The sequence below is a fragment of the Poecile atricapillus genome, chromosome 16, assembly GCF_030490865.1.
Source record: "Poecile atricapillus isolate bPoeAtr1 chromosome 16, bPoeAtr1.hap1, whole genome shotgun sequence".
Taxonomy (NCBI): domain Eukaryota; kingdom Metazoa; phylum Chordata; class Aves; order Passeriformes; family Paridae; genus Poecile; species Poecile atricapillus.
Genome location: NC_081264.1, coordinates 240,001 through 500,000, shown reverse-complemented (window position 1 = coordinate 500,000; position 260,000 = coordinate 240,001). Strand labels below are relative to the sequence as shown.

The following is a 260,000-nucleotide window of genomic DNA, read 5'->3' as shown; positions in this document are numbered from 1 at the left end:
GATCTCCCAGAGATGGGATGCAGGATCTCAGTGATGGGATGCAGGATCTCTCAGAGATGGGATGCAGGATCTCTCAGAGATGGGATGCAGGATCTCTCAGAGATGGGATGCAGGATCTCAGAGATGGGATGCAGGATCTCTCAGTGATGGGATGCAGGATCTCAGAGATGGGATGCAGGATCTCAGTGATGGGATGCAGGATCTCAGAGATGGGATGCAGGATCTCTCAGAGATGGGATGCAGGATCTCAGAGATGGGATGCAGGATCTCTCAGTGATGGGATGCAGGATCTCTCAGAGATGGGATGCAGGATCTCTCAGAGATGGGATGCAGGATCTCCCAGAGATGGGATGCAGGATCTCTCAGAGATGGGATGCAGGATCTCAGAGATGGGATGCAGGATCTCCTGGAGATGGGATGCAGGATCTCCTGGAGATGGGATGCAGGATCTCCCAGAGATGGGATGCAGGATCTCTCAGAGATGGGATGCAGGATCTCAGAGATGGGATGCAGGATCTCTCAGAGATGGGATGCAGGATCTCAGAGATGGGATGCAGGATCTCCTGGAGATGGGATGCAGGATCTCCTGGAGATGGGATGCAGGATCTCTCAGAGATGGGATGCAGGATCTCTCAGAGATGGGATGCGGGATCTCCTGGAGATGGGATGCAGGTTCTCCCAGAGATGGGATGCAGGATCTCTCAGAGATGGGATGCAGGATCTCTCAGAGATGGGATGCAGGATCTCTCAGAGATGGGATGCAGGATCTCTCAGTGATGGGATGCAGGATCTCAGAGATGGGATGCAGGATCTCTCAGTGGGAAGGTTCCAGTGGGGTTCCTTTGAGCCCCAATCCAAGTCCAGCCTCGCTGGGGCAGGATCTGGCAGTGCTCAGCCCCTGGAGATGTTCCCTCACCGATTTCTGACCATCCTCAGCTGCAGCGACACAAAAGATGCATCCCCAGGGAGCTTCCACTCTTTAGGAATTGCTAACGATGCGCTTAAGTAGAATTGTTTATTTTAGCAGTTCACAGATGCCTGAAATTTTTATTAGCTACTGAAATGTTAACGATGCTCTGAATTCCTCACACACAAATGAGCTCTTTTAAAAAACCCTTACATTTGAAACTATCATGGCTCCCAAAATGAAAATAAACTGCAAGCCAGGCTTCAGCTGCAGTGAGAGAAATGCTGACAGGAGCATCAGTGGAGTAATGAATGTATGGGAATATTCCAGTGGTGCCTTGCAGGAATAAAGCCAGATCAGCCTTTGACAGGTGCAGCTTCATTTCACCCCTCATTTCTTTTGCTGCACAGCCCCTGCTCCAGCCGGGGTGAGCAGGGGATTTTCCTGTCACAAACAATGCCCAGAAGAGGGCCCAGCTCTGTGTTCACACTCGGCACAGAAATGAGACGTTTTCCCAAACAACACACACAGAGAAAATGCTACGGCAACACCCTGAATTATTGAACGGCTAGCTATGCACAACAAACATAATTAAAGGGTCTCATTATCTTCTAAATAATCATTGTAAATAATGCTTTGGATAATTACTTCATTAGTTCTCAAAACACTGGCTTTTATTCTCCTCTGAGATTCTACCCACTAAACTCTACTCTGAATAAATTGCCAAAAGGGAAAACCAAAAGCAGAGCATGTGAGCTGGAAATGCAGCGTGTGCTTGCATGAATTGATTCAAACCCAGCACGTTTGCAAAGGGGTTTTTGCAGATTCTCAGATGGTTAAAAGCAGTTTGTTTGGATTTTGTGATGTATGTATTTCTCTCCCCAGCTCTCTGCTGCAGCCAGGCTCCCTTGCTTGCAGCTATATTTATATTTATATTTATATTTATATTTATATTTATATTTATATTTATATTTATATTTATATTTATATTTATATTTTATTATATTTATGTATATATTTATGTATATATTCATATTTATGTTTATGCATATTTATATTTATATTTATATTTATATTTATATTTATATTTATATTTATATTTATATTTATATTGTTTTGGTATATATTTATGTGTATATTTATGTATATGTATTTATACTTATATTTATGCATATATTTATGTATATATTTATGTATTTATTTATGTATATATTTATGTATAAATTCATGTGTATATATATACTTATATTTATATTTATGTATATAGTTATGTATATAGTTATGTATATAGTTATGTATTTATTTATGTATATATTTATGTATATATTTATGTATATATATTTATACTTATATTTATATTTATGTATATATTTATGTATATATTTATGTATATATTTATGTATATATTTATATTTATATTTATATTTATATTTATATTTATATTTATATTTATATTTATATTTATATTTATGTATATAGTTATGTATATAGTTATGTATTTATTTATGTATATATTTATATTTATATTTATGTATTTATTTACCCACTGGAGCTGGTTGGCAGCAGCGTGGTGAGAGCCAAGCCCAGCCCCTGTGGATGTCCCTCCTCAGTAACCCACACTGCCATTCCCTTCATACAAACACCATCGAGCAATTCAATATTCACAGAAATGACGCCTCTAAAAGCCACAGCCTAAAGAAAAGGAGAGCCAGGGCAAGGTAAGAAATGGGCAGAAAATCCAAGGCCACAATCAGGTGGCTCAATAGCTGAGAACGTTTGCATTTGGAAAAGTGTCTTTGTTTAACAGCAACCTCTCAGTTCTGCCAGGGATTAAAGGCACAAAAAAGCACAAATATTTCCCTGGTCAGGTCCCGAGTCAGTCTGGAGCACTGCAGAAGGATGAGAGTTCAATTTACCAGTTCATTAAAGAAATGAAGGAGCCAGGGGACAAGAGTCACTCTGCAGAGCAAGCCAGCAATCACCCAAGCCTGAGAGGAAAAGGGCACAGCAGCAAAAAGCAGCGGCCTCTGCAACCCTCAGGAGGGAATTAACCTGCACAGAGGTGATTGCTGAAATTCTGAAAAGCGAGGTCAGCAGCAGCCACAAAGCCTAGAGAGAACTGAGACATATTTTGTGAAAATTTATCTTTTTCTTGTGTGTTTTTTGGTTTGTGTTAGGCTTTTGTGGTTATTTTTTATAAAAGGATTTGAGTAGTAAGGTGATGATTCGGGTTTTAGCACATGCTTTCCACTTTCTCAATATAAACCCCCCCCAAAATGTAAAAAGACATTCCAGCCGTGCTTTTGAGGGCCAGCATCCTCCTGCCCAGCAGCCTGCTTTGGATCAGGGACCAAGAGCCAAGCTGCCGTGTTCTGCCAGTGCAAACATCTGCACTGCAGCCAAATCCCTGGAGAAATCCTGGGGAAATGTGGAAAACCCTCTGAGACCTCTGCAGGGGAATGCTGCCTGGGACATTGGAACCAGTAAAACTTCAGCAGCCTCCCCTGATGGCAGAAACCTCACTGAGATTGTACAAGACTCAAAAAGCTAAACCCCTTCAAGTGCAGAAGAGTTTTGTGCAATCCCAACCCAATCACCCTGCAATGCACATTGAAGCTGCCCCTGCACACCCCACCTGGGAGGACTTGGGAAGGGACATTCCCAGAGGTACCAGGGACATTCCCAAAGGTGCCAGGGACATTCCCAAGGGTGCCAGGGACATTCCCAAGGGTGCCAGGGATATTCCCAAAGGTGCCAGGGCTATTCCCAAGGGTGCCAGGGATATTCCCAGGGGTGCCAGGGATATTCCCAAGGGTGCCAGGGATATTCCCAAGGGTGCCAGGGATATTCCCAGGGGTGCCAGGGATATTCCCAAAGGTGCCAGGGCTATTCCCAAGGGTGCCAGGGATATTCCCAGGGGTGCCAGGGATATTCCCAAGGGTGCCAGGGACATTCCCAAGGGTGCCAGGGATATTCCCAAGGGTGCCAGGGATATTCCCAAGGGTGCCTGGGATATTCCCAAAGGTGTCAGGGATATTCCCAAAGGTGCCAGGGACATTCCCAAGAGTGCCAGGGATATTCCCTTCCAAAAAGGGGTGCCAGGGCTATTCCAGGGGTGCCAGGGATATTCCCAAGGGTACCAGGGCTATTCCCAAGGGTACCAGGGATATTCCCAGAGGTACCAGGGCTATTCCCAGGGGTGCCAGGGCTATTCCAGGGGTGCCAGGGATATTCCCAAGGGTACCAGGGCTATTCCCAAGGGTACCAGGGATATTCCCAGAGGTACCAGGGATATTCCCAGAGGTACCAGGGCTATTCCCAAGGGTACCAGGGATATTCCCAGAGGTGCCAGGGATATTCCCAGGGGTGCCAGGGATATTCCCAAGGGTGCCAGGGCTATTCCCAAGGGTGTCAGGGCTATTCCAGGGGTGCCAGGGATATTCCCAGAGGTACCAGGGATATTCCCAGGGGTGCCTTCCCAGCCCCATGAACACATCACATCAAATTTAACACGGTGCAACCCAAGTCTTTAAATTCCCACCCCCACCACAACCCAAAACAAAACCCACATCCAAACTGTGCTCTCAAAGCAACACTCAGCACAACTTTTATTTTAAATGATGGGATTTTTTTAAAAGAAAAGCATCCTTCCTCACAGGCAGCAGCTCCCTCCTTTCCCTTTGTCTTCCCCACTTTATCAGGCTTCCACTCATCAGAACTCAGGTGGTGCTGACAAACAAAGCCTGCTCTGCCTGAACTCTGTGCTGTGCTTCACAGCACACAGCAGAGGCAGAATGAGGACAGAACAGCCTGAGCTGATTCCACTGAGCTCCTTCCTGTGCAGGTCTGGCAGCAGACACCTGCCCATTTAAACAATCTGGGTTTGCCCATTTAAACAGTCAGCTATCTAACATATTCCCTGTGTTTTTACTGACATGTAGTCATTAACTGGGCATTTTCTAAGTGCTTTGGTGTTCAATCTCAAACCCTCGCTGCTGTCAGACTGTTCCAGGAGCTGTCACAAATTATTTGTGTATGAAGAGAGCACTCAATGAAACCTTGGGGTATTCTCTACTAAAACTCCCCCATGGGCACAGCTTAAATGAATATATCCCATTGTTTTCTTCCTATCTCTACACTTTTCTGGTAAAAAGCTGCAGGAAAGCCACCACACCTTGCCCTGTGTTTGGTGTCACTCAGACCCCTCGTGGGACACTCAGCAGCAGCAGCAGGACACACAGCAGACACAGCAGACTCGCTTAGATCAGTTTATTAGTGCACAGGTTAGAGATTTCCTCCCCTCCAATATGAACCAAACAAAGAGGTTCATGTGAAAAGGTCTGTTTTGCTTTAAAACAAACTCACTGAGGCAGCTGTTCAACAAGAACTAAGAACTGTGGAGTAGCCTATTGGAATTTCTGGTCTTGATGGGCAGATTAGTGCATCACAGAGAGCAGAATTCAACATGACAGCATTTGGAGGGGCAGTTTACATCAGCAGCTGGTAAACAGCAGGAGGGATTTTTTTCCCCCATCTAATCTGCATATCTGTATAAATAATATTTACTGATAAAAATCTAGAAAACTACAGAATAAAAAATATTTACCTAGAATGAGCATTAAGGCAACCAATCCTTCCTTACTTTGCATGTAAACTTCCTCCCAAACATCAGTGAGCATTCTGGACTCAGAGGTAAAAGGAATTTGTTCATTGTTGAAGCCGAATTTTTCAAGCGACTTCTTTATGGCTGACTGGTAGAGAGACCAATAATAATAATAATAACAACAACAACAACAATGTGTGTTTTCTCTTTTCACCATGTTTGACATCTGAACAGCTCCAGCATTTTCACAGTACACCTGGACAGCAAAGCAGGAATACTCATGCATTCGACAGGAAGTGTAAACTTTGCTGAGTTTTTTGAAGTCTGAATTCTCTCTTACTGAGTAACTTTGATCTCAGATACTTTCAACAAAACCTAAGTTTAAGGATTCTAAACTTGCAGGACTGAGTTACTGCAGTCAACATGAGAGCTGAATATCTGAAAACATTGATGAGTGTGGTTTTAGACTACGTTTAAAAAGGCACAAATGATGCTCTCCTCTATTTCTCTTAGAGTGTAAATATATCTACATATCTACATGGATATGCTTGAACAACGAGGAGTCACAAACCCAAGTTACAAATATTTTACACACAAAAATACAAAAATAACCTGTAACGTTAAATGCAGTTATTTGGGTACATTTGAGTTCTTTGAAGCTTTCAAGTGGTGCAAGCTGGCATTACATCAGGCATGTGTACACCAAAACACTTCATACATGTTATAGCCACACAGATCTCATAACAAATCAGTGTCTGGATTAAACTTCAGACTCTTCTGGGGGAGTTCATCCCCATCTGCTGTATTCATACATCAACATTTGCAAACTCCACAACAAGGAAACTTGATTTGGCTTTATAAAGTCATTTTTGTCATACTCATATAAGCAACAAGGCTAAACTGATCCACCAGTTTCCTCTGCACAAGAATTACCTGTAAAAATCACCTGCTCAAGTGCAAATTCAGCATTGCAGAGCTGTATGCTTTTGCCAGAAATGTTGCAATTAACTTTATGTTAACCATGAAGGAAGAATTTAAAGCAATAACCTTGAAAGAAAAAATAAACAGGCAAGTGTAAAAAAGCTTTTTTTCTTCTCAGGTGTAATGCACTAGGCAGTTAAATGAGTGTCTTTTCAGGATAAAATATTTTAGCACTTGTTGGAGAAAAAGCATAAAGTTTCAATAGGTTAAGGTGACTAAATAATTAATGCACTTAAACACAAGGCTACATCTCATAAAAATATTCACACGAGTGCTAACAAAGGCAGCACTGGCAAGGTACTTAAAGTCATGATTAGAGTCAGGTTAGCAATAGGAAAAAAAAAGCCAAAAAAAAGTCAAAATTCAATAGTCTCTCAACTCCCTATTCCAACTGTAACACTGAGATGTGAAAAAACTCTAAGTTACTTTAGTTCAAAAGAAAGTTTCAGTCTTACAAGTGTCTAGTTTATGATGTACAATCCATACACACCCTAATACATTCTGATTTTCATTTACAAGTAAACATTAAGAGTGATTTTGCTTTCATTTTTAAGCCCTGCTGACAGGTCATCACCGTGGACAGTGTAAGGCATCATCTGTGGAGAAATTTTGGTTTCACTGGAGATGTTTTGGAGTTCCTGCAGGCTGGTAACTCTTGGGATGTGCTTGCTAGGACAGAGTTGTTACTAGGATAATTCCAAGTATCAGAAGGAATACAGTTCCACAGATTATTATGAACATCAGTTTCTGCAGGGAAAAGAGAGAAAAGTTAAGATTGAAATACTCTGTCAGAGACAGAATTGTTTAGATGAATTCAGAGGCACAGTGCCACCCAGGCTGAGTGCTGGGATTCTCTTCCTAAGGAGCAATTGCTGCCAGGATTTCCTGTTGTTTCCTGTTCCTAACATACATGTAACCATGGCCACAAGCCTGAGCCATCTGTGCAACATTTCCCTGTTTTCCTTCACAGAATAATGGGCATTACTCGTGCCCAACTTCTGTAAACATCATTAGGAACAGATGTAGGTCACGTCTAAGCAACTGCTCACTGCCACCCTCCTTGGATAAATATTTGCAGCCTGCTCAAACCTTCACATCTGCAGCCTTAGTGGAATTCAGCAGGTCAGTGAAAACACTGCAGGTGCAGCTCAGAGGAGCTGTGAGGGTTAAACAAGGAGAGATGGTTCTGTGTAAATGCTCCAAGGTGTGACTCTAAGGAATTCCTGACTGCAGGTAATGGCACAGTGAATGCTGCTCCCTGCCCACAAACCCCAGCTGACAGGAATCCCCAGCACGGAAACAAAACCTGAGATGTTAAGAGTGTTAGTAGAGAAATGTGGATTTCTGATGAGTGTCTGAGCTGGTGCCTGCTCAGGGGCTCTGTGCAGAGCCTCAGGACACGGCAGGTTAAAAGCTGCACTGGGAGAAGTTATCTGCTGCTGCCTGCTGGCCTGGCTAAGCTTCATCTGGGCAAGAACTGGTACTAAACTACAGCAAAAACACCAGCACTGGAAGAAATCTCATGTCCTGAACACATTGTTATCTCCCATTTAGTCTAGCACTAATAAACAGTTTCAAAGTAGGAAATTTGAAGATGTGCTCCAAGCCATCAGAGCCGACTTCATGGCTGCAGACATCCACATTTTAACAACTCTGCTTGAAGCACAGAAACCCCACTGGGTAAAGATCCAGGACTGAGCATTCTGTCCTGTTTGCTGATGGGAGCTCTCGGGGTAAGAACCAGCAGTGCCAGAGCTGGGAGCCAGCCCCGGGCACTCTGCAGCTCTGCTGGGCCTGGGGCAGCTCCTGCGGGCTCCCCGCGATGTTCTCCAGCACTGGGGTCCCCAGGACACAGCAGTGGGGTCTCAGGGTACAGCACTGGGGTCCCAGGTACAGCAGTGGGGTCCCCAGGCCAGCAGTGGGGTCTCAGGGTACAGCACTGGGGTCCCAGGACAGCACTGGGGTCCCAGGACAGCACTGGGGTCTCAGGGCACAGCACTGGGGTCCCCAGGACACAGCACTGGGGTCCCCAGGACACAGCACTGGGGTCTCAGGGCACAGCACTGGGGTCCCCAGGGTGCCCAGCCCTCCCCAGGTACAGCACTGGGGTCCCCAGGGTGCCCAGCCCTCCCCAGGGCACAGCACTGGGGTCCCAGGCCAGCAGTGGGGTCCCAGGGCACAGCAGTGGGGTCCCCAGCACACACAGCTCTCCCCAGGGTACAGCACTGGGGTCCCCAGGACACAGCACTGGGGTCCCCAGGACACAGCACTGGGGTCCCAGGACACAGCACTGGGGTCCCCAGGACAGCACTGGGGTCCCAGGGCACAGCACTGGGGTCCCCAGGCCAGCAGTGGGGTCCCCAGGACACACAGCTCTCCCCAGGTACAGCACTGGGGTCCCCAGGGTACAGCACTGGGGTCCCCAGGGTACAGCACTGGGGTCCCCAGGACACAGCAGTGGGGTCCCCAGGGTGCCCAGCCCTCCCCAGGGTACAGCACTGGGGTCCCCAGGCCAGCACTGGGGTCCCCAGGGTGCCCAGCCCTCCCCAGGTACAGCCGTGGGGTCCCCAGGGTACAGCACTGGGGTCCCCAGGCCAGCACTGGGGTCCCCAGGGTACAGCACTGGGGTCCCCAGGCCAGCAGTGGGGTCCCCAGGGTGCCCAGCTCTCCCCAGGCCAGCACTGGGGTCCCAGGACAGCACTGGGGTCCCCAGGGTGCCCAGCCCTCCCCAGGGCACACAGCCCTCCCCACACTGCAGGGAGGGGAAGGCTCAGCAGCACCAGACCGAGACAAGGAGAGCCAAATTAGTTGATTAGTTACTTACTGCCACAGTGGCAGGCAGCCATGCATGCTGAGGTTATCCAAGCATCACCGAATACCCACAGACAAACCAATAATTAGAGCTACTATGGCAATCAACACCACTGACACAATGATAATTATCCACATTTTCTGTCAAGAAACAAGGTATTATTAATATTATGCACATTAGCACTTGCATTTATTTTCAACTTTTCAAGTAGTTTTTAGACCCACGAGCATTTCCATTAAAGCCTCCTGTATTCTTAAATTGAGATAAATTTATCTGCTCAATCTTGCAAATGTAAGAATTAACATTTTTAAGCAGGTAAACTCTGTGATTAATGCCTGTTCAGTTATCAGAGATGACACAAGCACCATTTACATACATATTAAGTGGGCTCTTTTAAGGCTTGTGAAAAGATCTTTTGTAAAGGACCAGGAGTGTTATCTCTATGTAGATCTCTATCTATAGAAAATGAATTATTCCCTCAAATCCAGCTCAGCACAACGAGCCTCAGCGAACTGCACAGCACAGCAAAAGGGGAAATTGGAATGTAAAAATAAACTACTTAGCAGTCTGATATCAGAATATATTATTTGGTGTGTGATGGGAGGAAAGATACCAAAACAAAGCAAGTGCCATGGAAAGTGCCAGAAGGCTTCCTTTGAACTCAAGTCCTGAACAAATTCAGTGTCACACCCTTTCCAGAGGGAAAATCCCCCTAATTTATCTATAAAACTAAAAATTACAAGCAGAATTTAAAAAAAATAAGCCTATTTCAGCAAAAGTACTTTTCTTTTTCCTGCTAGCAAATAGATTTTATAGCTTTAAATCCAGGTAAGTTTACTTGTGATAAACAGCCAAAAACATTTAAGGTTATTTAAAATCTGAATCATTTAAGGTACTGTGAAAGCTGGTAAGAAAAACACATGAATTTATCCACTGGAATAATTCATAAATTCTTCTTTTGGGGTTTTTATACTCTGTACTGGCAGCTCTGAGCAGGAAATTGTGAGCACACCCTTAGCTGTGCATGAACTGATCCCTTCTCCCAGTCCCAGAAGTGCCTGTGCTCTACTGGTACCACAAATTTTCAATATTAACCACAGCAAAACAATTCCCACTGGAAGTGCTCCTGTGCTGAATTCAAACACTGCCTAGCACAATTACAGAAAGACAACATACCCTGCGTGCTTTGCTTTGATATTTCACTGCCTTTTTTGTCTCTTCTTTTGCATGTTCCACATAATCTGTCGCATTCATCACGTTCTTTTCTATATTGTTGATCATTTCACCCTTAAAACGAAATTTTGAAGAGAAAGCAGTATTGGAATGTGTGGATCTTTGTTTAATGAACCTAAAAGAAAGGCTCTAGAACATCAAGAATTGCTTTCACACATCAGTGACACACACACACTGGGGATGACACTTTTTCTGCTTTGGCGTGGAAAGGAAGAAGGGAATGAGAAGCAAGGCTCCCAGTTCTGACCATCAGGGCATGGTCACGAGCAGGGCAGGAGAATTCCCCTGCTGCAGGAACAGGAGCTGAGCACCTGCAACATCCCTGTGTGGGAGGGATGTGAGCAGCCAGAGCTGAGAGCGACACACTCCAGATCACAAAGCCCTGGTGTGTCTGCACTGGAAAGAACATTGGCTGTTTCCACACAACAGCTGTCCAGGAAACACACACATGTGAGCTCCTCAGAGCTCAGGGACTGGCATGTCAATGCATAACAAATTCAAATTCATTATGAGCAGTGACATTTGGCAATGAAATGGAGGACTGGTGAAAAGTGACAGGAAGTGTTACCTGTGTCTCTGTCCATCAGAAGAAATAATCAGCAGCAGTAAACAGCAAAGCATTACAGAATGATGCACAAGTAACTTCAGTTCACATGTAATTCAAAAGAAACCTGCTACCAATTTCTCTTGGCTGTGTATTTAATATCAAAGCAACAAAGGACTTCTAGAACAAAACCCAGTTACAAAAAGCAGGCAAGTTTCTCTAACTTGCTTTTCAGGCGAGTTTCTCTTCCAACACTATTCTCTTCACTTCCCTGCAGAAGTCAAACCATTTCAAGATCAAACTTAAAAATACCTTTGTTGGATAATTGGTATTTAAAGACTAAAAATAGGACAGATTTCTGGACATGTCAAGACAAAGCCTGTGAATACAAGAGATGACTTGAAAGCCTTGTCAAGCCCTTTACACTCCTGCTGGTGAACACAGCACTGCACTTCTGCATCGAGTGCAAGGTGCACACAGCCTTGCTGACTCTGTTACTCCACTGGCTGAGAATCCAAAATGCCCAGGGAATTAACAGTGTTCCACAAGACAGCTTTTCTTACTTAAACATGCACAAAGATGTTCCAGCATATTGCAGTTAATCAAACTGAAGGAAATATTAAATATACTGACTGGAAGGCAAGTCTGTGGTCAGTTATTGAAAGCATAAGGACATTGAGGTGGTCAATTTGTCCACAACAAAAACAGGAGCCTCCAGTGATTAACCTCCATATATTCTCATCACAGTGCACAATCACTCTCAACCTGCACTATCTGAATAAAACCAACTGCTTCTGCACATTGCAGAGGGGAAGAGGGAGCAAACAGCCCCATCCCACAGATGTGCTGGAAGGGGATCCTTTACCTGAGTCTCAACAAACATTGCCATGTCCATGAACATCTCGTGGAGCTCCCGAATGCTGGACTCCAGCTTCATGATATCCTTGTGGCGAGACTCGATCTCGTTCAGGGCTTGCCTGGTTATCTGTGAGTCTGATATGATCTTGGGGAGAGTGCAAAGAGACAAGGACACAGGTCAGTGCCAGCACACTCCTAAAGAGCAGCAGCAGAACAGAGGAGATGTAACTGGCCCAGAAATACATACATCAGAAGTGAAAATGGAAGGATTACCACTCTCCAGCATTTCTTCCAGCTCCTCATCGGTGGTGGTCTTTCCAGCTAGGATAGAAACAACAGGGCTTCACATAACATCACCTACTGAACACAACATTTCACCATCCAGAAGGATGACGAGTCAAAGACAATTCTTGCATTGAGATTTTGCAGGATAAAACCCGGTACCAAGGGCCATTTTGCACAGAACAAAATCCAGAAAGTATCGAGTAATAACCAGAAAACAGATGTAGATTCAAAGCTACCATGGGGAATCCTGGTCAGGGCTGGCTCTGCCTGGCTGGTTGGGGTCTCTGTCAGATTCCAGAGTTTGATCAGAAACATTTACAATCTACATATGAACCCTGCTAAGTGGAGTGTTCTTCAGACCAGCATTTATTTGTGTAACATTCAACATTTACATGTTCCATTCCATTCCATCATGGCACACACCCCACCACACCGTGGGCAATAAAATCTTTATGTAAATTTGATTTTACTGACCCAGGATTCCATTCACAGTCCTCAGAGAGGATGAGAACCCCCAGTGCACCTCCTCTCCTGCTCTGATGCAGTTTAGCACTGCATGTCTGAGCAAACTGAATCCTATTGATCACACTTGTACAGCAAATGCAACACATTCAAATGACTTGCACTGTACACTTTGAACAATTACACATCAAATCCCTGTTCTTCCAATGAAAAATCAGCTGAATATCTGCACCAGCTTATGGAATGCTGCTCCATCAGACAAAAGCTACAGTTTGAATATTATTTTCTGATGTTAATATCCAAGAATGCTGCAAAACCTGCTTTAAAATCTGTAGTGCTTAAGAAAAGCTGAAGGCTCCAATTGGGTCATAACAACTTCAACTTAACCATGTCCTGAGGTATCAGGGTCCCTCCCCTCAAACACAAGCAAAGAACAACTTAACCTGCCTAACAAACATTACTGAAATGCTGAATTGAGCCATTACCATGAGAGGCTAATGACAAATTTGAAAAGCACACAAAAAGCAAAATTTTCTTATAATTTGCCAGTTTCCCTGTTTGCATTCCCTGATTCAGCAATGTATATATTGACTTCTATAAAGCACATTAAAAAAACTACTGATTTTAGGTACTTAGACACCTTCCGAGGTAGATACTGTACTTCAAAGTAAAGTCAGGAACCTTTCTAAATACTCCTAATAATGAACTGGAAGTAAGTCATATGTGAGTCAGTCAACAAATGATTAAAGTGCATTTAACAGCAGCACTGATTTTATGCCAGATGAATTTACCAAGTGTCCTTGTAGACAAAAATGGGACCACATAAAAAGAGCTGTTATCCTGTTAGGCATGTTAATTTTGGAATGGCTTTTAATAACACTTGCTGTTTCAGAATGCAGCTTTTCTTGATGCTTCATTTAAAACTGCAATACTGGAAGTAAATGAAGCAAAGGAAAAAGATCATTTCTTTAAGAATTTTCAATCTAAAGGAAATTATTGAGTTTTCTCTCTTTACAGCCGTTCTAAAAAGAGAAATAGCAAGGAGTTTGTGCCAGGCAGTAAAACTGTTTCTTTTCTCTCATACCCTCTGAGATGCTGTCCACCCTCTGCTGCTTTGTACCACATTTAATGGATGAGGAAGGAGTGGGGCAGTAAGAAGCAGTGACTGTTTGGGGCTCTGTACCACATTTAATGATTGAGGAAGGAGTGGGGCAGTAAGAAGCAGTGACTGGGGCTCTGTACCACATTTAATGGATGAGGAAGGAGGGGGCAGTAAGAAGCAGTGACTGTTTGGGGCTCTGTACCACATTCAATGGATGAGGAACGAGGGGGGCAGTAAGAAGCAGTGACTGATGCTGTTTGGGGCTCTGTACCACATTTAATGGATGAGGAAGGAGGGGGGCAGTAAGAAGCAGTGACTGTTTGGGGCTCTGTACCACATTTAATGATTGAGGAAGGAGTGGGGCAGTAAGAAGCAGTGCCTGATGCTGTTTGGGGCTCTGTACCATATTTAATGATTGAGGAAGGAGTGGGGCAGTAAGAAGCAGTGACTGATGCTGTTTGGGGCTCTGTACCACATTTAATGATTGAGGAAGGAGGGGGGCAGTAAGAAGCAGTGGCTGATGCTGTCTGGAGCACACCAGGGTCACTCACTGATCTCCAGCTGTCGCTGTATGCGGCCCTTGCTGCGCTCCCGGAACAGCGTCTGTGTCTCGTTGTACTCCGTCATCACCTCCACAAACTTGTGAGCCAACACCGAGTGCTGCAGGGGGACAGACAGCAGGACAAGGGACATCAGGGACACAGGGACAGACAGCAGGACAAGGGACATCAGGGACAGGGACAGACAGCAGGACAAGGGACATCAGGGACAGGGACACAGGGACAGACAGCAGGACAAGGGACATCAGGGACACAGGGACAGACAGCAGGACAAGGGACATCAGGGACAGGGACACAGGGACAGACAGCAGGACAAGGGACATCAGGGACAGGGACACAGGGACAGACAGCAGGACAAGGGGCATCAGGGACACAGGGACAGACAGCAGGACAAGGGGCATCAGGGACACAGGGACAGACAGCAGGACAAGGGGCATCAGGGACAGGGACACAGGGGGACAGACAGCAGGACAGACAGCAGGACAGACAGCAGGACAAGGGGCATCAGAGACAGGGACACAGGAGGACAGCAGAGAGGGACAGCAGAAGGACAGACAGGGACAGCAGAAGGACAGACAGGGACAGCAGAGAGGGACAGCAGAAAGGGACATTTCTGTCATACAGCAACAGCTCTGCACAACTCACAGTGGCACTTCCAGCCCAACAAAGCACCACACAAGCTCTGAAGTGAGTCCAGAACAGTTAAACTCATTCTCCACTCTACCAGAATCCACTGATTTTCTTTGAGCTGAAGGAATCCTACCTGTGTTTTTCTGATCCTGAGGTCCACTGATGTCCGATTTGCATTTTCACCCTGATCAAAACTCTGCTCAATAGCTGAGAACAGGACAGGAGAACTGAGTCAATGTCAGTTATTTAACAGCCCAATTGCTTTGTAAATATTATTATTACTTTTTAAAGGTACAAGTTCCCCAGAGACATGTGTAACATTCCAGGGGAGAGAGGTGGCAGTGATATATAAGGAAAATTTTAAAATAATTTTGATATTTGGTAGAGGTCTTTAAACACAGTAACTGCTTCACTCATACTCTTAACAGAGTCACACTAATGTCTTTTACACTGGAAAATTTTAAAAAGGTGTCATTTTGCAGTTAAAGTTAATCTTCTTCCAAAATATCACCCCCAGAAAAGCACTTCAATTGCAGAAGACATTTCTATATGGAGGAACTACTTTGCACTGTCATTTTCTGGGTGATTTCTGAAAGCAAGGGGCTTTATTTGTCCTCACAACTTACCCTTTAGCCTGGCCCGGATTTTATTAGCAATCTTCTTTATTTCCTCATTTAGTTCTTCAAGTTCTTCCTTTGTTCCTTTAAAAAATGTATTTTTGAACTGTTAATGATTGATAATAGTAAGTCACAAGAGTCTGTGAATCTACCTTGCAATCTCAGAATTTTATTCAGTACAACTATGCAGAGTTGAAATTCATTGCTACCAAATCTTCAACTAAAGCAGGTGCTAAACAGTTTCTAACACTTTCAGGGTAATGTTAATTTTCCAGTCAAAAGTTAACTGTGCAGAGTTGGAGGTGAGCACACAGATTGATCTCCCCTTTCTCCGTGTGCTGTGCACCACCTGAACAGTGCCACGTGTGTGCCAGGCACTGCCTGCAGCCTGGGAGGGATCTCACCCAGGGCACCCAGGAGAGCTCTGCCACCTCCCTGCCACCTCTGCTACTTCCCTGTCACCTCTGCTACTTCCCTGTCACCTCCCTGTCATCTCCCTGAACCTCTCTGCCACCTCCCTGTCACCTCTGCTACCTCTCTGCCATCTCCCTGTCACCTCTGCTACCTCCCTGTCACCTCTGCCACCTCTCTGCCACCTCTGCCACCTCTCTGCCATCTCCCTGAACCTCTCTGCCATCTCCCTGTCACCTCTCTGCCACCTCTCTGCCATCTCCCTGTCACCTCTCTGCCACCTCCCTGCCACGGGGCTCTCTCGGGACACATCCCCAAGAACACTCACTGCTCACGGTGCTCATTTCAACATTCAGACGAGCCCTGACTAAAGCTGAGGGTCCCTGAAGGAGCAGCCTGCAAAACCAGCTGGAGGAACACAAACACACACGAGGAGAACAGGGGGACAGGATAAAGTAACACCCCAAGTCCAGTTCCCATCAGCAGGACGAAATAACAAGATAAATGTCAAGCCAGCATTGCAACATTCAAACAAAAAATATCTCAGCATCTTTTCTTCCCTTTTCTTTGAGCCCTGCCCGCAAGCACAGCCACGCCTGGAGCCAGCAAGGGCTGGGAGCAGGGAAGGTTCCAGGGCTCTGCTCCCTCAACTGCCGAGTTCTCTGCTCAGAAAGCACAACTCCAGCCCCAGCTTTGGGGACAAAGCTCCAGAAAAGGAACTGTGAGCAGCTGCTGCTGGCTCTGGGGTCACACAGCACCCTGACCCCACCAGGAATGGACAGAACTGACAGTGCAAGCTTCAGCTGACAGCATCAACCTTTTCACAAATGGGAGGAAACACAAGTAACCTCTCTGTTTGTGAAGAAAAACACCCATATTAAACTGAGTCTGGGTCTAGGAAAGGTTTGGATAATACAAGAAATATTCTGAATGCACATTTTTCAAATGAGACTTAAAAAAGGTCAAAATAAACAAATGAAAGTATTAATTCATTACTAAAAATTAAAATACTTGCTTAGTTTTACATTTTGCATTCTGAACACCTGAAGCTGTATTCCTATGGAGAGCTAAAACAAACAGTATTTCAGAGTATCTAACCACACTTATGGGACATCTTAAATATTATTACTCACTTCCTTCAGGATTTGGTGCTGACAGGATAATGCTGTGCTGCTTCTTCACTTCTTCCACATTTTGTGCTATTTTTGCTATATTATTTCTAATTTCCTCAACCTAGAGGAAGAGAAATATGGCAAAGAAGACATTAGAATAATTTAGGGCCAATATTAAAAAAAACCAAACAAACTCCTAAAAACCCCCAAACTATTTCATCTGTAAGCAGCAGAGAAAGAAATCCCAGCAGAAATGTCAACACTTGAACAGTCTGTAATTATTGTTTTAAACTAAAGCCCAGTATTGTTAATAGCAAATATATTCTCAATGGCCAAAAGCTTAAGTGATAACATTCCTAAAAACAACTATTTAAAAATTCTATTAGCAAATTTCTTGTTGACAGGGAATTAAAACCATTTCTCTGCAATAAATGCAGAAAATACCCTGAAATAAACTAATAAAGCACTACCAACATTTGTTTTGGCATACAGTTACAAACCATACTGGAGGATGAATTGTTAAACCTCATTGCTGGAATTAAAATGCAGAGAGAAACCAGCCAGTCTTTAATCCATGGTGAAAACTGTTGAGTTTACCTGCTGGAAGAAGTCATCCATAAAATGGTCTTTTTCAATGATAACTGTCTCCCCATCTTCATTTCCTTTATGCTGTGAAGGACAACAAACACAAATCTGTGAGACTGACTGCAGGACACCGCTCTGAAGAAACTTCTGCCATTGCTCCAGCACACACATTTTCATCAACAGGCTGCAAAGCCGAGGAAGGTTTCCTTTTCTGAGGACTGTAATCCAAACCCAAATAAGCAGAGAGGCCGCAGGAAGTCAAGTGACTGCAAGAGAGCAGTGCAAGAAATGCAGAGTGCAGAGAGCCTGTGCTGAAGGATTTATGGACAGCCTACCTCAGTCACCAGCACTTGAGACACCTGAGAAGCTTGTCAACCTCTGTTCTTTATACTCTTAAATCATCTCTTACCTAAAATACAGCTCATCTGCTGACTCTCCTCAAGCTTTGTGCTTCTGTGCCTCTCCTGACAAGCACACGACTGACCAGGAACTCACTTCAAGCAGGGTTTAGCAGAAACACACTGCTCTCCCCGGACTTCACCTCCCCAGTACAAGCAGTATCACAAAGAGCTGATAAAAAGTTTCACGTCAATGCCAAGATCAACCTAATAAAGTCTGTTTGCAGCTCCTACCTTGACCTTGGGACTCAGTCTGGGACAGGGAGCTCCATAAACACCCAGGGAGCTGTGGATCCATCCAGCCCCCTCAGGAGGAGCGCTGCTCTGGCTGGGATGGGTAACTCTGCTCACAGCAGCTGCCAGGGCTGTGTTTGGGGTCTGTGCCCCACCAGGGCTGGCAACAGGGATGTTCCACTTACAGCACCCACAGAGTCAGGGCCTTTTCTGCTCCCCTCCAAGGGGGCTGGGGCACAGATGGGACCCAAGGGACACTGCAGATCACACTGATTATGCTCAGTGCATGAAGCTGAAGCCAGAAGCAAGGGGGGCACCTTCAGTGTTAGGACATTTTGTCTTCCCCAGTCACTGCTACGTGTGACAGAGCTCTGCCTTTCTGGGAATGGCTTGACCCCTGCCTGCCCACTGGAAGTAGGAAGGAATTCCTTTTTTCACTTTGTTTGAGGGCAGCTTTTGCTTTACCAATTGAACTGCCTTTGTTCTCAATCCATGAGTTTTCTCACTTCTGGAATTCTGCCCCATCCCACCGGGGAGAGTGAGGGAGCAGCCGTGTGCTGCTCTCGCTGCCAGCAGGGTTAAAACACAGATATTCTCACAACAGCATTTCTCAGCTCCAAGCAGAAGCTGTCCTGATGGTTTGTGGAACTTCTGTCACTTCCACTACCTTACAGAACTGCAGAAATAAGTCAGGCTGGAGATATCTTAGCAATTACTGACCTTTGAGACTGGAAACAGCTTTTGGCTGAAAAACGTGACTATGACTTGCCCTTGCAGTTGCATGCAAGGTTAGCTGTTTCCAGTGCAGATCACGTGTGGCACTCTGGCAGGCTGCAAGGACCAGAAGTGCCCATTCTCCCAGGGAAGGGAAGGGAAGCAGCCCCAGGAGCAGGTTACAGACTGTCACAGCTTCTCCTCACATCACCCGTGTGTGCAGAAACCCTCCTGCATCCCAGCCAGGCTCACACAGGGCCAGGGAGAGCTGAGGCAGGCGGGCAGGTCAGTGACTGCCAGCAATCAGCAGCAGGGCTGGAGGAGCTGAGCAGCATCAGCTGCCAGAGCAGCCCAGGGCTGGCAGGGCACAGAGCTCATCCTCACCCAGCCCCGCGTCACAGGCTGACCCAGGGGAAAACAACAGCCCTGTTCTCTCCTGCTGCAAAGCCTCACTCTGTGTTTGCTTCCACCCAACTCCAGCAATTCCAACCCCTCTGACCGTGCTTCTTCACCTGCTCCTAAACAGCTCTAGGGGCACTCCATGTGCAAAAAACAGAAAAAAATCAGTGCAGTTTTCTTCGAGTTACAGGTCCTTGCTTAAAAAAACCTGCAGTCAAATATGAACTTACAGATTGCTGTGGAATACTCATTTTTCAAAGACTCTGTGTAACAGATCTTCATTAACACTCACAAGGAAAGAAATACAAAAATCAAATATTTTAAATTATTCACCAATCAAACATGAAAAATGGATTCCAGGTATAGAATGGATAATAGCAATATAATAATAATAATAATAATAATAATAATAATAATAATAATAATAATAATATAAACCACTGAAGGCTGGGAGCACATTTTGTAATCATAGCTATGTACGACTCCTCTCCTCCTTCTCCAAACACCCACTACAAACCACTGCTGAAAACAGGGTATTGGTTCAGAGAACCTTTTAATCTGACACTTATTTGTGCTCAAAATAACTAAAACCAGTCTAGGATTTGCTCAGTTGTCCCATTAATTGTATTAAAGGACAATTCAACCAGCTTAAAGAAGTTCATTTGGGCCTGCTTGCAGTAATTTAGAAATGACATTAAAACAACCCCCTAAAATTGATCAAATACAATTATGGTTGCCATCTTCTGCAAAAGCACATACTTTACAAAACTTCCTTGAGCTAAGAAAACAAGAGGAAGCAGCATTATCTGAAGGCTATATAATCTGCATGTCATCAACCATTTCTTTCTCCAGCAATTGTTTGACAGCCTAAACACACTGTATTAACAAAAATATCTGACAGTTACGTTAATGAACCACAAACATTAATAGGCAGCATTTCTCTCTCTTCCTTATAATGACCTAGGAAAAACTAATGTCAAAATACTTTGCTTGCTGCCCAGTAAAATTCAGGAACAGGAAAATGAGGACACGGGGAATGAGCATTTCTGCCAGGGCAATAGTGTGCCCAGTTAAAACAGGCCAGTGTAGGCTGGAGCTTTGAAACTCCTCGAGTCCCACAGCAGCTCAGGGGGCACGGGCTGGAGGGAGCTGGCAGGTGAGGAATGACCAGAGGAACACAGCAAAATCCTCGTGTTAAGGAAAAGAGACAAGGTAGAGTTATTTCTGAGGACTCTGCAGGCCTAGGCCTGTTTGAAAACCACAATGTCTACGTTCTACTCTTCATGATTTAGCCAAATGAAATACAATGAAACTACATGAACAAACCTAAACACTTTGGAAAATAGGCAAACAGGTGTTAACACTTTATTTCTTCAGATTCACTATTTGCAGAGCATCTTACCCATGCATTAAGCATCTCTGTTCAAAGCACATGTTCTATGAAAGGAAAACCACCTCACAAAACCACTGCACTTTTGGTATTTCACATAAAGATGGAAGATGGAAGCTGCTACTTCAATGAGTTGCCAGTGGAGATGGGAATATCCATCCATGCAACTTGACAAAACTTCAGGTCAGCTACACACTCACACTTGTAAACATAGACTAGATCTTCAGTAACTCTTACCGTCATTTCATGGTTAAATATTTTCTTCATTACAAAAAAGTATTTAAGTCTCTAAGCTATTTATTAATTCTACAAGCAGTAAAAATGACATTGATGAACATATGAAGGCTGACAGATATTTAAAAAGCAGCCCACTGCAGAAATGTCACCCAAAACTACTAAAAATACTAAAGCTGACTCAAAAATTCCTCTGTACAGCTGCATTAAACACTTTTAGCCCTGTCAATGGGGGGTGTGCCAGGGTGTGGTACTGGTTTCTTCCATTTACAGAAACACAGAACAGGATTAAGTCTACAGGTAGAGAATCATAAATCTAAAGCAAATTTGGATCACTATTGGTTGCTTCTCTGTCTGGAAGCACACACCAGCACTGAAATCTGGCATGTGTTCCCACAACCTGGACATGCTCAGAAACAGGGAAAGGAAATAAGGACACCTGAAAGAAATGACACTGGTTCTTTTGGCATGACTCCAAAACATCATTCCTGGTAGAGAAACTGTAATTCAATAATCCTGAAACTTTTCCAATGCCAATTCATCCTTTCAGAGAGAAAGGCAAAGAGACTCATAATTCCATCACTAGAGATGGAGCTTCCAAAATGTATTTTGTGATCCAGAAGATGAAAGAGCCCCAGACCTGAATGCAGCTCAACACAGCCCAACTTCTCCTCATACGTGGAGTAATGGAACTATCACAGGAACTCCTGTGTGTTCTCCATTTCCATTTCTTTTCAGGAAAAGAACAAAACAAACCCAAAACAAAAAACCTCAAATATCCTTTTATTTTACCCAAGCCATATCCTGTTGCAGACAGACTGATGGTGCCTCTCCCCAAACTCTCCCTTCTTTTTTAGGATACTGTTTCCAAAGCACAAATGAGGGAAAGGAAAGGAGCGTATAAACACAAGCAGCTACCATTTTGTAAACACGCGGAAAATGCAGCTCGCAGAGCGCTTTCCTGCCGCATCACGGCCCAAGAGCTCCCGGGCGGCCAAACCCTCCCCGCTGCACCCCGGGCGGCTCCGGCACGGCATTACCGGGGGAATGGAGCGGAATTGAGCGCCGCCCGAGCCGCTTCGCAGAGGCCAGGGGGAAGCGGAGCCCATGGGATCGCGGAGGGTGGAACCGCGCTGCCAGAGCCGGGGGATCCCGCCCCGCCCGCCCCAGCGCCCCGCACCTCCGCCAGGTCCGCCAGCCGGTCCTTCATCCCCGCCGCGCCCCGCCGGGCCCCGCTGCCCTCCGCTGCTTCCGCGGGGCCCGCCCGCACCGCGCACGCTCGGCCGCACAGCGAGCGGGATCGGCCCGGGGCGGGACCGGCCTGGGGAGGGACCGGGGCGGGATCGGCCCGGGGCGGGACCGGCCTGGGGAGGAACCGGGGCGGGATCGGCCTGGGGAGGGATCGGCCGCGGGGAGGGACCGACAAACAGCGGGGAGGGACCGGCAGCGGGGAGGGACCGACAGACATCCCCTGCGGGCCCCGCCCGGCGCCCTGACGTCTGGGGGCACGGTGGGCGGGGAGCGGCGACAGAGGGGAGAGGGCACAGAACGAATCCGGCACTGAGCGGAGCCGGTGCTGAGGGGAGCGGGCACTGAGGGGAGCGGGCACAGAGCGGAGCGGGCACAGAACGGATCCGGCACTGAGGGGAGCGGGCACTGAGGGGAGCCGGCGCTGAGGGGAGCGGGCACGGCGGAGCCGGCACGGCGGAACCGGCACGGCGGAGCCGGCACTGAGGGGAGCGGACACTGAGGGGAGCGGGCACGGCGGAACCGGCACGGCGGAACCGGCACGGCGGAACCGGCACTGAGGGGAGCGGACGCTGAGGGGAGCGGGCGCTGAGGGGAGCGGACACTGAGGGGAGCGGGCACAGAGCGGAGCGGGCACAGAGCGGAGCGGGCACAGAGCGGAGCGGGCACTGAGGGGAGCGGGCACGGCGGAGCCGGCACGGCGGAACCGGCACGGCGGAACCGGCAGGGCGGGCGGGCGGCCAGGAGTGGCCGGTGCGGCTCCATTCCGGAACGGGCTGGACACATCCAGAGCCCGGCTGGAGCCGGCCCTGTGTCACCCGCCCCGGGTGACCCTGCCTGGCGCGGCGCTCGGAGCGGATGGGCTCCAGAGGTCCCGCTGCCAAGCCCAAGTGTAATTCTTGGGAGAGCTCAGGTGCGCACCAGGGAATTCCCGTCCCACCGGGGATCCCCACGAGGAGCTATAACTCGCTTGTGGGAGATTGTAGTGAGAGAAAGAGCTGTTAAAAGGTGTGATCTGGTTATTTTTCAGTGGTACAAGCTTGTCGTAAAGGCCTGAGGGTTTGTAGGACAGCATGCACGGACTGGGGAAGGCAGTGCTCCTTTATACCACTCCTCATCTGCATCTGCAAACACTTTGTACCTGCTTCTGTTGTTTACAGCTGACCTGAGTTAAGATACAGGGGATGTAAAGGCCTTTACAAAATAATTATTCTGCCGATTGCCTAGGGATCTCACGGACTCTAATCTTTGTGTAGTGCTCTAACAAGTGTTCTGCTGCCTTTGCTGAATGGGGTTATCTGGAGCAGATGTTTTGTGCATCCTCTGAACTGAACACTTGATTATACATGCTGATAAAACAGATGCTAAAAAGTAGTTTCCACATGGTAATTTATCTGTTTAACAATTAAATAAGTGTTTGCCAGAAGCTCAAATGCTATGATAATGGAATTTTTAATTATTTCAAATTAAAGTGCTAGATACTTTGCAAGGAAAAAGTAGTTTACTAATAAATGTGTTACAATATTAAGAAATAACTAAAGCACAGTGAGTATTATATACACAGTTACAGACTGCTTTTCCCCCCATGTTTATATTCTTTAAAACTGCCAAACTGCACTAATGTGGCTTTATGGTCTCCTATTTATAAACACATTTCTGTTTGTAAAAAGGAGAGGTGGAATTCACCAGGGTTTTTCCAGGATAGCATTGTGCTGAGAAAAAGAAAAGATGAGTTGCATATTCTGAAAAAATAATCCTGACACCTAGAGGCACTCAGCAAAAATGCTAAAAACCACACAAACCCAGCTCATCTCAGAAAGGGAAGGCAAATTCAACATGCCAGTGATTTTTCCAAGAAAATCTCACGCAACATTTGGATTGGCATTACGCTCTCAAGTAAGCAAAAATTACAGCACACTCCAGCCACTCTTGTAATTATAAATGCAATTACACTCTTTGTGTATATTGTGTCTCAGAGGAAATTAACAATAAACTTTATTTGTGTACATCACTTGTCATGAAATACTTTCCTTATCAATTCCATTCATTCAGATACATGTAAAAGCATATCATTTATTTATTCTAGATTATGGGGACAGCATCAAAGATAATAAAAGTAATTTAAGTATACTGGATTAAAAAAATACCAGAGACCTTAAAAATCAGAGTGAAGGCATGAACTTGGTATTTACTGACATATACAAAACTCGTACTTTTTTTGAAAGCTGGCTTTCAAACAACTTCTTTTCCACTGATGTTTGGACAGAGTTTTTAGATCTTGGAGAGCTATTCTAAATCCAAGGCTTACAAAACAACTTTTGCTTTCATTACTGCACTCTCTAGTGAAGGTAGATTTGTTTGAAGAATGGAAAATCAGAGTCATGAGGCACGTTTAAGAAAAGCCCCTTTGAGCACAGCCCAGCATACCTGAGAGCTATTTAATTCAACCCTCCTGATGTGAAAAACCTCTTTATTAAACACTGGACGCAGTTGAAGAGTTTTTCTAAGTAACTCCGTGCCTTTTTTTCACTTTGTCTGCGGAGAGAGCATCATCAGCTGGCAGCAGCGTCAGCTGGCAGCATCTCCCGGGATGTCACTGCTGCAGCAGGAGCTGTAGGGCACCGAGCCTGGCCCAGGGGCTGTGTGACCCCCACCAGGACACCCGGGCAGTGCCCACACTGTCCCCGCCACCGAGGAACTGCTCCTTCAGCAGGGCTGGGGCCAGGGCTGTGACAGGGACATCTGCCACGGCGAGAGCTGCGCTCAGGCCTGGGCCCCTCGCTTGAAGGGCCGTGGATGTGCCCAGCAAAGGCCACCGAGGCCACGAAAGGTGTGGGAGAAACGCGTCCTGAGAGGAGCGGCCGAGGGAGCCGAGGCTCAGGGGGCACCCGCTGCTGACAGCCCCTGCCGTGAGGTGCGGCCAGTCCCTTCAAAGGGCCTCAGGGCCAGATTCTCTTTATGTATTTGAGCACGTTTTTCCGCTGCTCGGGCGGTCAGCCATTGGAAGAGCATGTCCAGCGAGGTGATGGAGTCACCACCCCGGAGGTGCTGCCGAGGCTGTGGCGCTGTGATGCGGTCTGGCGGTTTCGGAGCCCGTGCTGGGCGGTCGTTCTGGCCGGCTGGCCTCACGGGGCTTTGCGTGGGGCCGAGTCCGACACGGTGCCCGCTGTCCGGTGCCCGCTGTCCGGTGCCCGCTGTCCGGTGCGGTGCGGTGCCCGCTGTCCGGTGCGGTGCCCGCTGTCCGGTGTTTGGTACCCGCTGTCCGGTGCCCGGTGCCCGCGGTGCGGTGCCCGCTGTCCGGTGCCCACTGTCCGTTTCCCGCTGTCCGGTGCCCGCTGTCCGCTGTCCGGTGCCCACTGTCCGTTTCCCGCTGTCCGGTGCCCGCTGTCCGGTGTTCGGTACCCGCTGTCCGGTGCGGTGCGGTGCCCGCTGTCCGGTGTTCGGTGCCCACTGTCCGTTTCCCGCTGTCCGGTCTCCGGTGCCCGCTGCCCGGTGTTCGGTGCCCGGTGTTCGGTGCCCACTGTCCGCTGCCCGGTGCCCACTGTCCGGTCTCCGTTTCCCGCTGTCCGGTGCCCGCCGCGCTCCCTCACGGCCGCGGCCCGGCCCCGCCTCCCGCCGCCTCCCGCGCGCCGCGCACCACGTGACGCGTGGCCCCGCCCCCTCCCGCGGCCGCGCGGCGTCGCCGTCCGGGTATTTGAACGGCGCTTCCGCCATTTTCCCTGCGCCCGGCACGGAACGAGCGAGCGGGAGACGCCTCGGCTGAGGTAGCGGCCCGGTGCGGGCCCGGGCTCCGCTCCCGGCGCCATCGGGGCACGCGGGGCCGCTCTGGGAAGCGCCCCCGGCGGGGGCGGCGGTCACCGCTAGCTCGCGGCCGGGCTGGGCTGGGCTGGGCTGGGCTCGGTGGCGGGCGGCTGCGCCTGAGGGAGCGTTGCGGCTGCGGGAGCCGAGGCGCGTGGCGGATTTTCGCCGCTGGGAGCGGGGCGGCGGGAGGGCCGGGGCCGTGCGCGGCTCCGTCCGCGGTGGAAGGGCGGGCGGGATGTGAGGGGCCGCGAGCGGGGCTCCCGCGGCCGGGCCGGGGGGAGGCGGCGCTGCTCAGTCATGGTGGCTCATGGCGGGGAGCGCGCCCGGCCCGGTGCGTGGGGAGGCCCGGCCGGGGCGGGCCCCGCTCGGGAGCCCCGCAGGACTCGCCGCGGACTCTCCCGGCCGGGCAGCGGCGCCCATTGAGCGGCGGGGCGCTGGCTCCGGGCGGGCTGGGAGGACTCTCCGCGGATGGAGAGGGGAGCCGGGCCGGCCGCGGCTCTGGCGCCCTGCGGAGGCCGCGCTCGGCCTGGGCGCGGCGGGGCCCGGCGGGCGCGGGGGCCGGGCGGGCGGGCGGGCGGGCGGAGGCGCCGCCGCCATTACCGCGCGCGGTGCCGCCACACGCGGGCGGGAGGCGCCGCCTGCCCCGGGCGGGCCGGAGCGGCCGGGCTGGACACGGCCCCTTCCGGCGGGCGCTCCCGCGCGGCTCCTCACACGCTGCCATTTCCCCCGCAGACACAGCATGGCCGCCCAAGGAGAGCCCCAAGTGCAGTTTAAGGTAAGGCTCCGCTTCCCCGCTTGGCTTTGAGGTGCTTTTTTTCCCTCCGCTGGAAAAGTAACACGAGCGACTCTCGAGTGCCGACGTGGATGGTGGGTTTGGTTTTGAAGTTCTGGTCTTTCTTTAATGGCGTAACGTATTGCAGTGCTGCATACGACTTACACAAAAAGAGTCTGTTAAACTGCGTCAATCTGTTCTATTTGCAGTTTAGACTAATACATTTTAATGAATCTTTGCCTACAGAATGACTTTTAAATGTAAGAACTGAAGTGCACTGTAAAAAGTGCTCAGAGTGAGTTAGAATAGCCTCCTTTCTGTTATGTGCTGATTGTTCAAATGTTTCAAAAGAGGATGTTCTGGTGTTTTGTGTGGTTGGTGGTGTTTTTTGGTATCTTAACAGCCAGAAGTTCTGAAGACTGCTTCCTGAAGGTCGTTACTTGTGATTCCTGCAGTACTTTGCTTGTGTATTCTAGTTCATGGTGCAAACGTTGGTGGGTTTTTGGTTTTGTTGGGTTTTTTAATTATAAGATAACAGTGGGTTTCTCCAGTGGATATTTTGGTTATCTCCTTTCCAAATCTGGTCTCATTCAGGTTGAAAGTCCTAAACGTTCTTCATTCAGTCTCTTGTACAAGTTTAGTAGAACCATATTCACAGTGCAGTGAAGATCTTACCTTCAAGGACTGGATGAGACTGACCAGAGTTACAGCATCATGGATGGGCTCAACAAATTGGCTCCCAGCACAGGGAGCTGCTGCATGGGCAATTCTGTCTTTTGTTTACAGCACCATGTAGAAGCTAAGCTCTTTGTAGTAAGAAGTCATATCTGTGCTAGAATGATTGTAAAATGTCTCAAAATGCATTGCTCTGACTTTCTTCCTTTGTCTGCAGCTTGTTCTGGTTGGTGATGGTGGCACTGGGAAAACAACATTTGTAAAGCGTCACTTGACTGGTGAATTTGAAAAGAAGTATGTAGGTATGTCTGAAGAAACATTTGAGCTCTACTATCTTACAAATGGAAGTACAATCCATGACTTGCTAAATGCACTGCTTTTTGTTATTTCCTCAGCAACATTGGGTGTTGAAGTTCATCCTCTGGTGTTCCATACTAACAGAGGCCCTATTAAATTTAATGTATGGGACACAGCTGGCCAGGAGAAGTTTGGTGGCCTGCGTGATGGCTACTACATCCAAGGTAAGATGTGGGGGGACAGTTCTGTACCTCTTAGAGCTCAGTCCTTCATTCTGCTCGTGCTGGCCACACTGGAAGCTGTCATTGTGGCTGCAGTGATGAGCTGGCATAGAAGTCTTCAAACCCTTCATGTGGAGAGGATAATGCCACACAAGGTGTGCTAAAGTGGGAGCAGGATAACTTGTGTGGGCTTTGGTATTAACAGAAGTGGTGCACCTTTAATGACCAGATACTACCACCAGATACACATTTATTTGGTGGTTAAGGGGGGAAATGTGTGCTGCAGATTTTTGTCTGCCTTGCTGTGCTCAGGCAAAGGCTTGGAACACAGAAACTCTTTAGATTTTCAATGCCATGAGGATGTTGGACACCTCCATGCCAGAGTCTGTCTGTCTTTCTGAAAAGGTGCAGACAGTGTTCCTTCCTTCTGCTTGGCAAAGATCTGTCCTGTGCTACTTCACTCACCTGTATATCCTTATTATGTCCTCTTATTGTAAAGTATTCTTGAGTTCCTTGAGAAACTGCTCTGGATGAGGACATCCTCACATGCAGACCACAGGCTCTCAGCCTACCTTGAAGCCTCATTAGCATGTCTGAGATTAATTAAATAGGTGTTAGCTGATTCTGCCAAATATTTGGGCAAATCCCAGTTGGCTTCTGTAGCCTTGTACGTTCTCACAGGGTGCAGCACGGCGTTCCTCTGGCACAGCTGAGTCAGTAAAAGCAGCTGGTCCTTACGGGGCAGGACAGATGTGAGGTGGCACAGCCCTGGCTCTGTGGGCTCACATTGACCCTGTTAACACAACAGCAGCTGTCAGAACTTGATGCTGAGATGGAAAAGTTGATGCAGATGCCGAGCCCTCATGTGGGGTGTCTCTGGGTTCCTCTTTATCCCATGTTGCAAGCAGGTGGTTGGTTACTCCTGGTGTAACTTGACTTTGGTTCTCTTGCAGCTCAGTGTGCCATCATCATGTTTGATGTAACATCAAGAGTTACCTACAAGAATGTACCTAACTGGCATAGAGATCTGGTACGAGTATGTGAAAATATCCCTATAGTGTTGTGTGGCAACAAAGTGGATATTAAGGACAGAAAAGTCAAGGCAAAATCCATTGTGTTTCATAGGAAGAAGAATCTCCAGGTGAGTCAGGAGGAGTTCAGCTGGTCGGTTCTGCTGAGTGCAGCTGGGTTTTGGATGGTGATTGGGTGCTCTGCCTCTGTCATTATAGGCAGCCTCACATCTGTTGGCTTTTCAAACCAAAATTGAGGGGAGGGGGAAGTGATGATGTTAAGGATGATCATCACTGGCCTGGAGCAGAAGCTGTGCCGAGTTCTTAAAGAATTTCTGAGCATTTGGCTTTAACTGCTCAGAGTCTCATCCCATGACAGGATTTGGACTACAGTAGGTCACATACCAGGAGAAAGATAAATGCACTGTTGCCTTCTGAAAGTTTTATCCTTGATGAGATTGGATAACCTTTCAGTTAATAGTTTGGGCATGAAACTGTTTCTAGATACTTAAATGATAACTGCTTATAAATGTGCAAACAAAAGTCATTCAGTCCAAAAAAAGGTAAAATAATTGATTCTGTCTTAATCTTGAGATGTCCTAAATATTGGAGGATTTTTCAAATAATGTCTAATATGTACTTTTTTCAGTATTATGACATTTCAGCTAAGAGTAACTACAACTTTGAGAAGCCTTTCCTGTGGCTTGCTAGGAAGCTAATTGGAGATCCCAACTTGGAGTTTGTTGCCATGCCTGCGCTCGCACCTCCTGAAGTCGTTATGGACCCAGCACTGGCAGCACAGTATGAGCAAGACTTACAGGTCAGTGGCACAGGACACAGGGACAAAGCAGTTGTGTAAGAGGTGTCACACTCGGGGCACAAACGGCTGGAGAACAGTTCTGATGTGTAACTTGCTTTGTTGCAGATTGCTCAGACCACTGCACTGCCAGATGAAGATGATGACCTGTGAGGGACGAAGCTGGAGCCCAGCGTCAGAAGTCTAGTTTTATAGGCAACTGTCCTGTGATGTCAGTGGTGCAGCGTGTTTGCCACTTTATTATCTAGCTGAACAGAACATGTGCTTAATCTTTGGGATGCTGAAAGAGATGAATGGGCTTCGGAGTGAATGTGGCAGTTTAAAAAAAAAAACATACAAAACAAAATGAAAAAAAAAAACCAAAACAAAAAACCTTCATATTTTGGACCTGCATATTTAGCTGTTTTTTGGACTGCAATTACTTCCCCTTTTGAGTTTCAAATATAAGACTGCTGCAGTCACATCAGAGTGTTAAGTGGAAAATCTTGTTTCTGTCATTCCCATTCTTTTGTTTAGGTAATAAAGTTGTATTTCAAGTATCTCCAAGCAAGTGAACTTTCATGCATTGTTAGGAAAACTGTTCAAAGTGTCTTCTGTTCTTCATTTGAGGGTTATACTTGATTGTCTACTACTGCATTTCTCATTCTGTTTTCCTTCCTGCTTCTCCTATTCTGCTCCTCTTGCTGATTTGGAGCTAACAGTTAACCTTTGCCTTTTTGCTGGTGCACAGAGCTGAAGGTGCGGGGCTGAGGCACCAGGCAGAGCTCACTGAGCTGAGCTGAGCGCTGCTGGGCCGTGCCTGGGGGAGCATTCCCAGCCCTGGGGATGTTGATCAGTTGCAGCTCCTCGCTGTTCTCCTCCCACAGGAACCTCCAGCTCTGTGCTCCTGGCAGCCAGCAGCGAGTGCCACCCCGGCTGGTGACTGGAGCTGTCTTTGCATGAACAGCAGCAGAGCTATCGCTGGCTAAACAATCCTCAGCATCTCCAGATTCACTGAGCAGAAACTGCTGTGGCTTGAGCTAAAGCGCTCCTTAGACCTGATGGCATCTTAACTGAAGCCACAGTCATTCAAACATTAGACTTTACTGTAACTGCACCAAGTTCTTAATTTGAAACTGGCTTATTACAGCACAAATGGTGGAAAATGTCAACTTTTAACACTACCTTGTAGCGATGAATCTTGGTCAATATTAGTACTGCTAGTAAGCAAAACTTAAGTTTAGAATTTTTTTTCAGTAGTGTTTGAGTACATGAAGTCTTGAACTCTTCAGTTTTGTATTTTTGGTTTCTTAATAAAGTGGAGCATTTCATTTATTCCTTTTAGCTTGTATATTTGTGTACATAAATTACTTTAGCTGCCTGGTAGCAAAAATTGGATGATGATTATTGTGCAATATTGCTGAAAATGAGTAATTTTTAAGTTAATTTTTGGAATTCTTGGGGGCTTGGGCCTGTTTTTTGGTTTTTGGTTACTTAGAAGCTGAGCTGAATGTTTTAGACTTGAAGCTCCTGGCTGGAAATGAGGAATGTTGCACCCTTGGTGTTTGAAAGGGGACAAACTCCCACTTAATGTTTCATTGACTCTTCCTGCTGCATAATCCCGCTCTAACTTTGTTGTAGGCTTTACCTGTAGTGTTACTAATTCCCTGTGCAGGTCGTGGTTAATCCTGGCTTGGCTGCTGCTGCTTTACTGAGTGTGGTTTGGTGCCTCTCGTGTCTTCATCTCTCACTGCTGGAAGCAGCTGCAATGTTCTGGCAGTGGAGTAAAGCCCACTTGCAGCGTTTGTTACCTTTAGTCCTTGTTAATACTTGATTTCAAATGATGCAGAGAGCCTTCAATACACATGCAGAGTGCTCAGTTCGAGTTCCTGATGTGTAACTGTTACAGTCAGACTGCTGGGATCAGTGTCTGCCCTCACCTTCCTGCAACAATCATGGTTTGGTTGAAGGCGGCTCTGCCTGCCCTGGCAGTACCGGTCCCTTCCTCACCCGAGTTTTGGCAGCGCTTTTCTGCTCCTCTTAGGCCAGGAGTGGCAGCACCGTTTTACAGATGAGCGAGCTGCTCTGCTCCCTCCTCTGCCTGGGAGTGTTCACTCACAGCCTGGCTCTGGCTGTGTTGGGTTTTGCACTGAGCTGGGGAATTTGGCTGTTCCCATCCCCGGCTGCCGTGGGAGCACCCCTGAAGGGATGGGACTGCTGGAGCTCCTGCTTCCCCCTGGCCAGGCTGGGAATGGGGAATGAGGATCTGGAGGATGTGGATGTGCTGGAGCTCCTGCTTCCCCCTGCCCCTGGCCAGGCTGGGAATGGGGATCTGGAGGATGTGGATGTGCTGGAGCTCCTGCTTCCCCCTGCCCCTGGCCAGGCTGGGCACAGGGAATGGGGATCTGGAGGATGTGGATGTGCTGGAGCTCCTGCTTCCCCCTGCCCCTGGCCAGGCTGGGAATGGGGAATGGGGATCTGGAGGATGTGGATGTGCTGGAGCTCCTGCTTCCCCCTGCCCCTGGCCAGGCTGGGCACAGGGAATGAGGATCTGGAGGATGTGGATGTGCTGGAGCTCCGGCTTCCCCCTGCCCCTGGCCAGGCTGGGAATGGGGATCTGGAGGATGTGGATGTGCTGGAGCTCCTGCTTCCCCCTGCCCCTGGCCAGGGCTGGGGATCTGGAGGATGTGGATGTGCTGGAGCTCTGGCTTCCCCCTGCCCCTGGCCAGGCTGGGCACAGGGAATGAGGATCTGGAGGATGTGGATGTGCTGGAGCTCTGGCTTCCCCCTGGCCCTGGCCAGGCTGGGAATGGGGAATGGGGATCTGGAGGATGTGGATGTGCTGGAGCTCCGGCTTCCCCCTGCCCCTGGCCAGGCTGGGAATGGGGATCTGGAGGATGTGGATGTGCTGGAGCTCCTGCTTCCCCCTGGCCAGGCTGGGAATGGGGAATGGGGATCTGGAGGATGTGGATGCGCTGGAGCTCCTGCTTCCCCCTGCCCCTGGCCAGGGCTGGGGATCTGGAGGATGTGGATGTGCTGTCCAGGAGCTCTTTCAGTAATGGGCTGGAGCTCCTGCTGACAAGCCCAAGCCAGAACTCTGTATTTGTCTGGTTATTGACACCCAAGGGTTGTTATTTACACCAAGGCTCTAGCACAGCCTAAACTTCCTGGGGTTACATATTGGGGTGTACAGGGCAAATACTTTTAATTGTGTGGGTCATTATCTTCCAGCTCCACGAGTGAAGTTAGAGTTCAGTCAGTGAAAGACATTTTCCCCAAATTGCGGTGTTCTGAAATGGGGCACTGTTTGTATTAGGGCACTGGCTCAGTACAGGAATAGGTTCCTTGATTTTTATTTTATTTTGGAGAGTAATAGTTGATGTCTGTCTTGCTGTGATCCTGAAAACAATCAGGTTCCCTTACTTGTTCTGCTTACATGAGGGGAAAGAAGTTGAGAGTATGAATGACAAGTTTCCCCAAAGAGCACTATAAACAAAATTTCATCTTTATATTAACATTGCCAGAAGTTTTAGTGGATCAAACTTATCTCTAAACTCATGGTTTTAATATATTTAATGCAAGCATTCAAAACTGAATGCTATTAATATAGTTCAGGTTTCTAGGAGGCAATTGTGGTTTGCTCAGAGTTGCCTATTTCTGAATTGACTTTATTAGCAAGGACTGAAAACCAACTGTAAAACAGTCATAAACAGGAAGCTCTTCAAGGCTGTGGTGATCTGTAACATCTGAGAAGAAAACTTCACCCAGTGTCCCTCCTCCTGTGACTGATTTTACTCCGAGGCACCGGGACCTTTCGGGACGCAGCCACTCAAGGCTCTGAACGAGGTGTTGAGCCAAAGGCAGCAAATCAGGTCAATAATGAAAGGTTCCTTGTGTTGATCTGTCCCCGGTGCAGAGTCTGCTCCAGTCCATTCCCAGCAGTGCTGATAATTCCTATTGCTCCTGCTGTATAAACCTGGCTCTGCACAAACCCAGAGGGAACCTGCTGACGGCTTTATTCCATCCTGGTGCCCTTCAGAAACACAACTGGAGGGAAGCGCTGAGTGTTCTGGTTAGACTGAGAAGTCAAAGGTTCATTTTCACTTTTTCAATGGATTGCACAGATAAAATAAAAGGAAAGCTGGGTTTAGGAGTGGGTTCTCTGGGCAGGTTTTGGGGGAAGAACTCAAACCAGAGAGCTTCGTTGCATTTATAAATTAAAAGGTGGGTCATAATTAACAAGGAATCTGCAAATTTTGGCATTACTCATTGTGTTTTGATTCTGGATCTGGATGTTTTGTTTTATTCGAATACCTAAGCTGAGGTCTAGCTATAAAACTTATTTCAGACTGCAGCAAATGGGTAATTCTGCCAGGTTTGTGTGTGTGAGAAGTGTCTGGGACACATCAGCTGCAGGTTTAACCCAGCAGCGCTCAGCTCTGAGCTCACCGAGCCAGCGGCTCCCACGGAGCTTTAAAACAGCTCGGTCTGAACATGGGGGGTTCGGCACAATTCTCCTGCCCCCATGCGGGATCCTCGGAGCAAACGGGCGGCTCCGGTCAGGCTCCGGGCTGATCCCGGGCCGGTTCCGGGCACATCCCGGGCACATCCCGGGCCGGTTCCGGTCAGGCTCCGGTCTGATCCCCGGCCGGTTCCGAACCCATGTGTTCCGGGCACATCCCGGGCACATCCCCGGCCGGTTCCGAACCCATCCCCGGCCGGTTCCGAGCCCATCCCCGGACGGTTCCGGGCCGATCCCCGGCAGATCTCGGGCCGATCCCGGGCCGGTTCCGGGCAGATCTCGGGCAGATTCCCGGCCTGTTCCGGGCCGGTTCCGAGCCCGTTCTGGGCCGATCCCCGGCCGGTTCCGAGCCCGTTCCGGGCCGGTTCTGGGCCGATCCCCGGCCGGTTCCGAGCCCGTTCTGGGCCGATCCCCGGCCGGTTCCGAGCCCGTTCCGGGCCGGTTCGGGCCGATCCCCGGCCGGTTCCGAGCCTGTTCCGAGCCCGTTCCGGGCCGGTTCGGGCCGATCCCCGGCCGGTTCCGAGCCGGTTCCGAGCCCGTTCGGGGCCGGTTCGGGCCGATCCCCGCCCCCGGGCCGGACCCGCTGCAGTTCCCGCTTTGGCCACGCGGTGGCGCCCGCCGCCCGCCCAGCGCCTCGCGCTCCCGCTGGAAATTCGGATTTTAGGGAAATCCAGGAATCCATCCCAGGAACGGGAAACGCGGCCAGGCCGAGCGCTCCCGCTGGAAATTCGGATTTTAGGGAAATCCAGGAATCCATCCCCAGGAACGGGAAACGCGGCCAGGCCGAGCGCTCCCGCTGGAAATTCGGATTTTAGGGAAATCCAGGAATCCATCCCAGGAACGGGAAACGCGGCCAGGCCGAGCGCTCCCGCTGGAAATTCGGATTTTGGGGAAATCCAGGAATCCATCCCCAGGAACGGGAAACGCGGCCAGGCCGAGCGCTCCCGCTGGAAATTCGGATTTTGGGGAAATCCAGGAATCCATCCCCAGGAACGGGAAACGCGGCCAGGCCGAGCGCTGCAGGTGCGTTCTTCAGCCTGTGAGCACAGCAAAAAACAAACACCGGCAGCCTGCCCACAATTCATCACATTTATGTGGAAGAACTGTTAAAATCAGGGCTTTGCAGAGAGCCAGCACATTGATAACTGACACTGAAATAAATACAGCTTCACCTGGGGAACAGAGACACCCAGGAACTGCTGGTCAGCCAATGTCACACAACAGAAATGTGCTGAGGGACGTGCAGCAGTCACAGCTCGGTTCTCGTGTCAGTCACGGGCTGACCCTGAAGTTGTGCGAGCAGCAAAATGAACAGAAAGGTGGAGGGTTGGTGTTCTGAGCATCTCAGCTCCTGTCCTGAGCATCACAATTCCTGTCCTGAGCATCACAACTCCTGTTCTGGGCATCACAGCTCCTGTCCTGAGCATCATCCTGTCCTGAGCATCCCAGCTCCTGTCCTGAGCATCCCAGCTCCTGTCCTGACCATCCCAGCTCCTGTTCTGAGCATCATCCTGTCCTGAGCATCACAACTCCTGTCCTGAGCATCCCAGCTCCTGTCCTGAGCATCTCAGCTCCTGTCCTGAGCATCCCAGCTCCTGTCCTGAGCATCATCCTGTCCTGAGCATCCCAGCTCCTGTCCTGAGCATCCCAGCTCCTGTCCTGAGCATCACAATTCCTGTTCTGAGCATCCCAGCTCCTGTCCTGAGCATCCCAGCTCCTGTCCTGAGCATCACAATTCCTGTCCTGAGCATCTCAGCTCCTGTCCTGAGCATCCCAGCTCCTGTTTTGCTATAAGGAGCTGTAAGGAGGGGAGAAAGATGCTCCTCCTCATAGACCCTGAGCTCTGAAGCTGGGGTGGCTGGAGAAGCAGCTCTGGGATGGTTTTCTCCACTATTCTTTAAAACCCTGGGGCCCTTGAGCAGCAGGGGAGAGATAAATATGGTTTAGGTACGTGGGATATTCTGTGTTGTGGTTTGAAAGGCTTTCAGCCCGGGGAAGCATTTTCCTGGTGCCACTTTGGGATCCTTTGAGCTGAGTTTTTCCCTTTGGTGCAGCCCCTCCCTGACACCTGTGCTGGCCTGGCAGCTCCAACAAACACAGCAGATACCAATTATGGAGAAAACAACGCCATCTGCTTTAGTTAATCACGCTTTCCAGGCTTATTTGTGTTTTAATTGCCATCTACGGAGTGGACAGTGGCTCCTAGGGGTTCACTGCTAGCAGAGGATTAATGGTTTTATTCTCTCTGAGCAGAAAATCCTGCTCCTAAATACATGGCATTTATTTATCCCTGGCTCTTGCAAATGTGCCATGGTGGGTTTTGTAATGCCATTTCCACGGGAACTGGCCTGACTGCAGAACTCTCCTGTATTTAACTCTACAGATTCATGTGCTGGGTATTCCCTGATATTCCCATCTCCGGCTCCTCATCCCAGCTGACTCTGCCTTTCCTAAAAGAGTTTTAGACCCCAAAAGGGAAACACTTCATCTCTCCAAAAATCAGTGTTTCCAACTAATTAAAAGGGATATGGATCAGGTTGCATCAATGGTCTTTAGCTGCAATGACATCTGAAAATGACATTTCTTTAAGGAGCCTGTGAAAATCACTGAGAGATTGACAAATCTTCTAGAAAAGGAAGGAGGGATTTCCTTGATCTCCATATCATATCCATTTTCATAGTCAAAATCACATTTTGAATGGTTGATTTTATTCCAGTTTACTTTCCTGCAATGTGCATTAAGAGCAGTGGCAGATACAAATGGGATTTTTTTCTTTCATTTATTGTTTTGAAAAGAAGTTTTTAGGCAGTTCCATGATTGTAGGGTGTGTCTGGTGCTTTTAGGATCTCAGGATGAGGGTTCCAGGCGACAGATGTCAGTGATTATTCAGATTACAGAGCTCTGCAGCAGAGGGAGGCTCAAACCAACAGGAACTGCAGGGGCTGAGAGGTCACAGAGCAGAATCTGTGCTGGGCCAGGACCAGGACTCAGCACCTGAAATTATGGGACTTTTTCTGGAATCCAGTTTTCATGCCTTTAAATTAGTTCTGAGTTGCATTTCAGATTTGCTGAGCCCTCAGGTTTTTCAGAGTAGATTTGGGGGCAGCTCTGATTCCTGCCCCACCTCTCATTGCTTTTGCCACTTAGATCTAAAGCAGGGAGCTCCAAAATCCAGGCCGGTGTCGTTCCCCATAGGATGAAGAGAATTTGGAATAAATGTCTGTAAGAACCCCAGATGTTCTTGCTGAGCACTCGTTTCCATTGTGCTGGGGAATCTTTCACAAAGCAGCCACACAAAACCTTCCTGGAGAGGCTTTTACCCCAAAGAGCAAGAGAAAAAGCTGGAAAAGTGTGAGAGAAACTGGCACAAATCCTAGAGACAACATCTCTCATGGTTTAGGGATTATTCATCATCATCACATAATATTATAAATGTTATTTGAATATTTGTGTAATTAAGAAGATCTGACTACCTGAATGATCCCAGAACAAACCAGTTACAGACAGTGGCTTCTGGCAAAAAGGATTTGGCTTAATCACATAAAAAAAAGGATTTATAAAACATTTTATTTCTACAATTATCCAATTTTATGTAAGCCTGACATTAAGGCTCAGATAATCAAAGATTTGATTAAATTAAATCTTTGGGATTAGCACAAAATCCTAAACTACTCTGCAAAACCCTAATATTTCCTTCAGCACAAGGAGTAAGATATTCAGGGAACTACCAAGAAGCAAAAAAACTCCAAAGAACAGAAAATAGACTGGAAAAGGGCTGATCCAATAAGCATCAGTTAGAAACTGGGACCTCATTTAGGGAAACTTAAAATGTATCATTTATTGTATGGTTTTATCTACCTGCTTAATTGCTCTTTCAATCATCAATGTCTTAAAGTTTTCATTAGGAATATCTCTCTGTATAGAGTAAATCAGCTTAATGTTACATATGTTGCACAATAAAATATTTTCCCTTGATTAGGCCTAAATTTTATTGCCAAAATGCTGAATTTTGTTTTCTGGCACCAACCAGCAACTTCTCATATTCTTAATTAGAAAAATATTTTTCCATGCTAGCGTTGGCCTTGTTGAATGATCTGCAGGATTTTGTGTTTGTTTTCTGTTCCTCTGCTCTGGGCTGTTCACTTTGTCCTCTCAGATTTCATGAGATGCTCTCCTCAGCAGATCTGAGCAAAACATTGGCAATTCTTTATTCAGTCCTGGGGAGTGGAGCTGTGCCCTGGCCACCCTCCATGCCCTCTGGGAGGGTGTTCAGAGGGTGTTGTGGGGTTATTTAGGGTGTTCTGGGGGTGTTTAGGGTGTTCTGGGGGTGTTTAGGGTGTTCAGAGGGTGTTCTGGGGGTGTTTAGGGTGTCCAGAGTGTGTTTAGGGTGTTCTGGGAGTGTTTAGGGTGTTCTGGGGGTGTTGTGGCTGTTCTGGGGTTATTTAGGGTGTTCTGGATGATGTTGTGGCTGTTCTGGGGGTGTTTAGGGTGTTCTGGGGGTGTTGTGGGGGTATTTAGGGTGTTCTGGAGGGTGTTGTGGGTGTTCTGGGGGTGTTTAGGGTGTTCTGGGGGTGTTGTGGGGGTATTTAGGGTGTTGTGGCTGTTCTGGGGTTATTTAGGATGTTCTGGAGGGTGTTGTGGCTGTTGTGGGGGTATTTAGGGTGTTGTGGCTGTTGTGGGGGTATTTAGGGTGCTCTGGAGGGTGTTGTGGCTGTTCTGGGGGTATTTAGGGTGTTCTGGATGATGTTGTGGCTGTTCTGGGGGTATTTAGGGTGTTCTGGAGGGTGTTGTGGCTGTTCTGGGGGTATTTAGGGTGCTCTGGAGGGTGTTGTGGCTGTTGTGGGGGTATTTAGGGTGTTGTGGCTGTTCTGGGGGTATTTAGGGTGTTGTGGCTGTTCTGGGGTTATTTAGGGTGTTCTGGATGATGTTGTGGCTGTTCTGGGGGTATTTAGGGTGTTGTGGCTGTTGTGGGGGTATTTAGGCTGTTCTGGGGGTATTCAGGGTGTTCTGGATGATGTTGTGGCTGTTGTGGGGGTGTTTAGGGTGTTGTGGCTGTTGTGGGGGTATTTAGGCTGTTCTGGGGGTATTTAGGGTGTTCTGGGGGTATTTAGGGTGTTCTGGATGATGTGGCTGTTGTGGGGGTATTTAGGGTGCTCTGGAGGGTGTTGTGGCTGTTCTGGGGTTATTTAGGGTGTTCTGGATGATGTTGTGGCTGTTGTGGGGGTATTTAGGCTGTTCTGGGGGTATTTAGGGTGTTCTGGATGATGTTGTGGGTTTTGTGGGGGTATTTGGCTGCTGTTTCAGAGGGTGCTGTGCAGGTCAGAACTGTTCCTGTGCCTCCAAGGGTTTTCTCAGCTCTTCTCTGCAGTTCTCTGCAGGTTTGGAACACTTTCCCCAGGAAAGCAGAACTTGTGTGCTGGAAACCTGAACCAAAACCTGGACTCGGCCTTTTCTGACTCACCCCCCTCCCTGCCCCACACAGATAAATATGATGATGATGATGATGATGATATTCTAAAGAATGGATCTTTGCCCTGTTTTTCAGGCAGAGCTGCTCTGCTCTAAGAGAGCTTTGTGCTGTTCTGCTTTTCTCCCGTGCTGCTGCTGGATCTCAGTGAACCCCAATTAGCATCGCCCATTAGCGTGATTTGATTGCAATGCAGCGAGGAAGAGGAGAGAGGAGCATTCCTCAGTCTCTTTGAAGGAGATGCAGCTGGCAAATGATTTTTTTATAGTGCAAATCCAGGCAAATTGCACCTGTGTACAGCAGGTCCCTGGAGCAAAGGACAGCTGAGTGAGTTTACACAGCTGGGGGTGATTTGTGCCAGTGAATTCAATAAAATCCCATTGTCCAGTACCACAAAGCTCCCGGTACAATGTGAGTGGAGGTGTGTCAGTGGCTGTACTCACAGCGTTTGTTACTGACAGGGAAACAGTTTGAGCAGAGCCATTTTAACCCAGAACATTTATTGGTGTATTAGCAGAGTGTGATGTGAAAGAAGATTTACAAGATCTGTTTCTTAAAACACTCCTTTCTACGATGTTTGCTGAAATATAGATATAGAAATAGAGATATAGATATAGATAGAAACAGATACAGAGATAGAAATAGAACCAGATACAGATGTAGATAGAAACAGATATAGAAACAGATATAGATATAGATATAGATACAGATATAGATAGAAATAGAAATAGAAATAGAGCTGGAGAGAGTCCGGGGCGGGCCGGAGCTGGAGCAGTCAGTGACATCCCCGGGATCCCCACCCAGAGCCGCTGGAGGTGCGAGCGTGAGCGGGACGGGCGGGACCGGGCGGGACCTGGAGCCTCTTTTCGGCTCTCCCGGGCCCGTTCCGGCTCCCGGGGCTCGGTTCAGCCGGTTCCGGGACTCTGGGCTCGGTTCAGCCGGTTCCGGGACTCTGGGCTCGTTCCGGCTCCCCTGGGCCCGTTCCGGCTCCCGGGGCTCTCTCGGACCGGACCGTAGCGGAGTTTCCCCGGCCGGAGAGGAGCGGACCGGACCGGACCGTACCGGAGTTCCCCAGACCGGACAGGACCGGACCGTAACGGAGTTTCCCGGACCGGACCGGGCGGTACCGGGAGTTTCCCAGACCAGACCGTAGCGGAGTTTCCCGGACCGGACCGTACCGGAGTTTCCCAGCCCGGACCGGACCGAACCGTAGCGGATTTTCCCGGACCGGACCGTAGCGGAGTTTCCCGTACCGGAGTTCCCCAGCCCGGACCGGACCGGACGGTACCGGGAGTTTCCCAGACCGGACCGTAGCGGAGTTTCCCAGCCCGAACCGAACCGTACCGGGAGTTTCCCAGCCCGGACCGAACCGTACCGGGAGTTTCCCAGCCAGGACCGGACCGAACCGAACCGGACCGTACCGGGAGTTTCCCGGCCCGAACCGGACCGTACCGGGAGTTTCCCGGCCCGAACCGGACCGTACCGGGAGTTTCCCGGCCCGAACCGAACCGTACCGGGAGTTCCCCGGACCGGACCGAACCGGACCGTACCGGGAGTTTCCCAGCCCGGACCGGACCGAACCGTACCGGGAGTTTCCCAGACCGGACCGAACCGGGAGTTTCCCAGCCCGGACCAGACCGAACCGAACCGTACCGGGAGTTTCCCGAACCGAACCGTACTGGGAGTTTCCCGAACCGAACCGTACCGGGAGTTCCCGGCCCGAACCGAACCGTACCGGGAGTTCCCGGCCCGAACCGAACCGTACCGGGAGTTTCCCGAACCGAACCGTACCGGGAGTTTCCCGAACCGAACCGAACCGTACCGGAGTTCCCGGCCCGAACCTTCCCCCGCAGCCCCCCGGGAGCGGAGCGGAGCTGCAGGGCAGGGACGAGAGCAGCAGAAAGTTGCGGTCGAGCTCTTTTCTCTCTGGCACAGAGCGGAGTTCGAGTGTTTGAGTTCTTTCCACAGCGGAACCCCGGGCTCTGGTGACGCCTCTGGGAACTTTCCCCGGTCACGGTAACTCACTCGGAGTTAAATGAAGATACCGAGGGGTGAAGGAAGAAAACACCGCCGGGAGGGTCCCGAAGGATATTTTGCCGTCACTGAAGGAACGGACTTTCTGAAGCTGCGTGGAAAATGTCCTTTTTAATACCAAAAGTCGCGAAGGAAAACTTATGATTGAAATCTTACAGGAATTTTATTCCAGCTGTACTTTTAACCTTAAATAGACCATGGAGAGTTTGTTATCTCTACTCTGGTGCCATTATTCTTTGCTGATTTTATTTCAGCAAAAACATCAGGTAATATTCTGACTGTGGCCAGTATTGGGATGTGCTTGGATTCCTCACCGTGTCTCATTATTTAATGTTTTGTGTGCAGGTGTACGGAAACTATTCCCAGCTACCCAAACACCCAGGTAAGGAATGCTCTGGTTACATTTTATGGCGATGTACTTAAACATTTCTATGCTTTTTTTTGCAGTTTGTATTTCTGTTGTTTCCTTGGTGGCCCCAGAGGAGCTGAGCCCATGTTGGAATGCCAGCCCTGTATTAAATTTGGAACAGCCCAAAGAATCAGACTGTCCCAGTTAAACTCAGCATCCTGCCCACTGAATATTGGCAATGGAAACACATTTGGGGAAAATGGTTTGTTTTGATCAGTGGGAAGGTCCTGTATAGAGTTGTTTGCCCTGACTTTCCTTGAGTGCAGCTTTCTGAACCCAGTCTGTGCAGGGGCTGTTTTCTCTTTGCTCTGGATGCTCAGCTCGCTCCATTCAGTGAGTTCCAGCTGTTTGTGGCAGCTCGCACCCTTTGCAGTGACTCTGGCGAGCCCTGGGGTCCTGTCCGCTCCTCGCAGCCTCACACTTGGCTTTCAATCAGTTTGAGAGCGGATGAAGGATTTCTCATCAGTGTAAAACCCTCACAAGGGTTTGTGTAACTGCAGAGTTCTTCTGTCTATAGAAATAGTTTAACCTCAAGCCTCATGGTGGTGTAGAAGCACAATTTTACTGCTTTACCACTCCATGCGCTGCTTTGTGCTTTTCTGTTCTAAGCACATGTAATTAATTATTGTGGAACGGAGCACAGAGCGGTGGGGAGAGGCCACGGCTGTGAAATCAGCCTCAGCCTCATCAGCTGCCTTTGCTCCCCTTTGCTCCCAGCCCTGTTTGCTGAGAGCTGGGCTCTGTGTTCCTGCTCCCTGCAGAGCATCGCTCCCTGGGGACAGCATTTCACACCCAGGACAGCAGCTTTTGCTTCCAGAGCTCTGAGCAGAGTTCAGCTCCCCTGGAACTCTCAGATCCCGTGTTTTGTGTGCTCTCTGTGGGTCACCATCCCCCGGGGCTGGCATTGTCCCCGTCCTGGCCGTGTCCCCTCTGCCTTGGCAGCAGCACCGGAGATGGAGAGCCCAGAACCCCCCGGGCACTGCCCTGAGACATCCCCACCTCATCTGTGCTCTGCTCCCTCCTCCAGGGAAAACCTCTATGACAACGGCAAACATTTATTAGGTGGGCTAAGAATAGATCCTGAATTAATGAATTCAATTGTGAATCATTTGTTAGATATCTCTGGTATAGTTGACTTTGGAAGCAAGGCTGAGCACTTCTTGTATCCTCACAAGACTCAGAACTCTGAGTTCTGCTTCCTCAGATCTGCAAATGCTTGTTGCAAAGTTTAGCAATTTTATCACCTTTGCACTCAAAATAAAAAGAATAAATCTTATTTTATCCCGTGTGTGTCACACCTCAGGAAGGTGAGGATGGAGGATAAAGTGCTCTCCAGGGTGGGCAGTGGGCACTTTAATGAAGGTTTTGCACCTTCACATCCACGATAGAACGATCTGGTGTGTGTGCAGGACATTGAGGTGACAGAGCCAGCATCGGACAAACTGCTCTGATCCCAGAGCTGGAGAAAGGTGTGGAATGCAGGGCACAAGCCAAAGGACACTGCTCCTGACTCGGGTCAATTTGCACATCAGCTTTTGGAGTGTTTGACAGCTGAAGTGGGGCTTGAAACCTTTCCTCAGTCAGCTTCACCCCTCAGACTGCTGGAGGATTTCCTGGGAATGGGAGCTGATTGTGCAGGGAGAGCAGGAGCAGGCTGGGACTGCAGTCCTCGCTCTCTTTGTTACCCTTTGTGTCTTTCCCACCCATCCCACAAAGAAAAGCAATTCACACCGCTAGGGTGGTGTGCCCTGGTGGTGCACATGGAAAAACTTCTGGAATTCTCTATCAGCTTGCCCAAACTTTCTTAGCTGCAGGACATGCTAAATTTATTCCATCACATCTGATTAAATTACTTGTTTTGAAAGTAAAGGGTTTCTTGTGGCTAGCAAGATAGGAAGAAATTACAATTCATGTTTTTCTACACTCTTAATGCTCTGCCCTTAAAATAGATTTGTTATCTCAACAGCAAACTTGGCTGGCTGGGGCAGGCTGGTTCAGTTGAAGTGACTCCATGTCCCAGAATTTGTTCAAACTCTGCTCAGTCGGGCTGAAATGCCAGTGGAGACCTGCAGGTGCCTTTGGCATCTTGTCCAGCTCTTCCTAAGGAGAACCTGCAGGAAAACCCAAAGTTTCCCTCAGCCCCCAAGGGTTGTTCTGCTTTTGGGGTGGTGCAGAAGGTTCTGGTGCTGGGTGGGGAGCTGGGAGCTCTTCCCTCTGCTCCTTGATCTTCTGGAGGCTCTTCCCTGAGGAAAAGCCGAGCCCTGTGGCACCTGCAGTTACCTGTGCAGGAAGCAGGAGCAGAGAGATTCGCTTGGAGAGATGTTTGCTCATTCCCTGCTGCGTTCCCATCCCGCTGCTTTGGGCTGCCCACACAAATTCCCAGTAAAATCTGGAAATGGCCCTTGAATGTCTCCTCAGCTGTTCCTTCATGGAGGCTGCCAGGTACACGAGCAGAGATTCAGCTGGAGATTGTCACACGTTTTAAGTGCAATTAAAATGAAAATCAGCCGGGATTTAAAAGCAGCTTTTCTGCAGTGGTTAATCAGTGACATGGCTTTAATCTATTCTGCTGCTTTGATTTATGATCTCACTTGTGTGCCACGCTTGATTTACATAAAATATTTAGGTTTACTTAACCTTTTGACCTCTTCTACGGTTATTTTCAGTGGAGACTTGTTACATACCTTGTAGTTCTTTTATTAATAATCTTTTAATCTGTGTTTCTTGAAAGGGTTCAAAGTCCTGGCATCAGCTTCCCATTACTGGCCATTGGAAGATGTGGATGGAATTCGCGAGTTTCGGGACACAAATGGAGGTAGAGGAAGCATTTCCTGGCAGTGGCTGGGCCTGGCTGTCACTGCAAGGGGCAGCAGGAGATTACAAAGGGGTTCACTTTTGTGCCTCAGAGGCTGAGGTTTTTTCCCAGTTAATGTTTTTGCAGGGCTCCGCCATCCAAACCATGCTGTATTTGTGAGCTGATTTTTATGGAGTATTCTCCGAGGTTTTATGGGCTGTCTGCACATTTCTGGGTTATAAAGAGAAAGGTTTATGATCCAAGGAGTCGTTGAAATCCCATTGTTATTAGTTGGTTTGGTACATGCACAGCATGCTCTAGTACACGCAGGGCCTGGGCTCCCTGGCTCTGCCAGCAGGGAAATTTCTCCTTCCTTTGGGATTTGGAAGGAGTTAAATGCCCTCCTGCACTTCTGAGCATTGCACGTGGTGACTGCAGAAAGAGAGGTGTGAGCTCTCCTCTGGATCCCTCTCACTCATTTTTATCTGCTTTGGGGAATTTCCTCAGCATTGCAGCATGAGTTCACTTTAATCCAGCTCCTTTTCCAGCTGGGAGAGATGTGCTGAGGGGAGGCTGCCCCAGCTGTGCCAGACAGTGGTGGGATGGAGGAAGGGGAGGATGGATGCTCCAGGAATGTGGGATGGAGGAAGGGGAGGATGGATGCTCCAGGAATGTGGGATGGTGGAAGGGGAGGATGGATGCTCCAGGGCTCTGGGATGCTGGAAGGGGTTGATGCTCCAGGGATGTGGGATGGTGGAAGAGGAGGATGGATGCTCCAGGAATGTGGGATGCTGGAAGGGGAGGATGGATGCTCCAGGGCTGTGGGATGGAGGAAGGGGAGGATGGATGCTCCAGGGCTGTGGGATGCTGGAAGGGGAGGATGCTCCAGGGCTCTGGGATGCTGGAAGGGGAGGATGGATGCTCCAGGAATGTGGGATGGAGGAAGGGGAGGGGAGGATGCTCCAGGAATGTGGGATGCTGGAAGGAGAGGATGGATGCTCTGGGAATGTGGGATGCTGGAAGGGGTTGATGCTCCAGGAATGTGGGATGCTGGAAGGGAAGGGGAGGATGCTCCAGGGCTGTGGGATGGAGGAAGGGGAGGATGGATGCTCTGGGGATGTGGGATGGTGGAACAGGAGGATGATCCAGGGCTCTGGGATGCTGGAAGGAGAGGATGGATGCTCCAGGGCTGTGGGATGCTGGAAGGAGAGGATGGATGCTCCAGGAATGTGGGATGCTGGAAGGGGAGGATGGATGCTCCAGGGATGTGGGATGGTGGAAGGGGAGGGGAGGATGCTCCAGGGCTCTGGGATGCTGGAAGGGGAGGATGGATGCTCTGGGGATGTGGGATGGTGGAAGGGGAGGATGGATGCTCCAGGGCTGTGGGTGCTGCAGCAGAGGAGCTCCAGCAGCCCCTCTGTGCCCTCAGGGCTGCTCCTTGCAGGTGAAAGCTGGGGCTGAGCTGGAGGCTCAGAGGGTCCTGCTGAGTCCCCAGGAGCTGCTCCCTCTTGGGCAGCTCCAGCTGGAACATTCCCAGTGCTCCCAGAGCCTGCTCTGCCCCCAGCACTCCCCAAACCCCCTGGCCACAATTGCCAATATCACTGCTCCTCCTGAGGGGAGAAAAAGATCCAGAAACATCTAAATCCCTTTATTGTTGAGCTGTTCAAGTGTTTTAAGCCTAAACTTTGACCTGACTTTCCACAAAATTTCTGAAAGGAATGAAATTGCCTGACCAGAAATACATCTGGGCAATATTCTGCTTCCATTAGGAGCTGATGGCAGCATTCCTACTGACTTCAATAGAATAATAATTTGGCTCACAAAAGTTGCCACAAAAGTTCTCTCCAAGTGTGTTAAAGTCATTTTCTGACCCTGGACTTGATGGGGTCCCGAGAGGAGTGAAGTGCTGCTCACCTGGAACTGTCCTGGCAATCACATCACAACAAAGCTGTGGGGAGAGTGCTTGGAGATGATATCTATAAAATACAGCTCTTGGAAAAGAGCACTTTGCATTAGATTGTTTTTCAAATTTTGTTAATTTTATTCAGCAAAATTCAGAAATATTTTCAGTATTTTGGAAGAGAGAAAGCAGCACAGATGAAGCTCCTGATCCCACAAAGCTTCACTGGCAGGAGCGGGGCTGGCTCACAGGAGCAGCCTCTGTTGGCTCCTGTGACGAGATGGTGTCAAAGAAATTTATAAATGAGCCAACTGCAGGACTCAGCTGAAAGAATTGGGTGGATTTGGTCTTGGAGTTACTTGCAGGGGATTTCAGTAGCCAGAGGTCTTTGTCTCTGCAGTGCAGCTCTGCCAATGCTGAATTCTCTCTCCAGAGCTGCCCTGGATGGCTCAAATTCCTCTCAGGTGCTTCTCTTGTCATTATCAGACACAGATATTATCTCAGCTGCCTCCAGCAGAGCTTTTATGTGTCTGCTGTTTCACTTGGATATACAAGAAAAGTGTTTATTGTTGTAATCTACTCCAGGTGACAATCTGCCTGGGGTTGGTTCCATTCTGGTTACACAACTCTTCTGTTTATTGCAGAGTCTTTCTTGTTTTTCCACTCATCATATCATGCAATTATTTTCATTCCATGTTTCTCCTCTGAAATCCTCGAAGCACCATAACCTGTCCGTCACGTTAATCTGTTTTATTTGTTGGAGTCATTGTGTGTGGAGCCAGATTTATATCTCTCAAAGCACTCGTGTGGGGAGAGTGTGTCAGCAAATTAATGTTTTGGAAATCTCAGCACTCGAAGCAATCGAAGGGAAACCATCAGCTCAAAATATAGCAAATAAAATGAAGTGGCCCTGCTCAGGTTTTTCATCTGACCCCTTGTTCCCCACGCATTTTTATCTGGAGGGTTTGTGTGTGTTTTGCTTTTCCTAAAAGCATTTGTCTTTTTGTTCTGCGAGCTCAATTGGTCTAAATCCCAAATCAATGTCTCTCCATCTACTTTCATGGGCTTTTCATCAGGCTTTATTTGCCTGCCCAGGGCAAACAATTACAGCGTGCAAGACACTGTTAAATTTCAAAATCAGAAAAAAAAGAGAATAAAACTTTATTGTCAGACATAAAGAAGTTGGAGGTTTTCTTGTATTTGGATGGAGTCTCCCGTGCTTTGATTTGTGCTCATTGCTCTGCTGGGTACAAATGGGCAGAGCCTGGCACGTTTTCCCATCAGAGATTTTCCAAATTGCTCAGACCCTGAGTGTGTCCAGGCTGGGGAGCCAGGGCTGGGCATGAGCTGGGGCTGCAGGAGCTCCTGGCCCTGGGAAGGGCTTGGTGACTCCTGGGCTGAGGCACAGGAATGGATTTTGGATTTCTCAGCCCTCTGCTGCTCTGCTCTGCTCCTTGGCAGAGTTCTGAGCACAAGAGAATCCTTGCAGAGCCTTCCCCTGGCACCCCCAGCTCCTGGGGAAGGGTCTGGGGGCTAAATCCAAACCACGATGGGCAGAGCTGTGGTTTGTGCTGTGCTGAGAGATATGAACTGGCCAATTCATTACTGATTGTGTTTATTCATGGTTTTGCTTATTTGCTTGTTTTCTTTTGTTGTTCCACCCAGCTCTAAGAATCCACAACTTCACTGTGCTTCCTCCCCATAACTCTACCTTTGTAAATACCAATGACTCTGCCTACTCTAACTTCTCTGCAACCGTAGGTGAGATTTCCTCCTTTTTTTGTTCTGCATTGCTCAGGCTGGATGGTTCTTGTTGGATTCAGGGTTCACTGGGAGTTTTGCTCCAGTAAAAGTGTTTATTATTGTTATTGCAATGTCATACATTGAAATCCCCCCTGGGATATTACCTGGATTGCTGGAATTCTGGGGGAGGCATCTCCATGTGAGTCCCAGAGGAGGATGGGCCCCAGGGATCCTCCAAAACAAAAAAAATTCTGTTAGGCTCAAAAGAAACAGAGATGACATTTCAGAGGAACACATGAGAATAAACAGGTTAAATTTTTTTCTTGTTTTTCAAGGCTAAAATGGAAAAGAAGCCTTCTGGTTTTCACTGTTTTATGATGGTTTTTAGAGGACACGTTAAGAAAGACAGATGCAAGCAGATTTGCAAAGCCTGGGAGTGAGATGTTGTCAGTCTTGACAACTTTGGTTAACTTGATGATAAAGAAACAAACATGATGGTTTATTTTGGGTTTCGTTGTTTGCTGGTTCCAATGAGACACAAATCTCTCTCTCTGTGCCCTTTTATTAATTTTTGGATGTCCACACGCCAGGAGGTCAAAGGAGGAACAGAAAATGACAATTCCCAGGCAGGCTGGAGGCAGCTCCAGCAGTTAAAGCCATGGGATTTCTGTATTTGTGCAATTGAAATGTGCCCCTGTGCCTCAGGTGTTAACTCACATCCCACTCCTGGAAAACCTGGCCTGAGGAGAAGGATGGAAATGGTAAAACTGTCACTTGTGCTGCTCAGACAGCAAGAGTTTTATATTGGAATACTAAACCCACTATTTTTTTACTCTCTAATAGTAAAAGTGTGCTGGCAGATGGGAACTCTATTAATGATGAACTTGAAATGACCCTAATTCCTTTCAGTCCTCTCTTATCTGCTTTACAGAGCATTTGCATAGTTCTCACATAATAAAATATGTTCAATATGAACATTATAGAGAGTGACACCAATGGCAAAGGCAGTGCTGGGGGAACAGAAATTCATTACCTTTGGGGAATTTTCCTGGAGAGATGGATTTATAATTTGGGTGCCTTGAGAACTTAGAAATGCTCGATCTACTCCATAGTACACATGTTTTTAAAAGAAACTGAATCCCAGTTCAGAAAAACAAAGAAAAACAAACAGAAAATTGACATAGCCATGTACTGGAACAGGGTAAACAGCTGAGCTACAGCAGTCTGTTAAAATCATATTTCCAGGAAGTTTTCCTGTATGTGAATGTTAAACTGGATTTTGCTTTTGCTTCAGATATTGTAGAAGGGATGGTGAACAAAGGGATTTACGTCACTGAGAAGAAAGGAGTCACCTTCCTCTTCTTTGGAAGCTATAGGAATTCTTGCATTAGTAATCCAGAGGCTTGTGGGCCTGAAGGTGAGGAATTCATTAATTATGATTGACTTTTCTTTTGCTGCCAAATGATGTTATTCAATAATCATTGTTTCTTTCCTCCCTGGAATGAAATCTGAAAATCAGGCTTGACACTTGACTGACTTTTAAAGCAATTGTGTGTTGATTGCTGAAAATTTGGTCTTTTCTACCTGCATTTGTGGAAGATCCCAGAGAATGTTCTCTTATTCCTTGGCTTGAACTCGAAGCTGCTGTGTAGTTAACCAGTGTGGAGTGTGAGTGAGGTTTGATTGAGTGCCAGAGAAGCCTTTTGGGGGAGCCTTTATTAAAGAAAGCCATGGTATGGAAATCACATTTATCCACTCAGATGTGACCTGGAGAGTTGCTCCATTTTACAGGATGATAGTGGCATTTACTGTGAATTATTTGTGGATGAAGTTAATCACTGCACTTGCAGGATTGTGTTGTATTTTCAGGATAATTCTTTTGTTAGTGGGGACCTCAGACAGTTTTTGGTGGCTCTCATGTCCAGTTATCCCTTCTCCTCCCTCTGTGCTGTGGGAGCTGCTGCTGCTGCAGGCTGGCAGCACGGGGATAACGTGCTCAGGGAATTCGGGGCTCAGCTGCAGGCACTGCTGGGGTCTCTGAGTTCAGCCTGGCTCCAGCAGGGGCTGGGGAACAGCAGGAAAGGGGAAGGAGCCTCTTGGAGATGAAGAGCTTTGGTTTTCACTGGGAGGAGCTGCTCAGGACACAGCAGTCACTGCTCTGTGCTGGGTGTGCTCACGGGATGCAAACCTGAGCAGGGATTGTTGCTCTGCTTTGAGGTGTTGGGGCACAGTTGATTCTAAATTGATTCTGGTTTATGGCAGCAGATGCTCTGTCCCCAAAAGCATCCCCACTGTCTGTATTCTGCACTTGGAAATCTTATTGCAGTCATTTTCTTCATTCCAGTCTCCTCTCCCTTGCTTCCCTCAGGAGTAACATTTTCCTTTTTCTGGAAGACTCAAGACCAGCAGGCCAAGCTTCTCCCTGCCTCTGGTGGACGAGTGATTTCCAGTGGTTTCAAAATCTGCTCAAACGAAGGTGAAGGCTCTGTGGAATTTTACACCCGTGGGAATGCAATGATGAAGTGGAAAGCAAGCTTTAGTCCACCAGGTAAAGCTCTGTACTTAAAAAAATCCCAATTTCTTTGTTAGGTTTTGCTTTGTTCCTGCAGACAGAGGTAGTGAGAAGAGCACAGTTTCCAGAAAGAGAAGTGGATATATAAAAATATCTGCAGACCTCTGTGCTAAAGAGTTCTCTTGGTGTGGGGAGGGAGAGATCAAGTGCAAACTGGAGAGATGTTTTATAGAACATTTACCATTCAGTACCAGCCCTGGGATCCAGCTGTGTGGGGAGTGGAGTCCTCACTGACTTCAGTGGCTTCAGCACGTTTGGATGGAGCCACGAGCAAAGAATGCAGATGAATCCCTGGCAGCTGCCAGGGTGTCCCAAAGCTGGATCCCAAAGCTGGTGGGCTGCTCCTGCTGCCTGCTGGATTCAGCCTTTATTTGGGAACTCTCTGACTGCTGCTTGGTGCTTTCACAATTCTGTTTTCTGTTGAGTGTCAGGTTTTCTATGCCGAGCCACAGCATTAATAAATATTTTGGTATATCACATATGTCACTGCTTCTCTCTAAACTGTGCATTGCTGGGGAGCAGGAATATCCACTGACTGGAACCATTTCTGCTCTTCTAGTAATGCTAATGGCATGCAATAAATATTTTCTTGCCCTAATTTGACTGCCTATACCTTGTTAAAATAGAACTCATGGCAGCAGTTTCACAAACCTTAATGAATCAGTCCAGAAGTCTTATTTCAAGAGAAAAGCTGCAAATGGTGAGAATAATTCACAGATTTGTGGATTATCCAATCCAAGTGAAAACTGATGTTGTATTTTCTTCCTCTCAAGCATAATAAGGAAGCTGTGAGAACTTTGGAGTAGTTTGTTTGCTCGTTGTCCAGCTCTTGCAGTGTTCGTGCTGCTCACCATCCCAGAATCCCAGAATCCCACCATCCCAGAATCCCACCATCCCAGAATCCCACCATCCCAGAATCCCACCATCCCAGAATCCCACCATCCCAGAATCCCACCATCCCAGAATCCCACCATCCCACCATCCCATCCCACCATCCCATCCCACCATCCCATCCCACCATCCTGGAATCCCATCCCAGAATCCCGGAATCCCATCCCGGAATCCCATCCCGGAATCCCATCCCGGAATCCCATCCCGGAATCCCATCCCGGAATCCCATCCCAGCATCCCATCCCATCTCATCCCATCCCATGGATCCCACCCCATCCCATGGATCCCATCCCATGGATCCCATCCCATCCCATCCCATGGATCCCATGGATCCCATCCCATGGATCCCATCCCATGGATCCCATCTCATGGATCCCATGGATCCCATCCCATGGATCCCATCTCATGGATCCCATGGATCCCCTGGATCCCATAATCCCACCCCACCGTTCCCCTCAGCTCCTCCTGGTCCCTGGGTTCCCCGCAGGATCATCAGGGCAGGTCCGTGGCAGGCTCAGGGTGGAGCTGGCTCACGGTTTGTGCTGTGGCTGTTGCTGCAGGTCCTCACTGGACTCACATTCTCTTCACCTGGCAGTCCAGAGAAGGGCTCAAGGTTTATGTCAACGGGACCCTGAGCAGCTCTGACCCCCAGGGGAAGGTTTTCTACGACTACGGCGACGCGGAGCTGCTGGCGGGGCCGGGCGGGGAGCCGGCCCCGCGCTCCGTGCACGGCGCCTTCGATGAGTTCATCATCTGGGAGCGCGCCCTGACGCCCCACGAGGTGCTGCAGTACTTCACAGCCGCCGTGGGTGAGTCTGGAACATTCCATGGGCAGCGCCCAGACTGTGCAAGAGTTGGGTCCTGCCTGCATCCCACCTTTAATCCTGATTTTCGGGAGGCAGATCCTTGATTTCTGCCTCGAGCCGTCCGTGCCGTGAGCTGCTGTGAGTTTATTGCAGTTTGCGTGGCAGGAATTGCTGCGTTGATGGGTTTTTTCCTACACCCCTGGTTTGCAGGATTTTCAGTGTCGTGTGGAACTTTCAGAATGCTGTGAAAAATAAATGTATAACCCCTGAATTGAATGTGAATTCACCTGGATGTGGATTTTCTAGGGAATTAGGAATTCACATGTAAAGGGATGCCAGGTATATATTTTTATTTAGTCAGGAGAATTCCAGGCCAACATTGTTTTAATGTGATCAGGTGCTTTGGAGCACTAGAGAAATGTGGCAATTTAATTTTTGGCTTTTCAAACTAATAGACTGATCAGATTTTATAAAATTTCCCACTTAATGTATGAAATTAGAATATTCTCAGAGGAAGCAATGGGTATTACAATAGTAATCAACACAGTAAGGAAAGGTTATTATATCTATAAATAGATCTTGGAGGATTTCTAGCAGGGTTGAAGCAGGGTAATGTGCTTTGACATAAGAAAATAGGAAAGTCTGGTTTTTAATTGAATGAATGTTCATGTTCCTTTTGATCCTGCAAGAGAAATGGGTCCATTATGCAGCTAATGTTGGATTGCACTGAAATTCCATGCTCCTGGCAAATGATAACTCTTGGCAAGATGTAAATGAGAAGAAAATTTTATTTCTCTATCACAAATGACTAATAAATCGCTTTGCACAGAAAGGAATCAATATTTTTCAAATGGAGCAACTGGAAGCCATCCAGAATCAAGTTTATTCTTCCTGTCTTGACAGATAATTTCTGACACACTCATATGGTCATTCCCAGTGCTCCCTTTCTACCCCTGCTCTTTCATTTGAGGGTTCCTCAGATTGCTGCAAGCACTGGCAGGGTTTCCACTGCCTTGGAACGTTTTTCAGATATTCAGCCAGTGCAGATTTTGTGATGTGGAAAAGCCTTTCTGAGCCTGCCTTTGTGGCTGTGATTTTAGGGCAGCTCAGACTCAAGATGAGTCAATTTCAGCATCTGGAGATGGGAGCTGAGACCTGAACCTCATTTTTCCAGTTCCCAACACTCCCAGGCCCAGCTTGGCTCATACACAGAAATAGAACAAGAACTTCCATGAAATTGCCAGAACTGCCAATAGATCATTATTTATTTCTGATAAGACATAGGATCAAAATAACCCCAAAGCCTAAAGAGTTTCTGTAAATGTTGGGGAAGGAGCTGGAGGAGAAAGATGGATGTTGTAACTGTACAGCTGACCTTTTTTTTATTAAGAATAACCCTTGAAATTTCCTGTTTGCAGACAAAGATTTAAGTATGTAGGAGTTAAACTATTGCACTGCTCATCTGTAATAAGATAATGGAATAAAACTAATGAGAGAATCAGAAAATTCAATTTATTATAGAAGGCTGTGTGGCTGCAAATAACTGAAATCCACAGAAGAGCAAATCTGTTGCTTTCAGTTACAACTGATTCAGCCTGAGGTGGGAATATATATATATATATATAAATATAATTATGTATCTGATAAAGAAAATTGAGATTTGTTAACACTGATTTGAGTTTGTATTTCCCCAGGTGTGCAAGTCCTGCTTTCTTCAACACTCCCATGGTCTCTGATGACAAGCACTACAAACCCTGTGGTAGGACAGTGCTCACAGCTCTTTTCTCTGATGGCAGGATGTGCAAAAATCACAAAGTTACCGACCCTCCTCCCTGCTTGCTTTTCATTACTGGCACTTCTTTTCGTGCCTCAATTATAAATGCTTTTAAATATGCATAGGCAGAAGTTTTAGCCACTATGGAAAGATGAGAATGCAAAGAAAATTCATTGTTAAATAAAATATTCACTATATTAAAAAAAAAGGGAAAAAATGTGGCAACTTCTGAAGTATTACTATTTTATTACAAGGTAATTACTATTACCTTGAAAATATAAGAGGCTAAAACCCAGTTTGGTAGCTTTTCCTTTTGTTTCCTTTAAAATTAGAAAAAGAATTCCCACCACAATAAGAAAATAGGTTTCTGTCTGCTTAGTAGAAGTATAATGAAAAAAATGAAAATTGATTTTTCATATGGACAATACAACAATTACCTGTTGTGATATATTCTCATGTTTCCATCCTTCCATCCATTCATCCATCCATCATCCATCCATCCATCCATCATCCATTCAGTGCTGGTTGTGTTGGGACAGTTTGGGATTATTTGGGATCATTTGGGATGATTTGGGATGGGTTGTTCTGGCTGTGTTGGGATCATTTGGGATTATTTGGGATCATTTGGGATCATTTGGGATCATTTGGGATGATTTGGGATGGGTTGTTCTGGCTGTGTTGCGATCATTTGGGATCACTTGGGATCATTTGGGATGGGTTGTTCTGGCTGTGCTGGTTGTGTTGGGGTCATTTGGGATCATTTGGGATGGGTTGTGCTGGTTGTGTTGGGATAATTTGGGATCATTTGGAATGATTTGGGATGATTTGGGATGGGTTGTTCTGGCTGTGTTGGGATCATTTGGGATCATTTGGGATGATTTGGGATGATTTGGGATGGGTTGTTCTGGCTGTGTTGGGATCATTTGGGATGGGTTGTTCTGGCTGTGTTGGGATCATTTGGGATGGGTTGTTCTGGCTGTGTTGGGATCATTTGGGATCATTTGGGATGATTTGGGATGATTTGGGATGGGTTGTTCTGGCTGTGTTGGGATCATTTGGGATGGGTTGTTCTGGCTGTGTTGGGATCATTTGGGATCATTTGGGATCATTTGGGATAATTTGGGATGATTTGGGATGATTTGGGATTTGTTGTTCTGGCTGTTCTCTGCTGCAGCTCCCCACCCACGCGTACCAGCCCATCCTGAGGGCTCTGGGCCAGGACAGAGGCAGGTCCCGGACGCCCAGCTCGGAGCTGAGGCTGCTGCAGAACGTGTCCCTGAGCCTGCCCCACAAATCCGTGTCCCAGCACACTGCCCAGAGCCTGGCACAGGTGAGTGGGGCTGGGGGACACTGCCCTTCCCCAGGACCTGCTGCAGCCTGGAGCTGAGCAGTGCCCAGAGGAAAGGACTGAAATGTCTCACTGGTCCCTGGAGGGTTGAAATGTCTCACTGGTCCCTGGAGGGTTGAAATGTCTCACTGGTCCCTGGAGGATTGAAATGTCTCACTGGTCCCTGGAGGGTTGAAATGTCTCACTGGTCCCTGGAGGACTGAAATGTCTCACCAGTCCCTAGAGGACTGAAATGTCTCACTGGTCCCTGGAGGACTGAAATGTCTCACTGGTCCCTGCAGGATTGAAATGTCTCACTGGTCCCTAGAGGGTTGAAATGTCTCACTGGTCCCTAGAGGGTTGAAATGTCTCACTGGTCCCTAGAGGGTTGAAATGTCTCACCAGTCCCTAGAGCTGTTCCTTTATGCCTTTGGAGCCATGGTTACCACTGAGGGGCTGGATCACTTCTCCTGAGGGGCTGGATCACTTCTCCAAATAACAAGGACAAGGAGAAACAGCCTCAAGTGGTGCCAGGGGAGACTCCAGTTGGATCTTAGGGAAAATTCCTCCTTGAAAGGGCTGTCAAGCACTGAACAGCCTGCCCAGAGAAGTGCTGGAGTCACTGTCTCCACTGAAATGGGTTCAAGGAATTAATTTTGTTGGAGCTAATCCACAGAGGGGACGAAGGGAGCTGGTGTTTCCCCTCTAACACAAAGTCAGCCTGCTGGAAAGTGATGGGCACCTAATTCCCTGATTCCAGCAGGCAGTGAAGCCATTATTGCAGTGATCAGCTCTGGCCTCGCTGCTGATTGTTCCCCTAAGCCTGGGGGCAATTCCAGAGTGACAAGGGAGCTTTACTCAGACAAAAAATACAAATAAACCTTCTGAAAACGACAGGGACAGCAACTGAGAGATTGTGCTAAAAGCTTAGTGTTTGCAAACTCTAAAGCTTGGATTTCACGGATCACAGTTTGATATGTAGAAAAAGCCCTTTTAAAAAGCTTTAATACATCGTTTCCTTTGTTTTCCTGATAAATTTGTGTGGGCTGTACAAAGGGAACGCATCCTGCCACACTCGGTACCTGTTTCCCACAGCAGGCAGTTGATGCTTGGCTGCTCCCTGGCGCTGTCTGGTGCTCTTTGTGTGCCACCACAGGGATTTGAGACAGAAATGTGGGACACGATTAGCTTTAGCGAGCTATTCTGGGAGTAAATACAAGAGAGTCCTGATCATATTCACCGTTCTGTCATCTGCCTGATGGATGGGGAGGCTTTGTATTGTCTGCAGCTAATTCTCTGAAAGACAGGCACTGAGCACGCATGTGATTTTCTGTGCAGTTATCTCTGCCTGATTGTCACACGCCTCACAGCACAAGGAAATTTGATTTAAGTGATATGCAATAAACTTTCTGATTACTGACGCGCGTTTGTAATGAATCGCTTCTGACAAACCTGACTTGGGTTTTGTTATGTGGTGTCTCCCACATTCCACAGTGGAGCTTCACTACATTCATTCTCTGAAGGCTTTTTAATAGATAAATTGAAGCTGGAAACCTGGGCTTTTTCTTTAATTTGCGGTGCAGTTTCTGTGTCCCTCGGTGTGGGGACAGAGCAGGACTCCAGGGCTGGGCTGGGATCTGGGCTGGGATCTGGAATGGGATCTGGGCTGGGATCTGAGCTGGGATCTGGGCTGGGATCTGGGCTGGGATCTGGGCTGGGATCTGGACTGGGATCTGGACTGGGATCTGGGCTGGGATCTGGACTGGGATCTGGGCTGGGATCTGGGCTGGGATCTGGACTGGGATCTGGACTGGGATCTGGACTGGGATCTGGGCTGGGATCTGGACTGGGATCTGGGCTGGGATCTGGACTGGGATCTGGACTGGGATCTGGAATGGGATCTGCTCTGCACTGCACAGGGCAGGTCCCAGGGCTGGGCTGGGATCTGGGCTGGGATCTGGGCTGGGATCTGGGCTGGGATCTGGAATGGGATCTGGAATGGGATCTGGACTGGGATCTGCTCTGCACTGCACACTGCAGGTCCCAGCCCAGGCTGCCCAGGGAATAGGGGATGGAACGAGATGATTTTTAGGGTCCCTTCCAACCCAAACCCCTCAGTGATTCCAGAGATGTGATGTGAGTTTAGATAGAACTGGAGAATAAACTCACTTTAGTCCCAGTCCCAGTGCTCAGCTGTGATGAGCTCAGCTCAGCACCTTGGGAGTTACAGGGTGGGACTCTGAATAAAATAATTGTTCCTTTGAGAAGGCACCACAGAGAAGGTGGTGAGGATGCTGGCAGGTACAGATGGATCTGTCAGTGGAAGTGAGCTTGTCAACATAAACCTGAGAAAAATCCTAGCAGAGCTCTGCCCTGGGTCCTTGCCAGGAGATGTAGCTGGTTAATAAATAATCGAGTTTTATTTGTCTTCCAGGCATTTTTAAAAGCTATTGAAGACTTTATGTTGCTGTCCAACTGGATGGATGAACCAGAGGTAAGACAAGTGGGCTGAGATGTGTGAGTTCCCTTCAGCTGCATAAATTCACATGGATGATAACAAAACTGGTTGTTGCTTTGTTTTGCTTGCTGGGACTTTTTGCACTATGACTTATTTTATCATCTGCCACTGATGAAATACCTGCAGGGTGAATCCAGAAATTTCCTGAGTTTTTTGCTTGACTCTTAAGAAAGCACAGATTTCAGAAGAGAGAGCTTTTAAACTGAGAGAAGGAGAAGTTAAAGCACAGGGAGGTCTCATTGAAGCCTAAAATGCTTTTAAGACAAAAGGATGTCTAATTGATTTAAGTTCTTAGCATCAAATCCTTGATCATCTCTGGTGTAAATGGATTTCAGATAAAATAGATTTCCTTTTCACTGAAACATGCATTAACTCAGATTTTATGAATCAAATTTCAACCTGGAGGGTTATGGTAGCTTTTATGCTGAGAAGCTTTTGAATAAAGATGAAAGAAAGGCCAAACTGTAATGTCTCAGCTTGTGTTCCAAGAGAGATCTGATACCAATCTTCATTGTCAAAAAACTTGTGCACAGTTGTTGGTTCTGCTGAGTCCTGGGCAGGACTGGCTGTGAGCAGCTGCTGTTGGCAGCCCCTGGATCCAGCACAGCAGAGTGGGAAACTCTGCCTGGATCCATCGGTGAGAGGTTTTATTTGCTGTGGGTGGGAGGAACCCGCCTGACCTGGGCAGGATTTCAGGAGTTACCTGGGCAGGATTTCAGGTGTTATTGGGCAGGATTTCAGGTGTTATTGGGCAGGATTTCAGGTGTTATTGGGCAGGATTTCAGGTGTTATTGGGCAGGATTTCAGGTGTTATTATTGGGCAGGATTTCAGGAGTTACCTGGGCAGGATTTCAGGTGTTACCTGGGCAGGATTTCAGGTGTTATTGGGCAGGATTTCAGGTGTTGTTGGGCAGGATTTCAGGAGTTACCTGAGCTGGATTTCAGGTGTTATTGGGCAGGATTTCAGGTGTTATTGGGCAGGATTTCAGGTGTTACCTGGGCAGGATTTCAGGTGTTATTGGGCAGGATTTCAGGTGTTATTGGGCAGGATTTCAGGTGTTATTGGGCAGGATTTCAGGTGTTATTGGGCAGGATTTCAGGTGTTACCTGAGCAGGATTTCAGGTGTTATTGGGCAGGGTTTCAGGAGTTACCTGGGCAGGATTTCAGGAGTTACCTGGGCAGGATTTCAGGTGTTATTGGGCAGGATTTCAGGTGTTATTGGGCAGGATTTCAGGAGTTACCTGGGCAGGATTTCAGGTGTTATTGGGCAGGATTTCAGGTGTTATTGGGCAGGATTTCAGGTGTTATTGGGCAGGATTTCAGGTGTTATTGGGCAGGATTTCAGGTGTTATTATTGGGCAGGATTTCAGGAGTTACCTGGGCAGGATTTCAGGTGTTACCTGGGCAGGATTTCAGGTGTTATTGGGCAGGATTTCAGGTGTTGTTGGGCAGGATTTCAGGAGTTACCTGAGCTGGATTTCAGGTGTTATTGGGCAGGATTTCAGGTGTTATTGGGCAGGATTTCAGGTGTTACCTGGGCAGGATTTCAGGTGTTATTGGGCAGGATTTCAGGTGTTATTGGGCAGGATTTCAGGTGTTATTGGGCAGGATTTCAGGTGTTATTGGGCAGGATTTCAGGTGTTACCTGAGCAGGATTTCAGGTGTTATTGGGCAGGGTTTCAGGAGTTACCTGGGCAGGATTTCAGGAGTTACCTGGGCAGGATTTCAGGTGTTATTGGGCAGGATTTCAGGTGTTATTGGGCAGGATTTCAGGTGTTATTATTGGGCAGGATTTCAGGTGTTACCTGGGCAGGATTTCAGGAGTTACCTGGGCAGGATTTCAGGAGTTACCTGGGCAGGATTTCAGGTGTTACCTGAGCAGGGTTTCAGGTGTTATTGGGCAGGATTTCAGGTGTTACCTGAGCTGGATTTCAGGTGTTATTGGGCAGGATTTCAGGTGTTATTGGGCAGGATTTCAGGTGTTATTGGGCAGGATTTCAGGTGTTACCTGAGCTGGATTTCAGGTGTTACCTGGGCAGGATTTCAGGTGTTATTGGGCAGGATTTCAGGTGTTATTGGGCAGGATTTCAGGTGTTATTGGGCAGGATTTCAGGAGTTACCTGGGCAGGATTTCAGGTGTTACCTGGGCAGGATTTCAGGTGTTATTGGGCAGGATTTCAGGTGTTACCTGGGCTGGATTTCAGGTGTTACCTGAGCTGGATTTCAGGTGTTACCTGGGCAGGATTTCAGGTGTTATTGGGCAGGATTTCAGGTGTTATTGGGCAGGATTTCAGGAGTTACCTGGGCAGGATTTCAGGTGTTACCTGGGCAGGATTTCAGGTGTTATTGGGCAGGATTTCAGGTGTTACCTGGGCTGGATTTCAGGTGTTACCTGAGCTGGATTTCAGGTGTTACCTGGGCAGGATTTCAGGTGTTATTGGGCAGGATTTCAGGTGTTATTGGGCAGGATTTCAGGTGTTACCTGGGCTGGATTTCAGGTGTTATTGGGCAGGATTTCAGGTGTTACCTGGGCAGGGTTTCAGGTGTTATTGGGCAGGATTTCAGGTGTTATTGGGCAGGATTTCAGGTGTTATTGGGCAGGATTTCAGGTGTTATTGGGCAGGATTTCAGGTGTTATTGGGCAGGTTTTCAGGTGTTATTGGGCAGGTTTTCAGGTGTTATTGGGCAGGTTTTCAGGTGTTTCCTGTCCCATGAGCTGTGCAGAGCAGCCCCCAGCTCACTCCCTGTCTCTCCCCAGGGTCCTGTTGTGTTCAGCAGCCTCATCCTCACCATTGACACGGTGATGTCTCACCTGTCCAGGAACCTGCCTGGGGACTCGCTGCCTCTGACCCTGGAGGGCTCCTCGGCCGTGGCAGGTGGGGCTGGGCAGAGCTGCCCCCTCTCCTCATCCTGTGCTTCACCTCTCCTCTGGGGCAGGAGAGCAAAAGCCATCATTTCCCTCTCTGGAATGTAACGCTGAGCTTCACTGGGGGAGGATGTCTGTGCTGGAGGTGATCGGCTCTGGCTGTGCCTGAGCTCCCCAGGGGTGATCTGGGGAGGAATTCAGAATAAATGTCATCTGGGGAGGAATTCAGAATAAATGTCATCTGGGGAGGAATTCAGAATAAATGCCATGTGTGAAGGATTGGGCAGTGCTGTGCTGATAAAGGGCCCAGAGCTCACATGCAGCCCATGGAGGTTTGGGTGCTCCAAAGCCTTAATCTTTGCAAGGGTTTTGCAAGAGACTGGAAACAATAGGAATAGTTCTGACCTTTGTGGAGAGTTTTATTTTACTGCTGGTTAGCACCTTAGCACCCTAATTTCATCTGCATCTTTGGATGCTGCAGGTGTCAAAGGTGTTTGATCTGCTCTGGTGAGAACCTGGGCAGGACCATCCATCACTGCCTGCATCTCTTCCCCCTGGGATTCTCGTGTGCAGGACTCAAGTCAGAGCTGCTGGTGTGTTCTGTGCCCTGGGGAGGTGATCCCTGGTTCAGGAGCAGGGCACAGACCCTGCTCTGCCATGAACCAGTCACACACAAAAGGAGCTCTGGATTTACCCTGAGGTCTGCAAAGAGCTGGGCTGTAAATGCAGGAGTGGCAGGAGCTCTCAGGAAATCTGGATAAACAGCCAGGGAGCTGCAGGGGCTGCTGATTTGTGATGGTTTTGTTTGGGTTATCCACAGATTACGCTGTGGTCAAAATGCACCCTCAGACCCTGAATGTGTCCCACTACCGATTTCCATCTCGAGGGCAGAGTTACATCTCCATCCCCAGTGAAGCTTTCCTTGGAAAAGGTAAGGAAAAGGTTAAAGAGAAATGGACTTGTGGGCCTCCAAAAATGCTTTTGTTTTAGAGCAGGTTTTGGTTCACCTTATTTTTCCAAGTAACTGATTTGATCCCTGTGGGTTGCACGGAGTCTGAGGACAGCAGTGTCCTGTCGTAATAATGAGCAATTAACGTGGTGGAGTTTCCATATTGCTTGAATTAATATTGAATAACAGAGCTGAGCAGCAGAGACTGAAACCATTTAATTCTGACACATTTTTGCATCAGAGAAGCCACAATTTCATAATTTTTTTTTTTTTTAATTATCTAAACTGGTTATTTTTAAGAAACTCTTGGATGTCAGATCAGGTATTACCTGTCCCTTCATGCAAAATTGGTCTTTTGTATAAAATTAAGCTATAAAATAACAGGTTCAAGGAATAGCAGCTGCAGAATGAAGATCAAGGCTACACTCATGGCAAAAAGGCAGAACTCAGAAATCCATACCTATGCTAAAATTCTAAAAATCCCAAAAAGAAACGTGGCTAAAACTTGCACCTTTACTCAAGACTCTGAAACAACAATGTTTGAAGTTAATTATCTGTGCTTTACTCACAGATTGAAGGAACCAATTTACAAAAGCATCTACCTCCATCCTCAAATCTTTGCAATTCTGACCTTTGCTCCCTAAATTCCAACCCCCAGAATTTCCTCAGCCAGAGCCTTTCTGCAGTCACCTCTGCAGAGGGATGGTCGGTCCCTCCTTCAGAAAGTGCAGAGTTAGCTGGAAATGACCTGCAGTGAGAAATTCTCTGATAATTACTGAACTGTCTGCCTGATTTGTGGTGACAGCTTTGTTTCTCTGCACTGGCAGGGGCTCTGGCTGGAGACTGCAAGTCCTTTTTGAATAACTATAATTGCAAACCAACTTCTGATGCCAAAAATAGCATCAGAAAAAAAAAAGTGAGAGTTTTTTCCTTTCCCACTTATCCAGTTCCTCACCATGCAGATTTTCTTTGATTTTCCAGAACATTGTCGTGCTTTGTATCCTGAAATGATCCAGGGCTTTAAATGTTTTACTCTTTTCCAGCTAGAGCTCACTTCTGAGCAATTTCAGCCTTCAGGCTCCTACACTGTCCAGATGAGCTAACCTAAACAATGTGTTATTTCACCTTGGCCAGCTGACACTGTCAATAGTTGGAAGGCAACAAAAGGGGCAGTAAAAGGCATCAGTGTGGCTCCCTGTGAGAAAACACATCTGTCTGTTCACTGGGCTGCTGGAGAGCCCAGCATCACCTGGGACTGGTTGAGCTGGGGAGGCTCTGCTGGGTCCTGGACATCTCTGTGTGCTCTCACAGCTGAGCTGGGAGGTGCAGCTGAGCAGCCCAGGCATCCTCCTCTTCCCCTGTGCTGTCTGTGCTGGGCACACTCTCTCCAAGCAGAGCATCAGAGCCCTGCAGAGGCAAAGACAGGAAGGGCTGTAGGTCAGGGCTCTAAATTCACACCCAGTTCAGCCCCAGGAGAGAAGTTCTCAGGTTTAGGACTGAGGAGTAACCCCTGTTCCCTCTCCACAGCCTGCATCACCATCGTGGGGCTGCTCTACCACAACATGCATTATTTCTTCCATAACATCAACCCTGTGGACACCAGGTAAGTGCCAGGAGGTAACAGCCTGTTCATTACCCTGGTGATGCACCTTTAAACACTCCTGTCTTTATCAGCTGGAAACAAATTACAGGCCATAACCCTGCTTCTGCAGAGCTGAGGGTGTGTAGTCATTAACTAGAGAGAGATTAAGGTTTACATTACGTGTTTTATTTTAGGTTGCAGTAAAATAGATTCCCATAGCGACCTGTTTGTCTTTCTTTGTCTTCTCCTTCCATTCATCAGATTTGGTACTAGAATTTCATAATTTAATCTGTCTCATAAAAGGAAATTGTGCTTTTTCTCCTAGCACATATAAAGATAAAGCTTGCACTTAAATGAAACAAGTAAGAAAACATAACATCCCTCTTTAGACAAAATCTGAATCCTAATCCTAGAAACCCATAAGGTGATTTTATAACAGGAGACCAGGCAATTCTTTAAAGAGCTTTTGCTTTATGTACCACATCAGTGCAATCATTAGCAGATAAGATAAAGTGAATGCAGAGCTGTATCAGCCTCTGCAGCACAGCTCCCAGGGGATTTCTGCAAGGCCACTCATGCCAACCATTGCTCTGTCCTTTTTAGCAAGTGCATGGCTGTGTTTCCATTCGATTTTCTCTGGGCTGTGTGGCTCAGTGTCTCACACTGGGCGTTTTTCTGGGCTGTTCCTGGCAGCAGGAGAGGAGCAGCAGCTCCTGCAGTGCCAGGAGTGCCCCCCTTCCCTGGGTGACCCTCGGGTGGAGCCAGCCCTGCCTGCCCCAGCCTGGCTCCCAGCCCAGATGATCATTAATGTCATCATTAATTACTGATGACATTTCTGGATCAATCTGCCCTGCTCTCCAGGACAGGGACACTCAGCAGGTGGCTGTGAGGGAGCTGTGCCACCACAGTGCATTTTGTACTCACATGAAGGAATTGGGGCAATAGATTATGGGAGCCTTTATGCTTTTCAAAGAGCAGGATCAATGCAATTTATTAAGGTAATAAGATGTAATCTCAGTTTTTGAAAGGGAGAAGGAGAATGAAGATGATCCTGACATAGGTCAAAGTTTAGCAAACACAAGCAGGTTAAAGATGCTGCCTATCAAAGCTGAGAGCGTGAAAAATCCTACCCTGAAACCAAATGGATCCCAGTTACTCCTAAAGGTGTGAAAATGCCAAACTCATCAGTTTCACCTTAAAATAAGGGTTCTCATGTGCTGCAAAATTACTTTGCAGCAGAATAAATGCATTTCCAGGACTAATCAGCTGTTTAGTTAAATCAATGTTTGTATGTTTGTATGACCTGTCTTTCCCTCTAACAAATCTAGCTGGACATCATCAATTTTTCAAGGTAAAGCCATAAATCACTTCTAAATACATTCCTGTGCTTGTGAGCATTTAGTCTGTGTGTCTCACACGCTGATTTATCTGTTTGATCAGCCTGAATCCCCCTGTCAGCTTCCTCCTCCCTTTGCTCTGGCTGTGGTTTAGGTCCCTTCTCAGGATTCTCTCCAAGTCCCCCAAACACTTTGAGCCAGGAGGAGCAGAGTGAAGGAGAACCTTTGATATCAGCCCCCAGGTGTCCAGAGCTGCTCCCCAGGCTTTACAGGCTTCCAGTGCTGTGGGATCCTTTGGGGCCAGACCTCGCTGCCCCAGAGGAATTGGGTGGGAAAAGGAGGTCCTGTGTTCCTTTGTTACGTGTGAACTAAAAATCCAGTCATTATTCTTATTCCTTAATACATTCACTTCTTCCCAAGGATTGCTGAAGCTGCTGCCTACAAGGGTTCCATGATCTCAGCCAGCAGTTATCTCATCTCTCTCAAGGTGGAACCTCTGCCCCAGCTGTCCTACAACCTGTCGGGGTCTCCCATCATCACCATCCAGCTCGCCCACAAACTGGTGAGTGAGAGCCGAGCTGCAGCTCAGAGCCTGCCTCTGTTCCTCTGTTCCTCTGTGCTTCTCTCCTCACTTCTGGGGGTGTTTCCAGTCGCCACCCAGTTGCCATTTGTGGCTACAATGTGATGTTTCCCCACCATTCCGGCTTCTTTTTTATCGCTGCAAATGCTGCGAGCGCTGTGCTGGAGAAGGTGCAGCGAGCCTGGTGCAGACTGGGGTGGAGTGATCAAAAACAAGAATTCACTTGTGGTTTTTGCTTTTTCATCTCACTGAGGGAATTGAGGGGTTTTGATGGTTCCAATCCCCTCTCTAGTTCTGAGCTGCCCTTTCTAGAGAGCAGAGGATTCTGAACCTGTGAAACGAGAGCCAAAAAATACAACAATCTGAGAAAACCCAGAGAAAAGTGTGAATAAAACTGATGAATTTTGGAAGGTGTTTCAATTTCAGCAAACCAAACCATGCCAGCAAGAAGCTGGAGCAATGTTAGGTTTTGTTTGCTGTTGGAGAAAGGTGTGTGTGTGTGGTCAGAGTCCTGAGCTGAGAGGAGGCATTGCAGCATCTCTGACCCAATTACAGCCCTGAGTGGGAATGGCAAGGAACGATTTAAATTCTTCAGCATTTCCTAGAATACATCTCTTAGATCTTCTTCTGAATATTTTATCATATTTTTCTTTTAAAGATGTTTTTTCAGCCAGTTTATCTTCTTTCTGTTGGGCTTTTGATAAAGCTGCAGAGAACACCAAGCACCCCTGAGGCTCAGGAGTGAAGTGTGCTGTTTGCTGTCAGTGTTTCAAACTGAGGGCTCCTCAATGTCCCTCAGAGCTGGGCACTTGTGAAGAGTGAGTTTTGTGCAGATTGTTTGCAAAACTCCCTTTGCTTTATTTACCCAGCCTCGTGCTCATGCTGCAGTTTTGAGCATTTTCTGGGAGGCTCTTGGACAAAGCTGTGTTTTTGTCCCTTCCTGGGCTCCAGGGAGCAATGTCCCACTCCTCAGGCATGGTTCTGTGCCTGAGGCAGCAGGATCCCGAGGATGAGGAGTGGGCAGGATCCCGAGGATGAGGAGGCAGCAGGATCCCGAGGATGAGGAGCGGGCAGGATCCCGAGGATGAGGAGGCAGCAGGATCCCGAGGATGAGGAGGCAGCAGGATCCCGAGGATGAGGAGGCAGCAGGATCCCGAGGATGAGGAGTGGGCAGGATCCCGAGGGTGAGGAGTGGGCAGGATCCCGAGGGTGAGGAGCGGGCAGGATCCCGAGGATGAGGAGTGGGCAGGATCCCGAGGATGAGGAGTGGGCAGGATCCCGAGGATGAGGAGTGGGCAGGATCCCGAGGGTGAGGAGCGGGCAGGATCCTGAGGATGAGGAGCCAGCAGGATCCCGAGGATGAGGAGTGGGCAGGATCCCGAGGATGAGGAGGCAGCAGGATCCCGAGGATGAGGAGTGGGCAGGATCCCGAGGGTGAGGAGGCAGCAGGATCCCGAGGATGAGGAGTGGGCAGGATCCCGAGGATGAGGAGGCAGCAGGATCCCGAGGATGAGGAGCGGGCAGGATCCCGAGGATGAGGAGTGGGCAGGATCCCGAGGATGAGGAGCGGGCAGGATCCCGAGGATGAGGAGCGGGCAGGATCCCGAGGATGAGGAGTGGGCAGGATCCCGAGGATGAGGAGTGGGCAGGATCCCGAGGATGAGGAGGCAGCAGGATCCCGAGGATGAGGAGGCAGCAGGATCCCGAGGATGAGGAGGCAGCAGGATCCCGAGGATGAGGAGTGGGCAGGATCCCGAGGATGAGGAGGCAGCAGGATCCCGAGGATGAGGAGGCAGCAGGATCCCGAGGATGAGGAGGCAGCAGGATCCCGAGGATGAGGAGGCAGCAGGATCCCGAGGATGAGGAGGCAGCAGGATCCCGAGGATGAGGAGGCAGCAGGATCCCGAGGATGAGGAGCAGGCAGGGCTGGCTGCAGCCCCCAGCACTGCACGGGCAGGGTCAGGTGTGATTTTTTGCTGTTGGAAGGCTGCTGGTGTCTCTCACAGAGCTCTTCAGTGACAATGCAGGTTGAATCTGACAGGAAAACTGCTTTCCTCTGCCATCCCCAGCTTTCAGAATGTAATTGTTGATTTGGCTTTAATTAATGGTTAACAAGAAGGAATGATTGTTCCAGCTGTGCCTGAGTGTGGCTGCAGGGGCCAGGGCTGTTCTCCTGTGCTCTGCTGTGCCTCCAAACAATTCCATGCAGTGATCTGGAGCAATAGGAATATACACAACTGTAAATTTACTTAAGGAAATGACTTAAGCAAGTTTACAGAAGTCAATTCAAGTGAATTTACTTGAGCAGTTTGGGAAATGGCTCCGTGTCCCTGGAAGCTTTCAGCTGACAGCAGCACAGATCCTTTCTGATATTCCTTCACTCTGAAGTGCTTTCCTTTGGTTGAGTGGGGCTCCTCGTAGAATAAAAGCAGAATTTAAAATGTAAAAGAAATTCTGGCTGCAAGATCACTGTGTTAATGTAGGTGCTTTAAAGAGTAAGAGTCAAGTTGTTTATCGAGTTTGTGATTGAATAATATGTTTAAACTGAGAGCATAAAAACTGGCTTAGAAACCTGTTCTATCTATTAAAATACTGCAGTAATGGGAGAAACATTTGAAGTGGATATCATTTTATTCTTATAGCTGTTTGTTTGTTCCATGTTCTCAGTTTAACAGGGGAAAGTGTAATAAGAAAAAGTAAAAAAATACGAAGTCCAAACAGTTTTTCTTTTTTAAAGTTTGACTTCTTAATTCCTCTTCTTCTAATGTGTGTAAGAAAAATGCCAATCCCTGAGCAACAGAAAACAGAAGGAAGTTGGAGTAAACCAAGTCTATTTTAGGCAATAGTTACAAAGAGGATGCCTGTGAACTGAATATCACCTCTTGAAACAAAACCTGACAGAGCATTTATGGTTCCACAGCCCAGGGAGTTAAATCCCCTGGGGCAGGGGAAGCTCTGCATTTCTCCCAGGCTCTGGGGAGGGAATTTCTCTCTGGGTTAGAAGCAGGAGCTGTTGGGAGCTGGGAATGATGTCTGAGCAGGCAGGGAAGGGCAGGGAATGTCCCAGGGGATGTGTCAGGGCTGCTGGGGCTGAGCTGGGCTCTGGGCTCACTCAGACACCGAACCCCATTAATTCAGGCTCCGGGGGATGCTGGCTCTGCTCTGTGCCTGTTCTTGCTGTCATTGCAGCACGGCCTCTGTGGACACTCAACAGATTTCATTTCTCTGTTCCAGCAGCAAAATTTGCCTGAATTAAATCCTCTAAGAGACAAAATTCAACACACTAAATTGCAATAGTCAGTCGTTTTTTGGGGACGCCTCAGGGACAGACAGACATTTTTGGGACAGATTTAAGAAGGGTGATGCTCTGCTGTTCACCAGCTCGGGTGGACAACTGTGTCCAGTGCCAGAGATCACAGGAATGAACAAAATCCACTGACACCTCCAGGGCGTGGGGGAGGATGTGGAGACTGCTGGTGCTTGGAGTCAGCTTGCTCTTGACCTGTCCAGATGTTTTCTAGTGAGGCAAGAGTACATTTTGTAAAATGATTATCTGAAAAAAATTCCGTTTCCAGCAAGATGTTTTTCATAGCAGGAGCAACTAGAGAAGAACTAACATTTCACTTGTGTGATCCAAGTAATTACAGCACAGGGTAGAAATTTAGAGATGAATGTCAAGGCTGAAATGCAGCGCAGTGTGCTCTGGACAAAGTCAGAAGAGGCAACAGAGGAAGAAGTTGTGTCAAACCCACACAGCACAGACTATGCAGCATCAGCCCTGATTTTTGCCCATGCTGAAGTTACATTTTGACTCTCCTAGGGACAGAGTCGCTGTCAATTCTTGTGTTTCAGGCAACTTTGGGCTGGTGGAAAGAGCAGCAGGGTGTAAATCCAGCACATCTGGTACAGAGAGGGCCCAGAACGGGGAGAAGGTGCTGGGACAGGAGGGCAGCAGGCACAGCCTGAGCACTGCTCAGAGCCCTGAGGATCCCTCACCCCTGGCTGGCACTCCAGAGAAAATCACCTCACAGCTGGGAGAGAACTGTTTGTACATTAGTTTCCACCACTCGGAGTTTTCTCCAGGATTTATGTTCTCGTTCCTCTGTGCAGAAGGGGAAGATGTGCAGCTGCAGTTTTGGAGAGCTGTGAGCTCCTGGCTGTTGCTCCCTCTGTGAGAGTCCTCACATGAAGATTAAATGCAAATTGGGAATTCTTAATGCAGCTGCTTTTCCCTCAAATATAGTTTGGGGCAGTGCCACCTTAAAGAATTGTTTGATTCTGGGAAAAAAAGCATGTTTTACTAAGATGCTACAAGTCAGGAATAATTTAAAAGCCTTGTTCCATCTCAGTCCTTTGCTGGAGGTGTTGATTTTAACAAACACAGAGCCTGGGGAATTGTGAGGTGCTCGCCTTTCCTGCCCCATTCTGAATGCTCCAACAGCTGCTCCTGTCCTGCTTCCTGAGGAGCTGCCTCTGCTGTCCCAGCCTGGGCAGGGAGAGCTTCCCCGAGAGCCCCGCGAGCCTTCCCTGCATCAGCGGGGCTTCATCAGCTTCTGCATCTTCATCAGCTTCTGCTTCTTCATCAGCTTCTGCATCTTCATCAGCTTCAGCTTCTTCATCAGCCTCTGCTTCCTCATCAGCTTCAGCTTCTTCATCAGCTTCTGCTTCCTCATCAGCTTCTGCATCTTCATCAGCTTCTGCATCTTCATCAGCTTCAGCTTCTTCATCAGCTTCAGCTTCTTCATCAGCTTCTGCATCTTCATCAGCTTCTGCTTCCTCATCAGCTTCTGCATCTTCATCAGCTTCTGCATCTTCATCAGCTTCAGCTTCTTCATCAGCTTCAGCTTCTTCATCAGCTTCTGCATCTTCACCAGCTTCTGCTTCTTCATCAGCTTCTGAATCTTCATCAGCTTCTGCATCTTCATCAGCCTCTCCTATTGATTATCATCCTCTCTTATCGATCATCAGCTTCTCCTATTGATTATCAGCTTCTCCTATTGATTATCAGCTTCTGCTTCCTCACCAGCTTCTGCTTCTTCACCAGCTTCTGCTATTGATTATCAGCTTCTCCTATTGATTATCAGCTTCCTGATCAGCTTCTCCTATCGATCATCAGCTTCTTCCTTGACCAGCCTCTGCTGAGTCCCCTGTGCTGTGTCCTGTGTCCCCTGTGCTGTGTCCCCTGCTGTGTCCCCTGGCTGTCCCTGCAGTGGGATCAGATCAGGAATTCATTCCCTGTCCTGTGTCCCCTGTGTCCCCTGTGTCCCCTGTGTCCCCTGTGTCCCCTGTGTCCCCTGGCTGTCCCTGCAGTGTGATCAGATCAGGAATTCGTTCCCTGTGCTCTGTCCCCTGTGTCCCCTGTCCTGTGTCCCCTGTCCTGTGTCCCCTGCTGTGTCCCCTGGCTGTCCCTGCAGTGGGATCAGATCAGGAGTTCGTTCCCTGTGCTCTGTCCCCTGTGTCCCCTGTCCTGTGTCCCCTGCTGTGTGCCCTGGCTGTCCCTGCAGTGGGATCAGATCAGGAATTTGTTCCCTGTGCTGCTGCAGTTCAGGCAAACACTGATTCCCCTGAGCTCTGCCTCCTTCAGAGCAAACTGCTCCCACTTTGGCTTTTCTCACTCAGCTTTTCATGGAAAACAAACCAATGGGACCTTTGCCTTCCAAACACCCCCAAACCTCATCCTTTTCTCTCTTTTTCCATGCAATACCCCCAGCTTTGTTTAACATCATTACTGATAAGAAAATAAAATAAGGGAAGAACCAATTCCCGTTCATACACAAATATTAGTGCTGCCATGAGAGACACAAATCAATGTGGAGCCAATTAATTTTTATGGCAAGTTAAGTGTTGGCTAATTTATATATTGATTGGGGAAAAACAATGGATCTTGCCCACATCTGCAGAACAAAGGTAAAATTTTTCACTGAATGGACTTTGTCAGAGAGAACTTGACAAAAATACAATTCAAATTGTGAATCTTGCAGAATGTACCACAATTAAGGAAAAAAAAAAAAATAAAAGTTTGTTACACAAGTTAAATCCTTGCTGTAAGAACAGAGGAACTCCACTGAGTTCACAGGAGAAATGAACAGAGTTACAGCTGCTTTTTTTGTTTCTGGGCAACTTTAAAACCCCAGCAGTCATGATGATGGAACACAGCCCTCCTTAACAGAGCAGCAGGAGCTTTCTGTTGTTCATGCTATCAACAGAAACATCCCAGAATTGATTTGCCCATTCTGACAGTCTAGGAAGGTGAACTAACAAAAACACAGATTTTTGTCAATTGAGGATGGCCTGCTGTAAGAACCAGGGTTGCTTTGTGATTTGCTGTAATCCACACAAGGTTTAATTTCCATGTCAGAACAGGCTCAAGCCTTTGGAGATGCAACACTTTGGCTGTGTTATCATTCATTCATCATGAAACAAGTCCTCAGTGTTTCTTTGTGAGGGAAACAGCAGGATATGGGCAGTAACAGGACATTTATTCATTTGTCTGTATTTCTATCTCATAGAATATTAACGTTTTTGAATGTGGAACTCCCCTGTTGGCTTTCAGTTAAGAGGGAGTGGAGCAGGAATATTTGAGAGTTGCCTGTTGGCATGTCAGACACATTAGACATGAATGATGAACATGAGGGAGTTCAGTGTGGTTTTGTGGAACTCAGAAAATTCAGTTCATCATAACTGAGGGTTGAAAAGTTGTCTTCAACTTTGCTGTCCTGGTGCTAAAGTGGGGCAGTTTCCAAATGGGATGAGTTTATAGTTAGGAAAATGAGGATTTGAAAACTCTACAAGTCCACTTCATGTAAATTGATTTCTTCTCCCCCCCACATTAAATATTCACACTTTCTGCAGGAAAATGCTGTTGGTATTGCCTTGGACCACTCAGGGGAAAACCAGAGCATGATCTGCACTGAGAGTGGAATACTCCCAGCCCTGACAGAAAAGGGGGCACTTTGGGGGAGAATCAGCACTTTTACAGTCTGAACAGTCAGGACAGAGGTTCTTGCTCTGCTGGTGGCATCAGTGGCATTGGCACAGAAATAACCACGGGGGTTTTAATGGATTGCACTGGGGTTTTACATGAATTGCAGTGGGGTTTTAATGGATTGCACTGGGGTTTTAATGAATTGCACTGGGGTTTTAATGGATTGCACTGGGTTTTTAATGAATTGCACTGGGGTTTTTAATGAATTGCACTGGGTTTTTAATGAATTGCACTGGGGTTTTTAATGAATTGCACTGGGTTTTTAATGGATTGCACTGGGGTTTTAATGAATTGCACTGGGGTTTTAATGAATTGCACTGGGGTTTTAATGGATTGCACTGGGGTTTTACATGAATTGCACTGGGGTTTTACATGAATTGCACTGGGGTTTTTAATGAATTGCACTGGGGTTTTAATGAATTGCACTGGGGTTTTTAATGAATTGCACTGGGGTTTTTAATGAATTGCAATGGGGTTTTAATGGATTGCACTGGGGTTTTAATGAATTGCACTGGGGTTTTTAATGAATTGCAATGGGGTTTTAATGGATTGCACTGGGGTTTTAATGGATTGCACTGGGTTTTTAATGGATTGCACTGAGTTTTTAATGGATTGCATTGGGGTTTTAATGAATTGCACTGGGGTTTTAATGAATTGCACTGGGGTTTTAATGGATTGCACTGGGGTTTTAATGAATTGCACTGGGGTTTTTAATGAATTGCACTGGGGTTTTTAATGGATTGCACTGGGGTTTTAATGGATTGCACTGGGGGTTTGATTAATTGCACTGGGGTTTTAATGAATTGCACTGGGGTTTTTAATGGATTGCACTGGGTTTTTAATGGATTGCACTGGGGTTTTAATGAATTGCACTGGGGTTTTAATGGATTGCACTGGGGTTTTTAATGAACTGGACCCTTTTTGTTGTGCTCCTGAGCTGGTGCAATGGGCAGGGAGCACTCCAGGGAGCCCTGAGCTTTCCCAGGGTTTGTCCAAGGGTCCCAGGGGTGCCTGGCAGCTCCAGTCCAGCCCAGGCAGGAGCTGGGGGCCAGGCTGGGCTCCAGGGCAGGGCTGGCAGCAGCTCACAGCACAAATGAACCCTTGGATTAGAGGAGTTAATTTTAGCTCAGGAATGGCAGAGGAGTGGTGCTGTAGAGGAGGCAGAAAACAGCAGAGGGTGGCACTTTGGGGTTTTTGCTGCCTCCCCTCTGCCCATTCCCCAGGCACAGCAAGGCTCTGAGGCTTGAGCTGCTGCAGGGAATGGTCTGATGGATGTCCCGTGAGGGAGGAGGGTGAAATGTTCCCTTTCTTGGTGCTGGCTGCAGTGCTGAGCCCTCCTGAGGTGTCACCGAGGAGCTGTGACAGCTCCACAGCTTCTCCTTGGCACAGTGGCCAGGCTCAGTGTAAATCCCTTGGAGGAGCAGAAACATTTGCTTTGAAAAGCTGCCAGGAGTCAGAGAAAGCGTTGCTGGGGTAAAGGAGGGGTGGGTGAAGGAGGGAAAGCGTGCAGGGAATGTTGTGATGCAGCCCAAGCCCTGTTTCTGCTGCAGACAAGCAGAGCTGTGCTCGGGGCTGCCAGAGTGACAAATGATCAGCTCTCAGCATCCTCTGGGCACTCAGCTCCTGCACAAACACCCACTGCTGCCAGCTTTTCCCTTGCAGGACCTGGCAGGGTCTGCTCTGCCCTTCACCCTGCCCAGGGCATCTCCTGCCTCCTCCTCTTGTGTCTCTTCAGGGCTCACAGGAGGGGGAAAGCAGCCTGGGAGGGGAGAAATGGGATGTTGAGTTTACACAGCTCACCACCAAAGCCCTGCAAATCCTCTGAAGGCAGCGTGGAGGGAACCACTCCTTCCAAATCTGTTATTAAAACTGATCACTCATTTAAGAAACAAGTAACCTCACACTTATCTACCACCTTGAAGGACGTGATCTCACTTCAAATCATGCATTTCACAGTGAACTGTACAAACAACAGACCCAAATATATCCTCTGAACATAAAACCTGGGGAACGATAGAATTTCCCATTAAAAATGTATAAAGAATTTGCAGAGATGTAGTGCTTTATTGTGGTAAATTCTGTACCCAAGGGAACAAAAGCACAACTTCAGTAAGTAGGGTATTGCTGTACTGTACATTTTGATTCTTCACAGTATGTTGATTAGCTTCTTACTTCTCTTGATTTGAGTATTTTGTATATCCCAGAACTGGATTTACATATTTGAGCTCATTCTGTGGCTTTCTCTTGAGGAAAGTTAGAACTCAGTAAATATTGTCTAAAAAAAAAGCCACCATAAATATTCTTCTACTTCAGAAAAAAAAAATAATTTGAGTTTGCTTCTTGCAGCTATCAGCTAGCCAGAAGAAAACAAATGTACTGGCAAGAATATTTAGCAGAGCAGCAAATTTTAAGTGGTTACAGCAGACTGTTCCTGGAAGGCAGGCTCCAAAAAGGAAGCTGTGACCTTTTTTCCTAGGTACCTACTGGTTTTTGATGTTTTATACACAATCTCCTGACTGTGTCCTCACTAAGGATCTGTCAAGAGTTGGAGATTTACAGGATTACAGGTGGTGATCAAATGTTTAAGGGCAATTAATCACCACAAGGACTCTGCTCCAGCGCTGCTTCTCCAAGAGGAGGCTTCAGCCTGAGCTGTCCCAGTGCTCTGCTCTGCTCTGGGCAGGACTGTCCCTGCTGTGTCCCCCAGCCCTGGCTTCCTGAGCAGGACATGAACAGCTGTCCCCAGGTGTCCCCAGCTGTCCCCAGGTGTGTCCCAGCTGTGTCCCCCAGCCCTGGCTTCCTGAGCAGGACATGAACAGCTGTCCCCAGGTGTCCTCAGCTGTCCCCAGGTGTGTCCCAGCTGTGTCCCCCAGCCCTGGCTTCCTGAGCGGGACACAAACAGCAGTCCCCAGGTGTCCCCAGGTGTCCCCAGGTGTCCCCAGCTGTGTCCCCCAGCCCCGGCTTCCTGAGCAGGACACGAACAGGTGTCCCCAGGTGTGTCCCCAGGTGTGTCCCCAGGTGTCCCCAGCTGTGTCCCCAGGTGTGTCCCTGCTGTGTCCCCCAGCCCCGGCTTCCTGAGCAGGACACAAACAGCTGTCCCCAGGTGTCCTCAGGTGTGTCCCCAGGTGTGTCCCCCAGCCCCGGCTTCCTGAGCAGGACACGAACAGGTGTCCCCAGGTGTGTCCCCAGGTGTGTCCCAGCTGTGTCCCCAGGTGTGTCCCCAGCTGTCCCCAGGTGTGTCCCCAGCTGTCCCCAGGTGTGTCCCCAGCTGTGTCCCCCAGCCCTGGCTTCCTGAGCAGGACACAAACAGCTGTCCCCAGGTGTGTCCCCGGCAGTGTCCCCAGGTGTCCCCAGCTGTGTCCCCAGGTGTCCCCAGGTGTCCCCAGGTGTGTCCCCAGGTGTGTCCCCAGGTGTGTCCCCCAGCCCTGGCTTCCTGAGCAGGACACGAACAGCTGTCCCCAGGTGTGTCCCCAGGTGTCCCCAGGTGTCCCCAGGTGTCCCCAGGTGTGTCCCCAGCTGTGTCCCCCAGCCCTGGCTTCCTGAGCAGGACACAAACAGCTGTCCCCAGGTGTGTCCCCAGCAGTGTCCCCAGGTGTCCCCAGGTGTGTCCCCAGCAGTCCCCAGGTGTGTCCCCAGGTGTGTCCCCAGCTGTCCCCAGCTGTCCCCAGCTGTTCCCAGGTGTGTCCCCAGCTGTCCCCAGGTGTGTCCCCAGGTGTCCCCAGCAGTCCCCAGCAGTCCCCAGCTGTCCCCAGCTGTTCCCAGGTGTGTCCCCAGCAGTCCCCAGCAGTCCCCAGGTGTCCCCAGCAGTCCCCAGCAGTCCCCAGCTGTCCCCAGCTGTTCCCAGGTGTGTCCCCAGCAGTCCCCAGCTGTCCCCAGCTGTCCCCAGGTGTGTCCCCAGCTGTGTCCCCAGGTGTGTCCCCAGCTGTGTCCCCAGGTGTGTCCCCAGCTGTCCCCAGCTGTTCCCAGGTGTGTCCCCGTGTGTCCCCAGCTGTCCCCAGCTGTCCCCAGGTGTGTCCCCGTGTGTCCCCAGGTGTCCCCAGGTGTCCCCAGCTGTCCCCAGGTGTCCCCAGCTGTCCCCAGCTGTCCCCAGCTCCAGGCTGCAGCAGGCAGAGCTGTGTCTCTGCTGGGCTCAGGCCTTGGGCAGTGCCTGGTTCCAGGGCAGAGGAGGCAGAAGAGGCTGCAGGGCAGCAGGGCCAGTCCTGTCCCCTGTCCCCTGTCCCCTGTCCCCAGGCAGGGCTGTGGGTGGCTGAAGGGCAGGGAAGGATCATCCCTGTGCCAGTGGCAGTCCCTGTGCTGCTGGCTCACCCCGGGAGCCCCAAGGCCAGTACAGAGAGCAATATTTCACATTTGCTGCACAATATCTCCCCTCTCACAACCTCTGCCAACTCCAGGAAAACATCAGCTAAAAATAAAGGTAAATTTCAGAGCGCTTGGGAAAAAAATTGTGCAGCTTAAACATATGGTCTGATGAGAGTGTAAGTAGCTTATATTTTGAGAACTAAATATAGGTGAGTGTATTCTGGTATACTCTGTTTAATTGGAGACTATGGCAAAACTGCAGCTCTGTTCTCTATTGATGGAAATCGGTGTTGCACTGCAAATCTTCCTGGCAGAATGAGAAATGTGATCAGTCCTTGTCTGCTGCTGTGCTGGGCTCAGGGTGTGGGGCTGCAGCTCTGTGCTCTGCCCCTGCAGAGGAAGATGAGGCTGAAGGCTGCGAGGGGAGCCCGCAGAGCTGTGGCAGAGCAGGGAGCTGTTCTGCCTGTCCTGGCTGGCCCCTGGCTGCCAGCACATCAGTAATTCATCCCACTCTGATAACACCCTGTAGTGCCAGTAACTTTTTATAACAGCCACAAGCTCCTGGTTCCTTGGGGAGGATCCTGCAGTGTGGGCAGCCAGGGATGGATTGCAGATGTCAGCGAGGGCTGGGGCCACTGCCAGCTCCACGGGGAGCTGACCAGATCTGCTGGGCTCCAAGTCAGGGAGGAGCAGTTTGGAGAGCTGGAAGGGAGAGGAATGCAGACCCCAGCTGGGATATCATTACAGGCCTTCAGGAACCTCCTTCCTCTTCCTCACATCTGCCTCCCGTTCCTGTGCCATACCCTGAAAGGCAGCTCCTAAACCAGCAGATCAAACTGCCATCACAGCCTGCTGTGTTACTCCATTTAAAGTGCCTTTGGTTTATAACTGAATCCTTGCCCTGCATTCCTTTGTGTGAGATGTGTGAGTATTTTCCAGGGTTCACTCTGCCCTGCTCGTGCCAGCAGTGAGGCTGGGGCAGGGGGCACCTGCTGGAAATCACTGCTGTTCTCACTGCAAACCTGTGTTAAACACAGCCCAGACACCACATCTGCTAAACTCTGCCACTCCTGGATGGGGCAGGGAGTCAAATCCACCCTCAGGAAAACACCTGGGCACAGCTCAGCTTCAGGGCCTGCTTTGCTTCCTCTTGCTTCAAAAACAGAAAGATTCTTTTGAAATCCTTTTTGTTTCCTGGTATGACAGAGTAAAAGAGATTGGGGAAACCTTCAGGCTCCTTGCAGGAAAGCAGCAGAGGAACAGGAGCCTTAAGATGCCTTAAAATTCCACAGTCACTCCTTTAGTTTGCTCTTGTGCTCTCTTTTTGTGATATTTCAAAGGTAATCGTGAGCTTTTTTCCTGACATTCCACTAAGTGATTTCCTGTCTAAACAATTGCATTATTATTGCAATAACAGATGTGCTTATTCCTACAATTAAACATTGCAAAGTAAGTAGTTCTGGCCTGCAAGACCTCCAGGTATTTCATTTCTCCCACATCACTGGTACCTTGAAGGGATCTTGATTCCAAGGTCCAAAACTCGAGTTCTTCTGCTGTGTTTGATCAGAGGTGGGCTGGGCTGTGAGTGACTCTGGAGGATTGAAGATGCTGGGGGTTTGTGAGCTCAGGGGAACAGATCCATGAGAGAGAATTGCTATTTAACTATAAAATACCTACAAGACTGCGGGGTCAGGGGAGGCCTTTTGCAGGGACAAATATTTGAGTGGCTCTGCCCTGAGAAATGCAGGTGGAGTTTCTGTTTTGTCACTGGATGTGTCAATTCCTGCAGATTACACAGCTCCCTGTGATAACTCCTCTCCTTAATGGAATCTGAACCAGCAGAATGTCCCTGGGAAAATACCTTGTATTATACAGTGCTTTGGCTTTAATTAAACTTCAAACCTTTATCTTCTAAAAATCCTGCATAAGTAAGAGATACAAGATGTTTAATTTGAAATAGAAATAACATCACTTTAGACTCATCTCTTTAAAGATACACACACGTGATTTGTCATAGGAGGATGATCTAAGGTGGCAGCTTCTTGGATTTCTTTTCAGATAAAATATCAACATAACAAAGCAACTATCAGACAGCAGTGAGAATGATTACTCAGTTCAGGTTAAGGGCAGAAAGAAATAGAAGAATGTGGCTTTATTTTCATTCACAGATATAGGATTTTCCAGGCATTTTGTTGGAATCTCTTAGCAATGGAAAACTTGACAAAGCAGACAAAAATCTGATTTATTATTAAATATTCATATTCCAGTACTACTGACATTAAATTTCTTTCAGACAACTGTAAGTTAAAAAACAAATAATAATTTTTGTAGAGACAATGCGGAACCAAACTGAGGAACCAGCAGATCCTAAGGCTGTTGAGTTTATCAAACATGTTCATCACGAAAGGCCTTTGTGCACTGGCAGTCAAATGCCAATTAAAACCAGATCTTCAGAAATAAATGAGAAATAGAGTGAGCAGAAACGAGATGCAATTTTAAAAGCAGTGATCTCCCCAAATGGAATAACAGGAATGAAACATGTGGAATTTGCTGGTGGCTGGAGTAGTGTGTTTAACATTTGTGGGTAGGAGAGGTGGAGATTGGGCTGAGAATGCAGGGGTGGGTCAGGGGGATTTTCAGCCCAGCCATGGGACAAACACGTAAAGACCAATTCAGAGAGAACCTCGTCCTGTGTCAGCAGTGAAACTCCTCAGTTTCCAGGGGAATGAGGGCCCTGGAAGCACAGCTGGGATGTCACACAAAGGCAGCTCTGCACCTTTTCATGAAGTTCTCACTGGCCTCGCTCCAAGCTCATTTTTTATTGCGTGCATTCCTTGAATCCCGATGCCAGAGGAGTGGCAGCTCTGTGTAACACACTGATATATCACAGCACTCTGTTCACCTGCAGGCACAGCACATCCATCACATTCCCTCTGATTTCAGGCCAGCCCCACATTCCCCTGGCTGGCAGAGGTTCCCTGAACAGCAGTCCTGGTTGCACCGAGGCAGGAGAGATGTTGAGGCTGGCTGCAGCTGCAGAAATGTTCCAAATGCTGGCCCCAGAGGGGAGCACCCAGCTCTGGGCTGGGCAGGGTGCTGGGGCTGCTCCCAGGGGAGGTTTGGGATGGCTGCAGCAGGAATTCAGCTGTTTCCTATGGCAGGATCTGCAATCTGCTCCCAGGGGAGGTTTGGGATGGCTGCAGCAGGAATTCAGCTGTTCCCCATGGCAGGATCTGCAATCTGCTCCCAGGGCTGCTCCCAGGGCAGGTTTGGGATGGCTGCAGAGGGAATTCAGCTGTTTCCCCATGGCAGGATCTGCAATCTGCTCCCAGGGGAGGTTTGGGATGGCTGCAGAGGGAATTCAGCAGTTTCCCCATGGCAGGATCTGCAATCTGCTCCCAGGGCAGGTTTGGGATGGCTGCAGAGGGAATTCAGCTGTTTCCCATGGCAGGATCTGCTCCCAGGGCAGGTTTGGGATGGCTGCAGAGGGAATTCAGCAGTTTCCCCATGGCAGGATCTGCAATCTGCTCCCAGGGCAGGTTTGGGATGGCTGCAGCAGGAATTCAGATGTTCCCCATGGCAGGATCTGCTCCCAGGGCTGCTCCCAGGGGAGGTTTGGGATGGCTGCAGCAGGAATTCAGCTGTTTGCCCCAGCAGGATCTGCAATCTGCTCCCAGGTGCCTGCCCAGGGCTCCTCTGCTCTCTCTGGGAGCCAGAGCAGGTCCACAGCTCACAGCACGGACTGTGGAGCAGCTCAGCAGAGTTATTGCCACACATTCATTCACGTGGACAGATGTTTTTCTAAGAAATTGGATTGTGCTTTAATGCTTCCTCAACAATCATCCAAAACTGTTAGTGGTCCTGGGCACAGTCCAGCTCTGACTAAAGGGTGAGTTTAGTTAATCACAGAGCACTTCCAGCACGTTCCAGAGCTCAGGAGGAGATGTTCTGTGTTCCCAGAGGAGCTGCAGTGCCATCCTCAGCCCCTGCAGGCTAACTGGTAAAGAGTCTTGTGTAAAAGTTACACTGGAGCTGGTACTTCCTTGGGATAAATTCAGTTTCTTTTAAAGTATTATCCTAAGGTTGGTTTTGTCTGATCCATATTGGAGACAGATTTGTAAACTGCTTTGAAATGTGATTTAAAAGAACAAAGTACAACTATTGAGAATATTCTGAGGCCCAAGAACCTTTTCTGTCCTCATCCCCTGGCCCTGAGGAGCTCTGCTGTTCCTGCAGCAGAATTGCTTTGGCTTTCCTCTGGTTAAAGCCTCAGTCAATAGCCAGCTTTGCTCCAAAGGCACAGTGCAGGGATATTTTAAAGCATCATCTCCTGGTTGGCAGCAATGTTTGCCTCATCAGAAATTTGTCCTGCCAGCTGTTATTTTACAGACAACCCTGCAGAGGCTTTAACCTCAGTTTCCTCTTTGAGGAGTTAATTCCTGTCCAGGAGAACTGAGTGCCTGACCTGGGGGTTGTAACAGAGCACCAGGTGTCACTGCTAGCCCCAGACAATTCTGGTTGTTAACAGTTGTTCATTAATTAATTAATGAACCCATCCCAGCAAGATCAGGACACTGGGGAAGGTAAGGTGGTGTCACTGAAGAGCAGATAAAATGCTGAGTTCACATTGCACAATATTGGTAAATAAGGATCATGAGGGACAATAAATCCCCCACGCCCTGGTCTTAATTTATTTTAAACAGCAAAACAAATGAAACCAAATTAAACTCATAAGTCATTGTGTGAGCAGCGTCCAAAAAAATGTCAGTTCCAATAAATTATGACAAATAAAAGTATTGGCATAAACTCCAAGGATTTCTATCATTGGCACCACAATAAGGCCTTCTTTAGTTGATCTTGAGACATGACTCAAAATGTGAAGAATGAGAATATAAATATAAATAAAGGGATTTTTTGTTTTTTCTAAATGCTGAAAGGGTTATTTTTAACACAGTAAACATTTTCATTTTAAGTTAGCACTAGTCAGTGCAATTGGAAGAACTTTTCAGTGGGTTTAGCACAACCAGCTGAAGTATTCAAAATGATCTGTACAGAACTGTCATGGAGCTGGATTAAATAGATCATTATACTAATCAGATTATAATAACCCACAGCATCATTCACAGTCTTCATAATGAGCTCCTGTTAATGAGTTCTGTATTACTTTTCCTTAGATATAACATTTCTGGGAGGAGAGAGTTTATTGTTCAAAATATAAACTCTGTGCTCATATTTTTTTGTTCATAGCAATGAGTTTTAGTTCTGAGGCACCCAAGATATTTTTCATCCTTTAATTAAATAACATCAGTGTTCAAATAACAGACACTGCCTGTCAAAGAATACAGTGCAGTCATTCAAGTGCTCTCCACCAGAATAATTACCCCACAATCAAGCTCTAATTTGCCTTTTCAAGTATGAATGATCCAGATTGATGGAAAAAAAAGGAGTTGCTTTTTTAATAGAAAATAAGAGATGTTCATTTCACATTCTGCATTTTTTAAAAAGTAATTAATTGTGAGATGTCATTTGGCTAATCTGAAATAGCTTCTGACAAACCCCCAGGACCTGGCTTGTGGCTTCAGTCAAATCCTGCTGGGAGTAGGAGCTGGATCTGTGTAAATTAATCACAGCATCTGTGGCCTTTTCACAGTGAGATTTGTCTTGTCCTTGAACCACACAGAATTACTGGAGCCAGAACCCTGGGACAGGTAAAGTGCTCCCAGTGTCCCCAGCAGGCCCCTGCTCCGTTTTCTGGCACTGAGAAATTCCCTTTCCCAAATCCCTCTGCTGTTCTGCTGGCAGGGAATTGATGGAGCAGGGGGAAGCTCCAGCCAGAGGCTCTGCAGAGTTTTGGGAGGAGAATTGCCCTGCTCAGGTTCCCCAGGACTGAGGCTGCTCTGAACCTGAATTCAGAAGAGTTTGGTTTGGCACAGGGTCCTGCTTCTGTTTCCCTGCACTTTGTGTGGTGTGTGAGCCCTGAGCCCAGTTCTGCTCCTGCCCCATCTGGGGCTGGCCCTGCACATTCAGAGGGGTCTTTGTTGCCTCTACAATAATTGCTCATTTTCAGTCCTCTAAATGTAATTTTTTCTTTCTTTCCTTGTTTTAATCTGGCCTTTAAATTTCTGGTTAATGCTGATTTTTATGAAATCCTGATGCTGTACAAGACTTCTCTTCAATAGGTATCTGTTTAAATCAAAGTATTTAATCTGAGCAAATCATATTGCATGATCAGAACACTGAGAGCAGGAAAAAGCTGACAGACAAATGGCTGTTTTATGGAAAGCTGGGAGAGGTACAGAAAAATGTATGTAGAGAAAACTCAAAAGCAAACAAAAGATTTGGCTGGCAAGTTAAATTATAAGGGTAAAGTTTAAAGCTGTTTCTTCCAGAAACCCCTGAAGGTTTTGTGGAATAAGGAAATTCCTTCAGTCCTGACACTGAAAATGCTTGGAAAATTGGAATCAAAATAATAACAATGAAAACTCTGTAAACCTTTGCTCAAACTGAAGCAAACAGCTCCTGTGTTTCCATGAAATGCAGAAGATACTGTGAACTCCCAGTGCAGTGTGTTTGTGTTTGAGCTGCCCTGAAATGCTGTGGAAAGAGCTTTTCATGTGGCATTTGTGGTTTGTGGCTGAGCAGCCTTTGGGGTGAATCTGTCCCTCCCAGGGCCTGGGGAGATTCACTCTGTGCCAGGAGTCAGACACGCTCCAAGCAAACCGTGCACTTCTGGAGGCGGCTCCCAATTTTCTGAGCTCTCTACAGCTAAAATAAGAAGACAGACTGGAAATTATCTGGTTTTGGTAGAGTTCATCTTTCTGCCAGTACACCACTCTTCATTTTTTTCCCTTTCCTGTGATATGTCTGCTCCAATTTTAACCAGGACCAAGCTGAGCCATCAGAAAATGTGTTTTTGTCCCACGCAGCTCTCAGGGACCTGCCCGTGATACAAACCCTGAAGTTGTGCAGCCCTGGGGACTCTGCAGGTGCTTCATCTCCTCCCAGCCACTCATGGAACTCCTCCCAGGCTCTTTGCTTTTGTTCCAGCCCTGGGGAATGTTCCTCTCTCAGTATTCTCACCTTTTCATTCATTTAACTGCACTTTTTAAGGGGGTTGCTGAATTAGAGTATAAATTGCTTTTGTTCACAATAGCAGTCCTGAATGTGTAAATCTGCTTTCTGTAGGGATGAATATCCAGATGAATCTATTTGCATGAGAAGCTGATTTTCATCTATTTACCCCGTGCTTTCACTGCCTTGTGGTCCCTCAATTAGGGCTTTTGTGGTTCCCTTGATCATGAGCTGCAGCTGTATAGAGTGAATGTTTGTGATCACAAAAGGAAAGTGAAAAGATCATTTTACACTGACCAAACCTTTGATATCTAAACCAAATTTCTGCATCTGCCATAATCTACTTTTGTTACTTGGGGCAAACTGTTTAAATATAGTTGTGTCACTTGGACCAGATACAAAGAAATATGGTGAATTATCTCAAGAAGGGAATAGTCAATAATAATTCAGTTTGCCCATCTGTGTCATGGACACAGTGATCTTTCAGCTTTTTTGTTGTTGTTCTTAACAATTCTGTTCTCTTTAGCTGCTTTTCTCTTCAGAGCTGAGCCTGGGTGTGCCCAGTGCTTGGCAGGCTGGCACTGGACACACAGACTTGGCACAGAGATTTTGGGATATTTTGCTGCTTGGAATTAATTGGTAGATGATTTGTGCTGTTGTTTCTGAGAAGTTTTCCTTTTCCAATACACATATTTTAAAAATCTCAAAGGAGTTCCCATCCCCAGCTTCCCAAGAGGATCTGGGCAAGGCACATTTTCATTTCATGGATAAATCCTGATCTGAGCAAGGCACATTTTCATTTCATGGACAGATCCTGATCTGAGCAAGGCACGTTTTCATTTCATGGACAGATCCTGATCTGAACAAGGCACGTTTTCATTTCATGGATAGATCCTGATCTGAGCAAGGCACGTTTTCATTTCATGGACAGATCCTGATCTGAGCAAGGCACATTTTCATTTCATGGATAAATCCTGATCTGGGCAAGCCATGTTTTCATTTCATGGATAGATCCTGATCTGAGCAAGGCACATTTTCATTTCATGGATAAATCCTGATCTGAACAAGGCACATTTTCATTTCATGGATAAATCCTGATCTGAACAAGGCACGTTCTGGCCCAATAATGGCCAGGCTGCCCCTGGCTGCACACGGTGCAGGAGCTGCCTCTTCATGCACTGACATTTTTTGTGCAGTAAAAGCCACTGAATCCAGCTGCAAACAACTTGGGCAGAGCTCAGAGAGCTGCTGGCTCCCATATGCCACAGATATTTTACTGTTTGGTTTGTGTCCATTTCTCATCATATTTAAAGCAGGCATTCATTACTCAGCTTGCTAGCAGGATCTTTGGGGAAGAGACTGTTATGCAAAATAAATCACTGGTAATAAGTTGTATCTCAAATTGTTTTGATGAGGATTTCCTGATTGCAGCTAGAGCTCTTGTACACCATGTAGTGCCAGGGAAATAGCACACACCAGAGAAGCAGCCTCAGCTTTGCTCAGGTGGCTGTGTGCTGAATTTCTGTCATTCACAAAGGATTCACACATGTTCTACTTTGTGATTATTTATTGGAACTGTGGTGTCTCAGAGAAACTTCAGGGGAAGATTTATTCTCTGTTAAAGTCACTGTCTTGACTGAGACTGAGACTGGAAAAGCCACTGCACTCCTTCTAGTTTCTGCTGGAGAAATTGCTCTTCATTTTCTCTTTTCCCTCCATTCCTTACCCAGATAAAGAGCTCGGGTGTTTTTTTAGCAGTGTCAGGTTCCCCTGATCCCTCTGGAGGGAATCTCCCCCTCTGGAGCCCTGGGCTGGGCTCTGGGGCTGCCCAGAGCTGGAACCCTCTGGGAAACCTTTCCCTTCACCCTGAGAATCCCTGGGCATCTGATCCTGCCCCGAGCCCCATCAGACACTCAGCAGCTCTCAGGAAAGGCTGCAGTGACCAGGTGAGCAGGATAAAATGGTTTCTTTGGTTTAACTCAACTTTTCTCAAAGTCCTGAGAAACAACTGAACTGGGGTGGAACCTTTCTCCATTCCAGAAGTTTACAATATTTGTTATTTTAGTCCTTTTTCCTCAAAGCAGGAGCAGTGCCCAGTTTCTCTGCTGAGTGTGCAGCAGCTCAGCTCAGTGCAGGTGCTGGAAATGTTCTCCAGCAAGCTGCACACTCCTCCCATGGAAAAGCAGAGTGTGCCTTTGGGAAGGGGAGAGATTAAGGAGTGGGAAGGGCCCTTGCATACAACAACTGCTTTTCTTGTAGCATTCCCTTACACGAGCTGCTCTTCTGAATAGAGAAGTTCACATTTGTGAGCATTAATCTGTACCTGACCAAAACCAAAACACTGGAAAATGATGTAACCTGGGCAAAAACCCAAAATGTAGTTTGTAGAGGACCCCACCTTTGTGCTGTAAAGGATTCTGGTGCTGCAAAGCCCTTGCTCTGGCAGTAATGAAATCTAGGGGAGTGTGAAATCTCTGAGGGTGTTAATCAGGAATTTTGTTGGCTCTGTAATTGAGACAATGGTCCAAACCCCTGTAAATCCAAGGAAAGCCTGTCTGGGCTGAGAGGGATGTGCTCACTCTGCAGTGAGTCCCAGGCAGGTGGAGCTGGGTGTGCAGAGCCAGGGCTGGGGCTGCAGCTCATCCCTGCTCTCAGCTCCTGCAGCTCATCCCTGCTCTCAGCTCCTGCAGCTCATCCCTGCTCTCAGCTCCTGCAGCTCATCCCTGCTCTCAGCTCCTGCAGCTCAGTCCCTGCTCAGTCCCTGCTCTCAGCTCCTGCAGCTCATCCCTGCTCATCCCTGCTCTCAGCTCCTGCAGCTCAGTCCCTGCTCAGTCCCTGCTCTCAGCTCCTGCAGCTCATCCCTGCTCATCCCTGCTCTCAGCTCCTGCAGCTCAGTCCCTGCTCAGTCCCTGCTCTCAGCTCCTGCAGCTCATCCCTGCTCTCAGCTCCTGCAGCTCAGTCCCTGCTCTCAGCTCCTGCAGCTCAGTCCCTGCTCAGTCCCTGCTCTCAGCTCCTGCAGCTCATCCCTGCTCTCAGCTCCTGCAGCTCAGTCCCTGCTCTCAGCTCCTGCAGCTCAGTCCCTGCTCAGTCCCTGCTCTCAGCTCCTGCAGCTCATCCCTGCTCTCAGCTCCTGCAGCTCAGTCCCTGCTCTCAGCTCGCTGTGGCTCAGTCCCTGCTCAGTCCCTGCTCTCAGCTCCTGCAGCTCATCCCTGCTCTCAGCTCCTGCAGCTCATCCCTGCTCTCAGCTCCTGCAGCTCATCCCTGCTCTCAGCTCCTGCAGCTCATCCCTGCTCTCAGCTCGCTGTGGCTCCAGGGCAGCACTCACAAACACACTCAGGATCATGGCAGGAGCCACAGCCAGGGGACAAAGGGCCAGAGCTGCTTCTCCAGGCCAGGGACACCAAAGGTCAGCTGTCCCTGGAGCAGCCTGGCTCTCCTGTGGCCTTTGGGCTCTCTTGCTCTCCCTGCTCTGCTCAGGTTGAGCACAGAAGGAACCAGGGGACTTTGCCAAGGCAAACCACGGGAAGAGAAGTAGGAACAAAACTCCAGAAAAAGTTGGGTTGGATCAATATTTTGTGGTGGGAAATAAGCAGAAATGAAGCATGAGTGTGTAAAAAGGAAATAGAGACCTGGCTGTGGTGCTGGAGGTGCTCAGAGGATTCCCTGAGCTGCTGTTTGCCCTGCACTGGGGACACCTTGCCTGAAATACACCCAGTTAATGCACCGGGCCTAATTCCAGAGCTGTTCTCATCTCCTTGGATGTGGTTGATGCACACATCAAATAGTTCTGGCACCCCCACGCTTCCTGTGAATGAAAAATGACACAAAATTGTTGTGTGCATTTCATCCCCATTCATGCAGCAGACTGAGACACAACTCATGTTTGGCAAAAGCGCAGGAATGGGAGAAAAGATTCAAATCAGAGGAAAAAGATGTAAATGTTCTCAGGAGAGGGTTTTTCCCACAATGAAAAGATAAAAACCTCGCAGTAATGGAAACGCAGGAGTTTAATCCTTGAAAGATCTGCTCAGGAGAGTGCAGTCTCTTGATGAGGCGCTGGGGTGTGAGCAATAATCCTGCCAGAGGGTGTGTTCCATCCCTCGTGGGGCAGTGCAGAAGGGTTTTTATCCCCAGCAGAGGGTTCATTCAGAGCCAGCTGGGTGCAGAATCTGGATCATTCCTGCTCCTGGTCCCTTTGCCCTGCCTCCTTTGTTTTATTTATGGGCTGTGTTCAGGGCAGCAGCTGGAACTTGTTACAGCCGCAGGAGCCGGGCGGTTTTCTGGGGGTCACTTTCTGCTTTCCATCATTTTCGCTCTGTGGCTGCTGGAACCCGAACAGGAGCAGCAGGGATGTGAGAGACATGGGGAGTGGGCTCTGGGCAGAGACCCCCGGCTCTGGGCTCAGGGCAGAGACCCCCGGCTCTGGGTTCAGGACAGAGACCCCCAGCTCTGGGAACACTTGGGGGGCTCAGGGCAGAGACCCCTGGCTCTGGGCTCAGGACAGAGACCCCTGGCTCTGGGAGCTCTCGGGGGGCTCAGGGCAGAGACCCCCGGCTCTGGGAACACTGGGGGGGCTCAGGACAGAGACCCCCGGCTCTGGGCTCAGGACAGAGACCCCCGGCTCTGGGAGCTCTCAGGGGGCTCAGGACAGAGACCCCTGGCTCTGGGAACACTGGGGGGGCTCAGGACAGAGACCCCTGGCTCTGGGAACACCCAGGGGGCTCAGGACAGAGACCCCCGGCTCTGGGCTCAGGACAGAGACCCCTGGCTCTGGGAGCTCTCAGGGGGCTCAGGACAGAGACCCCTGGCTCTGGGAGCTCTCGGGGGGCTCAGGGCAGAGACCCCTGGCTCTGGGCTCAGGACAGAGACCCCCGGCTCTGGGCTCAGGACAGAGACCCCTGGCTCTGGGAACACTCGGGGAGCTCAGGACAGAGACCCCCGGCTCTGGGCTCAGGACAGAGACCCCTGGCTCTGGGAGCTCTCGGGGGGCTCAGGACAGAGACCCCCGGCTTTGGGTTTAGGACAGAGACCCCCGGCTCTGGGAACACTGGGGGGGCTCCAGTGGGTCCCGGAGCTGCCCCAGCTCAGGGGGTCTGATCCCTGATCCCTGATCCCTGATCCCTGATCCCCGATCCCCGATCCCTGATCCCCGATCCCTGATCCCCAATCCCCAATCCCTGATCCCTGATCCCTGATCCCTGATCCCCGATCCCCGATCCCTGATCCCCGATCCCTGATCCCCAATCCCTGATCCCTGATCCCCAATCCCTGATCCCTGATCCCCGATCCCTGATCCCTGATCCCTGATCCCTGATCCCCGATCCCTGATCCCCGAGCCCCGATCCCCAATCCCTGATCCCTGATCCCGATCCCTGATCCCTGATCCCTGATCCCTGATCCCTGATTCCTGATCCCCGATCCCTGATCCTGATCCCTGATCCTGATCCCTGATCTCCGATCCCTGATCCCTGATCCCTGATCCTGATCCCTGATCCCTGATCCCTGATCCCTGATCCCGATCCCTGATCCCTGATTCCTGATCCCTGATCCCTGATTCCTGATCCCCGATCCCTGAGCCCCAAACCCCGTTCCCCGAGCCCCGATCCCCGATCCCTGATCCCCGATCCCCAATCCCCGATCCCTGATCCCTGATCCCCGATCCCCGATCCCCGATCCCTGATCCCCGATCCCCAATCCCTGATCCCTGATCCCCGATCCCCGATCCCCGATCCGGGCACAGCGGGGACAGGAGCCGTGCTTTGGTCGGACACATTACAGAGTAAACAGGTGGGATAATGGATGTGGAGACGGGAAAGAATCCCTGAAGAGTCACACGGGAAAAGCGAATTGCGGAATAAAACCAAATGTCCCGAATCCAAGTGACTTTTTGATTACACAAAACAAACATTCCCTTATCTCTCCTTGTGGGCCTGGATATCTCGTCCCTAAGCAAGCAGGAGTTTGTGAGGTATTTTCCCGTCTGGTTACAGCAGTGTTCTGGTGTTGTGGAGCCAGGCTGGCTCTCGCTGGGGCAGCGCTCTGGAATGTTCTTTGTGCCCTGGCATCATTCACAGCCCATGGCTCCCATTGCCCGCCCGGGACATTGGCGAGCCCGGGGAAGGATAAATGAATGACGGGGAAGGATAAATGACAGGGAAGGATAAATGACAGGGAAGGATAAATGAATGACGGGGAAGGATAAATGACAAGGAAGGATAAATGACAGGGAAGGATAAATGACCATTAGCAGCAGTCCAGGGATGTGAGGGCTGAGAGGGTCAATATAAAACAAAGGCAGCCGCACATAATTCACAGAGAATGTGAGGCGCTGCCTTTCAGAGGCTTTAATGAGAATGGAAAATGTTAACATATAAATCCAGTCCTAAAAACAATATATTAACAGCAAACGTACTGACTGGTAAATATTTTTGCCATTAAGCCTGGTACTCTGTTTCTGACGTGAGTTATTAAAACTCCTCCTGGAGCTTTCATTAAATCATGTCTTCAAAAGTCCCATTTAAAAATGCTCCTTTGTTTGGAAAGGAATCACTCTGCAGATGGCTGAGGACAAACCAACAGAATAACTCACAAAAGCTTGTTTTTCTCCGAAGGGTGAGCGCAGCCCTGGCCAAGCTGTGGGGCTGGGGCTCCCCGAGCCAGAGGAGCGGTTCTGCTGCAGGAGAGCAGAGCAGTGCCAGCAGGGTTTGTGTCACACACCCCCTGAGCACCCCCTGAGCATCCCCAGAGTATCCCCTGAGCATCCCTGGAGCATCCCCTGAGCATCCCCTGAGCATCCCCAGAGTATCCCCTGAGCACCCCCTGAGCATCCCCAGAGCATCCCCTGAGCATCCCCTGAGCATCCCCTGAGCATCCCCTGAGCATCTCCGGAGCATCCCCTGAGCATCCCCTGAGCATCCCCTGAGCATCCCCTGAGCATCTCCTGAGCACCCCCTGAGCATCCCCTGAGCATCCCTGGAGCATCCCCTGAGCATCCCCTGAGCATCCCCTGAGCATCCCCAGAGCATCCCCTGAGCATCCCCTGAGTATCCCCTGAGCATCCCCTGAGCATCCCCAGAGCACCCCCCTGAGCACCCCCTGAGCATCCCCTGAGCATCCCCAGAGCATCCCCTGAGCATCCCCAGAGTATCCCCAGAGCATCCCTGGAGCATCCCCTGAGCATCCCCTGAGCATCCCCTGAGCACCTCCTGCGCATCCCCAGAGCATCCCCTGAGCATCCCCAGAGCATCCCCTGAGCATCCCCTGAGCATCCCTGGAGCATCCCCTGAGCATCCCCTGAGCATCCCCGGAGCACCCCCTGAGCACCCCCTGAGCATCCCTGGAGTATCCCCCAAGTATCCCTGGAGCATCCCCCGAGTATCCCTGGAGCATCCCCCGAGTATCCCCACCCTCCCCTCAGGTTTTTTCCTGCTTCCTGCGGGGTTTGGCCACCTCAGCCGCCCCCTTTCCCAAGGTCACCTGTTCCCAGGAGCCAGCTTTGTCCCTGGAGGTGAAGGGCAGGGGATTGCAGCCTTTTTAAAGAAGATAAATGCACTATTCCCAAATATTCCATAAACAGCTCATTATTCCTCTTATTATCATGCAGAGTAAGTGAAATTTTAATGTTTCACTGCTCCAGGCTGTCAAAGTCCTTGTGCTCTTCAAAGAGAAGGGCTCAGATTTTGTTCAGTCTTTGTGAGGGAAAATTAGGGCATCTCTGTGCTTTTTAAAAATATGTTTGGGAAAGGTCGTATGTGCAGTTTCTTCACTTGGAAGTTTGTGCTGGGATAACCACATTGTGCCTGTTGTGTGAAAAATTGCCTGAAAGGTCTCTAAAGCCTTCTGCATTATGAATATGAGTCAATATGGATTGATTCTTCTTAATTAGGACTTTCACTCTTGGAGGAAACAGATGTTTGCTAACTCAGATTTCATTTCTGGCTTGGCAAAGAAGTGTGTACGACTGAAACCAATAAGGGCTGCTGAGATTTGCCTTTGCTGCTGGGTTTTCAGGCTTTGTGCTGCTTTTGAATTCAGCACAATTTTGAACTCAGCACAACTTCTTCTTGTTGAACCTTGTTATTTGCAGGTATCAGACCTCTGTTCTATGGGGTTTCAGTTCCACCTGAGCTGGGTGAAATCTGATTTTCAGGACTCCAGGTGTGTCCAGGCTGGGGTGGGGTCCCTGCCCCCCTGGTTCTGTGGCTCAGGGGCAGAGCCCAGCTCCTGCTCAGCTCCTGCCCAGCTCCTGCTCAGCTCCTGCCCAGCTCCCCAGCTCCTGTCCAGCTCTGGCTGAGCTCCTGCCCAGCTCCTGCTCAGCTCCTGCCCAGCTCCCCAGCTCCTGCCCAGCTCTGGCTGAGCTGTCCCAGCTCCTGCCCAGCTCTGGCTGAGCTGTCCCAGCTCCTTGTTCCTCCCCTAAATCCCCTCTGCCTCCTAACATCAGGAATCACAACTGCAGCTGAAATGCTGAGTGTCTTGAATGGTTCTTCTCTGATGCAAATGTTTCTCTTCTTAAAAAAAAAAAATTTAAAAAGCCATCAGGATGAAAAGTTTGGGCACTGTTTTGGAAACTAAGAATTGTGGAAATACTGCCTAATAGGAAAAGTATTTTTCAAACTGATTCTTCTGCGTGCATCCCTTTAAGGCATTCTGCTTTCTGCCTTCTGGTCCCTGTCCCAGCCCCCTGGTTACCTCCACAGTGTTTGCTGTTACAGAGCTCTCTGCTGGGCCTGCAGGGCTGTGTGGAAAGGGAAACATTTCTGCCTTTGTCAGAATATGCAGGTGAATGGAGGGGAGAAGATTCATCTGCTTCTTTCACTGTGGTTTTGTTGGATTAGAGAACATGTCCTTTTATAAACAGCTTTTTCTACATCAGTCAGAACTGTTGTTTTCCTTTGGGAATGCTTTCACATGAGTTAAGAAAAACAGAGTAGATTAAGAAAGGGTGCATAGAAGGCACATCTGCTTCTTGTTTTAGAAAAGCAACACATTTTTAATATAATAATGCAGAGTAGCAGAAAAAGGCACAGAAAAGAAAACAAAAGACATTAACAAAAGACGCCATTGTCTATTTAATTAAGCAGTTTTGGAGAGTTATCATGGATCTGTATCAGCACAATCACAAAATCTATTGCATTATGCTGCTTGTAAGGCAGGTGGGGAAAAGCTGAAATGATATTTGATTCCATATCCAAAAGCCCAGTGAGCTTCCAGCAGTGTACGTGAGCAGGATTTTGTGAGGCTTTGTGAGTGTGGACATTGCTCACACTGCAAACAGCGATTTCAAGGAGCCTGGGTGTGCAGGGGCAGCACAAAACAGCCCAGCCCTGGGCCAGGGGAGTGAACAGCACCAGCAGCTGCCTCGGTGGGCAGCCTTGGAGAGAAATGTCTCACCAAATTCCCTCCTGCACAAACCATCTGAACCCACTGTGGGACTCTTGGCTTTGCTTCATGCACGCTCCAGGATTGCTTTCAGCCTGGCCCATTTAACTCAGGTGTCCTAAAAGAGATCAGAGCATAAAAGGCAGAAATGAGACCTTGGAGATGGGAGAAGGGCCCGAGGGAGTCTGTGTTACAGCCCCTCAGTGACCTCCAGGTGCATCTGCCATCCAACAAAAGATCTTGTTTTTATTTCTTTAACAGTCTGAAAAGCTCTTTGTGAGCCCTGACAATCACAGTGGGTTTCTCCTTGTGTGCAGTGAGAGGTTCTGGAGCTCTGAGCTGAGCAGACACAGGCAAACGCAGAAGAGCTGCTCTGCAGGGCTGTGTTACATTAAATCAGAGTAAGGCCTTTTAAGCAGTGAGTAACTGCTTCCACATGGGCACCTTGGGTGGAATAACTTGCATTTTTAATTACTTGGTTGAAATGAGCTCTCTTTGGAGGCAGGCTGTGCTCGTTAATTTTGGAGAGGCAGTGTGTGGTTGGAGGTGGTGCCCTGAGCACCAAGGCAATGTGGAGGGTCCCCAGTTTGATGGTTCTGGCTCTGCACAGACAGTTCTGGTAATAACACACAGGAAGGGAGCTGCTGCTCTCCTGCTCTGCCATTTGGACTGACTTGCTGAAACTGAAGAGGCAAGGCTGAATCAGAGCCACAGGCTTGGCTTTGCCCTCAGTCCATCCTTGGGTGGAAGTTTTGATAGCCCTGGACATACAATTTCTCTCTTAAATATGGATATAACTGTTTAAGGACATATCCAAACTCTCTGACTGCTATATTGCTAATTACATAAATGAGACTATTTATTGAGAGACAATATTTCCACCTCTTCATCCTTTGGAACAGAGCTGTGCTTTAAGGAACATGAAAAATGTTTTCACTTGAGCATTAAGGCAGCTTTTCACACAGATCATCAGCTCAGTTCTGTCTCTTGGTGCTTACATAAGGAAAGGCTGCCAGGCTGAGCTCTGCTTCTCACTGACTGGCATTTAAATTTTTTAAACATCAAATATTTACTGATGTAACCCAGTTGCTTCCCAAATTGAATTTCAAAGGTCCTTATCCTGCAGTTTCTATTTGTGCACATCTTCCATTCAAGGCAGCTCCATGCATCTCTAATGAAAATGAACCTGCTTCTTTCTGGAGCTATTTTTTAACCTTTCTGTGCTCTGCTTTATTACCATGATTTACAGCAATATTGTGAGTGTTATTAATGCAGAGTGCAGTCAGTGGGTGTTTGGCATGGCTTTACACTGCAGTGCTGCAGCTGAAGGAGTTCTGCTTTCCAAACTGAGGGGTTTTGGCTCTCAGCTCCTCAGCCCTGCCCAACGCCCAGCACACACACAAACACCCATCAAACAAACACCCACCAAACACCAGACACCCACCAAACACCAAACACCCACCAAACAAACACCCACCAAACACCCACCAAACACCCACCAGACACCCACACACCAGACACCCACCAGACAACCCCCAAACACCAGACACCCACCAAACACCCACCAGACACCCACCAGACACCCACCAAACACCAAACACCCCCCAAACACCCCCCAAACACCCACCAGACACCCACCAAACACCCACCAGACACCCACCAAACAAACACCCACACACCAGACAGCCACCGTGCCCAGGGGCAGGAAAAAGGGCAATTTGCTGTTGGAGATTTGAGACCCTGGGACCAAGGCAGGTGTGGAAGCCCCCAGGGGCTGGGGTTAGAGAGGCTGAGCCCCCACTTTGTGCTCAGGAATCCTCCAGGTCAGGCCTCAGCTCTGGCCCCTGGTGCCAGAGGCATTTCATGAGTGGAGCTTCTCTGGTAGGGTGGGAATTCTGTGGCTGTAAAGTTAAAGAAAAGCCACCTGGAGCTGTGCATGTGTGTTCAGGGAGTTTATCATTTTAACTCAAGGGCTGCAGACAGTTTGTGTTGCCAAAGTTGCAGCTTTCCTTGGACAGTTTGGAAAGAACTGATTTAATGCTGTTAAGCACCCAAAAGCAGAGAGAAGAGCTATTGCTGTGCCATGGCATTGTAGCCAGAGAGCATCCAGCAGCCACAGCTTCTCCAGGTGCCAGGAAACTCACCTGGACCCTGGGCAGGTGACCTGAACTGAGCAGAGAGAGAAGCTGGAGCAAGGCAAGCAGCAAGGGAGAGTTTGTGCAGCTCAGAAATGAGTTTGTGACAGAGGCACAGGGCTGGCAGCCCCCACTGACATCTGCAAACGCTCAGAGCTTGGCTTGGCAGCTGCTGCAGGGAGCCCCTTCTTCAGTGCTGTGAAAAATGATGGGATCCTGGTAAGGGAATGGCATTTTTATTCAAATGGTTGTGGGCTTGGTAGCAGAAAACACAGCAAGATCTTCTGGTGCTCTACATATTTGAAAGCAGTGAATTTTTTTGCTGTGTGCCACAATTAAAAAAGAAAGCACGGGGACAATCTCCTCATCCATTCTCTCCTCCTTTTTTCTCTCTCTTATAGAAATGATATCTGGTGGAGCAGCCAAGATATTTTTCAGCCTGTTGCTCATGGGTCTTTTCATTACTTTGCTGTTCTCACACTGCTTGCCCAGTTCAGCAGCTGTTAAATAGACAACTCTGAGAACTGGGGAAGGATATTGGTGTAACATTTGATTAACACTATTTTTGCAGGAAATTGATACGTCAACTATTTTTAGCCTCAGGCAAAGGAATAATCAAGCCCAATCCATGTGGCAACCTTCTCTGATTTCAGATGGCTTTATAACCTCATTTTTAACTTTACATTGCTGTCAGTCACAGCCTCCCACCCTTTGTGATTTTGTGCAGTTTTTAACTGTATGATTGTTCCATTAGGAAATGCACTCAGCAAACTTTCCTACAGTGCTGTGCTCATTGCTTCACAAAGTGTGTGTTGGCACAGCTCTGTTCACAACAATGAAACAACTGAAAGCCTGGCTTTTATCCATAGCACACTCTAATTCCCTGTTCATAACCTAAATTCCTTTTTGTGCAATTGGCAATTTTTTTTTCATTACATATGCTAGTTCCATCTTAGGGTGAATCAGTCAAATGGGCTCTAAATTAAAATAGTTGGCTGCTCTAAGCCCAGAATCTGTTGCAATGCAGTTTTCTCACAGCTTGGAAGAAAACAGCCAATACAGCCACCATAGAAATGGGTGATTATTCTTTTTGTCTGTCTTTTTCCAGGTAACTCAGTAGATGCATGTACCCTAAAGTTTTAATCTTCTAGGTAATTAGGAGAAATAGATGGGAAGGAAAGTCAATAAACCAAGAGTCCCTGAATAGGTCACACTAACAGCCAGGGTTTCTCTGTGAGGACAGGAAATCCTTAAATTTGATGTGTCGTTTTTGTCTCTAATTTAATCCATAAATCAGAATCAAAAATAGTTTTGAATCATACACCCATAAGAATATGTAAGTGAAGCTCAAAAGACACAAACATACAGACAAAAGCCTTGTCTAGTGCCTTTTCTTGCCATCTTCAAAATAATCCATAGCAGCCGTGGAGGCTGAGAAAGCAAGGCTTAAACATCTCTGAATTAGACAAAATTCTGTACTTTGCAAACAGAGACAAATGGACTCCAAATTGAATTTAATGGGGTAAATTATCAGCTGCTTTGGATGAGAGGAAACCCAACACTTTGGGCTTGGAGCTGCTGAGTTTGGGTCAGAGACAGCCCTGGCCCAAAGGTTCCTCCTTCTTCACTCTGGAGAGAGGGTGCACACCCTCCCTCCACTCCTGGTGGCCACCACTGTGTGCTGAAATATTTGCTTTTTAAATCCAGGGGAGGAGAGGAGAGACAAGCTAATCTCATCAAGCTTCACCCCACCCTCTGCTTGGCTTCTCTTCCTTGGCAAGCCTTCCCAGCAGCAGCTGCCTGCCTGTTTTCCTTCTGCACTTGTGCTCATGACATTTCCTGCAAGGAGCTTTTCCTGAAGGTTTCCAGCAGTCCCTTCAGCCCACACCCCCTTCTCTGGCCTCCTGCTCCACCCAGCCTGGCTTGTGCCTGCTTCCAGGAGTGCTCCCAGCACACATCCATGGCATCCTCTGGAATATCCCAGCACATCCATGGCATCCTCTGGAATATCCCAGCACACATCCCTGCACATCCTCTGGAATATCCCAGCACACATCCACACACATCCTCTGGAATATCCCAGCACATCCATGGCATCCTCTGGAATATCCCCACACATCCATGGCATCCTCTGGGAATATCCCAGCACATCCATGGCATCCTCTGGAATATCCCCACACATCCCTGGCATCCTCTGGAATATCCCCACACATCCATGGCATCCTCTGGAATATCCCCACACATCCCTGCACATCCTCTGGAATATCCCCACACATCCATGGCATCCTCTGGAATATCCCCACACATCCCTGGCATCCTCTGGAATATCCCCACACATCCCTGGCATCCTCTGGAATATCCCCACACATCCCTGCACATCCTCTGGAATATCCCCACACATCCCTGCACATCCTCTGGAATATCCCTACACATCCATGGCATCCTCTGGAATATCCCAGCACACATCCCTGGCATCCTCTGGAATATCCCCACACATCCATGGCATCCTCTGGAATATCCCCACACATCCATGGCGTCCTCTGGAATATCCCCACACATCCATGGCATCCTCTGGAATATCCGCACACATCCATGGCATCCTCTGGAATATCCCCACACATCCATGGCATCCTCTGGGAATATCCCAGCACATCCATGGCATCCTCTGGAATATCCCCACACATCCCTGGCATCCTCTGGAATATCCCCACACATCCCTGCACATCCTCTGGAATATCCCCACACATCCCTGCACATCCTCTGGAATATCCCAGCACATCCATGGCATCCTCTGGAATATCCCAGCACACATCCCTGGCATCCTCTGGAATATCCCAGCACACATCCACACACATCCTCTGGAATATCCCAGCACATCCATGGCATCCTCTGGAATATCCCCACACATCCATGGCATCCTCTGGAATATCCCAGCACACATCCACACACATCCTCTGGAATATCCCAGCACATCCATGGCATCCTCTGGAATATCCCCACACATCCATGGCATCCTCTGGGATATCCCAGCACACATCCACACACATCCTCTGGAATATCCCAGCACACATCCACACACATCCTCTGGAATATCCCCACACATCCCTGCACATCCTCTGGAATATCCCCACACATCCATGGCATCCTCTGGAATATCCCCACACATCCATGGCATCCTCTGGAATATCCCCTGAATTTGGGGCATTGCTTGGCTCTGAGGGCAGGTGGTCGCTGTAAGGGGATGGCTTACATGGACAGCCATGGTGTAAACACAGACAGACAGACAGACAAAGCTTCCATGGACAGCCATGGTGCAAACACAGACAGACAGACAAACACAGAATTATTACAGCTGGAAAAGGCCCTGGAGATGTTGGGTCCAAGCTCTCCTTCCTCCAGGTTCAGGCTCCATCAGACAGGCACTGGCTGCGCTCTGGGTCTGGTGCCAAGGAGTTGCTTTCCCCTTGCAATGAATTATTTTTTTGAGAAGCTGCATTTGGCCCTCTCCATGCAGGAGGAATGATTTGAAGGATGTGGATTAGGGAGAGCACATGCACAGATCCTGGATTACTCAGTGTGCTGCAGCTTTCCCTCTCCTGAAAGCTTCATAAACTGTCCTTTCACAGGCTTTTAATAAACACTCAAGTGACTTAATCTTTTAGTGTAAAAGCCTACTTGTATTTTAAGCTTTCTGTTATCAGTGTCATTAAATCAATATCCTCAGTTCTACAGGATCCAAGTCACAAATAATCTGTCACACACAGTTTAACTTAAGAAGTGCAATATTGAGGTACAGTCAGCTCCTTTCTCACAGATTAGAGAGCACTTTGAAGTGGAGCTGTTGAAGATCAGAGGGAGTTTATTCCTCTGTAGCCAGTTTCTCATGTGTTGAGGGCTTTCTATCCTAATGACAATTCTGCTGCAGAACTTCAGTGAAGTCTCAGAAGATGAGTATTTTATGCAGTTATCATAAATGGCACTGGAAAGCCTTGTGGAGATTATATATCATGGATGATAAAACATGGGACAGATTCTTTCAGAGAAATAAGAAAACAAATTAGGATAGACCCTTCTTTTCCATTCTTTAAGCTATTTATCTATTTTTCATTATTTTTATTTACTTATTCTTTCTCCATCTGAGTCCATGCACAGCTCTGGACAGGTCAGGGCCTGCATGGCCTCACTTGATGAGGGTCACTGGCTAATGAGGGACATCTGTGTTTGGAGTTAAAATGGAGAAAAACAACGACTTGTCCCTTGCCAGAGCAATTTAACTGAGGGTGAAACATACATCTGGGATTTATGTGTGTAAAAGATACAGGACTGCAGTGCCATGTCTTCTTCCAGGCTGACCCTGAGGCGCCCTGAACACTAAATCCATTTAGTGTATTAGAATAGAGATTTATCTGGAGAAATCTTACAAATCAGGAACGGCAGCTCTTGCTCCATCTTTGCTGTTATTACAGCAGATCTTTCTCTCTCTCCTTTTCTGGGGTTTTTAGCCACTGTCTGCCGTAGAAGTGAAATGATTTGCAGCACAAGCTGCCCGTGGATTGTGTCCCTGTCTCACTTGAGGAGAGCTGTGGAGGTGCTGGGCAGGGCTCAGCACAGCTGGCACAGCTGGCACAGCTGGCTCGTGCCCTCGTGCTGCTGGAGCAGGATGGTTAACCCTAACCCTGAGCTCTGCCAGCAAAGCTCCAAATTAAAAAGCAGCACGAGCAGCCTGGGGCTGTGTCAGTGAGGTTTTGCTGGGGATGAGGGACGAGGATCTGTTCCCAGGGGTTCACACTGTGGGGTGTGAGGTGTCAGGGTTTGCTCCTGATGGAAAACAGCTCCAGGTGTCCCCAGAGCAGAGGGAAGGGTCAGCTCCAGTCCTGGCTCTGCACAGAGCTCCTGACCTGCAGCACCAGGCTGGGGGAAAAGGGGAGGCAAGGAACGGCACAGCTGGGCCAGGGAACAGCTGGGGCAGAGGAGAAAATTCCATGAGAGCTCCCAGAGATGGGGTTAAACAGTGAATGCCCTTATCTGCAGCAGAGCTGGGGCAGTCCAGAGCAGCTGAGGCAGCCGTGGGCAGGCAGGAGTGCTGGGTTATCTCAGAAGTTATCTGGGTTATCTCAGGAGTTATCTGGGTTATCTCAGGAGTTATCTGGGTTATCTCAGGAGTGAGTGCTGGGTTATCTCAGGAGTTATCTGGGTTATCTCAGGAGTTATCTGGGTTATCTCAGGAGTGAGTGCTGGGTTATCTCAGGAGTTATCTGGGTTATCTCAGGAGTGAGTGCTGGGTTATCTCAGGGGTTATCTGGGTTATCTCAGGAGTGAGTGCTGGGTTATCTCAGGGGTTATCTGGGTTATCTCAGGAGTTATCTGAGTTATCTCAGGAGTTATCTGGGTTATCTCAGGAGTTATCTGGGTTATCTCAGGAGTTATCTGGGTTATCTCAGGAGTGAGTGCTGGGTTATCTCAGGAGTGAGTGCTGGGTTATCTCAGGAGTTATCTGGGTTATCTCAGGAGTTATCTGGGTTATCTCAGGAGTGAGTGCTGGGTTATCTCAGGAGTTATCTGGGTTATCTCAGGAGTTATCTGGGTTATCTCAGGAGTGAGTGCTGGGTTATCTCAGGGGTTATCTGGGTTATCTCAGGAGTGAGTGCTGGGTTATCTCAGGGGTTATCTGGGTTATCTCAGGAGTTATCTGAGTTATCTCAGGAGTTATCTGGGTTATCTCAGGAGTGAGTGCTGGGTTATCTCAGGAGTGAGTGCTGGGTTATCTCAGGGGTTATCTGGGTTATCTCAGGAGTGAGTGCTGGGTTATCTCAGGGGTTATCTGGGTTATCTCAGGAGTTATCTGGGTTATCTCAGGAGTTACCTGGATTATCTCAGGAGTTATCTGGGTTATCTCAGGAGTTATCTGGGTTATCTCAGGAGTTATCTGGGTTATCTCAGGAGTTATCTGGGTTATCTCAGGAGTTATCTGGGTTATCTCAGGAGTTACCTGGGTTATCTCAGGAGTTATCTGGGTTATCTCAGGAGTTATCTGGGTTATCTCAGGAGTGAGTGCTGGGTTATCTCAGGAGTTATCTGGGTTATCTCAGGAATTATCTGGGTTATCTCAGGAGTTATCTGGGTTATCTCAGGAGTTATCTGGGTTATCTCAGGAGTTACCTGGATTATCTCAGGAGTTATCTGGGTTATCTCAGGAGTGAGTGCTGGGTTATCTCAGGAGTTATCTGGATTATCTCAGGAGTTATCTGGGTTATCTCAGGAGTTATCTGGGTTATCTCAGGAGTTATCTGGGTTATCTCAGGAGTTATCTGGGTTATCTCAGGAGTTACCTGGGTTATCTCAGGAGTTATCTGGGTTATCTCAGGAGTTATCTGGGTTATCTCAGGAGTGAGTGCTGGGTTATCTCAGGAGTTATCTGTGTTATCTCAGGAGTTATCTGGGTTATCTCAGGAGTGAGTGCTGGGTTACCTCAGGAGTTATCTGTGTTATCTCAGGAGTTATCTGGGTTATCTCAGGAGTTATCTGGGTTATCTCAGGAGTTATCTGGGTTATCATCTCAGGAGTTATCTGGGTTATCTCAGCTGGGGGAACTGGGCTGCCCCGTACCTGACACTGCTCCCTGTGCCTGGCACTCAGGAGCAGCCGAATTCCAGCAAAATTCCTCCAGGAACTTCTTGTACTTGGTTCAGTGTCAGCAGGATGAGGTGGTGGGGTTTGGTTTTTTTCATTCTCTGAAACAAGGAGAGCAAAACTTGATTATCCTTCATCTCAACAGCAGGAGTGTGTTGCAATAATCTGAGAGCTGTGAATTCACCAGTGATTTTTTTCATGTTGAAGACTCTTGTAATTAAAAAATTGCCATAAGGCAGAGTCCACACAATGTGGTATATAGGGACTTATGTATTAGAAAGGGTTGAACAAACATGGAAATCCTCTAGTTTGCATATTTTGTCTGTAACAAACTATTACTCCAATATAATTTGAATAATTTTGTCATCAAGCTCATGTAACGAAGTGGAGAATGGGATCTCAAATCTTCCTGGATATAGGAGATTGAGTTAGCTGCTAAAGCTGTTTATGGAAGATAGAAATGATGTCATTATATTGCTGAGGTGTGCTAAAATAAAACCTTGAATTACAGCATTGCTCTTTCAGTTTGAATGTATGTTTAAAATAATTGCTGCTGTGGAAAGAAAATGTCTGGGAGTTGGTCATTGTAACACACATATTTCAGAGTTATTAATCGTAAAATGTGACATTTTTATTACACAGGGAGAACAAACGATGAACAAAATCCAAGGAAGCCAAATACATGCTGAAGAATGATGTCCCAATCCTGCAAAAATTAACTCATGTATTTGTGTTTGTGTGCAGTAATGACCCTGCTTTGCTATTTGCTTAAACAGGACACAGATTTCTCACTCAGAGTGGTACAAGTTCAATCCCAGTGTGTAAAATTAAGAGTGAATACCAGCCTTTGCATGTTTGGAGCTTGTGTTGAAGATATGGGGACTGAACAATTTTGCTGCCAGTTCTGGTGTGTTAATCTATAATAAGTCACTTGAAATTATTGTAGCAATGAGAATGTGAAATAGCTGAATAGTGGAATTTAGTCCTTTTTAAACATTCCTTAGGGTTTATATTTTTTCTTGCAGACACCCAGACAATACAGCCAAGCACTGAATGAAAGTAACAGAGTTCATCTTTACTGTGCATTTCTGGATTACAGGTGCGTTGCATAATTCCAAATCCTTTAACTTGGTTTTATTAAATTACACTCACTTTGTGGTGCTGGGTGTGATCCATATTCCTCCTGCTTCCTTTCATTCATGGAAATAGTTAAAGAAATGGAGCCACTGGCTTATAAAAAACACAACCTGATTGTTTCCTCTCCCCATCACTTGGAGATTTGTTATTTATTCACAGACCCTGCTTAGGGCGGTAATTGGGAACTGGGGACATTTTGGAATCAAAGTTGCAGACTGACCCAAATTGTGCTTTCCTTGTCCCCTGGGTGTGCCCACCTGGGCAGGTGTTTGGATGTTCCAGGGAGGCAAAGCTCCAGCACAGCCTTTGTGTCCCAGCATCACGTGAGATCCGTGTTCCAGAGCTGGGAATTCTGGCCACTGCATGCAATGGATAAACACAACCCTTGACTGAAAATCACAATTAAAGGGAAATAAATATCACCTCAGATCTGACTCAGAAAGTAAAAGTTATGGAAAAGCAGCAGCTTTTTATTTCTTTTTGTTTAGCACTGAATAAATTTAATTTTTTTTAATTTGAAATACGCTGCTCTTAGTGAATTAACTGAGAAAGGATACAAATAGTGACTCTTTAATTTCATGGGGATTAACGGGTTTTGAGCCATAACAGTGTCAGCCCAGTGGATGCAGCGATGCTCTGGGATGCTGTGACCCCTCCTGTGCTCGGGAAGGTCTCGGTTATTGCTTCACCAAAGTTTTCCTTCCCGTGTGTCCGACTGTCCCAGCTGCTGGCAGTCACTCGTTGTGACGAGGGTCACAAATGAGGATAAATTAGAGCAGATTTTAGTGAAGCAAATGAATATTGCTGGGACATTGTTCCTCTTCTCCACTGGGGCCCTGGAGGCTTTGTAAGGATGCAAACTTAGCGTGAAATGTGTCCTTCCAGATGAGCCCCATCGGTGTCAGGATGGTTTTATTCCCTAGTGCACGGTAGTTAATTTGGTTTCTGACCTACAGCAGGCTCTCTGAGAACTCAAAGAGGTCCTGAAGGGCAGAAATATGAGGTAATAACGATGTTTAAAATAAGCACTGAGAGGAGAACAGATCACTCAGTCTGCAGGACTCAGAAAAATCTGAAGAAATGAAGAGTTGCTGTCAGACCGTGGGTGGGTGACCTGCGCTGCCTGAGCCTTCTGTGTCCCCACTGCAGCCCAGGCTGGGAGAGCACCGGAATCCTGGCTTGCCCTGGCTCCCAGAGAAATCAGACTCCTGAGGATCACTGCTGAAAAATGGCACAAAAAGGGCAAAGTGAGAAAGAGAAATCAGACTCCTGAGGATCACTGCTGAAAAATGGCACAAAAAGGGCAAAGTGCATGAGGATCCAGCCCAGAGCCCCATCCTGCCCAGCCATTCCCACCGTGCAGCCAGAGCTGTCCCTTGGGGAGAGGGGCCAGCAGTGCCAGGGATGGTGGCAGGCAGCTGGAGCTGCTCTGGCAGGGTGACAGTGACACTGGAAAGGGCCTGGCAGCACAGGGGACACAGCAGCTGCTGCTGGGGGTTTGCAGTTCTTGACTTCTCTGACACCTCAGCTCCCAGAATGCTGGGAATTCACCAGAATCTGGGTCTGGTGAAATGCCATAAATCAGATGCCAAATGTAAGGAAATGGTTTAGTTATCATCCACTGGCGGTAAAACTGGGCAGAAATCTTTAGAGACCTTCCTGGAGGGCTCTGACCTGTGCCTTGTCCTGGTGAATGTTTTCCTTGCCTATTTCCATGATGGAATTGAGGAGACAGCAGCAGTGTTTGCGGGGTCTGAGATGGCTCCCAGACCCTTCAATCTCCTGTGGGGTACAGTGCCTGTCAAATGAAGCTACAGCAGATGCATTTTGATGTTTGTTTCTGTGTTTGTGCTCTGGTTTTTGTGCTTTACAGCAATGGAACTGGAGTTTGGTCTAGTGAGGGCTGTGTCCGTGACAGTGGGGACCTCAATCACTCCGTGTGCCTCTGCAACCACCTCACCAACTTCGCCATTCTGATGCAAGTGGTGCCTCTGAAGGTGAGAGCAGCAGAGCAGTAGCTCTCTCTGTTAAAAATGAAGCACAAATACATCACTTGAGTCCTCACATCACGTGACTGAAACTGGGTCCATTTATACCCATCTTGGATTTGTTTCTTGCTTCTCTTGTGTTTTCCAGGGAGCTGAGTGAATGCCCCCCCTTTGTGTCAGGCTGAGCACTTGAAGGTGGGGTTGGTTTCCTCAGCTCATCCACTTCTTATCTCACCATTATCATCTTTATTACTTGTACAGCACCCAATGACCCCAGCTGGTTTCCAAGTATAATTTTTCTAGGAACTCTTCAGGCTAATAATAAAACACAGCTTTGCCTCAAGACCTCCTATCCTGTGAGACAGAATTATCTTGGGAGAAATGTGCTGTTATTAACCCTGTTTTAAAGAGCAGCTTTATTACCCAGGATTAAACAGGACAGACACCAATTAAATGCCACTGAAAGATTGGTTGATTCTCCCCTGGGAAAATGTTCTGAAAGGCCCAGCTTTCAACCAAACACATTTAGGATTGTGCTGATTAATGGGATGCTGCAATAAGCTTTTTGCATTATGCAATATTAGTAATTAGAGATCAAAGATATTTCATATAGAGTTCTTTGGAATCAAGTTTTCCTTAAGAGGTCTGAAACACATAGCTAGGAAAGGCTGGATGTGGATGGACCTTCCAGTTCCTCACAGTCCTTTAACAGCTCCATTTTCAATACTTTATCTCTCCTTAAAGTTTTGGGCTGAGGCATTTACATCCACCAGACTTTGTGCAGAATGTTTTTCCATAGCTCTGCTTTCCCCTTCATGAGAAAAGGAGAATCTCATCCCAGATCTTTGTCCAGGACACATCCCTTCAGCTGACCATTTAGGATTATCTTGTGGTACTAATTCTTTTAACTAGTGAAAATGATTGTTATCTTCATTGTGTAATTGGCATGAAGATAAAAGCCAGGCAAAGAGAATTTCTGGCTGTTGAGCTGTGCCAGCAGACTGTGCTCAAGTTAAAAAAACCCAAAACATTTGCTAAATAAATCCTACTGAGCCAACATGACAATTGGAGACTTCTCTCAGGTGTCCTTGGAACCCTCTTCAGTAAATGTTAAAATGCTGTGGATTTTGAGCACGTCCTTGTGTTTGTTCAGCATGTTCAGAAATCCAGGAGCCAGGGTTCAAAGGGCCCATGTAAATCAGCCCTTGGAACACCAGACTGTCAGTGCTCTAAGGAATCCTTGCAGTGATGTTATATCTGATCTTGAACTTTTGTGTATTTTAATGTTCTTTTCACAAATGAAGTGCACAGATAATGTGGAACAAGTAGCAGAGGGTGGGAGGATGCAATTGCCCACGTTTGAACAGCTCTGTTTACACAGCTCTAATGCATCTGTGGCCAAATAAATTAAAATGGATCAAATTTTTTATATGAATACTGCTTTTGACAGAATGTTTATTTTTCTTGAGATTCTAGAAAAAAAAATAGATTCTTACCCAAAGGGCTCTGCTTTTCATAAAAAAAAGGAAATAAGTTATTGGAAATGAACTGCCTGAAAACTGTAGAATTTTTCATCAAAAGCTGTATTTTGGTACCAAAAAAAAAAAGGGAATTAATTTTTCATGGGAATTCTCTGGGTGTTTCATGTTCCCCTTCTCCTGTGGGAAGTGACATTTCCCTTTCTCCCCATGCAGAGAGCAGAGCAGCTCTCAGGGGAGCAGCAGGAGGCACAGCCCCTCTCCAAGGGCACCTGTGCAGCCTTTCCTGCAGCACCCAGGGGCACAGGAACAGCAGGCATGCATGGTTCTGCCAGCCCCTGCAGAAAGGCAGGCCCAGAAAACAATGAAAACATTTAGAGCAGGGTGCTGCTGATGGCAGAACATCCCCAGGGAGAGCCCTTGGAGGAGATGTGTGCGTCCCCAGAGCAGCCCGCTGTGATGTGATGAGCGCTCTCACTCTCCAGCTCCTCTTCACATGGATTTTCTTTCTGCTCACAGGAAAAGGGCCACAGGCTTCCCATTAATGTGGGAACTTAGTGGTCATCAGCTGCTTTAAACAAATAAGTTGCTTGAAGGTAAAGTGGGACTGAAGATGAGCAGAAAGCTGCTGAAGGAAGATGTTCAAGCCTTGATTGCATTTAGGAATGTCCTGGATGTCATTAAGGTCAGCAGGTGATGAGAACTGGGCTGGGAACTCTTTGGCCAGCTCTGCTGAGCTCAGTGAGACTGAGGAGCAAACCCTGGACACTCAGAGCAGACACCAGGAGATTGAGACACCAAGAGTCTCCTTCTGCCAGGGAACCTGGGGTAGGGTGAAGAAATCCCTCACAGGGAACCATCGCTGCAGCAGCACCTTGGGAATTCCTGTCCTGCTCCCTCCTTGAACAGAGCAGAGCTGCAGGATCCTGGGCAGCAATTCCTGTCCTCCCTCCTTGATCCACAGAGCAGAGCTGCAGGATCCTGGGCAGCAATTCCTGTCCTCCCTCCTTGATCCACAGAGCAGAGCTGCAGAATCCTGGGCAGCAATTCCTGTCCTTCTCCCTCCTTGAACAGAGCAGAGCTGCAGGATCCTGGGCAGCAATTCCTGTCCTCCCTCCTTGATCCACAGAGCAGAGCTGCAGAATCCTGGGCAGCAATTCCTGTCCTGATCCCTCCTTGATCCACAGAGCAGAGCTGCAGGATCCTGGGCAGCAATTCCTGTCCTCCATCCTTGAACAGAGCAGAGCTGCAGGATCCTGGGCAGCAATTCCTGTCCTGCTCCCTCCTTGATCCACAGAGCAGAGCTGCAGGATCCCGTGCAGTAATTCCTGCCCTTCTCCATCCTTGATCCACAGAGCAGAGCTGCAGAATCCCGTGCAGCAATTCCTGTTCTTCTCCCTCCTTGATCCACAGAGCAGAGCTGCAGGATCCTGGGCAGCAATTCCTGTCCTTCTCCATCCTTGATCCACAGAGCAGAGCTGCAGGATCCTGGGCAGCAATTCCTGTCCTTCTCCATCCTTGATCCACAGAGCAGAGCTGCAGGATCCCGTGCACAGAGTTGTCCTGTCCTTCTCCCTCCTTGAACAGAGCAGAGCTGCAGGATCCTGGGCAGCAATTCCTGTCCTCCATCCTTGAACAGAGCAGAGCTGCAGAATCCTGGGCAGCAATTCCTGTTCTTCTCCATCCTTGATCCACAGAGCAGAGCTGCAGGATCCCGTGCACAGAGCTGTCCTGCCCTGCCCTGGGGAGCTGAAGGTGCCCAGGCACTGTGCTGGAGAAGGAGAGGAAGAAGCTCTTTATTTTGATGTGTCTGTGCTTGTTCCTGCTGAGGGCCCAGGGGGAGCAGCCCCAGGGCGAGGAGCTGCCTGTGGAGGTCTCTGCTGGATGGACCCTGCTGGGAGCATCCCCTGGATCCCCTGGATCTCCCATCCCCTGGATCCCCTGGACCTCCCATCCCCTGGATCCCCTGGATCCCCTGGATCCCCTGGATCTCCCATCCCCTGGATCTCCCATCCCCTGGATCCCCTGGATTCCCTGGATCCCCTGGATCCCCTGGATCTCCCATCCCCTGGATCCCCTGGATCTCCCATCCCCTGGATCTGGGGATCCCAGCCGTGTCCCCTGTGCTGGACAGGGACAGGAGGGACAGGGACAGGATCTCCTTTCCTGGACATCAGGAACCCAGCCCAGGGAGAGCTGCACCTCAGAGCTGCTCCAGAGCAAATTCAGCCGCTGTTCTTTCATTTTGGGCAGCTTTACCCCCCATCAGCCCTCTGCTCCTGCCAGGAAACTTGCCAGCCCATCTGGCAGATTTTATTTTCATAGTGATCCAACAACTGCAAAGCGTGCCAGGCTATTTGTACCATCTGCCACGTAAATGTCATCTCAGCAAAAGGATGGTGGACACCTGGGGACCCAGGGTTCAAAAATCCCTTTAAAGAGAATCATTTTCTCCCGCAGAAAAATAGAGCTTGAGCTTGGGTCCCCCTCCCCTGGGACACCAGTGCAGAACATGACTGAAATATTTATATCTCCTGGACCATTCTCTTAAATTGTTCTTTTTCCCTGTTTTTCCTCCTGCTGTCTTTTCCAGCTGTGAGAGTATAAAAATGACTCCCATAAAGTTCCCATGTGGATGGACATTTCCAGCTAAGCAATAGTGTTATACAATCTGTGCTAGAAATTGTTTGGGGTTTTGAACACATTTTCTGCATTTCTAAAGCTAGAAATGCCTTTGTTTTTTATCCCATTTGTAGCCTGCTCACAATTCAGAGGAGACCATCAGTCAATACAGTTCAAACAGCTCAGCAATGGGCTTGAAAGCAGACAAGTGTCTATACAGGGAAAATATTTAAAACCGTCTGATCTGGAACTGTAGAAACCACCCAGAGCATTTCTAGGGAGCCCAGGATTTTGAAAAGATTTGGGTATTTATCTGTGAGCTTCTATTTACAAAAAAGAAAGTCATCCCAAATTTCTTTCCTTGGGCAATATATGTGTTTTTATTTTATTTTTCAGTGTTACAGCTGAGTTTTGATAATGTATGGCTGACTGAGAAAAAGGTGCATCAATTTGTGTTTATAAAGGCTGCTTTGAAAAAGTCCTAATATTGCAAAATGCATTAAAAATATGGGAGATAGGTGTGTAATTCATCAGTTTGGAGCATTGCTTCCTAAATCTAATATTGCAGTTATTGAACAAACACTGCACTTTGGGTGCAATAAAACAGCAGTCTGAAATCATCAGCTTTTTTCTTACAATTTTCAGCCAGCTCCATACTCTAATAGGACAATGAAATGGAAATGATGTGGCACTCTCCGATTTCTGCTGCTTTGTAATTTTAATATAATTACTTTTCTCAGCATGCTTTTCATTGCTGGGAGCATTAAAAGAATAATGCCTTAGTCCAGGAATTTTTCTTTTGTGTTGCATATTTAAAAATCGGATAGGCATTGTGATTTTTTTGGTCCTTGTTTATTAGCACTGGCAGTTTGTGTGACTGAAAAGATCTCTACAGACAGTTGAGACAGCCCTCAGCCATCAGATGAGCAAGGATAAATCAGCCTGGGTGTTTATCTCAGCTCTGCTCTGTAAACTTTCTGTGCTCTGTCTCCATCCAGGGCAGTGCTCACTGTCCCTGTGGAGGAGCTGATCTCCCTGACGTGCTCACAGTGATTCTGCATCACATTTCTGTGTCCTCACTGGACCCCTGCTCATCTTCTCTGAAAATGGAGCACAACTCTTGATTTTGAGCTCAGAGCCTCGTTCATTCCTTTGCTGATCCCCCCTGTGCCAGCACAGCTCTGCTGCTCTGGATGGGAGGAAACAGGAGAACTTCTGCTTGTCCCTGATCCCAGGGAATTCAACGGGAAAAGTTGGACTGGTGCTGCAGGATACTAAACCCTGCAAATTCCTTGGAGAATTGTTTGGCAGTCACTGAATTTCACTCAGCAGAGGAGAACAAAAAATGACTTTTTATTTTGGAAAAGCACAAATATTTAAGAGGCTATAATTGTCAAAAGAACTGCTTTGTTTGAGAAGCATGATAGTCTATTTTAATCAGAATACTCACCAAAGGAACATTGACCTCCTTTCCATGGTGGAAATGAAAGCACTGAACCACTTGGCAGCCAGTTCTTGCTGACTAAAGGATTTCCCCATGCAGTATAAAAATGTTATGAGCAGGGCACCTTTATCCATCACTTTTCTCTTTAAATTGAGGCTCTCTGTGCTCTGAATCCTTTAGGAACCAAAGGAAAGCGGAGCTGGACACACTCATTTTTATGGAATTTCACTGGGGTTGGGTATTTATTTATCCTCAACTGCTCTGAAAGATCTGAGAGTCTGGCAATTCTGCATTTCTGTGTCTCTGAGCCTGGTCTGATCCCTCTCGTGGTGCTCTCCAGTTCTGGCTGTTAATGAGGCTGCTCCTGCTGGAACAGAAGGCAGAGAACAGATGCAGCAGCCCTGTGTGGATGGGCAAAGGCAGCTCCTGGAGTCTCACAGGGATAATCTGCTGTGAGTACAGCATTTAACATTTCCTGAGACACTGCAAGCCTTACACTTGAAAGGAAGGCAGAAAAAACCCTGCTCTGTGTTGCACTAACAGATTCAAGAAGAACTTGAAAATATTGTTTTTTCTGGTCCCAAACTTCACGAGAATCTGATTCCCCTTCACAACTTGAGTCCTTCCTCCCTGCCTTGCTTCCCTCCAGCTCCATTTGAAGGAAGAGCTGCTGGGGATTTGTAATGAGCAGAATCCCTGCTGTTCGGTGACACTGTGCCCAGAACTACTTTAAAAAATGATGTGGGCATTTAAAAATACTAATTAATATCTTGGCAGAGATATTTGGAAAATTCTGTCATTTTTGTGTCACACTGAAAAGTTTTAAATAATCACCACCAGGCTGGGCTGGCTGGAGGAAAATGTTCCTTTAAAAGCCCCCTCTGCAGCACTTGGGTGCAGATTGCACAAAGCTGTGGAGTTAATAGAGAAGGGGAATTCAAAAACAATTCTGCTGGAAATGGCTGATAAAGATGATTGCATTGTGAAGCCTGACTCTCAGAGGCCTTTTTTTCTTTAAATTCACAGTATCTGATGCATTGTGGCTTGAGAAAAGAAGTTTGTGCATCAAATTAGGCTTTTCTGTGATTGTACAGTGCCACTAAGCATGGCCCCACCAAAATCAATCCTGTGTTCTCAGGGAGTAGATTGAGCCTCCTGAACTCATCACAGATGTTAATTTAAAAAAAAATGGGATGTTCTGTACCTAACAAAGTGCTTGGCAAGCTGAAGGAAAACAGAGATTTGTATTGTTGTTATTATTATTTAAGATATAAATAAAGGCCTCTCTGGACTGAAATTGAATTTCAGCAGCCTTTCTGGAGGCAATTAAAACCATTAGCTTCATCAGCCAAAGCCAGCGTTTTAATGTCTCTGAGACACTCAGACTGCCAAAGTTAATTATTCATCCTTTTCTTAATTGGATTCAGATTACATTTTAAAGGTACAACTTCAGTAGATTTGACTGAGCCCTGATTGATCCTCCCCCAGGAGGGGTCTCGGGGGAGGATCCAGACTTTGCAGAAGGGTCTCAGGGTGGATTCCAGGGCTGGGCAGCCCCTGGCAGATGAATAAACTGGGAAAAACCTTCACTGCAAGGGTGGGAATGTCCCTGTGAGAGGCAAAGCTGGCCCAAAGGGACAGGAAAATCTCACTCTGATTTTGGGGCAAAATGGCATTTCCAGCAGAGAGCAGGAGCTGCGGTTCCATGGCCTGGAGCAAATGCAAACGTGTCCCGTTCTAGGCTGAAGCAGAGCTTTGTAAATCACAAACCAGAGCTTTGTAAATCACAAACCAGAGCTTTGTAAATCACAAACCAGAGCTTTGTAAAACACAAACCAGAGCTTTGTAAATCACAAACCAGAGCTTGGATCACCAGGGGCTGTTGTGCTCCTGTGTCTGGCCACTCATTAACTTCACATAAATAAGGAGGTTTTCTCTTCTAGACACAAACAATTCTTCTTGTAGAGCCTCTGGATGAGTCTTTCAGCCTGAGTGACCTTTCCCAGCTACTCCAGAGATGAAAAGTACCATCTCATTATAATAATATATTTTTATCTTCCGTGCAGTTATTTATAAACACAGGGGTTAGATGGTTAGTTATCACTCTTTCTTTTTTTTGTTTTTTTTGCTATGAACAACATTATAAATGAGAAATACATCCTTGCAGTCTGAACTGGTGTCTTTCCAGGATTGTATCTCAGGCCACCCGCTTGCTGTGAGTTTCCAAAATAAAATTAATGTTAAATTAATTTTAAAGTAAAATTAAAGTGAAGCAATGCAGTGACTTTTCTCAGGAGGGAGAGCAGGGAAGGACATGGGGCTGTGGTGCCACAGCTGGCTGGGTCTGCTGGAACCCCAGTGCTTGGGCCAGGGCTTGGTCCAGGGAAGGGCTGATACACCCCAGTCTAGAAGGGTGGGAGATTTATATCAGGTAGAAGGTTTTGATTTCACCTTGTCAAAGCTGAAACAGAAACATCTGTCTCTTAGTGCTGCTGACTGTGACACTCACAACCCCATGAGCTCATACCCTGGCTCTTCTGGGTAAAAGAATGACCATATAAACCCAAGGAAGCAAAACATTTGAGAAGAATAATTTAATGTAGACTGGGACAAGTGTGAGAATCAGGCTCATGGGACTACTTCACAGATTGCTCAATGTTTTATTTGCTACTTTCAATGCTTTTTTCTTTAATAATAGCATTATAGCTTGATTAGAGTTTTTGTGCTGATAACAAGGACATGCCAAATTACTGTTTTATATTCCACATCATGCAGGAAGTCTGTAAACTTCCAAGAAGACAAGCTGAGGTAAGGTAAAATCAGCCCTTATCAGAGCATTGCAATTTATTGAAATGGTTTCTTAATTAATGAGGCTCAATACTTTGACAGCCCAGGTATTTCTAACAAACTGCTCCTTGTTGTCCCTTGATATAAGAACCCAGCACATCCAGATGTGCTGACAGCTGGGTTGTGAGAGCTTTGTGGAGCTCTGGTGCCTTTAAATCCGTTCTTTTCCCTCCCTCAGCACAGCCCTGAGGTGAGGCTGCACACCCTGGAAATCATTCCAAGCCTTTTTTGTCCTGTGTTCTTTCCCTGCCGTTCTCCTCCTGCTTTCACCCCCTCCTGCACCCCCAGCCCAGCTGCTCCCCTGGGAACAGCTCCAGTGGCTGCTCCAAACCCAGCCCTGCCCCAGGCTCTGCCCCTGCAGCAGCAGGAGCTGAACTGCCCTGGTGCTGCTGATGTGAGAATTGATTCAGGAGCATCGTTCTTAAAGCCTCATCAGACTTTGGTTGTGTTCACCAGAGCAAGAGCAATTTCCAGCTCACAGATGCAGGGACCTGTGTAGGTTATTTCAGCTTTCAGTGAATCTTCTACATTTTGTTGTAGAAGAGATTTTTTTTTTTCCCTTTTTCATTTCAAAGTAATAGAGGCTCTCTTGTGAGGACTTGATTCACATTTTGTCTTGCCCTGCAGGGGTTTCTGGAGAAAGACTGAACTAAAACCCAGAGAGAGACTTTCTTAGAAACGTGATATCAAAGAAATTAGAGAGGAAAAAATATCTGTGTGATCATCATCTTCTTTTGGATTACTATGGGAAAAAAAGCCAAACAGTTTGATTTTGGGGGATGGAGCACATTTCCCACATGGATATGACTGGGTTTGTTCAGCCTGGAAAAGAGAGGATGTTGCAGCCTGCAACCTCAGGATCTTGTCCAGGGAAGCAGCAGGGTTCTGGGGACCAGCATGAAACACCAACGAGACGGGCTCCCGTTCATGAAACCATTTATTCAGCATGAGAACAAACTCAGGTCCAGAACAGAGAGCCCCGAACAGAGGCACAGCAGGGGTTTTTGAGGGACAGAACCCCCGAGGGTTTACACCTTTGAGGGTGGAGTTCAGGGTCAGGGACCATTAGAAACACAGCAAGGGAGAACCCCCCAGGGACTCAAACCCAATCAGAACTCCTGGGCCGCCCTTCACAAGGGGTTTGGGGTGGAACAATGTTAACTCTTTGCCTCCCTGAGGCCGCTGCAACAAGAGGACTTCAGGCTGACCTAATTGTGACCTTCAGCACCTGAAGGAATCAGAGACAGAGACAAACTGTTTACAAGAGCATGTAGTGCCAGGAAAAGGGGAACAGCTTCAAACTGAGGCAGGGGAGGTTTAGAGTAGATATTGGGAAGAAATCCTTCCCTGTGAGGGGGGTGAGGCCCTGGACAATTCCCAGAGCAGCTGGGGCTGTCCCTGGATCCCTGGCAGTGCCCAAGGCCAGGCTGGACGTTGGGAGCAGCTGGGACAGGGGAAGGTGTCCCTGCCATGGCTGGGCTGGGGCTGCAGGGGCTCTGAGGTCCCCTCCAACACATTCTGGGATTCTGGGATTCTGTGGTGCTGGGATTCTGTGGTTCTGGGAGTCTGGGATTCTGGGATTCTGGGATTCTGGGATTGTGTGGTTCTGGGATTCTGGGATTCTGTGGTTCTGGGATTCTGGGATTCTGTGGTTCTGGGATTCTGTGGTTCTGGGATTCTGGGATTCTGGGATTCTGTGGTTCTGGGATTGTGTGGTTCTGTGATTCTGGGATTCTGTGGTTCTGGGATTCTGGGATTCTGGGATTCTGTGGTTCTGGGATTCTGTGGTTCTGTGATTCTGTGGTTCTGGGATTCTGGGATTCTGGGATTCTGTGGTTCTGGGATTCTGTGGTTCTGTGATTCTGTGGTTCTGTGATTCTGTGGTTCTGGGATTCTGTGGTTCTGGGATTCTGTGGTTCTGGGATTCTGGGATTCTGTGGTTCTGGGATTCTGTGGTTCTGTGATTCTGTGGTTCTGGGATTCTGGGATTCTGGGATTCTGTGATTGATTCTGTGGTTCTGGGATTCTGTGGTTCTGGGATTCTGTAGTTCTGGGATTCTGTGGTTCTGTGATTCTGGGATTGATTCTGTGGTTCTGGGATTCTGTGATTGATTCTGGGATTCTGGGATTCTGTGATTGATTCTGTGGTTCTGGGATTCTGTAGTTCTGGGATTCTGTGGTTCTGTGATTCTGGGATTGATTCTGTGGTTCTGTGATTTTTGCCCATTGCACTGCTTTTCTCCTCAGTATTTTGTGTATTTGTGTGTGATGTGAGGCAGCACCACCCTGCTGAGAGCTCTGCCAGGGCAAACACCACGATAGCCCCCGGTAAACCTGAACCTTCCCTGAGCAGGGAAACTCTCCAGGGAACATTTGCTGGCTGAAGGGCTCTGGGAGTGAAAGCAGTGAAAGAGAGCCTTGAGCTACTGAGAAATACTGATTTCAGAGTGACTTTACATCTGAAAACTTCCTCAGCTCCCCTCCTCCTTCTGTAGAATTGTGAGCCACCTGTAGCCAGGGAAAAGGGTGTCTGCAGGACAAATCAGGAAATAAGGTCCGTGCATTTTGGACATGAATAGACCTGATGAGGAAATCACTTCTCAACTGCTCCATTTACCACACAGATTATTCTATTTCAGGAATAGTCTGTGAATAATGTGAAGTGCACGGCTTCTTTGGGGGATGAGGGACAATAGGATCTCTTTTGTAGGAATTATCTGGAGCTTTTAAGCTGTTCCAGTACACAGAACTCTTTTGTTTCTGTAATTGAGGCTGTCCAGTCAGGGAAAAGAAATGTGTCTTTGGCTGAAAAAGAAAAAATACTCAAGAGCTGCATCATATTTCCTAGGAACAGCAACACCATAGCAACAGTTGTCTCTGGGTGCTGCTGCATCCCTCGGTGGCTCTCACTGCTCCTCTCACTGAACTCAGCACAGCAGAGCTGCCACAGCTGGCAGAGAATTACAGCAAAAATCTCCATACGCCACACACCTTCTCCTCTGGATTTATAACATCACCCAGAACCACATGGCACATCATTGCTCTCCTTTAAAAGGAATTTTAATGGGCAGTTTATTGGTAGAACTGCTTTGGTTTGATAATCTCTAATGAAATACTTCATTTGGGTGGGAAATTTTATTGTGTGTGGAAAATAATAGAAAATCCCAAACATATGTGAAAGGACTAGTTTTTATTAGATAAAGTTACTGTAAAAAAGCTTTGGAAAAGATATCATTTCTTTTCATATATTTTTATAATAAGTACTTTGAGTGCGTTTTCAGCTTGGAATTTAATTAATGGTGAATTGACATTGAAATAGAAACATAGTATTTCAAGCATCAAAATTAAAACTTTTTGATTGACTAATTTTTTTTCCTTCAGTTTATGAGAATGTCAAGTCTATCCAAAACCAAGTCAGGAAAAATGTTTGGAAATTCTTCAAGGATGAGAAAGCTTTTTCCTGCCTAGCTCTGTTCTACTTATTACATATTAATTCTGCCTTGCTCCCTTTGTTGGGTGTGGCTTTTTGTCATTCTTTTATGAGAGCTTGCATGGAAAATTAAAACACACTCTGATTAATTTCAGATGAGTGGCCAAACCTCAGGGTCCCTCTGGCATTGACTCTGTCCAGGTTTTACACAGATCCTGCAGAGCACCGTGGGGTTACAGTTCAAATGTTCAGAAAAATGCAATGACCTGTACAAAAGAAGTCTGTAGATAAAACCAGAGAGGAGAGGAGAGGTTTTCCCTTCTGCTGCTGCTCGGGCTGGGTCCCTGCTGGGCTCTGCTGTGCTGGTGTTTGGGGCAGAACAGGGATGTGGCTGGGTCTGGAGCTGTGTTTGGAGCAGACCAGGGCTGATGCTGGAGCTGGGTTTGGTACAAGCCAAGGCTGATGCTGGGGCTGTGTTTGATACAAGCCAAGGCTGATGCTGGAGCTGGGTTTGGAGCAGAACAGGGATGTGGCTGGAGCTGGGTTTGGTACAAGCCAGGGCTGATGCTGGAGCTGGGGCTGTGTTTGGTACAAACCAGGGCTGAGGCTGGAGCTGGCTCCACGTTTCCCTGGCCCTGGGCTCTGCAGGGCACAGCGAGCAGGGCTGGGCAGCTCTGCAGTGTGAGACAGCCACTAACAGCTCTCGTGTGCCTTTTCCTTTCTGTGCAGCTGCCGAGAGAACACCAGGTGGCCCTGTCCTCCATCACTTACATCGGCTGTGCTCTGTCCATCTTCTGCCTGACGATCACCCTGGTCACATTCGCTGTGCTGTCGTGAGTAATTTTAACTTCACGCCTGCTGAGAGCTGGCACAAAGGCAAGCAGAGCATTTCAGGCCGCTGGGTAGGATCCCTTCAGGTACTCAGGATAAAACAAAGGCTATTAATTCTACAACTTTCCTTAATTAGATTCTGCACGTGTATTTGTAACCCTTGGTTGGTTATTTCTAAATTACTTTCATTTTCTGAAATGGGATGGTTTTTATATAGCAAGCTGTTTCCATCTCATGAGTGATTGTTAGGGGTTTTTTAAGCTGTCCATGCTTTGCCATAGCTCAGGAATCTTGCAGAGGTTTATAGGAGCTCGTGGTGTGGACTGCAGCACAACGTGGGCAGGGACTGCAGGACCCTTCTCCCTCCCCAGATCCTTGTGTTGCTTGGAGCACCCAGACAGCACTCGCTGCTCTCCCTCTCCTGTCTGTAGGGCAGAGGGTTTAGAGAGGAGTGCCCAGTAAGGAAGTCTCAGCCAGCATTGGCTGCCTGGCTTTTGTTTCACACAACTTGTACACAATTACCTCATGTGAGCCACTTTTATGGTCAAGTGTCTGCTGTTCTGCATCAGCCTGCTTTTCTGTGCTGCTGCAGTGGGGTGAAGGGCACTGGAAGCAGAGTGAAATTCACCCCATGGCTCCTGGTTCAAAACCTCTGCATCTCCTGCCCTGTGGAGGGTTCTCTGTGCTGGGAAGGTTTCTGCCCCAGGGTTTCATTCCTGTTTATGTTCCAGCAGTGACAAATGCTTTTCTGGCCCAGCTGGGTTTGGTGCAAACATTTCTGGAAAAAGGCTTTCATAAAGGTTTGTGTCTAAATAACAAACAGAAAACCTGACTAAGGGTGAAGCAACTTGTCCAAGGTTGTGCAGCAAGGAGTGGGGCTCTTGTCTCCTTTCACACACTAAACCATTCCCACTTCAGAGCTCGATTTTTGTTTTCTAAGCCTGAGCATGTATTTTGGACATCCTGTTAAGAGGCCACTTTCTAGGGAAAAGGACTTGTTGAATCTCAGTAAACTGATTGCAATGCTTGTTTTTGTCCAGACCCCACGTTATTTCCAAGTTTTGAGATCTGTGTTGGTCATACTTGGATTAAGAACATAATGTGTGGCAAAATCCACTCTAAATAAGTGCAACATCTGGCATTGTGCTGGTGGCATGTTTAGGCTAAGGGGAATGATCTGCTCCATTTTAGTCTGAGTGCAAAATTGGATGTTGGAGTTTTTAGAAAGGAAAAAGGAGCAAAAGGAGGAGGTGTTGCTGCAGCAGGGCTGGAAACTCCTCAAGGAGCTGGAGGCAAACAGGACTCAGAAGAGAGCTTGGAGCCAGCTGACTGTCACAGGGTTGAGCACACCACCTACACACAGCATCCTTCAAACTGCCAGGTTTAAATCATTTGATTCTCTTGTCACTGGAGAGCAGGGTCTCATTAAGCAGCTGAAGTGGAATTTTGCAGTGTGGTGGTAGATGATGGTGACACAAGTGCAGAAGAATCTGGCAAGTTCTTCTCTACTCCATGTCCTGGCCATGGCAGCCCCTGCCCGGTGAGCCCTGCTCCTCTCCTGGGTGACACTGCCCAGTTTGTGACACATGGAGCTCCTCATTACAAAGCCATGGCCACCAGGCACAGCATCCTTTGAGTTCCTTGTTGGACCTTGGAGCTTCTTGTCATCTCCCTGTTCATTCCCTTCACGTGGAGCAGTGCAGCAGGCAGGGTGCATTGCAACAGGAGCCTGTTATCACCAGGACTGTTTGTTTTTTAAAGAGAACAGAATTAAAGGCAAGGCCTGAGATGTTCAGATCAATGTTTTTGTTTTCTGTTTCTTATTTCTGGATGAGAACAGAAACACGAGGTCAGCAGACTTCCAGGAAAGCCTGTTCTTGTCAGGTTTCCAGCTGGTTTTTGAAAAACCAGAGAAATATGTTCAAATGATGTTGAAACCACAGCCAGGTCCCTGTCGAGACAGGCACTGCCCATCTGTGTATGGAGCTATCATTGCTGCACTCAGAAGTTATATTTGTATAAATCAGAATTGGAACCAATGTCTTTTACATTCCCTTGTTTCCCATACAGGCAAATAGCAACAAAATAAAGGCAGGAACTGTGGCACAGGGTGGGGAGTGGCTGTGCCCTCCTTGGCACCACAGCACCCTGGGGATCAATCCTTTGTTAATGTTCTGTCGCTGCTCCTGGACCCGCTGAGGTGCAGATCCAGCTGCTGCTGCCTCCAGGACAGGCACAGGCAGCGAGGGGAGCAGGCAGCTCCCAGCCCAGGCTGTGCCAGGAGAGCCCCCAGCAGCCCCGGGAGCCCCAGAAGAGGCAGAGGAAGAGGAAGAGGCAGAGGCAGAAGCAGAAGCAGAGGCAGAGGAAGAGGCAGAAGCAGAAGCAGAGGCAGAAGCAGAGGCAGAGGCAGAGGCAGAGGCAGAAGCAGAGGCAGAAGCAGAGGCAGAGGAAGAGGAAGAGGCAGAGGCAGAGGCAGAAGCAGGAGCAGAAGCAGAGGCAGAGGCAGAAGCAGAGGCAGAGGAAGAGGAAGAGGCAGAGGCAGAAGCAGAGGCAGAGGAAGAGGAAGAGGCAGAGGCAGAGGCAGAGGCAGAGGCAGAAGCAGAAGCAGAAGCAGAAGCAGAGGCAGAAGAAGGAGCAGAGGCAGAGGCAGAAGCAGAGGCAGAAGCAGGAGCAGAGGCAGAGGCAGAGGCAGAAGCAGAAGCAGAGGCAGAAGCAGAAGCAGAGGCAGAAGCAGAAGCAGAGGCAGAAGCAGAAGCAGAGGCAGAAGCAGAGGCAGAGGCAGAGGCAGAGGCAGAGGCAGAAGCAGAAGCAGAAGCAGAGGCAGGAGCAGAGGCAGAGGCAGAGGCAGAGGCAGGAGCAGAGGCAGAGGCAGAGGCAGAGGCAGAAGAAGGAGCAGAGGCAGAAGCAGAAGCAGAAGCAGAAGCAGAAGCAGAGGCAGAAGGAGCAGAGGCAGAAGCAGAGGCAGAGGCAGAAGCAGAGGCAGAAGCAGAAGCAGAAGCAGAGGCAGAAGAAGGAGCAGAGGCAGAGGCAGAGGCAGAGGCAGAAGCAGAGGCAGAAGCAGAGGCAGAGGCAGAGGCAGAGGCAGAGGCAGAAGCAGAGGCAGAGGCAGAGGCAGAAGCAGAGGCAGAAGCAGAAGCAGAAGCAGAGGCAGAAGCAGAGGCAGAAGCAGAAGAAGGAGCAGAGGCAGAAGCAGAGGCAGAGGCAGAAGCAGAGGCAGAAGCAGAAGCAGAAGCAGAGGCAGAAGAAGGAGCAGAGGCAGAGGCAGAGGCAGAGGCAGAAGCAGGAGCAGGAGCAGAGGCAGAAGGAGCAGAGGCAGAAGCAGAGGCAGAAGCACAAGCACAAGCACAAGCAGAAGCAGAAGCAGAAGCAGAGGCAGGAGCAGAGGCAGAAGCAGAAGCAGAGGCAGGAGCAGAGGCAGAAGCAGAAGCACAAGCACAAGCACAAGCACAAGCACAAGCAGAAGCAGAGGCAGAAGCAGGAGCAGAAGCAGAGGCAGAGGCAGAAGCAGAAGCAGAGGCAGAAGCAGAAGCAGGAGCAGAAGCAGAGGCAGAGGCAGAAGCAGAGGCAGAAGCACAAGCACAAGCAGAAGCAGAAGCACAAGCACAAGCACAAGCAGAAGCAGAGGCAGGAGAAGGCAGTTCCTGAGCTGGCTGATGAATCAGGGCCAGGTTCAGGCTCTGAGCGTTGCCGTGTCCCGCAGGTCTGTCAGCACCATCCGGAACCAGCGCTATCACATCCACGCCAACCTGTCCTGTGCCGTGCTGCTGGCCCAGCTCCTGCTGCTCACCAGCTTCCAGCTCAGCCCCGCCACGGTACGTCCCAAACCGGGGATGTCCTGGGAACACCCCTGGAACGGCTGCACCTCCACACAGGAACCTTCCCTCCATCTGAGGAATCTGCTTTGAACGAGCCTCAGCCAAAAAAATGCCGTCCTACTGCAGGGGGAATGCCTCAGGAATCCCAGGATCTAAACCTTTCAAACTGGCACCTAGAACTGCTGGCTGAGATTAAAACAAACAGGCTGAGTTAACAGTATCACCAGTAAATATAAACTGTAAATATATTTATATATTAAATATATACAGTAAATATATTTATAAATATATAAATTTATGCCAGTAAAACCCATTTCTTTCCACTGTTGATTTAAAAAATGCAACTTAAAGTAACGTAAGGTCTTTGGTCAAAAGTTCCACCTGAAGAGCAGAAACAAAACCTGATTTTACAATGAACTCTCAGGGTGCTCTGTGTTTGTGCTGGTAAAAACTTGGCTACTTTTGTGACCAGCTGTTGCTCCACATTGTTTTTCAGAAGCAGCCAGTGGTCTCTGTTATTGGGGGGCTGGTGGGGGTGTTCTTTCTCAGTAAAAGTAAATATGAGGTTTGCACATTGTTCATTTTGCCAATACAACAGTTACCTCAATTTATATTCAGCTCCAATGGGGTCCCTTGAATTTCTGTTAAGTTTCTAAATAACTGTAATGCCTGGTTTGCACAGGCAGTCATTACCTGAGGATCTAAAAGCACTTTGGAAAACTAAATTCATATTCTTTTGCTGTTTAACATTCAGGTGGGTCCTGAATGAGTCATGCAATCTGCAAGGGAGAAAATGAGAGGGGATGGTTTAGAAGAAAAATGAAATGAAGACATTGGAGAGTAGCAAAAGAGGACACTGAAGACAGTAGAAAGCAGGCATGGAAATAATCCTCTCTAAGTAGAGAGCTAAAACCCTGTTGAAAGGGCACAGGCTTGAGGGCGATAGGAGGTTCACTCAGCGTGGCAGTGTGTCATATTCTCACAGGATTTTCTTTTTCATCCATCCCAGATTTTCAGAGTTCAGCTGAGTCACTTCAGGTGGTGTGTGAAAGCCTCTTTGCACCTTACCAGGGCCAGCATCACCTTCAGCCCGTGTGAAAGGGCTTTGTGTTTGTGCTTTGGCTTGGATGGAGGCAGGACCTGTGTTCTGCAGGGACCAGTGCCAGCATCAGCCACATCTGCAGCACCTGGGGCACTCTCAGAGCTCCTGCTCGTTTAGTGAGGCTTGAGAAACTCACACAGGCTCAAGCTGCACTTTAATAGCTGCAGATTTTCTCTTAAACCTATTCTGGAGCTACTCTGGTGAAACTGGGACAGGAGCACCAGAAAGCAAGACCTGTTTTATATCACAGGGTTTGCATCCACATGTTTGTGGGGAAAATGGAAATATTATTTAGAAACAGGAAAATGGAAATCGAAGCACAAGGTGTTAGCCTGCACTGTGTTTTTTTCAGTACAACCAGAAAATCCAATGTCTCTACTATCTGCAGCTCTGGATCAGGGTTTTTATCTCTTTCTCACTCATTACTCCTGCTTGGCATTGCTGGAAGCTTCCAAGAGGACAGGTGAATGAGCTGCTTTTGTTTGTGATATATCTATAAAATTACCTCTCTGTTTCAAGACTGTCCTCAATAAAAACAAAAAAAGATAAATATTTTCTGGGAGGCCTTTCTGAAATCCTGCTTTACTTTCTCATCAATGGTGATAGGACAGACCTTGCTGCTGGCTGGGCTGCTTTTTCTATTTCACAACTAGAGAGTTGTCAGCTCCAGGAGTAGCAGGAACAAGATCTGCCTTTTTACAAGTATTCTGCTAAAAGGAGGGTGTTTCACATGGTGCTGCAAGGGAGACACGCCTGGCTTTAGCGTGGAAAGGCTCAGCTTCTCAGTGCTTTTATAGAAGGCAATTTTGCCATATAAGAGGAACTTCTAAGCAATAATTAAGGCAGAAAACCACCAGAACGAGCAACGATTTTGCTTTGGGTTTTATGTACAAATCTGCAACTAGGTATTATACAAAATTATATACAGACCAACCTCCTGCTACTTCACTGTGTGCTATTTTTCTGCTCTTCTGTGATTCATATTGTTTGGCTACTCAGAAGTTGGAAATGATCCATTTGACAGAACTAGCCTGTAAGTCAGCTGTATGTTGCATTTATATTTTTGTGGACTAATCTTCTGGTAGAAATCAAAAGGCATTAAAATGGATTTTATAGCCTTATGATAAAATTAACTGGAAAGGCTTTTACAGCTTTTGTCAATAAGCTAATCTAGTTTAATAATATGTCAGTGAACTTTGTGAAATACTAAACCACATACAGACCTCACTTACACGAATTAACCCCAAATTTATTGCTTTGGAGTACATGTGGTCCCATTGGATTTGCATTAGAATGTCCTTGTGCTAGTCCAAGTGAGTCTGTACAGGAAAGCCTCAATTTTCATTATACTGCCAAGTCCCAGCATTTTAATTTTCATTGGAGTACAAAATCCCAAATCACCAACATAAAGAATAAAATGCCAGCACAGCACAGCACAGCTCAGCAAAGGGAATTCACCATTGACATCTGAGGCAGAGCTGGTTCCTACTGGTGGTGCAGCACGTTGGGCAATGCTAGGGGGTTTTTATTTATTTTTTTTTAAAGGTAAGAGGATTTGTTACTCTGAAGCTGTATGAAAATGCAGGAGAAAAATGAGATTGTCTATTGCTTTCACTTTAAGACAGTTTTACTTCAGAGATTTAGAATTTAGCCTGTAAAAGTCTATGGAAATTAAAAAAAAAAAAAAAAAAAAGAAAACCAATGTGACTGTGTCACAAAGAACTAATGTATTCATTTTTACTCTTTATTTAGCTGCCTTGCAAGATATTGGCCATTCTCCTTCATTTTTTCTTCCTGAGTGCCTTTGCGTGGATGCTGGTGGAAGGATTTCATCTTTACAGCATGGTGATCAAAGTATTTGGGTCAGAAGAAAGCAAGCACTTATATTATTATGGAATTGGATGGGGTAAGCATTTAGTAGCTGCTTATTTTAAGTCTCCTCACTATAGGACAAGATTATATTCAGAGCATATTTGAAATTGTCATCTTATGATCACAGTTTGCCTTACTGAGAGCAGGTCTGTTGGATGAGAAAATGTTTAATTTTTCTGACTGCAATCTGAATTCAAAACACGCAGTCCTTGAGCCCAATTCCACTGCAGGGAATGCCACAACCTCCCCAGGCCAGACCAGACTCTTCATTCCCAAACTGTGGGAGGGAAAGCTCTCTACACTGCTGTGTTCTTTTTCTGGCTCTAACACACACCCGTGGCTTGGTCTGTCTGGATTCTGCAAAGTCATGCATGAAAAATGGGCACAGAAATGTCACAACACTTCACTGGCTGGTGCTTTGTGCCCTGAAATCCTTCGAGCAGCAGAGTGCCCAGAACCCCAGTATTATTACCAGGGATGAAGAATTGGTTCTGTGGCACAGGGGTGTTCAAGCCTTTCTAGGTGCAATAATGAAACATAATCCCTGGGCATATTTGGAGAGCCAGCACTGGGAGCAGGGGAAGGTCTCCTGCTCTCACAGCCCTGGGAGCAGCAGTGGTGCCCAGCAAAGCTCCACACTCGGAAGGAGAGGGAACCTCACACGCTGAGTCAAAGAACAGGTGGCAAAAAGTAGAAAAGGAATATCCATGCAATTACAGACAGTTTCAAAATATGTTAAAATATGCATTATCTTCCCTCCCCTCCAAATTCATTGGGAGATACAGCAAGAACAATTATTTCCATAACACAGAGCTGCTGCAGTCACAGTTGAAATATTTAATACCTATTTGGCACCAGGCAGATCTGGGTGATAGTATTGCTGTGAAGCATACATGTATTTCAAGAGTTACCTACTTGTCCTGTTTTTAGTATGTCTTTTTTATTTTGTGTGTCTTTCCTCATTCATTTCAAAACCTTCTCAGCAGTTGTGCCTGAGGGCCACAGTCCCCTGGGGAAATGGGAAATGCCCAGGCTGAGGGATCTCTGCAGCTGAAGGTTCTGTCCTTGCCCTCACTGTGTGACAGGTGCAGGAATATCACACCCATGTGCCATTTTCTGCAAGGTTTATTGGCTGTAAAATGGCAGGGATTTAGCAGACACAGGAACACAGCAGGCATCTGATTGATTGGGTACAAAAATCCCCAGAACTGTTTCTTTGCCCTGGTGATTCAGCACATCAGGCAGAGGTGGTTGTAGCAAAGATTTTGTGCCACAGTTTGTAGGATGCTGGTGGCAGAGTTTGTGATTCTGGATGTTTTCCCATTTCAGACAGTTTCCCCTCCTTTAGAAACTCTCACAGAGTGAAGACACTGTTCTGAGCTGTCAAAAGACATAAATTCCATTATTTGCTGTTAGTTGATGTAGTCCTTGACTTCTGCCCAGATCTGATATAACACAGCAGAAGAAAATCATAGAAAATGAACTTCCTCAATATAAATGAGAATATACTCATCCCCATCAAGCAAAGTAGATCTTTTCATCATTGGAAGGAAATACACTTTCATTTGTGTCTAATGCTTCATCTTTCTCAATAAATGACATATTTGGCCTTTTAGAATTGATGTCCTAAAATTAATTTAAATTGTCTACCACAAAGTTTCTACAGCCTGTTTTGTTGTTTGGCTTTTTTTATTATTCTTTGGGGTTTTTTCATGTGTAGAAGCCACAGAAACTTTCAAAATACAAAGCTTCTTAACTACTGAGTATATCCCATATTTATAAATATATATTCATATCAATATATAAATATTTATAAATGTGCTTCTAGCTGCAGTTATTAAAGAATGAAAATATTTTTTCCAAAAATGATATTTCTGCCAGTAGTGGAAAACTTTAGGCAATTTGTGAGAATGATAGTAAATTAAGCAGAAATTGCCTGTCAGAGAATTTTGTAAAACCTTCATGCAAAAAACTTAAAGAATTAAAAAGAAAATTGCAACTTTAAGCTATCATGTCTAATACTCTGTCTGGGACCTGTTTATTAAATTCTGTAAGATGATAAAAGCTCAAACTGTCACATTTTATTAAATCATCCAGGAATTAACAGGCAATCATTTAATATTTGAAGGGATGGGTTTTACTGTATTTGGAACTGCTGGCAATAAACCCCAGCTCCTGGAATGAAGAGCCAGGACCTGGCAGTGCTGGGGCCAGAGCAGCTCCTGACACCAGGACAGAGCTGCCTCTGTGTATTCATGGAATTCCTGTGGATCAGGAGCAGAATTGTCTGTGTGGAATTCCTGTGGATCAGGAGCAGAATTCCCTGTGTGGAATTCCTGTGGATCAGGAGCAGAATTCCCTGTGTGGAATTCCTGTGGATCAGGAGCAAAATTCCCTGTGTGGAATTCCTGTGGATCAGGAGCAGAATTCCCTGTGTGGAATTCCTGTGGATCAGGAGCAGAATTGCCTGTGTGGAATTCCTGTGGATCAGGAGCAGAATTCCCTGTGTGGAATTCCTGTGGATCAGGAGCAGAATTGCCTCTGTGTATTCGTGGAATTCCTGTGGATCAGGAGCAGAATTGTCTGTCTGTGTGTAATTCCTGTGGATCAGGAGCAGAATTGCCTGTGTGGAATTCCTGTGGATCGGGAGCAGAACTGCCTGTGTGGAATTCCTGTGGATCAGGAGCAGAATTCCCTGTGTGGAATTCCTGTGGATCAGGAGCAGAATTGCCTGTGTGTAATTCCTGTGGATCAGGAGCAGAATTCCCTGTGTGGAATTCCTGTGGATCAGGGGCAGAATTGTCTGTCTGTGTGTAATTCCTGTGTCACCAGGAGCAGAATTGCCTCTTTGTATTCATGTAATTCCTGTGGATCAGGAGCAGAATTGTCTGTGTGTAATTCCTGTGGATCAGGAGCAGAATTCCCTGTGTGTAATTCCTGTGGATCGGGAGCAGAATTGCCTGTGTGTAATTCCTGTGGATCGGGAGCAGAATTGTCTGTGTGGAATTCCTGTGGATCAGGAGCAGAATTGCCTGTGTGTAATAATCTTGCAGACCTTTGACATATTTATGTTAAAATCAGCCTTGAGTGGGCAGCTGGGACGGTCTGAGTTTGCTTCTGTCTCTTGCTGCTGGGTGTGATGCTCTGGATAACCAAATGTCACCACTCTTGTCCTCTCACCTGCTCTTCATGCACCCTGAGAGAAACTCTGCTCTCCTGTCTAAGATGTTCTGAACTCTTGAGCAAAAATGCACTTCCCTGAGGGAAAGTGGTTAAAATGAGGCTGACATTGCTTCACATTGTCAGTGCTTGGGCAGCAAGAGGCAGAGAGTCCATAAACCAAAGCCAGGCTTAAAGAGGACTGTGATTCACAAGGAATTAGCACTAATTCAGTTTAACAGTTAAACTAGTACTCTATTAAAAAGTCATTTTGTTTGTCTGACATCAGTTGATTAAAACATGTTGGATGTCAAGTTAGACTTAATTTGAAAATGACTCTGAGCTGTTCTGTTTATAGAAAATTTAGCAGAACTTGCAGGGCTTACTGGAAGATGTGCTTTTATTCTTAATACTGCATCTGCCTTCCTGCAGGCTGCCCACTGCTGATCTGTGTCATTTCTGCAGCCTCGTCCCTGGACAGCTATGGAGAAAGTGGCAAGTGAGTACGAAAAACCCTCCCTGCAGGTGCAGGAAGGATGAAAATGCGGTGTGGAGGAAATCTGTAAATGTGTTAACTGGGCTGTGGTGCTGCAAGATCCTCCTGGGGAGCAGGGGGAGAGTCTGCAAAAGGATGACTTTGTGTGGATATATTGTTAAACATAGAGGCCCCAAGCCTGGTTTTCACAGAGATGATGCACAAAGAGCTCCTGAGATGTTTTTCCTGCTTTTCACTGAAGAGCTCCTCAGTGAGCTCCCTGCCCAAGGGGGGAAAATCTGCACTGAGATGAGAGTAATTGTTGATTAAAGATTCAATCTTCTGGAGAAAACTGCAGCTGCACACCTGAAATCTGGAATGGATAATGTCCAAAACTTTGAAAATTAATTTCCTTTCTAATTTATGAAAAGAAGAGCAAATTTATCTGAAAGAACACCATAGGATTTAATCCTAAATAAGTTCACAGTAAACAGGTTCATCTCTTCAGGGCTGGAAGAAGGGCCTGTGAGGCTGTGTTTGCCAGCCCCCTCCCCACCAGGAGAGGCAGGGAGGGCTTTGGTTTGTCTCTGGCTGCAGTGAGACAGATTCACTCCAGTGAGACATTTCACAGTGCTCCAGAGCTGAAATGCCTGCCTGTGGCCGAGGATACCAGGACAACAAACTGCAAACAAAACACCTCCTCCCTCCCCATCTCTGCACTCCTGTGGAGGTGGGCTGGGGCAGAGAGGTGTCACTGTGTGACAAATCCACCAGATCCCACCTGGCATCCCTGGAGTGTGAGGGGAAAAGGAGCTTTTTCCTGATGTGCCGTTCCCTCTCTCGCTTTCAAAATTCATCAGTCTTTTTGCACTCTCTCTTAGCTGTTTTAGAAGTTGGGGTGTTTTTAAATTAGTATCATAACTAATTAAATGACTGTGTGTTTCCTCCAAACCAACTCTGATCTTCCCCTGCAGCTGCTGGCTCTCGCTGGAGAATGGAGCAATCTGGGCTTTTGTGGCACCAGCGATGTTTGTAATTCTGGTAGGTACAACCACAGCAGCTGCTGCTCCTGGTGCCAGCCCCACTGCAGGACTGGCCCAGGGGCTGGGCTCACACCTTGTGCCAGCCCAGTCAAACAGCACTCCTGAATGCTCCAGAAATTCATGATTCCTGCTCTGAATGTTTGTGTTGTGCATGGGTGTGCATTAGTTCATGTATATTAATTCTCACACTGTTAATTTCATTATTCAAAGACAAAGATAGGACATAAAACAGTGGGACAGCCCTGCTATGTGATACCAAGTGCCCCTGGGGGTTTTGGCAGTTCTCAGAAACAGCTCCAAAGAGCATTTTGTGTTTCACACACACCAGTGAAAGATGAAACCCCAATTCCAGCCCGCTGCTGCTTGAAGCTGTGGAGTGTCCCCAGGGGAGAGGGTGAGCAGGGAGCAGAGGCTGTGTTGGAACAGGGTGTGACTGTCACCCTTCAGGGGCTGGGGAGGCACCAGCCTGCCCCACAGCCCTGTCCCTGCAGTGCTCACAAACCTGATTTTGTCCCCTGGGGCTTGGTTTGCAGGGCTCAGGTAGGACAGCGCTGTTCAGGTGAGTTTGCAGGGCTCAGGTAGGACAGCGCTGTTCAGGTGAGTTTGCTGGGCTCAGGTAGGACAGCTCTGTTCAGGTGAGTTTGCAGGGCTCAGGTAGGGCAGGTTGGGCAGGGCAGGGATGTTCAGGTGAGTTTGCAGGGCTCAGGTTGGCTGCTCAGGGATGTTCAGGTGAGTTTGCAGGGCTCAGGTTGGCTGCTCTGGGATGTTCAGGTGAGTTTGCAGGGCTCAGGTTGGGCAGGGCAGGGATGTTCAGGTGAGTTTGCTGGGCTCAGGTTGGGCAGGGCAGAGATGTTCAGGTGAGTTTGCTGGGCTCAGGTTGGGCAGGGCAGAGATGTTCAGGTGAGTTTGCTGGGCTCAGGTTGGGCAGGGCAGGGATGTTCAGGTGAGTTTGCAGGGCTCAGGTTGGCTGCTCAGGGATGTTCAGGTGAGTTTGCAGGGCTCAGGTTGGCTGCTCTGGGATGTTCAGGTGAGTTTGCAGGGCTCAGGTAGGGCAGGTTGGGCAGGGCAGGGATGTTCAGGTGAGTTTGCTGGGCTCAGGTTGGCTGCTCAGGGATGTTCAGGTGAGTTTGCAGGGCTCAGGTTGGCTGCTCTGGGATGTTCAGGTGAGTTTGCAGGGCTCAGGTAGGGCAGGTTGGGCAGGGCAGGGATGTTCAGGTGAGTTTGCAGGGCTCAGGTTGGCTGCTCTGGGATGTTCAGGTGAGTTTGCAGGGCTCAGGTAGGGCAGGTTGGGCAGGGCAGGGATGTTCAGGTGAGTTTGCAGGGCTCAGGTTGGCTGCTCAGGGATGTTCAGGTGAGTTTGCAGGGCTCAGGTTGGCTGCTCTGGGATGTTCAGGTGAGTTTGCAGGGCTCAGGTTGGGCAGGGCAGGGATGTTCAGGTGAGTTTGCTGGGCTCAGGTTGGGCAGGGCAGAGATGTTCAGGTGAGTTTGCTGGGCTCAGGTTGGGCAGGGCAGAGATGTTCAGGTGAGTTTGCTGGGCTCAGGTTGGGCAGGGCAGGGATGTTCAGGTGAGTTTGCAGGGCTCAGGTTGGCTGCTCAGGGATGTTCAGGTGAGTTTGCAGGGCTCAGGTTGGCTGCTCTGGGATGTTCAGGTGAGTTTGCAGGGCTCAGGTTGGGCAGGGCAGGGATGTTCAGGTGAGTTTGCTGGGCTCAGGTAGGGCAGGTTGGGCAGGGCAGGGATGTTCAGGTGAGTTTGCTGGGCTCAGGTTGGCTGCTCAGGGATGTTCAGGTGAGTTTGCAGGGCTCAGGTTGGGCAGGTTGGGCAGGGCAGGGATGTTCAGGTGAGTTTGCTGGGCTCAGGTTGGGCAGGGCAGGGATGTTCAGGTGAGTTTGCTGGGCTCAGGTTGGCTGCTCAGGGATGTTCAGGTGAGTTTGCAGGGCTCAGGTTGGGCAGGGCAGGGATGTTCAGGTGAGTTTGCAGGGCTCAGGTTGGACAGGGCAGGGATGTTCAGGTGAGTTTTCTGGGCTCAGGTTGGCTGCTCAGGGATGTTCAGGTGAGTTTGCTGGGCTCAGGTTGGGCAGGGCAGGGATGTTCAGGTGAGTTTGCTGGGCTCAGGTTGGCTGCTCTGGGATGTTCAGGTGAGTTTGCTGGGCACAGGTTGGGCAGGGCAGGGATGTTCAGGTGAGTTTGCAGGGCTCAGGTTGGCTGCTCAGGGATGTTCAGGTGAGTTTTCTGGGCTCAGGTTGGCTGCTCTGGGATGTTCAGGTGAGTTTGCAGCGCTCAGGTTGGGCAGGTTGGGCAGGGCAGGGATGTTCAGGTGAGTTTTCTGGGCTCAGGTTGGCTGCTCAGGGATGTTCAGGTGAGTTTGCAGCGCTCAGGTTGGCTGCTCTGGGATGTTCAGGTGAGTTTGCTGGGCTCAGGTTGGCTGCTCAGGGATGTTCAGGTGAGTTTGCTGGGCTCAGGTTGGCTGCTCTGGGATGTTCAGGTGAGTTTGCTGGGCTCAGGTTGGCTGCTCAGGGATGTTCAGGTGAGTTTGCAGGGCTCAGGTTGGCTGCTCTGGGATGTTCAGGTGAGTTTGCTGGGCTCAGGGGCTGTCACAGCCCCTGTGCCAGCTCTAATGAGCTGTCCCTTTCCTGGGGAGGGAGCAGGGTCACAGCTCCAGCGCTGGCACACGAACACTCCACAGCAGCTCACGATGCTCACACATTAAATTGCAGTCATTTGTAGCTACACCACAGCGATTACTCCAGGAGTCAGGAGTGTTTGCAGAGACCTCTGTGAGAGCAGCACCTCCTCAGCTCTGCTTCTGATACTTTTATTGACCAGGTTACCTACAGTGTTTCCTGCAGGCCCTGGTGTCAGATTGAAAGCCTGAAGATGCAATAGACTCACTGATCCGTGAAACCAGGTTACATTTAAAGCTTTATGTAGATTTTCAGAGGCATGGACATTAAAGAAATAGCACAGAGAAACTTGCCCAGATTTCATCACACAGAAAACCCCCACAAATCCTGCTCACAAGCCAAAGCAAGGAATATATCCGTATATATATATTATAGTTATATATATAGCTATATATATATATAACTAGTGTTTAACATTGCATACCTCTGTAACTATTTGGCAAGCAGAAGGTACACTCTGAACTTCTGCACGTGAGTTTAAACTCAGAGGTATGTAGATATTAATGATTGGAGAGCAATTAAAATAATCTAATATTCATATGTCCCCTCCTCACGTTAGCACTTGCTTTCTGGCCATTGATCAGCACCAAAGGAGGAAATGAGGTGCAGTCAGTAACACCAAACCTCTCCAGGCTGCTGTCCAAGGGTGCTGGTAACCAGAACACAGCAGGTAGTGAAATGCTCACTCACCTGAGCAAGCACAGCCTCCAACAACTTGCATGTGCAGCTGCTTGGCAGAGAGAGTTGAACTGTCTGGCTCTAACTCATGATAGATAACATTTGTGCAGCTCAGATTATGTTCTTGTAGGGATACAAATACTTTCAGAAAGAGTGAGCTCAACAAGGCTGATGCACGTAGAGCAATTTGTTAAATAGTCTAAGCCCAGCTCTGCCCAGAATAGCAGCGAGTGAGCTGACAAATTACCTCTCTGGGCATTGGATATTGCAGCTGAAAAATGTGTTAGTGCCCATAGGGAAATAACAGGGCTAAACACTGTGCATGTGTGCCTGTGTTCTTTCAGTACAAATTAGCCACCCGTTGCATAAACTAGCATTTAAGTCTGAGAAAATACCTCTCAAAAAGCAGTTTTTGACTAGATCGATCCACAGTGTCTCTGCCAAGAAAAAGGATTATGCTGTGAGGGAAATGGGGATTGTTCCTTTCAACTCCCACTCCCCAGAGACAAGGCAGACCCATCCCCTTTTATCCTGCCCCAGCCCCACAGGCAGCCCAGACCCCACGGAGCCGAAAGCAGAATGAGCTGGAGGGAGTGTGACTGGGGAAACACTCACACATCTTTTCTGGACAGTAATTCACAGAACCTCCCAGCCCTGTATGGAATCCCATAGCAAATATTCTCTTTCCTTGGGGTTTGAGCCACGGGATGTGATGAAGGAAAGAGTTCCTTCTAGGTGTAGGTCTTTTGGCTTCTACCTACATCTCAAGGTTTTAAGATTAAAAATCCCCCACACCCCAATCCACAGCACACAAGCCTCTGTATCATCCTCTTAAAGCAGCTTCACAAAAAATCCTTGCAATTAATTTGCAATCCAAACTAAGCCCAGCCTAAGTTGCCCTGGGACGTGTCTTCAGTGGAAAAAAATCCCGACTTGCCAAAGCACCTGAATTTCTGACACAAGACATTAAAAGTTGTGGCAGAAGGCTTTGTTTGTTAGCAGCCATCTGCTGCCTCGGTGTCTTCCATAGATGGGGCAGAATGAAGGGAGCTCTGTTGAGAGCATCTGTGTGCAGGGCACAGAGGCAGAGCTGCAGGTGGGATGAGGAGGAGATTCACAGCATTGCAGGGGCAAGGCCCCTCTTTTGTTTCCCTGTAAATTGTTATTTTCCTGGTGGTCCAGTTCGAGTGAGAGTTTGCAGGGCTCTGAGTATAGCACAGAAATGGCTTTCTCAAAAATGCTCATTACCACCTCAAAGGATTTATAGAAGTTATTTACAAAATATGATTTGGTAGAAATAGGGAAAGTGATCCCAAGACCATTGAATTTCACCTCTTATCTCTGTAAAGCTGATTGAACAACAAGTACACTTGTTATTGAGGAGCTGGCAGTTCCACGGGGTATCCTTTGAATAAACTCAAGAGCCATGGCAAAAACAAACTATTACAGATATGCTCTGATTCTACAGCAGATGATGATCTGCCCTTAGAAACCTAAAATTCAAAAAGGGATCAGAAGATTTGAAAAAAAAAGCCAAGGAAATTATTATGATAAAATTTAGACATCTTTAATTTACCCTCTTATCCTCAGAGTTAGAATATTTATGTCAAAGCAGAGGATGATTATTGAGTTTTAACTGAGGAACAGTACTTTTTTGAAGTCTTGTCTTTCTTTTTGTTCTGTAGTTCAGGATAGTTTTGTTCTGCCCTTGTTCTTGATGCTTTGTGCAACTTTGGACAGGAAGGGGAAAATATGTCTTTCACCTTCCCATTGTCTACCTTTTATTTTTCTTTAAACCCAAGGTCTCTGCACAGCAAGACAGTCTTTGCCACATTTCCTTTAAGATTTCCCTCTTCCTTCACCTGTGACTCCAGCACAAACTTTCTTTTGTTGAACATTTTCAGTCTTAGTCTTTTCAAGATTTCCTACTTTTCTGTTGGGAATTCTTTTCATTTTATTGATGTTTCTGCTGGACCTGACATCAAAAAGAGTGGAGCCTTTGAAGAGTTCAGATTTAACATATTTTTCTCATTTCTCCTTTAAAGCAGTTGTGTAGCTAAACTGTAAGCAGGCTGTGGTGAGAAGCAGTGCCTGTACACCCTGAGGTGTGGCAGGGAAGGTGCTCTCTGAAGTGTGCGCACGTGGAGCACAAAACCAAAGAGAATTCAGCCACGTGCCCCGCCTGAGGAAGTTCCTGCAGGAACTCTCTGACATTTGTTGGCTGGCAGGGTATTTATTTACAGCCAGGGTATTTATTTGTGTGCTGGGGATCCTGAGCACCTTGGCTGTGAGGCGATGCACAGAGCCAGGCTTCTCCTGAGCAGCCAAGGGTGCTCCTGAAGGAAAGAGAAAAGCAGCAGCTTCCCACTGTGGGGTGGAAATCATTGGCACCAGGCAAACCACACCAGTCCAACCCTGCAAACCCCTTCTGCCAAAGAAAGACAACACAGAAAGCTTCTGTTTCCTGTAGTGATTTACAACACCCTCCAGGGCATCCTGCACCTCAGACTCAGCTTGCTTTCCTGACCGAGTCTTGTTCCTCCTTTTCCTCCTCCAGGTCAATATTGGCATTCTCATTGCTGTCACAAGAGTCATCTCCAGAATCAGTGCAGACAACTACAAGGTCCATGGAGATGCTAATGCCTTCAAGTAAGTTTCTCTCATTGAATGATAACAGCAATCTCACACGAGCAATGTTACACCGTGGCCTTCCCCCAGAGCACTGACACCATTCCTCTTCAGTAAAAAGCAAATACTGTTGAAGGTATTCTCCACTTGAATGCAGCCAGTTCACCACTAAAATAAATCATATTTAAATAAAGCTGAATGCTGCACGGGGTGAAACCTGTGCTTCAGCAGGAGCTGAAGTGCTTCCCTGCCTATTACAGTCTCCAGCACTTGCTGATTCATTATTTTCCCTTTCATTAATGGAGACTTTCCTCTTCCTGCTGTAGTCAAAAGCTGAATTTCACAGGGCTTCATTAATCTGTACTGGCTTATTGCAACTCTTCTGCTCCTTCTAAGGACAGGCCTTGTTTCTAGCCCCAGTTCAGTATAATGTTTAGGCATATGCTTATGTTTTAGACTCTCTTGACACTGCAAGGCACACAGACTTACACTGGATTTAAATGTGTGCCTAAATTCAAGCAGATCTTTGTATTACAGTGCCTTGAGCCTCTTGGGGTGCTGGCCTCTGAGAGTTAATCATTTTAAAATAGCACTGGCAAGTCTGGAGGGGAAAATGTAAGGCAGACACAAAGCTACCTCTGAATATACAAGGACAAATTCTGATTTCTGAAATATATATAGAGATTACATGAGTGTAGCTAAGAAGATAATTTAATATATCGAGGCTAAATTAAGATGTTGAATTTGTGTCTCCTAAAGATGCTTTAGTCCAAATAGAGAAATGACACTGTATATAAATTAAAGAATATGGAACTTAGATAGAATAGAAATGTGCTGATGGCTTGTATTTAATGTTTCTGAGGCACAGGTTATTGTATGATAAGGATTTGGTGCCACTGTTCTGAAATGGTATCATAAAGAATAATTTTTATGCTTGGATTACTTATGTAATTTTGAAAATGCCATTCATTTTAAATATTGGTGACAATTACCTAATTGAAGTTAGTTTAGTTATTGTACACTTATCCAACAGAAAAAGAAAAACAGTAAATAAGTCTACACAAAAATCTATAAGATAATTACACTGTAGTGAAATGAGAAGCCTGGGAATTAAAATGACTTTCAGGTTTGGCTGAGCTCCTGTGACCTTCAGAAATACAAATGAAATATAGAAACTCAGGAAGCAAATAACTGTATATTGTCAATGCCAATTTTTATACACTGTCAGAAGTTCAAAGACAAAGACACAACTCCATAGGTCCAAAGGAGCTCAGAAACTGTTCCATGTACTTGGATATGGAGCACATACACTTAAGAGATACTTTTACTTACTGCAAGGAATTGATTCAATGCACACTGTACCCTGCACATTAACACTTCTTTTATAAAAAAAACCTCTGTGTGTGCACATAAGTAAATAATTTTATGAATGATTGGTCTAGGAATAAGAGGTAGTGCCTTTAATGAGGAGTAAATGTTCTTAGCCCAAATATTATCAGCTGTAGATTTGGAATGGTGTAACTCTGTACTGAAAATGAGACTTTTCCAGGTACCCTGGCTAAGAGGTGCCATGTCATTTTCACTTTACAGTTTCAGGATTTGACCTAACAAAAGTTACAACAGGGAAAAAAGTGATTATTAGAGGGCTGATGCATCTGAGAACTCAAACCATTAAGTTAGTAAGTGGAAATATGCTGTGATAGAACAGCTTTCCTCAGAGAACTAAATTCAGTCAACAAAATACAATAGAAGTTAAACAGAACATAGAGAATAGTTCTTCTGTAGATATCATTACAGAAATGGATCCTCAAAGGAAGTTTGAAATGAGAAGAGCATAAATAAATGTTCATATCAGATCTTGGAAGGTGTTTATACCCTGATTTAGCATAGCAGTGAGGCATGATGAATTAGAGGTTTATGTACAGAGGATGTCATGGAGAAAGTAACCAGTCTACTGGAAAAAAAGATAATTATAAGGCCTTTGTAGCACCCTCTTTAAGGTTTAGTGTGAAAACCTTCCATGTATCTTCCAAAATATAAGAGCACAAAGCGGAGCAGGGTTCTGATCTGCCAGGTGCACGGGAAGTTTTTCGTTCCGGGCTCCTGGGAGCTGATTGCAGGTTCTTCACCCAGGAGGGTGGATAAGCACAAAAGGAATCAGTGACAAACACAGAGAAACCAGAGAAGCAGAAAGGCTCTATAGTTTCTGTGAGGAAGGACTGCAGGGTAGTTTTGGAATCAACAAGTTCAGCTGGCTTGGGGAGGAAGGCTGCAGAGCGCTTTGTGAACTGTGAGCCTCAAATAAAGGGGCTGCCAGGCATCCGTGAGTGCTGCACCTCACTGATATTCACTGTGGGCAAAACTGGGCCGTGTTGGGAAGAATTTCTCCAGCCCTTGTCACAATCCAGAGCTGGATCAAAGCAGCCTGGTGTGGTTTGGTGAGGCAGGAGAGCTTTGGCACCGTGTCAAGGCTGTTTGCAGCAGCCGAGTGGGCAGTGAGCAAAAATGGCTCTGTTGGAGCTGTGCCTGTGGTGTCAGAAAGCCAAAGGCAGAAAACGAGAGCTGCAGGGCTCACAAGGAGCTGTGGAACCCGCTCAGTCCAATAAACTTGGGCAGTAAAAAGGAGGGAAGGCAGAGCTGTCTCCTCAAGCTGGGATGAAATGTGAGCGGCCAGCACGATGAGACAGCGAGCTCTGTGTGCAGCAGCCCAGCCATGGCAGCTCCTGGGCAGCCACAGCGAGCTGAGGGCCTGCAGCCATGGCCAGGGGCTGGGGCAGGAGCACGAGGAGCTGCCAGTGCCACCTCCATCCTTGGTGGCCCAGGCCAGCTCCCACATCAGCCTGGCAGGGTGGCCTCACTGCTGTGGCCATTGCTGGCTTCCAACCCGAGCAGCTGCTGCGGCCTGCAAACCGCGGCCTGCAGGGCTCAGGGGACAGCTCCTCCTCACGCTCCCTCTGGCCAGGCTCTGCTGCCAAAGCACGTTTAAAACACTCCAACAAGTCTTTTAAAACACTCCAACAAGGACTAAATTCCATTGCTGTGGAGCCTGGATGGGACAGGACCTGCCCTGGCTCTCTCCTCTCAGCTCCTGAGCTCAGCAAAGCTGACACCATGTCCACTGCACCCCTGGTCCCTGCAGGAACAGCTCCTGCTGCAGCTGGTGTTTGTTAAATGTTCATCTCCCCAAAAAGCTCTGATTCCTCCCCAAAGGCAGAGGAAATCCCAGGTGTGCTCAGACACCACCATGGCTCAGGCCAGGTGTGAGACTCAGCCCATGACTGAGCAGAGATCAGCTGAGGAAATGCTGAGAACAAAGACGCGTTTTGGGCCGTGATGGTATCAGCTAGAACGGGTGTTTATTGCTAGAGAAGTGCTTAGTGCTGGAGCATCTTTAATTTCTGAAAAATTAAGTTGCTTGGCAATGCAAGTGGATATTACCAGCAAGGCTTGTTTCTCTTGGCAACAAACAGCAGTAAACTGATGTAATTATTTAGAGTAATTGTTCCTGATTTTCCATATGGCAACAGGTCCTCTCGAATGCTGACTCAAACGTGACTGCAGAACATGCACAGCGTGAGCCAGTGCTCTGCTCGGAAGGCAGCATCTGACAAACTTCAGGTTTAAAAGCCAAAACAGAAAAGGAAATTGTGAACAAAATTCCTTTTAGTGTCATAAAATTAATTTATTAATCATCTTCCCCATTCACATTTCCCCCAGAACAAAGTGCAGTTATTGGCTTATCGATCTCTTCAGGTTCAGATGTTGCTTGTCACAGAGAAGAGCATCCTGCTGAACATCGTGTTCTGCTTTCACTGCCACTGGTGTGCTCATCCTTTTTTCCTTAAAGTAAATAAAAATAAAGTAAATAAAAATAGTGCCCCTAAAATGAATTTAACAAGCAACATAAAAGACTAAGCTTTTATGATACATGAATTGCAAAATACCCAGTAATTTAAGGCTAAATGAAGACAATTAAACAGTTTTTGACCAGAGACACTAATTAAAGCATAGTAGACTCCTGTGACAGTCTGAACAGTAAATATTTGGTCACTGTAGTAATTTTCCTATGTGTGTGAAAATAGCTACATTTTTAGTGTCTGAAACTTTAATTCTGCAGGAGCAGTTTACTGGAAAGAGCTGAGCAAAGAATTATTATCATCTCCTATTTATTACTTGAATTTACTTAAGAACATGCTTTTTGTATTGTTTTTGAAGCATATTGAACAAATATACAGAATACGATCTTTTCCTTTAGTTGTGATTGATTATTCTTGAGCCTTTTATCAGAGGATTAGCTATTGACTCTCAGCAAAATAATTTTGAGCAATAATTCAGTTGTGGCTTAATGAGAATGTTTTGCATCCAGGGAACAGATTTTCTGCCAGAAAGCTAATTTAAATGTTTTAGTTTATAGAATGCTGAATCTAATACCTTGAAACATTTAAATGCATACATGCAGGATTTGTTTGAATTCTCCATTCTGTTTTCAGGGACATAACTAATCATATATTTGAGTTTAAGCATATGAGTAGCCTCTCTAAGCTTAATGCAATTAAGGCAGATTAGTTTAATGGAATTGCTCATGTGCTTGAAAAGGCACATGATTACATTTCTGAGTTATGAACCATTTGAACTCTTTTCCTTACTTATTTTTGCTGCATCTAAAGACTTAACTCTACTCAGCACATTCATTGACTATGAGGGTCTAAATAAGTTTTTTTTGCTTCCTGCCTCACCTTTCAAAGTCTCATTGTTTTTTGCATGCCAAGTGACTTCTCTGGTACAGTGAGAAAAGATCCCCAATGTGGCAGTGTTAGAAATGTGAACATTTCTTTCCCCATGGGGACAACTCTTGCCTGATTACCTTTAGCACAGGTAATAATCTGACTGCCTGAGTTCCCTCGACTACAGGGGTTCAGGTATAACACAAAGAATTCTCAAAGATCTGTTTGGCACTGATGGATATTGATTGCAGCAGAGGAAGGAATGCCCAGCTTGTCTCTGTTCTGCAGGAATAGTGGGTTTAGTTTAGAAGCAAAGACACCACGTTTATCCAATCCCCTGTGATTTCCCAGCCACTTCACTTCTGCATTCTCCTGTCCAGAAGAGAGAGTTTCATTTACTTTTCTTGAATAAACTGCCAAGACCAACTCTTATTAAATACATTCTCACTGCTTACTCTGAAATGGTCCAATGAGTTGGAAAAATCTCTGTCTTTTTTATAAACTGTACACTTCAGCACTCAGTGAACCGGGAGTGATAGCTATCATAATCATCCATGGAGAAAGCAATTACAGAAAAATTAGAAATAATTCTTAGCTTTTTGCCCTATCTTTCTTTCATTTTATTATTTTCTTCATCCCTCAAACTCAGTGAAATAGTAAAACAGTTCTTTATTTGAAAAAAAATGTTTTCTGTTTACTTAAATTAATGACTGAAGATTGGGGAAAATGGCAGCAGCTGTAGCCAACGGGAGCAAAACAGGGCTCCAGGAAAACCTCAGCACAGTCAGTCAGTCATGTCAGCTGCTGTGGTAGTTCCAGCTGCATTTTTTAATGCATCACAAAGCCCTGCACGTGAAACTGAAAAGGGAGTTGTGAGCTTTAGTGCAGATCTGTTCCTCCCTTGGGTGGCCGTGCACAGAAAGCCCTTCCCTGGTGCACCAGGGCAGTTCTGCAGCAGCTGGGGCAGAGCCATCGATCAGAGCCTGCTCAGCCAAACTGCTCCTGCATTTAATCACTGCTCTGTTCTGTGGTTCCTGCATTTAATCACTGCTCCATTCCCTGCCACGTTTATAAACACTCCCCAGCCCTTCAGCCCAGCCACCTCCTGCCTGGGACACAAATCCCAGGAGTCAGTGCTGATAACTTCGGTGCTTTAACATCAGCTCTTATTCTGCGAGCTCCTGAATATTGGTTGCATTTTGTTCTTGTGATTCCATTCCTGTTTTGTGTCATTTGGTGTCCAAAGACTCCTGGTTCTAAGGATTATTCCCAGCTGTTCATTCTCACAGAATGTACTTGTCAATCAGAGCATTGCTTGAAGCTCTCACGAGAGCTCTCCTGCCAAAGCTGTACCACCATCTCCTCCCTAACTAAATTCCACCTCTTTGTGATACCATTAGAGAATTTTGCTTTGCTTTTTTTTTTTTTTTTTCTTTAATCTCCTTCCACAATGAAGGTGAGGAGCAAGTTACAGTCTGTAAACTCTTCTGAAAGTCTACAGGGATTCAAAATGCACAGCACTAGAAAATCCTTTCTGTGCCTTTCTGGGTGGCAGATGCTTGCAGCGCAGCCCTCGGAGACAGGAGCACCTGCTTTTGTGTGCTCTAATGAAAAGGGAAAGAGCTTTTTCCATTTGCTAAGGGAGAGCCATCCGTTAGACAGAGCAGTGTGACAGGCCAAATCTGCTTTCAGCAGCTCCTTTTCTTCACAATTCCTCCCTGTGTGTGAGGAAGCGTGTTCACTGAACATGGCTTCAAACAGCATGAGTGATGCACCTCTGAGAAACTGCTGGAAGGAGGAGAGTTGACTGGTAACAAAGGAAATAATGAAAATGAAAGTATTAAGCACTGACAACTAGTGAGCTGAAGTGCTACTGCCAATGATAATGTCTTCAACCTAATTAAATTTTTGGCTCATTGAATATGACAAATACAAATGCAGTTTGGGTGTCTCCTTATTAGACTCAGGGTTTTAGAGGAAAAATAACATGGGTTTGAATGTTGCCAGTGAGGGTATTAATGAGGAAATGCTAATCTTCTGGAGACCATAATGACAGTAATGAGCATGCTTTCCTTGCTGCAGATGCTGAGAGTCACAGCGCTGCAGAAAGGCTCCAGGCCACGCTGGGATTGTTCAGGCCCATTTCAGGCCCATTTTGGGAGGAGTATTAAAAGATTAAAAGTATGTAAAGCATAGCTGTAGAGAGGAGGCTTCTCTGCAAAAGAGAGAAACAGGGACAAATAGTAACAGGCTTAAAGTGATGAAAAAAATCAAATATCTTTAAGCTTAATGCGAGGGGAGTTGCAAGGCAATGGATCTGATTACCTGGAGAGCTGCTGCCTTTGAACAGCTTTCACAAGTGGTTGTACCCCTGCCTGTCAGGGCTAATTCTGCTGCCAGGAGCGACAACCAACCCTGTCTGAGCTGGGTCAGATGGCATTTGAGTCCTTCCACAGCTTATTCTTTTCTTGGTTGTCTCCTTCTGAGCCAGGACTGTCCTTCGTGGGAATATTTTTGTGTCTGTCACTGCTCCTTGAGCAGGATTTGCTGCTCCAGGGCCTGTTGGTACTGGCTCCAAAGGAACAACAGCTCTGACACTTGTGCCTGTTTCTTTCTGTGTTAGGAAGGGCAGCAAGACAAAATATATGGGTACAAAATATACAGGGAAAACTTCATCCTTAAGAGGTGCTGGTTTTTCTGAGTATAAAGATAAAACAATTTTTATTAGATGTGCTTAGTCATGTTTATTTTCACATCTGAATGTCAGGATAGAATAAGGTTTATTAAAACCTGGTTATTAAATCCCTGTGATGAAACCTTGCTGTGAACACACCAGAATCAGTGATGGAGGTGAAGGGTACGAGAGGAGGGGCCACCCTCCAGCTTTTATCATCCTGTCTAGATGGGAATGCCTGCAAGCTTGTGTTGTATTTATTGACCTGTGGCTGGATCAGGTTCCTGACTCTGACCTGACACATTCCAAGGGCAGTGGCTGCAGGTGGAGTCTGTCCTCTGCAGGAGCCTGGGGGATCTGATGGGGTCTCCTTAAGACAAACCAGGGTTTGCACAGCATTTAATGAGAACAAAACTCTCTGCTGGCCCCTTGCCTGAGGCTGGATCACTCCTGATGAGTCCTTTGTGGCACACAGGGTGCCAGGAGGAGAGGAGCCAGGTGGAGGCTGTTGTTGGCACATCTGGGAACACTGAGTGCTGCTGTCACTCCACTGTCCCCTCCCTGCTGCCAAAGTTCTTAGAGGATAGCTTCTCTCCTTCTAGAATTATAACAACAGTAATTTCAAGTTTTGAAAATCTGTAGCTTTGAAGTTCACATTCATTTGTTTTTAAAATGTCCTAGCTGGATTTAGTTTTCCATTTTTTAATATCAGATTTTAAGCCATGAAAGTGCTGGTGGGAGGACGGGGCTGTGAGTCACAGCTTGGTGCCTGGTTCCAGAGTAACAATTAAACGCTGCTCGTTCATCACAAAATGGGACAATTCCCTGTGAACAGCAATAACCTCAAGAGTTTGCTTCAACTGCTTCATTTACACCCTTGGCTCCAATTTATAATCCTGGAACTCTGTGTCAGCTTTATGCAGAATAATAAGAGCAAATATTCTAGTTGTGGCATTGCAGAATATAAATGTTATTTAAGCATGTGCCTTGTGCAGAGCTCTGGGCAACTTGTAAATCACTGCCCAGTCTGACACAGCTCGTAGCTAAGTGTCATTTACATATTTGCCCAATGAAGCACTCTGAAAATAAAATTAAATAAATGGAAAATACAGGTAATTACAATAAAGACACTGTCTTAGTATCAAAAATGCTTTTAAACTTTGAGGTGCTCTCTTCAGGTCTGTAATAAATGCAAGGGGTTGCAGCTGGGCTCCAGCAATCCTTGCAGTCCTGTTTCTTTTTTCCCGGTGTGTACATTTGAGACAGGTGCCCAGGCAAGGGTACAGGTATTTATTTGCCACTGCTGCAGTTAAAGCTCATGTGAACCATTGCACATTGCACAGAAAATGACTTTTCTTCCTCGGTTTGTACGCCTGACCTTGGTCCTTTGCTGCTCGCTGCTGCCGCTGCCTTGGAAACGGGAGAATGATTGTTCTGTTGGTGTCGTTGCATAATTAAAGGTCACTGGAGAGACTGCTTGGGTCAAGAGATCATTTTCAGAATGCAGCTCCTCAGGGGGTGAATGTTATTCCACAAAAATTTTTTTCGTGATTTGACGTGATCGTTACTTTGTCATCCTAAATTAAAATATAGGTCTCGCTGATACCAAATTAAAAGGCAGAAATGCTTGCCAAACCCACAGATTCCCAGAGCTGCTTTTTCTGGGTGTTCCAGGGCCACAGAAGCACCAAGCTGTGCACTTGGTGTCAGCTGGGGAGTGCTAAATGGCTGTGTAATTGCCACTGACAATTTGGAAATGTGTGTAGAAGGAAATCACTTTGACTGGTAAAAGCGGGGGGTTTGAGTCTCTTCAGGGAGTAACAAGCTCAGAAGCTTTTTTTTCTCTTGAAAACTTGATGTTTCTGCAAGGACAGTTTGAGAAAGGAGCAATTGGAGCCTGGGCCATTTCTGACAGGCTGTATTTTCTAGATTACCAATAATTGTTGGTGCTTGCCTCCAGTCTTTCCAAAGAACCACACTTTTCTTGAAAACTCAAACCCAACACGACACACGGAGCACAGAGTAGAGGCTACTTCATATTTTAGCATATGGTGTGCCTGCTTTGACATCCTGGAGTAAGGAAAACAGAATTAATCATGATGGGTTTTCATCACTGACTGCAGCTTTATAAAAGCAGGTCTATAAACTGTGTTTCATTACAGTTATAATTAATTAAATGAAGCTAGCTCTATGCAATCCTGTGCTTTGGACAAGTCTTGGAGATTTTAGGTTAAAAAGGCCCCATCCACGTTACCCTCCTGGTCTGGCAAGGCAGAATAGATGTCACTGCCACACTCTCCTTTGCTTTCTTTTGGCCCAGAGGTTTTTGAAAGGTCTGTCTGCTTGTGGTTTCTCTCTCTTTGTTTTTGATGCACCCTTTCTTCTGCCCTGCGTGTCCTTTCTGAGCAGTGTGTGTTCCCCATCAGTATTCCTGTCGTGTGAGTGCTTCCCTCACAGCTCCTGCTATGGAAGGAGAAGGCAGCGCTGTGGGGTCCTTCCCAGAACTGCTGAAATGTGACATTCCCTCTTTATTAGCGCTGCCTCTGTCATCTCAGCTTGCTGCTGGGAAAACAGACATTTTCACCACATGATATGACAGCTATAAAAAAGATTGAGATGGCTGTGAGTAGCTCAATAAGACTGATTTTCAGAGTATTGTTTCAAGATGACTTGTAGAGATTTAGCCAATTAAAAGTAGTGAGAGTTGGGCTGCTGCAGATTCATGTCTCACACTGACAGTTTGCCTCGGGACAGTGTTCGGAATTCTGTCATGAGGTGGGAGAGCTGCACTGGGAGCTTGGAAAGGGGATGAAACACTGGAGATGGAATCAGAGATAATCAGATACAATCAGATATAATGCAGCATCTGACCCTTTGAGACACTGGCATTTCTTTGTCCTTGGAGACACAAAGGAGATTTTTGGGAATAATCTGTCACAAGCAGTGCCTTCCCCTGGGCTGAGCCCAGCAGAGTTAGTTCTGTGCTAGCAGAGGAGTCTGAAGGATCAGACTGGTTTCAGACATGCAGAGCACCCAGGGCAGCCAAGGCTGGATTATCCTGTTGCTCCTGTATCTGACTTTACAATCATATTTGTCAATTATTTGATATCTTTGACCTAGAGGTGGAACTAAGACCATAACCTGTTCAACCCAGGGCTTGCTCATGGCAAACTGGGTATCTGTGAAACCAAATTCTCCTCCACAGTTCTTGCTGCTCTTTTGTCCTACCTTTGGAGACAAACTGGCCCCTAATAATAGCACAGTATGGTAAAACAACTGCAAAAACAAAAAACCCTTTACCCATTAGAAAATTACAGTTTATTTTCTTTTAAAAAACCCAAATGAATCCCTCCAGATTTTCTGGTCAATTTGCTTTTGTGAGACTATTAAAGAAAACCTGCAATGGAAATGGGTAATATTTCCTTGTCTCCTTTTTCCCCCTCTTAGCTCTAGAAAGCAGCTCCAGAATATTTCAGGGAAGAACCAAACACTGTGGGAAATAAGCAAGTGAACATTTGTATTCAAGAAAGGAATAAATCTTCACTATTGTAAGGATCAGGGCCAATTGTTTTCCTTTTAAACTGCTTTCATTTTCCACATGATTTTCTATGGATTTAATTATTTTGGCTTCTGGCCATGGTCATCATCAAGCACTCCTGGGAAATTTGTTCTGTCATCCATTTCTGGAGTCTCACACACTTTCAGCAGCCACAGCTTTTGGATTTCCAAAAAGCATAACCTGTGACTGATCCAAAACTCCTGCCCATCCCATGTTCCTGGCTGCTGGAGAAATGCAGCAGTGACTGTGAACCCGTCCTGCAGGGTGGTGTCTCACAGCTGGGACTGTTCCCAGCAGATCTGCAGTGTCTGTCTGTCTGTCTGTCTGACTGTCTGTCTGTCTGTCTGTCTGTCTGACTGACTGTCTGACTGACTGACTGTCTGACTGACTGACTGACTGCCTGACTGCCTGACTGACTGCCTGTCTGACTGACTGACTGACTGACTGCCTGACTGACTGTCTGACTGACTGACTGACTGCCTGTCTGTCTGTCTGTCTGCCTGTCTGTCTGTCTGACTGACTGCCTGACTGACTGACTGACTGCCTGACTGCCTGACTGACTGACTGCCTGACTGACTGACTGACTGACTGACTGACTGACTGCCTGACTGACTGACTGCCTGACTGACTGACTGACTGCCTGTCTGTCTGTCTGACTGACTGACTGACTGCCTGACTGACTGACTGTCTGTCTGTCTGACTGACTGACTGACTGTCTGTCTGTCTGACTGACTGACTGACTGCCTGACTGACTGTCTGACTGATGGACTGACTGACTGCCTGTCTGTCTGTCTGACTGATGGACTGACTGACTGACTGACTGACTGACTGACTGCCTGTCTGTCTGACTGACTGGGGATATTTGTCCTGCATGCTCCTTTGGCAGTTGCTATGGAAAACAAAACGTGTTCTGTTCCACGGGGGCTCCTCCTGAGCTTCGAGTGATGCTCCAGGAGAAGCAGAGCATGACAGGGAGCACAGGGACACAGAAGGTTCTGGAGATTAAACACAAATCTGCAGCAAGGCTGTTCAGAGTGATGGTGATTGCTCGGAGATCAGAGAATGCCTGGCTGTGCTGTGGAGGGAGAGCAGGAGAGCAGGACAGCAGGAGAGCAGGAGAGCAGGAGAGCAGGAGAACAGGAGAGCAGGAGAACAGGAGAGCAGGAGAGCAGGAGAGCAGTCAGGAGAGCAGGACAGCAGGAGAGCAGGAGAGCAGGACAGCAGGAGAGCAGGAGAACAGGAGAACAGGAGAACAGGAGAACAGGAGAGCAGGAGAGCAGGAGAGCAGGACAGCAGGCTGTGGAAGGAGAGCAGGACAGCAGGACAGCAGGACAGCAGGACAGCAGGAAGGACAGCAGGCTATGGAAGGACAGCAGGAAGGACAGCAGGTTGTGGAAGGACCCCTGTTCATTAACTCCCCCCATTGCTCATCAAACACTTCTGCTCTGACAATAAACTCTCATTTGCTTTGATAACTTAATGGCAAAGCTCAGTGGGAAATTAGCTCTTACCTTGGGGACTGAGAAGCAGAGAATGCTGTCTCAACAGCAGTGCAGTGAGAGAATTAGTACCAAAAAATGTTGGAGAAAGGAATTATAGAAAAAAAGTGGTAAAATCCAAGTTTGGTTTCCCATGGGAAATCACAAAGTCCTAAAATTCAGCTTGCAAGGACATTATGTTTTAATTCTTTATATTTGTTTTTAATAACTTGCACTAAAGACCAGGTGAAGGATATGTTTGGGTTCAGTACTTAATTTTTGGGAAGTATTTATTTTTTCTTTTGTGTTTTCAGAATCTGGAAGCAGTGGAGGTGACAAGAGATGTAACTATGGAAAGCCTTAGCAAGACGGATTCCTGAATCCCTGGTTAGGTGCTTAAGTCAGAAGTCAGTGCTGCAGGCCCTGGAATTGCCTTCTCCATATTAAAATTCCTAAGGTAGCTCCAATTCTGGCCATGGCCTTAATTTTGTCTGGTTTGATGGGGATTTGAAGTGAGACTTGAGTTTCAGTCCCTGCTCTACTGAATATTTAATATAAATTCAGAAATATTAATAAAGCAAGGATTAGGTAGGACTCTCCTCTCTCAGGGAGTGCCTTGTGACTTATCTGTGGAGTTCACCTTCTCTCTCTGAGCCAGAGAATATTTAATTATTCAATATGAGTGGGTCAGGTTCAACAGCGAGGAATGAGCATCAAGCAGGGAGTCAAAACTCTTTTCTGCAGAAATGGAAAGTGCAACCCTTAGGCAAAAGAGTGATTTGAGCCCAGCCCTTCTGTATTCTGGGCAAATGCTGCATCTCCTAAAGGCAGTTTGAGATTTTTGGGAAGGCCCGTGAGAGGTGAGGCTGCTTTGGCAACATCTGCCTTCTTGTGAGGGTCTGTGGTGACAAGACACACTGTTAAACACTGAGGGAGACAGAAAAGGAACAATTCCACCTCTCTTCCCACTCATGTGATCAAAATTAATCTGAATTTAGTTGCTGTTGCAACCGAGGGGTTTTTTTCTGTAGCTACAATGCTTTCATTTAGCAGCCTCTTCCTGGGTTATAAATGACACCCACAAGAAAGCAATGATCTGAAGTGACTGTAAATGGTTCTTAGTCAGATTCACACAATTATTTTGAAAGCGCAAATAACATTTGGGAAATGGGAAATGGCCTCTGCAGTTATTAGTTTTGTCTTTTTTTTTCCCTTTAATTTGCTATAGTTCTGCCTAGAAATCACCCAAGATTAGGTAAGCAGCTGTGTATGTGCTGATTAAAGTGCATTCCTTGTGCCATCAGCCTGATTGTGCAGCCAGGACAAAGTGCAGGAGGAGGAGGAGGAATTCATTCCTATTTCAGGAACTCAGGAGCTGCTGCTTGGAGTCAGGAGCAGAAGTAAAATCCGTGTGCGTCCCTTTAGGATGAAAATTGTACCCAGTAGATCAAGACCTGTAGCAGAGTCCAGAGCTGAATTTCATTTAGTAAACACACACAAAGCTGCTCTGATCCCCTCCTTGCAGTGTGGGAGTGAATTGTTGGCTGAGTTGGAAGGGCTCTGAGGGATCTGGTCTGAGCTCAAACACCCCTGGCCATTCCTCTGGAAAAAGAGGAGTTTTCTTCTTGAGGAGCACAGGGAGCTCGTTCCTCGGGATCCCAAAGGGGCTCAGTGGCTCTTCAGCAGCCCTCAAGATTGTTTTGTGGTTTTTCTGCCATTTGCCGCCTGGTTCATGAAATACATGAGCTGTCACCATTATTCTCCCATTTGTCCTTTTGATGTTGGTGGCAGCTCAGCACCTGCAGCTCCTGGTTTTGCTCCTTGGAGTAAGGAATGAGCTGTGGGTGGCACAGTGAGCAGCAGGGTGAGGGCTCAGCAGGGATGGCAGTGAGGACACCAGGGGTGTGTGTTGGCCTCCTGTGAAAATCACTTTCATTCACAGCCAGAATTGCTGCTCATGGTTTCCCAGCATCTCTCCAACTTCCAGCTTAGGGGCGAGTAAATGTCACTTGTAACAAATGGGAAACTGAAATTACATTGACATTTTTTCAGCCAGGAGTCTGAAATGTTAGTCACAGGTTTGGGGATTCATTTATTTTTACATAAAACACAAAGGGTACTGCTGGAAGTGACTAGAGAGGAGCCCAAGAAACAAGAGCGAAACTTCAGTTAAAAGACAGTCAAACTGTCTTGTTCTGTGAAGGAATTTTGCTTTTTCTCACAGTATTTCCTCCAATGATTATATAATCTTGGCTTATAGGTCTGAATTTAGTTCTTACTTCAGCAGGCATCATGACAGAAAAGTGGATGTCAGAAGTCTTAAAAGGATTTGTGCTCCATATAGAACCAGTAAAATTGATTTGTGAATTAGGGGTCCCCTTCACAGAAGTAATAAAGTTTTCTTTCTGCAAGCAGTGAAATTTCTTTCTTGCAAGGTGTCAGTGTGGTGGTTCTGGCTGGGGTAAATATCAACAGGGCAAGGGCAGGGCAGAGATTAACCGAGGCAAGGGAGCACTCACAGCTGAGCGCTGCTGCTCCACTCCAACTGCAAATAAAATAAAATAAACCTGGAAGACCCAACTGTGCTCCTGGAAAAGTGTCCCTGGTAGCTCCAGTAACTGTGCAATGGTTTTAGATGATGTTGGTAATGAAAATACCTCTCCGAGGTGCTGGAGCCTGTGCTCCTTGCACCTCTGGAATTATCCATCTCTGAAAACTTCCCTTCCCCTGTTGATGGATTTCAGCTGGGTTAAAATGCTGCCTGACAGCCTCTCCCAGCAAGATACACTGAAGATATCAAAATCCCGTCCTGAAGTGAGTGCTGAAACAAAAGCAACTGAAAAAAAGCCAGCTGAAGAGATTTGGATGTGAGAAGATCTCTAGTGAGCAGGTTTCACTTCTCAGGAAACAGAATTCAACCCTAAGAACAGGAAAAGGGAAGAAAAATGTTTTTTTTCAACTGGAGATTGAAAGGGTGAGTGGATGATAAATGGGCAGCTCAGTAATTAACGGAGGAAGTTAATGCTGCTCTTGCCAGAGGTGCATCTGAAAAATGAATTGAGGATTTTCTGAGGAGCTGGGCTCTGGTTCTGAGCCAGAGGGGCTCAGTGAAGGTGAGGGGGCAGGCAGGAGGTGACAGCTCCATGGGGCAGCCCTGGGGCACAGGACAGTGACACTGCCCTGCTCTGGGTGAGAGCAGCCAGAACCCTGCCCTGGTTCTGCTCTGGTTCTGCAGCCAGAACCCTGCTCTGGTTCTGCCCTGGTTCTGCAGCCAGAACCCTGCTCTGGTTCTGCTCTGGTTCTGCAGCCAGAACCCTGCTCTGGTTCTGCTCTGGTTCTGCAGCCAGAACCCTGCTCTGGTTCTGCTCTGGTTCAGTGCAGCCAGAACCCTGCTCTGGGTGAGAGCAGCCAGAACCCTGCTCTGGTTCTGCTCTGGTTCTGCAGCCAGAACCCTGCTCTGGGTGAGTGCAGCCAGAACCCTGCTCTGGGTGAGTGCAGCCAGAACCCTGCTCTGGTTCTGCAGCCAGAACCCTGCTCTGGTTCTGCAGCCAGAACCCTGCCCTGGTTCTGCTCTGGTTCTGCAGCCAGAACCCTGCCCTGGTTCTGCAGCCAGAACCCTGCCCTGGTTCTGCTCTGGTTCTGCAGCCAGAACCCTGCTCTGGTTCTGCTCTGGGTGAGTGCAGCCAGAACCCTGCTCTGGTTCAGTGCAGCCAGAACCCTGCTCTGGTTCTGCAGCCAGAACCCTGCCCTGGTTCTGCAGCCAGAACCCTGCCCTGGTTCTGCTCTGGTTCTGCAGCCAGAACCCTGCTCTGGTTCTGCTCTGGTTCTGCAGCCAGAACCCTGCTCTGGTTCAGTGCAGCCAGAACCCTGCTCTGGTTCTGCAGCCAGAACCCTGCTCTGGTTCTGCAGCCAGAACCCTGCTCTGGTTCTGCCCTGGTTCTGCAGCCAGAACCCTGCTCTGGTTCTGCAGCCAGAACCCTGCTCTGGTTCTGCCCTGGTTCTGCAGCCAGAACCCTGCTCTGGTTCTGCTCTGGTTCTGCAGCCCAGCTAAGGAGGGTTCTGGTGCTGGGGCACAGCGTGAGCAGCCCTAAACCCTGGGCTGAACTGACAGCCAGGCTGTGCACAGCTAATAACATCCAAAGGCTTTTCCATATTCTCTAGATATAAAAATTTAATCAGACTCAAAGTATTTTTTGTGTTTTCCAGAAGCTAAGTAATGACAGGTATATACTTAAAAAAAAAAAATAACTTGTAATTAAAAATGTAATAATAGAGAAGAGATCCTGTGCTGGATTTGCTTAGTTCCAGGACCTTCAGTGTTTTTAGATGCACAGAGACAAAATCTCACCCAGCTTGGTGCTACTGGGCTGCAGCAAAGTGACAATACCTGAGCTTTGGAAAGTGTGTGTGAGAACCAGGCTGGTAATTGCCAAGGCCAGAGCATGAGAAGGGGCACTCAGGAGAAATTTAGGCAGCTGTTCTGTTTTCTGACACATCTGGGCACAAGAAAAAAGCCTCTGGTAAGGTTTATGAAGTCGTGGTAGGGCTGAGCCACAGTATGTGCAGAGTAAGCCCAGCCCCTACCCCAAATTATTGCTCCATGTCCCCAGGTTTATGGACAATATAAAGCTCCATTGATGCTAATGACGATTTTTTTTAGGTTGCACAGCTTAAGTCACGCATGGGGAAGTGCTCCTTCTCCAAAAACAACGTCTATTTGATTGTGCTCTGTATCTTAGTGTACTAGAACTAATCCACTAAAATATTCATGTAGCAAAGAAAAACGGGAATAAAAAAAACCATAAAGTATGTGCAGTGTGTCAGAATTAATGTACCTAGTGGAACATTAACTTTTGTGTTTCTAGGATTTTTTTAACCTTGCTACCTTAATGGCATTCTGAAGCAGCATTTTACAGTTAGCATTTTTCTTTTTTAAAGTTCAAAGATTAAAATGGAATAAGGGTAGGAAGGGGAGGGGTAAGTGGGAGAAGATAAAAGAGCACCAGGAACCGTAGAGCTGGGTCCTTTGATTGGTAGGCAAAGCTCATAAACATCTTGAATTAATAATTTCCTACATAGGATGAAATCCAAGCATGTAAGCATAGAAAGCTATGCAATAACTAGGTAAAAATTCAAAAAAGTCTTAATGAGATTTAAGAGAATCATAGGCAGAGCAGACCCTCAGATAGTCATAAATGAATTTCACCTTCACATGGCTGCTTTTCTAAATGAGTTTACATGAAACATTAATACATTTGCATGGAAAATCCCACATCTGGATTGTATTTTCATTTTAGCTGCAGAATTCTGCTGTACATGTGCTGAACTCTGGGCTTAATAAAGAGCCATCTTTATTAAAATGTGATTTTAAAACTCTATGAGTAATTTGCAATGTTAAAAGCTTCTGAAAACCCAAACTGTAAGAACGGTTTTGAAAATATTGAAAATATTGAAATTGAATCTATTCTGCACACAGCTACAAATCAGATGAAGCCTTTAATGCTCTGACTCATAGGGAAACAATGAAAACATTTTTTTGGCAACAAAATAGTTGGGGAAAATTATATTCCAAAGTGAAAATTTTGTGAAAGCAGAGAGTGTGAGGACAGAAGAGAATAAGAAAGGAGGGGGTTTGTGCTGAAGGCAGTTTTACAAGTGGAGCTGTGCTGGGGGTGCCAATCCCTGCTCTTGGGGACCCCGAAAGCCTGAGGGAGCCTGGATGGAGCTGATCCATCCCCAGTGGATCCATCCTCCCTCCTGATCCTGAACATTCCCCCAGGACACCCAGGGCTCTGCAGCTCCTCCTGCACAGAGTCCAGGGCAGGAGCTCCCCAGGGCAGCACATTTCATCTTGGAGCTTGGGGAGGAGCTTTCATCCTATCAGGAAAAAAAACCTCAAAGCATCCTCGATTCACAAAAATAAACATGAATAAGTTGTTTTAAAATTGAATCTTTTAAAATGCATTTTAAAATTTAAATAGGACCTCAAGCTGTAAGATATTCCTTCATTTTTTGACTGAAAAAACTCCTTGAAGAATTACATTGAATTGTGCAGGAATATTCATGGCTGAGCATACAAAGATATGAATCAATACAGAAAAAAAACCCAAACCAGAACAGAAAAAAATTCCAGATGCTTCCCCATCCCAGATTTCCCTATAAACTTCAGGATACACTTTTAGTTGAGGATATAATGAAGTTTGTGCTCAGGTCACTGAAATGAAGAAGACATCTTGTCTCTAAGTTTAATTAAAAGATTTCTTCATTGAATTGTGTTGTACAAGATTCTCATTTGTTTTGTGTTTGCTGTAATTACAAGCAGTCTCCTGTCAGGCAGCTCTGTGCTTCTCTCAATGTGTGCTTTAATCTCTACGAGGGGGCACAGGCAGGACATTCATCTCCCTGAAACAGCTTTTCCCCTTGCATAGGCTTCCATCTAAATAGAAATCTGATCATTTCTAAAAACCATTGCTTTACCAAGCAGGGCCTGACTTTTCATTTCTCACTGCCCCTGTTCCTTTACTGCCCCTTGGCTTCTCTGTCTGTAATTGTACCAAGGCTGAATTCACTGATATTTTTAACTTGTTTTGATAAATGTGCAGGAACCCCACAGGCTACATCAGGAGTTCTGTAAGCTGGGATTGGATCTGCCTTCCTGGCACGGTTCAAGTGGGGACTGGTCCCTTGCCTGTGCTTTTTGTGTGGTTCTGTGGATTGTTGGGAGTGGGACAGCAGGAGGGGTCTGTCCTGGGATGGCTGTGCCTGGAAATGCCCGGCTGTGCAAGGGTTCAGCAGCTCCTGGAGGAGGAGGAGGAACTCCAGGAGCTCCCATCAGCAGTGTCTCCATGGCAAGAAAGCTTCTCCTGGGGACTGCTGAGTGTTTTGGTGGCTCCAGAGTGGACAGACCATGAGTGCTTGTGGCTGGCCCAGTGCTGTGACCTGTGTCTCTGCTCTGTGACTCCTGCCCTGGGCTCCCCACTAACAGTGACACATCCCTGGAAGCTGAAGATAGAACTGCAGTATTTTATGGCCAGATCTCTTTCCCTGCTCCCTCAGTCACTGACTCACCATCTGCACTTATCCTGTGTGATACCAATGTTCTCTTATCCCCCTTTTCACAGATGAAAAAATAATTCAAGTCTTGTCCCTTAAAAGAATTTCACGGTAAAGAAGAGTTCCTCCTGCTGCCCTGCTGCCAGAACATAATTGATAAAGTCCTTGGTGTGGAGGCTGACATTTCTTTAATGGTGTCCCCACATTTCCTATTTTCTCTTACAGATTAACAGCTAAAGCCGTGGCTGTTCTCTTGCCAATCTTGGGGAGCTCGTGGATCTTTGGCATTTTGGCTGTCAATGCCCACGCTTTAGTATTTCAGTATATTTTTGCTGTTTTTAATTCACTACAAGTAAGTACCTGGGGGGAAAATTTATGGCTACAGAAGTGCTTCTGAGATCCAATTAAAAGGATCATTAGTAATGTTTTCACATGTTTATGCTTATTGCATTTCATTCTGTGTTCCTTCCTGTCTTTTAAGTTTGTGCTAAGCACAGAGTGCTGGCAATTGCTTGTCTTTGTTTGAACAGAACTTGTATCCCACTCCTTAGTGTTTCCAGCAGCAATAATTAAATAAATGAGACAGCACTGAGCTTCAGAAATGAAATGGAATTCATTCTTCCAGCACTGTGTACCACAGGCAGGATTCTTCAGTAGATACCAGGCCAATTTTTCAGTGCCAATTTGAGGATTCATTACTGAGACTAAATGAAAGTAAACAGAAGTTTATGGGAAAGATCCAAAGTGCAGCTATTCCCTGCGCTGTGCTGAACTCCTGCACGCAGGAATCTCAGCCCTCATCTTCCTGGCACATCAATCCAGGAAAACAGCTCTGTCCAAGGAGGAATTTAAACATGTGCTTAGCTTTAAGCAGAATTTCAGCAGAGGCATAACCCTCCAGGCATGTTACAGCTCTTTCCCTAACAGTGGCTGCAGAGAGGAAGGAAAACCAATCTCATGTAGAGCCTTTCTTGTCTTGGAAACAAAACCAGTGAAACTGGGTTCTTGGTGCTGACTGCTGCCACCAGACAAATAAACCTGTTTTGTGAGGGAAAGGGGTGAGACCTTTTCACTTTGCATTGGACTAAAAGCACAAAGACAAATTCTGCCATGAAAATTCTTTGAGTGCTAACACCTTGCTTTTCTAATCTGAAAAATCCTGACCTGGTCTTTCCCCAAGAGCATTTCCCTCTCCTTGCTCTTTGCAACCACAAACAAAAAGTTCTCTTGTTGTCATGAAACAAGGATTTTTACAGATTTTCAGCCAGATTTTCCCTTTAGTACAGCAAAGTTTAGGAGGTGTTTTTTACAGGGATAGCTCCAGAGCAGCCCCTCAGTAACCTGATGCTGCAGGTTTCTCCAGTTTCACTTGGGACATCCTGGTTTAGTCACTCAGGTGTTTATAGGGCTCCAGCTGCCTGATGCCTGTTCTGTACAATGCTGAGAGAAACAAATCATTGCATTTGATTTTTCACAGCCAGACCTCACCCTTCTCCCTTTTTTCTGTTTTCAGGGATTTTTCATGTTCCTGTTTCACTGCCTTCTGAACTCAGAGGTATGTAACCAAATGGTGTTAACAAATTTGGTGTTATCAAATTCAAAGAATGTAAATGTGAAGCAAGAACAGACTTTCTTCATTATCATTGCCTGCTATGTCACTGATTTCCTTTTTCTTTTAATTAATCCGTGACTGTTCTGGCTTTGTGACTTGCAGGATTTTTACCCATGCTCGCCATTTGTTTTAATTAGAGTAAGAAAGGTTTGAAACAGAAGGAAGATAAGAGGAGCAGTTCAAGAGTCAGGAGAAATCTGTCCTGAGAGCTGCAGGGGCTGAGCAGGCCTGGGCTGCTCTGGAGGATGAGATGCTTAAAGAGGGAGCAGGACTCGCTCTGGCAGCCCCTGCTGGGGGCTCTGCTCCAGCTGCAGTTCCAGGGAGGAAAATAAATATTATTCTCAGCAAAACATACTTCTGGATGTTGCTCATGCAGTCCTTAATGGGAAAGCAAACTGAGCAGAAGATATTCCAGGTATTTTTCTTGGCAGGAAGTTCAGGTTTTCACAGGGGACTGAGGAATCTTTTTGCCTTAAGACTGCATTAGAGCAACTGGGATAAAGCCAAGACAAGGCTGATGTAAATTTGGCTTGGAGCATCCTCTCCTCCTGTGGCAGACAGCAGAAAATGCTCAGCAGCAAGTGTTCCTCAAAGCCATGTTTTTTGTGAGAGCCATCTGCAGAGGCTGCCAGGGCAATGCTCAGTGAGACCCTCCCAGCTTCGCTTCTCCTCTTCTTTTTCCTGGCTCTTGCTGAGCAGCTCTGCCCCAGCCTGCTGCTGCTTCCTGTGCTGCTCCAGCTCTTCCACAGAGAAATTATCATTTATTAGTGGCTGCCAACCTTTTCCATCTCACAGCATTCACTGATGTCATCTCTGCCAAAATCAGCTTGAAGAGTGAGGTCTGACTGTGAAACTCTTGATCTTTACTGAAATCAACTAAAATTAGGCAGGCAGGTTAAAGGTAGGGAGGAAAAATATTTCTTTATTCTATTCTCCCCCAGGCTTAGAAATCTTCAAATTTCAAATGTTTTATATCTAATATAAATATTTGAATTGCTGTCATTTTTTCAGGAACCTCGTGAGAAATTAAATTCAGAAACTTTTCAGAATTTATATCCTTAACAACCAGTTTATGCATAGCTGATGTGAGCTGTCATTTTTGGAGTGCAGGCCTTTCTGGCTCCCTCATAGGCTGTGAATATCTAAAATACTCCTTTAGCTAAAGTGGGGATTCTTCTTGAGAATTTCTTTCTGAGAAATAAAACTCAGATATTGTAAAGAAACATGCATAGCCTGGCTGTAGAAGTGGCTGGGTGAAAAAGGGCTTTATTCCCAGAGCAGAAATGCACAGGTATTGTAAAGAATCACTGGAGAATGGGCCAAGATCATCTGAAAAACTCTCCTTGATCTCCACACCTGACACTGGTCAGCCACTTCCAGCCATTAATCCTTGACAAATCTCACCCCCTTGTCTCAGCATCTGTCCTTTCTGCAGCTGATGCTCACTTGGGTGAGGAGTATTGCTCCATCTCTGGGGAGCTCCATCCAGCCCCATGAAATGAGTCTGTTTTCAGCAGGCTGGCAGCTGCTCTGTGTCTGCTGGCACTGGATGTGCCAGGGCTGTGCTGCCCTCCCTGCTCGGGCACCTCCTGCTCCAGCCTGGGGCTCTGTGCTCAGCTGCAAAATGTGAAAGTGTCCCAGAGAAAAGCCCATGAGGACAAGGAGAAGTGTAGGGGTGGCTTGGTTGTTCTTTAATGGCACATGACATTTGTGTGGAGGAAGGAAAAAGGGAACATGATTGCAGGCTGCTGTGAAAATAAACACAACCATTTCAGCTGGTTTCATGTTTTTGCCAAAGGTTCGAGCTGCCTTTAAGCACAAAACCAAGGTCTGGTCCCTCACCAGTAGCTCAACACGCAACATCAATGTGAAGCCCTTCAATTCAGACATTGTAAGTATTGCTCTTTTCCCCTCCCCTTTTGTAGCTGAGAGTGTTGCACATTAAATTCTGTTGGACAGAACAGAGCAGGCCCGTGGGTATTTTCAGCACCAACCTCCTGCAAGGTGTGGACAGGTGGAAAAAGTTGCAGCTCCAAAATCTGTTCTGAAAGCAAAGGACAAAACTCTTCGTTCTGGGAAACTATCAAATAAAAGCAAACACAGTTTTATGGGCTCTGGATATGGTTCAGTAAAGCTATTCCCACCAATTGCAGTGGAATTCTGCATCCCAGCAGCATTTTGGCAATGTACTGCTCTGACAGGGCATTCTTACTCCTAACACATGAATATCCTTTCCTAGCTCTCCTTACACTGAGACACAAGACATTTGTTTTTATAAGGAACCAGACATCTGAAGTGATAGGTATTATTAAGTGATCGTTGCCAATCAGTTTAGATCCTGGCAATAACTGTTTAAAAATCTTTTCTGGCATATGCTCTCAAAACCCTGTGACAACACTGTAATGTAAATAGATGCTTTCAAGCTTTTATTTCATCCAGGCAAGAGCGGCTTGGCAAAATAAATAAATCAATTTTCTATACTATTTTATTTTCCAGATGACTGGGAACAGGCCAGCCACAACTCCCACCAAGCTGAACACCTGGGATAAAAGCAGCAATTCAGCGAACCGCATTGATTTATCAGCGGTCTGACAGGAGTAGCAGCTCCTCAGAGAAAATCAAGCCATACATTCAGGACCTCTGACACTGTGTCCACCAGCTTGTTCTCACTGCTCGTGCCAGTAGAAAACTGGGGTTTTTAAAACACTGCCTAATGAATTGGGAATTGCCATATTGTTTTGTTGAGTAAATAGCCCTCCTTGCTTGCCTTCAAAACTGTAACACATTCTAGCACTTGGCTCTTAGCAATATCTGTAAAAAACCAGCACAAATATACACTGGATGGTTTTGTCAGCAATGATGAAAACACTTGGTATGCAAGAAGGGCTTATTGCTCTCTGAATCATTCCAGCTCCCAGGACTGAGGGAAAGCAAGATACCTCTGAAAAGATGGACTTTAATGCTCGAAAATGAAACGCTTCCCATTGTGATGTTGTAATGAGACTATTCTAGACTTGCTGTGCTCTCTCTGTTTACATTTATTACCTTACAGAATCCAATTATCAAAGTGAAGTTGATTCAAAATACATAGTATGGTGTTTAATGTAAATGCTACAAGGACTTGAGGGAGAAGCAGCTTGCAGCTACTCCAGTCCCAAGGTGGGTGTGGATTGGCAAAGCTGATAAACACATGAACAGCAGCTGTACCGTGTGAACCTCCTGGACGTGGCCTGCTGGCATTTTAGATCCTCCTGTTGCCACCATCAGAGGCAGAGTTGGTTGTGGCTGTCCCTCAGCACCTCTGACACATCCCCACACAGAGCATTCCCTGCTTTTCCTGCAGCCTCGGGATGCAATCAGCCACTCTCCAGAGAGCACATCCTGCAAACCCAGCCTGGCTTTTCCAGATCCAGAGCTGGTGCTGTGCCTGACCTTCCTCCTGTTTCTGGTCATTTGAGACACTGAACTCCTGCCACAGAGATGTAACACGCTGACACACTGTGAAGACAGCCAGCCTGCAAATAACTCTGCATTGTTTCCTGCAGACAGCTTTTAAACAGCTCTCTGCAGTCTCTTGTGTGGTTTTAAACCCTGCTCAGCATTTAGCAGCTTCTGCTTTAGTACTGCCAGGCTTCCTTTTTTCCTTCTATCTTTAAAGAGGAAAAAACCACTGTGATTTTTCCTCTGCCCAGGGTTTTGTACAGGTTCTCAGAGTGGTGTTTGGAGCACGAGGCAGGGCACCTCAGCCGTGCCAAACATGACCTTCCCAGCCTGGACAAAGCAGAGCTGAACTCCTGGCAGTGGTCAGAGCTCTCAGGACCTTGCTCCAGGATTTCTTCAGCCCCCAGGGTCTCCAGAGTGGCCTCCACAGGCGAGGGCCCCTGGCCAGAGGGGCTCTGCAGCCACAGCTCCTGGTCCCCAGCTCTCCCTTGTTTGATCCTGCCCTGCAGGGATCACCAGGCTGCTCCCTGTCCTAACCCACTGGCATCAAACACTGTTTATCAAACACTGCAGCAGCCACAAAACGTGCACATCCTCAACCTCTGTTTGCTAAGCTGTTCAGTGTTGGGCTTTTTAACATTAATTAAATGTTTGTGTCTTCAGCAGCTCAGACAATTCCTGGTGAATGTGCTAGTGGTTTCCAAGAGAAAAAAGTATTTATACTCTAATGTGCAGAGTGGAAATATTCTATTGGATAGTAAATTTATCAAAAAGAAAAATGAAAGTAAATTGATCTTTAGGGAACAGGAAATACCCATCAATTTTGACTGAATTTAGTGAAGAGTTTCATCCCAAAGACATGGAATTGAAAGCTTAGGAAAACTCAATGCATTTAATTTCTGTTCGACCCAAACCAAGTTTTGTCCATGTTTCCTTCCTGCACTAAAAATAATGATCTGTTTCAGTTTGGCCCAATCTTTCCTGCCTTCTCCCCTTCCTAGCCAAGGCCTGGTGGTGTGATCCCCAAACTGGAAGCTCAGCCCACCCAAGCTTGAGCTTACAGCTCAAAACATTCTACAGAAATGATTTCAGCTGCACCAGGTTTGTGCTGGATTTTTGCAGCTGGAACATCACACAGGCATGAAATCCATAGGCTTTAACCTCATGTTTCCTCATGCTAAAGAACTCCAATCAATGACAACTAACTCCAAACAGAGGGTCAGAAAAAGCTAAATATGTGGATGGCTGTGTCTTTATTTTGGCTTTTGTGTATGGTTTTCTCCTGGCCTTTTCTGCACTGCTCTGCCTTACAGCTGTGCAAAGAGATGGGCTTTTCTTGGCCTAAAATTGTCTTTTTTTCCCCCAAAAAGACCCTGTAGGCAGAGCCCTTGGAATGTACAGAGGAGATGGAAGAGTGCTGTGGTAACAGTGCTCAGAGTTTGGATTGTGTGCAGACAATGTCTTTAATCATATTTTTTATACTGGAGCATATGAGTTCTTTTGGTTTTGGTTTGTTTCTTTGGTTTGCTTTTGGTTTTTTTTACACTGTGACCACAAATATACATTGAAACCTTCCTTGATCATTTATCTTCTAATCATTGTATTACAGCACAAAGTTCTGTGAATGAACCAGACAACATATAAAAGGGTTTGTTTTTTTTTAAATCTTAATTTCTGGTTGTGCTCCCTCTGCACAATTTTCATTACTTGCATTTCCTCCTGTCTGTGTTGGTCATTTTGTGACTGCCCGAGGTCTATTTGGATAAAACCCAAACAAGAGATGTGCCAGTGATGGGATGAGATGCAGTGATGGGATGAGATGCAGTGATGGGATGAGATGCAGTGATGGGATGAGATGCAGTGATGGGATGAGATGCAGTGGTACCCAGGGCTAAGGCAGTTCTTCATCCAAGTGTGCTCTGTTTTCAAACTGTTCACCAAAAATAAGACAAGCATGAGAATGTGTTTGGTTTTACACTTTGGATGAGGTGGAAGTGTTTTGTGTGAGGAGCATTGATTGTCCTGTGTGTCCTGAGATCCTCTGTGGATGCAGGATCCCCCTCATCCCTCGCTGTGCCTGCAGGACGTGGCTGGGCTTGGAGCAGTTTTAGCTCCTTCATGGCCCACGAGGTTGGGAGCACTGGATTTATCTCACTGCATTGGGGATGGGGCTGCTCCTGTTTGTGGTAAACTGCTGAAAATCCCCTCAAAGTGCAAATGTGCTCTGTTGCCATCGATTCCCATTCTGTTTGTTTGATTCTAAGTGTTCTTCTTGGTACTGAATGCAGCAAATGTACTGAATAAGAAATGCTCAAATGAATCTTTAAACAATCTCTTCCTGTTCTCAGTCTCTTGAAGCTTGAAAATCTTGCAGTTTATTTATGGGCATGTATATAGCAGCTATTACAGTATTTTTTTGGACAGCATCATTTTGTCAACAGTATGAAATCTTAATTGAATGAAATGTGAGTTTTAAAAATAGGTGATGTAGCAAGGATGACTTTGCCAGTAAGTAGTAAAATAATTTAGTTTTGTTGTTTTCCCCCCTCAAATAAATAAGAAATCTTAATTTCCTAAAAAGACTTTGTATTTGTTACAATTATTGTTTTGACATGGACTGTAAAGAACAGCATAACAATGCAGGTTCCCTCTCAGTGCTGCTGTTGCAATTACTCATCAGAGCTTTACTCCTGTGAGAGACCTCCTGCCTGTCAGGGTGCTGAGGAAACGTGCAGACAATATTTCTGTATTTAATAATATTAAATGTATTTAATAATATTAAATATTCTGTATTTAATAATATTAAACTTTACAGCCAGAGAGGAGCTGTGCCAAGCCTCAGCAGCAGAAAGAGAAGCCCTGGGTTCAGCAGAGCCAGAGCAGAGCCAGGGTCAGCCCTTGCTGAGCAGCTGGGACTGAAATCCTGGCTCTGGGAATGGTTTCAGCCCACAGCAGGTCAGAAGTGAGGGGTTTTTAACTAATACTTCTTGTATGAAAACTTTATTACTCTCAGACTTTTATCTGAGAATGATAATGTGGATCCAGGAAGGTCACATCTCAATCTCCTCAGCTCCCTCACAGGGATGCAGCCCTGCAGCTCTGGTTTGTGCCTTGCTGTGATGATGAACAGCCTGCCTGCTGCCTCCTGTGCTGCTTAGGTGTGTGGATGTGGGGAGGTGTGGAAAAAGAACTAGAGCAATTATATGCTGAAAAATTAGAGATTGGAATTTAGATGAGAAAGGCTTTTCATCCTCTTTCAATAAACCTTCTTCCCTTCGTATCCTTTAAAACCATGTAGCAAAGCATACATAAAAGAAAGCTGTCTGGCTGTTTTGTGAAACACAGAGGTTATTAGCATTTATCACTCGTGATGGAATAATAAATTAGATCATTTTGGCCCTGGCTTACATCATGTTTGCCTTTAAGAGTATTTTCATTATATCTGTGGTATGCTTGGCTGGCTGTGTAGTGTGTCATGGATAGTTACTGCTATAATTGCCCTTGTTCACACGGTTTTCCTTCTCAATAATCCCATATGTTCTTGGAATTCAGAGGCCATATTTCATCTTGTCAAGGATGATTACAACCCTAAATGTACCACTGACATCAGCATCTTCAGCAGGTGCTGCCACAGGGCAGAAACTGAGTCACGAGGGACGTCTGAGCGCTGTTCCCTGGGTCTGTGCCCAGCACCTCCTCTGACGGATGCTCCAGGTGCTCAGGGTGCTTCCCCAGAGCTTTAGGCTGTCTCATTTACCTTGACCAAAGGCAGCTGAAGTTTTCCCTCACCCCTGTTCTCTTCTGTTGTTCCTGAATAAAACCAGGGTTGATTTGGCACTGTATGTGTTCCTTTAAGCAATCTCCAGGCTAAACATTTGCTGGTATCTACTCACAAACAGAGAATAAAATATGAAAAGGTTCAGGACCGAAAAACCCAGACCAAAACACACACACACAGAAAACCACACCAAAACTGCAGCACAATTAGCAAACCCTTCGTTTTAGTTAATGCTCATAATATACTGGAGGAAGATGCAGAATGAAACAAAACCAAGTTTTTACCCTCTAAAACTATCTCAAATTAGGCTGCTTGGAAAGCTTGGGCCTTATATTGTAGGTTTTAGACAACTTAAAATTTGTATTATGTTGATTGTGGAATATTTCCTTCAATATTTCTGTTGATTGTGGAATCTTGACTCTTCTGTGGTGTGATGCCTCCAATCTCAGCCAGTCATGTATCACTAATTTGCCATATTTTGCCAATTCTAAAAGGAAAGAAGAAAATGAGGGAGGGATAGATGAGCATGTGTTCACAGAGGAACAAAGGCACACCTCAGTCCTGTCCCCAGCCCCTGGGTCACCCTCTGGGCTGGTGAGGCTCTGCTCCTGTGTGTAGGGACCTATTGGTCCTCCTGTGTGGGAGGCTTCAGTTCTGCAGCTCAGCAGCTGGGAATATCTGCAGGGACAGCTTTTGCAGCAGAAGCAGCAAAGAGCATCATTGATAAAAATGTGGTGAGCTGAATATTGTGCATTTAGATTGTATATTATGCATTAAAATCTCTGATGTGTAGTCAGTGGAACACACTGCCAGTTTACCTGCCAAACCAACTTAAAGCATGCAAAAACTATCCCAGAATTAGTCCTTCAAAGACAGATTATTTGGCATTTCACTGCTTATATCCTGTTCAGGAGTTCAGGAGTGAACGTCTCCCAGCTGAATGCAGAGATTTCCTCAGGGGGGTGGGATTTGCACCCCTGGAATGTTGCAGGGCAGAGCAGAGCCGCTGGTTCTCCAGCCCAGCTGCAGAGCCAGGATGTGTCACCTGCCTTTGACCCACTAAGGAAAATGAATAACCACAGAAAAAGTGATGTCAGTGCATTTGTTGCAGACAAAAACCACCCCAGTGCAGCAGTGTGGGGTTTTCTTCTGTTTTTTTTCAGCAGGGGAGCAGGACTCACCCAGAGTGTCACAAATCCGGATTTCTGCATTCAGTTCTACGATGTAGATGGGAAAATGGTGTGAAAGATGTTTTCTGGTTGTCTGAAGGCATTTCTGTCAAATTCAGTTACTGTTTTACACTTGCTGGATAGTCTGCCTCAGACACCCAGTGCAGGATACATTTGTGCTGCAGAAGAAAATAACTCCTGCTGTGCTCTGCTGCCTGAAGAGCAGAGATTATTTGGATCAGGGGAGCCACTTAGGAGCATTTCAGCGGACAGGAAGGGTAATGGTTGTGCCATGACTTCAAAAAAGCCCCTTCTGTGAATAATTTCTCTTTGGATCCACAACAGTTCAAATCAAACAAACTTGAGACCACGTTTATTTTCAGTCCATCAGCCCAGGCCATGAAAGGAGCCTGGAGCCCTGCGCTCGCTGCCGTGCACGATCACAGCTCTGCTTGGGACTGCTGCCACAGCTCATGGGGTCACAGCTCACGGGGTCACACTGTCCCCACAGCAGGACAGCCACAGTTCACAGGGTCACAGCTCACAGGGTCACAGCTCACAGGGTCACAGCTCATTGTCCCCATGGCAGGACAGCCACAGCTCACAGGGTCACAGCTCACAGGGTCACAGCTCACAGGGTCACAGCTCACTGTCCCCATGGCAGGACAGCCACAGCTCACAGGGTCACACTGTCCCCATGGCAGGACAGCCACAGCTCACAGGGTCACAGCTCACAGGGTCACAGCTCACGGGGTCACAGCTCACAGGGTCACAGCTCACTGTCCCCATGGCAGGACAGCCACTGCTCACAGGGTCACAGCTCATTGTCCCCATGGCAGGACAGCCACAGCTCACAGGGTCACAGCTCACAGGGTCACACTGTCCCCATGGCAGGACAGCCACAGCTCACAGGGTCACACTGTCCCCATGGCAGGACAGCCACAGCTCACAGGGTCACACTGTCCCCAAGCAGGACAGTCACAGCTCACAGGGTCACAGCTCTCTGTCCCCATGGCAGGACAGTCACAGCTCACAGGGTCACAGCTCACAGGGTCACTGTTCACAGGGTCACAGCTCATTGTCCCCATGGCAGGACAGTCACAGCTCACAGGGTCACTGTTCACAGGATCACAGCTCACAGGGTCACAGCTCACAGGATCACAGCTCACAGGGTCACTCCTCACAGGGTCACACTGTCCCCATGGCAGGACAGTCACAGCTCACTGTCCCCATGGCAGGACAGTCACAGCTCACAGGGTCACAGCTCACAGGGTCACACTGTCCCCATGGCAGGACAGCCACAGCTCACAGGGTCACAGCTCACAGGGTCACTTTTCACAGGGTCACAGCTCACAGGGTCACAGCTCACAGGGTCACTCCTCACAGGGTCACTGTTCACTGTCCCCAGGCAGGACAGTCACTCCTCACAGGGTCACACTGTCCCCAGGCAGGACAGCCCTGCCCAAGGCAGCTCCAAAAAGCTGGAGGCAGGGTCAATGCCTTCGCTCCTGCCTCCAGGACTGAGAGCAGCAGCTTTGCATTCAGGTTGCAGCAAGGTTCCCCACCTGGAATCCATCTGCAGAGCTCACACGTGGCTGCAAACTCCCTGAAACTCCTTCCTGTCCTTCCCCTGCGGCTCCCACATTACCCACAACTCATAATGACCACAACAAAACACTGGGCACAGCAACTTTTAATAATGTCTTCTCATTAGGAAAATGTTTGGCCCTGTGAACATCTAACTGCAAGAAAAACACAGTCCCTTCTGGCTGTGCATCAGTGCAGTAATTTAACAAGGAAAGAGAGATAATCTTCTTCCTCCATATCAGAGCTTCTCATTTAATAGAGCTATTTTTTTTCAGATAACAGCCTCGGTAATGACACCACAAGAAATGCACACTGGGAAGCACAAAACAGCTAAAGTCTGCTTTCTTTCTGTGTACTGTAATTTGTGAGACATTTCACCTCCCCAGTGAGAAAGAAAGAGCTTAAGAGCTGTGGCCCCTTGTTTTCACTGCATAAATAGACAATATCCTGGTTTTTTAACAATTTGAGTCCAAAATTTCTAACCTGACCATTAGCTACAAACAATTTTAATACTTTTTAATAATTTTCAGTTTGAATTGTATTTTTAGTTCATGACCTTTAAAAATAAGCACATTTCAAACTCCCCAATTGCAGTTATCTATTTTGCAATTAACATTCTTTAAGTGCATCACTACCACTAGGTGCCTCCCACAATCCTTTAAGAACAATTTCATTTTGCGTCACTTGTGTAGTCATTTCCCCAACTTCTCTGTTTCACCTACCTGGCATTATCTATTCAACTGAAACTAGAACAGATGTCACAAAATACAGGCAATTGCCTCCTACATGGTCTGCAGGTACTGCTGCTTTTGCAGGATTCATTTTTGGGACTGGCACAGGGAAGAGGTTGTGTTACCTCCACTTCTCCCTTCTGCTTTCTCTCCCTGCAGATGGTGGGGTTTATAAATTGGAAGTAATTGCAAGTCAGACTGTGTTTGTCTGGGATGTGAAAGGCAGCTGGGCTCTGTTCCTGGCACTCAAATATCTTCACAGGTCTTGCTCCCCTCTTCATTCTGTTAAACTGATTACTCCCCTTCCCGTAAATACCTCTTCTGTTCATTTAACTCCTCAGGCACTTCTTACTTGGTCCTGCCAGAACTTACATCAGACACTGTAAATGTCCCTTTCTGCAATCTGCATTTTCCCTTTCTGCTTTAGCATGGGCTGGGGACTGAGGTTCTGTGGAAAACAGGAATTTGTGGCTATCTATAGATCCCGGGGGGTGAGGATTGTTTGTAAGCACTCGGGCACAGAAACCCCTCCTTGGCCAAGAGATTTTCTGAAAACATCCTCTTCGGACACTCTGTGGAGGAGATCCTGAGGAGCTGAGGATTAGCATCAATTAAATCACGGGGCTGGGGCCACCTGGGGGCTGTTTCTGGCTCCCTTCTGCAGCAGCTCAAAGCAACCCCAGCCCTCCTGGGGGCTCTGCTCCTTCCCTCCCCTCCCCTCTCATGTTCTCATGTTCTGAGAACCTCCTGTTTCTTCTGGCTGGCTGTGTTTGGAATGGCACCTCTTGCTGCTTTATTTACCTTTATGGTGAGGGAATCTCCTGAGACACCGGCCTGTGCAGAAGGGATTTCTCCCACACACCTGGAGCAAGGGCACAAAGGTAGAAGTAGTGGCTTTGAACACCTAACAAGAAATAATAATTGTTACTTGCCCCTCAAATGAGCAGAGTTCTCTGCTCTCAGCCCCGTGCAATGGGCCCAGGCAAGGGAAGGTGGATGGGTTCCCATAATAAAGGTTATTTCACCCTTCACACTCAAAGCCAGCCTGGTGCAGTGGGAACGTGGCCCCGTGTCCACCCCTGACCTGAGGCAGGATTTGCTGGAATGGCTCTTGCCAATCTCTGCTATCTCATAACCTGCAAGGGGGCAGCAAATCAAGGATTTATCTGAAGAAGGAAACAACTGATCCTGGAATTCGTAACATCTGGATAAACCCTGCCCCAGATGTGCACCGCTGTAATTTGCTGGATTTCCATTCAAGTCACGGCCCATTTCCAGACAGGGGTTGCTTCCCAAGCCTGCCTGGCTCCTACAGCAGGTCAGCAGTCTCCATGGAAACCCAAACTGGAAGCAGCACTTAAAATGGATTTTCTGATTAATAATTTCATTGGCATTCTAGAGAAATAAAGAGGCCCTTCCTGAGGGCTGTGTCAGGGTTCCTCTGGCACAAGCTGCCACAGAGCAGCTGACAATCGGCCGCTTGCCCAGGCCAGCACTCGGCTGGCCCAGCTGGCCCCGCTGTCCTGGGCTCCTCTTGGCCCCGTGTCCAGCATGTCCTGGGCTCCTCTTGGCTCTGTGTCCATCATGTCCTGGGCTCCTCTTGGCCCCATGTCCAGCATGTCCTGGGCTCCTCTTACCCCATGTCCAGCATGTCCTGGGCTCCTCTTGGCCCCATGTCCAGCATGTCCTGGGCTCCTCTTGGCCCCGTGTCCAGCATGTCCTGGGCTCCTCTTACCCCGTGTCCAGCGTGTCCTGGGCTCCTCTTACCCCGTGTCCAGCATGTCCTGGGCTCCTCTTGGCCCCGTGTCCAGCATGTCCTGGGCTCCTCTTACCCCGTGTCCAGCATGTCCTGGGCTCCTCTTGGCTCTGTGTCCAGCGTGTCCTGGGCTCCTCTTACCCCGTGTCCAGCATGTCCTGGGCTCCTCTTACCCCATGTCCAGCATGTCCTGGGCTCCTCTTGGCTCTGTGTCCAGCGTGTCCTGGGCTCCTCTTGGCTCTGTGTCCAGCATGTCCTGGGCTCCTCTTACCCCGTGTCCAGCATGTCCTGGGCTCCTCTTACCCCGTGTCCAGCATGTCCTGGGCTCCTCTTACCCCGTGTCCAGCATGTCCTGGGCTCCTCTTACCCCGTGTCCAGCATGTCCTGGGCTCCTCTTACCCTGTGTCCAGCATGTCCTGGGCTCCTCTTACCCCATGTCCAGCATGTCCTGGGCTCCTCTTACTCCGTGTCCAGCGTGTCCTGGGCTCCTCTTACCCCGTGTCCAGCGTGTCCTGGGCTCCTCTTACCCCCATGTCCAGCATGTCCTGGGCTCCTCTTACCCCATGTCCAGCATGTCCTGGGCTCCTCTTACCCCGTGTCCAGCGTGTCCTGGGCTCCTCTTGGCTCTGTGTCCAGCATGTCCTGGGCTCCTCTTACCCCCATGTCCAGCATGTCCTGGGCTCCTCTTACCCCATGTCCAGCATGTCCTGGGCTCCTCTTACCCCGTGTCCAGCGTGTCCTGGGCTCCTCTTGGCTCTGTGTCCAGCGTGTCCTGGGCTCCTCTTACCCCCATGTCCAGCATGTCCTGGGCTCCTCTTACCCCATGTCCAGCATGTCCTGGGCTCCTCTTACCCCGTGTCCAGCATGTCCTGGGCTCCTCTTGGCTCTGTGTCCAGCGTGTCCTGGGCTCCTCTTGGCTCTGTGTCCAGCATGTCCTGGGCTCCTCTTACCCTGTGTCCAGCATGTCCTGGGCTCCTCTTACCCCATGTCCAGCATGTCCTGGGCTCCTCTTACCCCGTGTCCAGCATGTCCTGGGCTCCTCTTGGCTCTGTGTCCAGCGTGTCCTGGGCTCCTCTTACCCCATGTCCAGCATGTCCTGGGCTCCTCTTACCCCGTGTCCAGCATGTCCTGGGCTCCTCTTGGCCCCGTGTCCAGCGTGTCCTGGGCTCCTCTTGGCTCTGTGTCCAGCGTGTCCTGGGCTCCTCTTGGCCCCATGTCCAGCGTGTCCTGGGCTCCTCTTGGCCCCATGTCCAGCGTGTCCTGGGCTCCTCTTGGCTCTGTGTCCAGCATGTCCTGGGCTCCTCTTGGCCCCGTGTCCAGCGTGTCCTGGGCTCCTCTTACCCTGTGTCCAGCGTGTCCTGGGCTCCTCTTGGCCCCGTGTCCAGCATGTCCTGGGCTCCTCTTGGCTCTGTGTCCAGCGTGTCCTGGGCTCCTCTTACCCCGTGTCCAGCATGTCCTGGGCTCCTCTTGGCTCCATGTCCAGCATGTCCTGGGCTCCTCTTACCCTGTGTCCAGCGTGTCCTGGGCTCCTCTTGGCCCCGTGTCCAGCATGTCCTGGGCTCCTCTTGGCTCTGTGTCCAGCGTGTCCTGGGCTCCTCTTGGCTCTCTCTGGGCCCCAGCAGAAGGAATTCAGAGCCAGGGCTGCAGGAGCCAAGCAGCACCAGGACAGCAGAGTCTGGCTGGTTCTGCTGCAGGATGAACACACTAAACCCTGAAACATCTCAGTCAAAAATTCATTCACTTCTCTTCAGCAATTGAAGACATCAGGAGATTTAAAGACAGAACAGTAAACTGTGCCCTAAGCTGGGATAACTATTCTCTTGAGCAGTTTTGTGTGCAGTATTTACAGTGTTTGCACGCTATTCATTATTATTATAGGTACAAATAACACTTGTGATGACAGCAAGTTTTGGTACTAACAGCAGTAAACTTTGGATCTGACCTTGACCCATACAAGTATTCCCAGAAAAAGCCAATTTTCCATAAAGAAGGAAAAGACAACACTTTAAAACAAGTCAACAAAGCAGCCAGAAATGAAGAAGATAAAGGGCTTTTGTTTCTGTCTTTTCTATGGGGTATGAATAGTTACCAGATGTATTTAGAAACATGATAAAATTCAGGGGAAAGAAAACCCTCACAATTTACCAGACATTATATTATTTAGTGTTCCTGAAGAAAGACAGTCCTTGTTTATGATCCAAATTCCAGATAAGAACTGACAGCAAAGCAAATAGAATAAGAAAAGTTGTTTTATATAAGGAAAGTGGCAGAAAGAGCACGTGTTTGTTATCTTGCCCAGAGCAGCCCAGTTCTCTGTCAGAAAAGGCAACATTTATGATCAGCCTCATGAGGAAAAGTAGATAAAAGAGAAGAATAAGAAATGAAAGGTGGCTGGGGAGAAAGGAATCATTTTCCCTCCCTTCTATCTGGAAGGCCAAGCTGAGGGAAGGCCAGCACATTTCATTTTCTGGAAGCACAGGTTGACTCAAGGAGCTGAGGAGCTGTTCCCTTCCCTCCCTCCCAAGGATTGCTGCCTGGAGAAGGATGAATCCTGCGAGTCCCGTGCTGCTGGAACAGATGCAACCCAAATTCAGACTGCAAGCCAAACCCTGCCCCTGCAGAGAGGAGCAAAGGGCAGGGTCAGTACAGGCACGAGCACCGTGTCAGTGCTAGAGCACAACCCTTTGGATAAAATGAAAATTTGCCTCTAACTGTGACTGAAAGTTTGATTGCATCACAAAAACTTGTGCACCTATTGCTCTTGGCCAGGGTACCCTTCGTGTAAGTCACTCTGCTCAGGCCAAAAGTGCCACTCATTTTCAGCTGAGACCAAACTCTTCATGGACTCCAAGCATAGAAAAACACCAAAGAGGCAAAAGCTGCCTTTTGTTTTCCTATAGATCAATAAATTCTATGAGAAAAACGGGCTGTTACAACTTAAATGTTTAGCATTACTACACTGGTTCCTTTTTTCACTATTGTATGTATTCTTGATAAACTTGTAACAATTTTTCCAATCTTCTTATTACTGCCAGATATAACATAGCAGAAATTTCCCTCAGAATTTACACCCTTAGGATATTTGTGGCTGATGGGACCCTTTTCCTTACAGTTAAGAAGAATTAAAGTCTTACCTGCAGCTGAACTGAGTCATAGCCATTGCTGTCAGAGGCTGTGATTGGTGACCACCATTCCTCTGCTTCTCATTCAGGCAGAAATCATTAGAAAAGATTTAATCAAGAAAGAGTAATGAACTTGATAGGAGCTGGCCAGACAAATGAGAAAATCACTTGACTTCTGTTAAAAGATGCTGGATTTTTTGAGTTAGGCCCTACATTTTTTATTGAGTTAATGTAACCTCAGTTGTCTATTTCAGTTGAACTCCTGTTTCCCAGCTATAAGTTAAATTCCAAGTCAGACACAAGCCTGCCACTCTTTAGAGATTTCTGTGTGCATGTAGGAATTTATCAGTCTGTTCACACACCTTAAAATTTATGATGTGAAAATCTGAGCTGTTTTGGCTACCTCACATTTTCATTACTTCTAATTTTCCTGTGTCTCTTACCTTCCAGATAAGCAGAGGATGGCGAAGCAGAAAAACACAAGCTGCTGCCAGGCTGTCATAATTTGGTACTGACTGTTTACAGGCCAGGAAGTCTCAGGATTGGAAGATTTCTCTCACAGGAAGGCTCCAGACATTTTGGATAAATGTGATCCTTGACATTACTCAAAGATAAAAATATTATAATTTATATTATTCTACAAATAATACAAACAACTGAATACCATCCCCTTTTAGTAGATAAACCCTCCAGTTTGAAGCCTAATGGAGGCTCAATTCAATTTGTTGGAAGACTTCCAATCATTTCAATAGGGTTTATGTCAGGTCTTATTCAGGAACTGACTGAGACATTGACATTTATTAACTCCTTCAGAGTAACTACTGCTGTTCAGATTGTCTGCTGAAATTGTGTCATGAATGTTCACACTTTGCCATTCCCGTGTAATTTTTAGTTGTATGAGTCAAGTGACACTGATTAACTGCAAAAATACTGAAGACTTACAAAAATGGAATATTGCAATAGGTTATACATGGTGCCAGCTAGGAAATATTTAACCACTTGTTGGGTCTGTTTCCTCATTTGGTAGAACTCATGATGAACCAGAAATGTGTGCATCAAACTTGGCTTCTGGTAAAAGGAGCAATATGGGAATAAATCACCCCCACACTTTCATGTCTACTTTCTGTAGCTGTTCAGATGTTCTTGGGGAGCAAACACAGACACAGACCCCCCTCAATCAGAGTTTGCTGCTGAGTTCAAGTAAATGATGTGATCCTTTTTGTTCAAATTGTTCATCTCAGGATATATTTGTGGTTCACCAGTTACCAGCAAGGAGCCCTGAGCAAGTCATTACTGGTTAAGGCAGCAGTTTACAGTACGTGCCATTTCACTCCAAAAAAGAAAAAATACAAGGTCTTTCTACAGAAATGTAATTTCAGAATGGAAATGCAAGAGAAAGAAAACTATTTGTGGAAATCAAAAACAGATACTGTGTCTTCAGAGTATTTCTATCCCATATGTGAAAAGAATTCCGTTCTCTATCTCAATATTGTATTTGCACACCTCCTGGTGTGAATCTTATTCCAAATCTGTGCCACACTGATCCATCACCTCTTTAATGAATACATAAGGGACATTTCCCGGTAAAATGGAAACAGTGAGGTGAAAAAACGAATGTTTTGTAACCTGGTAGATGTCTCTGAAGTGCAACCTCTCCCTCATACTGCATTCCATGATGAAGAAAATGATGTTTCAGGGAAAATGCCCTAACTTGAAACAAAACAACACAAGGTACAAAGCAGTCCAGTACTGGAGTAGCAGTGGAGATTTTTCAACCCATTATACAAGTCCCTGATTTTCATCTCTGTTTTAAACTAAAGGAATGGGAAAAGAAGTAAATATTCCACGTTACCCTGCAAACAAAAGTTTACCAAGACACACCCTAGACATAAAAAAGCCAAGTGAAGGTGCCCTGCCAATCCTACAAAACCCTTGAGAGGAAAAGCAGAGCTCTGCAAACAGCCAAATGTTGAAAGAACAACATTTAAACATTTAACATCTAAAGGTATTTTGTCATGGAGGTAAAGAAGAAGCAGCTGGTTTGGCTGAGTGCCCCTCTCCAGGCAGGACCATGATGGGAGCTGTGCCTGGGCTGGCTCTGGGGGCTCAGGACCCAGCCTGGGCTGCTCTGGCTGCTGGGAGCTGCTCAGTGCTGCCCATCAGGGGCTCAAATCGAGACATGGAGAGGTGACAGTGGCAGCTGCTGGCACTCAGGAGCAGGGGAGCTGTCCCACCCCACAGGCAGAGCATTCCCCTCCTGCCCCAGTAATTTTCCTGCAGGTATTTCCTATTTCAGAGCAACATAAGAGCAAAGGATCATTCTTCAGATGCACACGGATAAAGGCATTTGATTGCTTTCTCTGTAGACTAATTGGAGGCTATTCCATAAACAGCCTGAACAATTTTGTGGTTTTTGTTTAACCTGAATTCAAGGCTAACCCATGGAGGCATTTTGGAATGTGCTGCTGAGTATTTAAGCTCCATGTTTAAGTAGCCGGCTTCAATTTTTCTCACGCCATTGCACTAAGTACCACAAGGTCTGAAGGATTTGAACAGCTAAATCCCACTTTCATCAGTGACTGGGCAGCTGCAAGACCAAGCAGCAAAGGCACTGAACAGGTCTTAAAGTCTAAATCGTGGTGGCACAGATATTAAAACATCCTTAACTCATCAAATGCAAATGAGACCTAGAAGAATGTTCAAATATGGCTCTGGTCCAATTACTTTCAACAAATGTTTTTGAAGATACAACTCTGTGGCTTTGGTCCTGTGTCACGCTGATGGGACTTAGATTCCTAAATCAGCCAGAAGCTTTCAAAAATGCTTCCTTTTTTCTTTCTTTAAAACACAATTTATAATAATGTTGGGGGGATGGGGCACTCCTTACAGTAGTTACTCATTTAAACTCTTAATGTGTTATGTCTTTACACAGTTGCAGACAGCTATTTCTTGATAGAAACAGACTTCTCTTTACTAGAGATTTTAGTGCAATATTTCTTTAGTATTTGAATTTTAGTCTCTGAAACAATAATGGTCTAAAATATTTCAGTATTCTCTTTGCATCCCTGCAAAAGAAAAAGAAATCTCACTCAAGTCAAAATGTTTTTTATTGTCCATTGATCTATATAACCAAAACCTACAGCAACTAATTTCCCAGATTAAACTAATAAATTAAGATTGCCTCACTAGAAACCTGACTATGGCAAAATAAAGGCGCTAAGGGAAAGAGATTTATTGGGATGAAAGAAATCTCCATTTTAGCTGCACTTTCATATCTCCTTTGGTCAGGATTAGCTGACAGTTATCAGAGTCCAAGATAAAGATATATAATGTTTAGAAATGGCACCTAAGCTATTATTCCAGAGAACAAGCAGAGTGTGTTATTAATCTTGGGTTCTTAGAGCAACTAAATTGCTGTCAATAAATCAGTAATTATTTATGGAGCTTCTTTACAGTGACTAACTAAAGGATTGCAATTATTTATCACATAGTTGCTCTGCAGAGTAAATTCAATAATCCTTCTTGCTAACGCGGAGTGATGAGGGTGCACTTGCAGGGGAACCTCTGTTGTCACATTGTGCACACTGGTCTGGTGTCTCCTGGTGCTCAGCACAGAATTCTGAGTGTCAGCCCCTGTGATGTGAATTCAGCTGCTCTGTGCACGAGCTCAGCACTAAGGGCACACACAGAACCCTGGGGGTTCCACCCAGAAATGCTCAACAAACCCTGGTCTGCAGCTTTCACTGTAAAAGCCATCAATCATCACCTCCTTCTGTGGCTGCAGCAGGTCCAGGGCTGGAGCCAGCTCCTGGGGACATGGGTGGATTTCCCAGCCCTGCTCATCCCCAGCAGCAGCCAGAACAAATCTGAAGAATCTGTTCATTTGACAAACTTGCCACATACAGGATTAAGCCCACAGCTCTTGAACAGGGTGAAGAATGAACTGTCCATACTACTCACAGGTTCCCAGGCTACTGATCCCCTGCAAGTCAGAGAATTAAAAACAATGTGACTTTCAGCAGGGTTCAGTGTATTTATTTTTAATGTTTTGGCATTTAAAGCAATTTCAACTCTTATCACTTTGAGCAGATATATGTAATAAGGAAAACTCCACACTGGCAAAGGCTGAAGGTGATAAAAAACGGAATTTTGGGGGGCAGATGAATTAAAAAGCCTGCAGCAAGATCCTGTAACTAGAACCTGCAACAATTCAGACAGTCAGAAGACCTTGTTTTGCAATGCCAGTATTGCTGCTGTTTCATAGGAAATAAAATCACATCAGAGCTGCCCCTGCTGAAGGAGGTTTAACAGGTGTGCTGCTATTGCTCACACACCTGGATACCCTCAGACCCAGGACAGGGAGAAGAACATTGCTGCACCACTGCTGTGTGCAACACAAGCTCTGGCCAGATCCTATTTTTGTGCCTTTTTAAAGAAGAAGGTTTTCTAATTATAAAAGAACAGTCTGGACACCATATAGACATGAAATAGATGCAAATCCATAGTGAAACTCATAGAATGCCTGGAATAATATCTAAATTACCAGCAGGAAAGACAGTTCAAGCACAGTGAACCCCTAAGAATTTCTCTGCAGAAAGCAGAACGTCCTGGAGGCTCTGAAGATACGGACAAGGCTTCTTATTGTGAGCTCCAAACCTTACAACAGTCTCTCTAAAGCCCCTGCAAGCTTAAAGAGACTCCCTGTTGTCCTTCTTTTCAAACCTCCAGCTGTCTGCAATGAAAAGGGGCCAGGAGCTCCTGAGGAGAGCCTGCCAGGACCTGGAACTGCTGCAGAACTAACGCCTGCCAGTTGCTTGGATTCTGCTCCTCATTGCAAAGGAAGTATCAGAAGGCATTAGTTCTGCTCTGCAATCATGAAAGCTGCTTTGCAGCAGGGTTTAGGAAAGCAGCAGCATCTTGCAGAAGCCAGGCTGGCACAGCTCTTGGGAAGTCTCCCTACAGACCCTCTGCATGGATGGGAGAGAGAGACAGAAAATCATCTGGGGCCCATTAAAGATTTTACATGTGGCATAAGCGAATAAAAACCACGACAGAAGGCAGCACGTGAACAGTTCTGCTCTGTGCAAAATCCTCCATGTGTCTGTTAAACACTTAAACATATGTACTTTTCATTTACATTTAAATTAAACTGGAGACATTCAGTTTGAGGCAAACACCCATGGAAGTTGTAGAAGGTTTGCAGCACTTTCAAACACAAGGTAATCACAGCATCATCTGGCAGAAGTGCTCCGTGTTCCTGGAAACAGCAACCAACTGATTTCCTCAGGGCTCTAATTGGTGTGCCCTTGCCTCCTTTATTCCATTTTGCTCAGCAGGAGCATAACCAGGTGCTGGGTTTTCAGAACAGAACAAAGTGATGCTTTAGATGTGTGAAAGTGAAGGAAATGTGGTTAAAGCAATTCCCCCAGGACCTGATGAGAGATGGGATGAGAGAAAGGAAGGATAAATGGTACATGTGGAGCTGTGGCCGTGAGGCAGCGCCCAAACCTCAGAACTGGAGTTCAGCTCAGTCAGAACTGAATTGCATTTACAACTCATTACAAACTGACAACTCAAAGGGGGTTAAAAACGGGATAAAAAGTATTTCAGTTGTGTTCAAGGCAGCAAGGCCCATTTCCACATAAAATGAAGCTTCCAAATGGCTCCACACTGAGAAGGAAGGGAGGAACTGGTGTGGTGTCACACAGGAAGGTTTGCAAACACCACCAAAACTGAGCCCACTCACAGGAGCATATTTGGGGCTAAAACAGGCTGAAACAGGAACTGAAGAGAAGCTGTTCCACAGCTGCCTGCAGCCTGCTGTGAGGAGCAGCACAGCCCTGATTCCAAAAGAGAGAACCCCAGTCCCCTGCAGGAGGGGTCCCTGCACCCTCAGGGTGCCACCAGCCAGGACTCCTGGACATTTCCTACGTGAGCTTTTCTGTCAGTGCTGCCCTGGGCATCCCCTGAGGGCTCCAGGGGCTCAGGGGAACAAGGAATTTCCAAAGCAGGTGCAGAGCATCAGTGTCTGCCTGTGGTCCAGAGCAGGAGCTCAGCCCCAGGGCTGTGTGGCCTGCAGGGACACGCTGCTCTCTGACCCTGAACAAATCTCATCTTTCAGCCACCAAGAAGAAGAGAAATGTGTGGACACCTTCAGCAGCCAGTCCACATTCTGCATGTATTCACCTTCAGAACTGAGCTAGATCCAGGGTCACAGCCAAACTCAGCACAGCAAGAGGAAATGAAGAAAATGTTTATAATTACCTGCTATTTTAATGAGCATTTCTGGCTGTAAATCTAATAAGAATTATAAATACTGGGGAATATGAATAGCAGAAAACAGACTGATTAAATGTAAATGGTGCCATATCCTGCCAGCTGCTGAGAGCAAAGTGCTGCAGACAAAGTGGCTGCTTTGATCCCTGAGCCTGCTTTTACCTCATAACTCAAGGTCTCAGGTGCACTGAAGCATCTCACATTGGCCAGGGCCATGCAGTTAACTAATTTAACTGACATTTTATTTTAATTTCTTTGGTACAAGATCAGCCCCTTTTTTCCTCTGTGACATCTGTGAACACAAAACATTATCTTGTCTTAATTTAAATTATTATAACAAGCCCATTCCAGGTATAAATTCTGGCAAGATTTCAGATCTTTGCAGAAGGCCAGTACAACACTTATGGCCAGGTTAATTCCACTTAAACTTGGTGAAGTTTTGGATTGGATTTAACTGAGGCACAGAATCTGCTACAGCTTCTGTTCAAAGCAGATTGCACGAGATCCTGGGGCTGCTGCTGCTTCAGTGAGCTCTCCTGCCTGTGGACCTGCTCACAGATGAGCATCCATTCTAAAACACAAACCTAGAGCTTTTATGAAAATTTTTATCCAGGTCACATCAGGCAGAAAGATCCAAGCAAGAAATAAAATCTGGTGGTGGATGAAGACTTGCAGTGTGCTTGGTTAGATAAAATTGCTTGAACTACTACAATAACCAAATAAACCCACGCCCAATTCCAAGTTTACTTTAAACAAATAGCCAAGGGTTAACTATAATCAACATTCTGAGTTATTCAGTAAGTTCCAGTCTGAACTGTTCAGAGCTTTCTACAAAGAACATTTTCACACTATCTAAACTATATTCTTTAGTTTTCAGTCCTATTTTTCTTCCAAATATAATTATCTCTGTTATAAGGGTTCCCCTCTGCCTCTTCATCTGTAATTACAGTGCAATAAAATGTATTTTATCTGATCAATATCAAGAAACACACTTTTCTGTGTACTTGCAAACAGGGAAGGAATTTTATTCCCAGCTGCATTTCACCCAAATGCAAAGCATCAAACCCTTTCATTTAGTGTCTGAATTTTTAATAAGCTAAATCTATGCATTTCTTAGTTTAAAAACAATTATTTGCATGTGTAGGTAGCTATGCAAGCAAATGCACATTTTAACTTATGTAATAAGGAAGTGATCACAAGTCAGCAAAGAGTTTTTAAATAGAGAAGAAAAGGACTTTGATGGAGGAGAGGTGAAGGATCTGGGGATGCACAGGATGGAGAGGATGCAGAGCTGGGTGTGGGGTGAAGGAAGGAAGGGCCTTATCAGAACCTTGGATGAATATTTGGCAACAAACCCAACTCTCCACAAGCTAGTTCAGTGAGGAAAAGCACGAGACTGAACACTCCTCACTGTATTGTGCCTAAAAGGCAAAATTGTATTTCTACAAGCTGCTTGCCAAGGTAAAAAGAAGTTTGTTATCTCAAAAATATGAACTTCCCCCCCAGACAAATCAGCTGAGGAAAAAGAGCAACAAAAATGGATTTTCTGATGAACAGAAAGACAATGTGTTTATGTTTCAGATCTAGCAGTTTTGTTCTCCCACCTTCAATTATCCATAATCCTCCCCCCCACCTTTCTTGATAAACAGAAGCTTTTTATTTGACAGAGATTTGTTTTTACACTCAGTCTCCCATTAAGAAAGGCACCTGTAGCTCTGACAGACATCTCCAGGCCTCACTAATCAGTGCTTTTGTTTCCTGTACAGCAAATTTAATACAAAGGTTGTAGGGAGAGTCACGGAGACTGATGACCCCCCCATTTAATGACAAATAGGAACAACACTGGGATCTCAGCAGAGGCTGCTCCTTCTGATTAAACAATTGCTCCCAGCCCAGCTGAGATGGCTCATTTGTAAGGGTGAGATGGGAATTCAGCTTCCATGTCCAGTTAGCCTTTGGTGTGTCTGCCCAGCCTCAAAGCACAGGCTCCAATTAGTGTCATCAGTCATCTATCCCAAAACCATTATCTCACAATGACCCCCTGGTTTTTGATCAGCCACAGAACAGTCCTAGCTGGGAGCAAACAGATTGTTCTTTTCACATCTGGAGTATGACTTCAAATAGCATTTGTTGTAGGCAAGAAGTATTTTTGACAGATTTATTTGATAAATGGTCTGAGGGGAAAAGAAAAGGTTGAAATGTTAAGAATAAAAGTGCTGGATCTATTAATTAAAATGGGCTTTGAATCATCATGGAACGAAGGTGTGTAACAGGGAAAGAGAAAAATAAACTGAACACTGTGTGATAAAGCTGAAAGACTGCTGGAGTGGTGGGCTAAAACACCTATGAGCTGAGCCCAAAGAATTGGATGCCTTTTGTATATCAACATGCTTTTGAACAATTTTAACAAGAACAGCACTGAAGATTAAACAAAAAAAATTCATGCATATTCCTCAGATGTTTCTTAAAACCTCTCCTTCAGCTTGGAACACAGGCATGAGTTTGCTACTGCAAATTCATGCCATCATTTCTTTGTAGGCCAGGCAGGAGAAACACTTCCCAATATTACCCTGAGTGTGTGCTACTGAAAATCCAGAAACCTGAAATCACAACTGTGCAGGCTCTCTAAAGAAACAAGAACAGTGTGTTTCTGAAAACAGTGGGGTGGATTCTCTCCTGGTTTCCTAGTGAATTCCAAAATGTTGCTCTGAGCTCCGTAATTGAGGCTCCACGCCTGGCCCCTGACCACATCCCCTCCCCTGCAGGGATGTGCCAGCCAGCACATTTGTCCAGTGAGAAAGCTCCCCTGCTCATGAAGGGTTTAGCATCTCTTCTTTCCCTTTCTACTAAAACCAAAGTGCCCCATCTCCTGGGTTCTCATTGATCTCATTTTTGAAATAATGCATCCACACATTAAATACCTTGAAGTAATCTAAATGCAGACCCCTTTGGCTTTCTTCTTGTACTTTTTTAATAACTACCAATATTAATAAGGTGCACTTTAATCTTTCTCATGAGCTCCTAGAGTATGAAACAGAGCTCTACCAAAATTCCCTGAGCCAGTAGCTGGGCCTCAGAAATGGAAACCTTGCTGGCCCTTGGCTGAAAGGCTGGTTCACGATGCTGTGTGAGCCCGATGAGGCTCCCCCTGCCCACTCAATCCTCACCCCCAGGTCTCCTGCACTGCTCTGACTCTGCTCTTCCCCAGCAGCAGAAGGGCTCAGAACACGTCCCAAAGTGAGGGCTGAGGAAGCCCATGATAAAACACAAACCACAGCTGCACATCATCTCCTGGGAACTGATGCAAATGAGTCTCCCAAGATGTATTTACTGAACCAGCCAGCTGCACAGGAAAAGAAATGGCAGCTTCCAGCTTCTGCCCGTAGGTGATGCTGAAAATGAGCTGCTTTTCATAATTATAGCAGTGCAGATTCAAAGGAGGGGAGAAGAAAAAATTTCTTTGCTAAGGTTTAAAACCAGTGACTGCCTCCCATCCCGGCACTTGGCAAGAGGCCAGACTGACCAGAAGTGCTGCTCAGTTCCTCTGTGGTGCCAGTCTGTATCAATGGCATTTCTTTAAAACAAAGAGGGTTATCAAAATGTAGTTCTGCAAATCACTGAACTGAAAAAATGGCAAAATAATGTCACTGATGAAGCCCAAAGGGCTGTGCCTGCACACAGCTCTCCTGCACTGGGCTCATGGATGTTGTGCAGCCTCGTGTTCCAAGCCAGTGCAGCTCAGAGGAAACTCTGCCCCAGCCCTGTTCCCTCCCCAGAGCAAAGAGCCAGGAGGGAAGGGCCCTTTCCTCCCTCTGCTCCCATCTCTCCCCAATTCAGAATTCAGAACAGGGCTCTCTGTGTGCCCCCTGCACTGCTGAGAGGGGCAGCTGCTCACCCTTCCACAGGGACTGATCTTCCAGTGGTGGAAAAGTCATGTTTTTCAGGAAGTAAACACTAATCTTAGGAAAATGCAGAAGGACTGAATAGTAAAGAATTGCACATGTCATTGTTTTTATCACCAACATAATGATTATAAATTATTTTCATTAATCTTTTAAAAATGCTTTTCTACTTCTTGGCCTCCAAAGTGTCCTGTAATCACTGACTGAGATTCTGAATTTATGAAGCATTTAAACTAATGCTCAGCTTTTGGAGTATTTCAGCTCACCTGAAATGGGCAGGGTCATTTTGGACTGTTAATCTGCACTGAGGCTGCTGCCCTGCAGGATCAGAGCAAAAACCTTCAGTGCCTGAGATCACTTGGCTCTGCTGAGATGCTGAACAGGATGAAGAGGTTTGGGAAGAGAATGGGAACAGGGTGATGCACAGAGCTGGCTGATGAACTTCTTTAATATTCACTGGATTCTTCCTCATGAAGGTTCTGCACAAACTCTCCCATCTTTAACCCCTTCTGGGCAGGAGCCAGGTGGGATGAGCAGCCCTTGGGCTCTGAGGTGTCAGACAGGGCAGGAAACTTCCAGACCCTCACAGTTTAGAAGAACAAATGAACCACGTACCCAATACACAAGAGCTACACTAATTTGGAGACCAAAATGTAAAAACAATTATTTACTATAAATGTTTAATATCCTTAATTCCTCCAGCACTTCCAACATGTCCAACATTTGCTACTGCTTGCTTTTTTTTTTTTTTACCCTTCAATTCTTGGCTTCTGCAAATGCTAAAAAGCAGCTGTGGATCACAATTACATCAAATTATTTTACTGAGTAAACACCAGGTCAATCCATTTGCCAAACATGCCAACAGAAATTTTTCACATTTCTTTTATAGAGTACAAGGCTGACTCTAAAGCAATTATAGCCATGACAGTGAGGGACCAAATGTATCTCATATTTTTCTTTACATTTTTAGCATTAGTTTGACTGAAAAAGTCTGAAAAATCCCCAAGGCATCTTCAAATACTCCTCTTCTGACCTTATTTTGTCAAACTTAATTAAAACCAGAAAGCAAACTGTTACTTATTTCTGCACTGGCTTTTGTTCCTGTCATGTACTAACTGGAAGACAAAAGGAAGTTGATTCTTTAGGAGTCACAAATCCCAGCTCCCTTCATCAATGAGTGCTTCAAAGTCTAGCAGCTGTTTTGAGAGCAGAGTTAGAAGAAGCCATCAAGGTTTTGTGTAATTTGCATTTTAACATCAGCTTTGTCTACTGTTTTTAAGTTAAACTGTGGAGATCCATTCTCTGCACTATCTCTGCAGCCCTTCCTTTTCTTTTCCCCACTTGTTTCCATTCAAATCCACTGCAATTCTCCCAATTTCACCTGCAGAAAAAAATGGGCTTTTAATCTACAGGATGGTGAATTTGGAATCCCCAGTCTCTGATCACAGCAGGGGTAAATAACTTCTGAGCTCCTTGGTGAGAAGTGCTGCTGATGAGAACGAAGGTGGGGATCCTGAGGAAACCAGAAGATGTTTTTGAGGAGGAGAAGTTTTGCTGGTGGACATCTCCAACAGCAATGTCCAAATCTGGCTCTCTGAGCACACAGGTGGCAGAGCCTGCAGGTGCCAGGAATTGTTTCTTTGCTAATGCATGTCTGGCCAGAGAATTGTGCCTTTATCTATAATCTAAGTAATGTCTTCTGAAAACAGGCTGAGGAAACCAGATCCACTTACTGTAGGAGTAATTGGTATGCATCATAAAGGGAAAAAACCAAAACCCATTTCAAATATAATTTCAACTATCCTCTAGCTCCGGCCTTAGGGAAAGAAAATTCTAAGACTTGCAATCTTCCCTTATTTTGAAGAACATTTCCCTTTGGTTTCAAAATTATTTGCAGCCCCCATTAATCTGGTGGGTTCCCAAGTGTATTCCTAAAATGTAGTTACATTAGAAACAGCCAGGAAACTGCAATTTGTATTTTCCAGTAGAGAGAAATGGATGGAAAGTTTCCTGAGGCTTAATTTCTCATATTTTCTCATACATTTGATTCAACTTTATAAGCATTTAATTTGGTTTTGACCATTGTTTAATCAGTTTCATTACTATCTTCTATTATTTTCAGCCTTTTGTCCGTATCTTAAACTTCTGAAGTCCATTTAATTCATTATAAGCCTGGCTACCTTGGCACTTTGAGCTCTCTGATTTGTATGACAAAAGCAGCAGAATGCAGAATGAGGATCTCCTCTCTGTAATGGGCAGGACTGGCCTCACCTGCATTAATCTTGGGAGAATAGGACTCAAACAATTCCCTTCTAAATCAGATTTATTTATCAATATACAGTCAAATTTCCCACCTTGAGCCATTGGCAGCTGAACTCTCTATTGCTTCTTTAGAGACCTTTAGAATAAAGCTGTCTTTTACACAAAATCCCTTTCTCACTATGCTGGCATTTAAGAGGATCAGGAAACAGCAACAAATCATTTTACTTCCACTTTAATGCTCCTTTAAATGGTCAGAAAAGAGTCTCAGTGCAAACTACAGTCAGATCTATTGCTAGTACCCAGTAGCATATCACGAAAGGAGACATTTCTAAGATTAAAAATAATAATCATAAAAATCATCCACGGAAAAGAATCCATCTAAAGTTGTTATTCAGTGGCTGGCACAGAAAAGACATTCTCTACCTGAGACTGGTAATGAGTCATCCAAACAACTTGAAATGAAAAGCATATCAAAGGGATATTAAAAATAAAAGAATTGAGAATTCAAAAATAAATAAATACGATCATTCCAGGCAGGTAAATACTTCAGGAGATTGCTGAGAAAGATGGGATTAATATCAATGTTATCTCCAAAGCAGAGGACTTTAAAGTACATCTGGCAATCTGCTGGTGTTATTGGTATAAAAATTCATGCTAGATGGCAGACAGGAAATTCAAAACAGGGCTCTTCATTCTTTCCCCCCTCAGATAAAAAAGGTCTGAAAATAAACAAGAATAATGCAGTGTGTGAAAGCATGGACTGGCAGAAAGGTAAAAACACAAAATAGAATTCAAGTCTCCGTGACAAATCTATCTATATGCAGGCTTCATTTCACACACTTTCAGAAATTAAGATGAAGTCATGGGATGCAGGGTCACAGCATTCTGGGTGCTTTGAAGCAATAGATTGAATTCCATTGTAGGTCAGATTCCTCCAGAGACAAGAGATAAAGTCATCTTCAAAAACTGGAAAGGACACATGAGAAATGCAGGCTAAAGAAATCAGAAGTTAACTAGGGAAAAAATGTAAAGGTAAAAGGGAGAGGCTGCTGGAGAATATAAATGTGTCCATTCTCCTGTGGCCAGGACAGCGCCAGGGGAGGCAAAGCAATGCCAGTGGCTGAGTGCAAACCATCAGCCAAGCTCTGCTCCTTGCTGCAGGTGAGCACCAGGGAGCTGGGACATATCAGTGAGTCCCAGAAACAAATCCACACCCACTTCTATCCCATGGCTCCAGCTCCAGGACAACTCTTACATCAAAGAAAATCAGATACCCAATCATAGGAGAATTAATCAAGATAATGAGAAGGCTGATAACTGAGAGGACTGAGCTGCCCTCCTGGGACTGCAGACATTCCAAGAGGATTCCCAGATGGGGAATTATCACAGGACATTGCTGCTCCTGTAGGAAAGCAGAGGATGAGCAGCGTGTCAGGCCATGGCTTTCCTGCTGCAGCCCAAGCACAGCTCAGTTAGATCAGAAAGCAAAGTGTGGACATGGCATGAGAGCTTTGCCAAGGCCTCTCTGCCTGAGCCCCTGGAGAGGCTCTGGGGAGGCCAAGCCCACGATATCCCAGCCTGGATATTCCCTGCTGGAATTCCACCTCACAGCTGGATACCCCACACCCACGATATCCCAGCCTGGATATTCACTGCTGAAATTCCACCTCACAGATATCCCAGCCTGGATATTCACTGCTGGAATTCCACCTCACAGATATCCCAGCCTGGATATTCCCTGCTGGAATTCCACCTCACAGATATCCCAGCCTGGATATTCCCTGCTGGAATTCCACCTCACGGATATCCCAGCCTGGATATCCACAGCTGGAATTCCACCTCACAGCTGGATACCCCACACCCACGATATCCCAGCCTGGATATCCACAGCTGGAATTCCACCTCAAGCTGGATGCCCCACGCTGATTTCATCTCTGCCAGACCTGCAGCTGCTCTGTGCCACAGCAGCAGCCTGGAATAATCCCCCAGTGCAGCTAAATCTGGTTCATTTTATAAAACCTAGGGCAGCAGATGAGTGGCAGGATGGCCCTGAAAGGTTCCCAGTAACACAGACCAGTTCAGCATCTAGAACAGCACATTGGCTTCTGCAACAGGCAGGTGAAGTCTCTGGAAAGACAGACAGCAGTGACAGTGCAACAAAAAACCTTCTGTCCATTTGGCCTTGTGCTGCTCCTATTCCACACAAATCTGTTTAGACACAGGTATGTTCTGTTAATTCCCCCCTAGACCTCCAGCCAAAATCATCCAAAATGGTGATTATCTGTATTTTAACTAATTAGCTATAGCCTCTGAGATGTTCTTACATGCATTTAGATCCTATCCATACACAGCATATGTATCAATCTATGACAGAGAAAGGTCATTTATTGCAAATTGGAAGAAAAGGGTGGCTAACATTCTAAAATAACAATTTCTGCAGAAGGGCTTCTAATCAACATCAAAATCCATTCACTTGAGGTATCCTTGAGGATAATGTGCTTCTTGTACTAATGATATTTTTTTCTGTGAAGTTGAAGTAATAATTTTCACATCATTTTAATGTGTTGGTACTGTTCATTAAAGCAAAGATTAGGTTGCCAGATGATAGCATGTTATTAAGTCTAAAAAAAAAAATAATAAAAGAAATTAACTATTTTGACACTAACTAGGCATAATTAATGGCTATCTGAAGTGGATTTCCAAGTATCAGTACACAGCTTGTTGGCAGCAGGATAAGAAATTCCATAATTCCATGAGAGCAAATGTGCCAAATTGCATTTGGATCTCTACAGGGGTTTGTGTGAGATGTGTAAAAATCATGTGATGGAAACCTGAACTTCCAGTTCTTGTGGCTGCACTGTGATCTATCTGTACATATCAAATGATACATCAACAACTGCTAAAGGCTGCTAAGCAACAGGGAGAAGAAAAAAAATTATAGATAATTTACACTATCTGAAAAAAGAACAGTCTTTTTTTAAAAGACTTTGTGATGTACTTGTTAAAAGCATTTTTTAAACCCTGGGCTCCTGCAGCAATGCCCACCAGGTCTGTACTTGCAGAAGAAAGCTGTGATATGATTGTTCTGCACCAGAGGAAAATGTCAGGAGAAATCCCTGGGCTGGCTGGGGCAGTGCCAGCCCTACCTGGAGAGAGGAGAGAGGGGAGAGGGGAGGAGAGAGGGGAGAGGAGAGGAGAGAGGAGAGAGGGGAGAGGAGAGAGGAGAGAGGGAGAGAGAGGAGAGAGGAGAGAGGAGAGAGGAGAGAGGAGAGAGGAGAGAGGAGAGAGGAGAGAGGGGAGAGAGGAGAGAGGGGAGAGGAGAGAGGAGAGAGGAGAGAGGAGAGAGGGGAGAGGAGAGAGGAGAGAGGGGAGAGGGGAGAGGAGAGAGGAGAGAGGAGAGAGGGGAAAGAGAGGAGAGAGGAGAGAGAGGAGAGAGGAGAGGAGAGAGAGGAGAGAGGAGAGAGGAGAGAGGAGAGAGAGGAAAGAGAGGAAAGAGAGGAAAGAGAGGAAAGAGAGGAAATAGAGGAAAGAGAGGAAAGAGAGGAAAGAGAGAATTGTGTTATTGTGTTTGTGCCTGAGCCCAAAGCAGCCGTGAGCCCCCGTGCTGCTCCCAGCACAGATCCCAGGGCAGGGACCAGGCTGAGCTCACCTGGAGCCCTGAGGTACAGAGCAGCCAGGTGTCCATCCCACCTTAACACAAGCACAGATCACACACATTGCCACCCATTTCAGCCCTGCTTTCCTGCTTGTGGCACAAATACAGGTAAAAATGGCCCCAGTGAAGGTTTCTGGGCCAGCTCACTGCCAGGAGCTAACAAGCAGCCAGGACTGCAGCCCCTGCTACCAAAGGTACCAAGAGAGAATTACTGCCAAGGACACAGACAATCAGAAATGCTGGTTGGCACAGGATGATTTCCTTACAGAAATTCCCCTCAGCAGAGCTCCAGGGTTGGATGCTGACTGTGTACAGGACAGTGACAGGACAATGAGCCTGGGTCTCACAACACGGGGCAGAATGGGGGAACTGTGCAAGGGACTCGGAGCTGAGGCGTTACAAATCTCCTTGAGAAGGGATTTCTGGGTCTGCAGTTCACACCAGCTACTCAGCTCTGGCAAAAATCTTCTGCTCTTCAGTTGCAAAGCTCTGTGTGAGCTTTCATGGCTGGAGCAATGAGCAGCACAGAAATTGTTATTGTGTCCAGGCTCTTCAGCTCCACTTTCATGGCATATGATTCTCATATTTCTTTCTAAATTCCTCTTACACCATTTTTTTCCTTTTTAGGAGCACAATAATCCATCTCATACTCACTCATCCTTCTGATTATTCTCCTTGTCAGCTATTTGTACATTTTTACCTTTTGTAGGAATGCCACATGAAAGAATAAACTTAATAATAGAGAACATTAATAAACACCCTTGCATGTCTGGCTCTTTTAACTTCTCTAATCCACACTTTGTTCCCTCTTTTAAGTAAGGTCCCACACAAGACTGGCTCAGCTAATCAGAGGATAAACTTAAAAGGAAGAGATGAAAAAGTCACATTAAACTGGGAAGCAGCCAACCTCTTTTCAAAAAACCAAAGGTGAAATCTCAGCCCCAAATGAAGCTCCTAGCAAAACTCTCCTTGATTTCAGGAGGATTAAACTCATCATGGATGTAAGACCTTTGTGGCCTGTCACCTGTTTTCCCAGCAAATGCAGCATGACAGCTGTTTCTCTAAGGATCCTTGGCTTTACTTTAAAATGTGCTGACAGAATTTGAAAATAAGAGTTCCTAATCTCCACTTCTTACTGCACTTAGTTTCTCTACAAAGTATTTTTAACTGTTCCCTCCTGAAATTATCTAGGAGAGGAAATAAAGGTTTTGCTTCCTGGATAGCAAGGGTGGGCAGTGAGGAAAAACCAACTGCCTCCATTTACAGAAAGAAATCACTGGATGCTTTCACGCCTTCCAGGTATAAATTCGATTCAGTGGGTCACTAAATTAAAGCAGTGATAAGCAAAATCAACTTTTTGTGCAGAGAGATGAGAAAAGGAGGTACAAAGCTCTCTGAGACACTGGGTTTGTTAATCATGTAGAGAAAACTGATGTCCAAGGTATCTTCTGTAGCTCCTGTGAGCAGGAACTGGTTTCCTTTCATGTCACTGACACACGGCTCCAGAGCTACAGAGACTCCCCACCGCTCCCCAGAGCTAATTATTATACTGGCTAATTATTATACTGGCTAATTATTACAAGTGTTCCAGCCAGTAACACCAATCAACCCAAACCTGCCTGGCACCACAATGCCCCGGCCATTTGACAACTTGCTGCAGATGTTTGCAAATTTCCAGAGGAATCCTTTTCTTCATCCGCTCAGTGGAAGGGAAGGGATGGGGCTTTTCTTACTGATCTTTGATAAATTAATTTTTAATGGAAACAAAACTCTTTCTATCCTTTGGCAGCCAAGGAGAAAGAAAATGCTGAACTGATTCAGAAAGATTTTTATAGAGAAAGAGACAATTTTACCTCTTTTAGCACCAATTATTCATACCCAGCTGATTGTTACAGCTTTGCTTCCAGGAGGATGGATTATTACTGAATGATTTCTACTGAAACACTGTTTAAAATGAACACTTATTATAAATTAAGTTGAACAAGAAGGGTAGGGCTGTAGCTTAGCACCACAGCAGGTCTGAGATCCCACTCTCCCATATTTTATCTGTGCAGAGTTAAACTCTGCTCCAGACCATTTCAATTTGGCACAGCCAGGGTAACAAACCTTCCTTTTCCCACATCTTTGCCATCCCAGTATAGTGCAGATACAATAAATAATAAACAATATATAACATGGTACAGAAATCCTGCCCTCACTGGGAGAGACCAGGAACACCTCACGAGAAATAAGTTTTGGTGCAGGGTCTGCACAGTGGGAACAGATCCAGCAGATTTTATAGAGATCCCAAAATATGGCAAAGGCAGGAAAAAAATCCACTTTATATCTGTAACACATTACACATATTGAAATTCGGATCTTTTTAACAAGTGTTGATTACTGTTAATTACTTTATTTACAATTAAAAATAGAAGTTCTAATCAATTCAAACCTTCACTATCTTCAGCTAATGTGACAGTGATCTCTGGCTCCTCAGAGGAAAAGGCTCTCAACTGGATCTTAATTCATCCTATTATAGTTCCAGGTAATTAATGTTTTCCTGCTGTACTATGGACCAGAACAGGCTCCATTAAAACCTTCTGCTATGGGCTGCAAAGCTGGATTTTTATACAAATATCTGGATGAACCACAAGCATTTTTTCATGTCCGTTTCCATTGCTAATTTCTGGCATGTAAATTGGATTAAAGTATCTTCCTTTCAAGTATAGTTTGAGATCTGTGTTTGAAATATCGTTACGAGGAAAATGCAAAAAGAGCCAGATTTACAGGGCAAACCTCGAATCAGAGCTTACAAGAGCTGTTTGACTTGGTAATCACCCCTGTAAAACAAATAGAAAATTGTTAAAAGTACAGTCAATTCAGAGAGTGGCATCTCAGGTAAACCACTAAAAACTTTAATCTTTTCATCTTCCCAAAAATCACCTTCTCAGCTCCTGAATTACCTCAGGGACTCTCAAAAACTTGATTATTCAACCAGTTTCTGGTCTTTGTGAGTGCAAAATTTGAATTTGCTTTGATTTGAGGTTCAATGGGTTTCACTTCCTGGAGTGAAACCAAAAAGGCAGGATATACATAAATGCCATTATAATGTATAATATAAAAGTAGAAAAGAGCCCAAACTGCCTTAGCACTTCTCTGGAGCTGTCTGTGCAGCTTTAGCCATTAATTGAGCCTACAGTAATTCTTTCATTTACAAAACTTTGGGGTATGGGCTGTGCCTGTGTCTACCTTCACCCCAATCTGGGGATAAATTGCAAGCGCTTTCTACCTCTAAAACACTTTATTTTTACACAGTGTAAAGTGAAATCAAACAATGTTCTGCTGTTTTTGAGGGAACTGTGCCCCACAGAGGAGACAGGACGCTCCCAGGGGATCAGCCTGGCCAGCAGCTTCTGCAGGGGAACAGAGCCCAAAATCCTGAGAGAACCTCACGGGAAAGCAGCTGAGAAAACCCAAAGCCCCAAAACTGGCAGGAGACAAATGACAGACACTGAGTGCAGCTGCCAGTCCCACACCAGCTGGAATCCAGACAAGATGGAAATTGCCACTGAACCACTGGAAATAGGAAAAACTGTATTTTCCAGATGAATGAGACAAGACAAGATTAATGTTTGTCTGAAAATTGGGAGGAAAATAGCGTTATTTGTTTTCTAGCTTAGTCTATCCTACTATAGTGTTGGTGTTTTCTCATGTTTTGATGCTGGTGGTTTTCTCCAAGGACATAAAGGTCTCTGCTGCAGAAATTGGGGCAAGAGGCTGAGGAAAGATAATATTGGAAAGAAAAGCATCTCACCATCTGCCCACTGTGGGGTTTTTTTTCTACACATCATGCAGAAGCACAGGCCAGTTTTGGGTACTTTGATCCTGAAAGGTACAGAGTTTAATTCAAAGTTATCTTTGTCTATGGAGAAAAATAGCAGATGGTCTGTGAAGTGATTGCAGGATCCCAGAGATCATCCTCAGAGCAGCAGCCACAGAGGGAATTTAATCAGGATGTCACTGTACAAAATACACACTGTACAAGAGAGAGAATGGGAGCCAAAGCAAACCAGCTCCCAAGATCACAGTTTAAATGGAGAGGAACAAGAAGAATGGGTTCTGTTATCCAGGAAACTCCGGGTTCCTTTCCTCCCTCATGCACCATTTTTACTCCTCTGCACAAATGACACCCCCAGGTCGCTCTTCTTATGCTGCTGGGAGGAACCCATTCCAAGCAGGATTAAACTGGAAAATCAGCTACCAACCATCTTTGTAATAAAGCTTCTCCACCTTAAGTTGGCACTGCATTAGCCCTTTATTCCCCACAAAGTCAATAGTTCTGATTTTCTAAAAGATGAAAATGAAGTGTCCATTATGTTTGGAAAATGTCAATGCTTCTACTTTGTGATGTTTTGTTGTTGCTGTGATGTCTGCCCACTATCAGTGAACTCTCATTTGCACTGTGGAACTCTAAACAGCCTCCCAAAAATGAGAATTCCTGAGTCCCAAGCACACACTGCACCCTGGGCTGCACCATGAATGATGGGTGATGTCTGCAGCCACTCCCCAACCCTTCTCCTTCAGCCAAGTTCTAATTGCAGCATCACATAGGATGGGGAAAGTTTACAGTTGCTAAAATAGCATGGACTTAATTTCAGTCTTTCTCATGGCAGTTTGCTAAAGCAGCTCAAGAGACAATGTTTGCCTCAGTTTGAGAGGTCCTTGAAACACTCTGGGGAGGAAGAGAGAGCTCCCATCCCTTCTGTAGTGGCTGATCATGTGAGAAATGCAGCACTGCCACCAGCCCAGCAAGGCCTTTAAGCATATATCTATTTTTAAGTTCTGTGTAGATTTAAAATAAGTTTCTTGTATGAGGCTGTAAAGCAAGATGAAAAAAAGATGACGTGGATGGGCAATTCATGTGCTGAGTAGAAGTGAGCACATGTAAGCAGATGTAAGTGACAGAAAAGAGGAGAGTGTAGAGACAGAGAATTGCTGTCATTACCATAGCAACAGCAGCAAAGCAATTATGTGAAACACCACAGATAGGAAGAAAAGATGAGTTATTTTTACCTGGAATCTCATCTGTTATGGCATGTTCTCTTTAGCTGTACACATTCCACACAGTGTGTGAATCTTTCCCTCTCCCACACCAATTCAGTCACAGAAATATTTGGGTGGGGAGGACCCCGAAGATCTTCCAACCTCCTGCTGGAGGCAGAGACATCTCCCAGCAGCCCATGAACATCCTTCTAGATAAAAAAATAAAAGATGCCTAAATATTATCTTTCTGGACTGACATCAGGGGCAAGTTATGGCCACATAAGCCATCAATGACTTAAAATCATTGAGGAACTCAATTTTCTTTCGTAAAGTCAAGTGGGTTTATGCTGGAATGGAATAGCTTTGGAAGAGTTTAATAAAATGATTTTTGCAATAGCAAATGCCTCAACTTATCTTCACAACTTAATTTAACTGGAAAGAGCCTTTTATAGCCACATAGATTCCAACACATCACCAAAACTGCTGATAACTGCTGGTTTGAGCATGAAAAATGATCCTGTTATGATGCCATAAATCAGGATATCTTCTTGAGCAAGAGCAGAGCCCACTGTCAGTGGCACTGGAGGAGTGGTGCTGCCTGGGTGGAATTAGAACAGGGAGGGAAAATGTTCCCTGTCAACATCAAACAGCACCAGCACTGCAGAGAGAAGGGAAAAACACAACCCATCTTCCTGTCCCTCTGTACTCAATTTTCTCATCCAACCAACTCTCCAGCATGTTGACCTAAATCTATTGCTGCCTTTCCTGGTGAAGGAAAAAGACTTCCAAGCCTTTGAATAACAACACACGAGGTCTGCATTCACTTTAAGTGGAAAATATTATAAACTCTAACCTGTTTAAAACATTCAAACCAACCATTATTACCCACTTCCATCACTCTTTCCATATTTTGTTCTATGTTTCTTGTCAAAACAGAACCTGTTATATAAGTTTTCATGCCTCATTTCATGTGTTCCTCCAAACACATTTCTGTTAATTGATTTTTCGCTGTCTTCCAAATTTAGCTCCTGCCATTTTTTTTTTTTTTTTTTCCCCCAAACTTTTTGCAGTCTGCTGGTTTTGCATTAGCTCTTATTGAACGTTTCCAGGTCATCCATCTGGCTGGCAATAAGATGTGTTTCTGAAGAGGAGCAGGGAGAGCAGGCTGTCCCTGGGGACAGAGCAGGAAATGCTGCAGCATTTGCAGTGCCCAGGCAGCAGGTTCTGCACAGCTGCACAGCAGGTTCTGCACAGCAGGTTCTGCACAGCAGGTTCTGCACAGCAGGTTCTGCACTGCTGCACAGCAGGTTCTGCACAGCTGGTTCTGCACAGCTGGTTCTGCACAGCTGCACAGCAGGTTCTGCACAGCAGGTTCTGCACAGCAGGTTCTGCACAGCTGCACAGCAGGTTCTGCACAGCAGGTTCTGCACAGCAGGTTCTGCACAGCTGGTTCTGCACAGCTGCACAGCAGGTTCTGCACAGCAGGTTCTGCACAGCAGGTTCTGCACTGCTGCACAGCTGGTTCTGCACAGCTGGTTCTGCACAGCTGGTTCTGCACAGCTGCACAGCAGGTTCTGCACAGCAGGTTCTGCACAGCTGCACAGCAGGTTCTGCACAGCAGGTTCTGCACAGCAGGTTCTGCACAGCTGGTTCTGCACAGCTGCACAGCAGGTTCTGCACAGCAGGTTCTGCACAGCAGGTTCTGCACAGCAGGTTCTGCACTGCTGCACAGCTGGTTCTGCACAGCTGGTTCTGCACAGCTGGTTCTGCACAGCTGCACAGCAGGTTCTGCACAGCAGGTTCTGCACAGCTGCACAGCAGGTTCTGCACAGCAGGTTCTGCACAGCAGGTTCTGCACAGCTGGTTCTGCACAGCTGCACAGCAGGTTCTGCACTGCAGGTTCTGCACAGCAGGTTCTGCACAGCTGCCCAGCAGGTTCTGCACAGCAGGTTCTGCTCAGCAGGTTCTGCACAGCTGGTTCTGCTCAGCAGGTTCTGCACAGCAGGTTCTGCACAGCAGGTTCTACAAAGCTCCACAGCAGGTTCTGCACTGCAGGTTCTGCACAGCAGGTTCTACAAAGCTCCACAGCAGGTTCTGCACAGGAGGTTCTGCACAGCAGGTTCTGCTCAGCAGGTTCTGCACAGCAGGTTCTGCACAGCTGGTTCTGCACTGCAGGTTCTGCACTGCTGCTCAGCAGGTTCTGCACTGCTGGTTCTGCACTGCTGGTTCTGCACAGCAGGTTCTGCACTGCTGCTCAGCAGGTTCTGCACTGCTGGTTCTGCACTGCTGCACTCGGGCTCTGCCTCCTCTGGCCGCCTGTCCAGGCAGTCCCAGCTCACACAATCACCAGCTCTTTCCATCTGCAGTCCTTGTTTCCAGCCCTTTGGGCAAACACCAACCTACCACAGATAGAATAGATCAAATAAACAAAAAAACCCCAAAAAGATCACCAAACAAACAAAGAAAAATGTCTTTAACAAATGAACCCCAAAGGAGCGGTGCAAGCTGATGATTTCAGTGATTATCAGAATGTGGGAACACCTTCTAATACCAGAAAAACATCACTACATAAATGATAGAATCTATATTTTAACAGACTCATACCCACAATATTTTATTGTGTCCTGATGCAGAAGAAATATTTTGTACTCGAGCTCCCTACCTGCTCAGCATTTGCAGCACCTCATGAGCCAAAAAGCAACATCTCCCTGGAGTGGGGGATACAAATGCCATGCAGAGTGGAGATTTAAGGGCAGAAATTCCATTGAAGACAGCCAACAGACTCCTCATGGCCACAGGAAAAAACAGATCATTCCTCACAGGACCAAAGCAACCTTGAACACAACAATAAACCAGCTGCATTTTCAAACCACCTGCAGCCAGCAGGGAGAGGACAAGAGAGAAAAAAATCCTCAAAATTATAATAGAAATACATTTTAGTATAATTCAAAACTATAATGAGATTGTAAATTAAGATCTGCATAAACATATGGACATTTTCCCAGAGTAAAGAATCATCTTTCCATTTCATTCACAGAAAGGAATATATATTTGGGCAGGAAGTCATTAGGAATAATTAATTTGTGTGAACATACATTGTAATTTTTCTAATTTGGCTTTATAGCATTACCCACTGCAAAATGGCACTCCAAACAAATTAAAATGTTCAATTGCAGCTGCAACAGTAATTTTTGGAAAGTACAACATTAAAGTACTCACAAGGTCAAGGGAAGCAGAGACACCTGAATGAGGCAGTGAACCTTTAAAGTGCTCCTGAAGCTGGGAAATCACACACAGACACATCTCCTGCCTCAGGATGCTCAGGACAGATTTTCTGAGCAGCAGCTTGAGCTGCCATTCCAAGCCCTACTGAAGTCACAGCAAATTCAAAAGTGATTCTGATTTTCTTCTCTCAGGTGACACCATGTAGCTCTGGGTTAAATTATTTTCAGATGCTTTAAATGTAACTTAGAACATACCACTTACAATCAGAAAACATTACTGTTTATGAATGTTTTAGGGTGATACTATGGGAAAATCCATCTTTGCTCAAATGATGGCAAAAAAAGAAAGATTGAAAAAGAGCCTTGGAATGCTACTGCTCGCCAGGGTACTCCCGTTGAGTCAGAGGACTTCAGTCACTGCTTTTATTTGTACAGATAGGAAAATGACACTAGCTTAAATTATCTAACAACTCCAAAAATTATTTGAGTTGGTTTTTAAAAAATGTTAATAATTAAAACTTACTCCCAAAAATGGATAACATATGATTTGCATACCTACAAAACCTTGCAGGAGCTGGGAATGTAGAAAGAATATACAGGTAGAGAAATTAGACTTATAAAAGTGGTACCATTTTATTGACCTCAGTGGAGACACCAATAGCACAGATTAGTAACTGATGATGATTTAAATTTGTTTCCAGACTCTGTGGTGAAATGACACAGGAGAGCAGGCACCACACAAAGGAAAAGGTTGTGATCTGTGCTACCAGCCTGGCTGTGTGAGGGCTCTGCCCAGGTCCCCCTTCAGGGCAGGATTTGTGGGGCTGAACCCCAGGAGTTCCCCTTCAGGGCAGGATTTGTGGGGCTGAACCCAAGGGCAGGATTTGTGGGTTTGAGCCCCAGGAGTTCCCCTTCAGGACAGGATTTGTGGGTTTGAGCCCCAGGAGTTCCCCTTCAGGGCAGGATTTGTGGGGTTGAGCCCCAGGGCAGGATTTGTGGGTTTGAGCCCCAGGAGTTCCCCTTCAGGGCAGGATTTGTGAACCCCAGGAGTTCCCCGTGCCCCAGCTCAGCGTGGCCGTGGAGCCTCAGCTGTCACCGAGAGCAGAATGGGTTTGGAAGGGGATGGAGCATCCCAGCTCCCCCAGGCAGGGCAGAGGTGTGGGGAGCACTGAGGTTCCCAGCAGGAGGAGCAGCCAAGGCAGTGGCAGGAGGGATAATAAAGCTCTGGATCCAATTGTCCCCCAGAGCAGCAGCTTGTCCATCCTGGGGAGAGCTGGCAGCAGTGCCAAGGAGAACAAGGAACCAGAGCAGAGCCATTCGTCCCCAGCTCTGTACAGCACAGTGCAGGAAACACATCTGGCTAAAGAGACAGCTCTCTACTTTATTGCTCTTGATTTCTTTCTTATTCATGCATCTGTGGATAAATTCAATCTATTCTCCAATATCATCAGAGCAACCCCAGGAAGATTTGAGAGCTCAAGCCATGATGTGATCCAGCAGTGTGATGGAGCAGAGATAAAGCTTCAGCAGGCACAGCAATTGATGATAAAGGCTGAGTGTGAGCATCTCCTTCCCAGCCTGGAGGAGGATGAGCACTGATGTTTCTGTTTATGAAATTAACAGGCCCAGGAAGCGCAGGCAGTGAGACATTGGGCTGTTAGCAGGAGCCCTGCTGACACCCACTGAGGAAAAAACACCAAAGCTGGGACAGCAAATAAGGTTGAGGAGTTGGGGAGCTTTGCTTTGGTTTTTTTTGAAGAAGTACAGAGAGAAGTCAGTTCCATTTCAATGACTGCTTCCTCCACATCTCAAAATAACACCCAGCCCTCTCTGCCTGTGGCCAGCCAAGAGCTCAGACCAAACACCCAGCACATGTGGGTGACACACGAGGACAGTGCAGGACCTGACTGGGAGCAGCTTGGTGGCAATGGGCACACAGCTGGCTCTGTGGATAAGAAATCACTTAATATTTTAAAAATTGTGACATTCGTATACACTTGATGGTCTTTATGAGGTTATATCTTTATTAATGGATTTTTTACAGAATTACCAGAATTTTCTTAATGGGAAAGAATCAAAAAAATGAAGTTAATACACAGACCTGGTCACCAGATGTCACTGTCTTGTCATCCCAATATGGCCAGAAGTACACAAATCATCGGCAGGAAAACAAATCCTATATACAAGCAAGAGGTAAGAGAAAATCTGGGACATGAAGGAACAGTTTCCTTGTTAGTCAGCAGAACTGGAAGAGCAAGATGTCACAGTTTACTTTGTAAGGCGTTTGTCCCCTCTGTGACCATCACTGATTTCCCTGATTCCCTGAGGGCTAGGACCAAAAGTCATCTCAGATGACCTCACTAATTTTTTGACAAAAGGCAAATGGATTTGTTTGTCTATTTATTTGTTTATTTAAACATCAAATATGGGGGTGAAAACTTTATTTTCTGTAGGACCAGGAGCAGCACCCATGGAGTCCTTAAAGCAGCCTTGCAGCCTGATGGGATCCGAGTGAAAACAGCTGGACTGGGCTGAGGAGGGGGGATCTGGAGGAAAGGGTTTGAGTGGCTGGAGAGGGGAGTAAATGGGCAGAGTGTGGTGATAGAAATGTCACTGCTCTGTCACTTGGGGCCATAAAGAGAACTGCATTGTGCTTGCATTTAAAAAAACTCCCACTTTAATGAAAAATAAAACCAACAAGGGAGGGGAGGTGGAGAATGTGAATTCTGGTGTAATTCAGAAGTACTTCTGAAGACTATGGGCTAAAATGTCATAATATTATCTTTAACACCATTAAACATTCTAAGAATTCAATCAACATACTCCTTGCAATTACATAATTAAAACTCAGAATAAAATAGCATAATTGCTGTTTTATGGCTATCATCACATAATGAGTGGTTTTATGGCAATCTCAGCTAAATCCGGATCTGGGTAATTTTAAAAAGTTGTTGATTTCCACACCACCATTCATAATTTTGATTCTGAATTCTTCAAAATAAAGAGGAATTCTGTCAAAGATGTTGTTTGTGGTTTCCTCTTTTAAAAAGATTTGAGAGGGATTTTCCCTTTGAAAGTGTTCAATAAGAGCTTAAAAACTCAGAAACTGTAGAGCAAAAATTTTTTTAGAGGCATAAGCAGCCAGCTTCAAGCTGATTAATAGAAATTCTCAGCACAAAGTGATTTTTAATGAAGATGATAAGCCCCAGAAAATAACCATTTATGGGCAATATATAACTTAACTTAAAGCAGCAGCTCAATCACAGAGCCTCCCACACACCACACTCCGTGCTGTGCATCTCGAGATCTGGAGCATGAAAGACACAGCCTAAGGAAGAGAAAGGAAAAAAAACTATAAATAAATAAATCTCTGTGTGTATCTATTGTGCCTCTCAAATATTGCTCCAGTTTGAGCATCCCTCTGTCCTGGAGCTGCCTCAGCCATTTCCCTGGCAGATGCTCTGCAGAGCTCAGCCTTTCTTTCTCCCAGTCCCCACCTCATCCCAGTATCCCCTCTTATCCCAGTATCCCCCCATATCCCAGTATCCCCTCATATCCCAGTATCCCCTCATATCCCAGTATCCCCCTCATATCCCAGTATCCCCCCATATCTCAGTATCCCCCCCATATCCCAGTATCCCCTTATATCCCAGTATACCCCCATATCCCAGTATCCTCCTCATATCCCAGTGTCCCCCTCATATCCCAGTATCCCCCCCATAACCCAGTATCCCCCCATATCCCAGTATCCCCCCATATCCCAGTACCCCCTCTCATCCCAGTATCCCCTCATATCCCAGTATCCCCCATATCCCAGTATCCCCCCCATATCCCAGTATCCCCCTGATATCCCAGTATCCTCCTCATATCCCAGTATCCCCCTCTCATCCCAGTATCCCCTCATATCCCAGTATCCCCTCATATCCCAGTATCCCCTCATATCCCAGTATCCCCTCTCATCCCAGTATCCCCTCATATCCCAGTATCCCCCCATATCCCAGTATCCCTCTCTCATATCCCAGTACCCCCTCTCATCCCAGTATCCCCTCATATCCCAGTATCCCCCTGATATCCCAGTATCCCCCTGATATCCCAGTATCCTCCTCATATCCCAGTATCCCCCCATATCCCAGTATCCCCTCATATCCCAGTATCCCCCTCTCATCCCAGTATCCTCCTCATATCCCAGTATCCCCCTCATATCCCAGTATCCTCCTCATATCCCAGTATCCCCCCATATCCCAGTATCCCCCCCATATCCCAGTATCCCCCCATATCCCAGTATCCCCCCTGATATCCCAGTATCCCCCTCTCATCCCAGTATCCCCCATATCCCAGTATCCCCCCCATATCCCAGTATCCCCCCATATCCCAGTATCCCCCCCATATCCCAGTATCCCCCCATATCCCAGTATCCCCCCCATATCCCAGTATCCCCCCCATATCCCAGTATCCCCCTCTCATCCCAGTATCCCAACAACAGCTAAGGAAACAAATTATTGGAAATTATTTGGTTTTCTGATTGATTACATGCTAATTGACTGGTTAACCTGCCAGGCCGAGTTCAGCAGTAGAAAACAGCACCGAGATAAGGCAAAACAAATGTCATATCTCACATCTGAACTCCTGACCAAGCTGAGAGGCTCCTCTCAATTCTGAGGTTTATTATTAAGAGATTTAAAATAAAACCCATTCTGCACTTTAATCCAAGTAGGTTTCAGTTCAAGCTGAGTCCTCCATAAACAGGAAGCAGCTGGGTATGGATCTGTGAATATAAAGTTCTCATTATATTTTCATGTTTCTTTTCTGGACTATGAACAGTGTCTTAATTTATGCTAAAACAATCTGCTGTAACTATTCATTCATCTCACTTTTCAGGTCCATAAACATTTACTCCTCATCTGGATTTGATATTCTGGTTTTTGTTTTCTTTCCTGCCTGCACATGAGGTAGAAACAAAGACTTCTGCATAGTAAGCAGCAAGAGATTCCTTCAGGAAAATCATCATTCAGTGTCTTTCTGTGATTCTCTTCAAATGTGAACACATTGGTGTGTGCTTCCACAAATCTTCCCACCTTTTCTGCATTTAATGGCTTACTTTTGAAGCAGAGGCACTCCACATAGCGGGAGCCAAAAAGTACATTAGTGAATTCATCTAAGAGAAGTGTGCTGTTAAATAACATGCAGACTAATTAATGTAAATGCCATGGTGAGAACATGCTGACATTGTTGAAGTTAATGATCCAGCTGCATTATCATTTCCAACACTGTAATGTTGAGAAAACCCAAGAAACTTGGTTTTCTGCATTCTGGGCATCTTTCAGAGGCAGCTGAACAGCCTTTCCACACTGCAGTAGAGACCACTGTGAATTTACCATGGAATCTGGGGCAGCAGATTAGCTTTACCTGCTGCCTTCAGCAATTTTAACCTTGTGTTTGATAAGCCAGGGGTCTCAGCCCAGCGAGGTGGGGAGGCCTGACCCATCTCCATGATGATATTTGTGCATATAACCAATATATAATGCACAGCATTGTGAGGAAAGACAGCCCCTGTGCCAGCCTGAGCTGGACCATGCAAATGCAGCTCTGTCACCGTGAACATCCTGCAGCTGGAGCAGCACTGATGGCTCTGCTGAACACGGGCAGGGGAGAGGGGAAGGCACACGAACTGCAGGGGCTCTTCTTGATAACAGCAGAGGAAAAAAAAAACACCCATCCTGCCAGCCAGGCAAAACAAGGAGATGCTCTTCAAAGTTTATCAAAGAGCTGCTCTGTGGAATAATTGCTTGTCATTTCTGTATAATTACGTTTTGACTGAAACTGCTCTTCAGACAAGGTATGAGCTCTGAAGCATGGGCACTTCTCACCCTCTTGTCTGGGTGCATGGCAATGAAGGAGGCTTTTGAAAAATCAGAAATCCACATCAGCAACACACAATACTCTCAAAGAAAATGAATAAAAAACCATGGTGCTCTAAATGGCCTAAAGAACAGGACAGCCAGTGATGAGTTTTGGTTCATTTCATCGGGAGTGTTTTTGCTGCTAATTTTCATGGTCCAGAATGAAGGGCAGAGCTTTAAAAGCAGCAGAAAATCACAATGAAAACAATGCAATATCATGGCCTCAGTTGATATTGCACAAGGCAGGAATCACTGCCATCTTATTCAGCAGGGCTGAACAACCCTGACTCACAAATGCATTCAGCCACCAAAGGACTTTTTTCACTGGGAAAATGAAGCTCATATGTTCCAGCCCCTGTCTCCAGCAGTGCTGCCATATATTCCTTTTCTACCTAAGTGTGATTCATTTTACACTTTTAGAATTTCCTTTCAGCTACAAGTCCTGCACAGGGACTGCTACTTAGAGAGGATAAAAATGGCAAGCACAGTTTGCCATTTGCCTAAAGCCACTCAGACCCAGCGTTTCTTTGAAATCACAGCAACACAGACTGCCCTGGCCAAGGGAGAGATCTGGTCAGGCCCCAGGCAGACAGACAGACAGACAGACAGACAGACAGACAGACAGACAGACCTTTTCCTCCCATTGCTTATTCTATGACCAGACAATTACTTTGAAGATTATACTCTAGGGAGAGATTTTCTAGAGATCTCTAGATAGGCTCTAAATTCTGAAACAAAGGTACAGATTCTAAAAATGTGCTCAAAAACGAGATAAGACAGTACAACAAAATCACATTTTATGAGAAAGTGGAATTGTTAAACTGTTTTTTTTTTTTTTCCTTTCCTGTATCTCGTGTTTTTACTGACAGTGCATGTCTGTTAAACAGAAACAGATTTATTTGAGAGTGACCTCCTTGGACAGCCCTTCTTTTGTTGTTGAAAACAGTCAGAAATGGGACATCAAGAGTGCACCTTGTGCCATCCAATCCAGCCCTTCAGCCCAGGGTAGCTGCTTTCAGAAGGACAGCAGCTTCAAAGACATATGTTGGCCTGAATTCCAGTTATTCTGCTATGAAGGAATGGAACTACTTTCCCAAAGGAATTTTAAGCTGCTCCGAGCCAAAGTCTACATAATTTCAACTCTGCAGGTCTTATGGGAGATGTTTGGGTCCTGTCCAAACTCTCAGTTCAGAGTTACCTACAGAAACCCAAACAAATGTGGGTCTTGCAGAAATGACATCCCCATTCTTAGCCACCAAGCCATCCTCCTTTTCTGAAGGTCACTGAAAATTCTTTCCAGTGAAATGGACAGAGGATTGGGAAGACCAGAAAGTTTTTCTATCAATTTGAAGTCCGCAGTGAAAGTTGATAGATCTATTTTAAAGCTAATCACGGCTTTGATGCTCCTCATCGAGTGCATGCACAAAGAACCTTTGGATGGCTACACAGCAGCTAATTTGAGGCTACCAATTTATCATCCTCCTTCTCCAAGGAGGTTTTAAACTGACCCTTTATTGCCTCTTTTTATCTCTTAAGAGCTAATGTCACTCCAGCCCTGGCAGAGTGTCACTGTGTGAAGCTCCCAGGCTCCGTAGCCTTTGGAAGAGCATTCCCATGGTAACACTTCAAGTCCTGATGGTGACATCCTTTCAGCACAATAAGCTTAATATCAGATGCTTGAGCCATCTGTCCAGCTCCTCAATTAACATAGTTAGCTACTGAAACTTCAGCAATTACTGAAATCACATGCAATCAAGGAACAGATCCACAGCACAAAAGCAGGACAAAGGAAACCTTAAAGCCACACTCAAGCAGAGCTGGTATTAGTGAAAAGAGAAGGAGAGCTACTTCATCCAGAATTAAATGCAATTAGAACTTAATCTGGCCCATAATATCGGCCTCAAGTCCTCATTTGGACTGTGAAGCAGCTGGAATCCTCTTCTCATTACTGTAAATGACTGTGCGGTGCAAGGAAACAGAAAACCCAGCTCAGCACTTGTGTCCTCTATAAATAAACTTGAGAAACACCTTGGGACTGAGATGAAAGCAGAGCAGCCTAAGGCTGGGCCATGAGAAGGAAGATGCCCTTTTCTATTTGCTTTTGACTTGAGGCAAACGCCGTGCAGTCATCTGGAGAGATTAAAAACCTGGAGGATAAAAGTGCACTGAGCATCACCATCAAACCCATGATCCACGGGGTGAGAGCACTGGGATAGAGCAGGGACCGGGGGGACAGCACAGGGGTGACAGAGAGCCAGGGGGGACAACACCTGCAGGGGACAGGGACAGGGACAACACCTGCAGGGGACAGGGACAGGGACAACACCTGGACAAAACCTGGACAAAACCTGGACAACACCTGCAGGGGACAGGGACAAAACCTGGACAACACCTGCAGGGGACAGGGACAGGGACAACACCTGGACAAAACCTGGAAAAAACCTGGACAAAACCTGCAGGGGACAGGGACAACACCTGGACAAAACCTGCAGGGGACAGGGACAGGGACAACACCTGGACAAAACCTGCAGGGGACAGGGACAAAACCTGGACAAAACCTGCAGGGGACGGGGACAACACCTGGACAAAACCTGCAGGGGACAGGGACAGGGACAACACCTGGACAAAACCTGCAGGGGAAGGGGAAGGGGAAGGGGAAGGGGAAGGGGAAGGGGAAGGGGAAGGGGAAGGGGAAGGGGAAGGGGAAGGGGAAGGGGAAGGGGAAGGGGAAGGGGAAGGGGAAGGGGAAGGGGAAGGGGAAGGGGAAGGGGAAGGGGAAGGGGAAGGGGAAGGGGAAGGGGAAGGGGAAGGGGAAGGGGAAGGGGAAGGGGAGCACTCAGCAGCTCTCTGGCCAGGCTCATGGGCTCACCTCCCCTGCCTGCCAGTTCACAGGGCTTCATCCATTATCTGCAGCACCCCAGCAGTCCTCAGAGACACATAGGCATTTCTAAAGCATGACTTACGTGGCACTTTAGGCATTTACTGTAGAATAAGACAAATCATTCCCTATCTCTCTCCATGGGCTATAAAAGCACTCTGAATGTTCAGGTCAGCTCAAGATGTCTGCACAGTGGATATCTAAATTAAGGCAGCAGAATCCTACCTTGGAGTACTCTGGTGATTGTGTGAGCTATTTTCTTGGTTTACAGGGATCACAGATGTCATTAAATCAATGATGTTTCATACTACAGCTGCAAGATCTGCACTGCTAAGTCCATGCTGAAGCGTTACAAAAAGATGTTCAAGATCTTGCCCTGGCAGAAATAGCAGCCTGTTAGCACTCCTGAGCTCAGCACAGCCTTCATACATACATAAGAAACTGTATGAAACTGTAAGAAAACTGTATCAAACAATAAGTTTATGTCAAAAGACATTATGGTGACACATGTCAGCAGAAGCAAAGCAAGGTACAGATGAATGCACTGGTAGCAGTTTGTCCCCTCACAGCAGGCACCACTGCATGGCGTTCCATCCTTCTGCTCACGCTGGGTTTGATATTTCAGTGTCACTGTCAGCCCTGACTATTTCAGGTAGTGCTTCTATTTCTTGGATTTAATCCATTGAGGGAAGCAGTAAAGCCCAGCTGTATTCCCATACAGCTGTTTGTTTTGCAGTCTCACATTCCCAGAGCCCCCACCTGAAAGTGAAGAAAAGTTGACTTTGCAGAGAGCTCAGGGGTCTCCCCTCAATCAGCCTGGGCTGTTCCCTCAGGTCACTTCTCAGTCTGCTGCACAAATTCTGTCTGTCCGCACCAGAACCTCTGTCTGTCCTGTGGCTTGTTACCCTGCCTCCACCTGGAACCACAAACCCATTCATCACAAACCCCTTCATCACAAACCCACGTGTGCTTAAGGTAATGTCCACGAGCTGAGCTGTCCTTTGCACAGGAACCCAGAGCTGTGCCATGCTTCAGCAGCTCCCTGAGCCTGGGGTCACATCCTGGGGTCAGTTCTCCCTGATCCTGGGGTCACATCCTGGGGTCAGATCTCCCTGATCCTGGGGTCAGTTCTCCCTGATCCTGGGGTCAGTTCTCCCTGATCCTGGGGTCAGATCCTGGGGTCAGTTTCTCCCTGATCCTGGGGTCAGATCTCTCGGATCCTGGGGTCAGTTCTCCTTGATCCTGGGGTCAGTTCTCCCCTGATCCTGGGGTCAGTTCTCCCCTGATCCTGGGGTCAGTTCTCCCTGATCCTGGGGTCAGTTCTCCCTGATCCTGGGGTCAGTTCTCCCTGATCCTGGGGTCAGTTCTTGCTGATCCTGGGGTCAGTTCTCCCTGATCCTGGGGTCACATCCTGGGGTCAGATCCTGGGGTCAGATCTCCCTGATCAGGGCTCAGCTCCTCCTCTCCCCTCTCACTTTTCCCCAGCAGTCTCCATTCCCAGCAGGAGGCAGAGATGGTGACAGATGACTCCAGCTCAGGTTCTCTGGCTGTCTCCCAGGTATTTATCTGTTTATAGCTGGTACTCTGTTACCTCAAGGAGAGCATATCATGGAGGAAATCCTGTTTCTCCTTAGAGGGATGCAGGAGCACAAAGCTCCCTTGAACTTTGTTGCTCTTTTGTTGCTCTTTACTTCTCTGTGCTAGAGATTATTAGGCCTGCTCATTATTACAAAAGACTTTTTTCTAGCTTGAGCCATTCACAGCACAACATTAATTTTCTCCTCATTTTGTATGAATGTATTGATTTGACCACAGCTACAACCCATGATGTGTTTTGCTGCTATTACATTCAAGTACTTGAAATAATATTGCCATGTAAAACAGAGCTATTAACTGCAGCCTAATATCTACCAGCCAGTGGTGTGTGAGAGAAAAGCAGGGAGCTATCCCAAAGGGAAAACTTAAAACATGTAAATATAGTTTAGTCATTCAAATAATTATAATTGTTTTCAATAACATTCAAATGCAACATTCAGATTATGAAGTTAATTCTCTGTACCCACCCATCCATTGGGTTTTTAGTTATTATAAACCCCAGCTATTACAAGGTTCTTTGTACAGCTGAACAGTAAATGAGCCATATGTGCCACACTGACCTTTTGTCACATTCTATTTATGAACTCGAGCCTTAAAACAGTTATAGCTAAAATCCATTTAATGTTGATATAAGACTGTCCACCTTCCTGCAATCAGAGATATCCCATCTTTTACTCCTGTGTGTCATCAATATGGGGACTCTGCTATTGAAAAATAAAACTATTTACATTACTTAATTTAATAAATTAATTTCTAATAAATGTATTATATTTTACTATTTATAACTATTTATTTATTGCAGATCTTGTAGAACTAACTTGGCTGGAGCCACTCTTCATTTTTGTCTGAAATTGCAATATTGTAGTGCCTTTAACTGCTGCCAGCAATGCCAGCCCCAGGTTTGTGTCTGAGAGGAACCATTTGTAATGAAAGCCTGAGTGTGCTTTGGGTTCACCCTGCTGTCCCCAGGATCAGCTCTGCCCTGGGTGATTTCTGTGACTGCATCTGCCCCAGGGACAAAGCTGCAGTGCTCACTCCTCACTCCTGCAAAGCAGTTCTGATCCTCCTGGGCCTGGTGAGGCAGAGATGGATGAATAATTAATGCCCTGTCTTTACATCCAATTATATTCACCAGAGAGTGTTTCTGCAGCTGGCAGTAGTGCTGGTGTTTGTTTGGAGGTTTTTGAATAACCAATACATGATTTAAATTTTATTTTCCCTGGCATTTTCACTGTGACAATCACACAACCTACAACTGCAACTAAACTGGAAACAACAAACTGTTAATCCTCTGACAGTCCATAACAATTCAGGGCCTCAGTTTTGCATTTATTTATCAGCAGATTGTTATTAAATAAGACAAACATATGCATACATTAAACACTTCAGTGACCCAGCATAGCCCTAGGAACTAAAGCATAAACCAGCACATGCACAAGCTTTAGAACTCATTACCAAATTGTCCACAGGATACCAGAGGGCAGAGTTCTGTTTGAGTCTGCAGTCATTTTGCATTTCAAACTAGCTCATTTGGTAGCATTCAATTGCAGAAATATTTATTTTGATCAGTGTTACTTCATAGTATAAATTCTAGTGCTAAAAATTTTTAAGACTGTTTTTAATACTTTAGTATTTTTGCAGTTTTGTGACTTAAGATGAAACCTATTGTTATTAAGTTTCCAGAACATTTTGTGAAAATATGAACTTCCATTTATAAAGAAGTGAAAGGTAACAATTTTCATGATCTTTAAAATTATTAATTTTCAATTTTTCTGATATTAACCCAGTTTTATGATTTTCAGACCATAATAATAAACTTAGAACTCTTGGGGTTGCCATTTCTACCCCAATATCTGCTCTTATAGAAACTGGAGAGGCACAGAGACTCCTTCAGTACCAAGCCACGACATGAAAAATTATTTTATGCTACTCAACTGATACAACAGGATGCAGCAAAAATGTTAATTTGCATTCTCCTGACTGGCAAACATGGAAACCTCAGCCCACTGAGGAAGAGGAAAGTCACAACACATTACCCCTTCATGCAGCTCCTTACACGTGGTGTGCATTTCTGTCTCGCACTCTCATCTCTTACCTACCCCTCCAGTCCTCACCTTCTCTTTCAAAACCTCTGCATTTGAGCCAAAAGAGTGGGGAAAAAGGGCTGAGAAAACCCAAGGCATCCTGAACAGCCCTGGCCCCATGAGCCAGGACCATCCCTCACATTCTCTGCCTCAGTGAAACTGCTGGGGTGGCCAAAATGTGAATTCTGCTCCAGCAGAAGGGGTTTGTAGCACCTGTTGGCACTGCAGACACACAGGGGCCATAACCAGAGGAGAAATGAGCCCATTCCAAGTGCACTGCTGATTGCACTGAACCAAATTTGCTCATAAAACCCCCCATGCCTGAAAGCCACTGAGCCTGAGGAAAAGTCTTCCAGGAGCTGCTGCAGCAGCGTGATTGGAAATGAACGTGCAGGGATGGGCTGGGAACAGCAGGACAAAGTCAACACAGAGCAGGGAGAGCTGCTGGGAGCACCCTGAGCTCCCTGCAAAATGACAAAATGACAAAATAAAGGTGTCTAAATTGCACTGCAGATCTGATAGACTGCACGCTGGAAGCAAAGAAATGAGATGAACAAGGGCTCATCTACATTGAAAAGTTTTACTGCCTTAATTAATCCAAAAACATAATTAAAGCTGTGAAATCTTTCTAGTGTGAATGCAATTTTAGCGGTTAAATGAACAAGCACTTGGAGCTCACTATGGTTTGGATATATCATTTACCCATCTGACTGTACCCTACTCTGGCAATTTTAATATACCCAGTTTGCTTCTACAGACCATCCTAGCTGCCAATCTAAATTTCACAGAGAAGTTTCGTACCACAGAGTAGCGCTGAAATCACACAAGTCTTTTAGATGATCAAAGACAAAATAATTCATATTATTATTTATAATCTTTGCAGTTGTTTCGAGGTAATGTCACTTGTAAGGGTCATTTCCTCTCACTCAAGATATAAATATTCAGATTTTTTTTTTTCCTGCTGAGCACTGAGGTAATGAACAGAGCTGTGAAAGGAATTTTAAGACTAAAAAGACAACTGACAGTAGTAGAGAATCTTCCTGTTGCTTTGCATGCACTTTCTGACTGATCTGTATCAAATCTCCACCCACAGCAAATACACGATTACCCCTGCCTTTTCTGTCCTTGTGCTCATCCATTTATGTTTTAGTTGGGATCACTGTAACAACATCTGCAGGACCTGAATGACCTCGGAATTTGGAGACCCAGATTCCAAAAGGGCTCCTGGGCTTTCTGCTGGCTGAGGCTGCTGGTACCTGGTGCAGCTCCCAGGGGAGGGCAGGGAAGGAGCCCCGGTGGGGCAGCGTCAGCCAGGAGCCACCACTGTGCCAGGGTGTGAGAGGGGATGTGACTCCAGTGCCAGCCCCTGTGTCCCCCAGCCAGGGTGTGAGAGGAGATGTCACTCCAGTGCCAGCCCCTGTGTCCCCCAGCCAGGGTGTGAGAGGGGATGTGACTCCAGTGCCAGCCCCTGTGTCCCCCAGCCAGGAGCTGTGCCAGGGTGTGAGAGGAGATGTGACTCCAGTGCCAGCCCCTGTGTCCCCCAGCCAGGGTGTGAGAGGGGATGTCACTCTGGTGCCAGCCCCTGTGTCCCCCAGCCAGGAGCCACAGCTGTGCCAGGGTGTGAGCAGGGATGTCACTCCTGGCTGTGCCTGGGATGTGAGACCTGTGTGATGTCACTCTGGTGCCAGCCCCTGTGTCCCCCAGCCAGGCTGTGAGCAGGGATGTCACTCCTGGCTGTGCCTGGGATGTGAGACCTGTGTGATGTCACTCTGGTGCCAGCCCCTGTGTCCCCCAGCCAGGCTGTGAGCAGGAGTGTGAGAGGGGATGTGACTCCAGTGCCAGCCCCTGTGTCCAGCAGCCAGGCTGTGAGCAGGGATGTCACTCCTGGCTGTGCCAGGGTGTGAGAGGGGATGTCACTCTGGTGCCAGCCCCTGTGTCCAGCAGCTAGGAGCTGTGCCTGGGATGTGAGAGGGGATGTCACTCCTGGCTGTGCCAGGCTGTGAGCAGGGATGTTAAGTAATAACTCCCTCTTTAAAGACTTCCATAAATAATTGAATCCAATGCCAAAATGTCTTCCATAAGCCCCAAAATTGGGCCCATTTCCACCCTAAACATTTCTGCCAAGCCTGAGACAGTTTATTGGTGTACTTGAAGGATGCAGGGCCATTGGAAGTAGATTTTTTTTTTTTATCTAACTAATCTTCCTCTGTAGCCAAAAAAGAGAGATAGAGACTGCCATCCCACATCTTCATCTGTTCTCAGAAATCAGTTCACTCTCCCATGTCAACTTTCCCCAGATTCTGACTGCAAATGTGAATGCATTTACATTAATGGATTAGATTTAGAAATTGAAATATTATATTAATAAAATATGGTAGAAAATAAGTCTGGAAATGCCATCAAGTCACACAGTCTATCCTTTTCCCAAGAGAAGTCTGAACCCTGCATTTCTTGACAGAAGCTTTCCAAATAATTAGAAAATTCTGATTGAATTCTACTTCCTTCTCAGACCATGTGGTCTCATACTTCTCATCAGCGGACAGGCTGAGACAGCTAAAGCAGCTAATACAATTTAATTGACTTAGGCTTGGCAATTCTCCAAAATAATGAAGAAAAGCTCAGGAAAAAACATTCCTTTTCCCTCTTCCTTGAATACTAATCCAAGACAAAATTCAATGAGGATTTATTACATGTACACAAGGAAGCTGGGTGTCCCGTTATCTTAAAAGCACTGGTGAAATTTAATATGTTAATTCCTCAAAAATTCCTCTTTGAAAATCCTAATCCAAAAGAATGAGAATTGCCTGTTCATTACAGGAACCATTTATTATAACGATGTTGATTGTGTATCAATTTACTCCACACCTTTACCTTCAGCTGGAGCTTGTTGAGCACCTGCCAGGTGTGAGGAACAAACACCAGGGAGGTTTTCAAGAGAGGTCACAGGCAAAGCTGCTGGGATAGAGCAGCTGCACATTACCATGGAGAACATTCCAGACAAAAGGAAATCCATGAATTCCTTTATCACAGGAGCTCAGTGAAGCCACAAGTTCTAACAATGAAGCTTAAGAAGCTGCTCGAGGAGAATTAAAACAGGAAAGGAAGCTGGAAATGCACAGTGGAGGATTAATCACACAGTGTATTATAAAAATTGCTATTTAATATTAAATTGGCCCCAACCTTTTAATATTCCATCTACATTTCCTACAGAAAAGTGAGTTTCATCTCCTTCATGGTTTGTTTGGATCTAATGCTATATGTTGGCTTACTGAGGTCGGGGCATTTTATTTTTCAAACCATTTTTTAAATTTAGTGCATATGGCCCTTTCTGTAATATTTTTCTGTAATGTCATGAAATCGTGCATTGCATTGGTTTTAGGAGTAATATGCATTAAGCATAAAGATAAAATAACTGGAGTGTCAATCATTATTTAGCTGCTTTTTCCCTTTGCCCAAGTCTTAAACCCAATGCACAAATTTGCATTGGCAATGGAATAGCAAAAAAAAAGTGAAATAGTTTTAATAAATTATTCTGAAAGATATTAGATAGAGGTCAATTCCCAATTCTTTTGAACTCCATCACAGAACTCTCATTTAATTTTCTGGGAATAGAATTTGGCCCCGATCACTTATAAAATGGGATTAAACTTCTGGCTTTCTTCCCAGAACCTGAAATGAAAGTACCCCAATGAAAATCTGCAGAATCATAAAACAGAGCTTCCTAAAGAAGGGAAAGCCTTATATGTAGCTTTATGAAACAGATTTTTTGGTTCCTTAGATTGCCACCTTCAACATGAGCCCTCTTATCCTGTTATTCATAAATTGATTCAAATGCCTGAAGTCAGAAGAAATTTCTTGAACTCCCCTTGAATCGGTGGGCTTTCCACATTTAAACATTTTTCAGCATGCATTTAAAATTGAGGAGTATGAGCAGCTATCATTTCTGTAAGACCATAATAAAGGTCAAACATTTATTAGACTGGAAGTGACATTAATACCTTCTGAATTCTTATTAGAGGAAGTCCATCATGGTATAATTTTCTTGGAGAGTAATAGGTCAGCTGTCAAATCTATCACTGTGTCTGTCTCTGTTTTCCTACTGTCAAAACAGGACTAAAGAGAACAGAAGGAGATACACTTCTCAAAAGCACCAATTTGACAGTTTTAATTAAAGGCACAAATTGAAGCATATGGAAATCCATCACCTGGAAATCCTAGAGTTGATTCTTCATTCTACACTGACTTCAAGGAATTGAATTTCAGTGCAGGACTGCACAAGCCACTTGTGTTCTTACATAACTACCAACTTGAGAAACTACTTAACCCAAAACATGTGGAAGACTGGATTCCAGCTGGGGCTGGCTTCTTACCCAGGAGAATTAAAGAATCACCCTCAGGGCACGACATCCCTCACTGGAACAGGTTCCAGAGAGGAGTTCTGGGACAGCTGAGGCTGCAGGTGCCAGGGACAGGCAGAGATCGGGCTCCACTTCACCTTCCACACCCAAAGAGCTGTGAGAGAGCCCAGCTCCATCATCCCATTCCCAAAGAGCTGTGAGAGAGCCCAGCTCCCTCTCCCCATTCCCAAAGAGCTGTGAGAGAGCCCAGATCCCAAACCCCATTCCCAAAGAGCTGTGAGAGAGCCCAGTTCCCAAACCCCATTCCCAAAGAGCTGTGAGAGTCCAGCTCCCAAACCCCATTCCCAAAGAGCTGTGAGAGCCCAGCTCCATCACCCCAGTCCCAAAGAGCTGTGAGAGAGCCCAGCTCCATCACCCCAGTCCCAAAGAGCTGTGAGAGAGCCCAGCTCCATCACCCCATTCCCAAAGAGCTGTGAGAGCCCAGATCCCAAACCCCATTCCCAAAGAGCTGTGAGAGCCCAGATCCCAAACCCCATTCCCAAAGAGCTGTGAGAGAGCCCAGCTCCATCACCCCATTCCCAAAGAGCTGTGAGAGCCCAGCTCCATCACCCCATTCCCAAAGAGCTGTGAGAGAGCCCAGCTCCCAAACCCCATTCCCAAAGAGCTGTGAGAGCCCAGCTCCATCACCCCAGTCCCAAAGAGCTGTGAGAGCCCAGCTCCATCATCCCATTCCCAAAGAGCTGTGAGAGAGCCCAGATCCCAAACCCCATTCCCAAAGAGCTGTGAGAGCCCAGATCCCAAACCCCAGTCCCAAAGAGCTGTGAGAGCCCAGATCCCAAACCCCATTCCCAAAGAGCTGTGAGAGCCCAGCTCCATCATCCCATTCCCAAAGAGCTGTGAGAGAGCCCAGATCCCAAACCCCATTCCCAAAGAGCTGTGAGAGAGCCCAGATCCCAAACCCCATTCCCAAAGAGCTGTGAGAGAGCCCAGATCCCAAACCCCTGTCCCTGCCCAGGACCTGGATGGAATCCAGCCCTCGTGTGATGAGCTCTCAGTAAATGCTGGGACAAGGATCAGACGTGTTATTGCCAGGAAACACCGATGCACTAATCCTCCCCTGACTGCTGGGCACCTCAGTGCATCCTATTTGGTTAATAGATCAGCACATCCTTTTTAAAAAGTATTTACAATGTGAGAAATGCAATAAAATGAAAAATGTAGTGAAAAGAATGACATATTTTACCTAATGTAGTCATGCTTCTGGTTTTAAATGTCAGTAAGAGCGACCCAAGTTACTTGTGTTTTATGTGTTTGTGCATGTTGGTTTAAGAAGATCATAAAATTGCACAAGTGGAAAATATATCATTTTAACTGCAGAGGGCAAGTCAAGCAAGGGAAGAAAAAGAATATGGAGGAAGTTACTCCTGTGTCACTTGTCATTAAGCTGAGAACACAAGTAATTCTTTTTTTAGCTGTTAGATGTAGCATGTTTGGCATCCTCCAGGTTTTACCCAATCCTGGAAGGCCACTAAAACCTTCTGCATGTATTGCATATTAATATTCTGTGTTTAGGAAAAGCATTTCCAGGTTTTAGCAGCTTCCTAAAAGATTGTAGAAGACTGTATCATGTATTCTAAAATCCATTATTAACTTCATATTAGCATTTTGAGTCTCTAAGGAAGTAGATGTTGTTGCAGGTTACCCACAAAGAATCATTTCAGTAATGAGGAGCAGAACTCTGACATCTGTCAACTGAGTAAATTCCACTGTTTTGTAAATATTGATCAAACAATCATGGCTAATGATACAGCTCTAAGTGAATTAGACAAATGTTCCCACATGGCCATCAATTTAATTCCCAGACTAAATTAGCTTCTTTTGTAAAGCAAAACCCTTTCAAGGAAGATAAATTGTTCAGTGACATCAACGTCCATTTCAATTATGGCTTTATTCTGGTGGAGGCTGTTCTGCACAATACACCTGCTGTTCACCTGCTTGTGCTGTGAGAAAACACAGGGGAACCCCGACACCAACCTGGATCATTTGTGTCCCAGTTCTCTAAAATATGGGATAGCTGGAATAAATTGTACACAGAAGTTATTACTTTTCTCTGCACCAGCCCACAGAGTCTGAGCTGAAATCACCATTAATTGAAAATACACTGATTTAATTCAGTTTAGCACAGCTGCACGTCAGAACTGCACTGGAGGTAAGAGCTTCACCTGAGCATGAGCTAGGTGAGGATGGGGAGCCAGAAAGCACCAAAAGGATTCTTGCAAATGGGCAGAAACTTTCTTTACTTTACTTTCTTTACTTCTTAAAACCCAACTAATTATCTCTCAGGAGTAATTCATGCATCACTCTCCAGCCTGCTTCAGTGGAGACAAAGCTGCTTGAGGTTCTGCTGGCCTCAGAAAGGCAAGAAGGGAGGGGAGGGGGCTTCAATTTTTCCCACTTAGAGAAAAAACAGGGAACCCTTCTCCAACCTGCTGCCCCTTCAGGTCTGAAATGCTGCTCAGTGAAGTGGGGGAGCAGCTTCCCACTGGCTTCTGGGGACTTTCAAAGCCTGATATGGAATATCTAATGCCTTTTTGTTGCTGTATTTTAGTCTTTATTGGCAGCAGTTCATTAGTTTTGAGAGACTACAAAGGCTCCTTAAAATGAATCTCAACCAAAGTGTCATTTATTTGCAAGCAGTCTATTTCAAAATGTTTCAGCTAAAATAAACTGGTTTTTTTGTAAACATCATTACATTTCAAACTCAGTTTGTTGACAAAGTGAGTGTTAATTTTCTCCCCATAGACTCTTTTCCGTGACACATTCCAGTAGCGTTCAGTGGATGGAAGGAAAGGCCCAGAGTAGGAAGTTATTCCAAATTACAAGGACTTCCCCCCCAGTAGAGACAGCTGCTGTTGAAGTGATCTTGTCTTGCAGGGGGAAGGAAAAAGCTTTCCCACAGCTCAGTGTACAAATATGAGCTGCCCACAGGGCAGAGACAGAGCACAGCATGAGCCTCAAAGCCCTGCTGGGACATTATGCAAAAGCAAACAGTAAAAAAGGAAGAGGTTATAGAGGCAATTTGGTGCTGCATTTAGAGGTTAATAAAGATCTTTTTTTGAAGAGAGAGTCAGCTTTTTAGGATATTCAGGTGGCTAACTCAATAGAAGTGCCTAAATGCCTTTAAATCTCCCACACAGTGCTCATCCTGACAATACAGTTTCAAGAAGTGTGCTATTATCAGAACAATGAAACAAGTCATATTTAGTCTGTGAGAAAATTTGTGTTTCTTTTTCTCTAATTGCTTTGTATCTTTCTCTATATTTCTCAATATATATATATTGCTTTGTACATTCCTCTATGTATCTTTAACCCCATTTTGAAAAGACACAATTCAAGGATATGTTTGAATAAGTGAGAAGAGAGAATTCTAGAGGATCCTGAGTTGAGAGGGATCCACAAGGATCATCACATTCCACCTCCCCAAGAATCAAACCACATCTCTGTGAGCGTTGGCCAAGTATGCCACATCCCCTCCCAGAGCACAGAGGACTGTAAATTATTCTCATTTTTAACACTCCAGCCCAGCTCCCCCCCTGGAGTGAGCAGGACCTGTCCTTTTATCAGTGAATCTCTGTTCACTGTCACAGCTCAGCTGGGCCATGGCCCCTCAGTCTCTGTTTGCAGCTCCTTCTCGTGGCGTTCCTGAGCAAACCACGGAACCAACACCATGTCTGCTTCCTCCTCCTCGTTGTCACAGACACCTGAATCCAACTTGCAGGGCTGCTGGGAGAAGAATTTACCAGAAGTTCTAAAGCAGGATTGTGAATTATGGGTGGCCACCCCAGAGCTGGCCAGAAAATGGAACATCTCCTCCATGACTCATTCCAAGATTTATTTTCAATCTGAGTTCAAATGAAAGTCAATGAATCAGAATGAATTGTGCAAATTCATGTAAACATTTCCTTATAATTAACATGTTCCTATGAATCATTTAAATGAAAGTATTTCCAAGAAGAGATGGATCATTTTGTAAACAGTTGTTATCTGGGAAACAGGTGATGATGTGAAGGCTGATTTATGATCACACACATTCAGATCGTGGCAAACAGGATGAAACACTTGCTTCTCCAGAGTGCCAATCTCAGGAGCAGTTATTCAAATTAAAATTATTCCCCATGTGGCTTTTTCAAGGTTTAGTTTTCATTTCTCCCTGGCATCAGTGCAGAAACCCCTCTGCCCCCCTGCCTGCCCAAGCACATCCCCCCAAACACAAACCCCAGTTAATCTCTGTTGCTTCCTGGTCAATGGAAGATTTAAGACAACACTGATGACGTTTTTATTTTATATAATGTAAGAATTCATTTTCAGGCAGTTATTTGTTTTCAATTTTTTGTACCTCCAGTGAACTAAAGCACTTTGGATGTATGGACTTTATATCTCTGAAATTGAGCTGACAGTGCTAATCACCAATTCAACATTTAATCTGAAAGAAGGACAATTTGATAGTTGGTGTACAGGCAAACATTCTCTTCTGGATGGCTTCTTTGGGCTCATTACTGTTTTTCTTTTCTCTGAACTGGGTCACTCTCTGACTCAGTAATTGTCTTCTGAGATTTGACCCATTTTTCTGAGTAGACCTCCAAGACCTCTCAAAAAAGGGATGAAAGCAGTCCAAATTGCTGGTGTGGGGTTTTTTAGGCTGCCTGAATAATCTGAGCAGTTATCTGAGCAATCAGGAAGAGCTGAATCAAGTGTGACAGTGCTAAAGCCCACAGGGGAAACAGAGCTCAGCTTCTGGGGGAGCTCCAAAGACTCTGACCTGGGGTGGGGAAGGTTCTGCACTTCTGCCCAGGCCCAGAATGGAAAACGGGGCACAAGCCCCACATTTCTGCATTTTGCTATCTGTAGATAGAGGTAAGAACTCCAAAGTATTTTTTTGATGAAAAGTTGCCATAACACTTTCATTCCCCAAAATACAAAGAATCCAGGAGAGATAATAGCCTCACCCAACTTTGATCAAAAACATCCTAATACTCTTAATTCTGAAAACTGACAGCTGCAGTTAATGCACTTGGTTTCTGTTTAATCTTATCAGTGAATAGTAGGTACAAAATAAAATTTAAAAGGAGCAATTTTCTTTGACTAAGTGAATTATCTATACGTTTATACTAAATGAACTGTCAAAATTTAATAAAAATCATTGGAAAAATTGAAAAGGCAAAAAAAATTAGTAGTTTTTGAGCATGGGAAATACTTTAGAGCGTCCTCTCCTGGGGCCTGTGGCACTTATTATGTTTTAGCTGCTTATTGGATAAATTAGATGTCTAAGTTTATCCAAATTCTCTCTCATCCATAAATTCATCATTAAAGCAAATTATGTATCTTATAGGAAGTATTTTGTGGGATTTTTTTTACCCCTAACTTCACTGAAAAGCAAGATAGGCATTTCTGAGTGCTTTTACCTAGCTGACATGGGCAAACATCATTTTTTAAATTCCACTGTGATATTTGCAAGAAAACACATCTGCTCTTTCAGAAATGAAACCTCATGTCCTGACAGCTAGATAGATATAGATGTAAACAAGGAATCTGAGTCACTGAGAAATAGAAAAAAACAATTCAGTACCAGGAAAAGGTCTCTATTTGTAGGAAAATGCAATGCTGATTTGTGATATTCGAAATGATACAGTCATAAATTCTCAGAGCTTTATGTTCAAAATATGAAGTCTAAAAGATTCAAAATCCAATTCAGTGTCTCTTCACTTTTTTTTTTTCCTTTCCCAAGAAACAAACATTTCCTGCTACAATTTCAGTTTACTGGTATTTGTCTCATCACCATAAAACAAAGTTTTCCACATACTTTTCCTCCTTTTTTGTGAGCAAACATTTCATTGTTTCAGTAGCAGATTCAAGTCTAGTGGAAATTCCACTAACACCAGCTGGATGAGTCGAGAGCAGCCAGATGAAGTAAGAATCTTTAGCAGACACTCCTTTCCCCAGAGACACTGCAATAAGCAATAGCCTTTTCTGACTGCAGACATCTGAGTATCTGAATTTGGAAAAATATAGATGGTTGGACACATTAAATTCCTCCCAAGTATGAAAGCTAAAACAAAACTGGAATCCTTGTTCATTGTAAATACTTTTTCCTACATGTATCAGCCTTGTCTCTCAGTCTTCAATGGCCCATTCTAGAAATGGGAACAATTTAATCACCACTTTTTTCCTGCTGCTGAGGTAGCTGGAGTCAAGAGTTCAAACTGCAGCACTGCTGGGAGCTGGCTGAGCAGCAGCTGCAGTTGCAGCAGTGTTTTTGTGTCCATCAGCAGCTGCACTGGAGCACATTGCTGCTGAGCACTGCTCTGTGTCTGCTGCCTGGGATCACACTGGGATCACACTCATCCTGTGCCTGGGATCACACTGGGATCACACTCATCCTGTGCCTGGGATCACACTCATTCTGTCCCTGGGATCACACTGGGATCACACTCACTCATCCTGTGCCTGGGATCACACTGGGATCACACTCATTCTGTGCCTGGGATCACACTGGGATCACACTCATCCTGTGCCTGGGATCACACTGGGATCACACTCATTCTGTGCCTGGGATCACACTGGGATCACACTCATCCTGTGCCTGGGATCACACTCACTCATTCTGTGCCTGGGATCACACTCACTCATTCTGTGCCTGGGATCACACTGGGATCACACTCACTCATCCTGTGCCTGGGATCACACTGGGATCACACTCATCCTGTGCCTGGGATCACACTGGGATCACACTCACTCATCCTGTGCCTGGGATCACACTCATCCTGTGCCTGGGATCACACTCATCCTGTGCCTGGGATCACACTCATCCTGTGCCTGGGATCACACTCATTCTGTGCCTGGGATCACACTGGGATCACACTCATCCTGTGCCTGGGATCACACTGGGATCACACTCATCCTGTGCCTGGGATCACACTGGGATCACACTCATCCTGTGCCTGGGATCACACTCACTCATCCTGTGCCTGGGATCACACTCACTCATCCTGTGCCTGGGATCACACTGGGATCACACTCATCCTGTGCCTGGGATCACACTCACTCATCCTGTGCCTGGGATCACACTCACTCATCCTGTGCCTGGGATCACACTGGGATCCCACTCATTCTGTGCCTGGGATCACACTCATCCTGTGCCTGGGATCACACTCATCCTGTGCCTGGGATCACTCACTCATCCTGTGCCTGGGATCACACTCACTCATTCTGTGCCTGGGATCACACTCATCCTGTGCCTGGGATCACACTGGGATCACACACACTCATTCTGTGCCTGGGATCACACACACTCATCCTGTGCCTGGGATCACACTCATCCTGTGCCTGGGATCACACTGGGATCACACTCACTCATTCTGTGCCTGGGATCACACTCATCCTGTGCCTGGGATCACACTGGGATCACACTCACTCATTCTGTGCCTGGGATCACACACACTCATCCTGTGCCTGGGATCACACTGGGATCACACTCATCCTGTGCCTGGGATCACACTCACTCATTCTGTGCCTGGGATCACACTCATCCTGTGCCTGGGATCACACTGGGATCACACTCACTCATTCTGTGCCTGGGATCACACTCATCCTGTGCCTGGGATCACACTGGGATCACACTCACTCATTCTGTGCCTGGGATCACACTCATCCTGTGCCTGGGATCACACTCATCCTGTGCCTGGGATCACACTCACTCATTCTGTGCCTGGGATCACACTCATCCTGTGCCTGGGATCACACTCACTCATTCTGTGCCTGGGATCACACTCACTCATCCTGTGCCTGGGATCACACTGGGATCACACTCATCCTGTGCCTGGGATCACACTCACTCATCCTGTGCCTGGGATCACACTGGGATCACACTCATCCTGTGCCTGGGATCACACTGGGATCACACTCATCCTGTGCCTGGGATCACACTCATCCTGTGCCTGGGATCACACTGGGATCACACTCACTCATTCTGTGCCTGGGATCACACTCACTCATCCTGTGCCTGGGATCACACTCACTCATCCTGTGCCTGGGATCACACTGGGATCACACTCATTCTGTGCCTGGGATCACACTGGGATCACACTCATCCTGTGCCTGGGATCACACTGGGATCACACTCATCCTGTGCCTGGGATCACACTCATCCTGTGCCTGGGATCACACACACTCATCCTGTGCCTGGGATCACACTGGGATCACACTCATCCTGTGCCTGGGATCACACTGGGATCACACTCACTCATCCTGTGCCTGGGATCACACTCACTCATTCTGTGCCTGGGATCACACTGGGATCACACTCATTCTGTGCCTGGGATCACACTGGGATCACACTCACTCATCCTGTGCCTGGGATCACACTCACTCATTCTGTGCCTGGGATCACACTGGGATCACACTCATTCTGTGCCTGGGATCACACTGGGATCACACTCACTCATCCTGTGCCTGGGATCACGCTCCCAGCTGAATTTATTCTGTGCCAAAGCAGCAGCGCTGCTCTGCAGCCGGGACTGGCAGAGGAGAAATCAGCAGCACCGAGGACCCAGAGCTTCAACAGCTTTTAATATGCACTGCTGGAAATGCAACCTTTTCTGAATGTGGGTATGGATCCAGGTCAGTTTCCCAGCTGACTAATTTACTAAAATGGATCAAATTAAAACTCCAATTCCAAACTCCTGCAGCTCCTCCAAACCTGACCTGATGAGCCACGAGCAGAGCAGCAGCCCATGGCACAAACAGGAGTGCTGGATATCTACACGTGCTCTGCACAGACACAGTTGTTATTTTGATCTTTAAAACAGATGACTAAAAATATTTTCAGTTGCATAAAAGCACAGAGCAATGGATATGAACAATGTAAATTTTTCAAAAGCACAAGGAAAATTACTGGGAAGCTGTGCTGTGATAGCAAAAATAAAATCCCTCAACTGGTGTTTTGAATAATGAAAGAAATTCAGTTTTGACTTAGAGTTCAGCATTTAAATAAATCTCAAGGGAGAAGAAAGAGTGGAACCAACCAAAGTCAAAGTCTGGACTGTCTTACATCTTACTTGATCTCTGTCTACAGTAGAAAGCATGTGCAAGACATTTTAACATCTTTTCACTTCTTCAGTAGAAAACCAAAGAAAGCCCAAATACAGTACAAAGTAACTGGGGAATTTATCTGAATCCTTTTCCTATGAATCTGTTAAAAAAGAAAAAGAAAAAACCTCATGGGATAAAGCAGAATGGCAGATTTCACCCTCAGTGAGCTGGACCAGAAAGAAAACCCAAATATGCCTCATACAAAATTCATCTGGGTTAAGCATCACGGGTCTGCATGAGGCCAGTCAAGGAGGAGAATTTAAAACAGGACAAAAGATAAAGTAAAAATGTCTCCTGACGAGTTAGTGTAGCAGAGTTGTCCAGATTTGGGAGACACTTGTTCAACATGAATAACAAAAAGCAGATAGCAATGGATTTTGTGGGACCCTGGGATCAGGAATGGGGAATATCCAGAGATATTCTGGAACTGTGTCTGTGCCTACAGCTGACCAGACCAACTCCAGCTCTGCAGTGGAACAAGGAGAGCGACAATCATGAAATCACAGCTGTACTCTTTCTGTGGTAAAATGTATTCCATTGCCTTTGTGAAACAATTACATTTAGCAGCTGCTGCATTTGCCTCTAAGAAATATTAGAAATGCCACCACAATCATTAAGAAAAGTTCAGGATCAAATGACATCAGTTTATGGCAACATCTGTTTTGGGGGGAGTTGGGGGAGTGATGGGGGAGAGCTACATCACACATGCAATAAATTTCACACATGAACACCAACCCAAAACAACTGGAAAATTTAATGTAATGTACAGCACAGTGGGGCACAGATAGCCAATAAAAGTAGCAGGAATAAAGGGGATTTGTAGGAATGTGAGTATCTCAGTGGTACAGAAAGTACATTAATCACCTCTGCAGTAAAGTGAGAGAAAGGAGATGTTCATGTGAGCTTGCAGAGGTGTCACACAAAGCATTTTCCACCTGAGAGAAAGTGAAGTGCCTGTGTTGGAGCACTATCTCAGGCAGGATAAGAAAAGTACATCTCAGGCTCTCATTCGTGCACCTTCTGTCATGGTGAAAAAAAAAATCAAAGCTAATTCCATATGTTTTCAAAAATACTCTAAATTACTCAATTAAAAGAAAGATATGCCTCAGGAAATAGCTCCTGTCATGCATATTAATAGAGTAAGAGAACTCCTTTGAGTTTACTCCTCCTTATTCCTGTGTTTCCTGGTTAAATCTCTGCAATGGCTGTTTGTACAAGCTGATCATGGGCACGTGTCCTGCCAGACTCCCAAAAAAATAAAAAGAAAATAAAAGGAAGGGGACAAAAACACAAATTAAGATTAATCACTAATGAAAATCAGACCTGTGACACCCACCCTTGCCAGCAGCCCTGAAAGCAAAAGGAATGAGGCAGCTTCTAATGCATGACTTGGTGACAGAATAAAGAAAATATTAAATAAAATAAAATATTAAATATGATGAGAAGAGGTTGTAGCCAAGAGCTCCATTCCAAGATTTTACAGGAGAGGATGTGAGAGAGCAGCATCCAGGACAGCACCACCAGCACTGCACAGCAGCTGCTCCCAGGAAAGACAAATTCAGCAGTATTAATGATAATTGCAGGTTCTGTAGTTTAATAGAGGAAACAATTCTTCAGTATCATCTGGGATTTGAGTTAGAAGCTCAAATTAAGAAGGCAGAGACCTCACAAATGAAAGAAAGCCAAACTGCAGGACCTGTGTGTCCTGGACAGTTATAGCTATATGTGAGATAAATTACATTAGCTGGATTAAGTACTTGATGCTCATGAGAAACATGAACTGTTCTCACTTTCTCTGAAATGAATCAAAATGCATGAAGTCATTGTCCCTTTCTCCCTTGGCAGTGACCACAGACACGACAGAGGAACCCTCAAAGGTGTGGAATATCAGCAGGAACTGCAAATCAAACACTTGCACTGTCCACAGAAACACTGTACAATTGGACATTGTGAAAACAGCCAGAACCCTTAACCTCAGCTGCTTCCAGCAGGAGCTCACTGCTCTCTCTTTCCTCATCCACACAAATAAAATGAATTTATTTTCACCCCAGCACCCAACCACTGAAACTCGCTCTCCTGCAGAGCACTGCCTTCCTGAGAAACACGAGGAAAATCAACAACTGTGTGTAAGAGTTAAAACCTAGGTGTAAAAACAAATCTAAATTCTTTACCTAACTATCTTTACAACTGCAGGACTCTCTTAAAATGAAATTTAGGACACAGGAACCCTTATAGAACCCTCTCCTTTGTAATGGAAACAGGTATTGCCTTCAATTGTGTGAGCATGTCAGCAAAAATTATGCAACTGTGAACTGCTGGGGATAATAAAAGACATTCTTACAAACTGATTTTTGCTGACATCCAACAAAGAAATAACAAATATATATTAGAGATGCTTCAGCCACAAGCAAAAGTTTGTGCATAGAATGGACTGCTGTTTCCAGCTGTAAAATGGGGCTCGTTTAACCACACTGGGGAGATTAAATTCAGTAGAAGAGAAACAGTCAGGGTAAAAGCTATGTTCATAAATGGAATAAATCTGAATTTTTCAGGACAAAGACTTGTCATGTCTTCATGTCTTCCTTGCCTCTCTTTCTCCAATACAAAGAACATTTTTTTCCAAAAATTTCTGTAATCCACCAAGAGTGAAAATTAACATCTCTCGACCATCATTAACAGAAGCATTTTGAAACACTAAAAAAATTCCATTTGTTTCAGTCTGTGCTTTAAAGTCCCCCCAGACAGGAATTGTTCCCAAAGGTGCAACCACAAGTATTTCATCAGAACACAGCAGCCACAAAGACTCACAGCTAACAGAGTTAGATCCCAACATCAAGAATGCCCACAGCTGTGAACCTCCATTAGAGCTTACTTGGGTAAAGGGAAAAAACACACAAATTCCTCCAGGAATATTTGTCCAAAAATTCTGGATCATGTTTCATGTAAATTGAATTCTAAACAAGGAGTCAGTGGCAGGAAGGGAGCATTAACTGGGTAGGTGGCTGCGAGGCAAGAGTGTCTGACATAAACTCTGCTTTCTGAAGCCGTGTCTGGAGCTGACCCGTGTGAGACACTTGTTTAATTTCAGAAAAGCTGTTCAGTGTCCCTGAGCAGCAGAGACAGTGACTGTGATGGTGTTCAGCGCTTGCCTTTGTCCCCAGGAGCTTTGCCAGGATCAAAGTGCCTGTGAGCAGTGGTGGGCAGGAATAAACACTGCAGAGAAACTGGAATTAGAGAAGCCAAAGAAGAGGGAAGAGCTGTGCTGGGGGCTGGAGCTGCGTGGGGCTCCTGTGGGAGGCCAGGCTGCTGCAGCCCCAGCTGGACACCATCCCCTCCAGCTCACCTTGGAGAACAAGAGCTGCAAACAAATCAGCTGTCCTTCACTGGAGAGCTGGCTCAATTAAAATAAACTCCATCATGAGAGAAATTCACATTCAATGTGTCATCCCATTTCCCTTGAAATATAAAGATTAAAAAGGAGAAATAATAAAACAAATTATAAATATAAGCTAGTCTGCAAGTGAAGGGAACAACTGGAAATTCAATGTCTTCCTATCAAAAGGCATACTAAAGCATACTGGAAAGTAAATAGATGCTTGGGGAGAAGGAAAGCTGTGTGGTTAGAAGGGAGCAAAGTCCTTTAACTTGTATCAAAAAAAATGCTAATACTCAAAATGACATTGAGAAATTAGAGCAGTGGAAAGAGAGCACATCACAGGCAATTTTAAATGTAAATTCCCTGCAAATGCAAGAAAACCTTGCAGATACTCCAAAGGCAATCAGAGAGCAAACTGTAAATTACAAAAGCCATAGATAGAGGAGAACCTCAAATGTTCAGCACACATACAAATCCTCATATACAAAATATATGCCAATATAATGTATGCCATTCTGGTATTCCTTAATTCCTGATCTGAAAACAGACACGTAGTGTGTGGCACAATGGGTGCAAGTTTGATGTCCTACAGCCAGCAGATCTGAAATGCAGCTGCACAGAAGAGTTATTGCAGGGTCTGAGTGCAAGGCAGCTCCTTCCAGAGGAAATGCAGGAGCACAGGATGCAGCCACCTGAGGGAATGCAGGATGGAGCTGGGAGTGGCAGGGACCTGTGAATGTTTCTCTCTTTCCTGCAGGGATTTGCAGGATGGAGCTGGGAGAGGCAGGGGTCTGGGAATGTTTCTCTCCTGTGCAGGATGGAGCTGGGAGAGGCAGGGGTCTGGGAATGTTTCTCTCCTGTGCAGGATGGAGCTGGGAGAGGCAGGGGTCTGGGAATATTCCTCTCTTTCCTGCAGGGATTTGCAGGATGGAGCTGGGAGAGGCAGGGGTCTGGGAATGTTTCTCCCCTTCCTGCAGGATGGAGCTGAGAGTGGAAGGGACCTGTGAATGTTTCTCTCCTGTGCAGGATGGAGCTGGGAGAGGCAGGGGTCTGGGAATATTTCTCTCTTTCCTGCAGGGATTTGCAGGATGGAGCTGGGAGAGGCAGGGGTCTGGGAATGTTTCTCTCCTGTGCAGGATGGAGCTGGGAGAGGCAGGGGTCTGGGAATATTTCTCTCTTTCCTGCAGGGATTTGCAGGATGGAGCTGGGAGAGGCAGGGGTCTGGGAATGTTTCTCTCCTGTGCAGGATGGAGCTGGGAGTGGCAGGGGTCTGGGAATATTTCCTGTGCAGGATGGAGCTGGGAGTGGCAGGGGTCTGGGAATATTTCCTGTGCAGGATGGAGCTGGGAGAGGCAGGGGTCTGGGAATATTTCCTGTGCAGGATGGAGCTGGGAGAGGCAGGGGTCTGGGAATATTTCCTGTGCAGGATGGAGCTGGGAGAGGCAGGGGTCTGGGAATATTTCTCTCTTTCCTGCAGGGATTTGCAGGATGGAGCTGGGAGAGGCAGGGGTCTGGGAATGTTTCTCTTCTGTGCAGGATGGAGCTGGGAGTGGCAGGGGTCTGGGAATGTTTCTCTCCTGTGCAGGATGGAGCTGGGAGAGGCAGGGGTCTGGGAATATTTCTCCCCTTCCTGCAGGATGGAGCTGGGAGAGGCAGGGGTCTGGGAATATTTCTCCCCTTCCTGCAGGATGGAGCTGGGAGAGGCAGGGGTCTGGGAATATTTCTCTCCTGTGCAGGATGGAGCTGGGAGAGGCAGGGGTCTGGGAATGTTTCTCTCCTGTGCAGGATGGAGCTGGGAGAGGCAGGGATCTATGAATATTTCTCCCCTCCTTGCAGGGATGGAACCCTGACCCTGAGAGCTGTGGCCCTGCAGTCTGCCCCGTTCTCTCTTGTTCCAGCTGGCAGTGCTGAGGAGCAAGGTTTAGAATACATCATTCCCATCCAGGACTACACAGTAACTGCACAAATGACATTTATCACTGTTATCTACACTGGCTAGTTCTTTTGGTACCATGAGATAGAAAAGGCAGAGATTACCTAAAGGAGCTGTGAGCGAATGTGAGACAACAGAGAAGGCTGAAGGATTCAAGTTATTTACTATCCCAACTTCCCACAAGACCCAGGTGGTTTTTGTGCTCATTTCAACAGAAAACAGCCTGAAGGCCAGAACCAGGAACAGCTCACACATTCAGATACTCAGACAACCTGAAGGAATCTGTCCTGGCGTTGTTACCAAGCTGGGCAGAGCAGCATTAGGACCAGCAATAATTATTTGTGATGACTCGGTGTCTTAAGACAGCAGGACTCCAAAAATGCTTCAGGTGCTAAGTGCCCACTCTATTAAACTGGTACTTGATATTTATAACAATCAGATTCTTGTTCTCTTCTTGGTTTATCCTCTGTAATACTCAGGAAAGTGCTTGGCAATGGCCATTGTTCAGTCTCAACGTGCTGAAAATTCAGTAATTCTGTGGTGTACTGCTTCCTTCAAAATACAGTCCAGGGGAATAATTCCTGCTCCAAGAAACCAAGTGTGTCTTTGTCAGCTTTACAGCAATTTAGGGACAGCGACATGCACCAGGAATTTGTGTAATTACATGAGATTATATCAACAGAGCCATTTCTCTCCTTCATTATTTATATTCTAATAATTGGACAGTTATCAGTTAATAAATTCTAACTGCAGCTCAAGTCTGGCACTTTCTAAACCTTTACAGAAACCTATCAGTACAGCAAGGTAATGACACCTTGCATTTTAAATCATCTTTGAGGAGATATCCTGTGGTCCTGGCAAGGATGGCCCCTGCAGATTTTACAGTTCAGCACTTACAGAAATCACAGCAGTGTGGGCAGTGTCTGTGTCTTAATTCCCACCCATGGACTCAGCAGCTTCACTCGGCACTGATGAAGCAGCACAGCGAGTTCTGAACAGGCCCTTGGAGCTGAAAACCACAAGAAAGTAAATTTCACCAAGAATATTTTATTGTTTTCTTTCCACTGCTTGTCTGTTGTATTTTTACTTCTGTCTGTAAACCTTCAGGCACAGCACCTTGGCAGAGTTTCTAAATATCTGTGCAATATAACGTGTACTTGGTGTTTATTACTGTAAATGTAACATCAATTAGGCGCATCACAAGGGAGGATAATTACCCAGATTTATTGGAAAAAATATGCTCTGTATGAATACCTGAGCATATTAATGACCCTGTGTTTTTCCACTCTGTGGGAAGAGATGAGGGGTTGCCCTGAGGTTTTTTAAAGGCACTCAGTATTCTATTGCAACTCAGCATTCTTCCTCCGAAAAAAAATGGAAAAAATTGTTTAACAGCACAGCTCCCTTTGCAAGCTGACATCAAGACACTCTTAATAAAGATAGTAGTTTATTCCCTTAACTTCTGCCTGTGGCATTTACTCAATAAAACACTATATAATTAAGTCAAAGATCAATATGTGACCCTATGAATTTACAGCCACCAACACATCCCCAATATCTGTATATATGGTCCTAGACATAATTTAACATATGTACTTACACTGCAGCTTGGAAGAAATGTATAAATAATTTAGAATTCCCTGCAGATCTCCCATTGCAGAGACACACCAAGCAGCAATTGCTGTGCACCCATCCCCATCCATGAGCCTTGAGCCATGGGAGGGGGTGAGCAAATGCTTGGATGATGCTTTGTGTGCCCTGTGTTGTGTCCTGAGCTGTGTCACCTGCAGCCACATCTCCACTGAAATCCACTAAACCATCTCCCTGGAATTCCTGCAAGTGAATGTTAGACAACAACAACTTTCATTTTCAATACATTTCTAGGTACCAAAAATCAGATTTGAATATACCTTCAGCACTCAGAAACGGGGTAGCCACTGCAATGAGCTCCAGATTTATTTGTGAAATTCCTTGTGACTCCTCAGTAGATCACACGCTGGTTTGGGTCTGGAGGCCAGTGCTGCATAAACCACCAACTTTCTGTTCATCCTCTGTGTTTGCACATTGGAGCGAGGGAAATACAGAGGAAATTGCAGCCAGAAGTGTAGATGATTTATAGTGCCTTGGGCCGAGCGATACAATTTATGCACTATGTCCTACATAGCCCAGCCCAGAGGCTCTGCATAACACTTTGATGAGGATTTAATTTACTTCCTGTAGTGATAGTATAGTCTGTCATATCAGAATTTAAGTACATTAAACAGCAACACCATAAAACCTCTCATTTTCATTCATAAGTCAGAAGTAATTCCAGCAGGAAAAAAAAAAGAAAAAAAAAAAAAAGAAGAAAAAATGATATTTCACATCAGAAATGAATTCTCATCTTCCAAGACAATTTTTTTTTTTCTGTTGAAAGTCTTAAGGGTGATAACCCATATACATACCCCTCTGATCCTGTAGCTGGGGGCACTGGAAGGTGGCAAGGAAGCAATAGAACCCTGTCTCAAACCCCTGGGTAACAAAATCAATTCACACTTTGGGCAGTGAGAGGCCACCTCACCTGCAATGATCAGTACATGCTCCCAGCTGGGAGCTGCTGGTTTCGTGTCTGGGCGCTCCCAGTTCCCCTCAGCTCTCAGCCAGACAGGAATTCAATTTCCAGCAAACAGCCCCCAGCTTTGGGAGTGCTGGGATCGCTCACCCAGGCAGCTCCAGCCACACCTGGGGCTCTGGGGATGGACTGAGACACCGAGCTGATCCAGAGCTGCTCCTCAGAGAGAATTCCCATTGGAATGCCATGGAATCCCATGGAGCCTCCTTCCACCACCCCTCCAGCCCCCTGGGGAGAGAAGAGTTGGACTCCTGGGACTTTGTCCTGGTGTTTTTCCTCAGCACCAGGGTTTTGTTTGCAGTGAGGTTCTCAGACACCCTTAGGACACTGCCAGGGCAGGGTTTGTGTAACTTCCTTTGCCTTGAAATGGATTTCTGGTCTCTTCTGAGCTCAGCTCCTTTGGGATACTCCTGCACAGGGAGTTCCATTTATCTCAGTCCCCAGGGTCAGGAAGAAAACTCTAAAGCTCATTAGGATCTTGTTTCTCGTGTTTATTAGGATGCTATCGAGGACCTGGCAGCCCTTCCCAGATTCAATCCCTGACACAGGCCAAGTGCCCCACTGGTGTCATTAAATAGATTCACCAAATGCAACTCTGTGACTGCCAGTCCTGCACAGGACACTCTTAGAAATCTTCATTTCCCTGCATTGAAATGATAATAGGTTCTTACTTTCTACAGACACCTCGAGAGGAACACGTGAAATATCTTAAATAAGAGATAAACATGCACATTAAATGGTTAAATGGAAGTATTCCATGGGAGCTCATTCCCCTCTGCCCACAGCCACTGACACTAATCCATTTATTTCAGACACGTAGGCTCATGCCATAGAGATAGACTTCCCAAAAGATGAATTTTTACTCACTTGCATGTGTGCATTCAGTTCACTTAAAATTAAATTTGCATATATGCTGTTTTTCTTATTAATGGCAAAGAGAAAATACTTGGCTAGACTCAGCCTGCAGACTGGGTAGATTGTTTTTATCTCATTTTTCTGAGAAGAGTCTAGCTTTTCAAACAGGAGTTAAGTATTCCTGATATCAATGATTATAGGGGCTGAAGAATCTCACAGCTCAAGAGCTTCCCAAAGCAGCTAAAGCACCACTCAAGAAGCAAGAATGAACAGAATAGTGTCTGCCTTCTATTTCTCTTAAGCTTTTTTGTACACATTTGTCATTTCCTTATTCTTGGATAGCAAACAACTGAATGTTTATGTTTGTCAAACACTCTCTTCTCCAGTTTCTACAAATGTAGAAATCCTCTGTGAAATTCAAACACTAATTAATAAATTCAGCAGAGGATGAAAGTCCAGTTATCACGTTCCAGTAATACAAGTTTTTGAAATGCAGCTGCTAATCAAATACCAGGAAATTTGTTGTAAAATTACTTTCAGGTCATTTGATTCTGTAACTGAGGCAATTTAAATAGCACTTTAAAATTTCTTGTTACACCAGAAAAGTATCTTTGCTATTGGAATTTTGTTTTAAAGAAATAAACAGCACAATTCTCTTAGAGGGAAGAGCTAAAAGGATGATTTCAGGAATTAGCCACACATAGTTGGCTTTCAAGGTAAATTATGGGTCTTGCAAAGGGGAAAGCTGAAAACATCAAATTAACACTTGAGAATTTTTTTAACTCAGAACAACATTGGTAGTGATCTCAGAACCCTTCTAATTCCACTGAACTGTCCTTCAATTAATATTAAAGGCTGTGGTATGTAATAACCATGAGGGAAATCCAGTTCTTAACAGCTCACAAAACAATTCAAATATCAGAGCAGTAGAGCATTTTCTGGACTTGCACAGGAGAAAGAACTGAGGGGATGGGAATTCTACAGGTATTTTATATTTTTTTCTGGAGTTCCAGTTACATTAATTTTAACATTTTGTAATTTATATTTCTATTCTTTATGTAAGTGATTGGTGTCTCCTTTCCTGAATGAGGCATTTCTCTCTAATCATAACGCAGCTCCTAAAACCCATTAAAATCACAGCCCCAGTGTTAAAATGTCAAGTGTGTAATTGATGTGTGAAATAAATGGACTCTCAGGGCTGTGTAAAGGGTGAGCAGCTGCTCCGAAGGATGCTCCAAACCAAGGCAGTTCTGCCTGGTTAAATAAAACAAGCAGGACCATTTTAAGGCAGCTTTTACCACTGCCCTTCTTTCTCTCTCCTGACAATGGCTGTAAAACACAAATAAAAATTCAACAAATGAAGTATTTCATGGGAAAAAATTCTACAGCAAGTCTACCATTTCTCTGAAATGAAGTGAGAAAGACTCGGAGCAGCCTGAGGTTTTTTGTCATGACAACAGCAGACTGTCACAGAACTGAAGCTGAATTCTGATTTCTTTTTGTGAAAGACCACAACAACCAACACTCACTGAAGCTCTGAGCAAAGGTGGGAAAGGAGGAATGCTCCAATGACCTGGGGGTAACTCCAGAGGAGCCCAGCTTCTGGCACTTTCAGAAACAGAGAAATAATTACAGATCTTATTCAAATGAAACTGCTGCCCATAAAACAAGCATAGGCCCAATCTCTCCTTACTCCTTTTAGTTTGTTCCAGTGGGACGCTTTTCTTCACACTGAAAAACTGTTAAATCTTGTGTTTACACAAAAAAAAATAACATTTCTGTATTTGAGAGATTAAGACATCTATGTGGATATTTATGCAAATAAGATTTATTAACACATATTCATTTGTAAAGATATGCCATTTTGCACTGTGATAAAATATTTAAAATCAGTCTATAATTCAAGGGCACAGATGAACACCTTTGAAACATCTAAAGAGGACAGAGAGCTACAGGGATGGATGTACAGAGGGTGAAAATTAATAGAGCCTAACCTTCTAATCAGTCTGAAGATTTTAATTTCCACTACTACCAGCAGAATTTAATTGTCTATTTAATTGCATAAATGTTGCCAAGTATCATATTTTATATTTCTGCAGTCATTATGAATATTCATCTAAAAATGATGATTGCAAATAGGTTGTCAATAGAGCAGTCTGAAATGCTTAATAACCAGCACCATGATAGTTATCGACCCTTGTATAGTATTTCCCATCCAAGGTATGTAATGGCTTCTTCTCTTCAAATTAACAAAACTTAATTAGGATACATTCCAATTACCTTGGGAGAGCGCAGCCTGAGAGAGCAAAATGAAAGGCTGGTCTACAACAATGAAGTCTGGTCTTGCAGAGAAACATTGAAGAACAGCAGAGGGAACCTGGAACAAAAAGAGAAAACTGACACAGGTGCCAGGCACAGAGCTCAGCTGAGTCTGAGTGCTCTGGAAAATACTGAGTGATCTGGCACATTTCCCCCTTCAGCAAAGTCTTCAAGGAGATTGGAATCCAAATTAAATCAGTATTTTGGCCATTTAATATGGGAGAAATTGTCATCTCTCACACTGTCATTCAGGATTCCCTATTGTTTCACTGTGAAAAGGCCACTGTTACAGCAATATTTAATTCTCCTAACAATTCACGAGAAAAAACAATTTTGTTTTTTTTTTTCTCTTGTATTTTTTGCACAGTGGTGACAATAAATGAAAGATCAAGGCCTGATGAAAGTCTGGCATCTACTGAGGATGCTGAGGACCAGGTATCACAGATACAGACATTTAAAACCACACTGAGGGCACAGCAGGCTTGCACGTGCATCTCTCAAACCTTACATCCACATCCTTGGTTTAATGATTCTGTCTGTTCTGATAGCAATTGACTCTAAAATTCATATTAAATGTGCTAGTCCTAGGTTCAAATGTCAGCTTCCAGGCCACTGAAGTTACCATTCCTCAAATGAGGCAGAGATTGACCTTGTCAGCCCTGGCACAGAGCAGGGTGTGCTGTGTTAGGAGGAGAATTGCAGTGCTGAGCTCATTGCCTCTGTCCTCCCAGAGACAATCTGCTCCCAATCCAGCCCACAATCCTGAATTAACGAGGAGGGGATTGAGGTGCACAAGTCCCACTGTGCCCACAGGATTGCCTTCAAACTCCTCACCTTCCTCCGCAGATTATTCCAGGGGAGTGCATTCCCAGCAATGTCATTCACCCTCTCCCTCCACAGAGTCTTTAGACTCTGATGGAGCTCTATTAGAAAAGTAACTTTTCACTGATCCCAGCCAGACATTGATTTTTTTTCATCCCATTATAATGAAACTGGAAATGAACATGTTTTTTTCTTTAACAGAGGAAAAGTTTTTTAATTAACCTGGGCTCCCTGTGCAGCAGCTGAATGGAAAGCACTGCAGGTGCACCTGGCCAGCAGACCCTCTGTGCACAGTATGATCTTTCCCCTAATGCATATATGTGTATATCTGCATTTTCATATTTCTTTAATTTATGATTCTGTTTCACATTTGGCCAAAATTGGCTCTACTTTTTTAGCAATTAAACACTTCCATGTAATGCATTCCTTCCATGGGCAGACCACAGTTAAAGTTCCTGTCTGATATAAATCAGGAGCCTGCTGGCTTGAGGGGAGCAGAATTGATTTACACCTGCTCAGGACCTGCCAGCAAACCTCTGAAACACAAAATATGTCTTTTTCCTTTTCCCCTTTTCTTTAAGACACTCCATTTTTATTACCCTTTGAAGGGAACTCTGAAGTGTTTACTTGTCAAAAGGATAAAATATTTGCTGTTGAAGTTCATTCCCTTAAGCTTTACAGTGATTGCCAGCGTTGCAGGGGTCATTCCTCTCCCCAGCCCAAAGCCCAGGTCCAGTACAGACACCAGTGAGCACAGAACAGAACCAGTACAGGACCAGTACAGACACCAGTGAGCACAGAACAGAACCAGTACAGGAGCTGTACAGACACCAGTGAGCTCCTGAACACAGAACAGAACCAGTACAGGTCCAGTACAGGACCAGTACAGACACCAGTGAGCACAGAACAGAACCAGTACAGGACCAGTACAGGACCAGTACAGACACCAGTGAGCACAGAACAGAACCAGCACAGGACCAGTACAGACACCAGTGAGCTCCTGAGCACAGAACAGAACCAGTACAGGTCCAGTACAGACACCAGTGAGCACAGAACCAGCACAGGTCCAGTACAGACACCAGTGAGCTCCTGAGCACAGAACAGAACCAGCACAGGACCAGGACAGACACCAGTGAGCTCCTGAGCACAGAACAGAACCAGCACAGGAGCTGTACAAACACCAGTGAGCACAGAACCAGCACAGGAGCTGTACAAACACCAGTGAGCTCCTGAGCACAGGGACAGGAGCTGCTGGGATGTTCCCAAGGAGAACATTTTTGTAGAGCTCTACCAGAACTTGTTTCTACCAGTATTTGAAGGTCTAAGAGCTTATGGCTACATTAAGAAATTAGGAAATTGATGGAATTTTTGAAATCCTGGTTTCCTCGTGAAACAGAGAAGTGGAAATAATTTAAAAGAGTTCAGAGTCAAACTACTCTGACAGGTTTCTTCAAAAACGTGTTCTCCACAGGTGTGTCAGGCTAAAAGTGCTCTGGATGTGTTGGGATGATTGGAGCCTCCTGCAGTGTAGGTGCCCACAACCCAGAGTTCAGCCTCCAGAACTCCACAACAAACTCCTTTGCTCTTTATATAGAGAAAAAGATCTGAACAGAAGCACACACCCTGTTAGCATTTATTCTACTTCCCCAGAGAGTTCCATTTATCATTAACTCCCTGCATGCTGAGCTGACTTGTTTGATAGCCTGAAAATTTGGTTGAGTGTCTGCAAAGCTGCACTCTTAACATGCTGCTTATCTGATATTTTTAGAGATCCTCTCGACACTTCAGAGTTGTCAAGCTTCTTGATCTTTTTATAGTTTGATTTACATAAATGTGTTTCTTTCCTCTAAATAAACATCCATGCAATTCAAGGCTTAGCTGATTTCCAGCCTGTTGCAAGTACAGCAAGAAAAGGCTAAAGAAGAGAAATTATAGGGGTAAGTATATTTCATTGACAGAAAGAAAGTCTGTGTTCATCTGAGAAAATATTTTTTGGCCATTTCTGTATCACCTCAGCCAGGGAACAGTCTACAATCATAATGCTTAGAGATTGCCAAACAAGTTTAAAGACCAAATAATACATTACTTCTAAAAACACAAAAAGAATAAATCTTCCAGTGCTGTTGATTTAGAGCTGTTAACAGTTTAAATCATCTCAAAATCCACCACTTTCTGTATAACTCCACATTGTGGTCTCTGCTTTCCATTGAAATCCATAAGGTTTCCAATGTAAGGTACAAATCACCATCAAGATTTACAGATGGAAGGGAAAATGCAGGAACTGCTGTCTGAGGCCGTGGGAGCAGAATATCTGCCAGGCTGGGTCACTGAAGGCTCCCTGAGGCTGCCCTTGTGCAGCAGGTTCAGCAGGGGGGTCACAGCCCTGGCACTCTGCTTTTGGAATCCCAATTCCCAGGGTAAGCAGGACCTGAGTGCACTTTACCCCTTTAGAATTCTCTGCCAATCCAACATTCAAACTGCAGCTCCAGCGGTTTCCTGCTGACTCCTCTGCTCTGTCAAAATTCACAGTGGTTTTGTGAAAGGACAGACACCAGAAATTTCCATCCTGCAGAAATCCTCATTTTCAACACTGCAGCGAGGAGGGCGAAGGGGTGAAACTGCTTTTTGTTCAGAATCAGAACAAAATTTCAGCAGCAAGAAATCTTCCAAAGGTGGGAATTAAAAGAAAAACATTTAGAAGAATGGAAACAGAATTTCTTGATGTTTCTGGCATGGCAAGGAGAACCCAGAGTCAGCCTGAGGAGGCTGGAGGTGAAGCCTCACGAACCAAACAATCCAGAACATCCACTACACATGGGGTCTGAGGGACCAGACATGACCTGTCAGAGCTAAAAGAATGTCTCAATTCCACTGAATAAGCATTTTCTGATGAAAAACTACGCTCCTTAAAAAGCTTCAACAAGCTCTAAACCACTTCAGCATCACACACCTCCTTTCCTGCTTTGGCTCTCATCCAACATTTGCAGCATGTCCTGTTCTGTTTATATTGCATACTCCACTATAATGCTGTCTGAAACTGCATTTCACTCTGATTTCCCTCTCCCCTAGGTTGGTAAGAATTGCAGAATTGCTCCCTAGAAGGCAGTGAATATAAAGTGAGTGTGAAGAAGGCCAAACCTCTGCCTGCTGACCCCAAGTGTGACGTGTTTACCCCTTGCATGTTCTGACTGTCATGTGAACATGGCTCACTAGTGACCCATTATGAGATGAAAAAATATTTCATGATGGATTGAATTTATTTTGGGTGCACATTCAGAGCTCAGAATGGTATAACAGGGCTATCTTATATGAATCTTAATGCAGTGAGGGCAGGTTGCCACAATTGTATTTAAATTTCAGTATCAATTCTTTTTTGGCTTTGTGAACAAGCATTCAGAAGACCTGAATGGTGGAATATCACATCTAAACAGAGGACAAAAGCAGATTTAATACAAATATTCTGAAGAACAAAGGCCATACATAAAAAAAGGTAAAGCTATATTATTTTAGATGTAGTGAGAGATGAGTTTCATATAAAGTCATTTGTGACTAAGTCTTTTAAGCTGAAGGAATTGTAGTGCTTTATGTGCAGAAAATGAAGCAGCAGATGTATCACACACACACAGAGGTTTTTGCCATGGTTACAGTGACCACTGTATTTGTGTTTATTGTCAGGTAGAACTCCATGGAGTGCTTTTTGTGTCAAATATTTTATGAGTATGAAGAAATGCTCTACCAAAGCGTTCTGCTCTGAACACACAGGTGAAGTGTGTGCACAATGGCTTTTCCCCTGACATTATCTAAGGAGTGTTGTCACATTTCTCTTGTTCAGAACTAGAGACAAGCAGCAGCACCAGAGCAGGTTCTGCACTGGGAGACACGTGTCTGTCTCCAGAACTGACTGCTTTGAGACCTTACAACACCAGAGATCTGATTGCTGCTCAGCTTATTGATTATTCCTGGACTTTCAAATTGCTCCAGAGTTGAGTATTTTAAGTATATTTTAAAGTTAAGATTGTTTGTAAATAGGGTAGAAAATGATCAAAGTAGAGGCAGCAGAACAAGAAATATCTATTGTCTGGCAGCACAGGCTGATCAATACAATTATTAAACTGAGGTGTATTTGTCTTCAGCCACGTAATTTTAATGTTAAATTAACCCAGAAAGAAGATACATTCTTTTTAAGGACATTGAATTTTCTTTGTCACAGCAAATAAATAAGGTCACAAACACATTTCTTACCTCTGATTCTTTCTTCTGTAGCGAGATCAGATATTTCAACTAAAGAATGGCCTTTCTTCTCAACTGTAATAGAATCAACCAGTTGCTGTTACACTTTGACAATTAATTTATCTTTTTCTGGAGAAATAATCCGAGTTCTATTAATTTTTACATCTTGACAATTCAGAGATGATTATGCAAATATTACTAAATACATATATATATATGATTTCTCCATTTATAGGTACATATGTCCTTCTGTATTTTTTTTCATCTATAGAATTTAATAAATTCAGGGGGTGAAGAAGTAATTGCTTCCTGATGAAAAAAAACCAACAAAATCTATAAGACAGGAAAGACACATGTCTGCATTGGAAGGAAAATATACAGATTGCAGAACAGGCCTCTTCCAGACACTACAGAAGAGAAAGAACACGAATGTATAAGTTGTGTTCAATTAGAGAATCAGGATTTTCAGGCCCAGTGCCACTGAAATATCAGCTGAAAGGGGGTTCAAAAACATCCTGCTTTTGATGTTCAAAAATGATGTTCCTATCCAGTCCTTCAGCTGGTCTGACCAGGCATCGTCTTTCAACAAGTCTTGAATTTTGCAAGGCTTTTCCAAATGACACATCTCAGTGTAAATGTGACCAAATTCATCCTTTTCTATGCTTAGAAAAGATGGAGATGGAAAATTTGCCCTTCCTTGTCCCAGCATTTTAATCTGGAAAGGCACCTGCCATGTGATGCAAGTCTCCATGTTCAGTCTCTGTCACTCCACTGATGCTACAATGAGTCCTGAACCAGTTTTTTCTGTACTGGTTCTGTTCTGATCTATCAGTTTGTGTTGTATATAAAAGACCTTAACAGGCTGCTGCCTCTGACAGATCGATTTAAATTTCTTTTTGGACTGACATCTCATTTATACAGCTTTGTTGAGACACCTGATGGCGTCCCGGGAACTGTTCTTGGCATTTAAATCAGATTTAAGACTGATTTAAGTTCTCTTACAGGTATTTGCATCCTAATCAGTAAGTCTTTACTTCCCTGTGGGAATTCATTGCCATTCTTTACCCCTACTGAGGCTTATCACGTCCCATATATCAACAATGCCCTTTCTCCTTCAAATCCCTATTTACCTAACTTGCTTCTGCTAATTTCCCCACAAATCATCACTGCTTGCCTGAGAGGTAATGGCTCTCTTGTATTTAACTTTAGACAAAGCCACTGAAGGAAAAAGGACACGGCTTTAAAAGCTTCTACCCATCTGAACACCCGATTTTTAAAGGCCTGATTTCCAGAAAGCACCGAGCAATTATTCTCTCACAACTCACTCTGATTAGGGGTTGAGCTGATTGTGTGGAATGTGGCTCATTCAACAGCAGCAGTTTGGGAAAAAAGAATTAAAGTTGTAATTATTTGTGATACCGATAAGCCCTTCTAAAATAACTCTGACTGACAGTGAGCATTTGTTTGAATTCTCAAGTCTATGTTCAAATAAAAAACTGCATAAATAACCAGAGGCAAATAAATCATCCCAGCAATAAATTCTCTTTCATCCAACGTGAAAAGCATGAAAATGAAGTGAAGGAATTGTTGTTACAGAAGCTTCCTTTTCAGGTGATGTGTACCTCATCTGTCCAATGCTTGTGAAGGACAAATTACTTATTATTATGTATGATTTGCAATTTCCCAGTGAAAAATTATATGTGATATCTCATTTCCTAAATGTATAGGTGAGAATGAGTTAATTAATGCCGAGCAGTGGGGAAATGTTTTGTTTGTTGTTTTTCTGAACACACTCTAGTCAGTGTTAGCTATAAACATGCACAAAATTCATGTTAGGAAACAATTCCTGCAAGTTTAGACAAAGTTCCTGGTAAAGATAGATAGAATGTCATTAGACAAAAAAATTAAGTCATTTTTCCTGAACCTTTGATACATCCAAATGGAATTTTAAATATTAATTTTAGACTAGCTTGTCATAGGTATTTTTTCAATTCCTAAGTATTGACACTGAGCTAGATAAAATATGATATGAAACCTCTATGAAACCTTGTGCTCAACACCTCTCTTAAATTGACTATGACTTGCAAATCAGAATTTATTGGAAAAGAAAAGTATTCCAATGCATATAATGAAAAAAAGCACAGCAAGTTACTTCCTAAACAAACAGAAGAATTTAAAATTTACTAAAATGTGAGGAAAAAGAGATGCATTTTTTTACAGTCATATAGGAGAACTATTCACTCTTACAGCAATGATGGACACAGAACAACCTCCTGTGTGCTCACCTGAGGCTCCCATGCCAACTTCCAGCACATGCTAATTAGCAATTAATCACTTGGACTGTGCCAGAGCAATTTGCAGACAGTCAGCAATATTGATTCTTATCCACTGTTTTTAAAAATGCCTCCTGTGCTCTGATATTTTATCAGTCACAGCAATAAGGTGTTGAACATTTGTCATTCCACACATCCCCATCACACTAATTACTGAAAGAGTAATCGATCTCAACCGCAAAACAACCTCCATTTCTATTAGAAAATCCATCCCATAAAGTGAAGTTTCAGAAATCACCAGTTATCTAATTCTATATCAGTTCCTGACTAATGTTTATGTGGAAAATGGTGTTGAGTCATAATGCTGAAAACTCAGTGAAAATTTTATCCAAGTTATAAAAGAATGTCTGCCTTATCAGAATCAGATAATTACTGTGGAGACTGAGAGAAATTAAACTCAAATTCAAAACTGGGTTCTGGGTAACAATGGTACAGAGCAGGAATGCATCTTTTTGAGGACAAGAACACTTTCAAGCCTTTCACACCCTGGGATTCACCCACTGCAGGGGTCACCAAAGCGTTTCTGGAGGTGTTCAGCGAGGAATTCTGGCTCTGCCTGGCAGGAAGAGAGTTCAGCCATGAGGTCTGAAGAGACTGGCAGGACTCTGTCAACCTCAATACAGATGTTGCATTTTCAGGAGGATTTCAGCTCAGGCATTTGCAGCCCCCAGGGAGTTCCAGGTGCCCAATTCCAGCCCCTGCAGAGCTCCAGCAATGTCCCACTGCCAAACACTGCTCAGGGTTTCTTTCAAGGGTATTCAAAAAAACACTTGTGCCTTACTTCTCCACACATCGTTAGAAAAAACTGAGGTTTCTTTAACAGCATGAGAGTGATATTTCACTCAAGATCTTCAGAAAAATAGCTATCAGCAGAAACTGCAGTCACAAGGTCACAACAATTTAGAAATAATTTCAATTATATTTCCTAAGGCTATAGGGTTTCTTTTGTGGTGTTATCCTAATAACCTTTAAAGAAATTTGACACACTGGAAAAAACAAAAAAGAAATGGCTTGAGGAGAGGAACAGTGGCCACAGATTTATGTAATATTTATGGATCTAGTTCTCAAAATAGAGGAACTGGAGAAATTAATGTGTTCTCTGCCTGAGGTTTTTCATCAGTAAGAATACATCAGGTTTAATAGTACTATCCCAGCACTACAATAGGATGTAATTCCTGTTTGCAACAGGTTTTTTGGCAACTTTGGATGAGTATCTCCTTTACAGGCAGAAGTATTCTGCACCTGTCTAGCTCCTGGCAAAGCTTGGTAGAGACAGGAGCAGAATCTCTGGGAACATTTCCTGTGCCCTCAGTTGAAGAAGAGGAAGGTCTCAGCACCAGCTGTCTGTCCCATACACAGACACAGAAAAAGGAGGCAAAGCCATGTTCCACAATTCCATTTTGGCCTCAAATTCTCCTTGAATTTCTGACTGCAATCCAGACCTGAGGACGTTTGTGGTGGAGGTTTGTGCTCACATTTCTGCCAGCAGCCTGGCCCAGACCCATCCCTCCAAACAGCAGAGCACTGCTTGCAAATGAAAGCTGGGGGTGCTGCAATTGCATTTACCTCAAACGGGTCTGGGAAGGAAAAAGCACTGACCAAGGATACAGAATGCTGACAAAATTGACAATATGACTTTGGGCATCAAAAAGAGGTTCTTCATCACCTTTCAGTGTGTCTAAGGCTTCCAGCAGGAAGCACAGGAGAGAAAGGCAGAAATATTTCATTACTGTTTTACACATGCATTTCCTTTCAGCTGGAAATGGTGAGAGGAACAGAAACAGCCACCCCTTCCAGTAATGGATATTTTTGCTATCTCATACACATCAGTGTAAATGATAGCTGTAGTCAAATCAGCTGCTGAACCATAAAAGAATTCAGGCATGGAAATGGAAAGTTTCGCCTCTATCAAAGACGTTGGGAAGTCTCACCTGAAATTAATGTGTATCTACACAGAAGGGAAAGCCATGCCAAAATATGGTTTATATTTCTTGAGCATCATTTCCAGTCTCACATTAAACAATAACAGAAACTCTTCAGTTCCAGGGTCTTCTCATTTCCACCTTAATACTGTTACTATCAGATCATGTTCTTACATTTGTTTAGAGAAAAATGCATTGTTTGTTTCAATATTGTCAGTATGATATTTTAACAGTTTGGATATCTGTCTTCCCTGGGTATCTTATGCATTCTGTCATTTTTTTAAAAAGTTGGATAATTTCACTATTCTTAATGATCCTCTAAAGGAGTTAAAGAGTAGTATTATTATTGTAAAAATTAAAACCCTTAAAACCACAAATCTGGAGCACTGGGGGTTTTTGAAAGCATTGTTTTTACTGCCTAATAGCAAAAAGAAGCTCTGTCCTTTCTTGTAGAGAGAGAAGAACCATGTTATTTTTATAATTCAGGAAATTAAGTGAATTCTCCTTTCTTCACCATTTGTAGAGGCTACAGCATTGTCAAAAATGACCTTCAAGGTCACAGCCTGCAGCAACACTGTTAGCTCAGCTGACACTGGGAGATGTTCCCATTCAGAGGAACAGCAATTTCACCTCTGGATTATCTCTCTCACATCCACAGCAGATGTCTTAACCTCTCCGTGCCTCAATTTTCTCCCCTACAAAACGGTGCCAAATGACACTGATGGCTGCCAATTCTTCACTGTTCAGAACTCCCTGTCAATTGTGCAGAGCAAAGGAATATTTTTAGATCACAGGCATCACAGAAGTCCCAGCACATCCGAAGACACCAGGGGTAAAATCCTTTGGATTTCAGTGGGAATTGTTCATGCTTGATGAAATAAGGATGATGCACAAAAGCCTCTTGTCTGTTGGAACTGACAGCGACTCTGCATTTGCTCAAATTTCACCTAGAGAGGAAATAACTTCTATTTTGGTGAAGTATTTTAACCTTGATAAGAATGTGCTGGGTCTAGTATTAAGTGGAAACCATTTCACAACTAGAACTATTAACAGAGTTCACACTTTAAAACATTCTCCAATGTTGAAAGTCTCTTAAATGACAGTAGGAAAAAACTAAACATTTTGTGTTAAAGTTAATGTAGTGTTGACTGATATGTGAAAATGATTCCACATCCTTGGTTTTCATCTTCTCTTCCCTAAACATCTGCTGTCATCCTCAGCTGTGAGGTCCAACCCTGTCCTGGCCCCTGGCTGTGTGCAAGTCACCTGCCACAAATGATGAAGCTGTCACCCCTTGGATTCTCCAGCTGTGCTTGACTTCAAATTTCTTTGGCTAAACTCTCATGATTGCAGTGGTTGTCACAGTAATTCTGTGACAGAATAGAATTGTAGAATGGTTTGGGTGTGAAGCGACCTTAAATCCCATCTCATTCCAAACCCTCTGCCTTGGGCAGGGACACCTTCCACTAGACAAGGTTGCTCAAAGCCTGAAAATTTATTAACTCTGTTTTTTCTGACTTTAAACAGCTGAAATCCAAAGACTTTCATGGTTACTGTTAATTTTGACATGTAATTTACTACAATGTGTATTTAAATATCAGCATATTAAGTAGCTTTTCTGAATGCAAAAGTTCCAACCTCAAAGTAAAATCCAAGAAAATGTGACCTTTAAGATGAACAAAAGAAACTAAGTTCCTCAACAGCCAAACCAAACTCTGAAACAGAAAGCTTCATGGAAACTGAAAGTGAATATAAAGTTTCTTTTAAATTAAAAGTCAACACCAAGAATGCCCTCAGAAGTAAACTTAAATTTCAGCAAGAGCAATAATAATTTTCTATAGGTTCCTAACAGGTTATTTGGTTTGAGAATGGGGTTTTAAGCAATCCTAATCTGTTCCTTATATACATTATTTTTTGCTGTATTCTTAAAATATTATTTTGCATCCTACAGATGTCTGAAGCATTCTCTGTAAGTCACCTTTCTAGGAAAATAATTTTGGAAAGGTAACTTCAGCAAATTAGGACTTGTGATGATTCTTAGCACAAATTTCAAGACTAAAACTAGCTAAAAACATGGTTATTCATGTAGTCTGGAAAGGGCTGCTAAAATGCACATTTTTACCTCTGTGTAGCACTGCAGGATTTTACAGAAGTCAATTTAGACACCACCAAAGCTGTGCTGCATCTCTGGCTGGATCAGGAGATCAGGAAATACCAATCCCCTGCTAAACTGCCTTGCACTCTTTAAAAGGTGGAGTTAACAGTGCTCCCCACAGCTGGGTGTGCAGGGCTCCCCTCAGCCCCTCTGCCAGGCAGGGATCACCCAGTCCGTCTGCAATTCCTGTAAATTGAAATTCCTCATCCCTCTGCCAGGCAGGGATCACCCAGTCCGTCTGCAATTCCTGTAAATTGAAATTCCTCATCCTCCCCATACCTCAGTTTGCACATTCAGCTGAGTAACAAACTGTGCCCTACTGAAAACACATTTTATACACAGCTTTAATTTCAAACGATGCTGTGGAGATAATACTGACTGCAATGTCCTGTTGGTACCTTATCAAGCAAAACAGGAGATGGAAATGTGGTTCCTCATGGCATGATCAGCATTTGGATAATTCTGTAATTATCATCAGATTTGTTTTTCTCCTTCACCCTGCAAAGACAAAACATGCAGCTCCCAGACAGAGGGAAGATGAAGCAGAGCTGTGTTTGCAAATTGCAGTGCACAGTTCTGGAAGTACATGGCTTACTGTCCTTTTATACAAAATAAAAGAATCAGAAAGTAAAGGCAGAAAGGAGGAACAAGACGTGAGTGGCATGGATGAGGAAAGGTTGTCAGTACTGTCCAAGTTTTTCAGTAGCACAGAAAATTTGTGTGGTCTTATATCCACATTTCCTCAGATGTGCTGTGCTAGGACAGTGTTCATTCCCTCCTAAGGAAACAATTCTCTTCTAACATGCTTAAATAAAGTTAGCTTTCTAAAGTTATTCTCTGAAATAGCTGATATTAACCTGTCAGCATCAAGATAAATGGGTCTAATCTTACCCAATACACTGATCCTTTTGTTCCTATTAATTTCCATCTAGCCAAGCTACAAGGTTACAGAAAATCTATTTTTGGATACTTTTCAGTATTGATTAGGAATTATTCTGAAATGTATAACAGAATGGGAAATCAGTAGCCAAATCTTATCTTTGTCTTGGTCCATCAGTGTTAAGGTAGGTGATTTCCAAGTTTTAGTCTGCTGTATTTTCCAAGAGCTGATGCATATGGTAATTGAATTAATTATTCAGGTTACCTGGTGGTACCAGCAGGTACTTGGTAATACCTGCTCAGCCAGTGATCAGATTATAAACCCAGAACTGTCATTACATTTAAACAAGAAACATCAAACCTTTTCTGCCTTTATCAGATCAGCCTCTATTATCACAAATAGAAGAATAACTTGGTTCAGGGAGAGAACAGCATCGAGCTGTGACAGGAGAGGTTTAGGTTGGATATTGGGAAAATGTTCTTTCCCCAGAGGGGATTACCTGTTTAACTGTCTGCTCAATTACCTCTGGACACCCCCTAATGTCTTAACACTTTTTTTTATTTTCTTGTGATACCCCAGACTGCAGACAGGACTCCAGGTGAGGCAGTATATCCTGGGACACACCACGGATTTTTAATGACTCTTTTCCCCTCAGCCATTGCATTTCTGTAAGAGATGCCATTTATATGAAGAACTTACTGAGGAAGAGAGGAAACATCTGACCTTTATCTAGCTACCACAAAGGCAACATTCCATTTGAAAGGTACCATCCAGCTGCTTTATTTATTTCAGATTCCAAGGAGAAACAATTAAAGAATGCAGCAATGCAGGGCAGCAGGGCCATCCCTGAGCTGTGGGGACAAACAGGGTGCAGAACCACCTGAGCTGGGACAGGTCATCCCCAGGGCCAGGAGCACCAGGCTGCTCTCAAGAATTCCCTCAGCCTGCTGCTCTCAAGAATTTCCTCAGCCTGCTGCTCTCAAGAATTCCCTCAGCCTGCTGCTCTCAAGAATTCCCTCAGCCTGCTGCTCTCAAGAATTCCCTCAGCCTGCTGCTCTCAATAATTCCCTCAGCCTGCTGCTCTCAAGAATTCCCTCAGCCTGCTGCTCTCAATAATTCCCTCAGCCTGCTGCTCTCAGTAATTCCCTCAGCCTGCTGCTCTCAAGAATTTCCCTTCCAGGGAAGCAGCACTGCCTTGGCTCCAGCCCAGCTGGGTTTTGTTCCGGGGCTCAGGGCTGCAGGGAGCTGGGCAGGCTCTGAACTCTGAATTTTCTGTGCCATGGCACTCCTGGAGAAGCACATCCTCCCTGAGAACCGGAGGAAAAGCTGAGAACAGCTACACATGATGGGTGGAGTAGGAAAATAGGTATTTACTATAGGCGTGGGTTTAAGTCTGTCAGCAGTACATCTTCTCTGTCACTGATTATAGCTCACATGAAATATCAACTATAGCTTTCATTGTTTTCACTTTATCAAGACTAAAATAAATCACTTCAAAATATTTTGCCTTCCAGCACAGTTTTGATGAACACACTTTCTCCTGGAAGGCAAATAAAATGACATAAAAACCTGTAACCAGAGAATTTCTATTTAAGATTGTTGGGTTTGTTTTGTTTTGTTTTGTTTTCACACTGAGACATTAAATCTAGGTTTTCAATTGATTTTATCTTTTTATTAAACACAAAAGCATTTGAGCTTTGGATACTATTCTAAAAATGGTAAGTATTTAGAGCCATGCTTTGTATTTTGATTGCCAGAGTGCCTTACCTCATTTTTATCAGAGTAGCTCTGCATGCAGCTGGAAGAAGAAAACCCTGGGATCTACTTTGCAGTTCACCCCAGCTGCTGAATTTTTAATTTCAAACAATTAAGAAAAAAGATGATAAGTGGAATGTTGTTTAAGATTAAAAAAACAGAAAACAACTCACAAATTGTTTTACACATTTTTACACATGTAACAGAAGTCTTGGAATTAGAAGTGAAGTATAATGTCCAAATAAATGTCTCAACCATTTGGAATTTAATTCAGCCACATTATCAAGCCACATTATCAAGGAACATTCAAGCCAGTCAGGAGAGGTGTAGTTTTAACAAATTATAGGAATATTTTTCTAAATTAAATATCCTGGTTTTTTACTATATAGACACACTCCAAGAGTCTTTCAAAGCAATACATGCAATACTGAAATGGTTTTAAACTGTGTGTCACTTCAGCTTAAAGGGATAAAAAATTTATTTCCTTAATCTCTTAATGCAGGTTTGTGTATTTCTTTTTTCTAACCTAAATTAATTTCAGTAAATTATGTGATTATAGCTATTTCCAAATCCTTTTCTGAATCAACAGATGTTCTTAAAACATAGAAAACAAGGAGAGAAAGCAGGTGAAAGAAAAAGAATGTTATTCTGAAGAAGGTAGGGACTCTGAAAGAACCATTTTCAGAAGCCCAAACCTGCAGACCTGGAAGCACAAGAGACAATTCAGAGCATCTGTGAAATTACACACAGAAATGAGAGTTGACAGTAAAAAAAACCAACCTGAAATAAACTAAAAAATCACCAGTGTTTTAAATTTAAGAAGAGCTGAAGAAGACTGTTTAAAATCCCCCAAAATCTTATTTGCAATATAATTTTGAGAAGACAATGGATCTGTCAAGAAACAATAGAAAAACACACAGATAATTTCAGTCTGACAACCAACTGGAAGCCCAAGGAGCCACATTCCCTTTCTGGAAAATTCTGTCAGGAGGCTGGGGGAGAGCAGAGGAACGTGGCACTCCTGGCTGTGCTGTTCCCCCTGCCTGAGCTCAAACCTCATCCCATGGCTGCTGCTGCTGGGCTGGGTGAGCCCTTCTTCATCCTCACTGAAACTCAAACCTCACAGCTTCTGCTGCTGCTGCTGGGCTGGATGAGCCCTTCTTCATCCTCACTGAAACTCAAACCTCACCCCATGGCTTCTGCAGGGCTGGGTGAGCCCTTCTTCATCCTCACTGAAACTCAAACCTCACAGCTGCTGCTGCAGGGCTGGGTGAGCCCTTCTTCATCCCCACTGAAACTCAAACCTCATCCCATGGCTTCTGCAGGGCTGGGTGAGCCCTTCTTCATCCTCACTGAAACTCAAACCTCACAGCTGCTGCTGCAGGGCTGGGTGAGCCCTTCTTCATCCTCACTGAAACTCAAACCTCACAGCTTCTGCTGCTGCTGCTGGGCTGGATGAGCCCTTCTTCATCCTCACTGAAACTCAAACCTCATCCCATGGCTGCTGCTGCAGGGCTGGGTGAGCCCTTCTTCATCCTCACTGAAACTCAAACCTCACCCCATGGCTGCTTCTGCAGGGCTGGGTGAGCCCTTCTTCATCCTCACTGAAACTCAAACCTCACAGCTTCTGCTGCTGCTGTTGCTGCTGGGCTGGGTGAGCCCTTCTTCATCCTCACTGAAACTCAAACCTCATCCCATGGCTGCTGCTGCAGGGCTGGGTGAGCCCTTCTTCATCCCCACTGAAACTCAAACCTCACCCCATGGCTGCTGCTGCTGGGCTGGATGAGCCCTTCTTCATCTTCACTGAAGCTCAAACCTCATCCCATGGCTGCTGCAGGGCTGGGTGAGCCCTTCTTCATCCCCACTGAAACTCAAACCTCACCCCATGGCTTCTGCAGGGCTGGGTGAGCCCTTCTTCATCCCCACTGAAACTCAAACCTCACAGCTTCTGCTGCTGCTGCAGGGCTGGGTGAGCCCTTCTTCATCCTCACTGAAACTCAAACCTCACCCCATGGCTTCTGCAGGGCTGGGTGAGCCCCTCATCCCCACTGAAACTCAAACCTCACAGCTTCTGCTGCTGCTGCTGCTGCAGGGCTGGGTGAGCCCCTCATCCTCACCTCCACTCTCACCCCATGGCCTTTGCCAGGGCGCTGCTGCTTTCTCCAGGTACCCAAAGCTTCAGTGCTGGCTGGAGCATCCTCAGCAGGACCCCAGCTGAACAGCAGCAGCAGCAGCTCTGCCACTTCAATTAGGAAGAGCTCCCTGTCCCAGAGTGCAGCTTCCAGTATTCAGGGCTTTGAAAAGCTTTCAATAGATCATTTTCCTCTTTCTTTGCCTCAGAAAGAGTAAGGAAAGGATGCAGAAGTTGATATGTAATAATCATTTGTCTATTGAACCTACGCTTTCCCCTTTGAGAATGAGAACTGTATTATGTTTAAATCAGTACGCTGAGATTGCTGTTAGATATATGTGCATGATTCATAAACCACTGGAAAATACTAATCTGCCCCGGGAATTATGAAAATACTCTATAATTATGCACACATTTAGTTACATTGGTTCAGGTGGAGAACTGAAACTTGTTCTAACTCAGGTCTCTCTGATGTTCATTTTCTGCAGCTTGTATGTGATGAACATTTATCCATTTTCAACCAACCATCAACCAGTGCAATTATTTTTGCATGGTTATTAATCAAATAGCATAATGAATAATTTATTGCGAAGCAGGTCATAAAGAATGAGGTGTGTGTGCTGATGTTCACTGCTAAAGAGCAGCAGCTGTCACAGTGTTTGGAGCTGTTATCAGTGCTGACCCCTCTGCAATATGCACACATTGCCTGGCACAGCCTCAGTTATGGCATTTGGGGGATGAATCTGTTCAGGATACTTGGGACAGTAAATAACATTTTTTTTCCCCAGGTCTATATATACTTAGCAACTAGAGCATGACTGCACCAATGATTGCTACCTCAGGACTATGCACTATGGAATATGGATTTTCACCTATTTAGAAAGAGGAGGAAACATTGAATATGTAATGGGCAATCAATTGAGGTCGTTAAGAGCAAAAGGTGATTTTCTAAACAGGAGCTATGTCTATTATCTGCCCTGGATTAGTGTCACTGCCTTTGCTTTTCAATGCTCCTGTCATCCAGAATAAATGGAGATTGATGGCAACTATTAATTTATTTGTTCACACTTTCTGTGCTTTGGTACCTTTCTGCTTGGAAATGTTGTTGTGTAAAAAGGTGACATTCATCAGCCACGCTGTTAATTGGTTCAAATCACATGTTGATGAAAATATCAGTGTCGTGCTACTGACTTAAAGCCTAAGAGCAGAAGAGATGTCTGGGTCAAGGTGTCAAACCTCTGCAATCACAGCCGTTAATGTAAATGACTTTACATCAGGCAGTGCTGAACATCACAGGACACAGAAAAACCTCAACACCAAAGCACTTACAGACAAAAGACCAAACCCCAAAATCCATGATGTACTTCTGAAAAAGAGAAAGCAAGAGACATTGCCAGTGTCCTGTGTTTCTGAAAAATGAGTATCTCGAAAGGAGTTTGTACTTTACATCATAATCCTCTATCCAGACTTTAACCAGAAAGAAGAATTAGTGCCAAATTATGAACAACCAAAACAGAAAAGAAAATTATTAAGTGAGGTATTGGACTTCTTCAACAGAGGATTTCCAAACATTGTGGAGCTCCTGTCCCAGGTAGTGATCTAATGCTGAAAAGGATGCCCAAATGCTGAGAAGACAATGGTATATTTTAGTAGAATATATAAAATTTAGGTCTTTAAGAGACACAGGGATGAGTAGAACTCAGGGAAGTTTTACATTAAATGACTGTGAAGAGATCATTATAAATTGTCAAATTCCTGTAGAGCCAGTAACAAGGTGGCAATAATCAAAGGAAACTGCAAAAGCCTTTCTGGCAGCAGCTACCCATGTGCTCTATTTCTAATTAGTTAAAAATACATGCACACAGCCTTGTTTGCATGCACACAAGGATTTCAAATACTGTTAGCAGAGGTTTCCAACTGTCTTTGGTATGTTTCCATATAATTCAATCTAATTTATTTCATAAGGTGAATTTTTAAGCTCTGCAGACTGAGTTATAAAGTGATCATGGCATTTCACATGTTTGTGGTGAGTTTGAGACATTGTTCTTCTCTTCCCACACAGTTTTTTAATAAAATACTGCCAGTCTGATGACCTTCCCTCTCAAGGTTAATGGTTTGCTGCCTACAAATTACTTTTCATGATACAACTTGAGTTATAAACTCCAAAATAATCTTCTGTTGGCTCTCCCTTCTGTTTTAGGCTCAGAGAAAAGCAGATTTCACAATAACTAAAAGGACCAGAGAAATTAAGAGAGATAATGTTGGCTTTAGCAACTTGTGGTTTTTGTTCTGTAAGAAGACACAAAATTATTGCAGCACCGTGGTACTGGGGAACAAGTGCTGTCATGTCACACAGAAAAGCTGAAAGCCTCAGAGACTGCAATTTACCACTGCCCTGACTCCTTTTTCTTGCATACGGAGCCTCTCAGCTAAAGATTCTTCAGAGACAATAATTAGTGACATTGCATAATTGTAAAGGTTTATAAAGATGTTAATAGTCAGACAATTTATAATATGCAGGCTTTGTTATCATTATGGAACATCTGTTATTTAAGAGCCAACTGCATAATGAACCATGTCCTAGCATTTCTTAATCCTGTCACAGTTTAAGAAGTTAAAAAGAGATTAAATTAAATTTGATCCTGGGAAGTAGCAGAAATATTTGCATTCCATGGAGGGCAGTAAAGCAGAAGGTGTTCAGTACCACCTGGCAGTTTTCAGATCCTTCACTAACAGATCACATAATCCTTTACCAGCTGGCCCTTCCCGCCCTTTAAACTTGGTTTCCATTCTAAAAACCGACTTAGTCAATAGCTGTGATGCTTTGTCTACAGAGACCATCTTTAAAATCTTTACTTACAGTCACTTGTGCAATGCCTTCAAGCTATTTCAGTCCAATTTTATTTGACACTTAGAGATATTTTTAAAATTCATACCCATTTAAAGGAAAAAAACATATTTTATGAGTTTCCAGGGGATTACTACTCCTCTCTCTTAACACTCTTTTTCTTATTTACATTTCATTACCTTTTTTTACTTGTGCACTGTGATTGTACATTTCAAGCAACAAAATCCCACCCCAGCCCCATATGTTATTTGTAGTATCTTAAGCCTATCAAATATAAACTCAACTCCTGTCTTGTTGTGCTGAAGTATTTGATTTACTTGGTGTAAGTTTTGTTTTCTCAATTACTTAAGCTACTTACAGCAACAAAGCCCAGGGTTCCTCCAGCTCTGGCCTGGAATATTGGTCTGGTTTTACTTGGAAACATCCAGGACCTCTGGGAGCAGATCAAGCTTAGGGCAAAACATTGACAAAATCAGCAAAGGTAAAATCAGCACCGTGCCAAAGCAAACAAACCTCCCCAAAGCAGCACTCAGCTCCCCTCTGTGTCCAGAGCAAAGGCTGGAAAAAAGCAAAGTTAGAAGTATTTTTAACTGACTACATCTTGAAAAAGTGGCCTTGTTAAGAGGTCTCAGGCTGGGGACTCTGCTCCTAGTGCAAAACCGTAAAGCATTCAGATTTTCTAACATGGATTTGGACATGACAGTGCCAAGCTGCCCTCCTTAAGTAAAATGTGCACTGAATTAAGCAAAATTTCCAGAAGTGATTAATCTGATAGTGGCACCCTAAAATATCAACTTAGAAGCATCAGTGACCTATTGTGAAATAGATGGTGTTAAAAGACTCAAAACTTTTAGAACTGGGTGCTGCAGCACTGCCATCAGAGGAAATCAGTCAAACTATCAATCCTTTCACCACTGTGCAAAATTTATTTCAGTTAAAACCTCAAGTCTTTCATTATCTAAATTAGAAGTATACTGTGTTTATGGAATTTGGAGATTAGCTTGCTGTTACACACTGTAGCCTTACTTTGATGTCTCAGGATTAATATTCATGAGGTTTCAGACTATTAACTACACATGTACAACATCTAACAGGAAACATATCTTACAGAGTTCAATTATTGTACAATGCTGTTCATTCTGATTTTATCTTTCATTTTTCTGTGGATTCCCATGGAGTTTTCATAAAATCAATGTTTTAAGGTGGTTGTGGCAGGTTTATTGTATTGATGGATCTGGCTAAAGCTTGGGCTTTCAAATCCAAAGGATACCTTTCCATTTCTTTTTCATTTTTACTAGTTTTATATGAGTGAAAACTTTCAACCTCAGTTGCCTGAAACATCTGAACTTTCAGCAAATTGGAAATCAGCAGAAACTGTTCTCTCCTCTGTCAGTTCTGACTTGTCCTTTTCCAGAGAGTCCCAGAGACATGAAGCCTCTGTAAACTCTGGGCCCCACAGATAGCCAAAACCACAAAACACTCTGAGCTGCTGCTTTTTTTGGAATTCCAGATAAGACTCAAACCCAAAAGCCATGGAACCCTTGTGTGGTCACTGCCCCACAGGAGCTGCTGTGCAGGAGCATTTCCCACCTGAGCCTCTGTCAGGAGCTGCTTAAAAGTTTCTGTGTCTTTCCCTCAGTGCAGGGGAGAAAGTCATAAACTGCACAGCAATAGCAACAAAAGGCAATAACAAAAGGAAATGTCAGAATTTGAATTGCAAACTATACGTGAGCCTTGACTGCTAAACCTAAATCCAGATTTGAACATTAAAGGTTTGAAGTTGCTCTGCTGGGGATCGAGGCTGCTTCTGCTCATCCTTTAACAATCCACTGGGCATCCCAGGTACACCATGGCAGCAGCTCTCAAAGTTCACAGGATTCATGTGAAATATTTATTATTTCAATAGAGAATAGATATCAAATTACTCCCTATGTAACAGAGATTTCTTTTTCTGATAGAGTTATTGTGCAGTAATGTAACTTTCTAAAACATAATTTCTAATTACATTAGATTCATTTCTCCTGAAAACAAACTATATTTCAGACCCTACTGTATAAGCTCTAATTCCCACTTAAATCTCTGGATAGAAGAAAGTTCAGAATTAATATTTTGACATTATTTAAAGTAAGCAAACCTGCAACAATACAGAGCAGCTGGAATATGTATGGAGAGCACTGAAGCCCAGTAGCAACATCTTCAATTAAATAAAATTTAAATCATTAGCTTCTTAACTTGCAGCTTGCCCCATTAACCATGGGTTGTTGTAGGTTTCTTCTATCAGCTGACTCAGGAAAAAGAAATTCTCTGATTTAGTAGATTTATTTGCATTATAAAGAACTGAAGTTTAAAATTTTGGTTTTCATTTAACAACACAGGCTTTATAAGGGCTTAGACTAACCACACTTAAACCTGTAATGCGTAGTATATGTTCAGGAAAAAAAAAATCACAGTGAATAGTGGTGGTGGCTGCTGGGGGGAAGGTGAGGAAATGGAAGTTGTTAATCCCAGATTATAAATCAGACCCCCTCAGCTGTAGACAAAGAGAAGGAAAAATTAAAACTTTCACAGGGAGCAGGAGGTCTCCATGACTTTAAGTCATTTGCAAGGTCCTGCAGAGCTCTGCTCCACTCAGGGGGGTGTGATGGGACAGGGAAACTGAGTCACGGAGCAGTATTCAGAGCTCAGGGCTGCAGTGATCACACACAGCTCTACAAGGTGAACACAAGAAAACTGAATTCCTAAAAGCATTCATGCAGGATTCTGGAGACAAAAATCCCTGCAGAAACAGCCCAGATGAGAAGAGCTCAGAGCTCCTGGCTCAAAGAGCTCCAGGTCAGAACCAGAGGCACTGACTCCTACAGCAGCTCCAGCCACACAGAGCCCACCCAAACACATTCCTTCATGAATTATTAACTTGGGACAGCAAATTACAAACTTCATTTGGTTTCTTATGCACCTTGATGCTCCTCAGTCTTCACCCCCATCTGACCTCTCCTAAATTCACTTTTTAAATCTGAATTTGAAGTTACAGTCCCTACCTTAGTGTCCAAGCAAACAGAGAAGGTACTTTCTAACTTTAGTAGAGGAAGAAGGTAGTTTGTTCATTTCAGGAATAAAACCAAACAAACTTGTCTCCAGTAGGATTCCTATGAGTAATTATTCCATACATTTCTAATTTTTCCAGGTCTCTGGTAATCTCAAAGTCGCTACACCAATTTATAGGCATGTTCAGGCTAAATCATCTCAAAACTCTGCCATTTCCTACACATGATTTAGGGCATATGACGTGAGCTGGGTATTTAATTTTTGCCCCTCAGTTGCTGAGCCGTGGTTCTACCTCAGCTCTGGCTTTTACTTTAAGCCAATAAATCTGGCTAAATTCATTTGAAATGTGAGAAGCAAAGCTGCATTACCCTGCTGGACAACACAGGCCTTCCTGCCTACATTTCCTTCGTGCATTAAGAACACATTGCACTTTCTGAAGTGCATAGGAACTGCAGAAGCTCAGTGAATAAACAATAATTTGCTGTTCATTTTCAAAAAAATATAAAATACAGTTCTTTCATGCCCACTTCTAAGATAATGTTTAATGATACAAAATACTAAAATATTTCAAAGGATGCTCACTGCTGCAGATACTCCTGTTGCCCACACTGCTATATAATTTTGCAGTAATTTACTACAGAAATCTCTCTTTGTTCAGGCAGTGAGCTATTGCTGAAACACCAAAAGGATGCAAACAGAAAACAATGTGCATTCCACTGAAGGCACAAATAGGAAGTTTCCCTCACTTTTAGACTTGGAATTGACAGTAAGAAGCACAAAGATAAAAGAGACAAACTGTGTTTTTACAAAGTAACTCTTTTACAAGGACTGACAGTTGTGATGTTTCTCCCAAGCCTAATGTTCTGTATTTACTGTTGCATTTCATTTTATGGATTTTTCCCCACATTGAATTCAAACAGAATAAACAGATCTTTGAGTTATAGCATTTAACATGGTCAGAAGGGGACTTTATAGATTAGATCAATTCTTATTTCTTATCCACCTGGATTCATAAAACACTCATATTGGCTCCACTACTATAATTGTGTTTGGTAGCTCAGGTTTCACAATCCATTAGAAGCTAAAGGGAGATTTTTGTGGGAAAAATTGAAGTCACAGGACTTTCACAGTGCTGTTCTCTCTTCTTCATGGATTTTCTCTAAAGAATTTTCAGAAAGTTTTCAGTATCTTATTTTTATCTAGATACACATATTAAATAAAATCCTTCACTGTAATTCAAAAAACCCCGTGATTTCACAGTCAGCAAAGTCAATAAAAATGCATGTCCATATGTATTTCCATAACAAAGCAATATTTCCAGTTAAAGCATGGGAAAAATGGACAAATTAGATGTGAGACAAGTGAAATGGAAAGGAAGTGAAAGGGTGGAAGGAATCTGGATAGCTCCAAAGGGTTTCTTGTAAGACTTTGCCCTGAGAGGTACCACAGAGGAACAGTTGGTAGAAACTGATGCAGGCTTCTAGAGGGAGCAGACAGACATGACTATTCCAGAGCAGATTCTAGAACTAATTATTCCTTAAATATTAGTATTAGATATTAGGAAATGCCATTAAATATGTAGTTGTCTCCCTTAGATTCTGAGAACAATTTATTAATTGTCTGCAGTCTCTATTTTTCATAGGAACCTGAAACAACAGTGGCTTGAGACACAGGTGGAGAGAAACAATTTCTGCCTTCTCTTGTTACTTGCAGGCCAAAATTCAGCTGCTTGGATTGCTTCCAGTCTGGTTCTCAATATGTATGAAGGAAGGAACAATGGTGCCTATGATTTAATAAAAGTGATTATCTGTAATAAAAAGCTGTGACCCTTCTGTTATTCATCCAAGTTAGATCTGCACAATAAAAAGGAAAATATTTTCCTTCCCAGCCTTTCCATCCTGGCTGAGAACATCGTGGCTCCAAGTGAGAGGCTGAGATAAACCCAGGATCTGTAGTCTGAGCATTGCTGAACACAGAGATGTAACTGGAATTCTGACTTCATTTTCCAGGTCACATTCAGCCAACATTCCAGGAGTGGGCTGAGCTCCTAACTATGGAGAAAACTTGTATGTAATGTGTCTGCCAGCAAAACAAATCAACCAGTCAACAAAGCTTCAGGAACTGGGCACATAAATCCTCTGCACTTTTAAGATTCCAGAAACCTTGTTGTGATTTTTTTTTTTTTTCATACCCCCAAAAATATTTCAAATGACAGTAGTAATTGCAGTGCACATTGGATCAAAGAATGAAAATTCCAGTTTCTGAGAAGCAGGTAAAGGAAATTTCTACTATGGGTCAAGACCAGTGCAACTAACATTTTGAGACTACTACAGTAATCTTCTATGTATCAGGAAAACTAAAATTATACAACCCTACTACTCCATTTTGCAATAAAAAGACTGTTGATCAAAAAGTATATAGTTAATGAAATCTGAGCTTCCCAAAAAACCCCACCAAAACCAAACAAACTAACTAACAAAAAAAACCCCAAAGAAACTAAAAAGCACTGGAAGATCATTTCATACCATTAAAAATATAAAAATAATGTTACAAATTGCTTTTGCTCTGGAAATTTGAAATGGTCTTGGGGCCAAAAAAGGACTCCCAAATGAACAGGATGCATCAGAAGGATGGTAGGTGCTTACCTGAATATAGCTTTAGTGATGCAAATGTCTGCTTAATAATGCTACTAACAATTTAATTATTAACCTATGCCTTCATTGGCAGCCTGGGAATTGTACTGCCTCTGAATTTCCTGCTGTACCTTGATTTCTTTTCTCCTAAAATAGCAGGATGGCAAAGAATATGTGAATCTGTGCCCTTCCTTGCTCAAGCTGCTGGCATCTCATGGAAAGGTTCCACTGGGAATTGTGGTCCAGGACCGTGTTTAAAACACGCAAACAACCTTGGCTGAATTATAGGTTAACAAACCCGTTTTCTTCAAGCAAATGATTCTTCTTTCATTCTTCTGTTGTGTTGATGTTGACTCAGAATGATTTTTCAAAAGATATTCAGGTCAATCCAGTGATTTATTTAATTCAGTTCATGTGTTACAGCTCTGAAAAGGTGACTTTCATCATCTTTTTAAAATTACCACCTTCATATAAAAGCACTAAAAACCTGAGTAGGAAACAGCACAGTTACACTTGATTTTAAACCATTCTATTGAAAATACTGCTAAATTTCACCCCCAGAATACTGAATACAATAAAAAGTATAAACATGGTATTTTAAATTTTTTCTGCAATTTCTACAGAAATACATTACACCTTCCCAAAGCAGTCTGGATAATCTGCCAGATTATCAGGGATTTAAACACTCTAACCTTGTCATAGGTAGATGTCATTAACTACTGCTGAACAAGTGTCTCTTTTATCTTAATTCATCAGCTCCTGAGGTATTTCTAGACAAGCAGAATCCCACATTTTCTAGCATATTTAAGAACCTTCTTACTCCTTTATCATCATTTTGTGTTTTGCTCAATGTCTCACCAGAGCAGTAAGTATTAAATATTAAATTTTATGTTCATACCAATATTAGGATTCATAGCATTTTTACTCTAATACTGATTGCATTCATATCCAAAAACTTAGTAACTTAATATTAAACTCACACAACCATAGCAATGAAAATTAAAGGAAATAGTGTATTATTCTGTGTCCTGGCACAGTTACTCAGGCTGTCACTGAGTTACACAAAGGGAACTTTTAGCAATTGGCTCAAGAAATGTGTCAATATTTAAACTGAAAAGAACACAAAACGTAAAATGAAGGGTTAGGAGTTCTTGCTGAGCACAGGAGCCAGAAGATTTTGATTTATAGCCCATTTCCTTTGGTAGACATTAGATACTCGTGTGCTTGAGGAAAGAAAGATATCAGAAGCCAAGTGGAAATAAGCTGCATGCAGCTCCAGCCTGGAGCTGTGTCTGTTATTTCCAGGGCTGCCTTCAATAACTGGCAGCGCACTCCTCACGTGGCAGCACAGCCAGCACCAGGCAAAACTGGGGCTCCCAGCCAGGAACCAGAACACTGCTGGATGGCAGAAATCTACTTAACAAAACATTGCCCACAAGCAAATTAACTTCCTCAGTATTTGTGTATCAATC

At 45.7% G+C, this 260,000-nt stretch overlaps 3 protein-coding genes and 1 long non-coding RNA gene across 7 annotated transcripts in view; 3 read left to right on the top strand and 1 right to left on the bottom strand.

Annotated features, from left to right (window-relative positions):
- LOC131585276 (uncharacterized) overlaps positions 1-3,028 on the top strand; it is a 6,911-nt gene extending 3,883 nt beyond the window's left edge. Inside the window, exons 2-3 of the long non-coding RNA XR_009278920.1 lie at positions 2,460-2,625; positions 2,776-3,028. This is a non-coding gene — a long non-coding RNA (uncharacterized LOC131585276). The remainder of the gene's footprint in view (positions 1-2,459; positions 2,626-2,775) is intronic.
- A 2,133-nt stretch (positions 3,029-5,161) lies between these two features.
- On the bottom strand, positions 5,162-22,361 carry STX2 (syntaxin 2). 2 transcript variants are annotated; one of them, XM_058851215.1, is made up of 11 exons: positions 22,252-22,361; positions 17,715-17,786; positions 17,139-17,238; positions 15,604-15,678; positions 15,111-15,184; positions 14,339-14,447; positions 12,186-12,259; positions 11,946-12,083; positions 10,480-10,590; positions 9,316-9,443; positions 7,099-7,238 (listed from the first exon to the last, which is right to left on the bottom strand). In XM_058851215.1, the coding sequence occupies exons 1-10, from the start codon at positions 22,279-22,281 to the stop codon at positions 9,360-9,362; spliced, it is 867 nt and encodes a 288-aa protein (XP_058707198.1). In that variant the 5' UTR covers positions 22,282-22,361; the 3' UTR covers positions 7,099-7,238; positions 9,316-9,359. The 2 variants fall into 2 exon arrangements, with proteins under 2 accessions (XP_058707200.1, XP_058707198.1); XM_058851217.1 differs by lacking the exon at positions 9,316-9,443 and having other exon boundaries at positions 5,162-7,238.
- Positions 22,362-25,947: 3,586 nt separating this feature from the next.
- Positions 25,948-30,453, top strand: RAN (RAN, member RAS oncogene family). Of its 2 annotated transcripts, none has more exons than XM_058851213.1 (7): positions 25,948-26,083; positions 26,853-26,895; positions 27,785-27,869; positions 27,963-28,088; positions 29,039-29,226; positions 29,745-29,915; positions 30,021-30,453. In XM_058851213.1, exons 2-7 carry the CDS (start codon positions 26,860-26,862, stop codon positions 30,063-30,065), a joined length of 651 nt encoding a protein of 216 aa, XP_058707196.1. In that variant the 5' UTR covers positions 25,948-26,083; positions 26,853-26,859; the 3' UTR covers positions 30,066-30,453. The 2 variants fall into 2 exon arrangements, with proteins under 2 accessions (XP_058707196.1, XP_058707197.1); XM_058851214.1 differs by lacking the exon at positions 25,948-26,083 and adding an exon at positions 26,249-26,267.
- Positions 30,454-41,649: 11,196 nt separating this feature from the next.
- Positions 41,650-159,876, top strand: ADGRD1 (adhesion G protein-coupled receptor D1). Of its 2 annotated transcripts, XM_058851763.1 has the most exons (26): positions 41,650-42,180; positions 42,260-42,296; positions 45,055-45,138; positions 48,683-48,778; positions 50,055-50,177; positions 51,129-51,308; positions 52,784-53,032; positions 54,724-54,788; positions 55,978-56,133; positions 58,565-58,624; positions 61,408-61,525; positions 62,336-62,446; positions 63,992-64,067; positions 65,804-65,945; positions 103,487-103,560; positions 105,472-105,595; positions 118,137-118,240; positions 121,939-122,050; positions 124,908-125,061; positions 128,619-128,685; positions 129,636-129,702; positions 135,622-135,713; positions 155,406-155,532; positions 156,694-156,735; positions 158,591-158,683; positions 159,289-159,876. In XM_058851763.1, exons 1-26 carry the CDS (start codon positions 42,112-42,114, stop codon positions 159,382-159,384), a joined length of 2,718 nt encoding a protein of 905 aa, XP_058707746.1. In that variant the 5' UTR covers positions 41,650-42,111; the 3' UTR covers positions 159,385-159,876. The 2 variants fall into 2 exon arrangements, with proteins under 2 accessions (XP_058707746.1, XP_058707747.1); XM_058851764.1 differs by lacking the exon at positions 48,683-48,778.
- The last annotated feature ends 100,124 nt before the right edge of the window (positions 159,877-260,000 follow it).

Bases quoted from the DNA above. Each gene is read 5' to 3' on its own strand.
- STX2 (XM_058851215.1), bottom strand. From the start codon at position 22,281: ATGAAGGACCGGCTGGCGGACCTGGCGGAG. The intron at 15,185-15,603 runs GTAAGTTGTGAG...TCCTGTTCTCAG, and splicing joins AATCCGGGCCAGGCTAAAGG to CTATTGAGCAGAGTTTTGAT. The intron at 14,448-15,110 runs GTAGGATTCCTT...GTCCCCCTGCAG, and splicing joins TCAGGATCAGAAAAACACAG to CACTCGGTGTTGGCTCACAA.
- RAN (XM_058851213.1), top strand. From the start codon at position 26,860: ATGGCCGCCCAAGGAGAGCCCCAAGTGCAGTTTAAG. The intron at 27,870-27,962 runs GTATGTCTGAAG...TTATTTCCTCAG, and splicing joins ATTTGAAAAGAAGTATGTAG to CAACATTGGGTGTTGAAGTT. The intron at 28,089-29,038 runs GTAAGATGTGGG...GTTCTCTTGCAG, and splicing joins TGATGGCTACTACATCCAAG to CTCAGTGTGCCATCATCATG.
- ADGRD1 (XM_058851763.1), top strand. From the start codon at position 42,112: ATGGAGAGTTTGTTATCTCTACTCTGGTGCCATTATTCTTTGCTGATT. The intron at 42,297-45,054 runs GTAAGGAATGCT...GTTTCTTGAAAG, and splicing joins CCAGCTACCCAAACACCCAG to GGTTCAAAGTCCTGGCATCA. The intron at 105,596-118,136 runs GTGAGAGCAGCA...CTTTCTGTGCAG, and splicing joins TGCAAGTGGTGCCTCTGAAG to CTGCCGAGAGAACACCAGGT.